At 42.2% G+C, this 266,315-nt stretch overlaps 4 protein-coding genes across 10 annotated transcripts; 2 read left to right on the top strand and 2 right to left on the bottom strand.

Annotated features, from left to right (window-relative positions):
- Positions 1-52,248: 52,248 nt before the first annotated feature.
- PRKCD (protein kinase C delta) lies at positions 52,249-113,211 on the top strand. Of its 4 annotated transcripts, none has more exons than XM_035106175.2 (18): positions 52,249-52,365; positions 79,763-79,899; positions 86,967-87,166; positions 87,965-88,025; positions 95,998-96,154; positions 97,649-97,680; positions 98,529-98,614; positions 100,099-100,228; positions 100,844-100,944; positions 102,350-102,446; positions 103,449-103,570; positions 104,223-104,396; positions 105,515-105,606; positions 106,033-106,095; positions 108,356-108,494; positions 109,432-109,620; positions 110,098-110,226; positions 112,025-113,211. In XM_035106175.2, exons 2-18 carry the CDS (start codon positions 79,785-79,787, stop codon positions 112,181-112,183), a joined length of 2,046 nt encoding a protein of 681 aa, XP_034962066.1. In that variant the 5' UTR covers positions 52,249-52,365; positions 79,763-79,784; the 3' UTR covers positions 112,184-113,211. The 4 variants fall into 4 exon arrangements, with proteins under 4 accessions (XP_034962066.1, XP_034962064.1, XP_034962065.1 ...); XM_035106173.2 differs by having other exon boundaries at positions 87,965-88,037; XM_035106174.2 differs by lacking the exon at positions 52,249-52,365 and adding an exon at positions 52,442-52,684 and having other exon boundaries at positions 87,965-88,037.
- A 6,197-nt stretch (positions 113,212-119,408) lies between these two features.
- On the bottom strand, positions 119,409-201,141 carry PFKFB4 (6-phosphofructo-2-kinase/fructose-2,6-biphosphatase 4). Of its 4 annotated transcripts, XM_060271498.1 has the most exons (16): positions 159,340-159,671; positions 148,637-148,753; positions 147,221-147,317; positions 146,750-146,816; positions 145,114-145,188; positions 142,760-142,816; positions 140,463-140,584; positions 139,034-139,241; positions 138,256-138,402; positions 136,957-137,061; positions 135,003-135,132; positions 133,739-133,801; positions 131,937-132,001; positions 127,903-127,952; positions 124,808-124,894; positions 119,618-119,679 (listed from the first exon to the last, which is right to left on the bottom strand). In XM_060271498.1, exons 1-15 carry the CDS (start codon positions 159,440-159,442, stop codon positions 124,888-124,890), a joined length of 1,413 nt encoding a protein of 470 aa, XP_060127481.1. In that variant the 5' UTR covers positions 159,443-159,671; the 3' UTR covers positions 119,618-119,679; positions 124,808-124,887. The 4 variants fall into 4 exon arrangements, with proteins under 4 accessions (XP_034962071.2, XP_034962068.1, XP_034962069.1 ...); XM_035106180.2 differs by lacking the exons at positions 127,903-127,952; positions 159,340-159,671 and adding an exon at positions 200,764-201,141 and having other exon boundaries at positions 119,409-119,679; XM_035106177.2 differs by lacking the exon at positions 127,903-127,952 and having other exon boundaries at positions 119,409-119,679; positions 159,340-159,668.
- Positions 201,142-205,405: 4,264 nt separating this feature from the next.
- LOC118076579 (actin nucleation-promoting factor WASL-like) lies at positions 205,406-216,868 on the bottom strand. Its single transcript, XM_060270964.1, has 7 exons — positions 216,838-216,868; positions 216,093-216,279; positions 213,982-214,024; positions 213,567-213,717; positions 211,720-212,093; positions 207,792-207,885; positions 205,406-205,452 (listed from the first exon to the last, which is right to left on the bottom strand). The coding sequence occupies exons 1-7, from the start codon at positions 216,866-216,868 to the stop codon at positions 205,406-205,408; spliced, it is 927 nt and encodes a 308-aa protein (XP_060126947.1).
- A 13,792-nt stretch (positions 216,869-230,660) lies between these two features.
- SHISA5 (shisa family member 5) lies at positions 230,661-265,583 on the top strand. The gene is made up of 6 exons (XM_035106181.2): positions 230,661-230,832; positions 242,852-243,014; positions 246,553-246,624; positions 260,071-260,186; positions 262,829-263,050; positions 264,798-265,583. The coding sequence occupies exons 1-6, from the start codon at positions 230,763-230,765 to the stop codon at positions 264,857-264,859; spliced, it is 705 nt and encodes a 234-aa protein (XP_034962072.1). The 5' UTR covers positions 230,661-230,762; the 3' UTR covers positions 264,860-265,583.
- Positions 265,584-266,315: the final 732 nt, after the last annotated feature.

Below are 266,315 nucleotides of genomic sequence, written 5' to 3'. Positions count from 1 at the left end.
AGCATTAACACCCCAAAAGTCTCTTGTTTTTTCCATATGCAACCCTTAAATGTATGTTTAGTCAATTGTTCAGTCAGACTTGGTCCCATGTTAACTGATATCTTCAGCCCTCGCTGTCTCTACAGTGTAACCGTTTTTATGTTTTTTTAATGATCAGTATTTTTCTCCAGCTATAGTACAGTATTGATTCACATGGGAATGAAATTATTACTACCACATTTTTAATGTAGAAACCACCATCACCCTGCAGCAATGAGTTTGCTTGATTGCATTTATGGAATAGCTCCACCTCATGTGAAGCTCTACCCTGAATGCTGGTTCTTGTGGTTAAAAGAATGGATCTAAATACATGTGATGCTAGCACCCAATACCAAGATGAAGGTCTACCAGGCTTGTGTGTTGAGCACACTGCTTTATGGAAGCAAGTTGTGGGCAACTTACACCTGCCAGGAAAGATGCATCAATGCCTTCCATAGGTGCTGTGTCAGGAAGATTTTGGGCACCCCCAAAGGTGCTCTCCCAAGCCCACATTCCCAGTATGTTCACTCTTCTTTCTCAGCGACATCTATAGCTATACACAGAATGGAAGAATCTAATGGTAAGCAAGAATTAGCTTAGCAGTTACGACTTTTTGTGTGTTTGAATGTCACGCTATGCTAAACTGGGGACTTTGTGTTCTGTTTTCCTACTTGCTAAAGGAGGGAGCAAGGCAGAAGTGCTCAGGCTGTATTAACTAGCACTTAGTCCATGCATAGTATGACTTAATAAACCTTACTTTCTGGCTTAGCGTAACAGGTAGAAATGGTCACAACAGATAGTTTAATGGAAAAAAACCTGTGACATCTAAAGCCATTGGTGCTAAGAGCAAATGTACTTTTATGATCACTGATTTATAGTCCGGCTGTATCACATCATACACTTCCTAAAAGTACAGAAAAAATCTAAAATAAGAGAAATGAATAACTGGAACAGTTAAGAACTTAAATTCACTTATTTCAGTTGGCATGGGACTTTTCCTCAACATGTTTTTATCTGTTGAATCCACTAGATGGCAAGCCTTCCTCAAGGCAATGAGTAGGAAAAATTGCTGCCTCAGCCACACACAACCTTATTTCAACCTTGTATCTTAGCATCATCTTTTCTTTTGTGACCCTTTATCATATCATGGTAATTGTGTTTTATTTTGAAATTGTGTTTTAACTAAATGCAACAACCTGTAAAAGAGAAAGTTGTAGTATGGGGCATGGGTGTAGCCCAGATTTATTTTAGGGGGGCAGGACTTTAACAGGGAAGGCAAAAACAAAATAGTACCACTGTATTCTGCTCTGGTCAGACCTCACCTGGAGTACTGTTTTTGATATAATAATATAATATAATAATATAATATAATTAGGTGTGTGTGTGTGTGTGTGTGTGTGTGTGTGTTGTTTTTAATGATGGTTTCACACACCCCATGTTTTAGCTGTTTCTGTTTTGTCTGTAAGCCGCGTTGAGTTCCTGTAAGCGAAAAAGGCAGGCTATAAATAAATATTTTTCATAATTAACAATATAACCCAGAGAAAACCAACTGCCTGGTAGTACGGCCACCACCCCTGTAGTCCCCCAATCCTGAGCCAGGATTGTTCCTCATATTGTTTCTGGATGCCCCTGGAATTTGCACAGACAAGAGCCAAAGTGTCCACTCACTATATTTTGAGCCTCAACCTCACAAATTACTCAGTAGTATATGACCAAGCAGCCATGTGCCAGATTCAGGGCCCAGCTTACTTCTGTTGGCGCAAATGAAAATATAGAAAGGAGAATTACTAGATGCCAATATCCTAGTTTTGCAAGTACTCTTTTGGTGAGAGAACCCCAGCAGACATTTAAAATCATGTAATATGTAGCAAAGTAAAGCATGGAAGTACTGTGTAGGCTTTTAGACTTTTAAAACACGTTCTTCCAAAGTTCCTTGTTCCCCCACCATAGAAAAAGACAATAAGTTTGGTAAGCTAAAAAATGGTTTACTTACAAACTTTCCAAAGGTCAGAATCGTACTTCAGTAAATTGCACACAGGCAGTAAAACGTGGCTTAGTTACAAAGTGGTGAAAGTTCCTAAATTATTGGTACAGGAATGCAAGCATGGTTTGTGACAGCCATGTAGCTAAGCTGGAGCAACCAGCTGAAACTTCTTCACATGCTGAGTTTATCTACAGTGGTGGGCTTTGGTGTCTCAAATTTCTCATCTTCCATTATAGTAATAACGGTGGCACACAGAAGCTCCACACTGCACTTTTCTAGAGCCACCTCTGTTGTGTAGACCAGTTCTCTACAATATTTCCAGTTTAAAAAAACCATAGAAAACCATTGCTTGTGTTACAGTCTGGGGAGGTCATCCTACCCTGACAACAAACTTTTTGGGCCTGTGGGCGCATTTGCAAAGAGCAGAAAAGTGACTTCACTTCACCAATACAGGATTATTAACAAGGTTTCGTATAGTTCCCTCTAGGCCTGGGGTATCTCTACTGAGAACTTTCAAGAAGGCCCTGTGGCAGTCAGCACTCAGAGACACTTGTTCAGAATGCCTTGTTTTATTTTTAAAGCAGAGCTAAGTGGAAGCTGCCTTTTTGAGAATAAAAGATGAAGATAACCTAAAATACATCCACCCATCAGGAAAACCTCAGCTGTGCAATTCCGCCTTCCACAACCTCCTCAGTCAGGATGATGATTATGGAGGACTGTACTCATGACCAGGATCTCATTGCTAAGGCAAAGGAAGGCACCATGTTCTCCAAACAATCACATGCCGGAAGTCTAATTACTGGGCTAGTCAGGATTGGCTTTATTTGCTGAGCTATATTAATCCTAGTATAGAAATAGTCAACTTTGCAACCAAATCATTTTCGCAGTTCCTTTTTATAGTTTTAAGAGTTTTGCAGTACCTTAAAAGGCTAAGAGATTCATTGTGGTATAAGACTTTGTGGACTAGAACCCACTACATCCGATTGTATGGGCACATACATAGATGAAGTATTGTCTTCAACTGGCCTGTAGATACAAAAATGGATACACGCATATAACGTGGTACGGAAAGGGCAGACATATACAACAGGAAGGAAGAGTATGCCATGTATAATGTCTGCCCTTTCCATACCACGTTATACGTGTGTATTTTTGTATCTACAGGCCAGTTGAAGATTGTATGTGCCCATACAATCGGATGTAGTGGGTTAATTTCACACTGGTATTGGGAAAGGAGTACAACAAGGTTGTATATTGTCTCCCTGCTTATTTAACTTATATGCAGAGTTCATCATGTGAAAGGCTGGACTAGAAGAATCCCAAGCCGGAATTAAGATTGCCGGAAGAAATATCAACGACCTCAGATATGCAGGTGACACAACCTTGATGGCAGAAAGTGAGGAGGAATTAAAGAACCCTTTAACGAGGGTGAAAGAGGAGAGCGCAAAATATGGTCTGAAGCTCAACATCAAAAAAACCAAGATCATGGCCACTGGTCCCATCACCTCCTGGCAAATAGAAGGGGAAGAAATGGAGGCAGTGAGAGATTTTACTTTCTTGGGTTCCTTGATCACTGCAGATGGTGACAGCAGTCACGAAATTAAAAGACGCCTGCTTCTTGGGAGAAAAGCAATGACAAACCTAGACAGCATCTTAAAAAGCAGAGACATCACCTTGCCTACAAAGGTCCGTATAGTTAAAGCTATGGTTTTCCCAGTAGTGATGTATGGAAGTGAGAGCTGGACCATAAAGAAGGCTGATCGCCGAAGAATTGATGCTTTTGAATTATGGTGCTGGAGGAGACTCTTGAGAGTCCCATGGACTGCTAGAAGATCAAACCTATCAATTCTTAAGGAAATCAGCCCTGAGTGCTCCCTGGAAGGACAGATCGTGAAGCTGAGGCTCCAATACTTTGGCCACCTCATGAGAAGAGAAGAATCCTTGGAAAAGACTCTGATGTTGGGAAAGATTGAGGGCACTAGGAGAAGGGGACGACAGAGGACGAGATGGTTGGACAGTGTTCTCGAAGCTACGAACATGAGTTTGACCAAACTACGGGAGGCGGTGCAGGACAGGAGTGCCTGGCGTGCTGTGGTCCATGGGGTCACGAGGAGTCGGACACGACTAAACGACTAAACAACAACAACAACAATGCTGAGTAGCCACCTCCAGTTACAGAGTTCTCAAGGATGATAGTATTGTATGAACTGATGCTCCATGGATGCAATTCTGCTGCAGTTGTCGTGATGTAGTATCTCCAAAAGTGGTAACTGTAGAAATCATGGTAGGAGTTCATATGTCAAGCTCAAGCTCATACAATGCCATTTCAACATAATCCTTGCACCTGGAATATGTCTCAGGGTACCATGTCAAGATTGTTCACCTGTGGAACCAGCAATAGATAGTATTACATGCATGTTGTACACAGTTTACTGGTCATAATGATGTTTTAGGAGTATTAATTCCTTCAATACTTCACAGTAATTTTATATCTATTTAACTTTCAGGAATTTGTTAACTGGGAAGAGGCTAAATTGACTTGGAGTTTCTTTAAGCAATCATTCTTGAAGCAGGTTTTAACAGAGGGTGAGTATGATAGCCTCTTCAGCATCAATTTAGCCCCTCTCTGCAAACACCTACCCCTAATATTTTGCGGTTTCCAGAATTGTTTTGTTTGTATAGCTTGGGCTTAGACAGCTAGGAGAAACGTGTTTGTTGTTGAAAGATACCAATTTGGTTTTGCATATTCATTGGAATGTGAAAGTTGTAGATAAAATATTTAGGAAGGCATATACTTTGGGTTTTCTCCTTAGTCCTTCATGCTGTGGTTTCATTGTTAAATATTCCAATATGCACTGAATGCTTAGTGGAATCATGTCACTATGGTGAAATGATGACACTATAATGTCATCATTTCTCTTTATTCATATGGACCAAAAATTGTACAATTGGCACTTGTAACCTTTGGTAAAAGTATATTAGAGGCTCATAATCATTATTGGACTTGGCTCCGAGCTGATGTTGAAACAATAATTGATCAGATGTCTCTAACAAAAGCTGACTCCCCACCTTTTTCCATTCTCAAGTACAGTATCTATCACCTGAGATACCTATCAGATCATTGCTAGGGTTCTAGTTCCACAGCTTCAGAAGTTCTGTCATAGTAAAGTCGTTACATTATTCACTTTGCTTAGATCTTATTTTTCAACTTCTTTTGCTGTTAGCAATACGTTTACAAATACCTTTTGCTCCAAAATGCAGGGCTGTAACAAATGCAGGTGGGAATGGAACTGCTGAGAAGCAGATTTTGGCAGAGCATTAGAAAAATTCTTCTAATGGTAGGAGCTCTTTGACAGTGGAACCCACTGCCTTAGGAGGTGGTGAACTCTCCTACACTGGAGGTAATTAAGCAGAAACTAGATAGTTATCTTTCAAGGATGCTGCAGTTGCATCCTCCTGAAAAAAATCTCCTTTTAAAAACAATTCTCCACCAATTAATAAGAGAAGGAACCACATTTGAAAATTGAAGTCCATTTTGACTTGTGCAACAGGGCTGATCTCCAAGGCTCAGACAGGCATTGATGCATGGAAATGCATTTATAAATATACCCACAATGTTAACTGGCTGTGTTTAACTATATAAATTCTTTATACATCATATAAACGTAACTCTTTTCACATTATCTAATTGAGTGGAAGCAATTAAGGACCAACATTTAGAACAGTTTTTATAAACGTAATGTCCAAATGGTCCCATCACCTCCTGGCAAATAGAAGGGGAAGAAATGGAGGCAGTGAGAGATTTCACCTTCTTGGGCTCCTTGATCACTGCAGATGGTGACAGCAGTCACGAAATTAAAAGACGCCTGCTTCTTGGGAGAAAAGCAATGACAAACCTAGACAGCATCTTAAAAAGCAGAGACATCACCTTGCCTACAAAGGTCCGTATAGTTAAAGCTATGGTTTTCCCAGTAGTGATGTATGGAAGTGAGAGCTGGACCATAAAGAAGGCTGATCGCCAAAGAATTGATGCTTTTGAATTATGGTGCTGGAGGAGACTCTTGAGAGTCTCATGGACTGCAAGATGATCAATTCTGAAGGAAGTCAGCCCTGAGTGCTCACTGGAAGGACAGATCCTGAAGCTGAGGCTCCAATACTTTGGCCACCTCATGAGAAGAGAAGACTCCTTGGAAAAGACCCTGATGTTGGGAAAGATGGAGGGCACTAGGAGAAGGGGACGACAGAGGATGAGATGGTTGGACAGTGTTCTCAAAGCTACGAACATGAGTCTGACCAAACTGTGGGAGGCAGTGCAAGACAGGAGTGCCTGGCGTGGTCTGGTCCATGGGGTCACGAAGAGTCGGACACGACTAAACAACTAAACAACAACATTGAGGAAGAAAGCTGTTGTTGCTGCTTCTGCTGCCGCTGTTGTTGTTATGACAATTTACACATAAAATAATTTAAAACAGTTAAAAAACAGAAAAACAACATGTACAACTCTAACAAATGGACCCTCATGGTGAAGATTCATTTGTCCCAGTGGGAAAGCCTTCCGGAACAAAAAAAAAATGTTTTCAACTGTTTCCATAAACTGCAGATAGTGAACCCTTGTTGTATCTCAGTGGGAATGCTGTTCCACAGAACAGAGGCAGCCACACAAATATATCTGCTCCGTATTTCTCTGGAGAGTAATTCCAAGTAAGTGTGTTTAGGATTGCAACCTTAAATACAGGGATGCCTTCTTATCACTACAAGTCCTACTTTTTAATTGTTCAAAATGCATAACGACTTACAGTTAAACAGGTCAGCAGGTCAGGTGAATAGTTCCAACACATGGTAAGTTGTAGGAGCAAGCCATATAGCCCAACTCTCTGTTTATTTGAAAAATAAATTCTACTAAGTTCAATGTGACCATCTTGTGTAAATGTATAGAGGGTTCGTGTTAGTGTTTTATGCTAGATGTGATTCCTACAACACTGGAGAAGTGTAGGAGCTGATTCCCTGTGATCCACTCCCACACTGCTCCAGGAAACATCTCTACATGAGCCAGGCAAATTACATAGTTCCTTGCCTTGCAAGTGTCGCTCTTCTGGGCAGATGGGTAATGCTTGTGTGGGAAGGAACCATATCACGCATCCTACCCATACAGTTTCTCCACACAGCCATAACTATCTTTCACTTGGGAACGAGTTGAAGGAGTGGTATACCTGCTGTGGTCATGAATGAATCAGGACTTAGTCCAACTCTACAGGAAATAGATAAAGCAGAGCACAGGGAGAAAGACCAACTTGTTCACATACAAAATAGTCTCATCAGCTCTTCACAACACAGTGCTTTCTGGCGGAATCAGTTCACATTTGATGCCAAGTTCATTGAATGTGCCTCACTGTGAAATTCTGTCTTGTGCTTAAAACCTAAAAACTGTATTTCCTTAGATACAGGGGCAAAGTTTACTTTCCCAAATTGCAGTATCTGCAAAGGATTCACTTATAAAACTATATATTTGTAAGCATTCTTACCGTAAACTACTTTTTTTCCTCTGGAAAATATAAATGGATGGCATGAATCAAGAGACAGACAATGATCTTTGACAGCTAAGCTATCAACGCTGAAGATTTCCTCCAAAGGCACTAATTAACATCCTATTTAAAAGCCACATCTTATTTCGTGGTTAACACACATCAAGGTACTCAGCAAGGACATCTGAGTGTTTTAAAACCCTGCTTGGCACAGCAAATGGATGACAATAAAATAAATTTCTTTTGTAAAGTGCCTATTAAAAGAAGGTTATCAGTGGAACAAATTGTAGCAAGTGGCACATAATTCTGCTTTGCAGTGCTTTAATCCCTTCATTTTATGCTTTTGTACACAATAAATCCAAGTGCATTACTGGATTACAAAAACAGAAAGGCCTTTTATCCATTCACAGCTCAAAGTAATGAACACAATAGCGCATTAGTCTAGTCAATTAATGGGGACATATTTAATTATAAAACATTCTAATCAGGGCATTGCCCTGAGATTGGATTTAAAACCCATGATAATTCTGAAGCATGGACTTTGCTTTTGTGCTGGTGATTTCACAAGCTTTAGCTCTTTAATGCACCTCCTAGCCTCATGTCAAGTTGTTCGCCACTCTGAAGCACCTTTCTTCCTCGTTTAGCTATGATACTTGGATTGACAATGTACAGAAGCAGTGGGGGATTTTGGCCATATGTACAAAAGAAAGTTGTTTTCCCATTTTTTGTGGGGGAAGAAGTAATTATATATTATATACAAAGAGTAATTTCATAATCTATTTCAGGCTAGTTCAGACATTTAGACATTTGTTGTTGTTGCTGCTGCTGCTGCTGATAATTACCCACCATTCACCCTAAGGTCCAAGGGCCGGTTACAACATTAAAACACACTAATAAAAACAGTTTTAAAACAAGTTACAGTCACAAAAATAAGCTGGGTCCTAAAAATATACACCTCAAGTGCCTAAAGCCTGAGTAAAAATGTGATTAACTATAACCTTCATCCATTCTTTCTTCACTTTTACATAGATTTTCTATCTGGTTACTGAAAACATGCAGTGTGCTGAACCAGAGCAGGAGCTGAAACTGAGCCAGTTTGAATGTAGTCAAACAAACATTGCCTTTGTTTGAGTTCTGTACCTCCATTTAACTACGGTGTAATCTTTTGAAGCTCTTGAGGCACTGGATATCAAAACACTGGTCTTTTTCTTTTCTTTTTAAAGTAGCCATGCTCAGTGAGTTTAATCAGCAGCAAATGTATAATTCCTCTTTGGAAAATGCTCATGGTGCCACGGCACAATAAATTTGTTTCCAATACTTTCTTAGGTATTACGTGACCAAATAAAAATGGTAAGTCAGTGATGAGTCTTTCTTTGGTTAGATCACGCGGCTCAAATAACAGGGAACTGTTTCATGTGGTAAGGTAAAGGTAAAGGGACCCCTGACCATTAGGTCCAGTCGTAACCGACTCTGGGGTTGCACGCTCATCTCGCATTATTGGCCGAGGGAGCCGGCGTATAGCTTCCAGGTCATGTGGCCAGCATGACAAAGCCGCTTCTGGCAAACCAGAGCAGCACATGGAAACGCCGTTTACCTTCCCGCTATAGCGGTTCCTATTTATCTACTTGCATTTTGATGTGCTTTCGAACTGCTAGGTTGGCAGGAGCTGGGACCAAGCAACGGGAGCTCACCCTGTCACAGGGATTCGAACCGCCGACCTTCTGATCAGCAAGCCCTAGGCTCAGTGGTTTAACCACAGCGCCACCTGGGTCCCATGTTTCATGTGGTAAGTAGTCCAAATTGCTAAATGATAAAAGGATAAAATTATCTTCGACAGATAGGTGGATTTGCCAGCTCAGGAAAAAAAGACATACCCTTTTTTTCTTGATGCAGAACATCTATTCAAACCTGTGTCTTTATTCAAACTAGAGAGATTTAAAAATAAGATCTGCTTTCAGATGATGGTTCTGCCATCCCCGAACTATATGACTAGAATGAAAAATAATCAACAAAGACACCATAAAAATGCCTTCCCCAATTTGACTTATTTACATTCCACAATGCCTAATTTTATGTTGAGTCAAACTTAAAAGAGCTTAGGTAATCATTTATAGTGAAATGACACTGAATAAACTTGGTATGTAAATTTCCTTTCTATCACAGATATTTTAGCAGAAGTGTCACATGCTGTCAGCTACCTAGCCATCGTATTCTGCACCAGGTGAAGCTTCTGAACCAGGACAAAGGGCAGCCCCATAGTAAGTGCATTGCAGTAATTTAGTCTCAAGGGATTGCCAAAGAAGAAGAAGAAGACTGTTTCTGTTTTGCTATCATTTTGTGGTAGTTTCTGTAAGTATGTATGTATCTATGTATTTGGACTTTAAATTTGTGAAGAATCTTGGAATGGGGATCACTTTTAGTTCAAAATGTGGGCTATACAATTAAATTTGCAATTAATAATACAATCAATAATAAGTGACTTTTACAGAAATTGTACTAAAATATTTAGTAAGAAACTGCTGGTACATAAAGAAGCATAAAAAGAAGCAAGCAAAACATCCAAGAAGTTTCATTTCTCCATCAAGAAGGGAAAAACTGCATGAGAGAACAGTTCTTTGTTTGAGGGGTTTTAGTTTCAAAGGGGAGCAGAAAGATTCTCCCCAAGAGAGCTGACTTTAGGCCAGCTATTCTGTTCTTGAAATACTAGATGCAAAAGCCTTCCCCTTTGTTCAATCTCCAGTCTGCAGCAGCTGGATAATTACTGAGCCAAGTTCATTTGTGCAATGGATAGCTAGTAATGTTTCCAAGCACAAAGTTTGGAAATTATTAGTCATCCCTCCCACCCCCAAGAAAATTATTAATCTGAACAAGAAAATTGGGGGTGCCTTTTGTGTTTTGACCCTAAACTATGCTGTAGTCAAGTTTTCAGGTCCTGGAGAAGATTGATACTTATTCTAAAGCTTAATATTTTTACGCCTCACACAAATGAAATCATAACTTAGGGATAATTCACTCAAGCAGCTCTTGGGCTTATTTTCAGGCCTTGTGCACATCATCGCTTACTCCAGCTCACGTCAACTGCTAGTTTTTGAAGCCATATACACACAACGCTAGCCCCAATCCACACTCATCCTGTAGTTTCTTGCTCTTTGATGTTTTTTTTCCCTCAAGGGAGTTTCAATCTGACTAGAAAACTTAAGTCACATTCACTTGTACTTAAGCTGAGCATGTACATTTGAGACAGCTGTCACACATGTGCAGAGGAGTCCACATTAACAGACTTCATGAATATGTGTTCTGGAGCATTGGTGGGGCAGGGAAACATAACAAGCCATGGGCATTGGGTGAAGACATCATTGCCCCTCTCTGATGTGCACAACATTGCAAATTCAAGTTAAAATGCAATGGGGGTGGGAGCTGTGTTTTATGCCTTTAATGTGTACAGAACCACAGTCCATTCTGGAGTACTGTGCTGCAGTAGTTGTATGATTCATTTAGGTACATGAACACAGATTAGTCATCTGTACATACCAAAATATAGAAATACATACATACTGTGTAGTCATAGATTTGGCCCAAGAAGCCAAATTGTGTGAATCAGACTTCAATCTGTGTAAAGGGGGAAATAAAATAAAATTTGTTTCTAGTATCTATATTTTTGTGAGAAGAATATTTATTTTGATTCATGGCACACTTGCAATGTCAACTCCATTGGTTCAGCATTTACACAAAATGATGGGAATGGATTGATTCATGCAAATAAGGAAACCAAAAACACTTCATTTCCCAAAAAAGGAATGTTGGGAATGGTGGTTGTTTGAAAGGAATGGAATGCTTGAATGCCTGCCAATTACCCTCCTCAGATGCTCTCCTGTTCCCTTGGTGAACTGCTCAGTTGAATTCCATTCTGGTAGTTATTTTTGTAACTTCAATTACTCGATGTCTTCCATCACTTAATGTCTATTTCATCTGTATATCCTTCATATAAAGGTTCTCATTCATAATTTTTTAAAATATCTTTTTTTCAAGTTATTGTCTTTAGAACATGTGTATTATGAAAATTTCCTCAAAATCTACTGGAAAACTCCCATTTCACTGCAGCGAGCACCTTGTTGTGTCATGGATTTCTAAGAATAGTACAGTTAGCTGAGGTGTCCTCCAGATAATCTTGGACTACAACTCCCATCAGCCTCAGCCAACATGGTCCATGGTCAAGGATGATGGGAGTTTTAGTATTGTAGTTAGAGGAACACAGTGACTGCAATATAATAAGCAGACCCACCAGTCAGTGAAATGTGCCTTTCATTTGTATCTCTAGTGCAAGTATGGGTGTGGCCTTCAGATGTTATTAAGACGCCAGCATGATCAGGAATGATGGAAGTTGTAGTCCAACAACAGTGGGAGGAGCCACATATTCTCCCATCCTTGCTCTACTGTATTGTCTTCCTACTTTGAACACAGAAGTACAATCCTGGTTGAGAGCTACCCGACGTGTAAGAACTCCAGAGTCAAATTTCTTCACATGATTCTGAAGTTACCAAAGGAATTTTCAGGACAATGTTCTCTTTATTTGTTCATTAAACAATTTTCATCCCACTTAACTAGCCCATGGGATCCCTCAAAGCAGCATATATCAGATAACTTCAGTACAATAAAAACCACAAATAAACACTAAGATTATTGTTTAAAGTCAGCTGCTGAAAGGAAAATGAGCAGTGCACTAAAACAACCCAGAGTCCTAAATGGTATTGTTAAGGGGGGGGGCATAGCAACCTTTCTAAAGATTCAGAGATGGTCAATTGGGGCTTCCTAAAAAAGGAATTTCAGGGCAAGACCCAAGTGTCAGGCAGCAACCTCAGGCATTGGGTGTTGTGAGGACTTAGCACGGAGGTGAGGACAGTACTGTATGGGTAACATAGACTGCCCTGCGCTCCTAAAACTTGCTTGCTACCCTCAGGAGCAATGGACAATGCTGGCCCATCACTACCAAGGAGATAAGATTCAGCTGCCAGTCAAATCAGCTTCTCTATGCTGCCATCTTGTCCGTCACCCCAAGAAGCAAAATATCTTGATTACAGTTACAGGTAAGTAGCCATGTTGGTCTGACGTAGTCGAAACAAAATAAAAAAATTCCTTCCAGCAGCACCTTAAAGACCAACTAAGTTTTTAATTTGGGTATAGTATTAAATTAAATTAAAAACTTAGTTGGTCTTTAAGGTGCTGCTGGAAGGAATTTTTTTTATTTTATCTTGATTACACTCACCGCTCCTCTAGTGAAGCAGAGCAAATGAGGAGGGCCATGGAGGAGCAGAAGCAGCTGTTCTAGATCTAAACCGGTAGGTAGCTGTGTTGGTCTGAGTCGAAGCAAAATAAAAAAAATCCTTCAGTAGCACCTTAAAGACCAACTAAGTTTTTATTTTGGTATGAGCTTTCGTGTGCATGCACACTTCGTCAGATACACTGGTGGATTCTGTTTCAGTGTATCTGACGAAGTGTGCATGCACACGAAAGCTCATACCAAAATAAAAACTTAGTTGGTCTTTAAGGTGCTACTGGAGGAATTTTTTTATTTAGATCTAAACCATTTGCAAGCAGATTTGAATCCTCAGTTCAGTTACTTCACTTGAAAAATAAGGCAAGCATTTTGTTAAGGATCTAGACTCGTTAGTGAACTGCAGCTAGTAGTTCAAGAAAGACAACTCAACTGTTTGTTCGAAACTAAGGCTCACCTTTTAGCATATTTGGAAAAACTGGACAGCTTGCCACAAATTGAATGCCACTCACCAAACCCATGAAGCTTGTGCATCTCATTTTTCATGCTAATACTCCACATTACTTCTCTGCTGAACTCTGCCCCAGTTAATATCTTTTTGAAGCCTGTCAGAGGAAAAGAAAATAGAGTCATCTTACTGTAGAGCTGTTCCATTGACTTGAATATGATTACACTAGTATATATTAGTGGTGAAGCTGCAGCTTAAGGCTTTTCTCTTTCATTCCAAATATAAAATCCAGAAAAGGTCCCTGCAGAAGAAAAACATATTATCTTAATGTATCTGATGACTGCAGCTATTTTCTTTCCCAATAAGGCATTTTTCTCTGTCTCAGTCTCTATGCCTGTCTTTTGTAAACTTTTAATCTACAGGGAAAACCTTTATTTTGGGAATATGCTGGCCAACGTGTATATATAGTTTCATGCATTGAAAAAATCATTCTGAAGGCTAGCATGTAAAATGTGTGTTCAAAATATGTGGCAAATAAAATAGATGGGTGTGTACATCTCCATGCCTCATGGGAGGGCCAGCCCTGAGTGCAAGTGGCTGGTGCGTTCAGACAAAATGGCACCCATTAAATGTGTGCTTTGGGTGTGGCAAGTGTGGCATCTAAACTGATCTTCAGTGTATTTTGAGGGCCACACTTTTCAAGATTTTCAGTGTCAGACATGGTGATTCACTGTACGTTTAACCCCTGAAGCACTGCTGGGTCTGAGCTCCACATCTGAAGGGCAAGTGGTAGACAGCAACTCTCAGTGTCAGAACAGGTGGCTGAAGCCCAAAGGAATACTGTTAGGTTAGGGTTACCAGATGTCCCCGTTTTCCAGGGACAGTCCCCGGATTTGTGAATAAGTCCCCAGACAAATTCCATCCCCAGAATGTCCCCGGATTTCATCTAATGTTCCCGGGAAACGCAGCAGTGGCAGTCTCAGCAGCTCAGAGCAGTTGGTTCTGGCTGGCTTCAGGAGCTGCTCGGAAGTCCCCATATGATGGTGGTGCAGGGACTCTAAGATACAGCTTCTGGGCTGCCTCCACCTTCCCTGACCCCAGCAACTAAGCTGTGAAGGGAGGCTTCACGCTGCCTATCAGAGCTTGCATGCAAGCAGGAGGGGACAGGGATCTCTCAGCTAGGCAACAGGAAGCCTCCCTTCCCAGCAGAGGGATCCCCACCCCCTCCTGCCTGCACGCAAGAAGGAATGGGATTGGGACTGCTCCAATGGGAAGGGAGGCATTGCGCTGCCTGAGAGATCCCTGCCCCCCTCCTGCTTGCACACAAGTAGGAGTTGGGATGGGGCTGTTCCGAAAGGCAATGTGAAGCCTCCCTTCCCAGCTGAGGGATCCCCACCCCTTCTTGCTTGCACACAAGTAGGAATGGGATTGGGGCTGCTCTGATGGGAAGGAAGGCATCGCGCTGCCCGAGCCTCGCTGCTACCACCTCTCTCGGCCCTCCTTCTCCGCCTTCCATGGCTGACCCACCGCGCACCGCTTCCCCACCACCACCACCAAAGAACCAACAACTCAGGGGCTGCCCAGGCTCATGGAGAAAGGCGATAGAAGCCTCGGAGGAAGGGGAAATGTGGCGGTTGAGGTCAAGGCAGCGGCCACCGCCAACGCAGCGGCCACCGCCATCACTGCAGCATCAACATCCCGAACGTGTAGTATTTGTTTGTTTGTTTGTTTGTTTGTTTGTTTGTTTTGTCCCCAGATTCATTGAAAAAACTATGGTAACCTTAGGTGCAGATCAAACCGATTCTGCTTGATATCTCATAGTATCTCATAGTAACTTGTTTCCTAATTCAGATTTAGCACAAAATTAGCAAGGAAAGCTACCATCTGATAAGCTTTTGGTGAACTTGTTTGATGGCACATGGTGAACATTCATATGATCCAGTATCTATTATCACTGGTAGGTGGGCAGGCAGTTGATGACAGCTTAATGTAGGGGACTTTTTTGTATCACTCCGAGGAGTCGGGCAATGTTAGACTAAGAATACAGTCAGAAATCGTATCTTATCCAACCTTACACAGTCAACAATGAAAAGGCAATCAAGCACTTTATGAATAATAGATAGCCAGCAACAGCCTAATTGAATGGGATGATTGGATTTATTCAACAAGAGGCTTTTGCCCCCAACAAAAGGGTGAAAACCAAGAACCCTTTTCAAAGGCTTTGCAACATTTCTAACAGCAGTGAGGCTTGACGCCTGGACAGCGCTTTCTGGGAAAAGGCCTCTACTCTTTAAATCAGGCATCCCCAAACTTGGCCCTCCAGTTGTTTTGGGACTACAACTCCCATCATCCCTAGATAACAGAACCAGTGGTCAGCGGTGATGGGAATTGAAGTCCCAAAACAACTGGAGGGCCAAGTTTGCGGATGCCTGCTTTAAATGAAAAACATTATCATGACACACAGGATGTGAAAAGGGGAAAAAATCAACTTCATGCTTCAGGTTGCTCTTAGTATCGTGAGAGGAATCTAAAGCCCTTATGCAATAGGAATCCTGTATATAGGAACATGATTAAATATGTTTGTGCGCAGAGCTGACCCAATACTTTGGCATGTTCTTCTCCCTGTCCTGTGCCTGAAGACGAAGTGTATCTCCATTCCAGAGAGCAATGGGGGTCTGCTTAACATCTACACACCAAGAAAAAGGTGTGGCAGGTCCTAATCCGGGAGATGTTGTTTGCAGATGATGCAGCCTTGACAGCGCACTCTGAGCAAGCTCTACAGAGACTCATCAAAATGGGCTATTGCACAAAGGTAAAATGTACACTTGTTGCCTGCTAGCTTTTGTCTCTGGCCCTATACACTGCTAGGGCATGGCATCTGGAATGTTGCCAGGAAGGGACAGCAGCCCCCAGCCTCAAAGAAATCCCCACTCCTTCTGGCAAGTCATTCATACAACCTCTTTAGTCATGCTTAAAAGAATTCCAAATGGATAAAAGAGATTCTTTGTCTCAGAAATCTTTAAAATCTTTAAAAAGCCTTTAAAATGTTACAGGACTGCTGTTTTTGCTGCCACAGACCAACATGGCTACCCGTCTGGGAGTTATACTTTGTTGTTTCTTGCTCTATATGAGTTCTGGCATGGCAGAAATTGCTTAGCATGAGGCCAAATCAAACAAACTGTCTCGTCTATTCAGTCCCATGTCTGAATTATTGGAAGGTGAGAGTGTGTAACACCAGAACTGTACCTGTGCTTCGGTTTTTCACAGGCTCCCAATGTATACTGTTACTGTCGTGCTTGGCCAAACATGTGTCATTTCACTGTACAACCCATACATTTATGGATTACACAAAAAAGCACAAAAATGTGTGTTCTTCGGCTGCCAACCAGATAACATATACAATTTAGAATGAGGCGAACTTTGTGGGAAATGCTGATCAAAGCACAAATTAAAAACAAGGAAGATAAATACTTCAAGCAGGTAGGCACAGGGTTTGAAGTCTGTGAGCTCTACAGATGCTCTTCAGAATTACTAAATTTGCTTTCCTCAACTGGGTGTCTTCCAAAAATTTTGGAATCCAATGGTGGTGCTGTCTAGGGCTGATGGGAGTTGTAGTTGGTGGAGGGTATGAAAGCTCCTAGTACTGACTACGTGTTAAGCATACTTAACTTGAAACCAGTAAAAGATACTAGCACATAAATAGATTGAGGATTGGAAGTTAAACAGCTGCCCCACAAACCCAAATCCTCCCCTGAAACTCTAAGTTACCTTGGCAAGCATGGGCTCGGGAACAGACTTTGTGATGTTTTGTCATTTTATTTTAATACATAGGATTAGAAATCAGTTCTTTCTTTCTTTTCTCTCTTTGACGTTGCATTTGTGTTCTCTAGTCATTAGAGTAATAATATTCATTGAACTGTGTCAAGCAAATTTTGAAGACCTGGATTTTAATGGACATGTATATGGTATATGGAACATGGGTGGAGCTGTGGTCTAAACCACAGAGCCTAGGGCTTGCTGATCAGAAGGTTGATGGTTCGAATCCCTGCAACAGGGTGAGCTCCTGTTGCTCGGTCCCTGCTCCTGCCAACCTAGCAGTTCGAAAGCATGTCAAAGTGGAAGTAGATAAATAGGTATCACTCCGGCGAGAAGGTAAATGGTGTTTCCGTGCGCTGCTCTGGTTTGCCAGAAGCAGCTTTGTCATGCTGGCCACATGACCAGAAAGCCGTACGCCGGCTCCCTTGGCCAATAAAGCGAAATGAGCGCCGCAACCTCAGAGTTGTCTGCGACTGGACCTAATGGTCAGGGGTCCCTTTACCTTTTTACCTATATGGTATATGTCATTATTCAAGAGGAGAAAGGTGGAGCAGCATACACATCATACGTAACCAGGGAGGGTATCTTGGCTGGATCTTCTTCCTCTGAAGGTATCCAGGCAAAGGGGAAAGGAGGGCATGTGTGTTAATCTCCCAGTGATGAATCCCGGCCGTAAGTTAGAATCATGGAAAACCCTTCTCCCGTCACATAATCCTATTGCACAAATACACATCACTTTTAAATATTACTGTACAGCTAAAAACAGCAACCCCACCCCACAGTATTCCTAAAGAATTCAAATCTAAACAATTATAAAGAACATTTATACTGTTCCTTGTGAATTAGGCTCACACTGACCCAGCTAAAAATGAAACCAGCTGCTCCCTGGAAGCCATTCAGATCCAGAAGAAACAGCCGGGCCACAGCAGCACACCAGAAATAAATGTGCCAGCCATTTATTAAACTATATACTTCTAAAACAATGCTGTTGAAGCTCGGTTAAACTGTTTCACAAAAACAAATTTATGAGACTGAATGGAAAAATAAAAGTCCAATTTGTTCTACGAATTGAAAGGAGGGAGGAGGAGTTCAGAAATAAGTGTCCTGGGAAAGCAATAGCAGACTTTACACATGGGTAGTTTTACAATGCTCCAGTGTCGTGCTGTGCAGACTTTTCTTCCATGTTTAAAGCTTTCAGGGCAATGTCTCATCACGTCCAGCATTGCTAAACAAACAACATCTGCCTCTCTTCAGTTACAGGAGTTAACACCACAGTAATATAATGCCAGTAGTAAGTAAATCCTGCTGGATGTCTATGCTATGCAGTGTTCTGTTCTGATTTCCCAGTTAATGGATACAGAAATGCTCTGATGTACAGAATGAGGTTTGTTCCAAGATCTGGGGGTTGGGGTTGGGTTGGGGTTTTCTCAAGCATGTCACTTGAAGTGGGTTCGATTAAATAAGAAAACCCATAATCCAAGCTGGACTAGTTTTTCTCCGGAAAAGTTGACACCCTGGAAGCCTTCCTTTATTTCTGCCTTGCTAAAACAAATACAGTAGATTATCTGTTTGATAAAGCCTGTATGCTAAATCACACAAAGCAGCATGCGTATGGGAAGGGAAGGAGCTATTAAGCCAGCAACACAAGTATGTGGATATGAATGGTAAGGTGGCTGGGAGTAATTGGTCCCAGTGGGTTGTCATTCTTGGAATTTGAGATTTGCAGAGCTCTGCGTTGGCTCAGGAAATGAGTCTCACAAAATGTGATTGCCTGAAAGTCCTCACTGCATTCTAAACTATTGCCACAATCCTCAAGCCTCTTACTTCAGAGTAGTCCTTATGGTTTTAGTAGGATTGCTCTTAATAGGCTTTAAGATTACAGGTGGCAACTGAATTTATGTTGAAACAGAAGACGCAGAATGAAATAGCGGAGAAAAGGGCATTTCCATACCAACTTGATGCCCTCCAGATATGTTGGACTACAACTCCCATCAGCCCCAGCCAGCATGATTTGATGGCGCAAATTTCATAGTTTAACTCGGTACCTCCTCTCATATGTCTTGACTCTTCCATCATTCAGCTTCAGTGGAAGGCCCTGAGCAGGGGCGAAACTGGACTTTATTTCACCTGGGACAAAGACCCAGTTTGGCACCCCTACACACATTTATGAACACACACACAGGCTAGCAGCCTCAATTGTGGCCCTATGGAGGCTTCACCTGGGGCAAACACCCTAGCTAGCCACCCCCCTCCCCCAGTACCTACAGCTGAGTTGGAGGATTATGAGGGAAGGAGAAAAATAGATTTCTATATATATTCTCCACCCTAGGCTTAACTTCTGTTTCAACTCTCCACTAGCGTTTAGAGGAAACACTGCAGTTATGGCAATGCAAGTGTGATTAATCAAACAGAGGGTATTGTTACACGCCACCCCAATCTCCAAGTGACAAGTGATTGCAGGGGTTCCAGCCACTTACCCAGGGTTCAGTTTGCAGAGCCTGTGTTGTCTTTTCAATGTAGGGTTTATTTACACACATATACAATCTGAGCCTAAGATGGAGGGGTTCACGGCATCAACAGCCTGAAGCATCTTGCTTCTCCCATAGTCACAGCCTTGGAATCAAGCAGAAATCAAGGCTGGCCTTTGTCTCCCAGCTCAGCTCTCACACCCTGTGCTTTTGTCTTCTAACTACCAGCCAGGCAAGGGAAGGGAAGGGGACCACCCATTTGCCCTCTGGCACAGAGCAACTTATTTTTTTATATTAACAATACTAACTTAGGTGGCACTTCTTAGGTGACAAGTGCAGCCTTTAGCTCACAAGAAAACCATGCCTGACTAGTACAACAATGGAATCCCCCCATTAGATTTTAACCCTTGCTGGATCCAGGACGTTGGGAAGTAGAAGGAACTCATAGTATCATGCAGACTGACCCCCTCAACTCACAACAGTATGTTCACATTTTCCATTTAAAGCACACAGAAGTCTGTTTTCCCCACTGTGCTTTGAAAACAGGATCCCCATTGCTGATTAGTTTCTGATCCATTTCAATATGTGTTCACACCCGATGGCATTGATGGGGTAGTGGTGTTTTTACCCTCGGTGCATGTTTGTACTCTCTGTTCCATCTGTGCATGCTCAAAGGTTTGAAAGCGAGAGTGATAATCTGGATGTGATGTAGCAGGCATCTGCACACCACTCTCTGCACACCTGTACTCAATTTGAATTTGGTCCTGTTTACTCTCACCATCACATCACCAGTGTAGGACCACCTAAAGCAGAAGAAGTGGCTTTGGTAAAGAGGTTCACACATGATGTTGCATCGGCTTGCGGATTCCAATTGCTGTGAAGCAAGTTTGAGAATAAACACTTCAAAAAATTTCTCTTCAAAAATAAATATGATGCACATGCTTTGCTAAGAATGAATGTGGATTGAAAATATGGTAGGGGAAACACGGTGAGTGCACATTAAACATTAGTGCAAACATACCCATAGTTTCGCTGCTTCTGTTCCTTTGACTTAACAAACCTAACAGCAAAGAAAATGTTTTCTCTTAACATGACCACCATCCAAAATAATATCTCAGCATGTAAGCTGTGTGGGTTTGCCTCCCATGAGAATGATTGTCCCAACTGTCGAGAATAAACATGCATGATTAGTGTGGGTGGCAATGCCCACACTGAGCAGTCATCAGTAGATTCAGAACTGACATGTGGAGTGACGTTTTCTATTTTGAGAACATCATAGGATCTTTTTGAATTTACATTTTGTTTGTTTTGCAAATAAACGGACTCCTATATTATGTCTTGACTAACGGGAGCATGACTCGCTTTTGTCATCAGTGGGATCAGATATATCTTAACAGTCCAGTGAGACAGTACAGCCCTGCTCACAATGACAACAATGACCAACTGAGCACACTGAATGTGTGTGGGGCAAGGCGGGATTGCAGGAGGAGGCACTGCCCTTCAGCTCTTCACTAGTTATTCTGCACAGTCTCCATGCACAAGTTTACCTGCAAGTGGGGTATGCGGGTGTGATCCCATTCACGTACCATTTCCTTGTCTATGTACAAAACCATCAGCATGATCAGAGCTGGTCTTTGGTCCTTAACCTTTCTGACTCATCTGCTGAATAGGGATAATAACACTGGTCTTTTATTGGCTGGTTGTAAAGTCACCAACTTGGATGGCTTTAAAAAAGAGCTAAGACATATTAATGGAGGTTAAAGCTATTAATGACTACTAGCCATGATAGCTTTATATTTATTCCCTCTAGGTCCGGGAATAAACAAACCATAATCCTTGCCTTACTGTTTCCCCTGAACCTGGGATTCAAATTTGTTTCACTCCAAACAAGCCACAATCTGTAGCCAAGGTTTGTTTTTAGCTTACTGAACAAAGTTCGCTGGATATGCCACATTTTGTTTATATGCTGGGTTTTGTGCTGTTGTGTGTAATAATATTCATTAAAGTTCAAGTTACAAACCTTATACCTGCCCTTCTTGAATCTCAGCTCATCTGTAAGCTCCTTATGCAGCCACACTAGTTTCTTTAGATGCCTCCCACTTTTCTTTCTTGTTGGAATTGTCTGCCTTTGTGCCTTCAATATTTCACCTTTAATAAATTCCCACCCATCTCTTTGAGCATTTATGACCATGGGGTCTCACCCTGCAGTTCCTTAAGCTTTTTAAAATGAGCCTTCTTAAAGTTCAGAGTGCATGTCTGACTACACTCAGCTTTCTCTTGCCTCTGTATCATGAAGCCAAGAGGGCAGGATCACTTCCTCCCAAGTTACAGGTAGGTAGCCGTGTTGGTCTGAGTCAAAGCAAAATAAAAAAATTCCTTCAGTAGCACCTTAAAGTTGGTCTTTAAGGTGCTACTGAAGGAATTTTTTTATTTTACTTCCTCCCAAGGTTCACATTACTTCCACTTTGTTGACCAGCTCCTCCTCGTTGGTGAGGACCAGGTCCAAGGTAGATGATCCCCTTGTGGCTTCTTCCACCTTCCGGGAAATGAAATTGTCAGCGATTATTGCAACGAGCTTTCCTTTGGGCTTCCCTTGAATACAATCCAGAATCTACAGCTAGTGCAAAATGTGACTGTCCGTTATTACCTGTGGCAGCAAGGTGAGATCATCATGCTAACACCAAATCTAAAAACACTGTATTGGCCCTGTGTGCTACTGGGCCCAGTTCAAGGTATTGGTAATGTTGCACAATAGTTGCTCAAATATTTGCAGGAACACCTCCATTATCAGCCAACGCGTCTTTAAGACCAGGGTTGGGGGTGTAGGATGTATGCTCACTGTCTGTTCCATGATCTAGTGAGCATTCAAGGGTCTTTTCCCTGGCTGGGCCCCCACTTTGGATGGTCTCTCCCCTGAACGCTGCAAAGTAGGTTTAAAGGAAACTCATTCAAGATGTGAATCTAGCCAGTATTGCACTCGTTTATTAATTTTCTGTATAGGTTCCAGACTGGGGTGGTTGGTGACAGCTAGCGTTGTGATCAATGTGGGTGTCGGGACTAATTGTCCCAAGTAAATACCAGGAGTTGTTCACCTCCTGTTTGTCATTTTCTAGGGAACAAGAGTATTTGTCTTTCGAAGAGCGCTGCAGTTCATTTCAAGAAGCTGCGTAATGAAATGATTAAGTGACATGAGAAATGCTCCCACGAAAACAGGAGAGGGGGACACAGTGAATTCTACATGCATCCAGGGAAAAAATTAACTGGAAACTATTTATGCTAATAGGACATAGATTGAAATTGTATGATAACAAAAGTTGCCATTTTTATCACTTGTCCTAAGAGTGGGTTATGTCCAATGCTGGTGTTGTGCAGGTGGAAACCACTTCCATGAAATCTGATATTTGCTTCCTGCTACATACTGCAGTTCATTGTGCTCCCCGAAAAGCTCCTCCTCCAGTTGGGGACCCTCTGTAACATATTGAAGATGGCACAGAGTTGAAACAAGGGGCATGGAAAACTGGGTGTCTTGCCTTGTGCATAATTACTTACCAAAAATATCCCTCAGGTATGTCTCCTTTTGTTTTCTTATATGCGGTTGAAAGAAGTCACTTGTCTGAAGACCAAGTATACTACAGTATAACACTTTGATGCTGTGGGTACAAACTGATACTTACCCAGTTAGAATTTCTTCCCCAATTAGACTTTCCAGAAAGGAAGGCATATTTGTCTGTTGCAGCAAAGAAAAGTAGTGTTGAAGTCTAAGAAATTTCTTATGACGTAAGCTTTTGTGGACCAAGAGGCCCCCAAAGGTTATATCATGATAAATTTCTTAGACTTTAAAGTGCCAGAAGACTCTGCCCCCCTTAATAAAATGACACCATATCAAAGTTTCTGTACAGTGAGTACAGTTACATAATTCAGATTCCATATGATATAAAGATTCTAACAGTTTAAAGGAATTGCGGGGTAATAATGCTGAACATAAGGGAAATCAAACTTTTTAATATATTAATAAGAAGAAACTCTATGTTAAATGGGGAGAGAACTAGTTGTCATTTTAAAGCACTGCCAGCACAATCCTATTAAAGTAAATGAAAATGCTTTGGATCGTGGCTAGAGGCATTATTCTCTTAAACCTCTGAAACCATAGGAAACATACTTTCTCATTTTCCTCAAAACTGCGATCATTTGTAATTACACCAATATATAATGGTAACAATGTTCTCTTGCTGATACATTTAAATGCAACACATTCAGTGAAAAGTGGCTCTAGATATTAAAGTTGATACTGTTTCACTCTCATCCTTCTTTATGTTTCAAACACAGGGATGGGGAACCAGCCAGACACCATTGAAGCAGAACTCCCATAATTCCTGGCCATAGACCAGTATACTGGCTGGGAGCTGATGGGAGTTGGGAGTCCAAAACAGCTGGAGGTCACCACCTCTGCTTTGGTATATCTGTGCTTGAATTACAAGAGGTCAGAGGGAGGCCACTCCCCCCTTACCTTCTGCGACTTCCCCCTTGCTTCTGTTTTGCACACCTACAGCAAAGTGACATGATTTGGAAGGAGGCAGGGGCAGAGTTTGTGGATTTCACTAATGTCTGCCCAACCTTTCTACTTTAATTTGAATATTGATAGCTGTCATCTCTGTTGTTAATTGCCATATATCTCCTTGATCCAAGCAGATCTCTTGAGCTTATGAGGGGGTATGATGTGATTCTGAAATGCCTGCCTGTTAACATTAGGCAGGCAACCTTGTTGCGCTGTTTCAGAGACCTGTTGAGATATAGATATAGATATGAGAGAGTGAGAGAGTGGATATATTACATTACTATTGTTACTTTTTATGAGTGGAATGGTTATCTGTTCCATATAACATCCATTTTATTTTATTTTACTTTTAGGCAAAATCACTGCAACTTTCCCCAGTCACTCTGGGCAGCTCCCAACAGAATATTAAAAACTCGATAAAACATCAAACATTAAAAACTTCCCTAAAAAGGGTTGTTTCTCTTATTGTGACAATTCATGAGTAATTTAAATGTACCACTGAAGAAGACCTTTCTAGAGTCAAAGTGAATTCAATTTCTGTCACATATTGTTGGTAGCAGAATAGCAGCATGTCCATTGCTTTCTTTCCGTGTAATAAGTCATTTTAAAGAAATTTTAAGACACCAGTCAATACATGTTCATAATATTTGAGAAGCTGGCTTTTAAAATACATTTAGAAATTTTGCAAGTGCCCCCCTCCAAGCTGTTTTCTGGGCATCCTGTGGCATTAGACCAGTTGGGTGTGCAAATGCATCTCTGGGCAACATTTGAAAAGGTTAATGTGGTAGTTCAAAAGGTTATGTGGTAGTTCAAAACCTATCAAAAACTAGTTTGTTGGTAGGCATAATAGTATCAAAAAAAATATTCTGCTGAGTGAAATACAGCAGGAATGCTTTAAGATGTATATTTTCTCTGAATGGAAAAGTACAAATAAGAAGAGATATTTAATATACAGTCATACCTCAGGTTACAGGCGCTTCAGGTTGCGTCTTTTCAGGTTGCATCCCGTGCCAAACCCGGAAGTACCCAAACGGGTTATTTCTGGGTTTCGGCGCTTGCGCATGCACAGAAGCACTAAATCGTGCTTTGCGCATGCGCAGAAGCCCCGAATCGCAACCCACGCATGCGCAGACGTGGGGCTGCGGGTTGCGAACATGCCTCCAGCACGGATCACGTTCACAACCCAAGCGTCCACTGTATATAAAAATTACTCTTAGAACTGAATTAATCCTAGAAATCAATGTTAACACATTGCTTAGAAAATAATATCGGAGAGGAGGACAGCAGAGAAAAAAGTACTGTTTCCATGTTTTCTTCTTCAACCTGACATCATATCCACATTCAAGACTGGTGGCAGAATTGCAGTGGACTTCTTAAATATCTAAGGAGCAATAGTTATATGTTTGTGCAGCTGCATGGTCTCCTGCTGATTCCTAGCCAACTTGTTCTTGAATACTCAGTAGTTTACATTTTTACCAAATGACTGAACTCGTAAGGTCAGTCACAGAAGTTCAGCTGAATGCAATAATCAATGCAATTCCTAGCCATCATTTTTCCCAGAAGCCCTTAGATGGATACTAGGTGATTTTCTTCCACAGCAGTGATGGCCAAACTTGGCCCTCCAGCTGTTTTGGGACTACAATTCCCGTCATCCCTGACCACTGGTTCTATTAGCTAGGGATGATGGGAGTTGTAGTCCCGAAACAGCTGGTTTCAGCCAAGTTTGGCCATCACTGTTCTACAGGAGTGGCTCTATTATGCAGCAGAGAGAAGCCATCTCCTTCAGGCAAGAGCTCCATAAATGGCAGAAGGTACACGAAGGTAGGAGTGGTAACAAAAGACTTTGTTAAAGTGTTGACTTTGGCATGGTAGGGCTGGGGAAGGATGCCCCATTTGGGATCCGCTTCAGGCAGCGAAATTTCCTGAGCAGGTTCTGCTCTCTCCCACCTAACTAGAAATGATATCCATTTGTACAAGGACCTGATCTTATTCTGGGGAGGAGTTTCAAATGCAGGGGTTTTCCATCTTTGCTGCTTCAGACTTTCCAAGGATCATAAAAACCCAATTTAAAAGTGTGAAAGGTCTGTGACAACACTGGGATGGGGAGGGTGTTGTGTAGATACCCCTACATTAGTGAGGAAACAGATTAGTGCAAATCCTCTATTCGCTCTGGTGTGGCTACACCCTAAGTGAAAGAGCAGGCAAAATGTTCCTTTTGGAGGAGACAAATGGATGGAGAAGGTTTGCAGAGGTGGCAGGGAAAACTTAAACTTGTTTTGAAATAATAAATATGTGTTTTCAATTTGACCAATGTGATTCCTATAATAAAATGATTAAGCAGGAAGGAAAGCCAGAGTTATACCTGATGTTAGTCCAGCTGTTTGTCTTCATCAGGATGGTGATAATGTGGCAAGAAAACTTAGGAACACGTAGAGAAGAACGTGCAGAAATGTATGCCAATGATTTCCGACGTGTTTTCTCTGAAGTTTGCAAAATCTCCAGACATACTTGGTGAATTTCCCCTTTTCTAATGACCTACTTTCTGCACTGGGCATGCTGTAGAGAAGAGAGAGCATGTGACTTGGGCATGCAATGGCAGCCAACAAAGTGAGATTTTCTGTTCCTTAAACTGCTGGTGAATAAAGTCACACTCTTAGATTTTAGGCAACAGCCTGAGCGAGCTGCTGAAAGCCAAACTACAAAGCCCGCACAACTGGCTTAGCCAAGACACTAAAACATAACCATCCCTTCACAGAGATTTCTACAGTAGTAGAAATTCTGAATCTTATGTAAAATAATTTAATTTCCAAATGTTGTCTGCATTAGAAAAAGTTTTCATAACTTGCATGAGAAATCAAAAACAGATGCATTTGAACAGATGCAAGCATGGATAATTTAACCCCTTTTAATAGAAGATGTACCATACAGGATTTTGCAACTAAGATGAAACAGAGGCTTGTATTTCCATACAACAAAAGACCAAGCAGTGACAGAAACTGTCAACCCTTTTCTTTGATATATTCTCATGAGAGGAATAAGGCCCCCTGCGTAACATTTCCAGCGGTGTGCACATGGGAAAACGGCAATAGGCTGTTCCTGTTCAAATATAATGATGGCTTAGGCATATCTGATACTGGTTTGGTTTGTGCTTTGAATGTCAAAAGAGTAGAAATTGTTTGGTACAAGTTGAGGTAATTTTAATCTGCTTTAGCATTTTTACTTTTGTACGTTTTGAAGTAAGGTTGTAAATCTTGCTTGATTTTACTGTTTTATCTTTTTTAAAACCTCTTTGTGGGTTTTGGGTGTTTTTTTTTACAATCAAGCAGTGTATAAATTCAATGAAATAAATAGTTTATTATTTTATATGCTGACTAGCAGAGAATCTCCTAGGATTCAGAAGGGAGATTCCTTGCCCTCCCTGCCTGGATTGTCCCTGCAACATTCTGCATATAAAGCAGATGCTTGAGCTCACTGAGATACAGAATACATGCTTTTGTTCTGACAAGGGCAGAAGGTAGATACCTAGTAAAGGTAAAGGTAAAGGGACCCCTGCCCATTAGGTCCAGTCATGACTGACTCTGGGGTTGCGGCGCTCATCTCGCATTATTGGCTGAGGGAGCCAGCGTACAGCTCCCAAGTCATGTGGCCAGCATGACAAAGCCGCTTCTGGCAAACCAAAGCAGCACACGGAAACACCGTTTACCTTCCCAACTTACACTTTGACATGCTTTTGAACTGCTACGGTAGGTTGGCAGGAGCTGGGAGGGACCAAGCAACTGGAGCTCACCCCGTCGCAGGGATTCGAACCGTCAACCTTCTGATCAGCAAGACCTAGGCTCTGTGGTTTAACCCACAGTGTCACCCGCTGTACTTACACCTAATCTTCCCAGTTCAGAGATCTGATGTTATCTGGCACACCCTTATTCCATATTTATAACTTTCCATCCCATGGCCTTTGATACTTGAGGTTTTTTTTTTTAAGGACCCACCCTATTCTTCTGATTCTAAATTGTTTTCACTGATTTTAATTTTGAATTATTACACTGTTGTAACCCATTATGAGACCTTATGGTGAAGAGCAGGTAATAAATTTTATAAGCTGGGGTGGGGGGCAAAAAAAAGTCTATAGGAACTTTTCAAATTTAGTGAGCCTGTTAGCCTGCCATTTTATTTGTTCATTATTTCCTCCATTAGTTAAGCCACTGCAACTTCCCTATGTGATTCTGGACAGTTCAGATAATCTCAGCAGGCAAACCAGCCTTCAGTCAAGAGGGAGAAAAGGGAGAGTTTTCTGAACTATTCTAGTTGCTGTTGTCATGTCTGCTTGTTTGTGCAAGATCCTCAGATAAAAGTGCCCAAACTAAGAAACCTTAGACCACAAGGTGTGTCTGCTCCAAGACCGTGGTTGGACAGATGTGCCATAAATGCTACTGACCACAGACAAGAGAAATGGTCATCATTCAGACCTGAAAGAACAAAATACGTTGCAGCCTTTATCACGTGTTTGTGTTGTTATTTCCACAGAGATTTGACAAAACACAAAAAGCTGTCATTTAACTGCAAGCCGGCCAGTGCGATGAAAAGGCCACGTCTCTCTTTTAAAAGAGTCACATTCTATTTGCGGCATGCGTACAAATCTTCCTGATGTTGCTCAGCCTAGGCACACTTGGGCAGATCCCAGTTTTAGCACTTAAATTATAAGTTGTAAGTGGTTTCTTTGACACAGTTCCAGCAAACAAGTGGCAGGCTGAATTTGTCTATGTAGAAGACTCCAAGGACAGAGCCGGCCTGTGGCCGTGGTGCTGTAAGTGTGTCAGACAGTATGAGGAACCACATATGCTTGCATGCACACATACATGCTTTACATTACAGGTTTAAGGTCAGCCCAACCCAGCTCAGTGTTTCACTGTTCCTGTTTCTTTAATTGACTTCTGGAAGTATTCCAGGAAACAGCTTGTAATGTGTACTAGGAGAATTCCTGATATGTAGGTTTCTAGTTTTGTTCCACCTGGGCTCCTGCAGAGGCCCAGTAATAAAGCAGTAGTCTGGATATGTTTGGAAATCTTAAAAATGTCTCACAGACATCACAAAATTGGTGCAACTCAGAACTGGTGCAACTCAGAATCCCTACCTACACACACACACACACACACACACACACACACAGGACAAGACCCCAAACAGCACAAAAAGAAAAAGAAAGCTGGCAACACTTCCTACTAAATAAATAAATAGATTTCAAGTTTTTAAAATTAAGAATTAGGAGGGCCAGGAGGCCTTAAGTGAGCCCAAAGTGGGTTTTTTGAGGACCCCATGTATAGACATAGCTTGTTGAGACTGTTCTAAATGAAGCCAGTTTCTGTTACTAAAAAAGACTTTCGGTATTCCTGTGTTTAAGATATTACACAGCTCCAAATATGTCCTGAGCAGAGAGCACTTCACAGTATGATACTAGAAGTATGATCATTGATCACAGTATGATACTTCTAGTCTTCCCTCCTCTTCCCCTTTGACTGAGAGACCTGGGATGAATTACCGTACCACACAGTGGCAGCACTAAGCTTTGTGGGAGAGTCTCAGAAGGCCAGATATGACTCATGGGCTTTACATTGCCAACTCTATACTGATAAACTTCCCCAATGCCAAATGTCAGCAGTCTCGACTGCAAATGCACAAGCTGCTTAGTTGCCAGTGACTCGTGCATTTATCTCATTAAAGGCCTCCCGAGAAAGAATACATGGAATGAACTCAGGAAAGGGAGAAGGCACTTGCTATGACTACAGTATTCTGTTTTGCTTTGTTGTTGTTTTTTACTTTCATATTTTCATCAGTGTAGAGCTCCAGGGGTTCCTCTAAGGCTTTAAAAAAGTAATGCCTACTAGACTACTTGCTAGTGTGAAGCAGTTCTAAGTCCTGAGCTCCTCAGCCTTAGCAGAGCAAATTGCTCTTGGAGAGTTACTCATTGCTTCAGGAAGCAAGTTTGTTTTTCCTGTTATCCTGGGCTGCTGATAACCATACTGCTGACATCTACATGCTCTAATCAGCAAAGCTGATCAAACCCACACAGAAAGTAAGAAAGCAAAACCATTATGCAAGAAGAAAATAAAAAGTGAGCAAACCATGTAAAGTTAAAAAGCTGACTACTGCAGAGCTACCTTCCTAAGTCATTGCCTTAGCAAACAAGGAAGTCCTAGCCGAAACAGCCCAGCACCAGCACCCGAAAGCAAAACAAAAAATCAGCTGGGAATTTCCTCATGTTTATGCTCATGGATCAGGTTAACTGCAGAGGAATAGCTGTGCTAATTTGCTGCAGTATTAACCTCCCCCTTCCCTCACAATCTACAAAAGAATAAATGCTGTGTTACTTTAAAACAAATTCATTGTGGCATATAATTGTGGACTAGAGCAGGCTTTGGCTGTGTACACATTATACCTCTAATGTGCATTTGAAGCACGTTCCTTCACTCAAAGAATTCTCCGCACTGTAGTTTAATTCTCCCAGGATTACAATTCCAAGAAATCCTTAACAAACTACAGTACCCAACATTTTTTGGAGGGGGGAAATGTGCTTTAAATGTGCTTTAAAGGTTGTCAGATGTATGTAGCAAATGGTCAGCTAATTCATGACACTGGGTACCTCTCCAACATATTTTCTGTCCTTTTTCTTTTCCTTCTCCTTGTCCATGTCTATCTGTCTTTCTCTCTTTTTGGGTAAAAGGGGGCTATTTGGACCGACGCAGTGGCATGCTTGCTGTCTGACCTCGGGCCATTTGCTGTCTCTTTGCCCATCCTACCTCACAGGGCTGTTGTGTCGATAAGATGGAGATGGAGAGAATACATCACCCTGAGCTCCTTGAAGGAAAGGTGGCGTATAAATGAAATAATAAATAAATAAGGGTGAAGGGGATGTTAACTTTCCCACATACCAGTTCCTCAATGTCAGTCACAGAGATGCACAAGTTGGTCTTGATGACGGAAAGCAAAATACTGTATACAACTGTAAATTGTTTGCCTGTATGTTTTCCAGACCACAGCTAATAACAGGAGGTTGGTTACAGATTGTGTCAGAGAATTGGTATGGGGTGTGTAAAAGGATTAGACCTTCTGTCATACTCTGTTATTTTCTTCTCGGCTTCTGTTGCACTCAGGAACTCCTTGTCAAACTCTGGATGGTTTTATTCTGTTCTGATAATGTCTGGTGTAAATTCTTCAGGCTTGAATCTCTTTCAAAGGAACTGGGTCAAATGAAGTTGTACTGTCGGTTCCACTGTAGACAAAGAACTGGGGAGTGTGTTTTGTGTGGTAGCAGTACATTCCCCATAAACTGCATCTATAGAAGAATGAATAAGAGGCTGAACATACTATGTTAGTTTCATGGTGGGATTTAGATTAACAAAGCATCCTTTGTTAAACATTTGCTATCCTCCCTTCCCTCTACAGTATTTACTCTTGCCTAAGAACGTTTTTCCAAGACTTAAAGTAGTTATATAACACCAGTTAATCAGGAGTAGATCCATAAGAAGGGTTGTCATGAGGGCATGTACCTTACGGTAGTCATGAAAGTTAATCAGTATGTAGTAAACAGCACATTTCCTGGAGAGAAATTTATCCTGCGGGAGAATTTATCCAAAGCACAAACAAAACACGGCTTCATTTCAACTATGCCTCAGCTGGAAAATAAGCTTTTTCTCCCACCCAATCCTCAAAATGGTAACATCATTTTTTTTAAGGCAATAAAGCAAATTAGAATTGCAAATAACAATCTCACAGGGGAGTGTGCTGCTAATGCTGGAACCAAATCCTCTCCATAAATAAAAAGCCATAGAACAGGAGAACAAAGAAAATATACAAATTAATATTACTAAGTTATTTATTAACCAAAAAAATATCCTTGCATATTGAACTATGGCAGTTCTTCAGCATGATGTTTAAACAATGAGTAACTCCACTGGTTACAGCATTATTAATTATCTGACTGAACTACTGTATAGGCAAATGCAGTTACTCCTGCCAGAAGCAGGTCCTGCCAAAGGAGGGGGAAACCTTATGGTCCAACTCTAGAGTAAGCCACTGCATTAGAACAATGGAATTAAAAGTAAAAGGAACCACTAGACTAGACCAACGTCATGACTCAAAGTGTCATGTTCTGTTGGCAGAGAACGGCCTGAAGATTAAACAGCTGGAGAGAAGGGAGTTTGACTCTGAACGGTGCCTAGGTTGCAGACCAGTAGGAACATGTATTTGTTTGTTTGTTTGTTTGTTTGTTTGTTTGTTTGTTTGTTAAGGTATATACAGCCCTCTCATAAAATAACCTAGTGGTATACATAACAACACATGTAAGCCATCCTGAACTGATGTCAGGGACTGGACAGAGGAGGAGTGGTGGAGACCGCCTCCCTAGTCTGAACCTTCCAGAGAAGAGGAACACAGTATAGATTTACAACATTGGTTTGCAGGAGGTCATAGCTCAGAAGCAGATGAAGAGCAAAGTTGGGAAATAATAGGAGAGGAGGAGGAAGAGCTGGAGCAGCTGGCTGACACGTTATCACTAGAAAGCATTCTAGACCCTCCTTCTCCCAGACCCCGGCGGGCATTGAAAGTAGGAGAGCAAAGGGCTCGGAGACAAATGACCCTAAGTGACCACCGTAAGGTGGGTGATTCTGTTGACAAATGAATGAAGTGGAAAGAAGGGAGGGTGGAGATTTACTCAGAACAACACGATTAATCCAAGAGGCTGCATTTCTAAGCCTCTCTCTGTGAGTATTGAATAAAATATATTGGTAAGAACTTTCCCTGTCTTATCTATTCCCGGCAGCCTACCATGTGGGGATCAGATTCCCTGACACCTGACAGCTCTTGAGAAGAAGAATAGGGTATGGGGGGGGGAGGCAGCATAGCACTACAGTGTTTATTCTGTCAGTGCAAGCTCTCCTCTCCTCTTTGCACACAATGTTTTGAGGGTCTTCCTGACCCAGGCCTGAGCCATTTGGATGTGTGTGTGGGTGTGTGGGTGTGCAGGTCAAGATAGGGAGATGTAAATTCCTGTTGCACTAGCAGGAGCCCTTGTGCTGGTTTCAACTGGCGGAAGGCAATAAGTTGAATCCCACCCTGTACTTTTAACAAATAGATAAAATTGTGAACTGACTAAAGAACATCAGGCTGGCCACTGCTGCCATCACTATATTGTACAGAACACTGTTCTGCAATATGAGTAAAATGGGATACCTAATGAGGATTGGCACAATATGACCCAACACATAGCAAATTTGGCTACCTGATAACCCGGCAGGTGTTTCTCCTTACAAATTGTGCATTCTAAATGGCTTAAGGCAAATATTTATCTCCTGTTCTTTATACGAAGCAAGATAGGTCCATTAGACAGGTTAAAAAACAACCTGTGGCATGACCAGGAAGGGTGCCACCCTACCTTCTTTTAGATTATTCAGTTGTCATTGAGTAACTTTCCTAAAGTGTTCGTTCCCCAACATTTGGCCACTCTTAACTATGGCTTTTGTTGCCAATGCCTTGCCATCTACTAACAAAAACAAGTTGCATATGTGTTTGGTCTGACTACCACAGAAACTACAGCAAGCTCAACTAATTCTTCATGTCTTGACCAATGAATGCAGAAACCTTGAAAGATACATTTCAATGGAATTGTAAGAACTGATATTATACACCTTGGTCTTTTCAGTACTGGGCAGTTCAAATGATTTGTAAGAACTGGTGTGCAATTCAGCCTTTTCAATCCTGGGCAGCTCTTTTTGAATATAACAAAAGACACTGAAAGATAAACCTGGTCCAGAATCTTATCATATGTTCCACCTCAGTACTTTTACATTGTGTCTTCAAGCTCTTCACAATGAAACATTTATACACTAATGAAACCTTAAAATCTATTACAGTACTGTACTTTGGAAGTGTGGTTTTTAGACAATACCCTATTGCTTTCAAGCTCAAGAGTCTGGAAGCATTTTCATACATGAATCCCAGCTTTCTGTCCTACCCATACGGTTGTTTTGGGGAAAAAAACAGTAGTCCACAGCAGTTTTAAATTACCAGGGTTATGAACAGAACCAGATTCAAATGCTGGAAGCAAATGCAGGGGATATCCTTTATACAAAATGAGATAGATACAGGACAATGAATGCAGAACCTACCTTACTCTCACTTCCTAATTTACATTAAAGGTAAAGGTAAAGGACCCCTGACAGTTAAGTCCAGTCGCGAACGACTCTGGGGTTGCGGCGCTCATCTCACTTTACTGGCCGAGGGAGCCGATGTTTGTCCGCAGACAGTTTTTCCAGGTCATGTGGCCAGCATGACTAAGCCACTTCCGGCGAAACCAGAGCAGCGCACGGAAATGCTGTTTACCTTCCCGCCGGAGCAATACCTATTTACTGTATCTACTTACACTTTGACATGCTTTTGAGCTGCTACGGTAGGTTGGCAGGAGCTGGGACCGAGCAACGGGAGCTCACCCCATCGCAGGGATTTGAACCGCCGACCTTCCGATCAGCAAGCCCAAGAGGCTTGATGGTTTAGACCACAGCGTCACCCGCATCCCTTTTACATTGCATTGCATTGCATTGCATTGCATTGCATTGCATTACATTACATTAAACGTGCCTAAATTTATTGGAATAGATGTCATTGCCTTAACTAATAAATGAACTGCTTCTTTTCAAATTATGTTTTTATCACTTAACACCCAATTTGCAGGTGTCAGTATCGTTTACCATAATGCCCTCAGACACACACACAAACACCCAGGCCCTCTGTCCCTCCCAATTTTTATTTTTGTTTTTATATTGATTTGATTTTGCTTTTCACTCATTCTTTGGACTGGGTGGGGAGTGAAGTGCAAGCATTCAACCATGCCACCCCACCTCTCTTTCCTTTCCCCATAATGCCTCTGGACCACATTTCTCACAGGAGGAATGTTTGGAGATCCCACAAGGGCCTCCAGCGCCAGTCCTTGCCTCTTCTTCTGTAAACTGATACTGCTGAAGAGGCCAGAGACCATCTTGGCTGTAAGTCCCAGAGGACCTGCTCTCTGCCTTGCAGGCCTTTTCCCACCTGGCCTGGGAAGTTGGAGCCCTGACTGACTCCAGCTACTAAAACTGAGGCTGCTGAACAGATTACTAGGCTGGGGTGTTCTTTGAGGCTTTTTGTTGGTGGGTGGTTGTTGCTGGTGCTGCTGTTGGTTTTTGTAGTGTTGTGAATTCAAGGGTGATAGACTTCTCTAAATTCCTGGATCAAGTTAAGTGTTAGAATTAAGTTTGAAGTGTTAAGCTGGGTGCCACACTTGCTTTTCACCAAAAATTCCAAACTCCGCAAAAGCTCATCACGTTTATTGGTGTTTATACCGAATAATCAGTTTTTACCTAGATTTTATTGATCTTTGTGGTTTACAGTCATATCTCAGCTCCCAAATGATCCCTTGGGAGTCGAATGCTCCTGCTCCCAAACGATCGAAAACCGGAAGTGAGTGTTCCGGTTTTCAAACGTTCTTTGGAAGCCGAATGTCCAATGGGGATTCCGCAGTTTCCAATTGGCTGCAGGAGCTTCCTGCAGCCAATCAGAAGCAGCGCTTTGAAAGTTGAACGTTTCAGAAGTCGAATGGATTCCGGAACGGATTCTGTTCGACTTCCGAGGTATGACTGTACATTGATTACATAATTTACTTTGCTGCTGCTACTCCAGCTGCAGCAGTGGCAGTGGTTGTGATCCACCCAGGCAGCCTCTTGATCCACCCAAGGCAAGGCAAGGGGATTTGGCTGAGCAGCCTGAAAACTGGGTAGAGCACGCTGGCCTGAATGAAAAACTCCATGACTTAGCCCCAGCTATGAAGGTCCTCTAGCTACTGGTGTCTCAGGTCACCTGGGCTGGATCTAGACACATCAAAGAAGTGTTTCAGGAAAATGCATTGTAAACTTTGTATGAGAAATCACGTTGGCAAAAACGGAACTCCACAGCGCCATCTGGTGTCACACTATTATAATGCATATACAATGCGTATAAAACACTTTTTCTTTGCCAATCCAGCTGAGTCCCTGCCTGGAGCTAAGATGAATTCCAGCAGCCTATGTAGAGGGCATGGGAATAATTATATTGGCTTTACAGATAGATAACAGGTTCAGAGTCAGTGTTGTTTCCACAAATGAGAGGGTTCCTTCCATCTATTGCTACAATGTAGGGTTTTCAGGAGAGCACAGGAAGTTACAGTGGAGTCGGGGAGGAAATGATTAAAAAAAAATCCTCTCCCCTTTTTTGTCCAGCGGAAGTTTCCCATGAGCCAAATTCTGCTTACAAAGACTGAGGATCCAAGCTAATATCTTGCATCTTATTTGTTTATTTATAGCGTAATTGTTTCCTTGCACTCAGGTGGGAAGCCAGACATTTGCTGGGCTTGGATTTATGTATTACTTTATAATTAATAAAAGGCCAGGAAACGTCTGGATGCTCGCTGAGTACAGGCAACATACTCTCTCCTTGAGCGCGATGGGGCCAACTCCAGAGCCTCCAGGCAGGCAGCATTATTAATGTCTTCAAGGTGACTTCCTAGGCTTTCATCAACATCACCTGCCTGAAGTTCAAGGCGGCCATCCAAGCTGCCTCTCCTTCCCAGCTCTAGGCAGATCCTGCAGAGACTGGTTGGACTGTCTCCCTTGAAGTCGTTTGAGGTAAAGCAAGCTCAGAGAATCAGCAGCATTTTCATGATCTGCTTGTGTTGCATGTTTCTACATGCATATCAGATATTTAACATGAGCAAATGAAAGAAGGGTTCTTTTATATACCTGCATCTTTTCCATCTCTCTATGAGACAAAACCTTAGGTATCTTTGGATTCTCCTGCTTGGGGTTTTAATAGTGTTGTAATCTATTCTAGCTATTTGCATTCCATTCACAGAATTAATGTTCTAGACTTGGATCACTGTCGGATTTCAGTGGATATGGCAGGGTATTATTGCCTCGTTCTTCTCCAAAGCATCCTCTGAGATGAATAATTGAGCTATTCGCATCGCATTCTCAGATGGTGAAACTCTGCAATTATTTAGTGAGCTTCCTGGTTCCAATTGAACATTATTGATCTAGTCAAATAAAGAGTACCCTTTTTTTATCTTATCTGGAACATAACTGAAATAGTAAGTTTTGTAAAAGCAAAAAAAACAAACAAATATTAACATCAATTGTCCTGCAGGTAAAAAAACAGAGGCTTTTCTGCATCATCCAGTGCTTTACCATGGGAAATTTATGGCATAAATTGTACTACAATGTAACATGACATCCTGATTTCGTGCAGTAGCAATAGGTTGTGTCCAATGGTGTCTTTACTGCAATGGAAGGCTCTTTACTGCAATGGAAGCTGTGTGCCACATTGTGAAAGTATATGAATGCTTTTATGTGGTCTTAAATATTTTAGATGGATTTAATTGTTAAAAAAATGATTTATTTTAAGTTATATTTGTTTAACATTTTGATCTTTGCTGTACTGGGCTCCTTTAAGAGGAAGGGCATAAAGGTAAAGGGACTCCTGACTGTTAAGTCCAGTCGTGGATGACTCTGGGGTTGCGGCGCTCATCTCACTTTACTGGCCGAGGGAGCCAGCATTTGTCCGCAGACAGCTTCCGGGTCATGTGGCCAGCATGACTAAGCTGCTTCTGGCGAACCAGAGCAGCGCACAGAAACAGTCGGCAAGCCCTAGGCTCTGTGGTTTAGACCACAGCGCCACCCACGTCCCTAAAGACCATGTGCTCACAGAAAAAGGTAGCAGAGATTTGCCAAGGTCAGAGAGCTTGTGCTATTGGAAAGACCCAAAATGGCCTAAGATGATTCTGCTGATTCATTGTTTTGCCTTCTGCCTTTTAAATATTTTTGGCTTTAAATTGCAAGCCACTCTGAGTGCCATAGCACTCAAGGCAGTATATAAATGGAGCAAGCAAGTAAGTAAGTAAGTAGATAATGCATATTTTCTAGGCTCCAGAGTTATTCTTGGATCTGTACATTATGCCTGTGGCAAAACAGAAGTTCTGTGTAATTTACCCATAATCATTTTTGCTAATCAGACACATTAGCAAAATTAGTTCACGTCAGTTATGATGAACAGATGTCCTTACTTGATATTCCTTGCTTTCACAGAAACATATTTGCAAAGACTGATATTACTTACTGATACTACAGAATGAAAGCCACAGAAAAGGGACTAAAGCATATGTGCATATTTCACTGGACTAATTAATGTACTGTATTGTACATTGACCAATTAGAGACCTGGAATGATCCCTCAACAATGGCCTTTAAACAGTCAGAATCAGTAGAATATTTCCCCTCTTTTTTGCATGATCAACCTGACAGGATTCTCCAAGTGTCATAAGGAAATTAATGTTGGTTCCTATGTAAATAACTGAGGAAAATACAGGGTCACCCAACCCAACTTGGTGCGCTCCATATACTTTGGATCACAACTCCCATCATCCTTGATCATTGGCCATGCTAGAGCTGATGGGAACTGCAATGTAAAACATAGGGGGGGGTGGCAGATTGAGGAAGGGTTATGTTGTAAGGTCAACAGTAATTTTGCCACATTTGTACCATTGTTCAAACTGGCTCCTTAGCAGTGGGACTGTACTCACAGCAAAATGCTGCACTTTTGCACCATCACGACTACTAATGGTATGCAGGCTGAGAACCTATCTGCCCGTGGACTGTCTCACCAAGTGGTGCATGCTTTAGTTATCTCTCACTTGGACTACTGCAATGCACTCTATGCGGGGCTACCTTTGAAGGTGACCCAGAAACTACAACTAATCCAGAATACGGCAGCTAGACTGGTGACAGGGAGTGGCCGCCGAGACCACATAACACCTATATTGGAAAGACCTATATCTTGAAAGACCTATATTTGCTCCCAGTACCTTTCCGAGCACAATTCAAAGTGTTGGTGCTGACCTTTAAAGCCCTAAATGGCCTCGGTCCAGTATACATGAAGGAGCGTCTCCACCCCTATCATTCCGCCCAGACACTGAGGTCCAGTGCCAAGGGCCTTCTGGTGGTTCCCTCGCTGGGAGAAGCCAAGTTACAGGGAACCAGGCAGAGTGCCTTCTCGGTAGTGGCACCCGCCCTGTGGAACGCCCTCCCACCAGATGCCAAAGAGAAAAACAACTACCAGAATTTTAGAAGCTTTTAATGTTTGATGCACTATTGTGTTTTAATATTTTATTGGAAGCCGCCCAGAGTGGCTGGGGAAACCCAGCTGGGTGGGTGGGGCATAAATAAATTATTTATTATTATTATTATTATTATTATTATTATTATTCTATAAAGGGAATTACGGTAGAAACAGGGACTGTTTCTTACAATGGTGTCTCTACATTAGCACATTCTTGGTGGTTGCTAACTACTGCAAACTTCCTCTCGTCACTCAAAATTCAAGGGAAGAAATGTTTCATTATGTCAACTAATAGCAGGATGACATATTCATTTTGTTGTTGTTGCTGCTGCTGCTGCTGCTGGATGAGTAAAATATTTCATCCAGGTTTTATGCTCCCTTTTTTTAAAGGCAAACAGCCGGTGCCCTAAAACATATGATGACAAAATTAGATACAGCTGCCTGTGGTGTTGCTCATAATCGTTGTGTGTATTTTAAAATAAAGTGTAGGTAGTCATTAGCTTATTCAATATTTCCTGAACTGCTGTGAATCTTTTGAGCTGTTTTTTCCTTCTCCTTCTCACAAGTGGGTTGAATATACAGGTACTCCTTAATAAAAGCCAGTCACCTCACCTTGAAAATGATATTGAAGGTTCAGAAAAGGGGATGGCGATACCTCCATGTGAGGAGGCAGTGCAAGACAGGAGTGCCTGGCGTGCTGTGGTCCATGGGGTCACGAAGAGTCGGACACGACTAAACGACTAAACAACAACAACAACAGTTTAGAGAAAATGTGAGTAAGAGGTAACATGACAGAAATGTATAAAACTTGGGATAGCATGAAGAAAGTGGACAGAGGAAAGTTTTTCTCTATCACTCATATCACTAGAACATGTGGACATCCAATGAAGCTGAGGGCTAGAAGACTGAGGACAGACAAAAGAAAATACTTCTTCACAGAGACCATTGTTAAACTATGGAACTCTCTCCCACAGGAGGTAGTGATGGATTTAAAAGAGTGTTAGACAAATTCATGGAGGATAAAGCTATCGGTTGCTACACACAGTCAAAGGCAGTATGTTTCTGAATACCACTTGCTGGACACTGCAGGAGGGGAGATTACTCTTATGCTCAAATCTTGTTAATGGGCTTCCCATAGGGCACCTGGTTAGCTACTGTGAGAACAGAAAAAGATAAAAGGTTAAAGACCCCTGGATGGTTAAGTACAGTCAAAGGCGACTATGGGGAGCGACACTCATCTCGCTTTCAGGCCGAGGGAGCCAGTGTTTGTCCATAGACAGCTTTCCGGGTCATGTGGCCAGCATGACTAAACCACTTCTGGTGCAACAAAACACTGTGACAGAAACCAGAGCGTGCAGTTTACCTTTCCGTCGCAGTGGTACCTATTTATCTACTTGCACTGGTGTGCTTTCAAACTGCTAGGTTGGCAGGAGCTGGAACAGAGCAATGGGAGCTCACTTTGTCATGGGGATTTGAACCGCCGACCTTCTGATCGGCAAGCCCAAGAGGCTCAGTGGTTTAGACCACAGTGCCACCTGAATGTGAGAACAGAATGTTGCACTAGATAGGTTTTTCGTCTGACCCAGCAGGGCCCCTCTTATGTTCTTAAGTCTGGTTAAAATGAATAATATGGAGTTGATCAAATTAAATAATAAAATGCCGATACATGAAAGGAAACAACAACAAAAAACCCCATCATTTAGGTCCAGGAAAAAAAATATGTATTTTATTAGCTTTTGGAATAGCAAGCCTTACATTTGGAAAGACTAAATATATGCTCCTCTAATAGTTACAGCACAGCAACAAATGGTTGGTAGGCCTACAATAATTATTTCAGATATACAGTATGCAGTTCTGTAGTGGCGGTGGAAAGAAGAGTGAAGACGTATGAAAAATAGGCTGTTCAGTTGGCTGTGCTTACTTTCCTAGACCTTTCAAGCAATTTTGCATGGGAGCACACTGAGCACTGTATCCTATATGTGCTCAGCCTAGGAGGGGAAAGTGAAAGATACCACTTGGGAAAGAATTAAATGCCACAAAAATGACAGCCATGCCCTCAGAATCCTTAGTAATGCCACCAATTAGGAGTTGCGTGGCTATGACTTCCACATGCCATCCACACACAGAGGGAGACAATGAGCCCCCAATGACAGGGACACCCACCCACCCATGATAACGCTGTTGCACCACCCTTTCCATGATCTCCTGTGCACAAGCACCAGCAACCCCACTGCTGTGAGTCTTCAGGCAAGGGTTGAGTCCTTAGAACAGGCACCCCCAAACTCAGCCCTCCAGATGTTTTGGGAGTACAATTCCCATCATTCCTGACCACTGGTCCTGTTAGCTAGGGGTGATGGGAGTTGTAGTCTCAAAACAGCTGGAGGGCCAAGTTTGGGCACGCCTGCCTTAGAGGTACACAACTCAGATGATGGGACACGCTTCATAGGGCTACATCTCTCCAGCACCATGTTGTGTGTGTTACAACATCACTAGCTACCAGCTTATTTTCAGGCGCAATTGTGATTACTAGAAGATGTACAACCAATGAAGTGGACTGGTGGAACAGACATCCCCTTTGCTGAACCTCTAGTGCATGACTGAGGTAATGTTTGGCTTTATGACAATTTTAAAAATCATTTTATTGTCCCATTTTCTGTGGGAGATTTTTTTAAAAAATGTTTGCTTAGAAATGTGAATACTTAAGTGTTATATAAATGTATTAAATACATAAGAAAATGCTGCTTAGGACTTACAAAGCCCAAAAGTCTGGGATTATGTTACCTGATCGACTGCCTTCTTCCATACAAGCGTTTTCCAAGTTCTGAAACTTCCCAGTTGCTTCTCTCAGTCCCACCAATAGCAGAGGCAGCTTTGACAGAAACACAAGAAAGGGCCTTGTCAAAAGCTGCACCCACTGAATTTCAGAACTCAGACTCTATTTATTTATTTTTAAACCTCAGGCAGGCCTAGCCTAAGGGCTCAACAGTGGATAAAAACTATTTAAAAACAACAGAAGAAATGGGGGGGGGGCACTCTAGATTGGCATGCAGCCACTTTGCATACGGGCAAAGCTATGGTGAATTTAATCTACCTTTGTGTAAAAATAGCAAGAAAATAAAGTTCTACTACAATATTTAAAAATAAAATCACCTAAACTAAATTAGAAAAGGGGAATAGAGAGCAGGACAAGGTAAAACACAAGAAATTATGTTTCCTATATGAAAAAGAGGTTGCATAAGGACAGTTGTAATAAGAAATTCATCAGTCCTTGAGGAAAGAACACAATGATACCTAATAAAAATATATACTTCTCTCTCTCTCTCTTTTACTATCTGTTGCCTGCTAACATCACGTAGCATTTATGTGGGGGGGGGGGGTTATATAAAACAAAACAAAACAAGGAGATCCATCATCAACAGCATCTTTATTACGGTCACAGACCAGCATAAGTTAAAATAGAAACACAAAGTAATTTTGGAAATAAAACAGATAAAAGGAGTGATTCAGAGAAGTGGGGATGCATGAGGGAAGCTGAACATCAGCTAGAGAGTTAAAAGCAAGCAATTGCAAAAGTAACTACAGAAGGGAGGGTGCAAGAGAGGGCACAGGTCTTGCGTATGAGCCTTCAGTTTAGGTCAGGTGTGTGACCCAAAGCATTCTTCGGTGAATGTCCATCATAGCAGCACAAAATCTGGCTGCCACGTATGTTATGTCTAGGTTTCCATCTTCAAGTAGCAAGGAGGTATAGAGTTGCTCTGTCCATCCAGGGAATTTGTGTAGCTGACTGTAACTAAAACTAAAACTATTGTAAAATGGTTTGATAATAATTAATAATAAATATTATTATTAAGAAGTTGATTGTACAGGAGCAACCTTTATCGAGCGATACACTAGTTTGCAACACTTTGTGTAAGAAAGTATATATAAGATTCACTGGGTACATTTACAGTAGAAACCATGTACCGGTATATTTTACTAAGAAGTTCCGATTAAATTTTTCAATAGTCATTTTAGCTGAGGAATGAAAGCCTGGCAAAGTGCTTCGATTGATTTTTAAATATATATATATATATTCCTAAAACTTTTTGTAACCTGATGTATACAGGAAATAAGCAGAAATCTAGATACTTGTCCCTCTTCCACTTTATTGTGTGACATACCACTACGTAATCCTATTTTACGCATGAACACATGTGTACACACAGGTAAACATGAAGGATGCATATCCATTCTGTCAAGTGTGGAGATGTATGTGCAGAATTGAGGGGGAGAGAGAGGATATGCAACAGATTTTCCCCCAGCAATAGTGTGATTTGGAAGTAAATGTTTATGCACACACTTATGTTCGAGGAAGAGCAGATGGAATTCTAGAGATGCAGCTCTAGTTGAGAAAAAGAGCACAGTGGGCAATGAAGCTTTTAAAAATCCAAAATTTATGTCTTCATTTTTCAGTACAGTATAAATATTCAAGAGTTTAGCTGCTTTAAAATATAACTGAAATTTGAATCATTTTATGTTTGAAGCAGTTTAATGAGAATAATTTAAATACTTATTCCTGATTTGGTAATTCTGAATAAAAGATTTTTATAAAATCTTACAATTGCTTATAGAAGTTCACATAATGTAGCTTCTTTGGTAGCTTCTGCCTGAACAGGATGTAAGTTGTTAATTTTCCACTCTTTTATCAAAATAATGTTATCTGATTTTCATGGAAGAAATGACAAAAGTTTTGCCGTTACGAGTGGATTTGCAGCTAGTTACTTCAGTTTTTTTCTTTTCTATTTTCAAGAAATACTTCAGGAGTCTCACAGAATAATGTAGCCAAATGCATTACATTACGTCTACTACATATTTTAGTAAAATAAAAAAATTCCTTCAGTAGCACCTTTTAAAAAATAATTTTTTTAATTTTTTATTTTACTTCGACCCAGACCAACACGGCTACCTACCTGTACATATTTTAGGAAATGGTTTGTTCATTTGTTCTCTATAGGATTTGGCCTCCTCTGTAGATATCATTACCAAACTTAGCACATTGGTTCCTGAGGTGGGGCAGCATACTTAATTGACATTTGCATGCTGACCACCATTTTGAATCAAGATGGCAGACCAAAATGTCACTTTGGCATGACTTCACCTGTTTTTTGACAGAGATTTGGCCGCCTCTTGAGATATCGCTGCCAAACTCAGCATCCGCGTTCCCAAGGTGGGGACTATGGTCTTTGTTGATGCTTGGATGCTGAGTGCCATTTTGAATCAAAACAGTGGACCAAAACATGACATTATTTTTGGTGTGAAGGATCAAAACTAACAAATTACACTATCCTTTTTTTTTAAAGTTGTTGTTGTTGTTGTTGTTGTTTCTAAGAATTCAAAGTAATGCCAGGCACACCCTGCTAGTATTCAGCACTTTTAACTATAATATGCCTAGCAGAAGTGCATTTTTAAACAATTCTATCAATATGCATAAAACTAGCCTTGTTCATTCTACTCCTTAACTTTGAAATTGACTGTAACTGTAACCTTACAACCATTACCAGACAGTAAGTTCTATTGAGTTCAATAGGACTTACTTCTGAGTAGACATGCATAGGCTTGCACTGTAAGATACATGAGAGATATCTCATACTAGAAAGGAGAAGGAAGCTCCATAAATTGAGAAACCAAAATACAGGTAGGTATGTTCTTTTAATATTTATTAGCATGCTATGAGAAAGTGGCAATGGCGTAAGTCTTTAAACCCACCTCCCAGATAGAAGAAGCAGGCTTTAGAAAGCATTTTCAGGAATGGTAGTAGGAATGGAATTTCACATGGGTGTGTTTTGGCAAGCAGTTTTTTTTATTTTATTAGGATAAATAAACCATTTATACAGTAGATGAGAATTTGTCTGCAAATTGAATGACCCAGCTTAATCAAGTCAGCATAGACAACAGCCCAGATCTGTACCTTTTCCTCTGATGCTCTAGGACCGAGCTGCCCTGTCTCCTTATAGCCCTTAATTTGCATCTGGAACACTTCCCAGTTCCTCCTCGTTATGAAAAGAATATTGCCATACTTCTCCCTAACTCACTACAGCTGCAGTCACATTCTGAAGCTGTACTTTACAGACTGTAAAAGGAGAGTAAGCATACTGCACCTACTAAACAAAGGCAATATAGCTTCCTTCTTCTTCCCAATGCTTAGGAAACTATTAGAGGGCTGGATACAATTGCTGGATAGATCAATTTAGCCATAGACAGAAGTAGAATCTACACACATATTTAAAAATGCTGTGAAAATGCTTTTTTTTAAAAAAAAAAGTTTTGAAAAATACATTGAATTTTGCATAGCTCAGTATCACCATGTAGTGTCGCATTTGTCTATTTCACTTTACAACACATTTAAAATGTTTTATTTGCTGCTGAATAGCTGAGTCCTGGACTTCTCTGTCAACAGGCCAGTTCAGTATGCTTATTCTGTAGTTTGCTGAAGTGGTTTGAAGTGTTTTACAGGGAAAAAAAACTATCCAGCCACCTAAATTAGTTTTTACTCCTTCCAGAAACCTACATCCTCTAAAGTTTAAACTTCTCCCACAGGCACTACAGGGATCACAATCCCAAGTTTTGGGATCCCCGCAGGTATCACAATCACAATCACAATGGCCCACTGTTGTCCTCAGGAGTGAAGACAAATCTGCTAGATTCAGCTGGTGGGATTGACCTTGTGGGCTGCAGAAAAAAATGGTTCAACTTTGGAATAATAAGATGTACACTTTTCATTGGTGTCAAATTTCACTTGCTACTAAAAGTTTAAAAGTTCCTGGTCAACTAACCTGAGGACCCGGCTGAGGTAGAGGTACAAAAATTCCTGCATAAATAACTACGGTATTCACAGTTGTATGTGTATGCAGAACAACTTCAGTTGCCAGGCATAGGTATTTTGATTCTGATGGTCTTAAATAATTGATATTTATATCCATGCTAATAAATGAGGTTCAGTAATATATTGTGGACACACATTTATTAGTCAGTACTTGGGCTTAACCTTTGTTTAACTGTAGGAAAAATATAATTCTTCAGTATAGATTAATATACCTAAGACATTATTCTCCTAATTATTTACCCAGGTGCTGGATTTTCAGTTATCTGAACTGACGTGATACTGTAACCATAAACTTGCCTTCTGAATTTTTACAAAGAAAATATAGATTGTATCAGGATAAGAAATGGTTTTTGGATAGCCTACCATGTTGCAATTAACCTCTGTACTATGCTTGTTTGTTCATTCAGAAGATTTTTTATATACTTTGCTGCCTTGCAGTGCTTGAGGTTCCTTACGCAGTCATAGCCAGGATTTATGTTTGGGGGAGGGGGCAGAACCAAGCTATCTGCCACGCGATTGGTTAGTTATTTAAGTATTTTTATTTATTTATTTACTTGATGGGGGGCAGCTGCCCGCTCTTCCCCCCTTGGCTATGCCCGTGGTTCCTTACAAAAATTGCCTGCATGTTGCAGGAGAAGATGGTATAGAGGCAAATCAATATTTTATTTCATCACTTTAATAAAAAGGTCTGTTTAAAAAATATTTTTTATTTTGTTTGTTTGTTTGTCACAAACATTACTTAGGCAAAAGGGCACCTTCCCTCTCTGTTTCCTAGTTCTTAGTGGGGATTTTTGGTTTAGAAATCAAATATGATGTAACAGAGAACTGTGGTTTAAAGGAAACCATACTAAAATCAGGATGGAAGGAAAGGGCAAGGGGGAGTACATGGATAGTTTACAGTTTAATAATACAAAATTAGGCTGTGTACTCACCATATATTTAAAGCACATCCCCTCTGAAGAATCCTAGGAAATGTAGCTTGATAAGCATGCTGGGCATTATAGCTCCGTGAGGGATAATTTCGGGGTGGGTGTGTACTTGCAATGTGCTTTAAATATATGATGTGTGTGCAACCTTATTTTGTATTCCAATATCTCAGTCTTCAAGATACTTATCTACAGTATTTTCATTCTCCTTTGAAAACGAGTATAACCATTAGGCTGCCATGTGAACTTTAATCATTTTGTTTGAATCCCCAATTATCATTTGTAACATAAGATCCTTTATTTATAATTTACTACATTTTTAACCCACCCTCCCTCCAAATTCAGGGTGGCATACATTGTTTTCTGCCCCACCACATATGTTGTTGTTTAGTCATTTAGTCGTGTCCGACTCTTTGTGACCCCATGGACCAGAGCACGCCAGGCACTCCTGTCTTCCACTGCCTCCCGCAGTTTGGTCAAACTCATGTTCGTAGCTTCGAGAACACTGTCCAACCATCTTGTCCTCTGTCGTCCCCTTCTCTTAGTGCCCTCCATCTTTCCCAACATCAAGGTCTTTTCCAAGGATTCTTCTCTTCTCATGAGGTGGCCAAAGTATTGGAGCCTCAGCTTCACGATCTGTCCTTCCAGTGAGCACTCCGGGCTGATTTCCTGAAGAATGGATAGGTTTGATCATCTTGCAGTCCATGGGACTCTCAAGAGTCTCCTCCAGCACCATAATTCAAAAGCATCAATTCTTCGGCGATCAGCCTTCTTTATGGTCCAGCTCTCACTTCCATACATCACTACTGGGAAAACCATAGCTTTAACTATACGGACCTTTGTTGGCAAGGTGATGTCTCTGCTTTTTAAGATGCTGTCTAGGTTTGTCATTGCTTTTCTCCCAAGAAGCAGGCGTCTTTTAATTTCGTGACTGCTGTCACCATCTGCAGTGATCAAGGAGCCCAGAAAAGTAAAATCTCTCACTGCCTCCATTTCTTCCCCTTCTATTTGCCAGGAGGTGATGGGACCAGTGGAGGTGATGGGACCACATATGTATACAGTACATTTTATCTTCCAAGCTAGCCCATGGAGCTAGTTAAGCTGAGAGATAGTGATTCGCCCAAGGTCACAGTGAGCTTCATGGCTGAGCGGGGATCTGAACCTGGGTCATCCTAAACCAGCATTAACCACTGCACCACTCCATCTCTCCAGTTTATGACATAATCTTCTGTCTGAAGTTCAAACAGCAGCTTGAACCTGGCTGTTTTGTAAAGGTAAAGGCGAAAATAAGCAGAATACATCGCAATGTGATTTCTGAAGCAAGGGCTCTTGGACACCATGTGTCTGACATTTCAATAGGCTCCACAAAGCATATTATCAATGTTATTTTTACTATAGAAATGATTAAACAGGCACACTTCCTGTTTCACTCAACACTACTATTGAAAAAAAAGTTTTGAAAAAAATGAAAGCTAATGGACACAGACACATCAGTTCTGTATAGCATGAAAGGACTTAATCTAGACTAAGTATTGCAATTTGCGGTATTTTTAAGAAATGTAAAATGGATGAAATATAAAAGATAGGTTAGGCCAAAAGAACAATGTTCTCCAATTTTGTTGCTTACTCGGTTCTGAAAATATCCACCACCAGACAAACACCCACATCTCTCTCCCTCCCTCTGTCAGGAAAGAGGAAGTGAGACTTTGAATGACATAACTGCCAGTATTTTAAGGCCTAACAGCAGAATCCTATGCATGTTAACTTTGAAGTAAGTCCAGTTATTTCAATGAGGCTCACTTTGCACTGATACATGCTGGTAGACTGGCATGGAACCTACTTGTGCTGTACAGTTGAATGTTTGACTCTTCCTGTTGAGTACCAGGATGTCCCAGAGGCAAAACATGCTTATTGTGTTCCTGGTTGAGCAGCATCAACGCACTCCACTTGTCTCTTTTTTCCAGAATGATGAGGAACCATTAGTGAGCACTGTTTGCGTTTGGTCAGTCAACCTGCTACAAATACATCTAACAGTTACCTCATTCAGCCCACATTTTCCAGGTTCTGCACAAGAGTACCATGGGGGATCCTATTGTTCTAGGATTCAGCTCAGTACATAACACTTACTGAAATCAAGATGTACTACATCCACAGCATTCCCTGGATCAATCAAGCTTGTAACAATATCAAAAAAAGAAATGAGATTTGTCTGCAAGGACTTGTTTTTGAGATCCCCATGGTGGGGTTTAGTAATCACATCATCCTTTTATAAGTGCTCACAGACCAACTGTTTATCTGTTATAGGACCTTTCCTCGCATTGATGTCAAGCTGAACAGTTGGTAATTACCATGGTATTTTTGAAGATGGGGACAAGATTTACCCATCTCCAGTCTGCAGGGATCTCACCTATTCCCCAGGAATTCTCAAAGCTTATAGGCAGAGGCTCTGAGATTACATCTTCAAACTCCTTTAGTACCCTTGGGTACAGCTCATCATGCCCTGGAGATTCGAATTCACTATTCTATATTAGTTGGTAGATAAACTGTGCAGCCCAATCCAATTTTTGACTCAACACAGACTCAGTCCAGGATATTTCAAAGAGTGCCTTCTTCCAAATGAATCACCCAATATACTAGGAGCCAGTTACAGATACTGCTAAAATGAAGAAAGGAAACTGGAATCTAACTGCAATCTCTGTAGTATTATGATTTAAATAATTATGCTGTATTATGGAATTATATTCAACAACAAAAATATTTTCTGTATCTTTTGGGTTCTGTATAGATTCTGTTAGCTTGGGCTAATTCAGCCAAACACCACCACTGGAGATGAACAGAGCATGAGGGAACTATAGCTCACATGGTATGGCTATTGTGCCATTTTGGCTGGAAGTCACACAACAGGTTTATTCTGCCCTTGAGACAGCCCTAAGTATTGCTGCTTCCAATATGACTCTTGGGTGTAAAACATTCAGGTGGAATATTGCAACATTTGTGTTTTCCTAAGAGCTACAAGTGTCCAAAAAGCAGAGAATCCTTTACAAACTGGCAGTAGGATAGTTTGCTAGATCTGGCAGTAAAGGAACAAACAATAATTAGCAGATGGAATGCCAGTAATGAATTCAACAACGTATGCCTTGCATTCTTGGAATTATTTGAAATGTGGTCTGTTTTTATATAGACTCACAGCTAACTTTCCTTGTTTCTTTCCTCCTCTTCCTCCACCCCCTTTCCTTTTTTTGCTTTCTGTGTAAGATTTTGTAAGTGTATGTGACTATCAATTTTGAAATAGGGCTAAGCGAGTTAGGCAACAGGAAGTGTCACTTGTTAAGGAAGAAAGTCTATCATTTATCGTTATTCATTTTTTAAAATGTATATCCCACCCTTCCTCTCAAAGGAGACTAGTTTAATGTGGGACTGCTCTGCATTTTATGCAAAAATAGAAAACATACATTTCTCCAATGTTAATGTAAAACAGAAGAATGTGTGCCCTTTCCCCTACTAAGCTAGCCTTAGGCCCTCAGGATTAGCAGAGGACACTATCCCATCGCTAGTGTTGAAGTAATATTCAGCTTTTCTACATGGAACAGGAAAGGCACCGCCTTGCCCTTTGCCTCAGGCAGCAGTTAGCCTTGGGCCAGCCTTGATCCTAGATTCCACTAGAAGAGAAATGATAAACAGCAGAGAGCAGTGTAGAAAGGCCTTTATACGTACCAGATGAGTCATGCAAGCCAGCCAAGCCACATGTTGCAGAGCAAAAAATAAAAGTAAAAATGCAAACTTCTATCAGACTTATTCATTTTTCAATTCAGCTCTACACTCTCACAATCAACTGGAGATTCCTGTAAAGCTGCAGACTCCACCCATTGTTGGCTCTACCCTGACTGCCCCTCACAGAAAATCAAGCACCTTTTCAGGGCAAGTGCACCACATAGGTCAGCTTACATTACAACATTAACAATACAATATGTTAGGGGTTGAGGGCACAAGGAGAAGGGGATGACAGAGGACAAGATGGTTGGACAGTGTTCAGACATGAGTCCGACCAAACTGCGGGAGGCAGTGGAAGACAGGAGTGTCTTGTGTGCTCTGGTCCAATGGTCCATGGGGCCAACTAAACAACAACAACGTTAGGGGGGTGGTGACACAGGAGAGGGGATTCTATGTGGCAGCCACCACCTTGTTGAACTCCCTCCCCACCAAGGGGAATCTGGCACTTCCATTATGCAGCTTTTCGTGAATGCTGAAGACGCACCTCTTCACCCTGGCTTTTGACACCAGAGGTGCATATTTTTAGAACCCACTGCCCTTATGGAGAGAGACAAGTACCGTAATTAATAAACAACAGCAACCATTTAATAAACAATTTTACTAAATACTGCATTGTCAATAAATACATTTTACTCTTTATTTAATTATAGTTATGGACGACTTCCCAGGAGGCATATCAAAGCGATTTACAATATAGTATACCACTTGGAAATTTTACGCAAGGGTGGCATATACTTTTTATAAATAAAATCATGGGCATAGAAACAGTTCAAACAATTGCACCAATAGCAACTAACCCACCCCCCCCCAACACACACACACACGACAACACATACATAAAATAGTATCAATTCCAATGCCATACATACGGTCTAAAATATCGGTAAGTAACCAGGAAACCAGATATTAAAACAGCATTGTTGCACCAAAGGCAGCGGCATACTGATGTTAAAAAAAAACACCCTGAGAAATACTGATGCAGAGGGTATAGTAAAGGAAGCGGAGACCACCTCCTTCCAGGGCCAGTCTCTGCCACCCAGTTTTAATCAAACGCATAGCTGCCAAGTTTTCCCTTTTCTCGCGAGGAAGCCTATTCAGCATAATGGAAAAATCCCTTAAAAAAAGGGATAACTTGGCAGCTATGATCAAACGAGACAACCGCGAGAGGCCCGAAGCCGCGAACGAGTTCCATTCGGCCCGGGAGAGTTCCTCGACGGCGACGGGAGAGACCGGGCGAGCGGCAAAACCAGGAGGAGGGACGGGAAAGTGAACGGAGACGCTGAAGCCTCCAAGCGCCTGTTCCGTTTGGTCTGGCCCGCGCGAAGCAGGGGGTTCCCGCCCCGCTTTCTTCTCCTGCAAGAGCAGCAGGTGAGCGCGTCCGGCAAACGTTGAGGCGGAGCTCGCGGGGGGGCGGGGCGAGCGAAACGAGGGCGGTCCCGAGGCGGAGGCAGCGCCGCTTGACTGCCTCTCTCTTTTTTCGGGGCAGCGCTTTCGGCCTCGGAGCGCCGAGCGAGTCCTGCGCTTCCTCGCGAGGGTCCTTCGCGCGAAACGGGTGAGTGACTCTTTGGCGCGCGCGGGCCGCCTCTTACCTGCTGCGGCGGGGCCGCCACTTTCGCAGGGGCCGGTGGGGAGGGGGTAAGGAGGAGAGCGAGGTAGTTCCTGCTCCGCCTGCCTCCTCGGTGAATGAGGAAGCGGCGCGGGCAGCGCCTTCTTCCCATCCCTTTTCGAAGTGAGCGAGTGTTTGTGTGTGAGAGAGATTTTCTCTTTCGCCCACCCCACTTTCCGGCGCTGAGGGGTTGTGCGAATGGGCTGAGCCCTTCTTCTCGTCAGAGGAGCGGGACCCTCCGGCGCTCGAGTCGAGCCTGGGCTGGGTGAGTTGGGCGCTTGCCTGCCTCTCGTCTGGGGCTGGGTGGCACACTTTCGCGACAGGCGCTCGGCGTTGCCCTTTCTCGCTCTCCCTCTTTCCTGCTTCTCGCTTCGCAATCAAGGGCAGCCCGGCACAGGGCAAGGCGCGCGCGCCCTCGAGCGGGTCCTGCCCAGGGCGGAGGGGGCGCGTTGCACAACCGTGGCGAGAACACAGGGCCACTGAGTTTTAACATCCCGCGCGCGGAGGTTTGTCTGCACCGGGACTTCCTCGTTTTAAGAGCCTCCATGTTTCCTTTTAAGTGCTCCGCCAAATTCTTGCAAATAGAATGGTTGACTTAGTAAGGGGAGGGGGTGGGGCTGATGGGCTCGGACTTTTCTCTCTTTCTCTGCAGCTCACTGCATATACTTGTATGGTGTGCAAGTTACCAGCCCCTCCTCAAATTTCTTTTCTGAATGGTCTCTAACACCTTTAGGTTGTTGTTGTTTTTTAAACCCTACAAACTTAAAGACAAACTTTGTTTAACTAGAAACACACACACGCGGCGCGCGGAAACTCCGAACTCCTCAAAATCACTTGTAAAAACTGCTTGTCTTGGTGTGCCAGAATGGCACTATCTGAAATCTAACCTCTGCAGCTTGGCGTTTGTAGGAATTTGGTTACCTTGCCATAAGGGACACAGGAGTCAGGACAGGGGAAACACAGCGACAGTGTTCTTCAGCTGGCAGTTGTTGACAGATGTTAAAACTGAAAGGCAGCCTCACATGACACCATTATCTGATAGAAGCATTCAGCATTTATCTGTTTGCCTGATCTTTAGTCTTACTACACCAGTGGGTGCCTGGGTGGAACACAATGGCTGCCACCTGTATTAACAATATTCATTGCATTTATGAAGTGCGTACTATGATTGCTATTTCGATTGCCTCAGTTGTGCTTCACTGGAGTCCTGATGGTTTCCACCCCATTTTCTCTACTCCACAGCTAGAAACAGCATGGTGAGTAGTTTGGGGTTGAGGATTAGAAAGGGTTCCCCCCCCCCAGCTTGGTTAGTATCTATAGGCGTTTGCTTAGTTTGGAATGTGTTTGCCTTCCCATGCAGCGTACGGCTAGGTTTGCTTGCATTTAGTCATCTCAAGTTGTTTGCCATCTGAGTTTGTTTCTGTTGTGCACCTGTTCTCTTGAGCAGTGGGTGGGATGATAGAAATGGACTGGATGTTCATTTGGTATCTTCCAACAACTTTGTGGTCCTGTGAATGCAAACATGTTAAGTGTTCCTATGGCTGAGAAATTTATCAGATGTTTCAAACAGGTACAGGAGTAATGGCCAAACGTTTTGATATATGTGCAGCAAATGAACTTTCGATTTGTGCAACATGGACACTTAAGGGCATATTGAAGTGCGTATTGTGATTGCTATTTCGATTGCCTCAGTTGTGCTTCACTGGAGTCCTGATGGTTTCCACCCCATTTTCTCTACTCCACAGCTAAAAACAGCATGGTGAGTAGTTTGGGGTTGAGGATTAGAAAGGGTTTTTCCCACCAGCTTGGTTAGTATCTATAGGCGTTTGCTTAGTTTGGAATGTGTTTGCCTTCCCATGCAGCGTACGGCTAGGTTTGCATATTAATAGGTAATAATACAGAGGGACGCTGGTGGTGCTGTGGTCTAAACCACTGAGCCTCTTGGGCTTGCCAATCTGAAGGTCAGCGGTTTGAATCCATGCAACGAGGTGAGCTCCCATTGCTCTGTCCCAGCTTCTGCCAACCTAGCAGTTCGAAAGCAAACCAGTGCAAGTAGATAAATACTAGTAGGTACTGCTGTGGTGGGAAAGTAAACGGCATTTCTTTGTGCTCTGGCACTCATCACAGTCCTCCGTGCGCCAGTAGTGGTTTAGTCATGCTGGCTACATGACCCGGAAAGCTGTCTGTGGACACATGCCGGCTCCCTCGGCCTGAAGTGAGATGAGCACTGCAACCCATAGTCCCCTTTGACTGGACTTAACCGTCCAGGGGTCCTTTACCTTTACCTTTATATGTAGCTAGACACAAAGGCATGCTGTAACAAATTTCCATTTGTGACACCCATGCCGCAGGTTGACTGCCTGCAAAATATGCCAACAGCATTTGTTTGTTTGTTTGCCTGATCTTTAGACTTTCTATACCCAAATGTGACATTTTTGCACTTGAGAAAAATCAGCAAATTGAGCAATATGTTGCTTCTTCCTGTCATGCTAACCATTAAATTTATAAATGAAATGGCTGAATGATCTGAACAGATGGGTTAGTCTAGGCTTAAGCCATAAAATAATTAGTTCCAGGAAGCGTAACTAGCTGTGTCTGGGGAGCATACATGGATGAGTTAATAACTTTAGTCGTGAAGATGCGGGAATACTATGGATTGCTGCAATTTGCTTATCTTTAAGTTTGATTTAATGCAGATTGTGAAAATGCTGTGTCATTAGGTTAATGGGAGGGTGAAGCAGCATGTTAAACAATGTAATTCATTTACTCTTTGGCTACAGTGCTATGCACACTTTGCTGGGAGTTTCATCCATTGAATCCAGTGAGACCTACAGCTGACTGAACATGCATATGATTTTTCTGTATTCGCAACACAAATTGAGCATGATAATCACATCTTTAGTGTTACTTAAATTATCAAAGCACATGCCGGAGAACATATGGTTCTGACTGATGAGAACGCATGAGAATCTATGTGGTATAATGGATGGAATGTCAATAGTAGGCTTGAGGAGGCCCAGGTTCAAATCCCTGCTCAGCCATGAAGCTGAATGGGTTACCTGGGCCTGTTGCTGCCTCTGAGGGTAAAAATGCTGGGGTGGGGTGGGGGTACATTATGATCATATCTTAAAATGTAGGAAATAAAGGTCTACATTCTTGGTATTTGTGTGTGTTGGGGGGGTGTTGTACTTTAAGCTTACATTTATTAGAATATATTAGCCACACACACACACCCTCAAAGCAGTTCTTTTTTTTAAAAAAAAGTGAAACAATAAAATTATCAGTAAAACAGTTTTAAAAACTCAAATGTTTATTGTAATCAGGTCAAAATTATATATTTAAGAATGCAGCATATAATAGGAAAACAGATAGTGTACACTTGATATGTAGAATACTAAACTTTCCTTGTTCCTGAGTAGTCCAGTGGCTTTCAGATTTTGAGATGTGAATCAGTGGAGGGTTGCAGCCTGCTATTATTCATGAAATACGAAAATGTCCTTAATTTTGTCTGTTCCCCTGATATGGCAACTTGAGCCTATGAAGTACTGTAGCTTTCAGTAAGGCAGGTGAAATGGCATGTTGTACCTGTCAAGTAGTCTCTTTATATAATTACATATTACGAAGGCAAAGTAGTGCATTCCTGAGTCTTGGGCTTGTGGATGATTGGATGCTCTACAAGGAGTCAGTCAGTGCACAAAGCAGGAAATGAATCCACCTTGACGAGTTCAAAACCAGCCTTTGCCAACCTGGTGCCCTCCAGATGTTTTGGACCACAACTCTCATCAACCCTAGCCAGCGAGTGCACCAGCTGGATCTGATGGCAGTTGTATTTCAGACTGTCTAGAGGGCACCAGGTTGGTGAATAATGGTTTAAATAAATAAAAGAAGTACTGTAAAAGAATGTGACCCCAAGAGATTTTTAGTAGCAGCAACTGCATTTGTGGATGGGAACAAGACTATTTCCCTGGAGAGCTGGGAATATTCAGAGGCATGAGGAAGCAGAGCGGGATGTGCTGCGAACATGAGACCAGATGAGTAAAAAAAAGGGAACAAAAATGTCCAGAGTTATTCACACTGAAGCAATCAAAGGTGCCTTCGGTTAATCAAATGTATTCTTTGTTATTAAAAATAATTACCAAAGAAACTTTTTTTAAAATTCTGTTGGTTTGCATACAAGAATTGACACTTGGTGGTAAGATTATAGTTGCAGCAACCTTTTCTAAGACCTTTTCTGTGGTGGCACCCTCTCAATGGAACTCTTGCCCGCCCTTCATAGCTTCCAGATGTTTTCAGATCCAATTAGTTGCACTTGTTGTTTTATACCCCGCTACCACCACCCCGGCAGGTGCTACGATATTGTCTTAAGAAAGTAGTTCACCTGTTGGACCTTTTGAGGCCAGAATAACAGCTCATAAATAAATTTATAAAGAAATAAATATAAATGCTGTGGGCTCTAAAATGTCCCTTATCAGTTTAGGAATATACATATACATATACAGCATATACATATGTGTGTGTAGCATTTCCTGTTCATTTCCTGGAGATGTCTGTAATCTGAATGCCAGAAAAGATTCTCAAAAGTATGATTGGTGTAGTGGCCGTCAGCCAAAATGACAATGATAAACGTGGGTGGAGAGGAAAGTAAATAAGATTACAAAGCAGTTTTGAAAACCATAGCACATTTAGCTTTTGTGAAACAAGGTGCTTATTAAATCCATATAAAAAGCTCAGAAAAATAGATTCTTATTTTTATAATTATTTTGTTACTTATCTCTCAGAGTTAAATGTCTGCATTTGAAGACAGCAAAGTGATATTAAAAAGTAATATTCTATAAATTTATTCTATAAATTTTGACACCACAAATGTTTTATAGTTCACCAAAATGTGTGTTGTTGACAGTTACTTACAATTACTCCTGTCACTGTAGAGACCAGTATGGGAGAGACAAGTTTGGTTGCAGCTGGGGCAGAGGAAGGTATATGGTTATGCTGATGTAGATGTACCATGACGTTGCTTCTCTGTGAATTCCTCCTCTGGTCACTTCTATGGATTCATGACCTGACTGTGCATCTCAAGGAACTGTGATCGTCTTCATTGGATTTGCACATGACGGGTTTGATGTCGTCAGCCTTCATGTCTCGTCGTATGCGTGTGAATACTTGTTTAAATCCACCTACAAGTTTCCTAAATTGTGTTTGTGTTTGTGCCTGCTTGCTGAACTTCATGCATTGAATATTCCTTTGGAAAATGAGGAGATACCACTCCAAGCACTTGCAGGTATTAATGTGTCATCTTCAAAATCTCTGAATGGGAAAATGAGGTTTTGAAAGATTTGAACCGTATTATGAGGAATAGCATGCATATACAACTGAAGCTTCAATTATTCATTATAAATGAACACTATCAATGCTGTATGCATCAGTATACTAGCAGAACATGTTTGATAGGCCAAATTCTTCTTCACTATCTCATTCTGTAAATCATCACAGTGGTACCTTGGTTTACAAACAGTCCTGTTTACGAACTATTCAGTTTACGAACTCCGCAAAACTGAAAGTACTGTCCCGGTTTGCGAACTTTACCCCGGTCTACGAACGGAAGCCGAACAGTGGAAGGGCACTAGCGGTGGGAGGCCTCATTAGGGAAAGCGCGCCTTGGTTTAAGAATGGATTTGGTTTAAGAACAGACTTCAGGAACGGGTTAAGTTTGTAATCCGAGGTACCACTGTATATTGCTGAGATCTAATGTGAAAATTCATGATCCATTTCCTTAAAATCACAATTTTGCTTAATATATGGCTTTCAAATCATTTAGGAGGCTACTGCATTTCTCCTTTTTTCTTGCATGCACTGCTGGTGTTTCATTTTCAGCCATGTACCCTACTTCTCTTACCATGGCAGAGAGCAGACTGGCTTGTCCTACCTCAGGCTGTTGTACCTTTCATGCTGAGATGGAGAATTCAATTCTTTTTTTAAAAAAAAAACCTTCAGATTTTTACATGCAGCTATATCAGGAAAGGGGAGCCTCTGTCTCTCAACTGTTGTTGGATCCCAACCATCAGCCTCTGCCACCAAGATGACTGGTCAGAGATGATAGGAGATGGAGTCCAGAAATGCACAGGTTCCCCCATCCCTGAGCTGCATCCATTGAGAGAAAAACACAATTCTAATGTGGAGCAATAAAGCCCTGAATCAGTACAGCAGCTGAACTTGTCAACATACAGTCCTTTTCATGCAGTTGTTGCTGGCAGGCTGCTATAAAAGTAACACCAGTTTTTGCAAGCGGAATTTGAGGGCAGTTTAGCATAAATAGAAACTTGGCTTTTAGGTATTTTAGTTCTCTGAATTACTATGCAATTTGTTTACCACACTGCCCAGTCATGTATTTTGGTGTTGTTTATGTAAGGTACCTTCTTGGACATATTTAGTGGTGATTATATTGTGATTGATAGTGTTATAAATTAATTGTGATGGTCATGTAAAGCTGTAAGAATCTTGCATTGCTGCATTTACTATTCCGATTCTAAGTGTATCTAAAACATTGAATTCACTCTGGAACATAGCTGCCAAGTTATCCCTTTTTTAAAGGGATTTTCCCTTATGCTGAATAGGCTTCCTCGCGAGAAAAGGGAAAACTTGGCAGCTATGCTCTGGAAGTGTGCTGCTCTGCATAATCTGGTTTATAATTATGCCTTTTAAACAGATAAGAAGCAACAGGGAATCAATCCTGTGCGAACTGCCCATGAACAGTAAAATAATAGATAGTAACAAAATGCATGTCTCTTCTAATTTGATTGCCACATTTTTCTGCTAGATCCAAGTTCTTGCTTCATCCTCCATGTGAGTGACAGCCCTTCAGATATTTGAAGATGGCTCTCATATCTCCTCTGCCTCCTCTTTTCCAGGCTAAACATACCCATTTCCCTCAACCTTTCTTGGTTTCCAGACCCCTGGTAATCTTGGTCACCCTGCTCTGTGCACGTCCCAGCTTGTCAATATCCTTCTTAGAACCACTGACATGTGCTTCTCTGTCTCCATGTCTTGCAAGAGGATTGTCACATTTCGTTTTTGTACATAACCATGTTTAGCATTATTTCTACACTAGCATTTTTGCTAACCACGGACATGGCTGATCCAGTTTTTCAACCATGACTCAGACAAGGTTTTTGATTTATATATAAAAATAATTATAGTGGCTAATTCATAAAATTACTTTTAAATGGGTAAATCATAGAAATGATTATCATGGGTAAAAATGACCATGGGCAATTCAAAAAAAAAATGAAAGGGGGTCAGTTTTGTGCAAGAAGGGTACAATAGGGTACTGATGACGCAGCTCACAATTTCCACAAATGGTATTAAATGAGTGGATGTTCCCTAGCATGAATAAAGGAGGACACTCAGAAATAACCATGCTGTTGCAGAAATTCCAAACTAGGCAAATTACATTCTTTCCTCTAATAGTTCTTCTCCAGCTTGAAATCCAAGCCCTGCTTTGCTCATTTATCTCTCTGTGGATGGTGCAGGGAGGAAAGTCTCCCTCCCTCTTTCTCCCTCTTTAGCAATGTTACAAGGGTGAGATTGTAAACCCAGTTCAGCCCTGGACTTAATCCTAAATAAGCACAAATATGATCTGGTTGGGTCATTGACTCTAGCACTTGCTCCACAGTTGAGGGAAACCACAAAACTCAAAACAATAATACCTGTCATTTGGACGCTTAATATACTGTCATAACATAAAAAGAACTGTGCTAAATCAGACCAAAGGCGTATCTAGTGCAGTCTATTCTTCCAGTGGCCACTGGCCAACCAGCAGCTGGACATGAGTGGACTAGCGCACTCCCACTTGTAAATCCCAGAGGCAAGCTACTTCTGATACTGACTAATATTCATTTAGGGCCATATCCTCATGAATTGTGTATTTATACATTAATAAATAATAACAACGCATTTGTTGTCTGTGACACAATATGCAGTGCCATCTTAAAAGAAGCACTGCATCTCTCTACCTCTGTGTGCTGCTGTTGCCATGTGTAGCATTGCATTGGGAGCCTCTTGGTGTGGAGCTGAAGCAAGCTCAAAACCTCCCATCTCTAAATGACTGCCTTGGACTGTTTCCTACATCTTGCTTGACTTACGATAAGGCTGCCTCTGTGTCCTATCTGAAATGTGATTAGTTTGGCTGTACTAATATGGTGACTGGCTTTGCAGTGATCCCACTATTGACAAAGTTGAAGGTTAGGTGCAATGATGCATGTGACAATTGTTGTGTCTTCATGAGCAGGAGAGTTAAAACTCCTGTGAGGTGGTGGTTGTCTAGAATGGTGCATTTTGCTAATTAACAAGAGTTTTCTTTCTTCTGTGCTATTCCCTTTAATTCTGAAAGTTTGGAAGAGGGACATGATTAATAGCTTTTATAGATACATGAGTAGCTGTCTAAATGCAGTGATTGGAAATTGCTTGGTTTGGGCAATATGCTTTGTGGGTACATTTTTGTACATGGGAGAAGAGCACTCAGGTTTTTAATTAAACAAAGAGGGGGCAATTATGCTTGGACACTTGACCAGCTTAAAAACTGAGGGTGGTAATTCATCAAGTATTTTTTAAATATTAATGTTGTATGAACAATAAAAGAAGATCATTATCAACAAGTTTCATACTTAGGTTACCGTAATAACAAAACCTGAATCAAATAACTATTATTGTGAAACAATATGATTTCTTTTAAAGTTAATGTTCATGAACTATTGATTTTATTACTTTTTTATTATGCGCTCTTCTCCAACCCTGTCACTGAAGGTTGTGTGCAAGGTCTTTTTCTCCTCACAAAAAAACAACACTGGAGGCAGGGCTAACAATGTGGCTAGTCCAACATCACCACCGAATGCCATGGCTGGCATTCCCTTGTTCTAATCCAGGCATCCCCAAACTGCGGCCCTCCAGATGTTTTGGCCTACAACTCCCATGACCCCTAGCTAACAGGACCATTGGTTGGGGAAGATGGGAATTGTAGTCCAAAACATCTGGAGGGCCGAAGTTTGGGGTGCCTGTTCTAATCAAACAATTTACCCATGAAGCAGTGACCTTTGTCATTGATGGTTGCTTGTGTTCCTCCTGTTCATATAGCTAGTAGTTATTGCCCTATTGCTGCAAGGCTAGAGGGCAAGCTGTACTTGCTCCTATCCTTTCTAGCAAATAATACCATTATTGATATAAAAAATAAATGTGTGCCATCTACACAGTGGTGTTCCTGTAATAACAAACAGGCCAAATGGAAAGAGGGCTCATTGTGGTAGAAGGCTGTAGCTAGCCTTGTTGTCATTTTCTAGTACTTCCAAAAATAAACAAATAACCTATTTTCTGTATCATAGCATTTTATCTGTAAACAAAGCATTACTAATGGCAAACAGTAGTTTTAAGGAAAAAAACAACCACCTTAGTTGCTGCTAGTACATGAAAGCACAAGTCCTGTGCATGTTTACCCAGAAGTTAGCCCCACTATATTCAGTTGGCCTTATTGAAGTGGGAGTTATTGCTTGAAATGGAACTTATTCCTTAATAATTTATTGCTGCAAATATGCAAAACCACAGTTTCCTTAAAACACAGGTTTCAGAGACATGCAAGGCTATTCTATGTTTGTTTGGAATACAACATTCCAGTTTCATTTCTCATGCTTTCTAGAGCAGGCATCCCCAAACTTCGGCCCTCCAGATGTTTTGGACTAAAATTCCCATCATCCCTGACCACTGGTCCTCTTAGCTAGGGATCATGGGAGTTGTAGGCCAAAACATCTGGAGGGCCGCAGTTTGGGGGTGCCTGTTCTAGAGTCTTGTTTAATAATCTGGAAATTCATTTACCATTGGAAACATTTTTTAAAAATCAAATTTACAAGCCTTTAAAAAAATACTCAGAATGTCCTTTAAATGTTTTGTAAAACAATTTTGTTGAGTTTACGTCTGCTGCTAATTGGTGATGTAATTAGAATACTGTGGATTGAACTAGTGCAATTTCACCCCCACCCCCTGTGTTTGACTACTGATATAAAAATTACTTCTGAGACAGTAGCACTTTCAAATGAAGAGAGAAGTAATCTAGTGCTGCTTGCTGGAAGGACATGGTGTGGGGAGGGTCTGTAAATGTAAGGATCTACGTAGGGCATAATACAATTCTCACATCCACGTAGCATCAGACTATGCACATTAGAGCAGTGTGCATGTTTCCTGTAATGACCTTGTGTGATATTATGTATGTGCAGCCAAGGCAGGCAAAAAGGGAGTTTTATATCATCCTGAGGGAATCCTGCCTGTATGAGGCAGGATCAAGCACTAAGTGTAGGCAAATTTAGGAGTCAGGCCTAAAAAACCCCCATGAAAATTGAGAATGAGATTTTTCTCTAACAAAATATATTAAAGGCTCCTATCTTTGGTTGCTATAGTGTGGCAGTATCAACTACGTATGTTTACCAGAAGTAAGTTCCACTATATTCAGTGGGGCTTACTTAGCCTGAGACATCTTTATTTTAGATGGAGCAGGGGGGAGAGAAGCAATTTTGTTTTCTGTATGAATGTGTGTATTCAAATGGCTCATGAATGAATGCTAACAGGGATATTCTTGTGCCCAAATAGTTAATATATAATGCAGATATGTAGTTCATTAATTTTGAGTTATTAACACTGGTCAAATAAATGAGATTCTAACATTCAAGTATTCTCTCATGTCTATAGCGCGGACAGCGATACACAGTAGTCTTGGCTACTGTTATTTGGGATGAAACAACTTGACTGCTTTCTATTATAACTAGCAGCTCTCTATATTAAGCATGCATATATAGAGCATTTTGTTGTTGTTGTTTAGTCGTTTAGTCGTGTCCGACTCTTCGTGAGCATTTAAAGAATAGATTTTTTTAAAATCCAAAGACACAGATCATATTTCTAATATTTTTTTGCTTCTTTGAAACTGCCATTTCAGGCAATGGGAATTAAGAATGGGAATGAGATAACTGATGCAGACGCTCTTCCTCTTTTCTCTCCACACTGCTTGTGAGAGGGTGGGAGTGCCGATGAATGTGTAAGAAAGGACGGGTATGTTTTCATGTTTTCTCCCTCTTATCATTTATGCAACAGCTGCTTTCCAAAATGCTCCTTCCTGGAATGTGAAGAAAGATGAGATGGAATTCTGGGCAAGCAGAGCTATTGTTAAGCAATGGCTTATTGCTGCTAATAAGAAACAGTAGGAAACTGTGCCACTCAGGGCTGCAGTTCTCTTCCAGAAGAAATGCAAGGGGGAAAGAAATGAGAGCTGGGAGTGGGGGTGCGTCTTGAGAAATGGGCAGTGGAGAGATGGGGAAGGCATTGCTTGCAAGATGCCTATTTTGGAATTAAATTGGTTTGTTCCACCACCTCCCAGCGTTTTCTCAATGGAGTCTGCCAGAGTTGTTGGAAAGTAAATTCTAATTTAAGTGCAGGGCTGGGTCCAAGATAGTTTGGTGCCTAGGGCAAAGGACAAAATTACACCTCTCTCCCATTCCATATACTAAAGGCAAACCAGACCTGAGAGCAACAGACCAGCTGCACAGGGTGGATAGCATTATGCACGCAGTTCTGTCCTCTACCATGAGACGTTATTTGGGCAGTACTCCAGCATCTGATTTTTTTAAAAAAAATTGGTCAGTTTAGTTGTCAACAATCAAGCTTAAATACATATAAAATGTGACCCTCTTTCTGGGGTCTCCAGGTGGCCATTGTGATGGAATGTGATAATTGTATGTAGGCTGAATCCCTGTTGCTGAATTAATAAAGCTGGCGACTCAAAAAGATAGGCCTGAACATTTTGCATGACAGGACTCATCACAGCTGGAAGCTGCAAATATGCTTCCTGGTTGTTCCAAACACCACTGATGTGTGGGCAAATTAATAAGCAGAGGTCTGGGTGGCACATGCTAGGCACATAGATTTGGGTTTTTTCTTACTGCAGGTCCTAGTTTGAGTTCCCTGTCTTCCATTTATTTCTTCCTATGAAGATGAAAATGTATTTGTGATTCTACTGTTTTCTGCACATCAACATTGCCTCAAAATGGCACAAATCCATTTCCCTTGGACACACCAGTTCTGACGTTGATTATTTTCACTGCTTTAACAGTCCCATAGCATGCAGAGCAGCTGTGACTGAAACATATATGAGAGTATGTGGGTTGTGTTCCGTGTTCTCTATGAAATGTCTTCTCAGTTTCAAGAGTGCCTTGGAAGCCCATGTGTTCTTTCTTACCTTTAACAATATTATATTGATCCTGATGCTGTAGAGGAGCTTGAATCCTAAAACAAAATGCCACTACATAATGTCTAGGACAAGGCATGCTGTACCGAGATCACAATTTCAAACTAAGGCTTCTTTTAAAAAATTTGGAAGTACTTTTCACTTTGGTGCCCTTTGTTGTTTTTTTAATCCTTGACACCAGTAGAGTACTATTGGAAGGAATATTTGTGGTTCTTTTATGTTAAATTTCACCACAAATAATTGGTACGTATTTGTGAGGTTAAGCACAATAATAGTTGTTAACATTCTGGTCATAAATTAAATACTTAGACATGAAACCCTACTAGTTATTTCTAGTAGAGCTTGTTGAGGACCAGAGCCTAAACCACATGATCAACAAGTTGCCAAGAAATAATGCTTGCTTTATTCATGTCTGGAAGATAAGAGCATTTTCCTTTTGGCCTGGGAGATGCATGCTCAAATCCCAGCCCAGTCAGTGTTGTTCAGAGTCATTGTGAAGCTGAAGGCAGTCATTTCATTGAAAGCCACTGAAATAATAACTGACTGCCGCTTCTTTTCATGGTTACATGTTTAGAGGAGAATGAAGCCTAATGCACTTGATAATTATAGGAAAAGCTTCATTTTAAGGCTCAGCTGGATATTTTACAGAGCTGTAATGCAACTGCCAAAATAAAAGTGACTATCTGAATATCACTCTGATGATCAGTAGAATGATTCTTTTCTACAAATATAAACTGAATTTAATAGGCTTTTTCTATGGGTATTAAAGTTTATTCCATATTGTTCCTGGCAACCTCTGGATTTGGTGTTGGAGAAGTATATACAAGCTTATTAGTTCTAGGTAAAAGGTAAAGGGACCCCTGACCATTAGGTCCAGTCGTGACCGACTCTGGGGTTGCGCGCTCATCTCGCATTATTGGCCGAGGGAGCTGGCATACAGCTTCCAGGTCGTGTGGCCAGCATGACAAAGCCGCTTCTGGCAAACCAGAGCAGCACATGGAAACGCCGTTTACCTTCCCGCTGTAGCGGTTCCTATTTATCTACTTGCATTTTGACGTGCTTTCGAACTGCTAGGTTGGCAGGAGCTGGGACCAAGCAACGGGAGCTCACCCCGTCACAGGGATTCGAACCGCCGACCTTCTGATCAGCAAGCCCTAGGCTCAGTGGTTTAACCACAGCACCACCTGGGTCCCATTAGTTCTAGGACAGAGTGCAATAAACAGAGAAAAAGAAAAGTTGAAACGTGTTACCAGCCATTGATTGACATGCTAGGGAGTCATACTCAATTACTTCTACGCTGTCCTCTGACAGCAGAAATTGTGTATCCATCTGTTCCTCAAATTTGAAACACAGTTTACAGTCAAATGCACCAGCAGGCTGTTCTTAGTTCAGGGCCCTGAACTAAAAATGATATCCATGACTAGACAGGTAGCCACTCAATGGTACTAGCCAAATGATGGCCTGATTTTTTTTATTTGAACTAGGAATCAATATAGGTTTTTAAGAAACAAACACTTAATGTGGGCAGAATTTTTGTCCCATCAACAATTTCCTTGTAAAACTGCCAAAATATTTCTTGGCTTTCTCACAGTGTTGTTATCAGTCCCTGGATTAGATGTGGAGCAGTGAGAGACATACATCTTTAGGAAGCCTCTGGAACTATGAAAGAATGTAATCCTGAGAAGAGTGTGTATGTTAAATGGCATCATACTTCCCCCTGCCCCAGAATGTATGGGGAAAATGGATTTTAACTTCTATCTATTTTATCCATTGAGGATAAAGGAGGTTTGAGATGAGAGGTTGGATTGTGGGATAATTGGACTGGCTGGGGGTTGATTCATAGCAAGCCACTGATTCAAATGCAAATGCTGCTCACAATCAGCAGTGCGGGGGGGGGGGGGGAAATGGCCTGAATACTATTCCTCTCTAGTAAAGGAATTATGATGAGTTGCCAGCTAATGCATAGATTGAAAAAAAAGTAATGATGGAAAGAAACTAAACTCTAGAAATGCTGCAGATAAGGAAGATCCATTCTAGACTTGGACACCTATGAGATTCTGGTGATTCTAACCAAGTAGAGCATAAGGGTTGCCCCCATGAGAGAAAACTCAGTTTTGGGATTTTTTATTGGCAACAAATTTATTAGAAAAACTCTGAAGGATCTGCAAATAGGGATTGCTGCGGTGTGAAGTGGTTCAAAACAGTGTGGGCTCCTATAAGTCAGAGGATCATAATACATACCCATCCTTGGTTTTCTGGACAAGCTTTAAAATGATTTACTTGGTTTATAGGTCTCAGACATGCATTTTCACTATGCAGCAGCAATAAAATAATGCAGGCTAAAATCATCTTAGTTGAAATTCAGCAAGATGGCGCTCCATTGTTTGCAGTGTGATGTGTGGGGTGGATGACAGGAAACAGGCCTTATTTACTTACTTTCAGGAGAAGAGAGAGTGTGAACTAAATTAGCCTACTGTAGCAATTAGAACTCTGTGGTCCTTAGCTCCTTCATATCCTAACTAGCAAATATGGATTGTTAGGTTTGACTGCAAATCTCCCACACCTGGGACCTTCTGCATGCAAATCAGATGTGTTACTTTCATCTCCTAGAAGGTGCCTCAAGGTGTTCACCATTCCCCCCCCTTTACCCCAATTCACCTAACGCAGCACTGTATCTGCCAAATGGGGAAAAGGTGGGAGCCTGGAGAATTGCCAAACTTCCCAAGCCCAGTGTGACTTAAGCAGAAAACCTGTAGAATCAGGAACTCCAGGGGAGGAAAAATTCCTCTGTGGTTGCAACCAAAATTGGAAACCAGGAAAAAAAATCCCTCACTGGGTCAAGGGTAGGTGGGTGGGTACTGGTCAAGACCCCACTGCAGAGGCAGCACTGGATAAAACCAGTCACAACCCGCGTCCTTCCCATCAAAATAAAACCAGTCATTTTGCAGTTAGTTCCAAGGTCATCTCTGGATGGAAGGCTGGGTGCAAACCATGTTCCCCTCCCCCCTGCAATTCTGAGGGAGGAGAAAGAGTGTGATTTGATCTTCATGGAATGCATGTCACAGCAAACATGGTTATGGCAGCTAGCAAACAAAGTGAGAGTATGCAATAAAGGGACAATGTGAATTTCTGATCCGGGTGTGTGTGTGATATGAATGAGTGTTTACATCCATCTGAACTCTCATTTCAATGGTGCAGTCTTGCTGGGAAGCAGCTAAAGTCTTCAAACCAACCAGCTATGTGAGTGGGAGGAGATCGCTGATTACCATCAATTAGAAACTCAGCATAGAGAATAGAAACTAGAAAGCTAGCATTAAAACTACATCCTCGGGCATGCTGCTAAATACGATGCCGTTCTTTTAGTAGCAGGCACTTATAGATATATTTATCTTTTCGCTTTTTTTGGAGGGCATGTAGGGAAGGAGCTAGAAAATATCTGAAGGTATGTGCTGGGGGGGGGTATCTTATTACTGAGGGTCAAACTACATGTGCTTGTCTTTTTTGTTATGTAAATATGACCCAAGGGAAAGCCTGAGCAGCCTTGCCACTGTGGAGGATGGGGAAGAGAAATGTAACTCTTCCACTCCCTGACACAACTCTGACCATCTCAACATGTATGGTAGTGCTGAGGAGCAGGAGTCCATTGTCATGTCACCACCAATTACAAGGGGGAAATGTAACCATGCAGTTCCTGAAGCAAAGGTTTAGATAGGAGATTAATATTTGAGGTAGTTTTCTCAGAAGCGGTGTGCAGATGCTGCGAAGAAGGTAAATTCCATGTTAGGTATTGTTCAGGAAGAGATCAGAAATGAAGCTGCTAATATTATAATGCCTACGACTTCACCACACTTGGTTGTCTAAAGCTTTTGTCATTTTTGTCAAAACGGATACCGTAGAGCTGAAAAAGGCACAGAAAAAGGAAACTTAAAATGATCAGAAGCAACTCCCTATAATGAAAGGTTACAATGTTTGTGGTTTTTCAGATTAGAAACACACACACTTAAGTGGGAAGATGATAGAGGTGCATAAAATTATACACAACATGGACAGAATGGGTTGTTGTTGTTGTTGTTTAGTCGTTTAGTCGTGTCCGACTCTTCGTGACCCCATGGATCATAGCACGCCAGGCACTCCTGTCTTGCACTGCCTCCCGCAGTTTGGTCAAACTCATGTTCGTAGCTTCAAGAACACTGTCCAACCATCTCGTCCTCTGACGTCCCCTTCTCCTAGTGCCCTCAATCTTTCCCAACATCAGGGTCTTTTCCAAGGATTCTTCTCTTCTCATGAGGTGGCCAAAGTATTGGAGCCTCAGCTTCACGATCTGTCCTTCCAGGGAGCACTCAGGGCTGATTTCCTTAAGAATGGATAGGTTTGATCTTCTTGCAGTCCATGGGACTCTCAAGAGTCTCCTCCAGCACCATAATTCAAAAGCATCAATTCTTCGGCGATCAGCCTTCTTTATGGTCCAACTCTCACTTCCATACATCACTACTGGGAAAACCATAGCTTTAACTATACGGACCTTTGTCGGCAAGGTGATGTCTCTGCTTTTTAAGATGCTGTCTAGGTTTGTCATTGCTTTTCTCCCAAGAAGCAGGCGTCTTTTAATTTCGTGACTGCTGTCACCATCTGCAGTGATCAAGGAGCCCAAGAAGGTAAAATCTCTCACTGCCTCCATTTCTTCCCCTTCTATTTGCCAGGAGGTGATGGGACCAGTGGCCATGATCTTGGTTTTTTTGATGTTGAGCTTCAGACCATATTTTGCGCTCTCCTCTTTCACCCTCATTAAAAGGTTCTTTAATTCCTCCTCGCTTTCTGCCATCAAGGTTGTGTCATCTGCATATCTGAGGTTGTTGATATTTCTTCCGGCAATCTTAATTCCAGTTTGGGATTCATCTAGTCCAGCCTTTCGCATGATGAATTCTGCATATAAGTTAAATAAGCAGGGAGACAATATACAACCTTGTCGTACTCCTTTCCCAATTTTGAACCACTCAGTTGTTCCATATCCAGTTCTAACTGTAGCTTCTTGTCCCACATAGAGATTTCTCAGGAGACAGATGAGGTGATCAGGCACTCCCATTTCTTTAAGAACTTGCCATAGTTTGCTGTGGTCGACACAGTCAAAGGCTTTTGCATAGTCAATGAAGCAGAAGTAGACGTTTTTCTGGAACTCTCTAGCTTTCTCCATAATCCAGCGCATGTTTGCTATTTGGTCTCTGGTTCCTCTGCCCTTTCGAAATCCAGCTTGCACTTCTGGGAGTTCTCGGTCCACATACTGCCTAAGCCTGCCTTGTAGAATTTTAAGCATAACCTTGCTAGCGTGTGAAATGAGCGCAATTGTGCGGTAGTTGGAGCATTCTTTGGCACTGCCCTTCTTTGGAATTGGGATGTAGACTGATTTTCTCCAATCCTCTGGCCATTGCTGAGTTTTCCAAACTTGCTGGCATATTGGGTGTAGCACCTTAACAGCATCATCTTTTAAAATTTTAAATAGTTCAGCTGGAATATCATCACTTCCACTGGCCTTGTTATTAGCAGTGCTTTCTAAGGCCCAATTGACTTCACTCTCCAAGATGTCTGGCTCAAGGTCAGCAACCACACTACCTGGGGTGTACGAAACCTCCATGTCTTTCTGGTATAATTCCTCTGTGTATTCTTGCCACCTCTTCTTGATGTCTTCTGCTTCTGTTAGGTCCTTACCACTTTTGTCCTTGATTATGGTAATCTTTGTACGAAATGTTCCTTTCATATCTCCAATTTTCTTGAACAGATCTCTGGTTTTCCCCATTCTATTGTTTTCCTCTATTTCTTTGCATTGCTCATTTAAGAAGACCCTCTTGTCTCTCCTTGCTGTTTTTTGGAAATCTGCATTCAGTTTCCTGTATCTTTCCCAGGACAGAATGGGTAGGGTTACTAGAACCCAGAGTAATCCAGTGAGGATGGGAGATTCACAACAGACATGGGGGGAAAGGTACTCCTTCATGGTCTATGTAGTTGCACTGGTGAAGCCAGGGCCACAAGGTGGGATGATGGCCACCAATTTAGCTTTAAAGTAAAATTAGACGAATTCATGGAAGATAAGGCTATCACTGACTACTAATCATGAGAATTATATGCGGCCTCCATGATTAGTGGTGACATTCCTCCGAATACTAGTCTCTGAAGGGGAAAAAAGTAGTAGATTGTTGTTGCATTCATGCCCTGCTATTGGCCTTCCCTGTGACATCTAGTTGAGAATTTTGATGCTGGACTTGGATGGGCCTTTAGTCTAATACAAGAGGGATCATTTGTGCTTTTATCTTCCTACGCGACTTCTAAGAGAAACTCCCATTGGACACTTTCATTGAAATCAAAATGGTAACTTCAAAGGTTAGATTCCCCCCCCCCCGAACATGCAAGAGTGGGGGAGACATAAACTCCCCCCTCTATAGACCCCACTGTTCCAGGGCTGCTGAGACTTCCCTTGGCCTTCTGTTTATGTAACACACATCCTGATTGCATTCAGACAAATAATATACTGTATCTAATTTAGCCCTGACCTGAAAGCTTATCTCATTCTGGTTTCTCATACATGCTCCAGAATTGTTTTGTCAAATAATTAATTCTTGAATTTCAGCTTTTAAAAAATAAATAAATAAAATCAGTTTATAGCAATGGATTACTCTGCAGTCATTATGACAGGTTCACAAATCTTAAATAGTTTGCTTACATCCAAGTATCTTACCTTATTTTTCTTTTTTCTGATTGATTATAAATCCTCTGAACAGGAACTGTAATCATTTCTTTGTTCTGGGCAGCATCCACTGGTTGTACAGTCAGTGCTTGTTCAAAAGAAACCTTGCCTATGAGAGGAAGCTAAAATAGAGATTCAGGTTGAGAGTAATAGATTTAATCCTTGAATTAAGGCATTTTATACTCTTTGGTTTGCTTTCACAGTTTTTTTGTGTACAACTGGGATAAAGAATTGGTTTATTTCTACATTCACCCCCTCCCCCACCCATGCACTAAATTACGTGTATATGGTCCAGACTCCAGAGGCTCATTATTTACACTTACATTTTCTTTCCGTTGAGCATAATCCCATGGAAACTAGTAACTTTTCCACTGTAGATTTTGTATTTTATTAAAAAGTCATGTTATAATGGAAATGGACTGTTTATGGATTGTTCAAAACAATTTATCTGAAAAGAGCTACATCCAACTCTTTGGTCTGTAAAATTTCCATTTGGTCTTTGAGAGTCAGGAGGAGGATGTTGGAAAGCAAAATATAAATGGAAATTGCTCCATTAGCTGTTTGGGACTCCTTAACATTTGTGAACTATTGGTGCAGCAGAATCCCTGTAGTTAATCCATTATTTCAATTATGTTAAGCATTGAAGTTAGACTTGTGAAGGAAGTTGGCATTCAGTAGTGCAGAGCATAACCGTAAATGGTAGAAGGCTGAAAGCTGCCTATGCAAAATCAAAAAACAAAACCATTAACACTTTCTACAAGCATTCATTATTCTTAACATAAAGAAGCTTTTAAGTTGTTTTACACATCTTGGGAGTTGAAGTACTTTAATGCGAGGAAAGAGGGATTCATAAATAGATGAAGGACATTCTTTTAAATGACCACTTGAGACATGTAGGAATGGAGAATAATTTTTCTCATCAAATAAGCTGTTCTGTTCTTGTTATTTATTGTGTTTTTATATTTTGCTGGAAGCCGCCCAGAGTGTCTGGGGCAAACCAGTCAGATGGGTGGCATATAAATAATAAAATTGTTGTTGTTAAATTGGTCACAGGACATATGCCAGAAAACCTTTTTTCCCATATGTCCAGTCAAACTTACTGTAAGTTTGACACTTGCCCATGAAACATTAGCTCATTGTGTATATTGCTGCAAGTGGAATTTTGGTTTTGATTCATGTTTTAGTGAGAACAGTTTTCATGAAGTAACAGATCAATTCTTGATGTTGTAAAACTGTTACATGAATCACATTGATTATATTTGTAGGGAAGATCAAGCTGGTTAACAAATAAATAGTTTAATGTTGCAAATAATGTTCAAATAATATGAGCTAAAACACAAATATTATGTAAAGAAGCTTACAAATGTTACATTTGTCAGTATGGATTTACACACTGCAAAGAGAAAAATGCCAAAAGAAACCATACAATTCAACTGGATTAACTGCAGAAGTCCCTAGATGTGTTGTATTGCCTTAGCAGCCCCGTGTGCTAAGGAGAAACATAGTGGGGGAACCTACCCACATGCTATCTCTGCATGTTTTGAAACTACTATTATTCACCAAGGGTAGGAATCTGTAAAAACAACATGAGGAACTGGTCCTTCTACTTAATTCTGTTAATTTGAAGGCATTGAATTTACAGTACAGTAGTTTCAATGTTGGGTGTGCCCTGATTTCCTAGCACGCACCCAGCTACATTTCATCTTTTTTGAACTAGCCAATAAATTTTACATTGTGTGGCTATCCAGTTTTCAAGTGTGTAGAATACCAAGAGGGGAAACCTGTCAGGCAGTGCTGGAAAAAATGGATATACCCTTGGTATTAAGAACAGGAATAAAATTGTATTTCTACTCACACTATTAGGGATGCGGGTGGCACTGTGGTCTAAACCAGTGGTCCTCAACCTTGGGCCTCCAGATGTTTTTGGCCTACAACTCCCATGATCCCTAGCTAGCAGGACCAGTGGTCAGGGATGATGGGAACTGTAGTCTCAAAACATCTGGAGGCCCAAGGTTGAGGACCACTGGTCTAAACCACAGATCCTAGGGCTTGCCAATCAGAAGGTTGGCGGTTCGAATCCCCGCAACGGGGCGAGCTCCCGTTGCTCAGTCCCAGCTCCTGCCAACCTAGCAGTTTAAAGCACGTCAAAGTGCAAGTAGATAAATAGGTACCGCTCCAGCGGGAAGGTAAATAGTGTTTCCATGCGCTGCTCTGGTTTGCCAGAAGCAGCTTAGTCATGCTGACCATGTGACCCAGAAGCTGTCTGCGGACAAACGCCGGCTCCTTCGGCCAGTAAAGCAAGATGAGCACCGCAACCCCAGAGTCATCCGCGACTGAACTTAATGGTCAGGGGTCCTTTTACCTTTACCTTTACTCACACTATTAGAGGAAGGTTGTTGTTTTTAATGTAAGGTTGCTGTTTTAATATGACAAAAGCTGGGTGATGAATTTGCCAAGGAAAAAACAATTTCACTTGTCCTCAGAATAGAGAACAAAGTGTCGCTGTTGTTGCCCTCTTGGTAGAACAAATTGTGAGATTATTAACATTCCAGTTTGCAACAATGTCCCTAGTTAGGATTTTTTTACACAACAAATTACTCAATTCAGAATACTCCTCTAAAAAGGAGCTAAATATGCTTGTTTAGGTACATTTTAGTCCACCTTTTAAAACAAATGCTGGGGGGGGGGGGGACAAGATTTGTACATCACAGCCAGTGTTAGAAATTGAGATATGAAATCTAGGAGCTAAATGGCACCTTAAACCTAGGTTATGGGCACAACGGAATGTCTAGGCGCACTTTTTTATAAGAAGAACACAAAGTTGAAAATGAATGAACTGCTGCTAAAATATTATGTTAATTTTTCACATGGTCCAGCCCTTCCCTTGCACCCCCTTAATATTCTTAAGAGGGTCTTTACTCCAGTCTTCAGAGAGTACAGTATCTGGAAGTGAGGAGGCAGAAAAAGGTCCTCCTTTCCTTCCACTCCGCAGTTTTAATTTGAAATCTTAGGCACAGTACTGCACCCAGAGCTCAGACACTGCTCACAGTAATGAAATTCCGTTTCGCAAAATGAACCTAGAAGTTTCAAACACTGATTACAGCACAATTTGCTAATCAAAGCCTACTACTGATCTTTTAATCTCAACCTTTTCCAAACACCAAAGCTTTGCATAATAAGTTGCGGTTCTAATGTGTTTATTATCTCATTTACACAAAAGCATCTATAGCAAATAGCAACCTTTTAACTACTTGTATATTGGTAAAAACATAGCTTACACTGATACAGGAGAAAAACAAATAAACAGGAAGCAAAGATATATAAATATTGATCCAGAGATATAAGGGGCTAACTTGTGAAATGGAAATACATATTTTATTTAAATACATATTTTATGTAACCAGCAAGTATATAAATTGCTGTTTATATATATAAAACAAAACATCTAGTCTCATTAAGAGCTTTTTTTTTTTTGTAGACAGGGTTAGGGATGGGCAACTGGGAGCAGGGAGGTTAAACTTGGGCCTTGGAACTCAGTAGCACTTTCAAATCCATTTTTGCCTTGAGTAGGCATCCCCAAACTACGGCCCTCCAGATGTTTTGGCCTACAACTCCCATGATCCCTAGCTAGCAGGATCAGTAGTTGGGGAAGATGGAAGCTGTAGTCCAAAACATCTGGAGGGCCGAAGTTTGGGGATGCCTGGCCTTGAGAGTTGCAAGAGATTCTCACTTTGAAAACTGATGTCTGTACCTTCCAAGCTTTATGCATGTGCATGGAGTGGCTACTGGGGGGTCTTTTGCCCAGATAAGAAAGTTCCAGTATAGTTCCTTAAGTTTTTTTATAGCATGAAAGGTAAAGGGACCTTGACCGTTAGGTCCAGTCACAGACGACTCTGGGGTTGCGGCGCTCATCTCGCTTTACTGGCTGAGGGAGCCAGCGTACAGCTTCCAGTTTATGTGACCAGCATGACAAATCTGCTTCTGGCGAACCAGAGCAGCTCAACATCAGCAGGACTGGGGAAATAATGCAGCAGGCGTGATCTTCACTTTTGACGCCCATTTCTGCACCCTGAATCATGCTTATTTGTGAACCAGGCCAACGAGTTACCAAGTAATTGGAAACTATCATACCTGAATTCTTCTTTTCCTGTTCTTAACAGTCAATGATATCTTGAATAAAATTTGTGGAAAGCATGTTGGCTGTTAAATGTATTTTAGGATCCTTGCTAAGCACCACTTGCTTGCAATGGGTGTATCTGTATACGGTACACAAACACTTATGCAAATATCAGCTCAAGGAGTAGATGGGAAATGCTGACTTGTCCCCCTAAATGGTAGTCGAATAATCATGTTGGCAGTGATGAACATGAGTTTACTAGGAAAATGCTCACCACAGCAAAAATAATAAGCATTTGATCCACATTACAATCTCTTCCTCTTTAAAATAATATTTCATTTATCTTTGGTTTTATAGCCTGCTGTTAGGGCTTTCATTTTCAAAGAAGGATGCGTACCTTGGAATGAAAAGGTTTATAATAGTTCGTTCCCTAATCGAAGGAAGCAAAGCATATTATCTGAGCATGTCAGTTCAGGAATATCTACTACATTAATTCAAGATTTGTAACTGTTGAGAATATTGAATCAGAAAAAAAAACCTTTGGTTTGAACTGCTTAAAAGGATCGGATTCATACTCTAGAAACTGTGTCTTTCATATCTATGTTTGGGATAAATAGAAATAATTGGGGGGGGGAGCTACGCTCACATAGTCAAATACACAGCTAGGAGATGTACTGGCAACACCAAGAAGTGACTCTGAAAGGTGAGCTGCCAATGAGAAAGGCCTTATCCTGGCTCTGTTTCTGGCCATCCCCATCGCCAGTGTTATTCTTCTAGAAAGAAAAGGTGCCAGGACTCACCACAAAGTTGTTGTTACAGTAAGTGCCACACTTTTACCCTTGAGTACCCCCAGAAAAAGCACTGCCCATCACTGATACTGTCTTAATTCATGGCAGCAAGGGATAATAAGCCTCTGGCAAAGGTTAGAATCACAGAATCATAGAGCTGGAAGGGACCCTGATGATCATCTAGTCCAAACCTCCTGCAATGCAGGAATATGCAGCTGCCCCATATAGGGATCGAACCTGCAACCTTGGCATTATCAGCACCACGTTCTATCCAACTGAGCTATTCAGGGTTATGTTATTACTGTAAAATGTGTGTTCTTCTCACTTCCATTTTGCTTTGAAATCTACTCCATTCATAACGTAGGCTGGAGTGAAACAAAAAGAAAGGGGAACTTTCTGCAAAGTGGAACTGGAAAAATCTGGAAGGTGGCATATCTGTACCAATGACTGGAATGACCAATGGATGGGATGGTGGTGATCTGAATAACAAAGACTGGAAGAATAACCCAAGAAAATCTTTAATAAAACATTTTTAAAAAAAACTGGAAGAATTGAAGGCTGGACCTTCTTCATTTATTCACACCAGCCATTGTGTGAGGTGGCAAATAGGGGCAAGGAATTTGTGGCATCATTCAGAATCAGTTTATTTCAGCTTTAAGCTCATAAAAATACAGAAGCAACCAAGGCACTCATAATTGAGTTACAATTAATAAAGTAAAATATGGATAGAAATAAAATATTAGGGAAATATACAAAATCAGGGATAGGATATAATAAAGAGTTTCAATTTTCATATAGGAGACCATTACGTCTCTTATATTATAAGACGGGACAGAATTTAAAATTTTTGCTACTTGCAAGGTTACAAACAGGTCTGTATCTTGCAATAAGAAGGCAAGATGTGCCTCTGCCGGATACCAGACCAGCACTATATAGAGGACAAGTAAACACTATATGGTGGAGGGATTCAATTGAACGATTATCGCACAAACACAGAACCGAGGCTCAACCCTTGGAAAATCTATGCAAAAGAACGTTGGAAGGAAAAAACATTAAAACGTGCTTTAATAAAAGCAAAACGATGGCTGGCAATCTGGAGAGAAGATAAATAGGTTGGTACATGAGATGCAGGAATAACGCCCAAATGATGAGGGATTGTGGCATCATTGTGTATCTTATGGTTGGCTTTGCTTATGTAGTAATGTAGTAATTATGTAGTAATCAGGGTGTATTACTCAGTTTAAGTTATAACATAGTAAGTGGTGCTGATTTGAAATTATACACGTTATTCTTGGTTATGTTAAAATACAACATTAAAATAGGACATTTTTAATAATAGCAAATGATACCCTTCTTTGGACTGACAAAATAGTATGCAAGAGTGTGCTGTGCATTAAGAAAATTGTTTTAAGCTAATTTAAGACAGAAGGGACACTGCAACAATTCATGTTGTAGTATGGTTTCTGGAGATCAATTACTGATACAGTGGAAAGAGCGCCACCTACCGATTTGCCAGTATGAGCCACTGACAAGCGAGTTTGTTGCAGATCTCATGTGGAAATCTACCTGTGGAACAGAATTGCTCTGTGATTAAGATTGACTTCAGTGTAAGGAAGTAGGAAAGGTTATATTTGTGTGGTTGCTAATGCAGGACAGGTGAAGAGTGTTACCAAAAGCAATGGGGAAATTAAATATAGATATAGATATAATGGGGATTACAATTGTGAATTCGTTTTTGTCTTTTAATGAGGAAACCAAGATGTGTGTTTGCCCTACAGTCTCATGCCAAAATAGACATCAGAACTGAAAATATTTTTTATAATAACACGCATGTAATTGAGAGAACAAGCGGACAGTAGGGAATGAGGTACAAATAATTTCCGAATTAGTTAAGCAAGCAAATGGGGGAAAGAAGAAAGACAGGATAGAACCTGATCTGATTTGTGGGTTGGAGTAGCTTTTGTTTCTTTAAAGACTGAAACTACTAGGTGGCAGGGGAAAGTACTAAAACCAGATGCTTTTGTACTTCATGCATATTTCACAAGTGAAATACTGGATTTCTTAATTATGCAGGCAAATAGATCACAGAAGTTTATCTGTGTGAAAGATTTCCCATGCACAGGAATGATGATTCAATCAAGCATCACATATTTTAAGGTTTAGATCATAGTTTTTGGCTGTAATGCTTGTAGCTTATACTGAGAGTGTGCAGACTGAATGTCTTGTGATATGTTAGAAAATGTAAGGATGACCTTGTGTCTAATTGTAACCCTCTAACAGACTTCTTTTTAGTTTATCTTTCATTACAGATTTTGTTTTTCTTTTATAGTAATATTGGACCACAGGCTTTCTAAAGCAGAGTTTTCTCTTAGGTCTGAAATATTTGTCATCTAGTGTTGCTTTAAAAGATGCATAGCTAATATATCAAATTGGAAGTATTTTAACTTTAATGTTTATATGTATGTAAGAATGCATGATTTACTTATAATTTTATACTGTATTTTTTATTTATTCTATGATATGCTTTTATGTAAGCCACCTTGATTTCAATTTGGGGATTGGGTGATACCAAGCTGTCTAGACAAAGTAGGGATAGTGATTTATTTAAAATAAGATGAAGCAAACAAATGAACAACATTTGTGCTCTCATTTAGTCCAGAGAAGAATGAAACATTCTACTGATGATGTGTTTTTGGTGCTTGTGTCAGCCTTAAACACAATGACAGAACTGCAGGGAGCCAAACACGGGTTTGCTTTCTGTTAATAAATTTGTCATTAGCTAAATGCTGGTGGGGCTTACGTGTCTTATCAAGATGGACAGTGATCTAGAGCAATAAATTTCCAACAGCAGGATAAGAAAAATGAAGAGGTTTGTGTATGATGTGTTAACTAGAAAGGTTAATTACCTGTATGGCCACTAGCCAAAGATATGTGGTTTGATTCCAAAAAGTGTGAACTGAAGGGGCTCCTGCAGTTTTCAAGTCTTCCGCCCATCTGCAGCCTCTCTTATGCCATATCTCACACCATCTTCCAGGGTCCTCAGACCTTATAGATCTGGTTTTGGGGGTACAAAAAGTGTGAAAACCTCTATTCCATGAGCAGAGCAAGACACTTAGTTCTTAGGATCTGAGCCAATCACACAATAACATGATGCATTTTTGTTTTTTTTGTTTTAAAAAGCTGTATGTGAACTAGAATGTCTGTATTCAGATTTACTCTGAATTGGATTTATTATAATTAGACCGGAAAGAAAGAAGCATCTAATCTTTTTCCTATAAATATAGTCAACTAATCAGATGGGTCTCAGAACACACCAGGAGTTGATTTCAAGCAAGGTTTACTGAGTCCTTTCTTCATCTTATTTTCTCCACACAGCCCAATTTTTAACTTTAGCCTTAACTTTTTTGTTTGTTTTTTCCCCTCTGTAGGTTTACAATTGTGCTATGAGAAATGGCTCCCTTCTTACGAATATCATTCAACTCCTTTGAGCTAGGACCTTTGCCGAATCAAGGGGAGCAACTACAGCCATTCTGTGCAATAAAAATGAAAGAGGCCTTGACTACAGGTAAGAAGATTGATCAATTGACGTGATTTCATTTGTGGTCTAGAATTCCTCACATATGCTCTGGCAGGACTAATTGTCCAGTATACCTGAAGGAGCGTCTCCACCTCCATCATTCTGCCCGGACACTGAGGTCCAGCACCGAGGGCCTTCCGGCGGTTCCCTCGTTGCGAGAAGCCAAGTTGCAGGGAACTAGGCAGAGGGCCTTCTCTGTGGTGGCGCCTGCCCTGTGGAACGCCCTCCCAACAGATGTCAAAGAGGAAAACAACTACCAGACTTTTAGAAGACATCTGAAGGCAGCCCTGTTCAGGGAGGCTTTTAATGTTTAATAGATTATTGTGTTTTATTTTTCTGTTGGAAGCCGCCCAGAGTGGCTGGGGAAACCCAGCCAGATGGGCGGGGTATAAATAAATTATTATTATTATTTCTGATATAGGCAAAAATCTGCCCTTATTCCCTTATTGGGTTCTCCATCGGTTGGAGAATATAACAGAGGCCAACCAGAGAAGTTTGAGAAGCAAAGCCTTTATTTTCGCTGTTGCAACAGGGTCCTTCCTCTCACGCAGGAGAACAAGGAAGGAACCCCAAACAAAGGTGTCCTGCCCTTAAAAAGAAATTTGAAATTGGTTTCAGCCCACCCCCCAGAAGCATCATCCATATGTCACAGAAGGGGTGTAGCCCAAGACCCCTCTCCCTAGATTCATCATAGGTACATCATGAAAGGGGAGGTCTGGTGGCAGTAATCTGAGCATCCTGGACCCTGCCCCCTGCCCCCAAAACCTAATCAACAAAAGAGAGAGATATTTACATTTCCCTGTTTCCCAGCCAAGTTAATCACACCCTTTTGTCTGGCACCCAGGTATCAGGATGCCAGGGATTATCACTTTAATTCCTAAGACAATGAGAAGGTTCCCCCCACCCCCCTTCTTCCTTGCAGAGGAACACCTGGTCAGAGAGAGAGAGTCAAAATGGTGTCAGTCAGGCCTGTCTTCCTGTGCTGCTTCAGACATGTTTCTGTACATTCATGTACATGTTTTATGAACAATTATATATATATATATATATATGACCTTAAAATTCTTATAACAATTATTATTATTATTATTATTATTATTATTATTATTATTATTATTATTGTGTGCTTGTTATGAGAAAGGAAATCTCACTGAGTTGGTAGAGATGTACTTCAAAGTAAATGTTTATACGATTACAACCTTAAGGTGTCAAAGGATGCAGTTTCTAGTCTAATGTAGGTGACATAGGCCAGTTTAATCCCAATGACAGGTAAAGAGTGAAGAATGTGGCTATTTGTGAACAGCATCATTTGGATTTAAGTCATCTGATCATAGGCAGTGTATCAGGAAGAGAGATCAAGGTAGCTTCAAATAAAAAATTCAAATGGATGTACCACCATGCTGGTATGTACTACGGATTTTTAACACCTTATTTCTTAATGTGAAAGCTGAAGTGAATTATTATTTCAATTTTTATTATTTTAGTCTTGTTGCATTATATTAAATCAGAAGCATAATGTGAGAATGGATTCGGTGTGAAATGTCATCCCCATCATGTCTTGAAAGGAGACTTCTTTACTACAATCCATTACTAAGGCTGGAAGGCTTTGTTGTCCAAGTAGCAGAAGATTGTTTTGTTGCCTGCTTTTCTTCTCTCTCCAGAGACCATTATTCAAAAGTCATTTTTTGGGTGGAACTCAGCTCATTAGCAGGAAATGTCTTGTGGTCCAACCTACATATTCTATCATTCTTATTAGAAGAAGACCACTGTACCCAGGCATGCAAAGGATTATTATTATTATTATTATTATCATCATCATCATCATAAAATCATAGTTCAGAGAGGGGTGTGCAAGAAGAAGAAGAAGAATTTCTCCTTTCATTACTGAAAGCCTAGTTCAGGTTGTTGTCTGTGCTTTCTGTTCAGTTTCCGTGAAGGTTTTACATACATGTTGATACAGTACTTCCATGTGTGTGTGTGTGTGTGTTGGTTGCACTGAAAACTCTCGGCATCAGGAAGGAAGGCTTTCCAACTAAAGAAAAAAGAAAAAAATCACACCTTTGGCTAAAGAGATCAGGGAAACTTAAGATATGTCTGCATCTTAGGAAACAGGAACCAGAAGACAGAAAAACCAGTAGGAGAACACTTCAATCTCCCAGGACATTCTATACAAGATCTCAAAGTAGCTGTCTTACTACAAAAGAATTTCAGAAATAGACTGGAAAGAGAAGTTGCTGAATTGCAACTTATCACCAAGCTCAAAACCATGGAGGGACCTGGTTTGAACAGAGATATCGGGTTCTTATCTCATTATACATGATAAGCGATCTTCAGCCATCTCAACCCTTGCTTTTTCATGCAAAACCATTTGCAGTCGTTTGCGGTCATCAACAGCTATCAGTCAGTCAATCACCCATTTCCACCACCCTTCTGAGTGATCCCCCCTCCCCATCCCCACCCCTCCCCACCCCTTCTCTACATAAGTGCCTGGAAACTTCCATTTCACTGTATCTGAAGAAGTGTGCATGCACACGAAAGCTCATACCAAAATAAAAACTTAGTTGGTCTTTAAGGTGCTACTGAAGGAATTTTTTTATTTTACTTCGATCCAGACCAACACGGCTACCTACCTGTAACCAGATCTTAGGAAACAGTATCTTTGATGGCCTTTTATCAGGATAAGGTTCCCTAGAGCTGGGATAGATAAACCCTGGCCCTGTGTGGTTCCTTTCTTAGAAGACTCAGGAGTATTGCTGGCCTTCCTTGCTGATCTTTAGACCCTTAAAATATTCTGGAGGCCTTTTCTTTTGCACTGCATGAAAACCAATTGTCACCCAGGACTTGGACTAAAAATAGTTACATAATAAGTGCTTTCTTGCCCTCTAACTTTAAGCAGACTTGGCTGTTGCTATTAGAAATAGAAAAGCTTGTTCGTTTCCATTCTATTTGTTCCATGGACCCTTTTTGGAAAGAAATGAATGGACCCTTTTTTGTTTGTTTCATTTATTATGGAACAAATGCATATCCATACTATGAATGAAGATTTAAAAGTATTGCTCAGGTTTATTTTGAATACTTTTAGGTACACAAATTGTTCAGCAAAATGGATAAACTGAAAATCTTTACTATTTTATCTGTTCATAAGTAATATATATATACTTTTATGTTAGTGTAATCAGGGGCGGGGACATGTTGAACTTGAACCAATAATAATAATAATAATAATAATAAATCCTTTGCCCTCTGTCTCATAATTAACATGTTCTAATTCTGGTCTTTCTACCAGTAAAATTGTTGCACCCGAACGTCACTCAAGTGAACATTTTCTGGCCAAATGTAAAATGAGGGAAATATTTTCTTAGGCCCAGGCTGATTGCTGCATAGTTGGAATTGCTACTTTTAGACCAACACAAGCATGCGGACTATCTAGCCAGAGTGGTGCATGCTCTGGTTATCTCCTGCTTGGACTACTGCAATGGGGCTTGGACTATGTGGGGCTACCTTTGAAGGTGAACTACAACTAATCCAGAATGCGGCAGCTAGACTGGTGACTGGGAGTGACCGCCGAGACCACATAACACTGGTCTTGAAAGACCTACATTGGCTCCAAGTACGTTTCCGAGCAAAATTCAAAGTGTTGATATTGACCTTTAAAGCCCTAAACGGCCTCGGCCCAGTATACCTGGAGGAGCATCTCCACCCCCATCGTTCTGCATCTCCACTGAAGTCCAGCACCGAGGGCCTTCTGGCGGTTCCCTTGCTGCGAGAAGCCAAGTTACAGGGAACCAGGCAGTGGGCCTTCTCAGTAGTGGCACCTGCCCTGTGGAACGCCCTCCCACCAGATGTCAAAGAAAAAACACTACCAGACTTTTAGAAGACATCTGAAGGCAGCCCTGTTTAGGGAAGCTTTTAATGTTTGCCAGACTATTGTATTTTAATATTTTGTTGGAAGCCGCCCAGAGTGGCTGGGGAAACCCAACCAGATGGGCAGGGTATAAATAATATTATTATTATTATTATTATTATTATTATTATTATTATTATTATTATTACAGTGGTAACTCTACTTACGAATTTAATGCGTTCCAAACACACATTCATAAGTCGAAAAAATTTGTAAGTCGAACCCCATAGGAATGCATTGGGAGAAAAAAATCGTAAGTAGAAAAAATCCTATCTAAACCGCATCCAAGATGGTGGACAGAGCTCTGTTCGTAAGTAGAAACATTTGCAAGTAGAGTTATTCGTAAGTAGAGGTACCACTGTATTATTATTATTATTATTATTATTATTATTATTATTACCACCACAACAAATGGGTAGGGTTTAAAAATCTTCAAGAAAAAATGTAACAGATGCTGGAGGGGATACTAGAGCAGCATTTTTCTTTATCAGGAAGTTCATGGGCTGCCAATCTGTCTTTGAGGACATTGTGATAGAAGTTGCTACAACAAAATTGCAGAAGGAGGGGGGGGGAGCTCTGGAATTCACTTTTCATTAATTGAAAACATCTGCTCTGAATAGCTGTTACTAGAAAGGATCTCTGAGACCAGGTAAAAGCTTTTTGACAGAACCAGAGGAGATAAAGCAGAAGTCTGCAGAATGCAGAATATCCTCAGGTGGCTATTTGTGAACATTTGGCAAGCTAACATCAGCCTGCTTGTCAAATACCTAATTTATAATGTTAGTTTTGACAGTCCTTACCTAATAAAGCCAAACTGAGGTGCTATTCTTTACTACTGTTTGGACAGTCCATCATACTGAGAGACGTGCATCAAACAAAACAGCTGTTGGATAAACATAAACTTAACTCTGAACTTAAATCCTATGTCAGAATATTAAGGAACCAATCACTCTCCGTACAGTTTACAGAGATTCAGCTATTTATCATGGCTCAACTAATACAGTTGCCAAAACTGGGCCTGGATTTTAGGCCACATTTGGAAATCTGAGAAACCCTTGTGGGCACCACTATAAAATGGCTGCCATTGGGCATCTATCTAGTCACAGAAAAGCTGCCCAAGGGATCTTTGTTGTCCTGGAGGACAAATAAATTTGCAAAAGAGAGAGGGAGAGCATGCCTATAAGAGAGAAGTTGGCTCTGGTTCCCAAATTTCAAAACAGACATTTCCCATGCCCCAAAGCACAACCAAATAACCCGTTTCACAGAAGTAACACACATCCACCCCCCAAAAGCAGCTAAACAATTTTGGCAATTCCCCAAATCTGGAAAAACTGTGGGGGCATTGGGAAAGCCAGGCAAAATTCACTCACCACCATACGGCACAAAAACAGGCAAACTCTACTGAAGAAGTCAAACAGGCAAGACCCACCCATGTACCCCAAAAAGCAACACACATGTTGAAGGCAAAATCCATCAACACATACAAGAGAAATATCCCACATGGGTCCCAGTGGCATTCTGGGGAAGGAAAGGGAAGAGGGGCGATGTGGTTGGAGGCCTGTACTTGGTTTTCCTAGGAGCTCAGTGCCACCCAAAGCACAATAAAGGAAAATAAACTTCCCCCCCTTTCCCCCCAAATTTTATATATATTTTTAAACACATGTAAAATAAACAAAACAGTACAAACAATAATAACAATTCAAAAGAAAACAAACATTAACAAAACAAAGCACAACAAAAAAAATTCATAATCCTAACCTCAACTCTAATCATTGTATTAAGACTTCCTCGGTTCCTCCTTACTGCGATTCATTATATACTACATTATTAGCAATTTCTACTTCATATCCCTTTTTAACCTTGCTTCCAAATATATTTATACCTTACTCCATCCAGAACCTTAGTAAATATTTCAAATTTCCTTCAACACAAAACTATTTTCCTAAGCTACAGCAATATAAAGGGTCAAAGACCCTTTCTTGTTACTCAATTTCAATACTGTTCTTTTTCAAATAGTCTTTAAAACTCTTCCAATCTTCTTCCACCAATTTTTCTCCCTGGTCTCCCGGTCAGGTCAGCTAATTCCATATATTCCATCATCTTCATCTGCCATTCTTCCACCGTCGGTATTTCTTGAGTCTTCCAATGTTTTGCTATCAAGATTCTAGCTGCTGTTGTGGCATATAAAAAAAAAAGTGATATCCTTTTTGGGTATTTCTCTCCCGACTAGTCCCAATAAAAAGGCCTCTGGTTTTTCAACACTTTTTTCAATTCAATATAAATTCTTTCCCAGAAGTCTTTTATTTTGGGGCAAGTCCACCACATGTGATAAAAGGTTCCTTCCACTGCATTACATTTCCAACACTTATTATCATGTGTATGATAGATCTTGGCTAATTTTACTGGAGTTAAATACCATCTATACATCATTTTCATAACATTTTCTTTCAAAACATTACATGCAGTGAATTTAATAGATTTTTTCCACAACCTTTCCCAATCCTCCATCATTATATTATGCCCAACATCTTTAGCCCATTCAATCATTGCTGATTTCGTTAACTCATCCTTGGTCTGCCACTCCAGCAGCAAGTTATACATCTTAGAAAGATTTTTTGATCTCAAATTCAAAAGCAGCGTTTCCAATTTGGATTCTTCCAATTGAAAACCTATTTTTTAAATCATTTTTGAAAACCTCATTAATCTGGTGATATTGGAGCCAATCACTCAATATATCCTTCATTTGTTCATATGTTTTCATTTTACATTGGTTTCCTTCTTGTATCAAAATATCTTTGTATTTTGGCCATTTGGCTTCCATGTTTCGCCTTTTATGTACCTTAGCCTCTAATGGTGAAATCCACCTTTTCAACAACAATGAGAAGGACCAGGGTTCTCCATTGGGGCAATGGGCTGGGGACCCTAGGGATAAGGCAGTCTAAACAATGGCTAGAATAAGACTTATTAAATGTTCATTGACTGTTATTGCAGTTGATGTGTTTGGAAAAATCCTTCCTTGTTATCTTAATATTGTTGAGATTATTTCCTGGCTATAGTTTTAATAAAATTAAAATCGTCTGTTGGTCATGCTTGTGAAATTTAGTGTTTTCCTGGCAACTCTACATTTATGCCTTTTCTGTGGCATTTCCAGAGAGAGGCAAAACCTTGATTCAAAAGAAACCCACTATGTACCCAGAATGGAAATCGTCATTTGATGCCCACATTTATGAGGGCCGCGTCATTCAGATTGTTCTCATGAAAGCAGCAGAAGAGCCATTATCTGAGGTGACTGTAGGTGTGTCTGTTTTGGCTGAAAGATGTAAGAAAGGCAATGGGAAAGCAGAATTCTGGGTGAGTATGACACCATAAGATTAATTATTTTGTATTGTGTTACCCTAGGTTTATACAGCATAGAACAGGCATGTCAAACCTGCGGCCCTCCAGATGTTTTGGACTACAATTCCCATCTTCCCCAACCACTGGTCCTGCTAGCTAGGGATCATGGGAGTTGTAGGCCAAAACATCTGGAGGGCCGCAGGTTTGACATGCCTGGCTTAGAACCAGATCTCTAAAGGACCACATGCTCATAGCATATGAATTTTGCATTTGTTAAGATTATTCTCAGCAGAACTTCATGTTCTCAAAAAATGGGAATGCTCCTTGTCTAGCTCCTTACAAAAGGAACATAATGTGTGCTTCAACGTGCTTCATGTCCTCGATGTTATTACTGTGTGTATTTCCACAACCTTGCTCTGTATCCCTGAGTGGGGTAGAGAAAAGATTAGGGTAATATGTGATAAACTGATGGGCCTTGCAATTGGTAGTACATAAATCTGGGCAAAACTCAAATGATGTTCTGCTTATTTAGAGAAGCTGTTAGTGGGAAACTGTGGGTTAATTCAAATTATGTGGAACTTCCATACAGCCGGGCAATGTTTCCATTCAGCTGACGATAAATGAAATGTGGGGTGACTCCATAATAATTAAGAAACTAACAGTATCAACACTGTTGTCATTGCGAAATAGATGTGTGAGAGAAGGAAACTGTGAGTTGCTCCTCTGCATGTGATATTTTCAGAATGTAGCACAAGAAGGTTGCAGGAATTTTAGTGTAACTGGAATGTAATTCGTTGATTTTGTTCTTCTTAGCTTGACTTGCAACCTCAAGGGAAAGTATTGATGGCTGTACAATATTTTCTAGAAGATGGAGGTAAGGAAATGGGTGAATATTATTATTATTATTATTATTATTATTATTATTATTATTATTATTATTCAATATTATTATTGTCCAATATATAGTAAACATTAAGTTTAAATTTGATGACATGTTAGCTTGGATCCAGAGATGTGAGAATGGAAGGCAACTTCCCTGTTCCTCCGTCCCTCCAGCAGCCTCCTAAGTCCCCTGAAGAGCCTCTTGGGGGAGCCTATGGAATGGAGTGAGTTGTGGCATGGGAGCTGAGGAAGGGGGGATCTCCCCAGATCGAATGGGAGGTTCCCCAACCCTCAAAAAAAGTTAGGGGGCATCTCAGAGGGCTGCCAGGGGAAGAGTGTGCACTGCCTTGCCTCACCCAAGTCAGACATGTGTGAGAAGAGGCCCTGCGCACATACTCACATGAGCATTCCTCCATGCAAGGGGGAATAGGCAAAGGACCATAGCTCAGTGGTAGAGCATTTGCTTTTCATGCAGAGGGTCCCAAATTCAGTCTTCAACATCTCCAAATCGGGCTGACAATGTGTGAAAACCTGGAGAGCTGCTGACAGACATTGTAGAAAAAGCTGAGCTAGGTGGAACGATGATGTAAGTCAATATAAGGTACTTTACAAGGTTGCACATAAATGAGCATAGATGCCCTTCTGATGTGTGCATAGACATTGATGGGTGGGTGACTGGCCATGGGATGTGGTGAAAGGCCAGCTGATATAGACTCTTAACCACCTTATGCACCCCTTTTATGTGTAGAGGTCACCTGGCACACAAACTCAGAAGCTTCTGCTTCATAAGCGTAGCTGAAAATTCATTTTCTATACCAGTTGTTCCTCAGCCTGTTATCAAAGTGTTCTTATTACCTGAGCACTGGCAGACACTTTGCTTCAGCAAAAGAAGCCACTTTGATCCTCTGCCACCCTCACGAGGTTGCACAGGGTATGAACATTTCTGCCACTGCTCTTCATTTTAGCCCATCATAGTTGCTCAAGGTGTTACAAAATCCAGTGATTCCTTGGGCCTGGCAGGACTGGAGCAACACTGGTTGATGCATTTGCATACTATGCCCAGTTTAAATAAACCAGTGTTTTGCTTCCAGGGAAAAGGTGTTGCATCAGCACTGAAAGCTCACTGATTTGGTGAATTTTCAGTGGATAAACTACCAAAAGCACATCTTTTACTTGTCAGTCACCTGAGGTCACCATGATCTCCTGTGAAGTGTATTCTTTTGCCCACTTGGTTTGATTGCAAATGACATGGGCAAAGAAATTCCCAAGGGGTTGCAGGCACCATGAATCATTGCCTGTAAAGCCTGCTCCCATTGCCTGCATGGGTTGATTTCTGACTATGCAGGCAAAACCTTGGGGGATTGCAGGTGATGATGGTCATATGGTTGGCATATGGACTGCAAGAGGCCACATCTTTACTTGCCCCTATATGTGGGGCAGGTGGGCATGTCTTGTGGAAAACTGCCTTGTGTGCCTAATTAGGACCTTTGCTGGATCCATAAGCCAGAGGTTCCTCGCTGATGAATTAATCAGTTAAATGTTGTAACGTTAGTTTTCAAATGTGGGGGTAAATTAAGAAAGGGAATGTGTAAGCAGAAAAATAGGAAAATATTCTCTTATATAGTATTTGTAATTTATTGTGCAAGTTTATGGCAAGAAATTTCACGATACATCTGGTCTAGGAGCTCCCTGCACATATCTCCAATGCACACATGGAGCTCTCTATTCAGTGGTGTAGGCAGCTTGCTGCACACACTTCATTTAAAAAATTAAGACATTTATTCAAAAGTTATAATACAATTACTATACAATATATTTTCAATCAATATATCCCCTCCACAGACAGCTCTGTGATGATGGCGGCATCAAAACATTCTGTTCCTCTTCAATAAAAGAGAAAAAGTGAGACCAGATTGTCTCAAAGGTATCTTTTTTGGAGATGCCTTTGATTAGTTGCTGATGATATGTGAGGCATTCTGATACAGCAAGGCTCCAGATGTTATTAGCCCAAGCCTCTATTGGTATATCAGACATTTTCTTCCATCGTTTCATGATGTACAGAGCAATTCACTTGTCATTGAACTAAAATGGCATGCTTCCAAATTGATGTGCCCTAAATTAAATTCTCTTCATATATATATATATATATATATATATATATATATATATATATATATATATATATATATATATATATATATGAATGAAAACAGAAAGACAATATTCCATCATTCCTGGAAATTGAGGGGTAGAAGGTGGTTGAGCGCTAGACTTGGGGTCCCACAAATGAGTCTCCCCCCCCCATATATATATATATGATGCTTATAAGAAGCAGAACTGGTTGCCAATTTCTTTGTTTATTTTAATGAAGTTACTGACCTTATCCAGTCACAGAACTTAGCACCTCAGTGGTTCGTTTACTTTAGTGCTGAGAGTCTCGCTCTCTGCGTTAAGCAGCTTTGGAGGCAGCAAGAATAGTTTTCTCTTTCTGGAATTATGCCGCTGACTTCAGCAACAAGACGGAAGGGTTTGTCAATTGCTTTCTTTGAAAAATAGGTAGTTTCAGTAGGGAACAAAGTATTTTAGCACTTTCAGTGGGTGGGGAAGATTATATGGATAATCGAATGCTCATTAACTGCAGGTTAATGCAGAAAAGAGTTATCTGAAAAGTGTTGCCTGTTTCTGAGTGATTTATAGATTGTATTAATACATAGACATGTTTTCCATAGCTCAATTTCTTTTTAATGGACCTACAGTCAATGGCAATAACTGGCAATATTTCCATCTGATAAAACTCTTAATGGGAATTGTAGCTTTCTTGCACTGTTCATTCACTACCCCCATTCATTTCAATGGAAACTGTGCAAGAGGTCTGAGCAAAGGTTTTTCCTTTGTTTGGTAAGATGTGAAAGCTTGGTGGCATGTTCTAATATTTATAGGCTTTGCCAGCTTTCCACACTTTTTTCAAGATAGTTGCTATCACTTGAACTGCTGTACACAGCAGAATTTCCTAAATAGTGTGTAAGTTTAGATTTCCATTTTTTAAAAAATGCAAGATTTTGCTAAAAAGTTGTCCACATCTTCGTGGCTTCATAAAAATAGAATGTAGGGAGGATGAGGGGTAGGGCAAAAAGGATAATTTTTCCTTCCACTTTGTTCCAGATGCTTCTTATCCTTGATTCAGTTAAACAGATTGTATATAGAGGACAACTTCTTGTAGGCATGTCACTTAGTGGATCAGGAATTATGTTTGTAAATTGCATCCAAGATCTGAATGTGCATCCCATTGAAAACAATGTAGTGTTTACAGGCTACCTGTACACTTTTTGGTGCATTTGTATGAACATCTGTCACAGTGAGTGACTATGCATGGAGATGCATAATTCTGAGCACAGATCTCCTTTCCTGGATTGGCCCATAGTTCTGGCCACCGATTCTGTAGCCAACCTGGACTTCAGAATGCCTATGAGTGTGAGTGTGGGGGATTCTGTGCATGTCCTCCAATACTAGTTCTTCCCTTGCAATCCTTTAAATAGCAATGGGGAATTTTTGAGGCCAAGCTCCCAGACTGAAGCCACTTTATTCACTTCAGCCAATCTCCCATTTCTGACTGGATGAAAGCTGATCCCTCAATTATAGGGGAAAGAGATGTATAGTCCCTGCTCTTGCTAGCCTTTGGGCAGCTCAGTATTCTCTTTTTTCCTGCATGCCTCATGAATCCATCTCCCCAAGTATGCAGGAATCTACTCCTACTCTCTTCCTAGAACCCTGTTATGCAAACCTTTTTGGTGCCTTGCATTCATACATAACATCTTGTTCAATGCTAGATGAGCTGCTACTTTCCCTTTCCCTCTCCTCCTCTCTCATGACCAGCAGGAGGATTTCTGCAGTCATTAGCATCCCTTTCACATTAGTGTCATGTTTTGTCAACCAGAAATCCTGCCTTAAACTCTGGGAAGTTTCAACACAAGACACCTTCAAACCTGTGGGCTTGTTTTGAAGCTTCCTCAAATTCATTGTAAGTCTGGGTTCCTCTTTCATATAACATGACAAGCCGTCAAAGGGAAGAGCATGTGAGCCCAATGCATTGCGTTCTACATCTCAATTACATAGTGCTAAAATATGGCTTAGCATTATGTGTAGAGTGCAGTCAGTGTATTACATACAAAGCACTCACTTTACTAAAGGGAAAGCGAAACTCTATGATGTTAGCAAATACCTGCAACTTCCAGCAGCATCTAGTATTACACCAGTTTCCTGATGTGTATATGTGGATGTGGATGTATTGTAAAAAATGTTTCTTTAAAAACGTGGAAAATAAAACATCTCAGTGTTGGAAGAGGGGAAATTATTGCCACTCTTTTGACTTTAACTCCCTTTATTGAAAGGCCAGTGGTGTAGCAGTAAAACTGCTAGTACAGTTTGCAAAGCTAAGCAGGCTCCAGTATGGTTTCAAATGGGATGGGAAACGGTGTGTTGAGATTCCTGCATTGCAGGGGGTTGCACTAGATGACCCTTGGGGCTCTTTCCAACTCTACAATTCTGATTCACCTGGTTATCATCCAGATGAATTGACTGGTTGCTTCAAAAACTGTTCTCTTTCTAATTCTAGTGATTTATTTTTAAATAGAGCATCATTTTTGCATATATATATATATATATATATATATATATATATATGTTGTTGTTGTTGTTGTTGTTTAGTCGTGTCCAACTCTTCGTGACCCCATGGACCAGAACACGCCAGGCACTCCTGTCTTCCACTGCCTCCCGCAGTTTGGTCAAACTCATGTTCATAGCTTCGATATATATAGTTAAAAATCATTGGTATTTCAGAAGCATTTTATAAGTTTCAAATGTTATGAGCCACATGCAAAATCTAATTTTGACTAGTAGCTGCAGTTCCTCCTGTTACTTCCTTCCTTTGCAACAGAGCTCTCTGCCACTTCTTCTTTCCCTGACACCCTTACTTTTCCTACTTCTGCTCTGCTGATGTTCTTTTTCAGATGTACCTTTTATACACTTGATGCATACATTCGTAAATAAAAAGAAAAACTTAGGGAAGCAGTATCCTTCCTTTCAGGGACATGGGTGGCGCTGTGGGTTAAACCACTGAGCCTAGGGCTTGCTGATCAGAAGGTCAGCGATTCGAATTCCTGCGACGGGGTAAGCTCCCGTTGCTCGGTCTCAGCTCCTGCCAACCTAGCAGTTTGAAAGCATGTCAAAGTGCAAGTAGATAAATAGGTACCGCTCCAGCGGGAAGGTAAACGGTGTTTCCGTGTGTTGCTCTGGTTTGCCAGAAGTGGCTTTCTCATGCTGGCCACATGACCTGGAAGCTGAATGCCGGCTCCCTGGGCCAATAACGCGAGATGAGCACCGCAACCCCAGAGTTGGTCACGACTGGACCTAATGGTCAGGGGTCCCTTTACCTTTACCTATTCTTCCTTTCACCATGCAGAAGGGATCCCTACTGGCATTCAGCTCTCATCCCCTAAATACTGCAAAGCATTCAGCCATTCCACCTAATCCAGGGTCCTTCTGCTCCTCCGTAATCAACTGCTGGTCTTCTCTTCTACAAGACTCCAGCCCACATCACTCTGTATGCTCTGAATTGTAAAAAGCTTGTGGGAGAGCCTGAAGAAAGCACTGGATGACTATAAGGGAGGCAGAGCGGGACTTGGGGCTTCACAGGAATTGCTAGGAATGTTGCAGTGAATTTGTTACAGTGGAAGCACACCTTTGAGGACCAGGATTGTTCCAAAAAAATGTGTCACTGGAGTAGATAATTTTGTAATTCCTGGGCTGCAATGGAGAAATTAAACAGCTTGGGCTTTTTATCTTGGTCCTAAATGCATTTGCTAGATTTAAGTGGAGCATATATTTATTGAGATCAGTTTGAGATTACAAAAACTAAGGAAACATTGGAATAATTTTCCAGACTTGCAAATGTACTGGTTAGTATCTTGCTCCTGTCTTCTAGGCCTCAAAGTTCACAGAAACTAGCTGTTGTTCCATTCACTTTGAGAAAGGCAGAGTGCTAAAGTTGAGTAAGCCAAAGAGAAAATGGTGTCTATGTACTGATACTCTTTTAACGTGAAACTCATCAAACTCAGGTTGTTTCTAGCTTTCCATTGCACAAGAGGAAACAGCACTTGTGTTGGAAGAATGAAAAGGTCAGAAAGGGGATTTCCCCTTGTCTTTGAGACACATCCACAATTTAACTGTTTCCTCCCTATTGCTAAAGGAACACATTACACACAGCAAAACCAGATTAGTTTAGCACTGTGCTGCACATGTTCTGTGCATGTGGGGATAATAAGGAGTAGGGAGATGTGGTAGAGAAAGGATAGCAGACCAAGCAGAGGGAAGCCAGGGCAAATTTTGCATGTTGAGTCAGTGCATTTGCCAAGTTCTGCAATATTTGCTTAAAATAAAACTGCAGGGGAACAAAACACTTAAAAAAAAACCTACTACTCTTGTGTATTTAGAGAGAAACGATTTCCTAATTGCATTGGTTTGAACTAATACTACCTGAAGCAGCGCCATCTTGCTTATTAAAACACTTCCCCTTCTTTTCATATACAGTGGTACCTCGACATCCGAACGACTCGACTTCCGAAGGTTTCGACTTCCGAAGTCGACAAACCCGGAAGTCTTTTCGCCACACGCGCGCTCTGCGCCTGCGCAGAAGTGGCGCGCGCAGTCGGCACATGCGCAGAAGCACAAAAACGTGCTTTGCGCATGCGCCTAACGGGCGCTTCGACAACTGAATACTTTGACTTACGAAGAGCTCCGCGGAACAGATCGTCTTCGTAAGTCGAGGTACCACTGTACTAGTGCCAGGCACTGTGATGTCATTACTTCCCCTACACTGAGAGTAAGTTGTTTTGGATCCAAGCATCATTCTTCATATTCTTGCCTAACTACAAACACCTTGCACATGGAAACAGAAGTTGTGCCCAATCTCTTGGTTGTATTTTCAAGTGATTTTAGCTCACATTTCCATCACCTTTATTTTCTCCTCCTCTGTCTTCCACAGACTTTCAATCTCTCTGCATCGGGGGTGGAGAACTTTGTTCAGCCCAAGGGCCATAGAAACTTGTGGGGAATCTTCTGCATGCCTGTGTTGGGTGGGACCAGAAGCAGAAGTGGGCAGCAGAGCAATGGATGTGATTCTTATCTGTATACAGTAAACAACATTCCAGCCATGTGCAGAAATCAAGACTTTCTGCACACATGAATATATCTGTACACATTTTTCTATCATTAACACAGGCAAGCAAGAAGCATAAGTCAATGCCACTAGGCAAAAGCAGTCAAAGTGTGTGTCGGCTGGAGAGAGTCTCGAGCTGAATAGGCCAGGGTGCAGGTTCCCTAAGCCTGCCATAAATAAAATCATTTGATTTCCCTTCGTGTACTGAAAGGGCATTTCTATAGCAGAATAAAAGAAAAATGATGTATTCATTAATCTAATTTCAGCCTTTTAAAGGTATAGTTTCACAGTAATTTGGTTCCTGAAGTTGGCCAGCAAATATTGTGTACCTTTTTGCTCATGGTAATATTTTGAATTGTAAACTGTCTTGGGTGCCTTGGCAGAAGGGGGGGGGATGCAAAAAGGGATGTATGTGTTCTGATCATTAAGTTTTAGTGGTCAGTATGGAAATAGGGGAAAGGTTGGGGTTTTGTGCCTTTTCCCCCAGCACGGTAGTTGTGGCTAAAGTGCCTGCTATCTGATATAAAATTTGCATATTGCTGAGTTTTTCTAACACGCTCCATATCTTCAGTTCATTTTAATTTTTATATTACTGCAGCAGCACTTGATAGAAGACAGTCCAATGAGAGAAGGAGAGGAGAGGAGAAGCACATGCTCTTCATTTTTTAGTGATTGTGTTAAACTAAACAATGAAACAATTATTCCTTTTATAAATACAGCAAGTTCCACTGTTTCATTTCTTTGCTTCCAGACAACAAGCAGTCAATGAGAGAAGATGAAGGAACTGTGACTATGAACAGGAGAGGAGCAATCAAACAGGCCAAGATCCACTACATCAAAAACCATGAGTTCATTGCCACCTTCTTTGGGCAACCTACATTTTGCTCTGTCTGTAAAGATTTTGTGTGGTAAGAGCTATTGTCTGTGTTTTATTTATCTATATCAGACATCCCCAAACTGCGGCCCTCCAGATGTTTTGGCCTACAACTCCCATGATCCCTAGCTAAGAGGACCAGTGGTCAGGGATTATGGGAATTGTAGTCCAAAACATCTGGAGGGCCGAAGTTTGGGGATGCCTGATCTATATTGTGAGGGACAGAACGTACCGGCAGGTCCCTCCCATCTTAAGCAGCAGCTCATCACCCAATGGGAGCGCGAGTGGGGAGGAAGAGATCTCCAGCGGAGATTCAGGAAATGGTGTCCGAGGCTCAGGCAAGGTAGCGGAGCCCATACCCAGTGTGGGAAGGGAAGTGGGAAACAATGGAAGGAGACCAGTCCCCCCGACCCCGGAACTGAGGAGGAGGAGAAGGGGGCGGAGATTCAGTATGCCGAGATTACTTTGCTGGAAGAAAACGCGCGAATCTCCATTCGGAGGTTCTGACCTGTAACGGACAACATGTACATAGTACTGCTCGGCACTGTAAATAATCAGCACTAAATAAAAGCATGAAAAGACAACGCCTGGAGGAGTCGTTACTCTAGAGTAGCCACCAAAGCCCCTGTGACATATATGTTGCACACAGCTCTGGCCTACAGCAAGAAGTGAAGGATTCAGTTTTACCATTTTCTTCTGTTAGCTTGAATACTACTCATAGGTACCATTGTGGCAGGAAGGTAAACGGTGTTTCCATGTGCTCTGGCTTCTAGCATTAGTTTTCCATAGAGTTTCCATAGAGTTACTCTGCCTCTAGGAAACCCTGAAGATGAATTTTTCCTGAGCTTTTTAAAAAGTTTACAAGGATGGCTTAAGTGGGCTTCTTTAACCAAGAACCTTCAGAACCACGTCAAAACAGCAACAACGCCTGCATCAACCACTGATGGATTAATCAACAACCTTCCCCAACCTTGTACCTTCCAAATGCTTTGGACTGCAACTTCCACCCAAAACACCCAGAGGGCACCAGTTTGGGGAACACCCGATCAGAACCACAGTTTATGTATTTGACAAATTCATACACTGCTTCTCATCATGAAGCCATCAAAATGGTATACAAGATGCACAAACGCTTAAAAACAAGAAAAGCATCTCTACAAAATCTAGAAATCAAATCAAATCACTTCTGCTGATGTGCAGTTAATATTCCATACAGTGTTCTGAAAGTTTGTGACAGCTGACTTCTTCAGCTTGGCTGTTGTTCTCTCTCATCCACTCGGGTACAGCCTCCATTTTCTAAGACACCTTCTCCCATCTGGAGCCACTTTGAAATGCATAGCTAGGTATTAACAGCAGGTTGATGTTTCCCTACTTCAAAAGTGTATTGTGACTTCTGTAAGGAAAGGAAGATTCAAATATTTCAATGGGATATTCTTAATAAGACCCTGGCCTGATAAAACAACTTGTATGTCTGAAGATTTTGTTTTATAAGTTTTGCTAACCCCCCCCCCCCCAATTTCCTTTACAGGGGCCTAAACAAGCAGGGATATAAATGTAGACGTAAGTTGATTGCATTGTCTTTTATTCTTGGGTGGTAATAGCCGGTGAGAAACTTTACTAGGTGTAGTATAAATTGTTGATAATCGCTATAGGTAACCTATTCTTTTAGATGCCAGGTAAACCGCTACTTTTTCTGTCAGGCTTTTAGAGGCTGATCATTTAAGTCATTTTTATGATGCTGTTATGTGGTTTATGAGAGTTATTTTAACGTTTCTGTTTATCTTGTTACCTTATGTTTGTAAACCATCCTGTGACCATTTTGGGTGAAGGGTGCCATAGAAGTAGCTGAATAAATAAGATTAAATAGCAACAGTCCCTAATTATTCATTTTTGTTTTAACATTTAAACACCTGCTGAAAACATTTCTGTGCTAACAGGCTTATGCAGGCAATTAAGAAAACATGTTCCTGTAGTACTTAGTTGGTGCTGGTTTTAAATTTTATGTAGTTTTTTTATTATATCAAGATATCATTGTTGCAAATTACTTTGATTTTTTATGATATAGTGGTATGTTTTTTTATATAAAAAAAATACCAGTAAATATTACGCTTGTCTAGGGCTGCCATTTTCCAGATAACAAAAGGGTCTTTTATATTTTTTGTTACAGAAAAACAAGAAGGCATCTTGTGATACCTTAAAATGCTAACAGGTTTATTTAAAATTCAACACTAATAGTAAAAGCTTTCCAATGTATCATTTCTACTGATGTACATAAAGTTGTAACTATAATACAACTGATAAATGAAAATCAGAGAAAATAACATTTTTGTGTAGAATACTTTATATATATCTCCCCCTCCATGAAACTTAACTGCCCGTATCTTTCTATTCCTGTTGCTCTTCTGAAGAATGTAATGCTGCTATTCACAAAAAATGCATTGATAAAATCATTGGGAGATGTACTGGTACTGCAGCAAACAGCAGAGATACAATGGTAAGTAATAAAATGTTTTATATGTTCATTAACCGCAGTATGTATTGTGTGTACAAAAAAAAAGACATGCAGCGGTAAAGAAAACCAGATATGTGCTTTTTACATATTATATAAATTTTGCATGCTTATTTACTTTTGCCTAATATTTTGTTTCTTAAGAATGAAGCTATCAGATATCTTGGATGTGATTTATTTTTTGCAAGTGGGAAGGCAAGAAAAGACAACATGTGGGTCTAAGCAGCTAAGCAAATTGCAGTTCAGTTTAAAGTTTTGTCTTTTTGTCCAGGTCCTGCAGTTCAGCAGAGGTTATCCAAAAGACCCCAGATAATTTTTTTAAGTCTTTAAGGAACTATGCACTCTTGTTCCCTTACCATGGGAGAAAGGGATTTGTGCAATCAATACCCTAAGCCTGTCTGACCAAGCACAAAGAAGTTCCTGAGTTTAAAGAGACAAAAAACAACATTTCTCTGGTTAGTCTATAGCCACAAGGCTATAATGGAGGAACCTTATAAAAAGGGACTATTTCTAAATTTTAACTCAGGAATAAGGAACCTGTTCCTCTTTCAAGTGTTGTGGGACTCCATCCCTGAACCTGATGGAAGTTGAAAGCCCAACAGCAATGAGTGTAACATGTAGTTTGTACTTGGTAAACACAGCTATGTGTCACAAGATGTTGGACTCAGATTCTCCAACAATTGGTGGTTAGGCAAAAAGATAGATATTTCTGAAACTTGCTGATAAAAAATAACGGTCCCTGACTGATGGGACTGAGGCTCTCCTGCAGTGGTGATCCAACATCAGACGTAACTCTCTGAGGTTGGAGATCACTTTCTTCAGTGATCTCAGTGTGACTAGTTCAACACTATGCAAAATATTTGTTGAAATGGTATGCAAAATGATTTCCTGCTGTGCTGTGCTGAGTGCCCCAGCACAGAATCGTGTAGATTAAACATGCACATGCTTCCTTGTTGTGCATGATTTGTCAGAATAAAGGCATTCTTCTTGACTTGCTCAAAAACTATTCTATTCATTGGCTCACCTGTCATTTCCAGCATGTATTGATGTTTTCCTAGATTTTGTGGCTGCAGATATATCTGCTTTAAAGAAACGCAATGTGTGTGAATGAGTGGGCAGGATACTATGCTTCAAATTTGCCCTTTCAGGCGCAAAGAAGCACAGTATACACACAACACTGTCCATGGAGACTATTTCTTGGACATTTTAGGATACGTTTTAAATTAGGATTCTTGTGGGCAGAGTTACATTAGTGTGGTCAGTGAAAAGGGCAGTGTCTCTAATATGTTAAATTCTATGAATTAAAATTATTTTTTTATTTCATTGAACTTATTGCTTGTGTCAACCTTCTGGCTACATGATTGGATAAATAATGGATTTCTTGTTCCCTCTCCTTGAAAATCTTGTGTGAGAGAAATCTCCAAATACTTCTTTTACTCTCCCCCCCCCCAACATAAACATGTCTTCAGTTTCAGAAGGAGCGCTTCCACATTGATATGCCTCACAGGTTCAAAGTTTACAACTACATGAGTCCTACCTTCTGTGATCATTGTGGTAGTCTTCTCTGGGGACTAGTTAAGCAAGGATTAAAATGTGAAGGTACAGTCTGTTTCTTTTGGCCATTACAAGCCTTGGGCAAAATAGCAGTGCTAGAGGGAATTTTGAGGAAGCAAGGGATCAATTCCGTGATTACAGTAGCACCTTGGCTTACGTTACCCTTGGCTAAATCTTGGGTTGTGAAAGCGGCAACCCCGGAAGTGTTTCACCAATCACGCATGCGCAGAAGCGGTCTACCACTTCTCCTCTGGTTGTGAAAACCTCGGGATCCAGCCGGACCTCCGGAATGGATCCCGTTTGCAACCGGAGGTACCACTGTATATGCTTGATGTAAGAGTTAAACAGAAAACTATGTGTATGGTTTGTGTTTTTAAAGTTTTTTTAAAAAAAACCAACAACTTGACAACCTTCAACTGTGTTCACAAGTGAAAAGAAATAGATGTTCTCCAAACCAAATGCTGTTCTTGTTTTTTCCATGCATGTAGTAATGTTTGCTCCTTTTTAATACTGAGAGTAAAAATGAGGGAAAGGTAAACACAGATCTCAGTTCGGTTAAAGGACTCGGTGACCAAACTGATCACAGTAAAAATGGTAGATTCATCGATTGTGCTTGTAAATTGCATTATGCTGATGCTGTTCATAACTGTATTTCTTCAGAATGTGGAATGAATGTGCACCACAAATGTCAGAAGAAAGTGGCAAATCTCTGTGGAATCAATCAGAAATTATTGGCAGAAGCTTTAAATCAAGTTAGTCAGGTATGCTGCTTAGTCCTTTTCCTCATGTCATATTTTATGATCTAATAGTCAATACAAATGATAATTTCCAAGTGATAAATTCCATATCATATGTATAACCACTTAGTAACATTGACATCCAGTTTACCCTGTTAAGTGATGGGGATATTACCACTCCTTTGCTTACCTGGATTTCAGATGAAGTGCAGAATTGTGGTAAGATTTTCCTCAATATTTAGCAAGAGGTTCAGATGAACAGCTAAAGTGCTTACAAATGCCCCATTGCAAATTGGCACTTGTGTAAATGTGCATCTGTGGTCACTCTGCGGCTGCATTCGGACACCTGGTGGATCAGGGACAAACCCTGTGTTACACATTCAGTGGTGGAGCTTCATGCTCTGGCACCAGGGGGCAGAGAGCAGGTGGAGGCGTGGCTGGTGCGCGTCCTGGGGGCAGGGCATGCCACCCACAGAGGTGTAGAACGTGTCCTGGGGCGTGGCATGGCACCCAGCGCGGGCGGGGGGCCAGTCGCGATGGCACCCCACCAGGATCGCGCTGCCGGGGGCGGTGCGCTCCCCCCACCCCCCCTCTTCCTCCGCTAGTGTACACATTATCTCCTGCTCCTCTTCTCTCACGAGCAGAACTTAGTAGAACATTCTCTGGATTAATCAAGTCACAGTCTGCCATTTAATCCAAACCAACCAAGTGGTGTAAGCAAGTCTTCCAAACTAGGGTTGTAAAATAGGAAAAGCACGCAGGCACAGAGCTGATTCACAATCCTCCAAACTGATTTGGAAAACTGGAAACGTGACAACTGAACGCAGCCTCTGTCTCTAGAAATGCAGATTTCTTGACATTCAAGTCAAATGTTCGAATGTTTAAAATAAGAATCTGCAGTCCATTTCCAGTTTTCATAGTTGAAGATGGGGATGTGGGAGAAGCTTTTGGTGACAAGAGATACTGTTTCACAAACTGTCAGATTTAGCAGCTTGGTAACCATGAATTCCTAATGTGACAACTTGTGACTACAAGCATCATGTGCAGAGTACATAGGTTTGCTACTTTGCATGTAATATGCATACACAAAAAGACTCTCGGTGTAAGAATTCATGTACACACTTGTGGCACATGCATGTTTCACATCATCAGGTGCCCATTCTCTGTATTTGTGTCCCCACAGTTTGCAGAAATGGTTTGCAGAAAATGGTTGTGTGCAATCTGTTCTGGTAAAATAAGACAACAAACCCAGTGGAAAATTAAAATCCTCCATTCTTCTTCTTCTACACATACTACTCATATTACATGAGAAAATGGCTTACATCATGCCAAACAATGTGCTAATATTTAGCCTGGCTGTTTTAGTGAAAAGCAATCATTTCTTAATTTAAGTATAAAGTAATTCTGAATATTCATTGTTGCTTTTCAGAAATCTTCCAGAAAATCTGAATCTGGGTCAGTAGAAAGTGTCGGAATTTACCAAGATTTTGATAAAAAACCTAAATCCTGGAGTGGAGATGCAACAGGTGAAAAACATTTTTTTCTTTATTGTGAATGCATAATTCTAACAGTTAACGCGTCAATTTAAAACTTGTCAATACCCATATAGTACAAACAATATTCTGTCACTTGGTTTGATGGTTTATTCTTAAAGTAATTATGCAAAGACATAGACAACAAGTAATGACTTATGCACAACACTTCTTCACATGTAACTACAGCATCCTACCTTGTAACTGAGAGCCTTAATTCATGGACAAAGATTGTGGAGAGCTCTCAACTTAATTCAACTATAATTCAATCTGACTATAACTTTTTGTTGGTGAGGGAGAGTTTTTCAGAATCTCCTTGCCTGTGAAATCACCTTTGGCTGGGTACCAAAAGCACCACCAGCTTGCCACCTGAGACAACTGCCTCACCGAGCCTCATGAGCTGGCTAGCCTTGGCTGCTAGTCTTTGTTTATGGGCTGTTTTCCAGGGAAAGGTGAACTGGCACAAGCTGATGTCATTTTTGGCAAAAGTATTAGTTTTATTTGTAGATGCATTTCAGCATGTACCAGTAGTGCAACCTGGTTTGTTATTATTAATGGCTTTCGCTTTTCTGCCACATCTTTATATTTTTATTGTTTGTATATTTTTATTTTATGCCTGAAGGGTGGCATAACAATTATCTAAATAAAATCTACCCCTTTCCATGCCCCTGTAAGCAGTGTAGGCAGAAATATAACACCTTCCCTAAACTTCAGTTATTAAGCCTCTAGTTAAGAACCCAGTCAAGAACTGTGTGTGTATAAGGCAGTTCTGATGTTTTGAATTCATGCCTGCATGGAATTTGAACTTATAATTCCATGCATACATACACATGCATGACAGCATCCATTCCCTCCGTCCTTCACTCTAGTGACAGGAGCAGATTTATAGAATGGCCAGTGATATATCCACAGTCATAGAATAGCATGCCATTTAGGGAGAAGAGAAAGCAGTTTCCTGGTCCTAATAGAAAAAATCGCATTTTGCTTTTTTTACAGATAATAGTGAGTATGATAAGCTTTGGGAGGGTCGTTCACTGTCACGACCATCTGGTAGGAGGAAATTCAACATAGACAGTTTTGTATTCCACAAAGTTCTTGGAAAAGGAAGCTTTGGAAAGGTAGGTAACTGGTAGGGCATGATTTTCTTTACATGTATAAACGACTGCCAAACTGCTGGTTGTATGTTGCTAGAATGCCTTGTATGGTATGTCAGGGAGAGAGAGAAAGTGATCCATATGATTCTTCAGGCCACCAGTGAAGTGGGACCGGGGGGCTAAGACGCAAGGCAAGAGGTGCCTGGGACCTTCGGTGGCTGTGAGGAAAGGTGTTGCTCCAATCCCCCCACATCCCCACCTCCAGTTGTGGCTTTATTGTGGCTTTTAATTGATATTTGCTGTGAAATGAAACATTTCCTGGCGTTGTGCCTTTTTGCTGCTTGGCTTGACTCAGGGAAGGAGATCCCAGGTACAAGGGGAAACATTTATGGCCTGTTGGCCAACTCTAGGCAGCACCTGTTGTACCTGATGTCTATTCTAACCCGTGAAGGCTTCAGTCACAGGATGCCATGAGACTGTTTTCTGCTTTTTATGAACACATATGACTGTAGGTTGCAAAATGACACCTTTATTTGCCTGAGCACATGGTATTGTGTTGTTAGCACTCTGATCAGGTCTAATTCCACTTTTGCACAGAGGGGCAAATCCAAGACATGATCATCTGGTGAGCTTCTAAAGCATAATTCGCATCCCAAAGTAATCTTTTGTTTTACAGGTACTACTTGCTGAACTGAAAGGGAAGAATGAATTTTTTGCAGTAAAGGCTTTGAAAAAGGATGTGGTGCTAATTGATGATGATGTGGAATGCACCATGGTAGAAAAGCGGGTCTTAGCACTGGCATGGGAAAATCCATTTCTTACTCATTTATACTGCACTTTTCAGACAAAGGTACGCTGCAATCCTTAATTTGCTGTTGCTGTGACTGTGAAATATGTGGGTGACTTATTTGAAGAGAGTATGCTTGCTTAAAGAGCATATTATTACATCTGTGTGTCTTCTTGCATACTCCTTAAGTATCCATTTGCAGGCTCTGCATTATTTGTCCATTAAACAAATAATGGACACCATTAGACTTCAGCTCATATGTTGGGGCCCATTCCTGGGTTACAGCGTAACCTAAGGTGGGTCGCAACAGTAGTACAAGCACCACACAAATATATGGTTAAAAATTATAAAGAAGGTTCCCAAATGGATGTTTGAGTTGGGAGGGACCCTGAAATAAAAACTTTTCCTGCAAAAATGAGCCTGGTGCAACTTTTCCACTAAATACAGAAATGAAATAAAGATTCACGAAAGGCTCTGGAATCTGGTAGAGAAGCGGTCTTCTCTTCCTGTCTAAATGGTTTGGGTCTGGGATACCCAAGGGCCATGTCTTCCCATACCAATCTGCCAAACCCCCAAATCTATTGGAGAGACTGTTCTCTCTATCTTCTTTTGTGACTGAGGCACAAGTAGTCCACATGAGAGAAAGGACCTTCTCAATGCCTGCATCCAGACTGTGGAATAACCTACCCTGTGAGATCCTCGCTTCCAGGCTTCCCATAGGCATCTGGTTGGCCACTGTGAGGGGAGGATGCTTGGATAGGTGGGTCATTGGTGAAATCCACCAATGCTCTCATGTTATTGTTTTCTGGGGCCCCCTCTTAACTGTTTTCCACTGACTGATTAAAACTTCCTTGTTCCAATTAGTATTTGTCATGCCAGGCAGATGATCTTTACACAGCATAACCTCATTTTTAAAGTGTTGTCATCTGCTGCTGTTTTTACGGCTTTTGTGGAATGGTCTTGTGCTTAATTGTTGTCAGCCTTCATGAGCAATGCACATGCACTGGAAGGGTGTCGTACAAGTTTTCTACATCAATAAACGTCTGACACTGCTTGTTAAGATTTCCAGCCAGAGGCTGCCACCAGTATATGACTCGACTCACTTGAAGAACAGCATGTTCATACTGTGTATATAGTGACATCAGTAAGCTAATGTTGTGTTCTTTCCTGTTTGTAAACAGGACCATCTGTTTTTCGTTATGGAATTCCTTAATGGCGGAGACCTAATGTTCCATATACAGGACAAAGGCCGCTTTGATCTATTCAGAGCTACGTAAGTGTTGATAAGATAATGTTGTGGCAAGCTTTGTGTGCCCAATTCTAAAACTGCCCTTCTGTTTAAGACGGGATGTGCTTTTAGCTTCTGCTCCTATGCAACATAATAGCAGGTGTTCTACTCATATCACAGATTGCTGCACCTCCACAAATGCTTAACTTGGCTCAGTTTTGGCAAGGTATTAAAGGGAACAATTACATTTCCAAGAAGTATACTTGTGGAAGGAGTTGACTTAGGAATAGCCTTTTCCAACTTAAACTGTATCCTAGGGTGTTAGACAAACTCTCCGGCATTTAGTGGCTAGGGGGAAAGTGAGAGGTTTCTGAAAAAGTGACCGAAAGAAAATGAAGTACTACATCATCAGTAGGCCCCTACCTTATTTAAATTAATCCCTCCATTTAAAGTCTTTTTACTGTGTTTCAGGTTTTATGGAGCTGAAATACTGTGTGGCCTACAATTTCTTCATAGCAAAGGCATCATTTATAGGTGAGTGCTGATTGACCTCGGTAAGCCTTGTAAAACATTGCAACAGTTAGGTCCTGAATTGGTGGATTCTGTCATTAACCGACAAGCAGAGTGTTTTACAAGGAACTGTTCCCTATTAAAAATCTGATTTTATTCCAAATGTGTTGAAAAGAAGCAATTCAGCAAGCACTTGAGGCCAATATATAATTGTTTTCTTGTGTTTTTCTCCTTGGCAACAAGAATAAAGAAATGTTATTTACATTAGACAAAAGACCCTTTGTTACACATTCTTGATTGCCAGGCACTTAGAGACAAGACTGAGATACTTTGTCTAGTGCCAAAGGAGATTGATAGGAATTAATCCAGGATACAATCCTGGAAAGGGGAGACAGCATCCTCAGTGGGTGGCTGTTCATGAGAGGCAGAGAGAATTCACATCTGTCTATGTTACCGGTGTCTTTTCCCTATCAATAAAATGCAGAAATGTTCTTTGACAACATAGTTCATATGATAACATTACTTGTAGATAGACTGATGCCAACAAGACTCAGGCTTGGCTGATATCTTCAAGTGATGCCTCGTTTTGAAATCTGTGCCATGTTCACCAGAGTGAACAGGCTACAGTTTCATAAGCCGCACTCAGTCTCCTATTAGCTTTCATCTAAGAGTCAGTTTGAAAGCTACTCTGGAGCATTTTATATTTAGCAACATTTTCTGAAACTGCAAGTTAGCTATTTGTTAATGTCCTGTTTTACAGAATGAAGTAGTTATGCAAATAATATGAAGGAGGTTTCTTTTTAAAATCTACCAGTCCTGTGAGTGGGAGGGCTGCTAACTTGAACTTAAATAGGGCTGCATTGTGTGCTTCTACAGAAGCTTTGTCTAAGTTTTTCATGATGAGAAATGGCAGTTGACTCTGCCTTGGCAATGGTTGCTGTTCTTGGGAATTCAGCTACCAACAAGGAAAGAATTCCTTGATGTCATATGAAACACGGGCTTTCATGATATCATTACTGGCCAGTAACAGCTTTTGGCAGCTTTTCGCTTTAGTACAATGCTAGATTCAAACTGCTAGAGATTGGGGCTGTTGCAGAGTTAATTGCTGGATATAAACTTGCACATGAATAAAACAACAGTGGGGGGAGCACACATTGTTTTTAGATGTGTTATGCATATGTACATGCCTGTGTGTGTGTGTGTGTGTGTGTGTGTGTTGCACCAGGCAACATTTTAGAAAAGCTGCTCTATCCTATTTGAGAATGTATTTTCAAGGATAATGCCTGGCACTTCTATTAAAAATAAGGTGTTGCTCAATTAATGAGAGCACCTTTTTAACTAATCAGAAAGCTTTTAATTAATCTCAGCAATGAATTGACTGGATGTTGCAGCCATTCTAAAAAGGGAAAGTTGTCAAAAGTGGGTAGGGAAATACCATTTCTTCCACTCTCCTGTACATATTTCAGAGTTATCAAGCTTCATTAAGACACAATATTTGAAACTTTTTGAAAGTTTTTGTTGATTGCATGCATCCTTAATTCTCTGCTACTGGCTTCTTGGCAGTACATTTTTTGGAAGTGTGCTTTAAGTTTACTGGCAACTGGTTCTTATGGCTGCTGTCTAAGACCAGAGTGCAAATGATGAACACATGTCTGTAGGATAGAACCCAGACTATAGCTGGAGCTTTGCTTGTTGACTCTTTCGCAGCATTTACCCCTCCGGTTAAAGCTATAATTAATTGCACAATGCAATGAACTATTGTTAATGTAGCTTGATAATGGAGCTGTGTAAATGAAAACAAATGCACCAGAGGCAAAAAGAAAATATGTGACTAAAACTCAATATTTCTGTGTTGGATGCAAGCGTGATAAATAACACAACTTGTTGAATCATTTAGAGGTGAAGGCCTTTGTTGCCAATGCAAAATTTCCTTGTGCCCCAGAGTAGACACGTTAAGGATTCTACATGGCGCCTTTACCTCAAAAGCCTTAATTTTCAATTCCCTTTTTATTTTAATTCATGCTTTTGACATGGAGTTAGCATTGGAGCCCTTCTTCTGCCTTAGTTTTCATTCAAAAAATATTGTGCAAATTATTTGTTTACTTATCTGCCAACTTCAGTGTCTTCTCCACTCTGGTAGACATGCCATTAACCATTTATTAATGCTGAAAGTATCCTATGAGGTTGAAAGCAAATACCTTTAAGTGGATGCAATTGCTAAGTCATTGGGGTGCTTTTGTCCAATTTGAATGGTTGTGCTGATTAGTTTTATTTTTTCACACAGAGACCTCAAACTAGATAATGTGATGCTTGATAAAGAAGGTCACATCAAAATTGCTGATTTTGGGATGTGCAAAGAGAATGTGTTTGGTGAGAACAAGGCGACAACTTTCTGTGGTACTCCAGACTACATAGCGCCTGAAGTAAGGAACATACATGTATAATATACCAGCTCTTGAAATAGTCATTGAGAATTCATTGAAGTCCACACATTAAGTCCACAATTAACTTGTGTGCATTCAACTTTACACACTTGGCAAATATTATTATTAATAATAATAGTAATATTTTTTTTAAAGGGGGCAGGCATCTGGGGAAAAAGACCGGCTATCTCATCCGCCGTTGCACCCAGAATGTTTTGACTAAACATGATTTTGGCTTTAGGGGCATGGAACACAATCCACATGTAAGTTGTGGGCTTACTGAAAATATAATTAATAGAGTTTCGTGTTATCTCCTAAGGAAGGGGTTGCTAATCTTTGATCCTCCTGGTATTACTGAATTCCTATTATGCCTGACCATTGGCCATACTGGCTGGGGCTGATGGGAGATGGAATCCGACATCTGGAAGCTCACAGATTTCCCACCCCTGCTCTAAATAAAGCCTAGTTAGACATTGCTTAGGGAACCCAGTATGAGAGGGAATGACCATACCCTGAGTAGAAAATTACACCTGAGCCATCTATATGCTGAGTTCTTCAAGCTCACAGTTTATACCACAGTTGAAATAGTGGTACATATTATGGGTTCAGGCCAGAATGTTCAGTACAGGTAAACTTGTTCAACCCAATTGGATGTTACTATCTGACACAACATGGTGGGCAAAAACATGACAGCCCACATCTCATTCCCTGTCAGAGGTAAACTCAAAAGTAAATAGTTTACTGTTGAATCCCAATGCAGCCAATGAATCAAAGGTGATTCATGCTGATAAAAGGACTGAGGATGTGATAAAAGGACTCAGAGAAAAAATTGCTTTAAATGGTGAAAAGCAAAAAAATCCTGATTTGTACAACTCTTGAGCAGTTAGGAAAGCTTCCCATTGCATTTTACATTGTTGTTTTCTTGTATCGACAACAGATCCTGCAAGGCCTAAAATACACATTTTCTGTGGACTGGTGGTCGTTTGGAGTCTTGCTGTATGAGATGCTTATTGGACAATCTCCTTTCCATGGTGATGATGAGGACGAGTTATTTGAGTCAATCCGTGTGGACACACCTCACTACCCTCGCTGGATTACCAAGGAATCTAAGGATATACTAGAGAAGGTATACACTTGCTAAGGCTAAATAGTTTTTCTGTTTGGGAAGATGGAAAGGGGACTGGAGAATATCTTAAGCTAGTAATAGATCTTAAGTGCATTTGCCCTGCATTCCAGGCAGAGATTTTTGTGAAATAATCAATAATCATATAACCAGCTACAGGACTGGAGGGTCTTGTTGCATTGTTACATGCATCCTAGTGATAATATGCCCCCTTGTTGCAGATTATGTTGTATATACAACAACTGGGTGGTCATATGGCATACATACCATCCCTTCTCCCCATCAGCAGCTCCCCATCAGCATTCTCCCTTTTGCAGCTGCCAGCAATAGCAACTAGAACTGGCCACAATGGCTGCCCTAGATCGATTCCATTGAGTCCAGCGTCTTATTTTTCTGAACAGCAGCTAAAGTCATAGTTTCTATTAGAAATGTGATCTGCAGGTCTAGTAACTGAAGCCAGATGCGCATTATATTTTGTAGTTGTTTGAAAGGGATCCAACAAGACGACTGGGAATAACTGGAAACATCAGAGATCATTCTTTCTTCAAAGCGATTAATTGGACATCTCTTGAGAAGAGGGAAGTGGAACCGCCCTTCAAACCCAAAGTGGTAGGTATCCTTTTGAATCTAGCCAAGTGTAAAACTGTGGTGCTTTTTGCATTGACATTCCACCTGCCTGTCCAGGAAACTCAAGACAGTCTATAATGGGATCACCCCAGACATGGACAAATCAGTCTATTTCCATTCCGTGTCCTAAGTTTGTTCACTCTCATGTTGTGTCAAAACCTGTCCTCCAGTTTCTCAAAAGTTCTTACGAAGCCTCTAACTTTCTGCCTGCTTTGCAGGGATCTTCAGAAATTTAATGTACCAGATCATTTTGAGGTGGCCCTGGCTGGAGTGTGAGTGTGTTTTTTCCCATTTAATTTTTTTCATGCACTCCACAGCCTCTCCAGCCCCTGTGCTGACTAATCTAAAGAAGCCACATGGAAGGAATCACCTCATGATATCTTCCCTTCAGTTTTAGTTGAATTCTGGGAATCTGAAGGAGGGTGCCTACTGATTGTCCAAGATCTGTGTTTACCGTTTTTTTGAGAAAAATCCTTCCCTTTACCTTAAAAAAAACCTGCACTTATTTACTTAAAACTGAAAAGACCTCACTTTAAAAAATATCACATATGCTCAGGCAGGAGGAGAGCTAGTGCCTGTCAGCATAGACCAGGCATCCCCAAACTGCGGCCCTCCAGATGTTTTGGCCTACAATTCCCATGATCCCTAGCTAACAGGACCAGTGGTTGGGGAAGATGGGAATTGTAGTCCAAAACAAAAATTGTAGTCCAAATTCTGAATTTAATGGACTTCTGGTCTGCCTCAGCTTCCTGTGTTCCTAGCAGCCACATGGTAGACAGAATGCCTTCTACGCTCACAAGAAAAACCAGCTAAGCACATCGTGGGGATTTTTGGCAGCATTAGACATGGGAAGACTCCAGAGATGATTTGTAGAATCAAAGAACACTCAGAAGTACAACCCAGCGATCTAAGCAGAACAAGAACATTGCCTCCAACCCATGAGAATTTCTCTTGCTTTTCTTTTCTCCTCTTAGAAAGTTCCATTAATCCAGGAGATGTGGGTCAGGCTAGTTCATATCTGAAGCTCCAGATATCAGATTCCTCGAGACTCTGTAGCTCACCTTGTTTTTATCTTTTATTACTCAGCCTAATGCTCTTACTATCAGAACAGAACAGCTGTGATTTGAAGAAAGAAGCAGATTACTGGTGTAGATTTATTGTGTTTGAGGTTATCTGCTAATTCTTCCTTGGGATCAATCACTAAATGAATGGGCCCATTTAGTCTAAGACTGTAACTGCTCCCAAATATTAAGAGTATATATTCTTTATTTTGTCGCTGTGCTTTTGCTGCAGATGACGATTTTCCTTGAAAGGGGATTTTAACCCATCTTCCTCTGCTGTACTGGCTCTCCAATTGATAAAACTGCCCATTTCTGATGTATAATGTATTCCCCTCTCCATCCCAACCATAGTGTGTTTCTGACTGGGTCTGGAAGGTATCTGGAATTGAAGCTGGAACCTTTGTGCCCCCAGTATGTGGTTGATCCTATTTCTTACTGGTAGCAAATTATGGATAGATGGTAGATATGCATGACTTTCTGGATTCAAGTATTACTAGACATTACAGGTAATAGTTTGATAAAACAATCTCTACCTGATGTGTAATAAATTCCTACTTACTACTTGCTGGAGCAGTGCAGCCAACCGAACTCATGCTGCAGTTGTTTGTCTGAGCTTATTATAATGAAATGGGACTCCTACTGAGCAAGGGCAAGATGGATCGAAGCCACTTTGACTAATTTTTTTCTTTCTTTCGGTCCTTTGCTTCTCTTCTGTACAGAAATCAGCAAGTGACTACAGCAATTTTGACAGAGAGTTTTTGAGTGAGAAGCCACGGCTATCATACAGTGACAAAAACCTAATAGACTCTATGGATCAATCTGCATTTGCTGGGTTCTCTTTTACCAATCCTAAATTTGAACGCATTTTAGAGAAATAGTTTATCAGCACAGAGGAACTTTCAGGTACTGCTGCAAAACGGAAGTTTTCGAGCACTCCATCCGAAATGTGATCAAAGGATACCGTCTTCTCTTTCCCTTCATTCCGAACAACACTCAATAGTGACTAATTGTGCTCATTCTTTGGCAACTGGCGGTAGCTTCATTGTGCATGGTTGAGTTTAAGTATCCTTGTGAATCATATGTAAATGACTTTCTCTGCAGTAGGGAAAATGTAAATTGTGTACGTGGTTACTTGAATGTAGTTATCCATTTGGGGGGGAAATTATGTATATGATGTATATTTTGCTCAAGAGGTGAAAGAGATTATCGAAGGGTACTACCCTTCAAATAAAGTGAAATGGCTAGGCAGTTTTTAACGTCCATCAAATTAAATAATTTGAGTTTTCTTTCGGTTGATTCTGAGCTACAAATATTGCTATTTTTAATTAATAAAAATGGGCATCGATTGATTACGGTGCTTTTCAGGCCCTCAATCCAGCAAGTTTACAGCCTTTTAAGTTGTTCTTGCTTTGCTGTTCATGAATGAAGCCCCATCTAAAAGACAAAGTAGTCGTTTTGTTTGTTTTTTAATTTAAAAACATGTGGGCCTTTCCTTATTAGACTACAGCTACCACAGACCCCCTATCTGCAACCCAGTGAGTGAGGAAGTGAAGTGCTAGAGAACAAAGTTGTGTGTATGTGTGCCATGTACCTGCTCCCTTTGAGGATGCTGTCCTGTCCTCAGTGTTGGAAGACAAATAGAACTCCAAACTTAGTTTGTTTATGGATGTGTAAGTGGGGGAGAAGGTGACATCTTGTCATTTATTTTTCCAGGTATCCATCTGTATTGGGCACACGGTGAGGTAGAACTTGACTTAAATGCAGTTGGGCACACATCTAAATAAGCATGCATGAGACCGGGCAACACACCTTTCATGAAGGATGTTGGGCAGGTCTCATTTCAAAGAACCTGCTGTTAAAGACCTGTGTGGTTTGGGTCTAACTTTGGTCTCGTTGCCAGCCAATATAGTCAACGCCTCAGCACGCTTGAGAAGATGAAGGCTAGTCCCGTAGGAGTATTTAAATACACAGTATGTGATAACTAATCATCGCTACCTTGTATCTTGATCTGGATAACAGATTTTTATGCTAGGCAGAAACACCCTACAACATGTACAGCATGTTGAAACTGTGGGGTGGGTGGGGTGGGGAGGATGTGGGGTAACAGGGAAGGAATGCTGCCAAACTGATGTATTGATTATGGATTGTTACTTGATTGGAAATATGAAATGATAAAACTTAGAAGGCTAAATAAAAATACATCTATTATCTGAAATGCTACCCTTCCTATTTTACCCTCCTTGATGTCTGAAAGCGAAGGACTTGGACACTAACCCAGTGGTCTTCAACCCCCGGGCCACGGACCGGTAGCGGTCCGTGGATCAATTGGTACCGGGCTGCCTAAGGATCATTAAATACAATTAAATTAAAATTATTAAATCAAAACAATCTAAATAAAATATAAACAATCAACGCCCCCCCCCCTCTCAGCGGGCCACAGTAAAATTATCAAACGTTGACTGGTCCGCGGTGATAAAAAGGTTGGGGAGCACTGCACTAACCCACAAAGCAGGCTCTTAAGCACAAGCCACCACTGACTTTGAGAATATTCTTGCTAGCCTGCAGGGGCCCTAGCAACCAAGTATTCCTAATTCCCCCCCTCCACTACCATAAATATTGCCTTCCCTGCAATGGCTTCCCTTGGGGCCTAAAATGGATGTCCTTTGGAATTAATCCTCAGGGTGTCGATGTCACAGCAACACTCCCTTTTCAGCTCTAATGCCAACAGTGTTCTGCCATTGGCTCAGCCCTAGGCTTTGGAGGCACCAACATTAAAGCTCTGGTATCCATTAGGAAGGCTATGGTCCCCTGGGATGCTCTCTCAGGGACACATGACTACATTTTTAAACATTTATGATTCTTTTTAAGATACACAGAATCTTTAGCTTTAATATTTTTACTTCTTGAAAGTTGCGTTATGCTTCAAGGCAGAAGCGCACCACTCGCAACTTGAAATATCCCTACTGTGGAAACTCTTTGTTTTGATAGCTGCAAATCTAGCCTCACTCTTGTTGAAAGTCACATGATTTGTTAAGTCCAGCTTGCTGCAAGACGTATCTTTCCCATGTGCCAGGTTTCATAGGTTACTAAAAATATTTATTCTCTAGGCATCAGCAGCAGACACTTTGGCTAAAGAGTCAGGCAGTACAATACTTCCTAGGAGTTTGTTTTTATAGGCAAAAGCACAAGTTTCCACAGCTACAAATACCACTATGCATTTGTAAATTACTTTTTTAACACTGAGGTAATACTAAATTAAATATAGGTCTGTCATGGTAGTCTACATGAGATTTGTCAGCTAGGACTCTGGGTGATTATCCAGATATTTCAGGAAATTAGGAAGTTGAAAAATGACTCTGGGCTCAACACTGGCCTGATATAAACTGAATTCTCAGGCAACTTCCTTGGTAACAGCAATCTGTAAATCTTCCATGAATTCAGAATGTACCTCTGGCCATATTAGGCCACTTCCTAGAGCTACAAGTAAAAGTAACACTGTATTAACTAAGGTATTTCCTATTGGAATGTAGGTTTCATTATTTATTCCATAATTTATTTCCCTCCATCTGGTTAGCACTGACTAACATTACAGAAGCATTACAGAAAATTGCCAACTGCCTTCTGTAACATTTAAACAATTTCTGTAACGTTTAAACTATTTCTTTATTTACACTGCCATCAGGAATCCTTTTCAGCTCAAGGGCCACACATCCTTCTTGGCAGTGCATGCGAGTGTTGGAAGAGGCAGAGAGGCAACTCAATTTAACTTTTGTAAATCAGGCTAGTTTCTACACACACAGACACACACACTCTCTATTCTTCATGCAGGCAAGCAAGAGGCATTAGGCTACAAGAACACAGTCTAATCAGACAAAAAATACAGCATGTGCAAAGCCAGTAGGAGGTATGGACTAGGAAGTCCAGAGATAGTTTTGCCTCCCGCCCAGGCCTAAGTTTCCGCATTCCTGCACTACTTTGTCAGCTTATTTCCAAACATCATAGGATGGTAAAGGAAAGTGAAAATTCCTTGACCAGCTGAGAAAAGAAATAAAACAATACTATAATTTACAAGACAGCAGCTTGTGATGTCTACAAAACTCCCTGGTTAAACAAGACAACTTCATAGCCCATGGTTTGTAATTGATTGGTTTGACACGTCAACATTCTTTGAAACTGAAAGCTGGCCACACAGGAGAATGGGAAGTGGGAACATGACAGCCAACCCTTTGCTGGGTCTTGGGCACACAGGTTTACTTCTAGCTACTGACATACCATAATTACCTTAAATTATATTAGTTAAAATTCTTAAAATGAATGATTTGTGCCACGTTACCAAAGCATGACTTGTACTTGCCAACTCAGTGCCCTCACCCATTACACAGAATTTCATTTCTCAACATCGGGTACACAAACATTCATTCAAGAATTTGTAGTGTTAGATGCCTGGTAACTTTGAAGGAAAATAGAACACTTCTACACAGATCCTTCCTAGCCACCAGTCTGTGGTTAATGCAGACTACACAAGATAGAGTGAGCAGGGCAGAATTGATCCCAGGATCATCCCATTGGTCCTAGGAGGAAAAGTATTGACCAGGAGGAAGGGTCATTTTCTATCTGTTATTTTGTTAAGAACAAAACAACCCTTCAAAAATAAGTTTGGAATAGGGTGAAAAAAGGATCCATCCCACCATTTTCAATGTTTTTAGATTTTGTCAATAACAGAAGACTCGAGACTAAGATAAAATAGGAGAGCTTTAAATACTGAGCAGGGTGGAGTTCAGTCTGCTTTAAGCATTTAAAGCCTCCAACTTATGAGGCACAATTAACAGATTACTCCCTAACCGCAATTATCTCCATCCTAAACAAAAATGAAAGGAATCCATCATCTCAGTATCTTATAAACCCTGACTTTGTGGAACCAGCGAGTTAAAATCTGTTAAGAGGTGGTTATTCTCTGTGGAGTGAACAATTCGGTTTAAAAGGAATGATGCAAGCACAGAGGAAGATGGAAAAGATGGAAAGAAGGGGTGGCTGAGGAAAGAGTGATGAGTGATGGCAGCTAGGAAAGTGATGAGAGTTATAGAAGATTTGTTACATAACAGGGGGACTGTACTGCTGTTGTCGGCTCTATTAGTGGGCTTTACCCTAGTCACAGGCATTTTTAAAAGGCATACATTAAGACAATGTATTCTGGTCAAAAACTGCTACAATGAATTAAGAAAAGAGAGGGGTGTGCGCTCATAGAATTATCATACAGCAGTCATGAAGACAACAGAGTTTGTCATTATCCTAATGCTTTCCTTTTGTCTCAGCAGCTACGAACCATGTGGGTTCTATGCCCTATAAAATGGACATGTCAGGATACAATGCTACACTTGCATCACTACATTAAATAAATAGCACTCTTTGATGTAAAAAATTGCAGAAAGATAGCTAGAAATAAGGTTCTGATTCTCTTTGATCCAAATTAATCCAGCTTTTCCAGGAAACAACCTGAAACAATGACAGTGCTATTTAAACACCAGCAATGGCAGCCTAAAAGAAGAGTCGTTTAAGAGTAATGGCAGGGGGTAAATAAATTATGGTTGAAGAAGGAGTAGGTGTTTAAAAGAAGCAGTCACCTGTTTCTGCTAGTCTCAAAGTGCCAGCGACACTTTTAAAAAACATATGTAAATACAGCAGGGCTGCTTAAAACCAAACATTGCTTCCAAGTATTTTCAAGTATCAACATACATTTATAATTTATTCTTGCACACAACGATTTTTTCAGTTATACAATCTTGTAAATAGAAGAAACTACTGTTATCACAGTATATTTAGATGTAGCCTATAAAAATATCTACTATACATAAAATTTTTAACCACAGTTTTACAGCACATTGAGAAATATGAAGTTTGGGGCGGTCGGGAGAAAGCAAATACTTCTGGTTAAGAAAAGGTTAGAAGAAAATACTACACCCACCTATGAAGGCTAGCTTGCAGGCGTAGCTAACTCAGAGGAGAGTATTTTCTTACAGGAACCACGTTTACCACTTAAAATCCAAAGTTATACCTGCACAATTTTCTGCTGGTGAATCCTCAACTTTTCAGGGATGAACTCAAGCCCACTAAGTAGCCAATAATAATAATATTAATAATAATAATTTGTGGCTCACATCTAGAGAAGTTAGGGCTAGGCTGTTGACACGATTCATCTGTGATTCAAGCCATTACCCAAAAACCCCTTCTCCAGCTGACACTGTACTGTGGGCCAATAGCAGAGCTCTCCCTTTTCATCTACTCCAGTAAGTAGTGATCTACCTGAATAAATACATTGTGATGTCAAGGCATATTATCTTAAAGGATGGAGTACAGCTAAAGCGCTTTTGAAGTGTCGGATAGTTTAACATAGTCCTTTTTATGTTTCTGAAATAAGGTTGGTTTATGGCTTATCTCCAGAACGCTGAATATATTGCTAAGCTACCTTATTAAAGAAATGAACAACACGGCAGTATGTTACATTATAGCACCCAGCCACATAAACAAGTCCCCACTTGGCAAAGCTTACATAGTCCATTGCAGAGAACTCTTAACATTAACAGCATGGGCAAGGTTCGATGAGGTACCAGCACAGACAGCAAGGCAAAAAAAGCATTCAAATCACACGGGACAAAGCTTTCTTCAGTTCAAGAAAAACAGGCACCTAATCTGCTGCTTGCTGATTTGTATCACATGGACGGATTATTTACACTATACGTTGGCTTAGTACAACAAACACAACTGGCCTAACATGCATGAAGTTTTATCACTAACAGGATTTTCTTTCATACGCCTCCCATTCATTTCAACAGGATATATCTGGAGCATGTCCCTGTTGGGTTGTGACCCTAAAGCAGGACTGATCCAATTTCACAAGTTCACTTACAGCATAGTATCCCTCTTTGCATATAAATACTTGAAAATCCTAGAGGGCCCGTTCTTCACTATGCTCTTGAGCTCCACTCAAGGAATGCACCGAGGCCAAGATGTGGCTGCTTAAGGTTCACGGAAAGAAAAAATCCTGAGTCCTCTTTTTTGCGGGGGGATGGAAGGTTGTTTCCATTTATGAATGTGAAATCCTGTTCTCATCAATGAAGTAGAAGATATGCAATAAAGGATCACTTTCATCTTACCCATCCAATGCCTTTTAACTTAAATATCACCAATACATAATAAAAATAAAAACTCAAAACAGGTAATACTTCATCTGTGACTGGTTCAAGAAGATGGGTGGGAACAAGCTTGCATTAATGCCAATAACTCAGGAGTGCTTTATAATAATTTGGTCTCTCTAGTAATTTGTCTTGCACCTTCCCTGCACTGTTATTGCCATTCACCTCTGGTAACCACCATGTGAATTGTTTTATTGCATCACTATCTGCTCCCTTTTCATAGGCTTCTCTGCTTGGGGTTTGGAGTTTGAGGAAGTGTAAAAGAAAAAGAAAAACCCAGGTAAAAATAGTTAAGTAAAATATGCGGTTCTCAATAAGCAGACAAAATAGGTTTGCCATATGCATGATGTGGAAAGGAAATTATTCACAAACTATTCAAAAAATAATAATAACCCAGGAGTTATGGAACATTTCAACAAGATAGATGGAGTGCACTTGGGAAAATATTACCTATTCTGGCTTTCCATTAAATGATGTTAAGCATCAAGTGAAGCCTTTAGTAAAATTACCTAGAAATTAGTGCAGCTACCCAAAAAAAATATCAAATGTTTCACTGCAAAGCAACGACTTGAAGTGGACAAACACTGCTTGTTGCTAAAATTGATATATTAACTGGATTAATATATCTCACAAAGAGACTGGTGGTACCTTTTGTTGTATACTAAAATAAATAGTCGGAAAAATTCTCAGTTGAAGAAACACCTGTTCTATGTTCAGTAAAGATTTTATATATAATATAGGAATAAAACAGGAAATCACAGCAAGAAAGGCTTAGGAAAGTATTGCAGAAGAAAGCTGAAGTTAAGATACAGCATTAAGAGCGACACCAGCATTTCATACTTTTAACATCCACAGTCGAAGAACAACAGGATAAAGACAACATATATTAATTTAAAAGCAATTTCATTCTCTGTTTTACAAATATTGGTGGTCCATTTAATGCCAACTTTGCCTTGTGCCAGACCCAGGCAGTTGAAACATCGTCTTCGAGAAGAGGAGGAGTGCTTGCATGTCTGTGTTGCTTGGCTTCCTTGAAGGCTGCCTTCATTCTCAGGTCCCTGAGTGGTTTCCTTAGCACTGCTTCTGTAGTTTGGGACGGTGCTGGCAAGGGGAGGTCAAGGCTGCTACAAATGATTAGGTACAGTCCTCAAAGCTTCTTCTCGAGAGCGGCTGATGCATACATTCTGAAAAGAGAACAAGACAGCAAGTTTTATATACTTCACTCGAAAACAATGCTTGCCCTTTGGCCAATTCCTGAACACTTCTCACTACCTACGGGCTTTCCTTTGCTAGTTCATGGAAATATGGTAAAATTAAGGCTGTAATCCTATGCACATTTACTTTAGCATAAGACCCACCGATATCAGTGATGCCTCGCTTCCCAGGAAATATACATAGAGTTGGGTTGTATAAAATCACAATATTTTCTCTTATCTGGTTCCTCTATATATTCATGTATTGTAACAGGTTCCATCATTCCAGAATACATTTCTGAATATGCATCAGTCTTCAGTTCCATTGTTCTGAACACCAGCTTATCAACTCAAGAGATCCCAATATGGGTGCATTTGCACTTTGAATGCTTGGTTTTAGGCCTCTGGGCCCCTTATGTACCCCTAGGTAAAAGTCTGTTTTTTTTCCAGTGTTCACTGGGAACTACCAACATAAGCACATGCTGCTAGCTGATTGAACAAACAAAATGAAGTGTTTTTGTTATCACAGTCAATGCAATGCACAAGAGGGAGAGATCCTTGAGAGTCACAAGTTTGTACCCAACTACAATGCCTGAACACAATACTTTTCCTTCCCTTTAAACCAATAATTGTATTAGGCAACGAGCTACTACCATCTCTCATGACAGATAAGATATGTCACGACACATTGAATACTCAACATACTAGTCTTCAGGCATTCCAGTGGCATGTGAAAGCAACAAGCAAGCAGAGACAAATTGCTAAGCTCCGGCTCCATCACCCTCCATAAGTTGGGATGTTAAACATCAGAAGCAGACAAACTCCTACAGTCATGGAGGCTTCCAGTGTGATTAGGGACCCAGGAAGATAAAGGTTCGAAATTGCTTAAGGAAGCCTCCACGGATACAAGAGGTTGTACATGTTAGATCAGTCTTTCTCAACTTTAGGTTTCCATATGTTGGACTACAACCCCCATCATCCTTACCTAGCAGGACCAGCGGTTAGGGATGATGGGAGTTGTAGCCCAGCAACACCTTGGTGACTCAAGTGTTGAGGAAAACAGTGGGTGAAGCTTAGTGCACTTCTCCCCACTTGCAATTTGTTTTTACACACAAGCAGAATGTCTGAACAACCAAAAATCACCCCTCAGGGACTCAAAGGCTGCCAATTGCAAATCTCTATCCTAGAAGCTCAGTCTATCCTAGACCACAGTCATTCTAGCAGCAGCCATTGGATGCAAGTTGCTACCTGATCCTTGAGGTCAAGTTAAACTGCCCTACATAGTTTTTGCTCAGGCCAAAAAAAGCCATTTATACATAGGCTTTGTGTTACCACTACAGAGTGTAATGAAATGCACAAATCGTTTTCTAGTTGTGTTCAGATCAGGGCTATTGGACAAGGTAGACACCATGCATTGTATGCAGAAGATCCCAAGTTCAATCCCTGAGATCTCAGCTAGCGGGCAATACAAAATACCTCTGCCTGTGACCCTAGAGAGCTACTGCAGGGCTGGATCTAGGGGTAGTCTGGGTGGTGCGGGGTGCCAGGGCGTCGGCCCAGCAGGGGGGCGCCGCGCGGCTACAGCGCAGCAAGAAATGAGATGGCCCTGAGCTACTGCAATACTGGGCTTACATGGACCAAGAGCAGCTTCCAACATTCCTCACACATTTAAACTCCTATTGGAGTTTTCAGAGTTTGTCCAGTCCAACTGCATCCGATACTCAACTCCTCCGCACAATATGAACATTCTGTCATGTCAATGAGCCAGACAGATGTGTACCCAAGGAGCTCTAATGAGTGCCCCAATGATCTTTACCTATCATCAAGCACACCATCACTTTATTCTAAAAGCCTGAACCAACTTTTCTCCACCATCAGAAGTGGTAAAGGTAAAGGGACCCCTGACCATTAGGTCCAGTCGTGACTGACTCTAGGGTTGCAGCACTCATCTCGCATTATTGGCTGAGGGAGCCGGTGTACAGCTTCCCGGTCATGTGGCCAGCATGACAAAGCCGCTTCTGGCGAACCAGAGCAGCACACGGAAACGCCGTTTAGCTTCCCACTGTAGTGGTACCTATTTATCTACTTGCACTTTTGACGTGCTTTCAAACTGCTAGGTTGGCAGGGACACGGATCAAGCAACGGGAGCTCACCCCGTCAAGGGGATTCGAACCGCCGACCTTCTGATCGGCAAGCCCTAGACTTTGTGGTTTAACCCACAGTGCCACCCGCGTCCCACATCAGAAGTGGTACATCTCCCCAAAAGTGAGATTTCCAGGTAACAGATTCGGGAGCAGTGAATTCATCTCTTTGTAGGAGAAAGGAGTCATTCTACTCTTCAATGGAAGTACAAAACACAAATGTGTAAGGCACATACCCATGGCATCCTATGATTGTACCTGCTCCAGTGTAGGTTTGCATGGTTCATGGCAACTTTAAAGAAAAATGCTGCTAATACATTTTCCATTCCACACATCAACTTCTACAAACTGACTACCTGGTGCAGAACAGAGATCAAAGAAGTAAGAAGATGACATTCATATGTCACCTGTACATGTATCAGTTTTCAGCAAGGCCTGCTAGCCACTAGCAGTATAACAGTTTTAAAAATTCCTTCCAGTAGCACCTTAGAGACCAACTAAGTTTGTCATTGGCATGAGCTTTCATAGGCATGCACTTATTCAGATACACTGCATAACAGCTGTTATTCTCCTTCTCGGAGACTACAAAAAAAATGAACTGTTATTCTACCCTTAAGTGAAATAGATAGGTTTCAGTTAACAAGAATGAACTAAATCTCTTAGAATGAAGATATTGGTAGTATCTGTACTCTTCAAACACAAAATGTGAGATGAGAACACACACTCTTACCAAAATGGCTCTTGATTTAAGCTGCTAGGGCAGGCATCCTCAAACTGCGGCCCTCCAGATGTTTTGGCCTACAACTCCCATGATTCCTAGCTAACAGGACCAGTGGTCGGGGAAGATGGGAATTGTAGTTCAAACCATCTGGAGGGGCAAAGTTTGGGGATGGTTGTGCTAGGGTTTCATACTATGTAGCCTGATCTTCCAAATCTTCTCCTCCCTGTATTACCTTGACCAGGCATAGGCACTCGGCCCTCCAGATGTTTTGGGACTACAACTCCCATGATCCCTAGCTAACAGAACCAGTGGACAGGGATGATGGGAACTGTACTCCCAAAACATCTGGAGGGCTGAGTTTGCATATGCCTGATCTTGACTATTATCCAGGAAAGACATGAGATCCCTAATCAAAGCACTGTAGGGTGTTACAGGTCTTGCATCTGGCCTTTGAGACTGCCATCAGTTAAACCTCTTAATGGAATCCAAGATATACATAGATACAGAAATCTTAACCAGTCCTGAAGAACAAAAAATCCAGTATCTAGGATCTCTGCAGAACAGTTTTCTTTCAGTTCTCAAATGTAAGACCTCCTAGAGATTCACAAGGATATGTGCTCCTTTCCCTTCCTTTGCCACTAGATATCACCATGATTGTGATATCAATCTTACAAAACTAAAATTCCTGGGTTTAAGCCAGGGATGGCTAACCTTTTCCAGCCAAGGGGTGCATTGACCCATGCCCAACGCTGCAAGAATCATGGTAAAGTGGGCTAAGGCCAAAGAAGGAAATTAATCCCTTTTATTATCTTTCCATCTAAAGTCAACCCATTTCTTTCCTTCCCCAATTCATTCTATTTGTATTTTCTTTTATGTACTTTTAGCTGATTGTTTTCCCTCAAAGTCCCACTTCCCCCACTCAAAATTCCCACAAATTCATTTTATTTATTCACTGTGGTGCTGATGCCATTGGTTTTCTTTGTTCTGTTGAAGTGGGATGGGGAGATAAATTGCCAAAAACGTTTCAAATAAGAAGCCATCAAACCTCTTGGCTGATGGGTTAGCCACTCCTGATCTAAGCAATGTAAGTATCAGCACCACCGAAACTGATTCTCCAGCCCCAACCCCCAACATGACTCCTCTTCATATAAATTATAAATTATAAATTAAGGCTGCCACCCAATTAAAAACACATTAGTTGACTGATTTAATCTATTGATTAGCGGACTAAAATTCATGAAATTTTCAGAAATTGCATCTGAATAAAATAAAAGCATATTTCTTTTGTTCTTGTATAATGTTATGTTATAGCAGACAACATCTTAGAAGAGGCTTTCCCTCTCATGTGAATGAAAATAGAAAGGCCTCTTTTAAATTGCTGTTTAACTACAAATTAAACTTTAAATCAATCCCATAATAGATTAAATTTTGCAGACCTTTTTTGAAATCACAGAAATACATCTTCCACAAAGTCAGGGGCAAGTACACTATTTTCCACAAGAGAGCTACTATTAAACAGTCATATAATTCTATGATTCTATGAATTAGCAGGCTATCTACATTGCTGACACTATTCACTAGCTGAGGAACTAACTGTAGAAAAACTATTAATTATGCTCCTCTATGTAAAACAATCCAATCACTCCAGAGTAAAGAAAAATACAGTGGTGCCTCGCTAGACGAATTTAATTCGTTCCACGGGTCTATTCTTAAAACGAAAAATTCGTCTAGTGAATCCCATAATGCATTGCATTTTTTTGAATTTTTTTTTGCCCATGGGAACGCATTAATTGAATTTCAATGCATTCCTATGGGAAACCGCGATTCACTAGACGAATTTTTCGTAAAACGAATTCGTCTAGCGAGGCAACCTCCGCTAGAAAAATCCTTTCTTTAAGCGAAAATGTCGTCTTACAGGGAGTTCGTTAAGCGAGGCACCACTGTACTCATTAATAGAAAACTGCCCCATATTATCTCCCAACAGGGTTTGAGAGTTCGATCAAGCCTTAATGGACATAAAAAAATCAGGTTTAAAATTAGCAATCACCAATTGATCAAGTGTTATATCAAAGAAGCCAGTAATCAGATGGCTCAGCCAATTAGTTCCAATCCAGGGAGTAGGGGAAAATAAGATTTGATTGTCTGATTTCTAAAAGCCACGAGCTACACAAAAACTGATATTATCTGTGGATGATTCCAAAGTGATTGGAACGATTGAAATAATTTTAGTATAATATGATGAAAAGAAGCACCACACGTTTCATAGCTGATCAGGACACGGGCTTCACTGGTGAGCAGGGACAGTTACAAGGGCTTCCTCGGGAGGTCTTGAAATGTCTACATTCTGTGTAATAATAAAAATACAGAGGAAAATGTTTATCATGCAACATGGCCGGTCAGCTTTCTTCACAAGTAAACAGCCGAGCTTGTTAAATTAACAAATATAGTCACTTATCTGCAGCAATAAAGCTTTTTTAAAAAAACAGAGAGAGCGGAATTGCCTTCTTTATAGACTGCATTTAATAATTCTGTGGACCACAGGCTAAGTGCTGGCAGCTCTCCTCAAAACACACACACAGAAACTGCTTATGTTTTAGAGTATCTCAACTACATAACTATATTGAAAAGCTTGTGATTCATTACATTATGCAAAGCACATTCATACTGCAAAAAGCAAGTCTTATCAGCCAGATACCATTAAATAAAAGTGAACAATTGGGAGGGGGTTGGGTACCAGGAGAAAGTATCAGTGGTAGAGTATCCCTGACATCTGCAAGCAGAGTTGGAGAAAAGTCTCCTATCTGAAAACATGGAGTGTCACTCACTGAATATAGACAATACTGAACTAGATGGACCAATGGCTGAGTCAGTATAACACAGCTTCCTACATTCCTATGCGCCCTGGTGCATAGGCTCTACTGGCCTCATTTTAGTCCTATTGACATTAGCCCCTGTACATATATTACTGTATTTTTCCATGTATAAGACTAGGTTTTTTCCCTAAAAAATAATGTTGAAAATTAGGGGGCGTCTTATACACAGATACATCTTCCCCTATTTTCTTAAATCGGAATCCCCAAAAATAGGGGGCGACTTATACATGGGGGCATCTTATAGACGGGAAAATACGGTGGTTCCTACTGTCTAGGATAGTGTACATTTCCATGTCTTTCAGCCCTCAAATTATATGGAGAACTTACCAATAACTGAGTATCTGGCACAAAATTAGATCAAATCCTGCAACCATTAGGAGGCTGATCTTTTCTTTAAGTTACTCAGAATAAGTACATGAGCTTCTTCTTCTTTTTTAATGCTTCTGCTCATTGTGAGGAAGGACAAGTTGGAGAACTTCACAGAGGAGAGGACTATTGATGGTGGCTAGCCATGATGGCTATTCTCTGCCTCCACAACTGGAAGCAGCAAAGCTTCTGAATGACAGTTGTTGAAAAGCACAGGAGGGGAGAGTGTGATCGAATCCTGCTTGCTGGTCTACTGCAGGCATCTGGTCAGCCACTGTGAGAACAGGATACTAGACAAGATGAGCCATTGTCCTGATCCAGAAACCTCTTCTTATGTTCTTATAAGAAGCTCTAACGGGCCTTAGAGCCTTGCCTCCTCTTCCTCCATCTCAGCCCATTTCCTTTCATTGGCCCCTTTCAGACTTCTGAAATGTCACAAGTTGTGCCTTCACGTTCTGAAGTTTATCAGCACAGCAGGAACAGATGAAGACAGAACTCTGACTAAGGTCACTGGTGAAGCATCATCTATGTTAGCACTGCATCATGGTTGTGCCAGTGCAACTCCAGCAGCAGTATTCATAGGTCAGCGCCACAAAATGCTGTGAACTTAGGTACTAGAAACCTCTGAAAAATGGTTTCAGAACAAAGGAAGGAAGAACAGAACACTATCCTTTGTCTTCTCAGAACCTTTAAGGTAGGGGTTGTCAATGCACCGCCCTCCAGAGGCTGTTGGACTCCAAATCCCATCAGCCCCAGCCAGGAAAGCCAATGGTTAGGGATGATGCAACTTGTAGTCCAACAACATGTCAACCTCCCTTGCTTAGGCTTATGCTAGCAGTGCTTGAACGCACCCTGGGTACTTTGGAACTCTTCAATTGTGGTTAAAGAATAAGAAGGAAAAGTTTCCCTTTGGGATAACACTACCTGTGCTCGTCATAACAGTCCTGATTAATGCAAAACAGAAAAACAACAAACATGGTTGAGAAGCAGGAAGTGGAGCGGAGACATGAGGACTAGGCCACCACCTGGCTGAGGGCACACTCTCTCTCTTATTCACTCACTAGCCCTCATAAGTATCCAATCACATGAACTGTCTGCTGCGGCTGATGAATATCATCACTACTTTCTATCTCTCTCTCCTTTCTCTCCACTGGTAACCAGGAAGGCTAAGAGGGGGAGAAATAAGCAGCACATTTTATTTATTCATTTCCTTTAGAGCACTTCCTTACCATTGAATATATAAAAAGACATTTAAGCAGTCTACAGAAAGGGGGAACCCTCATATGAAACAGTTAACAGAAATTACTAATAAATATTTACAGACAGCATATTCACCTTCTATAACTCCTCCTCCATGGCCCAAACAAACTTTCAAACTAACCCCAAAATCTCACAATAAAGAGAGTTCCTGGAAGGTGCTGACATTGCCATAGTTCTTTACTCTCCGGCTTCAATCCTATGCCTGTTTAGTAAGAAGCAGGTGAAACTGTGTTCTATGGGATTTACTCCCAACTATGTGAGTAAGCAACTGCACCCCTATGTGTGTACACAGTTTGGCTAGAAATCTTGGGAGACATGTATATGGCCAGCTTGTATTCTTATTGTGACAAAACATCATTAAACCTGCTACTCAAAACTGTGCAGCTTACAATACCTATTTACTTTCAGTATCCAAACATCTCTTACAACAGGAATTTGGAAGCCAAGGCTGGCTAAAATTGTGAGCAGCCTTGGAAAAATGTCTTAGTGGCCATTTTGATTCATTTAATATCCAGTATCATGGCTGCCATAATCAAGAATATGATGGCAAGAACATGGTAAAAATCTCCCAGGAAACATCACTAAACATCACTAAGAGTTACTGCTCAATCTTCCGGTCTGCCGCGCTGGCATGGAGGCGCAGAGACCTCGAGCTCCGAGGTCTCTGGCATCGGGGGGGGGGAATCCGTGGGGGCACGCGGATCCCCGTAAAAACCCCGGGTAGAGCGTCCCGGGGGCTTAGCAGCCCAGCAAAGCTCCTAACGTGATTCCTCCGCTGCCTGGGAAGCTCAGTAGAGCCACTGAGAGCCGGCGGAGTGGAAGTTGCGGGAGCCATTTTGGGCACCATCGTCACCTCCAAGAAGCGAAGCCCCGAGCCTTCTGCCTGCAAGCGGTGGATTCTTCCTGACAAAATAAAGAATTGGATTACATAAGTCAAATTTATTGATTTGGACTTGGATTACAATTGGTAATTGGGAGAGAGATAGAAAATACGGAAGTCATCTCCTCCCACTGGTGGATCTGAGAAGCAGATATTTAAAGAACCCGAAATTGGTACAAGAACTTTGTTTTATTAAGGATAATTTCAAAGATCATAAAAAAAAGAAAGATTTCCCCCTCGAAGCAGGGTAAGAGGGGAGATGGACAGCATTGATTGAAATTCCCTGCAATAATAAAGTGAGATTTAATTTGGGAAAGGTCTGCTCTTTCCTCGGAGCCAGCAGCCCTGACAGACCAGCTAACAGACAATATTTGCCTGACTCCCAAGACAAGCGACCTTGAAAGACTCTGAAAATGACAACAAAAGTTTATGCACCTGGGTTCCAACAAAATGTTATGAGAAAACTCTGGGAACTGAGAATCGGATTATATCATGAGCAAGTACAATTGCAAGAATGGAGACAACTTCTACAGCCGGAGGACATTAACAGTGTAACAGCAGAGGGAGACAATATAAACAATGTTTCAAACAACAGTGACATTGAAAAGCAGGAAGAAATCCAACAAGAAGAGAAAGAGGAAATAAAGGAGGAATCTGCTCAACAAGATGATTTGGGACTTATTCCCCCTATGTTGGGAGAAAGACAAGAAGTTTTAGGGCTGATTGAAATGATGGATCTTTTTGGAGTTCAGAATACCCACAATGAAATCGATGTGCAAGGAACTGGGAAAATCCAGGGTGCCTTTAATGAACATTGGAGTATAAAACATTGGGAAAAGGGGGTGGGATGAAGGAAGAGTAGATCATTTTTTTATTGGGACGGATTCAAAGGACTGGAATTCGGACTGATGATTATGGAATTTGCTGGACTGAAGGGGGGGCTGGGGCCGGGGGAAGAATAGATATATTGGCAAATAGATATATAGTAAATTTAAATGTGTAAGAATTGATGGATGGAAAAAGAAGGGAGGTCTTTGGAAGATAAAAATTAAGTAGGGGAAGAAAAGTAAGATCGATTAGATGAAATTAGGATAGGATTTGGAAATATTAAATTTAGAATGCGATAAGAGGATTCAAAAAGGGATTGTTGATATAAATACAAGGTTAAAAAAAATTGGCAATTAGAATGGGAATGATAAGAAATCTGTGGAAAGAGAATTGCAAATGGAAATCGGGATGGGGGGGGTTGGGGAAGTCCCCACAATGTTTATGGAAATGGAATGATTATAATATTTTTTTCTTTTAATCTTTCTTTTTTCTTTTGAATTCTTTTTTTGGGGGTACTTTTTGGGGTCTTTTTCTTTTTTTTCTCTTCTTGTTTTTGGATAAATGGCTGGGTGGACACTCCCCTTCTTTCTCCCTTGTTTTTCTAGAGCTCCCTGGTGGCGGGGGGGCAAACCCAATCATAAAATGGACCACCTTCGACTGCCTACTTTCATGGGACTCTCTCGTGGCAGGAGGGGGTCTGTGGAGGGGGGATTGGAAGAAGGTGGATATTTGTTATGTATGTTCTATCTTGTTTTTTTTCCTAATGCAAAAAATTCAATAAAAATTATTATAAAAAAAGAGTTACTGCTCAATCCTAAAGCACAATCTTATCTCTACACTGTCAAGAGGATACCTACAGTAACCAAAATATGTTCATTTACGATGAGCCAGAGACCCTGCTACCCAAACCTATGAGACACTGAGCAGCTGACAGAAACCAATCCTAAATCTCAAAAATATATTCTAATGTTTTCATCTGTTCTTCCTGCAGTTTCACAAAATTATGCACCATGAAGGCAGATCAGAACTATTGTGCCGCTGCATCAACTAACCCAAACAAACAAATGGTTGCCTTTCAAGGACTTGCACACTTTACAGAATGAGTGTTTCTTAAACACTTCAGCATGACCATAAAAGCTTCTCTCTCAACTTTTTATTCACACACAGTTTAAATAGAAACTGTTAACAGCTGCCTACAAACCAAGTGGCCATGGATGAATCATTTGTGAAACACTCCTTGATCAAAAGAGTAAGGCAACACCGTTAAAGCTGCTAAAACACACGCAGCATTCAGATCCAACAGAGCGACTTAACGCAATGAAAATACTGTATTGAGTTAAGCAAACAATTGAGTGGCAGCACAACTGCAGCACAATTCTTAATCGTGGCAGTTTTTAGGGCTTTCATTGAGCAGCTTGCTGTCTGCTCTGCATCACTGCTCACCATAACATCACCTGAATACAAGGCTACAGATTGTCACAATTGAGGCACTGTTATTTCCCCGAAGTGGAGTCGTATAATTAGCTGCCAAAGTCACTCAGATGACATACGCTGTATTATGAAAGCATTGTGCAGTTAAAGAGTGTCATAATGTTGTCATGAAGGAGAGAAGATTCCATGAAACGCAAGTAAAGCAGGCATGAAGGTGATGAGTTGTCAGAGAATAAAACAATTTTCTTTGTTTTGCAGAGCACTTATCTGAAGTTCCAAAATCCACTACAAGCTTCATTTTTTAAAATGCTCAAATTAAATGACTGTTGTATGCGCCACTGCACATGACCTCTTGTTCTATTTCATTTATCCTCAAGTGATGCCAATCAGTCAGAGACCGTGAGCAGAATGTGATGACATCACAAAAAATAGTTTTTTAATGAATATCTGGTCATTTTCTAGCATCAGAAAGGAGCAAACATAGCACATTTTCCTCTATTTTTCATGGTATATAATTAGGCATTTGTGTGCTAATTCTCTAGTAGAAATAATGACATGTTTGGGAGCTTCCAATCCTATCATCACCCCAGGCCATACAAACTTATGGCACTACACTATTTGGTTACCGTTTCTCAAGGGACTTATTAAAATACTCGCAGAATAATTACCACTGGTTCAGTCTATATAAATATATCTTGCAATGCATTATACATAGCCCTTGATTTTTATTCTAATGTTCACCAAACCCACACATGTAAGAGCAACAAGGTATAAGAGGCCCGACTTCGTATTTGAGGAGGCAATTTATCCTGTGCAGGTTATACTTTTGTTTGACCCCCTAACTTGGGCTAAAAATATGCACCATTTTGTCATACTTGAATCCAATAACATCAACAGGCATGACCAGTACATTATTGTTATCCTGACTCAGGAGCGTCAACGGTTTCACCAGCGATATACCGCCAAAGTGAAGGCACCATCGCGCTCTGGCCCTCAAAACGGTCCTGGCCAATGTATTGATTCATCACCCAGGCCTAGTGCATACATGAGAGACAGCGGTGGGGGATACATGGCTCTCCTCATTGGCAAATCATGTAAACACCTCCCCATCCAGCTATTAGCCTCTTATTAAGTACAGCCATCCCAACTTGCAGCATGCCAGAGAATTCAGTGGGGGGCTTCCTTCTAAAATGAAGAGCAAAGAGTAAAGTCAAAATCAAACAAAACAAAAGTACATAGAAAATTGGTCTGAGCCCTGCTTCACACCCACAGATGCAGCTAGCCACGGAGAAGCACCCACACAATTTGGGTATCTGGCATCAACGAGGCTAATGTGTGAAAATAGTCAGGGTGGCCTAAATAAGGCATAATGCAAGAAAAAGGGTCGGAAAAAGAAGAAGCGGATGCAATAAAGGCTGCAGTAAGATGCCTGCAGGGCATTAAATATGAGAGAATAGCAGCATACTTTGTCACTTATAATTATAATACAATACAATACACACACTTACACACTTGGTTGTGTACAAACCTCTACTCCAAAGGTGAAGCTAGATATCAAAGTACAGGTACCTACAATATTCCCACAATATCCTTTAGGAATGGAAAACTGGGGCAGGGGAGAGTGCTTAACTCTTTCCCTGCTTTTCTTTTTTCTTTTTCCCAGTTATTCAACTTTAAACCAGATTACATCACCACCATTCCTTCTGCAGAGTTCCAAATTCACATATGTGACAGCAGAGGACTCCTACCTGTGGTTTGTCTCTGTGTGTATTTACAGCTTCAACATTCAGAAAGATAGATTCCACCTTGCAACCTGTAAACAGAAGTAAACTTTTAGATGTTTGTCTTCCTCGTTTTGGCAACCACCACCAATGTAAAATCAGTTCTTGTTTCCATCTCCGCATTGGGAATGATAATACTTTAAAAGTCAGTGATGACTAACTTAAGCCCATTGAAACCAATGGATCTACTCAAGAGTATGACTTAAGATACAAAAGCAGTTCACTAAAAAAATGAATTTGCAATTCACAATTTATTTTGGACACTAGATGTCACTACAGACTTGTTTGCTTAAAACAGCAACTACAGTGGTACCTCGACTTATGAAGGCGATCCGTTCCGCGGCGCTCTTCATAAGTCGAAACCTTCGGTTGTCGAAGCGTCCATTTTGCACATGCGCGAAGCGCGATTTTGTGCTTCTGCACATGCGCAGACCGCGCACACTGCTTCTGCGCAGGCGCAGAATGCGCACGCAGCAAAAAGACTTCCGGGTTTGCAGACTTCGTAAGTCGAAACCTTTGGAAGTTGAGGCATTCGGATGTCAAGGTACCACTGTACATATTAAAAGAGTGCTCCACTCTAGCTACAGAGAACAAGAGCACAGTGAATGGTAACCAATGTTACCATTCTCAGTAGTGGCACCCCCCTGTGGAACGCCATCCCACCAGATGGCAAAGAGAAAAACATCTACCAGACTTTTAGAAGACATCTGAAGGCAGCCCTGTTTAGGGAAGCTTTTAATGTTTAACAGACTATTGTATTTTAATATTGTGTTGGAAGCCTCCCAGAGTGGCTGGGGCAGGGTATAAATTATTATTATTATTATTATTATTATTATTATTATTATTATTATCTTTAGTTGAACCAGCTAGAATTTCAAAATTCAGGATTCAAACTCTCTCAGGCTTGATATCAGAAAGGGAAAAGGAAGCCAAAGCTTATACCGCTTCAGAAATTTTATAATGGACCAAAGGAAATGGAAGTTAATACTTAAGATTAAATCAGTTCACAGGGCAAGCATTTCACACACAACAGTGACGTCAATTTACAAATACAACATCAGCATGAGTTCTAATTTTTATCCTTCACACACCAATAATAAACTCAGTGTCCTAGTGTATACCCTTTAGTCAAAATGGCATCATCTACACACAAGGAGGTGGTAGCAGCAGGGTTCCTACAGGTACAGAGAAAAACCACACAAAACAAGGGGGAAATCTCCCCCAAACAGTCCAATGAGGACAGGACATGGAATGCTGACTTGTCTGCTGGGCAGGGGAAGACTAAAATTTGGGAGGGAGGGACATGGAATAGTGTCTCCCCAAAGAGAGCATGGCTTGCTGGCATCCTTAACACCACCACACTACATTTTATTGCAGATCGGTTTCGTGTACATTCCTAGCCTGCCCCAATCTGAAGGCTCAGAAAGAACAGAGCCAAAAAGAATTAATTTTAATTTTAACTAAGCAATCAAGTCCAAATGATGACCTGCACATCTAAATTTTGCAATCTGCAATCCTATGCACACTAACGTGAGAGCAAATCTCTCTGAATTCAATGGGGCTTACATCTGAGTAGGCATGCGTAGGATTGTGCTATGAAACACTGTCATGGACTTTCTGGTAACTTTATTTAAAAAGTGAACAATTCCTTTTGATATACAAATAACTTTAAACTAATTGGATACCTGCCACCCACAAATGAGATGTTTTCCATAATAATTATAGCTGAAATGCAAATAGATTGATAGAATACATTTTGAACAGCTTACCATAAGCCACTGGGGTTAGCTTTAAGACAGTATGCAGTGGGCACTTGAGATAAGGCAGTTGTTCTAAAACAGATGGAGAGAAAATAAACTTAATAAAGAGTAATAGAAATGCCCCTCTTCCAAACTTCTAATCATGTTAGTGCAGCAATGGAATTGGTCCCCAATATAGCACCTGCATTTGCCATAGTAGCCCTAGACATTTTACTTCGTGTCTTCCAGGGCTCCATGCCACTCACATTTGGGGTGGGGGGTGGGGAGGGGAATACAACTTTTCTTGAAAGTTTCTATCCCCCTCCCCCCCCTCTCTCTCCAAAACAAACACAAACACATTTAGCAGTGGTTGTGCTGCAAAGGAAGAGATATGTAGGTCTCCAGCATATGTAGGTCCCACATATGCATTCTTCATGGGAAGAGAAAGAAAAGAGTGGGGGGGCTCTCAAGAGGATGGCGCCTGACCTTCCAGTGCCCTGTCCCCAAAACACAACAGAAAAGAAATAAAGGGCTCCTGCCTCTGCTTGCTTGTTGCTTTTTTGGGGGGGGGCGTTGCTTGTTTTTCAAAATATATTTCCTGCTTGTTTTGCCCATGGGGATGTGTGCATTTGTGTTATTTGCCCTTTTGATCATCAGTATTTTCTTCTTCTGTGAAACATATTTTGTGGTGCCTGTGATAGCTTCTTAGATTTCCATATGTGCCCCTGAGCCCCTATATTTATTCAATATAGTTTTATCCTATCTCAAAGAAAACTGCAGAGCCTTCCATCATAAAAAACAAACAGGCATGATACAGCCATGCCGTCTCTTTGCAACAAACCCTTGGATAACTCAGATATCCAAAATTCTAGAAGTTGCAATATTAAAAAGTACCCAGAATTTAAACTCCTGAATAAAAGCTCCTAACTACAGGCTTCAGGAGCACAGATTTAAAGAGGGCATTCCACAGGTGCCGCACCATTATGGGACAGGGATGGGATGGAACAGTTCTCCCCTGCCCTGACTACAGAAGGCTGAAAAACCCAGAGAGTGCCTTCTCTAGATGATCTTAGAGCATAGGAGGTTCACAAAAGCAACCCTGATACACCAAGAAAAGCAAGTGTTGATTAAAGAAGCATTTGACCCATGCACAGGCGAAAATGTAAGTCTGGCATGAGTTATGAAGAGCAGCACTTTTCCTGCTCATTTAGGATGCACATGAAATAATTGTTGGATGAAATTGTTCCTGATTGACTAAGGTGAAAATTCTCCGTGTTAAGGCAAATATAATTACCTGCAGGCTTGTCCAGAAAGTAAGCAAGCAGACAGCGCATAACAGCTTGGTGACAGATTACAAGCACATTTTCCTGCCTTTCCAACTCCATAATCACTGGCTCCAACCTTTGAACAAGATCTTCGTATGACTGGGGGAGAAGTCAACAATATAATCAACCTCTTGACTGTATACACAGAGCAAACAAAGAGCTGGCCATTACAGACAAAACATAATAAGAAATCTGAATAACGTTGTGCAGGTAAGTGTGCACACACACATACAAGACAAAACACTAAATTTAAAGCAATTTATCTTGAAAGAATGAACCATCACTGAAATTAGTACCAAAATGGAGTATGGCTAAGCTGTATGATATACTTAATCTGTCAGAGGTTGTAATCATTCCAATTTTATTTCATTTCATTTAAAAAGCTCCACTTTAAAATAAATGTGTAGCTTTGCTCTCTCCCTTCTCTGATTTTCATCATGTTTGTAAGCTTAATTGAGTAAGCCATATTGATTATTGAATGCTCTCAAGCACCAGAGTCTTCTATATAAGGGAAGGTTTATCTTTATCCATTTTGTGACCTACGGAGTCCTGCTGCTGTTAAAGATCTCCATAATTGTTTGCCTTTTATAAACCTAATAAGATAACCAGTAGGTCCATTGCAAATCAAAAACTGTAATTTTGTTATTTCCCTTATGATGAAAACCCAATTATCACTTGATCTGGGGGTATGACCAAAAATATGATACATATTCACCGCATTAGAGTAAAACCTTCAATATTTATCTCTGTTTGCACATATATTTGTAGTATCAAATAGTACCTGAACATCAGTCTATAGAAATTCTCTTTTATTGTTGTGTACAAGGCAAACAGCTACCCCATGCTGAAAGGATTATATTTATTAAACCTTTTTTCCATTTTGATTAATACAAATAACCTGATTTATACTAATTACCCAAGAAATCTAAATTTGCTGCCAGTTTGTAAATTGGACTCGGAACATGTTTAGTTAAGTTGTTAGATATCAAGATTTGATCTAACAATTCATTTCGCAATGATAGGTTTACTTTGCAAATATTAATGAAAACTACCACTTCTTGGGGACCAACCACCCTAAAACTCTTAGTCAGTAATACATCTTTGCTACTTCTATGAATGCGTGAACAAATTACAGCTAAGAACACCAAAGATTAGCCATTAAGCATGGATGCACAGCCACTAACGCAAACAAAAAAACCATTTCTTTTTTCTGAAAGGTTAGCAAACAACTGTAGAAAGCTTTCTCTATTATGACATGGCTGTTTAATGTGCTACAAATAATGGCCACCTGGGATACAACACTGTTCTGGTGATCACACAGCCAACTCATGGGAGGTGGAACACTCAGCTAACAATAAGGCATGTTGCACGTATTACAAATATTAGAACACCTGTTCCAAGCACAGCTTAACGCTTGACCTCTAATGCAAGTATGTAGAAGACTGGACCACCTGATGCAGAATTAACTCTGCTTCAACCATATGAGTTTATTTTAGCCCCCCTCAGAAATTATTTCTCCCTACATTCAAGGAATACATGAAAAGTGGTGGGCCCTGCTCAATATTTTCATCCCCACTGCCTACAACTTTGAATGGTTAAAAGGTATTTCAGTTTTACCTAAAACACCTTTGAAACAAAAAGATATACCGCGCAATGAACATAAAACGAACTGCTATGACTTAACACACATGTATACAAGTGAGAATTTGAGATATAGATAGATATATCAGTAATATTATTGTGGGGGGAAATCTGCCAAAATACTTTTGTTGAGCTAGTATGGAAAAATCGTTTTCACCCTTTACCTCAAAAGCTCTCCCTCCCACACACACACCTTAAACATTGCGCTCAGCATCCCATTGGCTGCTAGGTATTCTTACACCCTTCGCATCCAAGAAGAGAAAATATAACAAAATAGCATACCTCCCCCTTAGGATATCGATATCTGTATTTGTCCTGGTCTCTCAAAGCAAATTCTAATGGATAATGTTCCTGAATTTCTTCATATGTCATTTCTTCACAGACTCCCTAGGGAAACAACGAAAACGTGAGAATTAGTGTAGGGAATAACAGTATTGACTTATGTTACAAAGGTTGTAGAAAGTGCTACAAAAACACTGTATGTAAGTGGTCTGGATTTTCAAAAAGAACTACGCAAGTATTTTTATTACTATTACAACTACTACCAATTCCATAAGGGCACTGGAGTTTACAATGTAATATGCATTTCAACAGTGCTTGTGACATTCCTCTCCCCCCAAAAAAATCCTGAAGATGCACATTGTATGACACACTTTTGTGGTGTTGCAAAAATCCTGGGTTTTACTGTGACTTCACTGCCATGCCGTCTTAAGAGTATTGCTACCTGAAGCAAGTGCTTGGGTTACTTGTACAATCTATACAGTCCTGCCAGCTATCCTCGTGGCAAAAGCTGCGAGAAGAGAAGAGACACTATTTTCATCTCCCTTTCCTTCTTTTTTTGCTGGAGATAATACAGATAATCACACACTCTGCACACTTTCCTCACCGCACACTCCCAGGATGGGGAGCATGGTGTTCTTCTTTTAGAACTTTGAGGATGTGAGCTGATCAATGATTTCACTTAAAAATACCCTGAAGTAAGTTGAGAGTGATGCTTAAATGAGAAATACAATGCAGATCTAATTGAACGAATAAAGCTCAGTACTGTGCCAAAGTAAGATACAGTGGTACCTCTGGTTACAAACTGAATCCGTTCCGGAGGTCCGTTCATCACCGGAAACGGTTCTTATCCTGAGGTGCGCTTTCGGCAATGGCGCCTCCAACTGCGCACGCACCTCCTGCATGCGATTTCCGCTTGCATCCTGGGGCAAAGGTTGCAACCAGAGCAGCTACTTCCGGGTTAGCAGAGCTCGTAACCTGGAGCGTGCGCAACCAGAAGCGTCCGCAACCAGAGGTACCACTGTAAAGGCTTGAAGGACTTCTCAAGGATGGTGGACTAACATGAATCTAATCATTATTACCTCCTAATCCTAATAATGATGACAAATACAATACTGTTTTTATAATGTATATGTATAGCTAGGTGCCACACAACCTATAAATTATGAAAACAAGTCCCTGCAGACTTGCAATCTAACCAGAACACACACTGGAGAACTCCTACTGATGCATCATAAAGTAAGTCTTCTTCCATCATACAAATTCAAAACTGTTTCAGATGTGACCACGAGACGATCTTACCGCATCTATTTCATTCAGAACTTTCCACTGTTCGTAAGGCACTCCCAAGGCCTCTGCAGTCTGAATGGTCCTTTTCATCTGGCTCGTCCATACTTTCAGATCTTTGCTGTTTTGCTCGTTAATGAACTGTGCCAAACTCTTGGCAAACTGTAAAAGCACGTCAAATAATAATGTCATGAGGAAATTGCAGCTGAAGCACTCCAGTCGAGTTAGATGCCATTAGGACCTAATTCTCTAACCGTGAGGTAATGATGTTTCAAAAACGCTCCGTGCAAGCCTTCAACAAAACAAAGTCTGTTGGCCTGTGAAATGAGGGCCACAGCAGATATTCAACTATTCTTTAGCCTGGATCCAATTGAGTACTTCTTCAACTACAATACATTTCCCAGTTGTGCAAAGGGGGTGGGACATTCCCTAATCTATAGTCTTCCCTTCTCACTGCACCCCCCTCCCCTGCAATTCTATGTCACATTATTATTGAGGATCTTCTGACTTTGAGTAGTGGTTTTTCCACAGGATACAGGGGGCTACAGAAGGAAGGAGGCAGCCACAATCCAGCTCACAAAACAAGTTTAACCAGTTAAAATTAAATTTTAAAATACAGTCTGGGGTCAGCCCTCCTAAACCTGGTGTCTTCCTCCAGGAGCTTTGGGTTACAATTCCCATCAGCCGCAGCCATCATGGTTGTCCTGGCTGGAGCTGATGGAAATAATAGTCCAGAAGAGGCACCTGTGGGGAAAAGCTGGTCTAAATATAAACTAGACATTTGAATCCCTACCTTTTTCCCTCTATGAGACAGCCCAGTGTCTCCTCCTATTCTTCCCTTTAGATTGAGTTCACTTTCACCATGCCGACAGAGGTAGATGGAGCGAGGAGTTACGTGGATATTCATGAGGTAGTAAACAATCCGACTCTGAATGTGGTCCATTACTCGGTTCACGAGGTAACTCCGTCCAACATCCATTATTTTAATATAAGAAAGATCCCTATTCAAGGTAAGAGACAAAACTCTAAACTACAATATTCAGACCAGTGCTTCATTTATCTCCTCTAAAGGCACCAGAAATAAGGGGTTGTTTTTACCATGTGCTAGAATATGATGGAAACAACTTCCCCAGAACAAGTAGCAAGGGGAAGTTGGGTAGTATGCAATTACTGTACAGTATACCCTAACATAATTTCTCTTGGGACTAAGCCCAAGTAGACTGGCTTTTACACATGGGAAGAACTATCCAGCCCCAATAACTCGCATTAGTTAAGGCAAGCAGGACCAGCAACAACATGTGGTGTTCCTGGTGATAGTGGTGGAGGTAGTCAGGCAGCCATGCCCTTTTGCAGGAGATACCTGCGGGTATAGGGCGGTATATAAATTTAATAATAATAAATAATAATTCCCCACCCTCCAACAGTCAGTCAGCATTCTGTGCCCATTTAGCATCCCCAGTCCTCACTGGAAGTTTGTGCTGTGTGTGTGTGTATAAATTTTACTTCTATTAGGGCATAGGTTGCCCACCAAGCAGCCACAGGCACCATGGCAAATGAGAAGGCATTCACTGGTACCCAAAACTCTTGAGTTTTCTTTTTAAAAAAAATAAGTTTCTAGCCCTCCTAGAAAGGTTATTGGGCAAATGTGCAAACAACTTCTAAACAATTTCGGTGAAATGATAGAGAGTGTGGAATGGACACTTTGTATATTTTTCCTGGTACTAAGGGATGCTCCCTGCTGCCGCTAGACAGCAATAACAGAGTGTGTGATCATTATTGTGTGATCACCACAATCTGGACCAACAGGACATAGCTGACTTTCCACGGTAAGCATAAGGTTGTTGGGGGGGGGGTGGCTGTCTCTCTAATTTTGTGTTCCAGTGAGGGGATAAACCTGTGTCTTGGTAGCACTTTAAGGCTGCAGAAGCGGGCTCCTATAACTGAGTGCCTCCCCATGGAAAAATATATCCCTATATGTAGAAAACTAAAATGTCAAGAAGAAAGCTGGACTAGATTTTTTCCCCTCCTAGTTTTCCATATATAACTAAAGATTTTTTCATGCATGGATAAGAATTCAAATCGAGTGAGCTGCACCTGCAATCTGAAGTTGAAAACCTCAAACAGGCATAGATTTAATCACACCAGCGAAAATTAAGCCACACATAGGCAGAATTAAGATTCTGAAGGTAAACAAAGCAACACAGAGACTTGTGGCGACTTACTTATCTAGATTTTCATCTAGTGTCTCGTATGAATTCTTGTAACACTCAATTCTTTTCATGAAGTCTTCCGCAGCTTCATCGCTACCACAGTCAACATAATCAGGACTGCCCAGCTTCACTTGCTGATTAAAAAAAAATTACTCTTCCTTATTTAATGTATCTTGTATACCGCTTATCTATTTTTTTAAAAAAAATTGCTCTAAGCAGTTTACATAAAATTAAAGTATCAATAAAAGTTAGTGTTAAGTTAACCAATTCTTTTTATAAAACATAAATAAAATCAACAGTTAACAATATACAATAAATTATGAAATGAAATTACATGGTAAGATACCTGTCAACTTTAAACATACCTATGCAGATGTGTAAACCAAAAATCTTCCACTGTAAGCTATGACATAAGTCAGTTAAGTATAGGGCTGTATCCCACTAACTTTTATTCAGATGTCAGTCATGACCAATAATTTCAAAGACTCTACTCTGAGTATGGCTAATACAGTGGTACCTCGGTTTTCGAGCATCTCAGAAGCTGAACGTTTCAGTTTTCGAATGCCGAAAACACAGAAGCAATTGCTTCCATTTTCGAACGTGCCTGAGAAGTTGAACAGCTTCCGCTGCGTTTTTCCATTTTTCCAATTGAACTTGCAGGCCGCCCTTTGTGCATTGGTTTTTGAATGTTTCGGAAGTCAAATGGTCTTCCAGAATTGATTACGTTCAAGAACCAAGGTACCACTATATAGGATACAACCCAGTATGAGAATTTTAAGATACTCTTGAATGGAAAAATGTATCACACTGACACTTTCAAAGGAACAAATGCTGAAAATGTTCCCTATTTACGGATTTTAACAAAGAAAAAACACTAAACCTATATTCAGATTTTTTTTTAAAAAAATCTGAATATAGGTTTAGTGTTTAAGTATCACTAGGGGAAATGGTGTTGCTTGTTATCCTGAGATAACACTGCTTGCTTTTTTTTGTTCAAGCTTGGCAGGATGTGCTTGCCTCTTGATGGCAAAATTCTTGTCACGTCACTTACTTTTACTTCTGTTCCCCTTCTGAACCCCAAAGTAATATTTACACATCTCCCTTACATTTATCTTGAAGCTATAGGGTCAGTTTATGGTCTCCTTTTCTTGGGGAAAAGCACATGCTTTGGCAACCAAAATGATCAAGGGGCTGGAGCAAGTCCCCTATGAGGAAAAGTTTGCAACATTTAAGGCTTTTTAGTTTAGAAAAAGGGAAATCAGGAGCGACATGAGAGAAGGGTACGAAGTGTATGCATATAGTGTGGAGGAAGTGAATGAACCAAAGTTCGTCTCCCTCTCTCATAACACTAGCAGGCTGCAACAGCCAATGATACTGAATGTCAGAAGACCTAGGAGAGACAAAAGGAAGTATTTCTTCACACAGAAGATAGTTAAACTATGGAATTTGTTTCTACAAGAGGCAGTGCTGGCCATCATACTTAAGAGAGGATTAGACAAATTCATAGAGGCGATCATGGCTACAAACACTGACCGTCATGTTTGATTTCCACTGTCAGAGGCAGTATGCTTCTGAATACCAGTTTCTGGACACTGCAGGCATGGAGAGTGCTAATGAGCTTAGGTCCTGCTTGCAGGCTTCCTGCAGGCATTTGCTTAACCACAGTGATAACTGAATGCTAGACTAGATAGCCCACTGGCCTGATCAAGCAGGCTGCTCTTATGCAGAGTTCAATCCTTGGCATCACCAGGTAGGACAGGGAAAGACTTTTGTTGGAAACCTGGGAGACAAGCTGCTGTTCAGTGTGGATAATACTTAGGTAGATGGACTGGTGCTCTGATACGGTCTAAAAGCAGCTAAGATAACAAATTTGCACAACAGCAAACATCACGTGTAACCTGTATTGCATGGGGGAAATGGTTGCCTGCTTGTAAGTTAGGTTTTTTTCAACAACAAAAAATAGCTTGAAACTTCCTTTAAAAAATAATAATGATTGTGAAGCAACTGGAGTGGACATTGCAAGAGCTTCTGTTCAAAGCAATTCTGACAATGCCTTACATCTAACAATGTGCAAGATTTGCCAGGAAGCGGAATGAAGGATGCATTGTGGGCCAAATGCCTTCATCTGCAATCTTCAGCAGAAAATTGCAGAAACAGATTGTGTGCAATCCATAAATCCAAAGGACTGTATAAAAGTAGGTAAAATGGAGAAGGGTAAAAGGAAGCAGCTGTACCATGTGACTGGTTTTGGAAATTATATTGAGACACAAAACCTTTTCCTTCTTTTAAAAGCAGAAGTTGATACTCACCACAATATTTGCAGCAATGACTTCTGGATCAACACATACTGACTCCACGAAGAAAGTCTTCAAGCCAAACAGGAACAAACAATTATGGAAGCCACAAAAAAGGAAAGGGATTAGAACAGATCCAGTGGCTAATACTGCAAATGCAGGCTTGTGTAGTCAGCAGTATATTTAGTCTTACAAACTATGTTTTGCCTTTAAATACGCCTTCTGCAAGCTGCTGAACATCCCACCAGAGATCAAACTTTATGCATTTCCCCTGCTACTTTTCGGCACCTCCAAACAGCATAGTGTTAATGAAGCAGTTGCAAATTAAGAGGGCAAGTCTTTGAAAGGGAGTCAGATGGCACACTGGCTTGGCGCCTACAGCCTTACTGTAGCCTGACATAACCTATGATCAAAAAGTACAGCTTCTTTCCAAGACTGCAGCACAAAGTAGAAGCCTAGGGTGTTGACACACCATACTACTTCTCTGTCAGTGAAGTCTGTTGCGGTGAAGCAGCAGCACTGTTGATTTGCCAGCGGCAAAGACAAAACAGACACAGAAGGTAGAATAAGAGGTGTATAAACAGGCCGTTCCTACCAGCAAATACAAGTATTAATGCAGAATACTTATCTGCAGTATTACAAACTGTTAACAAACATAGATGCTTTTGAGTTGAACTCTATGCAAGGTGTCTTTGGGAGGATGAACGAAGAATACACACCCCAGTAGTGGTGTGTGGGGTGAGGCAGAGTCACAGAGATGCCCTTTGGAATACTGGCATCATTGTTGCTTCACTGGACAAAGCAGAAGCACCAGTGGAAGCACTATGGGTGGGGTGTTGCACAGCCCCAACCCCATTACTACCCCTACCCAGCTCTGTCAAGGTAAGGAGAAGAGGCAGCTGTGTTGGGAAGGCAGCCCTGCAGTTTCATCCTGCCACCTGCACTGCAACCGCGTGCTCCCCCATAAAGCAATTCACCCACAGAGAAGCTGCATTGACAAGGGAGTTAAAGGGCTGGGTGTTCATCAGTATGCGGATGATACCCAGCTCTACCTCTCTTTCAAATCAGAACCAGTGAAGGCGGTGAAGGTCCTGGAGGTGGTTGGAGGATGGATGGCGGCTAACAGATTGAGGTTGAATCCTGACAAGACAGAAGTACTGTTTGTGGGGGACAGGCGGCAGGCAGGTGTGGAGGACTCCCTGGTCCTGAATGGGGTAACTGTGCCCCTGAAGGACCAGATGCGCAGCCTGGGAGTCATTTTGGACTCACAGCTGTCCATGGAGGCGCAGGTCAATTCTGTGTCCAGGGCAGCTGTCTACCAGCTCCATCTGGTACGCAGGCTGAGACCCTACCTGCCTGCAGACTGTCTCGCCAGAGTGGTGCATGCTCTAGTTATCTCTCGCTTAGACTACTGCAATGCGCTCTACGTGGGGCTACCTTTGAAGGTGACCCGGAAACTACAACTAATCCAGAATGCGGCAGCTAGACTGGTGACTGGGAGCGAGCACCGAGACCACATAACACCGGTCTTGAAAGATCTCCATTGGCTCCCAGTTAGTTTCCGAGGACAATTCAAAGTGTTGGTGCTGACCTTTAAAGCCCTAAATGACCTCGGTCCAGTATACCTGAAGGAGCGTCTCCACCCCCATCGCTCTGCCCGGACACTGAGGTCCAGCACCGAGGGCCTTCTGGCGGTTCCCTCATTGCGAGAAGCCAAGTTGCAGGGAACTAGGCAGAGGGCCTTCTCGGTAGTGGCGCCCACCCTGTGGAACGCCCTCCCATCTGATGTCAAAGAGAACAACAACTACCAGACTTTTAGAAGACATCTGAAGGCCGCTCTGTTTAGGGAGGCTTTTAATGTTCAATAGATTACTGTACTGTGTTTTATTTTTCTGTTGGAAGCCGCCCAGAGTGGCTGGGGAAACCCAGCCAGATGGGCGGGATATAAATAAATTATTATTATTATTAATTATTATTATTATTATTATTATTATTATTATTATTATTATTATAAAATGCTAACAAGACATCTATTATATGCTAAGGAAAAAGGCAGTTTATTCCAGCCCACTGTCTGAAATCCTAGAACAGGATCTCAGAATCTTGTCTCCCAATCAGTGGCAGTAACCATTAGCACAGTAGTTGCTAGGACCCATTATCAGCAAACAGGGCTACTGATTAGCTACACATTAGAAGCTGCAATTAGTATGGTTTAATGGAGGCAATACTTATTCCACAGGACTGCTACTGGGCAAATATCACATGGAGTTCCAGTCAATGCCATCTCTTAACTATCGTGTATTGAGAACAAAGCATCAGTCTGCACTCCCCAATATGAGCCATTTCAAACATCTTGGCTCTTAACTCACCTTATACCCATTTTCCTCCCCAAACTTATAGATGGTTTCTCTGCGTTCCCTTGTTGTGTTTGTGGCATCAAAAACCTAAAGGGGGGGAAATGTTGTATTAAAAAATAGATAGCTACAACCCTGAAGGAGTAGATCTCATGTAACAGCAACCAAAGAGAACAGATTTGTCACAAACGACTTTTTTCTTTTTTACAAACTTTTTACGTGTACGGTACCTGTAAAAATGAAATACAGGCACTTAGCAAATTCATGTTACTAGCTCTGTGAAGCATACATGTTTAAACACAGAGGTACAAAGTTTATTCTTGGTTCACTTCATGGAACAAGGATAGGAGGCAGTCCAAACAGCCCAATGCAAACCCCAAAATTGGGTATCCCTTCCCCAAAAAAATTCATGCTCGCTTTTTGTTGTTTTGTGCAATAAACTCAACAGTTTTGTACCACTATCCACAAATATATACTAAGACATCAAATCAGGTTTATTATTTAATCCCCACAGTTCAGGTCATTTGCCAGGATATCACAAATGTTGGACTAGACAATTAAGAACTTCCAGAAGGTTTGACTAAGGTTTGATTCATAGCATTTGAGATCTGGATTTAAAGCTTTTGAAAACTGCTATTATGTAAGTGGACTGGAACTGATCATTTCTGAACAATGAACAATGGTAAGTATGAAATATGTGGGGAATTCTTCTTTCCTGGTATGCTATGCTATGCCTTCCCACACATTTCATCGTTGTCCTTTTGTAACACCATAACATGCTTTCTAGAAGCTTTTTCGACAAAACCATGCAAATAAACATTACACACTAGAAAACTGAGGGGCAATATTAAAGATTAAAATATGGAAACCAGTAAGTAGCAAAAGGCACAAGTTCATCAACAGGAGGGGGGGAATCAGCTGCATGAATGAGGGTCAAGGATGGCTACTGGGTTATCGTTTCTTTCTGTTCTTAGATAAATCAGACAAGGTCTATGTTGTCATCATCACAAACTCTACACAGCACAAACTGTAAACTACACGTCTTACTGGAATTCAAAAAGCAAGAAGAGGGAAAAAATGGAAACATTGCAAATTCTGTTGAACATTTACTGCACCAGAAACTTAACATCACATTTCAAACAGGAGAGATACTTCCAAAAGCAGAATTTATGAGAAGAGGTTTATGGTCCTAACTTGGTCTCCCCCCCCCACTTTTCCATTATAATTCAAAAACATGTCATCCTAATCTCCATCTAGTATGGCATCAATAATTAAACCCCCACTGGTCTGAACAATACTGCAATATTAATTCTGCATTCAGGACAGTGATGTCAGTAACTAACCTGTTTCTCATATTTTAAGACATACCCATAAAATAAGCCATAGCAGGATTTTTAAGCATTCAAGGAATATAGGCCATACCCCGAAAATAAGACATAGTGATAGGCGCAGCAGCAATGCCAGCCGCGGCAGGAGGAGGAGGAAAAAAATAAGACATCCCTTGAAAATAAGCCATAGTGTGTTTTTTTGAGGAAAAAATAAATATAAGACATGTCTTATAATATGAGAAACACGGTAATGTCAGAAAATGCAGCTACTTAATGGTTTGGGGTGGTGTTGTTTTTTGCAAAGGGGTGAGAGAAACACTTACTGCCACATGCCCATTTTCTTCACAAAGGTATCGCCGAACATCGTTCAGTGCTGCTAAGGCACACTGTCTTAAAAAGAAGAGATAATATAACAATTATATTCCCGAAAAACATTGAATCATTAAATATACATAGTACTTGCTTTGTCTATAGCATGCTTAAAAGTGAAATAAAAAAATTCGGAATCAATTAACCTATTTTACACAGGCATCCAAGACACACACTTAAAAAATGTAGAAACAAGTTAAACATTTTCTTTCATACCATATAGCTAGTATAGCAGTACTAAGATTATAATCTGTATAAGGAATGCAACCCTTAGGGCTGGTCAATAATTTGAGCCATTGCAGGGTCCTTTTCCTTCAATTGATAAGAGCTGGTAGCAGCTGCCTCAAATGCTGAAAACACGAAACATTCCTGCAGATCAAAGCAACACTGTGAAGCAAAAGGAAAAAGACACATTACAAACTTACTTTCGGATTTTCAGGCCTTCTTCATTGTCTGGCAGGAAGAACTCAAAAGACGTGTATGTTTTTACCAAGTCTCGCCGATACTGACCAACATTAAATTCTGCATGGAAAAAAATCAAGAAACATGGCTTTAACAACATCTGCTTTCTCGTATGATGTATAGATGAGCCAGCATAGCATAGCATCAATCCTGATCCTTCGAATCAGGAACCCTACCCCCATGTACTCAACACGTGCCATGTACTCAACACGTGGCTACAAACTCTCTGCTTCAATTCATGTGCAATATAGGAAGGCAATAATATTGATTGACCTTACAGGGTTGTGTAAGGAGTGCAACCAACTAGATAATGCATGTTGGTTCTTGCTTCCCATTGTATTAGATTGCAGCCCTGTGTGCACACCTAGAAGCAAGCCCTGTGAGAACACCCTCATGTTTCGAGTCTCATAGGCTAACACCCATAGGCTGCCTGATTCACAACCTTCAGGATTCCAACTATGAAAGGCTTCGCATGTAGACTAGTGGCTGCCTTTACTCAGAATGAGTTTGCAGAAGAAAACAGTAAATAACGTTCTGTTTTTCTAAACGAAGTTGTATCCTGGTTTGGATAAATATTGTGACTTGGGAGTGTATGAATCAGCCTTCAGGTAAGGCAACCTTTGGATCCACAAAGTAATAAAATACATAACACATTCTAGATTCTTGTCAATATAATGTTCATCTAAGAGCAAATCAGCAACAGCTCAACTTTAGACGGTAATACATTAAACGCCATTTTAAGAAACACAGCCATATGACAAGCTGTACTAATGAGAGGGAAGTTCCTCCTTCCCTCAATGGTCATAAGACCAGGCTGCATGACAAGTTCAAAATTTAAGGAAAATAAAAACAGAACAGATGAAACTGTTTGTTGATTAAGCTTATTTGGGTTTTATGCTTTTGCATGGGTGCCCTTGAGTTATATGAAAATAACACATTCCCTTCCCTTCTCAAACTAACATGTTGATTATCACGCTGTGCCCTCTGCCAGTGGTCCAATCAGGAGACTCCTCAGATCTTCCCATCACCAATCAACTGGACAATTGGGATGGGGGAAGAAAGCACTTGGTGGTATTTCAGGGATTCATCACATCCCTCCCACTGCCCAGCTTTTTAGTGCTGGAAACTTCTGAAGACCACACCGATTGCTGCACTCCTCAGCTGCTCCCAATGTCAACCAGCTCAATTGGGGGGGGGGGTCTGCTGGGGGCCACAGGGGAATTAGTCAAGAGATGAACATGGTTTGCCCAGGTGTGTCCCAAAGTGCCAGGCACCCAGATAGCACTATAAAAAATAATCATAATATTAAAGCTAACAAAATAATTTTAAGCAACCTACTCCCAACAAAATCTGTACCATACTAAGAAAAAAGCAATCACCTTTTGTGGGCACTCCAATCCAGTTTAAGTAGCGTGTCAATTTCTTTGAAATGTAGGTCTTCCCTCTTGCTGGGAGGCCAACCATAACAATCAGCGTAGGGCAGTTGGTCATACATACTGAAAATAAAAAATATATAAATATATACTTGGGAATCATGCGAAGTAGACCTTCAGGTTACAATTAAGTTCATTTAGGAAACAGCTGTTTGTTTGTTTTGGACAGGACATGAACATACTGTTGTTCCCACTGTGGGGTTTTTTTTCTTGTTGTTGACACAACTCTTGATGTTTTCCCGGCAAAAAGAAGCCTGCCTAACTGGATGAACTGTACAAAGATACATTTTACTTTTATCAGAAGAGAAGAGATGCTTAGAAATCTAACACATTCCTAATCCTTGCTATCAGTTCTACATGTTTATTCTTAAATTTCTGTAAAGGCAAAGGTTTCCCCCCTTGAGACATCTTTTCAGTTTTTCTCAATCCTATAAAGGCAGGGTAGAAAACAGGTAGAAAACTGATAAATGGATTTAATCCACTTAAAAACTTTTGTTTGCAATCAATACAGTTATTATTCTTTCAGGAGTCCCTAGCCTGTGCTAACTGCCTAAGTGAACATATCTCTCTCTTCCTGACATAAACAGTATTTTTCAGTATTCAATATAATCACACAGTGTCCCAAATTCAGCAAAAAGGTCAAGCATACTGTTATGGCTAACTTGAAAAGAGGGTTACTGAGAAACAACCATCAGCTGAAATTCTAAAGCAAACTTCAGCATCTCTGATTACATTAACACCTTTGCTAAGGGCAAATTCAGTACAAGCAATCTAACTTTAGAACTTAACAGAATTCAAAACTACAAAACAAACAATGTGCAATGCTATATCCATGTGTCAACCACTCACTTAGGAAAGCGCCTGAAATGTTGTGCAACAGTCTTTTCAAATAATTTTGGTATGTGACAACAGAAGCATGTGTCGAAAAACAAAAACAAGAAGGAACAAAGTGCAAACCTGTGAAAGGCACATCATGTCCATAAACAGGTTAAGAAGCACTGGATTATCAGTCCCATTTTAGTCTCCCTCACTAAGTACAGTACTTTTGTTGACTGAGTGCAGAAAAAGCACACTACTTTATACTGCAAGACAGGGGTCTGTCCCCAAACTAAGGCCCGGGGGCCGGATCCGGCCCAATCGCCTTTTAAATCCAGCCCGCAGATGGTCCGGGAATCAAGCATGTTTTTACATGAGTAGAATGTGTCCTTTTATTTAAAATGCATCTCTGGGTTATTTTTGGGGGCCTGCCTGGTGTTTTTACATGAGTAGAATGTGTGCTTTTATTTAATATGCATCTCTGGGTTATTTGTGGGGCATAGGAATTCGTTCTATTTTTTTCTTCAAAATATAGTCCGGCCCCCCACAAGGTCTGAGGGACAGTGGACCGGCCCCCTGCTGAAAAAGTTTGCTGACCCCTGCTAAGAGGTCCTGGAAGGAGCTGTTCAACTGTAGTCAGAAATAGCTGGGCAGCCTCCCTCGGGCTCCACAAAGGTGAGCTAGTAGACACAATATGTTAAGGAATTTAACAATAAAGAGTAGGGTGCTTTGAAAATTAAGTATGGTACCAATATTTTTATTGTAAACAGCAAATCAAACATGTATTAAAAAGTTCTGCTAAAAATGTGATATTAACAATGTGTCACTTATGTAAATTGCATATTAATCCATGCTTATCAAAATAATAAATAAAAAAGTGTTGCCGACTCCCCCCCCCCCCCCCCCCGGAACATGACAACTAGAAATTCTGTTTTGGCGCTCACAACCCAGGTCCCAGAAGCCATTTGGCTCCTAGCTTTTCTATCCCAGTTTCTAACACTGCTTAAGAGACCAAAACAGAGAAACTGATCTTAAACTAAAGTATGAAACCTGTCAAATATGCACACATACCCGGTATTTTATTTCAAGCTTTTAAATAATTACTCATCTAATAATATGTAGTAAGTAAAAATTGCTTCCAGGTAAGGAAGGCCACCACGACTAGCACAGATATTATTTGCGCATAGGAACTCTATAGTACTTATGGACTAGTGCTTTTTTGTAAACTTAATTGTAGGGAACTAGGGGTCTTAGTAGACCACAAGCTTAACAAAAGTCAAAAGTGTGATGTAGCAGCAAAAACCAGCTAACGCTAATCTAAGCTGCATCAATGGAAGTATAGTGTCCAGATCAAAGGAAGTAATATTACCACTCTATTCTGCCTTGGTCAGACCACAGCTGAGTACTGTGTCCAGTTCTGGTCATCACAATTTAAGAAGGATGTTGACAAGCTAGAATGTGTGAAAAGGAGAGCAACCGAGATGATCAAGGATTGGGAAACCAACCCTTATGAGGAACGGTTGACGGAGACTGAGAGGAGATATGATAGCCACCTTCAAATAGCTAAAGAGTTATCACATGGAGGATGGAACAAGTTTGTTTTCTCCTGCTCCAGAATGTAGGACCCAATACAATGGATTCAAGTTACAATAAATGAGATTCTGACTAAACATCAGGAAGAAGGTTCTGACAGTAAGAGCTGTTCAACCGTGGAACGGTCTCCCTTGGGAGGTGGCCGGCTCTTCTTCCTTGGAGGCTTTTAAACAGTGGTTGAATGGTCATCTGTCATGTTGAGATTCCTCCATTGGACTAGATGGCCCTTGGGGTCCCTTCCAACTCCACAATTCTATGATTCCATAACCCCCTGTAAGGCAGGCATCTTTACTGGTCTTTAAAGCAGCTTTCCCCAACTGGGTGCCCTTCTCGTGTTTTGAGTACATCTCCTGTCAGTCCAAGCTATCATGGCTATGGGGCTGGGGGTTGATGGGAGTTGTAGTTCAAAACACCTTCAGGGCCCCGGTTGGGGAAGGGTGGTTTAAGGTGTCATGAGACTTCTTGTTTTTATTCTCCATGCATTGCAGGGGTTTGGGCTAGAAGATGATCCCGGCAGTCCCTTCCAACTCTACAATACTATGATTCTAAGGCCCAAAAGAATATTTTTCATAAGACAAATCTTATAGCCTGCACTCTAAGAAGTCCATTGGCTTAGGTCTGGACATTTTTAAACATGGAACCACATGCAGAACGGTAGAGAAACCACAAAGAGTAACTATAAGCCATAACAGGTGACTGAGAAACGCAAGGCACAATTATGAAGGTTTTTAGTCTTCAAAGGTATCATCAATAAACCAAATACTGAATATTTCTGGTAAGTGACTTTTGTAATGGAAATGGTAAGTCAGCATGCAGGATGTTGGGGGATGGAAGTGATATCTGATCCTCAGGCCCATACTTTGTGGGTATTTTTGCCCAGTAGAGGGCAAAAACCAACCGGGGGGGGGGCTCCAAATGATTTGGATTACAATTTCCATCAGCTCCAGCTGTGCTGCAAAGCACAAGGTTGGTGATGTAGCTGATGTAGCTACTTCTGTTTCCTGCCTGCTATCCTATCTCGTCTTCCTGTTTTTCTACTTAATCCTAGGCAAACAGTCACTTCTGAAATATGTATCTATTAACCCAGTGGTGAATGTTAAGCTGATAGTGGTTCTAGATGTCAGGTAATAATTCTAATCGTTACATTGCAAGGTTAAACAGCTCCGTTGCACATTTCATGGTTTTATTCAACAGATCTTCTGAAAAAAAGTAACATTTAACGAACCGGGATAATCAGCTAGGTGTTGCCCCTATTCAACTAAGTAATAGCTTCAGTGTGCTTCCTTCAACATTCAGCACAGTGTCAATGACTCTAGTAAAGGGCTGGTATTAGATTACATCTGCACCAGCTATCTCTCACTCCCCTGCTCCAACACCCGCAGTAAATAAAGCAAAGTCAGGCAAAGCAATATTTAACTGCTGCATTGACACTGCTATTCCTTTCATAGGAGTTGTTTTCCCAATGATGCTTGTCATTTCTTGCACTATTTCTTCACAAAACAAAATTCTTGCACTATTTCATCAGGGGCGTCTTACCCATAGAGGCTGGTGGCACAGGGCACAAAGTTCTGGAGGGTGCCAGGGAAAAGGCGGAGGCTGGATGCAGCGCCTCCCGGCATCAGCTCACCACCTTCGCCTGCCTCTGCCATGCCATGCCGAAGCAGTTCCGCACCCGGATCCTCCGCCCGCCGTGGCCACCATGGCACGAAGCGTCCAGCTGAACCGGGAGCTGCCGCATCCAGCCTCCGCCTCTTCCCCGCTGGAGGGACTGCCCTCCAGCCGCTGCCCAGCTCCTCCGGCCCCACTAAGCTGGGCATGTCGCCGGCAGCGAAGTCTCCCTAAAAAAGGTCGGCAACTCTGGGAAAGGGGGGGGGAGCTGGAGGGATCTTCGCACCATAGCAGCGGATATGCTTAAGACTGCCCTGTATTTCATCATAAAACTAAATTGCCATTGCTCCTATAACAGATAAGGATGTGTTAGATTTCCTTGTCAGAATGGCTGTCCCCAGTTTGCATGCAGCACTAAATCAAACCACGGCTTAGCACAAATGAACAGATAGGCCTCCGAGAGTAAACACTGAAGCCAGCATCTAAGCCATGGCTTGTCTTAGGTGTTGTGTATGTACCCAAACTCTTAGTTTGTCACTCCCAGGCCAGCTATGATGTAATACTAAGTGCAGCAGCAGTACCAGGACAGGAGTGAAGCAGCTGCAATATTCAGTCCAGAAACCTGCACCTTTGCTTGTTGGCACTAAGCCATAGTTTGGTTTAACCTTATGTGTCTCCCTGTATTTCTACAGCCTGCATTAGAACTATGATACAATGACCATTACTTGAGTGGAGTAATAAACTGAATTTTAATATGTTGTTGTAAAAGTAATGAGAACCTGTGTTCTAGAAAAACATTCCAAAGTTTAATAGTCCACGGACTTTATCAATGACAACAACAAACACTTTCATACTTTCAAAAGGTAAAGCGCTTAATCAGCTTCTTATTAACTGCCACTGTAAGCTTGCATTTATCTGCCTTTGAACCCATCCTGTTCAATTAGCCAGTCACTAAATGACAAGGTCCTTTTTCACATCAGATTAAACAACTTGCCAAAGAGCTAGACAAATAAACCTGTTATCCCAGTGCACACAACAACACCCCCCCCCCGAGTGTTTCCGTGTCAGCCAGCAATTACTGAAATCCAGCACAACAGCCACAAAACTTTCCCTTTAGCAGTTTTACTCTTGGTTACTTGGTGGTCAGCTTGGGGCAGTGTTGCGTTCAGACAACAACCTCAAGGACAGAATGCTAAATAATACTTTGTCTTTTTCTACTACACAAAGTGTTTCTCTATGTGTTGGAAACACTTAATGTACAGTATATTACCTGGAAGGCAATAGGTTCCTCATCTCAGTAGTAAAGCCAGCCTCTGTAAACAGTTGCCATTGAGCCCATACTTCCCTTCAGTCCTCCTCTCTTTTTTTGGCCAGGCTTCAAAAGTCCCTACCTTTGCACTGAGTGTCAAACGGTGGAAAAACATTTATGGGTCAGTCATCTATTTTTAATTGAACTCTTTTACTCAGCTACTGTAGACATAGTAACCCCATTCATTCCTCTTTACTTTCACCAGCATGCTCCAAGACAAGGACAAAGATAACCATCACAACCCAAACTCTCTCTCTCTCTCTCCCCACGTCCATTTTCACATGAGGGGAAGGCCTGGACAATTGTTTTCCTGAAGTTTAGAGACATCCACTATGATAAATGTTTGACAGCCCTGCACTACTGCTATAGAGAGGGGCCAAAGTTTGGTGGCAGAGCACATGCCTGCAGAAGGGTCCAGTTTCTATACCCAACACCTCCAGCTGAAAGTATCAGGAAGCAATTGATGTCCCTGCTTGAGAACCATTACTCATCAGAATAGACCATAAAAGGGCTAGATGGACCAAAGGTCTGAAGTGGCATGTCTGCTATTTGTTCATGTGCCAGTCTCCTTAGGATAGGAAGGAAGAACCTGTGCTCTTCTCAGATGTTGTAGGCCTACATCATCCTTGATGACACACCGTGGTGACTGGAGCTGGTGGGAGTTGCAGTCCAACAGCTGGAGAGTCACAGGCTCCCCATCCCAGCCTTAGAAACTGCACCATCTGGGCATTTATTTTATACTTGGTACTACCTTTAAGATCTTACACGTATGTCTGCTGGTTCAGAACAGGCCTAACCCCCCCCCTCCCGTAGTCTTAACAGAAATATTCCATTATTTTGACCATATCTTATTTCAAATGCACACTTAAAGCACTACCGGGGTTAAAGTGTTAAACTGTGCCAAGAAGCACTAATTCAAATAATTCCAACAAGAAGCTATTTGAAACCATTAACCAGCCAAATCCTTCTGGAATACTGCCAAAATGGGGCCAAACTGCTGTATAAATTTATTCAACTCCACATTCATGCACAGGTTCCAGGGCTGTGCAGATCTTAAAACAACCTGAAAGATTAACTCAAAAATAACTTTGGTTCATGCCAATTATAGAAAGGCCAGGTTGCACTCAGTTTTGGCTTAGTACAAAACATCTTCAGGATTAGATTACCGAAAACGATAGCAGATGGATATCACACTCTTTCATCATTAATGCTTCAACTTAAGCTCAGAGTAGTTTCTCTCCCCACCCCACCCCCTGTTAGTCAGTTCAATGACACTCTTTAAAAGCTCGTTCAATTTTTATCTTTATTTTCCTAGCCTTCAGCCTCTGTGGTAATAAATCACTCTGTTCAAAACATATATATATATAAATGTAATAAATAACATAAGTAACTCCCAAACGTATGGAAGAGTAACTCCCAAACTTATGGAGGAGCATGCAAGCCAAAGATAAGCGTTGAGGGGAAAAAAAAAAGACCCAAGAGTGGTGCTTTTTACTTTCATATCAGGAATTAGATTTAAAAAATTGTATATTCCTTTGTAAACTGTTTGGGGACCACTGCCATTCAGATCATAACAACATGCCATGTGTATCAGAGATGCAAATAACCATTTGATCACTTAGCTACGGTAGGACAAGTAGCAATCCACACCACCATTTTAGACATGGGCACAGAAGTGACTTGCACTGCTCATGGCTTAACACTGCAACCTGCCAAGTGTCATGCTGGGCATATGCTGTTGTTATTTTTTTCAATGGCTGCAGCCAACATGGGGGCTTATATACCTGATAAGGTCAAAGGTAGTACAACAAAGGAGCAGAAGGCATCTGTAAGCTTCCAGAAATAGATTTTTGGAGAAAAGAAATTGCCAAAGGGGATAGGAATCTATGTAATCTTGAGACAAGAGTATCCTCTTAAGTGAAAGCCAATTTGATTATATATGACTCCAATAGACAGGCAGGCAGGCACACTCATTCTTTCAATCTATGATGGCTCGAGTGGCGGAATGGTGCCTGATGATGATTCCGGTTCATCATGGGTTAATCTATCACTCCCATTATAGGCAGGTGTTCCTTGGGAGGCGGAGCTAGATGGCATTCTAAATGGCAGTTGGGAGTTGGCAGTTGGCGGTTGGCAGTTGGCAGGTGGGGAGTAGTGTCAGAGAGGGATGCAGGAGCTGTGTTAACAAGCCTCTGTGTTATATGAAAAGAAGATGATGAACTAAGAGTTTAAACAAATGAAACCATAAAGAAATATACATGTTCTCCAGTTAAATAAAGCTTTCACCTATGTTGTGTCAAATTGGATGTTCCTCCTTATTCCAGCAACGTACCTAAACTCAAAAGGGTGGTGACTGAAGAGGGGAGATAAAACTAAGCCTGAGGAGCAGGTGGATAGTTTGCATCTCAAAGTCACGCACAGAGGAGGCAAGTGGAGGGAAAGAGTGCCTTGCAGTGGCTAAAGTGCTGAGGTGAACCTGAGTTGAGAGGGAAACCTTACTGAGGGCACAAGATTGTTCCTGTAATATTTGCCTGGAGTTTTTTAAGGATATAGAGCCACGTTATTTGGAAAGCTGGAACTGTACTCTATGTACTAGCAAACCCATATAAAAACAGGGAGTTTATTTGGGAGAAAGAAGGAATAGTGGGTTGTTTGAACAATAACTAAATTCCTTCAGCACACTGTTAGTAATAGAGAAGGGAGTTTCGTCACAGCTCGCACCTGCCAATACATCTGATTTTTTGGGTGGGTGACTATGGGACAAAGTAGGCATTCTGCTATAGGTGAACAGATATCCAGCTTACAGGGAGCCCTTTTCTCCCCAGGATTTGCCTCATTTTCCAGTTGTTTGGTATTTATTACTGGAACGTAACCAAACCAAGAATATTGACACCCATTGCCTGCACATGTTCCTTGGTGCAGAAGCAAGAAATCCACAGGCCTGAGAAACCCAGAGTCCCAGAAGGCCACACGTAGGATCACTGAATAACAGCCTGTTAGATTAGGCCAATGGCCCATCTAGTCTAGCATCCTGTTCTCACAGTGGCCAACCAGATGCCTGTGGGAAACACATAGCAAGGATCTGAGCACTTTCCCATCCTGTGGTTTCCAGCAACTGGTGTTTAGAATCATTACTGCTTACAATTGTGGAGGCAGGGCATAGCCATCATGTCTAGTAGCTTTCGATAGCCATCTCCATTAATGTATCTAAATCCTCTTTTAAAGTCATCTAGGTTGGTAGCCATCACGGCCTCCTATGGGAGCGGATACCATAGTTTAATTATGCACTCCCTGCATGAAGAAATACTTTCTTTTATCTGTCCTGATTCTTCCATCATTCAGTTTCACTGGATGGCCATACGTTTTAGTGTTATGAGAGAGGGAGAAAAAGTTTTCTCTCTACATGCCATGCCTGTCCATGTACTGTACATTTCTATCATATCAAATCTTACCTTTTCTCTAAACAGTCACAGATGCTGCAACCTTCCCTCCATCCCCTTAATCATTTTAGTTGCCTCTTTTTGAACCTTTTCCCAATCTACAATATCATTTTTGAGGTGAGGCAACCAGAACTATACAGTATTCCAAATACGGTTATACCAGAGATTTTTGACGGATTTTTGATACTGGCAGTTTTGTTTTCCTTCCCTAATGATCCCTAGCAAGGAATTTTCCTTTTTCATCACCACTGCAGCATACTGGGTCAACATATTCATTGAACCACCTACTAAGACCCCAAGGTCTTGTTCTTAGTCCATCAACTCCAGTTCAGACCCCAAGAGCATGTATTTAAAACAGGCATCCCCAAACTTCGGCCCTCCAGATGTTTTGGACTACAATCCCCATCATCCCTGACCACTGGTCCTGTTAGCTAGGGATCATGGGAGTTGTAGGCCAAAACATCTGGAGGGCCACAGTTTGGGGATGCCTGATGTAAAACTAAGATCTTCAGCCCCACCATGTGTAAATTTACACTTGTTTACATTCAATTGCATTTGCCATTTTACCTTTGGCACTCTTTGCAGTCTCTATTTGTTTTAAGGACTCTGAAAAAATTAGTATCATCAACAAACTTAGCCACCTCACTGCTCACCATGAGCGTAGCCACAGGGGGGCAGGGAGGAACAGTTGCCCCCAATAATCAATAAAAATACATAAAAATACATAGCTAACTGAGGTTCTGGACCCCTAACACCTGTTCAGTCCTAACTCTAGATCTTTTATGAGTAAGTTAAAAATCACAGGTCCCAATATCGATCCTTGGGGGACTCCGCTTTCTACTTCACTGCATTCAGAGAACTGTTCATTTATTTCTACTCTTTGCTTCCAGCAGCAGTAACCCATTTATGATCCTTGAGAGGTCCTTTTCCTCCTATTCACTGACTGCTAAGCTTACTTAACAAGCTTTGGTCTGAGGTGAGGTGGTCTTTGGTGAGGTATTTTGTCAAAAGCTGAATTCCGCCTAATAACACTGGTGCTGAAAGGCAAGGCACCTCTGCGTATTATCTCCCCCTTGCCTTTTTTGTTGTTGTTCATGTTGCTCCTGCTATAGCTTTTCTTTTCTTTCTTTTACTGTACTAGAAAGCAAAGAGTGTGCAAGAGAGCTGAGGTACACGGAGGCTGAGGGACAGGGGGGCAGTACACTTGGCAAGGGGGGTCGATGTCAAGAGTAGGGAGAAACCACCTGATTTCCTCCCAAAAGGTGGAAGTTATCGTATTTATTGGCAGGATCTTTAAGGCGAAACACATTCTATGTACTACTTTTTACTGCAGCCCACCAGAAGGTGGACATAGCTGCCAAGTTTTCCCTTTTCTCGTGAGGAAGCCTATTCAGCATAAGGGAAAATCCCTTTAAAAAAGGGATAACTTGGCAGCTATGAAGGTGGGTCGCAGCTAGCAAATATTTCGAGAGCCTGTATGAGTCGCGACGCCCTTGCGCCAAGAATAACGGGCACTCAGAGGGCATCGCTTCGATCCCTCTGAGCTGTGCCTCTCCAGGACCCTAATGGACATGCGTTGGGCACGGCGCTCCGGCAGCGAGGAGCACAGCAACTCCCGGCACCAGCGGAGGGAGGGTCAACCAGCTACCCCGCCTCTCTTCGGAAGACGCCGGCTTTCCTATTCTTTCTGCTGAGGTGTTAAGATTTTTGCATTGCCTCTCGTTCCCCTCTTCCCTCAAGAGGCCTCCGCTACCACGTCCTGCTTCCTCAATCCTCGGCAACCACCCCCGCAGGCTCCGAGCTGATGCAACTCCGGTGTCCCCGCAATCCAAGGCGCCCCGAGATCTGCCCGCCACTACTTGCTTGCTCGCTCGCTCACTCACCGCCTCGCTGCGCACTGTGCTTTGCAGGCAGCCCGTTATTGTAAGGCACCCAGATCTTCTGCAGGGGGTTCTGCGTGAGTTCTCGAGTCGGCGGAGACGCCATTCTCGCATTGGGGGCTCTCTCTCCTGCGGTTCCGCCTGCTGCGACAAGCTCCAAGGAAGATCCGGGAAGGTGCGGCGGCGCCGACAGCCAGCCAGCCGACGCGTGTCCTGGATCCTCGGCGACAGGGGGGTGGTGGTGCTGGCAAGGCCACCGGAGGGCGGGGCCTGCAGGACGCTCCGCCCCCTCAGGCCAGCGCGGGGAACAAGTTGCGGAGCAGGAAGACTCGCCCTCAACTCGGGAACGAAGCAATGCGCGCGAGGGCCGAGGCTGGGCTCCGCCCCCTACGCGCTTCGCGGAGACAAAGGGCTGCCTTGGCCGCGCAGGCTTTAGAAACGGGCTGGGGTAACACAAGGCGAGGCGCAGCGCGCTCCGCAGGACTAAAAGCCGCATTGGGGCCCATTGTGTTTACTCGCAGGTAGGCGCATATGGGTAAAGGCAAGCACCAACCCGCTTTTTAAATGCCAATTAACGTCTCCAGTAATGTGTTCAAGCTAATCCGCAACTATCCGGGGGGGCGGGGGCGGAATACAGCCATTCACTGGTTTGTTACGCCTTATTTTGGGAGCTGTAGTTTTAGGAGAGGGCCGAGAGCTCAGTGTGGAAGATCGGTAAGAGTCCTTAATGACTTTTTTTAAAAAAAATCCAACATTGCTAACCGTGCAATCCTGTGCATGTCAACTCAGAAGTGATCCCCGTTGAGTTAAAATTGGACGGTAAGTGTATATCGGATTGCAGCCTAAACCACTTTAAATCTCCAGAGGGGTAGTCAAATTGGACTGCAACCCTAATCACTGGCAGCGCTGGGGTTTATACAACTCCACCGCTCAGGTTGTAAGGGGGTGGGGCAGGAAAAAATGTCCCTTTGCTGAGGTGGTCATGGGATGGCAGCAGATTCTATCAGCCAGGCCCTGCAAATGTCCAATTTCTGGGATTGCCAGCAGAAACTTCCAACCACCTGATTTAAAAATTGAGGGGAAATAACGTATTGCCATTAGCTGTGCTCAGTGTGCTTTGGGTGAGTGGGAGTTAAAACTGAAGACAAAAGCCCCTGCTCTAACATGAATCATACTAAATAAAAACTAAAAAAAACCTTCCAGTAGCACCTTAGAGACCAACTAAGTTTGTCATAGGTATGAGCTTTCGTGTGCATGCACACTTCTTCAGATACACAGTATGAATCATACTGTATGTGCAAGCATTTTATTTAAGTAGGTAATGAACATTTCAAAGTGCAACCAGTTTGCCTGCAACTCAAGAGAACATTAAGAACATTAATACATGCAACAGAGCCATGGATTTGTTCTGGCATGAGGTCTAAGGTGACTGTTGCAATCTGATAATTAGAAGAGTTTTTAAAAAAAAAACAACTAGGAATCCAAACAAGCTTCATCCTCACCTATGACCGGCAGTATTAACAATGAACTGCATTGCTGCCAGCCACTCTCTCACACAGAACAGTCCCCTAAATTCAACCTCACCACTCTTTTCATTATATCTCAGCACTTTTGACTCAAAAAAATTCAGCACTGTCTGGGAAGGCGAACTAAGCTTATGCTTAGGGAGCCAGAACGAAATCAGTCATTAACATCTACAGCAGAAGTGACTGAGAACTCCAGAATAGGAAAACATCTTCATTTCTTGCCTAGGCACCTTTTAATTGGTTTCTGAGCCCTGGCCTAGAGGAAGCTCCATGCCTAAGGCACTGCAAGTACTAGTAAACAGGTAATACCCATTATCACCCATCTTGGTTAATGTTCTCCCTTCAAATGATGCACACAGAACCCCTTAATGCACCTTACACAGTTCTGCACTTGTCATCCATGGTAGGCCTCTACTGTTTTAGATGCTCTCCTCGTTTATCTCCTGCATTATTGGTTTTGTTTTAGAATGCTTTTATACTGTAGTTTTATTAGCTTTAGGCTGATTTTTTTGTTTTAATGATATTGGATGTTTTTAATATTGCACACTGCTTAGAGATTTTTAAATATTAAGCAAATTACAGGTGCTTTAAAATAAATATCTAGGAAAATTGCTCCCTCTCATAACCAAAATAACCAAAATCTAAAAGGATTAAAAACTAAAAGCAGTGCTCAGGCCATGCTCAGTCAAGTTAGCTAGCTCTGCTCACCCTTCCTACCTTCTTCACTGGTTCTTCCCCAACTCTCTTTATTATTTTGTACTCTTCATCAGGGTTCCAAGGGAAACAGCAGCCTTGAGTTCCTCTTCTATACCTTCACCCAAAAAGGCTTGCCCACCAGTTACCCTATTGCAGACTGGTCAAGGATCTACAGCATCCTCCCTCAAGTGCTGATAAGTCAGCAATATGGTGCTCTCCAAATGTTACTGCACTCCATCTCCCATCAGCTCCAGTCTGCATGACCAATGGTCAGGGCTGATGGGAGATGGAGTCAAACTATATCAGGATGACAACATATTGACTACCCTGGGAATTGATAACAACCATGTTCTGGGTTCTTTTCCCCTCTTTAATTTTCTAGTTTTTTCATCCTTTCTGCTCTCCAAGCAAACCAGTAACCTATATTACTTTAGGCACCTGAACTTAATCTCTAATCCCAGTTTGATTCTGCACATACAGCTGGTGCCTATTGGCCCTCCAATCTCATTATTTGGTGCCCATCTTTCTCCAGTCTTCTCAAAGCACATTACTCCTTCTCACTCTGTACGTCTGTTATTATTGTAATTATTTTGCTATTAGGCTATCTGTCAGTATACTTTTTACTACTGTATTTTTTCCATTGATGTTTTGTAATATGTTTCTAGTGTTGAACGCTGCCCTAAGATATTTTGTAAAGGGCTGTAGATAAATTGAATAAATAATATTAATAATGTCCTGGTCCCCTCTGTCCTTCGTACCACTTACTCACATAGTTGGTGCTAGACCAATCTGAATATCTGGGGTTGCCAACATGGTCCTTGTGGGTACAATGACACTTTTGAGGTGCCCATGAAGCCTCAAAGCCCACCTTCCTTGAAATACTGAGGAGGGTTACCTATTTTCCGCACTGACAAGTATATGGAGCTTAAGGAGTTAAGCTGGAAGAGTGACCCTCTTTCCCATCTCCTCTACATATTTTTCAAGGCTCAGATCAATAGCTGAACAGAAAGTGGAGCAACTGAGAGGGTAGGAGGGAAAGGGGGGAAGACAGGATAAAAGGGAGTGAACTGCAATACCTCAGTGGTACCTCAGTTTACAAACACAATTGGTTCCGGAAGTCTGTACTTAACCTGAAGCGTACTTAACCTGAAGCGAACTTTCCCATTGAAAGTAATGGAAAGTGGATTAATCCGTTCCAGAAGGGTCTGTGGAGTACTCAACCTGAAGCGTACTTAACCTGAAGCGAACTTTCCCATTGAAGTAACTTTCCCATTGAACTTTCCCATTGAAAGTAATGGAAAGTGGATTAATCTGTTCCAGAAGGGTCTGTGGAGTACTCAACCTGAAGCGTACTTAACCTGAAGCGAACTTTCCCATTGAAAGTAATGGAAAGTGGATTAATCTGTTCCAGAAGGGTCTGTGGAGTACTCAACCTGAAGCGTACTTAACCCGAGGTATGAGTGTAATTGCAGGGCCCTGGTGCCGTGGTGTGGCGATCGCTCCAGCGCCCCCGCCCAGGTGGGCAGGTGCAACATGCAGCATAGCTTCTGCGCGGCTTTGCCACGCAGCGCCTCCCTGCCAGCCCAGCGCCCCACGCCACCCAGCCTACCCCTAGAGGTGTGTAATTGGTTCTGGAAGTCCGTACTTAACCTGAAGCGAACTTTCCCATTGAAAGTAATGGAAAGTGGATTAATCTGTTCCAGACAGGTCCGCGGAGTACTTAAACTGAAAATACTCAAACCGAGGCGTACTTAAACCGAGGTATGACTGTATGAGGGAGGGAGGGAGGGAGGGAAATGGAGTAGCCCGGGCAGGAATCAGGAGAAATACAGAGTGCCAAATGTGCATGAGCTCAAACACGGTAGACAGCTCCTCTTGGAATGGCATATCATTCTTGCTCCTACTGAACACTACCAATTCATAGATCACAGATGTCTCCATTGACTTGAGTCATAGACACCACAGGTCAGCTTCTTTTCCAAAACACGAATTCAAGGGCTTGTGTCATTTTTAAAAGGGACTCCTTCAAAGCCACTATCAAATCATAGGTCACCTCTGTGTCCACAGAATTGTCAGTGTTTGTTGTTGGCTTTGTTGTGTAAAATCCATGAGGATCCATGCTTTGGCTTGGGTCAAAGTTTCTGTGGTGCTGGCAAGTACCAAATCTTTTACTCGGCAGTCTACTTACTGTTAAGCTTTAATTTTGATGGTGTGGGGGAGGGGGGATACTGTCTAAAATAATGAACATTTAATTCTACTGGATCCAACTCTTTCCCAGATGCCATGGAAACGCACAGTGTTGGGGGGGGGAAGAGGGGAACCACCAGAGGGGTAGTGTCAGAGGCACTCTCAAAATTCTAGATGTGCACACAAGCCCAAAAAGGTTAGCAACCCTGCAATTAACTGACCTTTCTGTTTCTGTAATAATAAAGTATATTTGATTATTCTGTCTCATGGCTTATTCTGCCTCTTTGGTGAATTATCATTCAAGTGCACCTGTACTAACATGGCATCCAACCACCCCTAACTTTATTTGTATGTTGCCTTTCCACAGTGCAAGCCATGCTCAAGGCAGCTTACAACATTAAAAAAAAAATAACTACAATATAATGAAAGTAGTCATAAACAGTAAGTTTAACATTTAAAAATACAAAAGCAAACTAAACAATTTCCACATAAATCACAACAAAATCTGAAACAAAGATACCAAACCGCAACAACTTCACCTCAATAAACAAGGACATGCAGTAAAAACATGCTCTAAGGTTTTAATCTCTGAACAATACTGCAGATCCTGCAGTATTTGGACAGCCAATCAGATCTGCAGTATTGGCTGAAGAATCCCATGCCCATTTACTGGAAACCAGCCAGAAGATCAGTTGGTAGCTCTTGATTCCCATCTACGCAAGGCTTATGAGTTCCTGGAAACAAGCGGAAGGGGGGAAAGTATTTAACATAATTGTGCAATTATCAAGTAGGAGTTATACTTTCCCACTAGAAAACTTTTGTGTTTCCTTTTATCCAGCTTCTTAAAAGCTAGATGTGGTACTTGAAAAGGCATGAGAAACCTGTTCATAGTTTCACTGAAGATCCATTTGCAGAATGTTCATAAAATAAACAGCTGAGAGCTAAGCTTTATATTAGTCTTTCCCACACAATTACCTTACATAGTTTTAAGAAGGAAAACAGAAAATTTAAACTAAATGTTCTGTTCTGGTCCTGAATCATGGGGCAAGACAGTAGTTACTACGGTGTGTTCTCTGCTCATTCTGTTCCTCTGATGCAAATCAGGGATTAAGCACCTGTTTTCTTGGAGTGCAGGTGGGGAATTTCCACTTAGCCCAGCGTATTTTCACACGTGTTGAAAATTGTGGTATAGAAGAATAAAAACAACTAAGTGTCCCATGACACTTTAAAGCAGCCTTCCTGAACCTGGTGCCCTGAAGGTGTTTGGAACTACAACTCCCATCAACCTTCACCCAGCATAGCCAGGTTAGCTTGGACGGATAGGAGACACTCTCCAAATGTGGAAGGCGCCCAGTTGGGGGAGACTGGGAGTTAAGGGCTCTCCTTGATATCACACTGTGCCTTGGAAGCCTCTCATAAAGCAATGGGAACTTCTTGTTTTCTGATTAAAGTATTTTTCCGCGTAAAAGACTAGGTTTTTTTTCCCCTAAAAAATAATGTCAAAAATTAGGGGGTGTCTTATGCACGTATAGTGCCGAGGGTGGATTTTCTTAAAACTGAGTCCCCCCAAAAGGGGGCGTCTTATACATGGGAGCGTTTTATAGATGGAAAAATACGGTATTTCCCAGGTGGTAAAAGATTCAGTGGTACCTTGGTTCTCGAAATTAATCCGTTCCGGGAGTCCATTCAACTCCCAAAACCATTTGAAAACCAAGGCGTGGCTTCCGATTGGCTGCAGGAGTGGAAGCCGCGTCAGGCATTCGGCTTCCGAAAAATGTTCCCAGTTTGCGGCGTTCAGGAGTCGATTTGTTCCAACAACTATGTCGTTCGAGAACCGCTGTTTTTAACTTTAAAACAAGTGCATCTTCCTGCAGTCTTTGTGACCAAATATGAAAGCTGATTGGGTAGACAGCTTTTGGTGTAATGCCATTTCATTTCTATCATCTGGAAGATGGCCTTGACCATAACCTAACAGTAAGAGGGTCAGGAATCTGTCTATAATTACTGTAGTAAGGATTTACTAATTGTTCTACTGCTGTCTAGCTAAACTGCTTAGCTTCAAAGGTGCTGTACTACTGTGTTTTAAGATTATAGGTGCAAGACAACACTTGTGCAAATAAATAAGATGCTTTAAATATTTTTATGTAAAATTAGGTTAAAATCCTGTCTACTGAAAATAGCCAATCTACACAAAACATATTCTTCTCCCAAGTAATATGCCTGTGATATAATGTGAGGTTGTAATGGCATTCTTTAAGGATTATTTTGCTCTTTGTTTTTTTTTAACATTCAGGGCTATTAAAAGGGTTTATGATCCTGGTGATATTATGAGATTCTAAGGCTTGACTCAGATGTAATGATGATATTGGTCGACTCTAAGCATTGTGATCTTGTGCTCCCCCTACCTCTCACATACCATACTGCAAGGCCAGGTCTAAACATTACATGCACTTCCTGATGTTTGGGAGCTCTCACGTGAGATCTTTATTCATTTGCAATGCTGGCATGTTGCTTGACCTGCTTTTCATTCTCAGAATTCTCCGGTAGTGCAACATGGTGTGTGGCAAATACAAGATTTACATTCAGTTACTTGAGATGAGAAAGTGATTTGCTTGCTGGGACAGTTTCTGTAGTGGCCAGAGTGATGGATCTTGCAAATCACTTTACTGTATAGTATCGTGGTTTATTAAAATTATTGGTCAGGATGTCTGTCAAAGTCCTGGCACAAAGGAAATAGTCATTACTGTGCCTGAATACAGCATCTGTATTAGATCAGGAGAATCAGGTAGGTAAAACTGCATTTCAATACTACTTGCGCCCAGTAATGTATGTTTGCACAATGCAGTGCAAGGGCAAATTGTGAATAAGACAAAAAAAAGGGTAACACATGGTGAGGATGAGGAACCACAACCATATATCTATCCACAAAGCTAACAAACATTCTTTTTATATATTTTTAAAAAATCAACAAAAATATTACAGTGGTACCTCGGTTTATGAACACAATTGGTTCCGGAAGTCTGTTCATAAACTGAAGCGTTCATAAACTGAAGCGAACTTCCCCATTGAAAGTAATGGAAAGTGGATTAATCCGTTCCAGACGGTCTGCGGAGTAACCGTTCATAAACTGAAGCGAACTTTCCCATTGAAAGTAATGGAAAGTGGATTAATCCGTTCCAGACGGGTCCGCGGAGTACTTAAACTGAAGCGTTCATAAACTGAAACATGGGTGTAATTGGTTCCGGAGGTCTGTTCATAAACTGAAGCGTTCATAAACTGAAGCGAACTTTCCCATTAAAAGTAATGGAAAGTGAATTAACCCGTTCCAGATGGGTCCGCAGTGTTCATAAACCGAAAATTCATAAACAGAGGTGTTCATAAACCGAGGTTCCACTGTATCTACATTATTACACTATTCAAACTTTTTATTTAAAAAAATCAACCAATCAATCTTAGTATTAAATATCACTCCCTTGCTCTCTTTATGTGTGTGTTTATATGAACTTAAGATGTGGCCTGCTGGATCAGGCCAAAAGCCCATCAAGTCCAGCATTCTGTTTTCACAGCCAGATGACCATGGGGAGCCCATTAGCAAGAACTGCGCACAACAACACTCTTCCCATCTGTGGTTCCCAAAATGATATACAGAGACTTACTGCCTCTGGCAGTGGAGAGAGATATTTTAAATAATAATAATAATCAGTTAATTACTTAATAATCAGTTAATAATGGTCAGTTAATCAGTAATTAACTGTTCGGATAGCAATTATAATCATCATCTGCATTATATCTGTTTATATTCAGTCAACAGGGGTAATTTACTTCTAAAATTTACCCATCACAGTCGAACCAGCTAATTAATTAAATTGATCCTGTAAAGCAAATATGTATGTGTATGTGTGCATTAAAGGTAAAGGGACCCCTGACCATTAGGTCCAGTTGTGACCGACTGGGGTTGCGGCACTCATCTCACGTTATTGGCCGAGGGAGCCGGCGTACAGCTTCCAGGTCATGTGGCCAGTATGACAAAGCCACTTCTGGCAAACCAGAGCAGCACACGGAAACGCCGTTAACCTTCCCGCTGTAGCGGTACCTATTTATCTACTTGCACTTTGATGTGCTTTCGAACTGCTAGGTTGGCAGGAGTATGTGTGCATTACTTGATTTAATATACGGTAATTAAAAATTAAAGACATGAAATCTCACACATTTTTTTAAAGGCAAATATCACCAGTAGATGGCACTTCATAGTCACATACCCAAGCACTATGTATATGAAGATTTAAGGAACAACAGGCCAGTTGTAATCAAACCAAAAAGGTAACCAGCCTAGCAGTTTGAAAGCATACCAATAGTCCCCATAGTCACCTTTGACTGGACTTAACCATCCAGGGGTCCTTTACCTTTTTACCTTCACCTGTTATGAAACTCTATGCAGAAAGTTTTGGGGAAACAACTTTATTGCTCTAGAACAGAACTGGAGCTCATTTCCAGATCACCAAGCAGGAAACAAAGATTTAGAGATCTATTACATTTTCTAGAAGATTTTGTGCTCTGGCTCTCATTCATTTATCCAAAGCAATAAGAATAGAAAATGGACAAAGGTGAGCTAATATGTGGAAGAGGGAGCGATGTTAGAACCCATAACTCTCATATTATAATCCTGGGTTAAATATTTCAGGTGGTGTAATGGGTCAGTGCATCTGGCTGTTAACTAGAAGGTGGATGGTTCGAGCCCACCCAGAGGCAGCTGTGGATAGGATTTCTGCATTGTGGAAGTTGGACTAGATGACCCTCAGGGTCCCTTCCAACTCTGCAATTCTATTATTCTGCCATATAAAAATTTTCGTCTGATGGTACTTTGCACACTGTAAATGAGGAAGAAATTAAGCTATCAAACCATGGAATAACAAATCCCAACTATCCGGAAATGCTTTTCGGGTACACTAGCAGCTATATGGGGGGGGGGGCAGACAGAGCAGGGAAGTCCCATAGTATAAATGACCTCCCATTCACGCAATTGTAGCTCCCTTCAAAGCCTTAAAATTAATATCCTTCATACTCCCAGTATCAGACACTTAAAATATGACCAACCAAGTAAACTACGCTTGTAGATTCTCTCTCAAACAATCTGGCTCATGCAATGAAAATTTCAATACTGAAGTTCAATATTGAGAAAGACAATCTCAATAGCTTTCAATCAGAAAATGCTGGAGAAAATGGGTAAGTTTCTCTATCCTAAACACCACTGCACTGGTACAATCCTTTGTTTCAATTTGGCTCCACCAGAGCAAGATAATAGCTAGTGTCATTTAATTAGATAGGCTTAATAGTCCTTAATCAGAAATATAATTTCCACATGTTGATAAGCGATGCAACTGTTTCCACATCTGTGCGCAACATGCCTCTTCTAATACACATGATTCTGTAACAAAACCTCAGCTGGCTATCCAAATAAAGATTTTGTTTTATATTGCTACACCAACCAAGATTTCACAAAACAGCGTGCAAGGTTTTGAGTTCTCCAGAGTTTGTCATACATAGGCTATGTGAAAAACAGATTCAGCAGGGCTTTAAACTTCTTTTTATTTCTTTATTGCCTGTTCTACCAAGCAACAATCCAGGATGGTAATATAATTTAAACATTTAATTTAAACATCATTACAAATATTCCGCAAAAGCAATAAATAGTAAATAAAAACACCAACAGGCTCAAAATTACAGTATCATACTTACAACTGTTGGGCCCCTTAATTCCCAGAAGTAAATAAAGTCTTTTAACAGCTGCCTTCAAGGCCAATTGAGGGCACAATTGTAGCTCACACACAGCCAGTGCATTGCTTTAAGGGTAGCTGAACTATGACCCCATATGTGCTCATTCTTCAGCCTCTCCTCCCTCTTGCAAACTCTTCAAAATCAGTGACCCTGGACTGTCCACTGTCTAAAACGGGTGGATACAGGGGTGAGGCAGGGGGGGCAGGGAGGCAGCTGCCCCCTATAATCAATACAAATCTGATGTTCTCCCCCCTAACAAAAGCCTGCCCCCACCAACAAAAATCCTGGCTATGCCCATGGGTGGATTTAACTCATGGACCACAGCCCACCAAGATCTGCTAAAAGTTATATGCCTCCTATTTAAGAGATAACCCCAAAAGAACCAAAGGATTTTCTCTATATTCTTTGTCCCAAGAACCACAGTGCTGAGACAGGGGTCAAACCTTGACTGCTCTTAAAGAGTAAAAAAGAAAAGGCAGAATTTCCATCCACCCCAGTGCTGGAATGGGGGTGGGCAGGAAAACTGCCTTTCTGTGTAATGTTAAAGACGGTATTTCCAATCAACTGCACCCCAGTGGGGAGGGCTGGAAATGCTGATTGTGTTTGTGTTGGGTGAACATTGTGTACCTATTTGCCTAGTGAGTGTGCACTGTCTCTGTGTGTGGCATGCGTACGTGCACATATGTACATATGATGGCTACATCCACCACTGGCATGCAACCCTCAGAAGCATGGCTAATAATCAAGGCAGCTGTCAGGCCAAAAAATGTTAGGCACCCTTGATCTAACCACTAGAAGTTACAACACTATTACAAAAAGAAAAGGAAAAAAAAGGTGGTGCCAGTAAATTTTGCAAGAAGGAAAGGAGAAGCAACTACAGAGAACGGGAATGAAAACTTTAAGGGACCATAACTACGGTGATATAATCGGAACCGTGGCCTAGAGTGCTTTGCTGTTGTACTGTTCAAAAAGCCAGGGAGTTTGGGATCAGTGCAGGAAACCCAGGTTCAACTTCCTGAACCCTTAAAGTTTGCTTAGTGATCTTGGAGAAGTCACTACTATATTCAGACTTACATAACTAATAGTACTCTTGCCAGGCTAAAATCAAATGAGTCCCAAGTATATAAATGCTCTGTCTCGCTCTCTCTAGGGCATGAACTCAGCCTAATTGCCAAGACTATGCAAGTAATGTTTTGAAGTTGAGCAGACAGGAGCGCAGGACAAAACCATTTCTGAATTTTACCTATCTCCTAATCCCATTAGATTCCCTTAACGCTGCCCAAATCCCAGTCAATGTAGGAGGTTTGCCACATACTGCATATGTTTACTCAAAGTGATCTTTTAACTATGGATCACAACACAGAATGAACAGTACCTTATCTCCAGCAATTAAAAACTAATATTGTGATGTCTAGTCACCATGCTAAGCCATTATGTTGCTCTGTCCTGTTCACTGCAAGCTTTGTTTGAAGGTCAGTCAAGGGGTAAATCCCTGCAGTGTCAACTAGACTCTGCCCAAGCTTAGAATGAGGTCAGGATGCCTTCTGTCTTCAATCCTCAATCCTTGTTTACATGATGGTGCAGAGTAATGAGACTAGAAACTAAAACACTTCCGTCTCATTTCCCAAACAACTGGTAAGCAAGTTACTCTCTTTAAATCCAAATCACCACAAAGTTATTTAATCATTTTAACATAGGCATGCCTCCCCAGATAAAAGACTCCCCCCACACTTGTTAGAACCACAAGTTAATAAAATACATGTTTCTATTGTAAAGAGAGTCAGTGATAAAGCTTAAGTGTATATGTAAGTGTGTGCACAGTTTTCAACAAGATTGCCTATCGGCGTGGGAATGCAACGAAAGGGAAAGCAGATGACACTGAAGACAATGAGCACAAAATAATCTGTCCAGATTAAAAGCTTGTCAAGAAAGATGTGCATAGCTTAAATGGCTACATTTAACCAAATTTGTGTAATCTCATTCATATCCTCCCAACACTTATATCTTCCTTAAAATCCTACTTCTAGGATGCTGAAAGTGCTGCTGCTCTCCCCCCCTTTTTTTAAAATACTAACTACCTTAATGTCATGATGACAATTGGTAATTAACAAGTCCATTTCAAAAAGTATTTTGCAATGAATTATATTATAATGATGTTTGAAAAATAAGGGTGTTAACCGCTTCCCCCCCCAAAAAAAACCACTAGTTGAGAGACCAAAGGTAAATCCCAGATCTGCAAAAGAATGAAGATGTTCTAGTGACTCAAAAGGTCACATATCTTGTTTTATAGCCATGAATCATATTATGCAGAAAATCAGGAACCATTTCACATATTAATGATGTAAGGACAGATTTCTCCACTTTATAACTTCTCTTAGGAACAAAATAATTTGTTATTTGACAGTGTTAAGAATAGTGAGGCACAATGTCCATTTTTTAATTAACCCTTTATAATTTGAAATGTTTGGTTTTTCAAGAAAAGCAAAAATCTTCTAGGTGAATAAAATACAGAGAGTAAATCAGAGGTAACTCGTACTTCTACATTGCAAGGCAATTCCCCTAAGAGGACAGGTTTACAAAAGGTAAAGGTAAATGGACCCCTGACCATTAGGTCCAGTCGTGACCGACTCTGGGGTTGCGCACTCATCTTGCATTATTGGCCGAGGGAGCCGGCGTACAGCTTCCAGGTCATGTGGCCAGCATGACAAAGCCGCTTCTGGCGAACCAGAGCAGCACACGGAAACACCGTTTACCTTCCCGCTGTAGCGGTACCTATTTATCTACTTGCACTTTGACATGCTTTCGAACTGCTAGGTTGGCAGGAGCTGGGACCGAGCAATGGGAGCTCACCCCGTCACAGGGATTCGAACCGCCGACCTTCTGATCAGCAAGCCCTAGGCTCTGTGGTTTAACCCACAGCGCCACCCGCGTCCCTTTTACAACATCTGAGTTTGCTCTAATGAAGACAATATGAAGATTCATTGGGCAATACACATGAGTAAAGTGCCCCTTCTTGTCTCAGGTATGACATTTGATCAGGGTAACCAATGTGGTGTCCTCTAGATATCTTGGACTGCAATTCCCAGTGTCCTATCCCATTGGCCATGCTGCTAGGGCTGTTCAGAGTTGTGATCCAAAACATCTGTTAGGGCACCTTGTTGGCTACTCCTACCTTAGATGGTCGATACTGTATATAAAAAAGAGGTTTTGTTGTGTTTTAATATTTCAATTACAAGGTGCCACGGTGTCAGCCCCTCACAAATCATGACACAGTTTGGCTGAAATGAGACTAGCTCCATCTGTGTCCTGACCTAAGCCCAATGAACCTACATTCATTGTATAGGTTACACACTCTTCCAGATACAGTGGTGCCTCGCTAGACGAACTTAATTCGTTCCACGGGTCTTTTCTTATAACGAAAAATTTGTCTAGCGAATCCCATAGGAATACATTGAAATTTTTTTGATTTCTTTTTTTTTTTTGCCCATAGGAACACATTAATTGAATTTCAATGCATTCCTATGGGAAACCGCAATTCGCTAGACAAATTTTTCATAAAACGAATTCGTCTAGCGAGGCAACCTCCGCTCGAAAAACCCTTTCGTTAAGCAGAAATTTCGTTAAGCAGGGCATTCATTAAGCGAGGCACCACTGTAATGGCTGATGGTCACAAAGCCAGGAAGGCCAAGAGTGGTTGTTTGCTCTGCTGTGTGTTTATGAGAAAACTCACTCCCTGCCGCAACTTTGAAACCAAGGCTATGCACAGGAAACTGAAGCAATCTCATACTCTACTCTGTTTATCCCTGCCTTTACTTCTCCCTTCCTCCACTTCCCCTGTGTGAACTTTTAAACTTCAAGCTATTTGGGACAGGGATCTGTCATTTTGATTTGCGTGAAGCACAATACACACCAACTGTGAGCGGAACAGTGTTTGTATAAGGTACGTTTACATTGCAATGTAGTCGAAGCAAAATTCCAAGTATGTTTGGTACTTGGCCAATAAAACTATTCCTATTCCTAACTGTGCTAAATAAATAATTGGTCACAACATATATTTATTTATTTCCAATATTTATATACCACCTAATGACAAAAGTCCTCTGGGCGGTTTACAAATAAAATTTGAAAACATGAAATACAATATGAAAATAAAATCTAACATGGAATAGAACCAGAAAAAGAGAATATAAACAGGGCCGTCTCTAGGCCCGGGTCTGGTGGTGCGGGGCGCCAGGGCACCAGGGGTGCCACTGCGCCCGCTGAGAGGCACGGCGGAGGCCACCCCAGGCGTGCCTCTCAGCTTTTCAGCGGCTTCAGGCCACTCTCCGGAGGCGCGCGGGCCTGGGGCCGCCTCCGCTGCGCGCAGGGGCGTCACAACAGGGGGCGGACAGCGCCCCCTGGCCCAGGGCCGGCCCTATGGCCAGGCTGGTTTGCACAGGGCTCTGACCCTCCAGGCAGCAGCCGCACTGTACCCGCCGCGCTGGGAAACGGGGCGGGGCAGGGGCACCGGAGGGATCCGTTGCACCAGGGCGTCAGGTATGCTTAAGACGGACCTGAATATTAAAAGGAGTAAAAAATATTTAAGATGGAAAGTATTTTCACCTGGCACCGAAAATGGTCAAGTAGGCACCAGGCAGGCTTCTCTGATGGTGCCAACACCAAAAAGGCCCTCCCTCTAGTAGCCAGCCTCCTTTTGTTTTGTTCACAATCTGTCCTGCATTCATACATGAGACAACTAGCTAAAGGGAGGTTCACAGGCACAAAACAACTATGCTTAATGTACTGGGTATGGACTTATCTCAGACTAAGTAACAAAATATTAATATGCAAATCTGCATGTAGGGCAGGATCCAATGAGGCTTCCTTAGCCCACCCTCTGTGCAGCAAACCCCCTCCAACAACAACAAAAAAAGCCACCGCCACCAGAGAGGGTCAAGGAATCTTCTGGAACAGTAATGATAGAGGGGCACAGAGGCTGAAGCTTAGCTACCAGAATTCAGAGAACCTGCTTTGCACAAGAAGTGCCTTTACATTGGTGCAAGACACTGCTGAGTCCAAGCCACAATTAACTGGGGGTTGGGCTGAACATTCATTTTTCCTTCATCCTCTTCAAAATACTTGGAATTTCTGTAAGCATTGGATGTTCTGGAACGGAACAATAAATCTCAAGTCAGGGAAGTAGCTGACAAATGAAAACACACTCAGTGTGCTGTATCATAATTTCAAGGCGGGCATAGAATGTTTTAAAACGCTTCCCAACACACCCACAGTCTAAGCAAGGAATTGCGTAATGCAGTACGTGCTGTTTCTGTAGCAACATCAATGATTACTCCCAGGGCAAGGCATGAAAGGAGAACAGATTTCTCAAAATACTTCCTGTCCTGTGCAAGGAGCATGCATGTCTCAAGTGATCCTAATGAAACCTTTGAAACAAATGACGCATTTATTTATTTTTACAAGCATTAATTCATCTGTCCTGGTGGTTGGAGGTACCCCTTTTGTGAATGCATCATCTTAGACCCCTCCCCAAAAGGGGGAAAAAACCCACACACAATTGCACACAATAGAAAAGTTTCGATTCTCATCTCTTGTTCTGAACCCATTTGTGCAACAGGAAGGTTTTCTTCATGAAACTTAAATTAGTATAAATAGGTTTTTAACCTCCACCCAACAGGAACTGGTGGGCTAAAAATCTAGCCAATGTCATATTTTTTGGCTTGCAATTCAGATTTTTATATTTTTAAACCAGACAGTGGGATCAGCCTAAACTGAATCTATACCAATACTAAAAGTATCTAGAGGCTTGAGGGATTTAATACATATATCCACCAAGCTTCTCAGCTTTGTAATACATATTATGGATGGTATCCAGTTGGTGCCCCTCCATTAATGGAAAGCTTTTAAATCCACCAGAGCCTTCTTTCAACAGAACAGGGACTGAATCAATCTTTGGCAACTCCCCCTCCCCCTTGCAGTTACCTGTATCATCTCCTATTCTGTTCCACCCCAAAACTCCAGATTTGGGAGGAGCGTGGTGGGCTGCGAGTGGGGTGGGGAGGGAGGAATTGTCACATTTTCCCCCAATCCCTGTTTCACTGATGCAATGTTCCCCTGATCAAAGAGCATCCCATCATCAGTGGGACAAATAGCTGATTTTATTTTGAAAAATGTTAGGCTACTAAAGGTAAAAGGTAAAGGTAAACAACCCCTGACAGTTAAGTCCAGTCGCAGACGACTCTGGGGTTGCGGCGCTCATCTTGCTTTACAGACCAAGGGAGCTGGCGTTTCGTCTGCAGACAGTTTTTCTGGTACCTTGGTTTGCAACCGTTTGCAACCAAACACCAAAACCAGAGCAGCACATGGAAACACTGTTTACCTTCCCACGGGAGCAGTACCTATTTATCTACTTTCACTTTTTGGCGTGCTTTCAAACTGCTAGGTTGGCAGGAGCTGGAACGGGGGAACGGGAGCTCACCCCGTCGTGGGGATTCAAACCCCGACCTTCTGATCGGCAAGCCCAAGAGGCCCAGTGGTTTAGACCACAGTGCCACCCTTAAGTAGTTAGGCTACTACTCATCTGATTTTATTGGTCATTTTAATGTAAACCACATAGAAGTTGTGAGGATTAAGTGGTACAGTGGTGCCTCACTTAACGAATGCCCTGCTTAATGAAATTTCCGCTTAACGAAAGGATTTTTCGAGTGGAGGTTGCCTCGCTAGGCGAATTCGTTTTATGAAAAATTCGTCTAGCGAATCGCGGTTTCCCTGTTCCCTGTTCTAGAAATGTCTGCTTTGAGCTGTCAAGTCTAAAGTCACACCATATTTGTGAATGAATAGCTCAGTCACTCCTTCATAAACAAATAAATTTGTTGCAGCTCACTCACCCATACAGATAACTGCAGGCTGTCCTGCTTAAGTTTTTATCTCCTATTTTTCTACAACTTGGCAACATGGAGTGCCTAATTACTGAGCTGTTTCAACCTTGGCAACTTCCTATAAATATTAGTTACTGTGCTGTAAATTCTAAACAGTTTTAAGCTTTTAGTGATATTTGCTTCTACTTACTCTGTTACTTGTAACAACGTCCAAACATAATTTTGCTATACCAAAAAATATGAGAGCCTCAGCCCAAATATGTATATGGAAGTGTATTATGCAATGGCAATTTGCAATCTCTAATTTTTTTAATTCCTTGGAGAAAATTTCACAATAGTTAATATTCTCAACATGATATATACACAAAAGCCATGCAACACCTATCTACACACATTTTTTCAGGTTCACACTTGCAGGAAACTTCTAGGATTCACAGGAGGTCTTTTTAAAAGAGGAAACCGCATGCAGTGTTGAGGTGGTTTTTTCATGCGAAGAGAACTGATTATCAGCACTGTATCAAGTTTTCTCATTCATCCATTCCTGAACAAGCATGCATGCTAAGTAGTACCTGGGGGAGGGTCAATAAAAATGTATCAGATGCTGTTCTTACATCAATGGAAGACTCTTGGATGTAGTTTTTGCACCACCTCTCACACTGTTCTAGATGTTCCCACAACTCTGTGATGTTGTGTGTGTGTGTGTGCATACGCATGCACACAGGGGACTGTAGCAAGAAAACTGCATTTGTAAAAAAAATCACCTACCTCTCTCTTCAATTTACAATACCCTCTGTGACTGGACTCATAGCATTAGATATACAGTGGTACCTTGGTTTGCAACCATAATCTGTTCCGGAGGTCCAGTTGTAAACCAAAACGGGTTGTAACCCAAGGCGCGCTTTCACCAATGAGGCCTTCGAGAAACATTGGTTGTAATCCAAAAAAGGGACACGCACTTCCAGGTTTTACGTGGTTGTAATCCAAAACGGTTGTAATCCAAAACGGTTGCAAACCAAGGTACCAGTGTATTCCTTAAATTAGCAACCAATTCCACTATGGATAGATGGGAAGCAGAGCCACTCAATCAGGTCTACTAAGGTGACATCCACACCATACATTAAAGTAACCTTATCCCACTTTAATAGACATGGAGACTTTTGGTTTGGAAACAAACAAACAAAGGTTAGCAGCAACTATAGTTTGCCCAACTTGGGTATCAATCACAGATTACTATGGTTATCATAAAGCCAGAAGTGAATAAGTGCCTACTGAAGAGAAGGACACACGGCATGTTCACATTGCATGTTCACATTGGCCTAACCATAGTTTAGCCATCATGTCTTAACTGGTTCTAAAGAGTTCTACAGTATTTGAGTCTTGTGATAAAGCAATATCATTTACTAGAAGGAAAAGTGCCAAATATTCGCTAGATGCAAAGGCTGGAAGGCCCTCAGCGTAACATTGTTTCCTCATGACATGGAAGCTAAATATCTGAGCCATTTGGTTGATAGGGGTGAGGAATGCAATGCATCCTTCTAAACCTCTCTGACTGTCCCTCAGGACACCCGCTAGGCCACGCTCCCTCACCAGGCTACACCAGTCTTGCTCTGCGCCTTTCTCTGGGCTTTTTGTCTAACTGGAATGCATCCTTGACCTGCAATAATGCCTCTCGCTTGAAGGGATGGAGAGAGGTGTGACTTTTGTGTGGCTTGAATGTAGACTACCGGACAAAGTTAAGAGCTACATCCATTGCTCTGCCTGCATTTGCCCCTGGAGCTCCCCCACCACTCGCATATGGCCCCCAGAAGAGGGGCCATGGGAGAATGCAATCTTCAGACTGAATAAAGTTGCCCACCCTTGGTTTAAATGTTCATAGTTTGCTTACTATACGCCGGCTCCCTCGGCCAATAATGCGAGATGAGCGCGCAACCCCAGAGTCGGTCACGACTGGACCTAATGGTCAGGGGTCCCTTTACCTTTACCTAGTTTGCTTACTAATAAATACCTAACTCATTGTGCCATTATTTATCAATAAGAGTAGTCTATTTTTGCTCTGGGCCCGTTACAGTATTTTACATAAAAAGCACGGTTTAACCCACTATTGTCCAATAAATGGTCATTGATTCAGGAGCAAACCCACCTGCCAACTCTTGTGCAAGGAGGGAGGAGGTGGCAGCAGTTATTTCCTTGTGGCTGTTCCTTCACATCTCATGCATTTAAGGGGCTGTTGGTGGAAAGAAAAACACAAAGCCCCCCTAGACAGAGCACCATATGCAGCACTTTGAGCGGCTCAGAATGGTAGCCTTCATCTGTTTATTACATTCAGATATCTCTTTCAATCCAGGCTATTTTAAGTGGCAGTTAACATAACTGGTGTTTTTTTTAAAATCAAAATTGGTTCTTTTAAACAATGACTACTTTTTAATGATTTTTTTTCCACTCTGCTGGTCAGCAATAACCAAAAGGCAATTTCATGACACCCCTCTCCTTAAAAGTACATATTCATTTCAAATCTGATTTAAGGTACACTACAAAAATGTTCCATTTCCTGCCATTTACATTGTTATTATACAGTGGATGCTTGGGTTGCGAACGTGATCCGTGTAGGAGGCATGTTCACAACCCACAGCTTTCACAACCCTCAGCGCTGCATCTGCGCATGCGCGGGTTGCAATTCAGCGCTTCTGCGCATGCACAAAGCACGATTTAGTGCTTCTGTGCATGCATGAGCACCAAAACCCAGAAGTAACCAGTTCCAGAACTTCCAAGTTCGGCGCGGTGCACAACCCAGAAACGCCCAACCTGAAGCGGCCCTAACCCTAGGTATGACTGTACTTCTACATTGTGCCTTCTTTTTACAGCAGTATTAGCTGATGGAATGTAAAATAAGATAGGAACAAAATGACAAATAACACATTCACAAATCCATCCTTTTCATGTTTACTTAGCTAAGTGTGCATTAGGTAAAGGTAAAGGGACCCCTGACCATTAGGTCCAGTCGTGACCGACTCTGGGGTTGCGCGCTCATCTCGCATTATTGGCCGAGGGAGCCGGTGTATAGCTTCCAGGTCATGTGGCCAGCATGACAAAGCCGCTTCTGGCAAACTGGAGCAGCACATGGAAACGCCGTTTACCTTCCCGCTGTAGCGGTCCCTATTTATCTACTTGCATTTTGACGTGCTTTCGAACTGCTAGGTTGGCAGGAGCTGGGACCAAGCAACGGAAGCTCACCCCCATCACATGGATTCGAACCGCCGACCTTCTGATCAGCAAGCCCTAGGCTCAGTGATTTAACCACAGCGCCACCTGGGTCCCTGCATTAGACTATAGCCCAAATCTTGTATCTGTTTCAAAGGCAATTCCAGAATCATATGCTAAAACCTGGGGCTTCTATATTCAAGTTAATGCAGAGTGTGGAGATGCTCCTCTTGCTTTGGGACAAGGGACAGCTATTTGGATTGAAAAGACAAACATTTAAAAGAAGTCTTCTGTACAAGGAACCACATGTCCTCTCACACTTTGGCAGACCTTTGACTAGTTTGTGAACATGCACGTCAAGAGTTCAGCTGAAGCCACAGTTTCTTTTTCACCTTTAAAATCACATTAACCCAAAACAGCAGCATTCCTCAGATTTCCTTTGTTTTATCCAATAAAAGTTTGTTTGGGAAGGAGATAGTATATTCTCCCATTTCAATTATCTGTAATACCAGAGAACATTTTTATTACAGCTTAAAAGAAAAGCTACGAACATGAGTTTGACCAAACTGCGGGAGGCAGTGCAAGACAGGAGTGCCTGGCGTGCTATGGTCCATGGGGTCACGAAGAGTCGGACACGACTAAACAACAACAACAAAAGAAAAGGGCAAACTCTGCATTCTTATTACTAGTATCACAGCTGAAGGGTACAGTAATGTATTTTAGAAAAAGGTTATACTGACTTATGAGAAGTTTAAGTACCGGGTAGGTGAAAAGATGTGCCATATTCTTCTTCAAATGTATACCATCTGTTCTTTGACCAAGTTAAGACACTTTTGTATTCTGGAATTTCCTCACCTAACTGGTTTGTAGCTGAGAGATCAAAAAGACACATAAGTGTTTGTTATTTTCCACAAACAAAAAATGTTGTTTCTTTGGGAAAGAATGTTTCAAGTGTTATTTCTCTACAGTTATGTGTTTCAGGAAACAAAGCATTATTGGAGCTCCTGTAGCATTCTCACTCATCTTGCAAAATCTGATGATTTTTAATTAGGTATTAGAGAATGGAAGCAGAATATGAGCAATTGAACCTCATTGCTGATGATCCACAATGCTGGACCTTCCCCAAGTTACGCTCAGTGCAAATGTAACAGGACCACGTTTCAGGTGGTACACAAGAGGTGCATTTAGTCTGTACTAGAAACCAGGCTTTTAGTGTTGCAGCTCTAGCTCTCTGGAATCAATTACCAGCTGAGATCAGACAGACACCTAGCACAATGTTGTCTGTGCCTCTACTGAATACAGTTTTGTTTATGAAGGCTTTCTCTGCGGTGCTAACCCCGTCATTTATGGAAAATCAGATTTATATTTCATGAAATGTTTCAACCTTGGCAACTTCCTATAAATATTAGTTACTGTGCTGTAAATTCTAAACAGTTTTAAGGTTTTAGTGATGTTTAGTGATGTTTCCACATAGAAGGATTAAGGATTGTGAGGATTAAGTGGTATAGAAATCCTATTGGTTAATTAAATCATTTCACCTCCATTAAATACACAGCAGACATGTACCTTCTCTACACGTCTGGATCTGACCATATGATCTTTTGCGTTTCTATGGACTGTTCTAGAAATGTCTGCTTTGAGCTGTCAAGTCTAAAGTCACACCATATTTGTGAATGAATAGCTCAGTCACTCCTTCATAAACAAATAAAATTTGTTGCAGCTCACTCACCCATACAGATAACTGCAGGCTGTCCTGCTTAAGTTTTTATCTCCTATTTTTCTACAACTTGGCAACATGGAGTGCCTAATTACTGAGCTGTTTCAACCTTGGCAACTTCCTATAAATATTAGTTACTGTGCTGTAAATTCTAAACAGTTTTAAGCTTTTAGTGATATTTGCTTCTACTTACTCTGTTACTTGTAACAACGTCTGTGATGTTTCAGCCTTTCAGTACCCTCAACCTCTTCCCGTATTGCACCGCCAGCTCTCCCTCCGGAGGCTGCTGGGGCTGCTTGCGTTACCCGGGGAAGGGTCTGGCTATACCTCTATGGCTGGAACAGGGGTTTTAAACACTTCCTTAACCGGTATCGCTGCCACCACCCGGGGAGGGTCCGCTTACAGACCTCCCGGGACAAAGAGTACACGTCCTGCCTGGTAGGGGCAAAGCAGCCTAGGACTGGGTTTAGCAGTGCGACCAGGAAGGACCAAAATCCACACAAAAAAAGAATCTCTTTTAACTATTTATTATAAAATAGCATAAACAAAGTAACATGCAACAGTTCTCAAAACAAAGGGAATACAAAGATAAAACAATAAAGCATAGCTAACTTACAAGTACAAACTTAGAATAGGTTGATCCAAGACTGCATCTCTCCATCCGGCAAATTGCAGTCAAGAGCCACGCAGACCTCAGTCTTTCTCAGGCTCTTTGAAGGTGAGCAGGACAGCAGTACCTTGCTGGGTCATTTTGCAAGACAAAAGAGGACAACGACCCTCATCTCTAACAGACTTAAATCCCCAAAAACCTTGAGGTGTTCCACGTGGGCTTATGGCTCATTATCCAATCTACGTTAGAGTTGAGGTTTGAATAATCCAATCAAAGAACTCACAACCGTTAGTCTTGTCAATCAAATAGAGGTTACACAGATGTCTTGTGTTTACCCATTAATCAACCTACAGGGCAATTAACGCCTTCAGTTCTCAGAACGCACCGGACAGAGTTTCCTCCCTAATTTCTTATCGCACAGGAATGGGAGATTTCACAGCTGCAGGGTTACACGGGATCAAAAGAACCAGAAATCTTTCTCTTAAAGTTCAGAAGTTTACTTTCCCAGGCCGTTCTCTTTCTCAAGAACCAAAGTCCCATGACTCTTTGCAGTTCCCATAATGCTCTGAGCCCAAATCCATGACACCCCCTTCCCTAACGGAAATTTGGGGTCAAGGCGTCCCACATTTCCGCACAGCCCTGCAAGGTAGGACACCCAGCCTGTGAGAATCATAATAATCATAACAGACTGATACAAGCGACTGAGGGCATCCGCCACAACATTCTGCTTTCCAGGGATATGAACCACAGTAAAATTGTAGTCCTGCAAAGCCAGACTCCACCGTAACAGTTTCTGATTGGAGTTTTTCATGCGTGATAGCCAACATAAAGGCGAGTGATCAGTCTGCACTTGAAACTCTGCCCCCCAAAGATAAACCTTCAGCCGGGAGAGAGACCATAAAAGCGCATAACACTCTTTCTCAATGGTGGAGTAATTTTGTTCACGGGGTAGTAACTTCTTACTTAGGTAAACCACCGGTCTCAACTCCCCCTCGGGGTCTTTCTGCAGCAGGACTGCTCCCAGTCCTGTATGACTAGCATCCGTTTGGACCACAAAGGGTTTCTGCTGGTCCGGGGCTAGCATCACCTTATTACTGGTCAGGGCTTGCTTCAACAACACAAAAGCCCGCTGACACTCTGGCGTCCAAGTTACTTTGGTAGGCAACGCCTTTTTACACAGATTAGTCAGGGGAGCGGCAATGGTGGCAAAATGTACAATAAATCTACGATAATAATTGGCCACTCCCAGAAAAGATAACACATCCCGCTTGGTCTTGGGTCGGGGCCAGTCCTGGATCCCCTGAACTTTTGCTTCTAGGGCTTTAATATAGCCTGAGCCAACCTGAAAACCCAAATAAACCACTTCACCTTGAGCAAATTGACACTTTGCCATTTTTACAGTCAGATTGGCTTCTTTGAATCTAGTAAACACACTCTGCACATGCTCCAAGTGCTCCTTCCAGGTATTTGAAAAAATTGATACGTCATCCAGGTACGCACAACAGTAGGCGCTCATATCTGCGATTAAAGAATTAATCAAGCGCTGAAACGTGGCAGGGGCATTCTTAAGTCCAAAAGGAAGGACTTTGAACTGATATAAACCCATATGGGTAACAAAGGCTGATTTCTCAGAAGCCTCAGGTGATAAGGGAATCTGCCAGTACCCCTTAGTCAGGTCAAAGACTGAGATGAACTTAGCCTGACCCAGTTTTTCAATTAGAGTATCCACTCTAGGCAGGGGAAAGACGTCTGGCACCATTACCATATTAATTTTTCTATAATCCACGCAGAACCTAACCTGCCCCTCCCCTTTTGGAACCAACACCACAGGGGAACACCAGGCGCTAGTGCTATGAACTATAACTCCCAATTCAAGCATTTCCTTGATCTCTGCCTCGATGCACTGAGCATGGGCTTCACTCACACGATATGGTCGTGAGGCAATGGGAGCAGCAGTGCCAGTTTCAAAATGATGCTGGGCCAAATGAGTCCGACCTGGTTTTGTACTGAAAACGGACTCAAAGGGCAACAAAACCTCATATAGCTCCTTAGCCTGTTGGGCGTTCAGTGTTGGAGATCTTAAAATATCCTCAAGGGAGCCAGCCTGCTTAAACTCCTGCAGCAGGTCCAAAGGCAAATGAGACTCCCCCCCATGCCCTCCAGCAATAGCCAAGACCCTTTTGGGGTCGGGTTCACAATACAATTTCATGGAGTTGGCATGATATTGTCGAGGAGATGGGTGTAGCTCTGGACATTCTACCACATACCTTACAGAGCTAAGTCTCTCTTTAACCACACCTGGTCCACTCCACTTAGGCGACAACTTATGTGGACGTGTGGGTCTCAGTACCAGAACCTTGTCTCCCACCTCAAAACATCTCTCCACAGCTTTCACATCATGGGTGCGGGTATACTCTTTACGTGCTTCTTCCAGGTTGGCTTTAGCCTGATCCCAAATCTCAGCCAACGTCTGGGTCAAAGCCTGAAAATGTTCAGCCACAGAGGGTAATTGGAGGCTATCCTCACTCTGGTCCCACTGCTTTCTAAGCATGGACAGAGGGCTGTTCAACAATCTCCCATAAACCAATTGATTAGGAGCATACCCCAGACTTGCTTGGTAGGAATCATTATACGTAGCTACCACCAGGGGCAAGTCCTGATCCCAGCTAGACGCATGGATCAATGCACATTTCTTTAACATAGAAGTCAGGGTGGACTGCACCCGCTCCACTAATCCATTCATACGATGTTCATATGCCACAGAAGTGTGGTGATGTATTTCCATTAATTTCAGAACCTGTTGAACCACATCAGACAAAAGATTGGGTCCCAAATCACTCATCAAAACCTGGGGAATCCCCATGGAACAAAAGGCAGTGAACAGAAATTGTACTAGACCTGGGGCTCTGGTATTAGTAAGACTGGCAGCAAAACAATATCTAGTCGCATAATCAATAATCGTGGCTATATATTTTTTCCCCCTGGGGGTCCGAGGCAAAGGACCTACAAAATCTATAGCCCATTTAGCAAAGACTCCCGCTGTTAAGGGAATACTTTGAAGGGTGTGAGGGGGGCTGTCCCGATTGTGCCCCACCCTTTGGCATACATCACAACAGCGTACATACTGTTGGACACTCTGGTACACTTGGGGCCAATAAAAATATCGGGTAAGGCGTTCCAAAGACTTTTGCACCCCTAAATGCCCAGAAAGCCCTCCTGAGTGTGCCATACTCAAAACCTTTTCCCTCCTGATTTCAGGAACCACAAGCTGCAAAATAGAGTCCCGGTCTGTAACCCTTTTAGGCCAATACTGCCTAAACAAAAGTCCTTCTTTGTAGAGGAAGCGGGCCCTCCTCTCCCCCCTCGGAGTAACGCCGGCCGCTTCCCGACACGACTGCAGTGTAGGATCTTCTTGCTGCTCCTTCGCCAGGCATGCTGTGTCTCCTAATTCAGCAGTCTCAAGTTCCTCCTCAGCCGAGGAGCAAGGGAGGGGGGAACTCCCCCTCTCCACGCTGGATGGTGCTGAAACGGCTGTTGCAGAAGAAAGAGGCACAATATCCCGCCCCCCTTCTTCCCCCTCAAGGCTTGGTTTTTCCAAGCTTCCCATAGCAAAACAATCCCCGCCCTCCATTGGCACGTAAATCCCCACTGGAGAAGGTGTCTCCTCCTCCTCCTTCCAGGTGGCTCCAATGGGCGGATCAGCTGCAGGGTGGACGACTGTCGATGCTTGTGAGCCAGGAATGCAAGATCATTGCCCACCAGGGCTGCAACATGGCAATCCTGAGGCTCATGTAGAATAACTAGCTGGTTTCCTGAGTAGCCTTGGTACTCCACTTCAACAATAGCCGTTGGGCGGTAAATAGACTCAGTCCCAAACGGAGTGATTTTCAAAGGTTGGGGCTGCACCTGCCCTGGACGTACTAAGCCTTTAGATACGCTGGTAACATCCGCACCTGTGTCCCGATAGGAACTAACTCTGATATTATTTATCCGAATGGGAGCCATGAAATGCATCTTAGCCCATTCAGCTGAAGTCTCAGGTTGACTTGGCGCTGGGGATCCGCTGGATCTCGCTGCTTGAGGGGCCGCTGCAACCGGCGGGGGTGTTGGGGTTGCTCCCTGGGGCCGTTCCAACCCTCTCCCCCTTCCCAGCTCAGGGCCACACTCCTCCGCTCTTCCCTGGATTCCTGCACGCCGGATCTCCTCATCCCAATCCTCTCCCGGCTGCGCGATTTGGCGCACCGCTGGGGTTGACGTAGCCATTGGGGACCGTCTAGCTGACTGCATCGGACACTGGGCTTTGATGTGCCCTCTTTCGTGACAGAGGAAGCACAGACCCGAAGAGGGGGTCACCTTTTCCTTTCCTCGGCCTGGAGATGCTGCCCTTTTTCCAAATGCAGGTTTAGAATCGGCAGGCTTTAGTTGCGCCGTAGCTTTAAGAGCCGTGCCTGAGCTAGCTGGCCCGGGTGGGCCCATCCGGGTCCCGCCCCCTCCCATCGGCGGCTTCTGAGCCATGTGCGCCCGATGAGAACGGAATTCCTCCGCCAATCTAGCCGATTCCTGCAGGTTTTGAGGGTGCCTATCCGCAACCAAACTTGCAATTTCAGATGGCAAACTTCTCTGGAATTGTTCCAAGAGCATCAGTTGTCTCAGTTGTTCAAAAGTCTGCACTTTCTCAGCCGCTAACCACAGCCCAAAGTTTTGTTCTAACTTCGCAGCGAATAACTGGAACTTCTCATGAGGCGGCACTTTAACAGCCCTCCTAAATGCCTGCTGGTAATGCTGAGAATCCAACGAAAATCTTTGTTCCACCAATTGCTTATATGTTTCATAACTGAACATCTGCTCTCGTGAGAGCGTCCCCATCAGCTCTTGAAGAGGTCCTTTCACAAGGGACCTGAGGATCGGCATATAGTACCGGTATGGAACTGCCATTTCCTCACACGTGGTCTCAAACAGGGTTAAATAGGATAGAACATCCATATTTGGGTCGTGAGTCGGGAAATATTTGAGATTAATGTCCTGGAGACTCAGTTCCCTCTGTCTAGGCACTGCAGCTCTTTGCCAATCACTGTAATACTCTAGAGCAGGAAGAGAGCTGGGGCCTCTCGCTTGTCTGCGCTGAAGTTCTGCTTGGGCAAATCGTAAAGCTTCAGCCCGGGGCATCCTCTCTCTTTCATATGCAGGGGGGGGTCGCCTCCGCAGTTCCCAAGAATCTTCCAAAGGTTTAACCCCTTGGGGACTGGCTGCTCTAGTTTCCCCACCCGCATAGTGTCTTTCCCTTAGTCTCACACCTTCCATAAATCTCTTAGGCAAAGTTTGATACTCACTTTCCGCCACATATGCCCTCCGGCTCTCAGAAATGCCTTGCGCCTCAAACTCTGGATCTTCTCTTTCGGCGTATGGATAGTCTTCCCGGAGCTGAGTCCTCAGTTCCTGATATCCACATCTCTCAGGGCTGGCCGCCGGCATCCCGCTCGTGCGCTGACCCATCTGCTCTGGTCTCTGTTGTGCGTATGGATCCCCCTGGACGTCCTCACGGGCCCATTCTACTCTGCGTGGGGGTGGGGAAGTCATCTCCCGGGGTCTCACCACAACCTCTCCGGCAACTGGTCTTGGGTACGGTGCAACTGGTACTTGTTCCACCTCCCGCTGCCGCTGCAAAGGTGTTTCTCTCTCCGCTGTCGGTGAGGCGCGCACACTTAGCCTATCCTGGCTTCCCAGCCCCGCCTCCTCCAGCTGCTGTGTCCACCTTTGATGTGCAGACCGAGGGCTCCTGAACGCTTCCGCGTGCTCCCTCTCGGCTTCTCTGGCTAACTCCTCAGCCCCTCTTAAAGGAGAATACACTCCTGGAACCGGTTGCCTTGGCATAGACCGATCATCTGGTTCCGCAAAACGATACGAAGGGTGGGTGCTGCGTTCCTGCTGCCACTCCTCCGAAGCTTGTAAAATCTCGCTAGGCAAGCCTGCTGCCATTGTCCTAACTCACTAGCAAAATAAAAACGCTTGTACCCCTTTTTTGAGAACTGGATTATAACCAAAGGATTTTGTCCACTTTCTGGCCACAAAGTCGCATCCCACACCGCTGCCAACATGTGATGTTTCAGCCTTTCAGTACCCTCAACCTCTTCCCGTATTGCACCGCCAGCTCTCCCTCCGGAGGCTGCTGGGGCTGCTTGCGTTACCCGGGGAAGGGTCTGGCTATACCTCTATGGCTGGAACAGGGGTTTTAAACACTTCCTTAACCGGTATCGCTGCCACCACCCGGGGAGGGTCCGCTTACAGACCTCCCGGGACAAAGAGTACACGTCCTGCCTGGTAGGGGCAAAGCAGCCTAGGACTGGGTTTAGCAGTGCGACCAGGAAGGACCAAAATCCACACAAAAAAAGAATCTCTTTTAACTATTTATTATAAAATAGCATAAACAAAGTAACATGCAACAGTTCTCAAAACAAAGGGAATACAAAGATAAAACAATAAAGCATAGCTAACTTACAAGTACAAACTTAGAATAGGTTGATCCAAGACTGCATCTCTCCATCCGGCAAATTGCAGTCAAGAGCCACGCAGACCTCAGTCTTTCTCAGGCTCTTTGAAGGTGAGCAGGACATCAGTACCTTGCTGGGTCATTTTGCAAGACAAAAGAGGACAACGACCCTCATCTCTAACAGACTTAAATCCCCAAAAACCTTGAGGTGTTCCACGTGGGCTTATGGCTCATTATCCAATCTACGTTAGAGTTGAGGTTTGAATAATCCAATCAAAGAACTCACAACCGTTAGTCTTGTCAATCAAATAGAGGTTACACAGATGTCTTGTGTTTACCCATTAATCAACCTACAGGGCAATTAACGCCTTCAGTTCTCAGAACGCACCGGACAGAGTTTCCTCCCTAATTTCTTATCGCACAGGAATGGGAGATTTCACAGCTGCAGGGTTACACGGGATCAAAAGAACCAGAAATCTTTCTCTTAAAGTTCAGAAGTTTACTTTCCCAGGCCGTTCTCTTTCTCAAGAACCAAAGTCCCATGACTCTTTGCAGTTCCCATAATGCTCTGAGCCCAAATCCATGACAACGTCCAAACATAATTTTGCTATACCAAAAAATATGAGAGCCTCAGCCCAAATATGTATATGGGATTGTATTATGCAATGGCAATTTTTTACTAAATGTATTCTTGAACTGGATGGTTGAATCTTTGTAAAAAAAAATAATACTTTAAAAAATCAATAAAATTATTTGGGGGGGGAACAATCATTGTTGTTGTTTAGTCATTTACTCATGTCCGACTCTTCGTGACCCCATGGAACAATCATAGAATCATAGAGTTGGAAGAGATCACAAGGGCCATCTAGTCCAAACCCCTGCCGAGCAGGAAACACCATCAAAGCATTCTTGACATATGCCTGTCAAGCCTCTGCTTAAAGACCTGCAAAGAAGGAGACTCCAGCACACTCCTTGGCAGCAAATTCCACTGACGAACAGCTCTTACTGTCAGGAAGTTCTTCCTAATGTTTAGGTGGAATCTTCTTTCTTGTAGTTTGAATCCATTGCTCCGTGTCCGCTTCTCTGGAGCAGCAGAAAACAACCTTTCACCCTCTTCTATATGACATCCTTTTATATATTTGAACATGGCTATCATATCACCCCTTAACCTTCTCTTCTCCAGGCTAAACATACCCAGCTCCCTAAGCCATTCCTCATAAGGCATTGTTTTCAGGCCTTTGACCATTTTGGTTGCCCTCTTCTGGACATTCCAGCTTGTCAGTATCCTTCTTGAACTGTGGTGCCCAGAACTGGACACAGTACTCCAGGTGAGGTCTGACCAGAGCAGAATACAGTGGTACTATTACTTCCCTTGATCTAGAGACGCTATACTCCTATTGATGCAGCCCAGAATTGCATTGGCTTTTTTAGCTACTGCATCACACTGCTGACTCATGTCAAGTTTGTGGTCTACCAAGACTCCTAGATCCTTTTCACATGTACTGCTCTCAAGCCAGGTGTCACCCATCCTGTATTTGTGCCTTTCATATTTTTTTTGCCCAAGTGTAGTACTTTACATTTCTCCTTGTTAAAATTAATCTTGTTTGCTTTGGCCCAGTTGTTTAATCTATTATGGTCATTCTGAAGTGTGATCCTGTCCTCTGGGGTATTAGCCAACCCTCCAAATTTGGTGTCATCTGCAAACTTGCTCAGGATGCCCTCAAGCCCATCATCCAAGTCATTGATAAAGATGTTGAATAAGACTGGGCCCAAGACAGAACCCTGTGGCACCCCACTAGTCACTACTCTCCAGGATGAGAAGGAGCCATTGATGAGCACCCTTTGGGTTCGGTCAGTCAGCCAGTTACAAATCCACTGAATGGTAGCATTGTCTAGCCCGCATTTTACCAGCTTCTTTACAAGAATATCATGGGGCACCTTGTCAAAGGCCTTGCTGAAATCAATATAGGCTACATCCACAGCATTCCCTTCATCTACCAGGCTTGTAATTCTATCAAAAAATGAGATCAGATTAGTCTGACATGACTTATTTTTCAGAAACCCATGCTGACTTTTAGTGATCACAGTGTTTCTTTCTAGGTGCTCACAGACCGTTTCCTTAATGATCCACTCTAGAATCTTTCCTGGTATTGATGTCAGGCTGACTGGGCGGTAATTGTTTGGGTCCTCTCTTTTCCCCTTTTTGAAAATAGGGACAACATTTGCCCTCCTCTAGCCTGCTGGAACTTCGCCTGTTCTCCAGGAATTTTCAAAGATTATTGCCAGTGGTTCTGAAATCACCTCTGCCAGTTCTTTTAATACTCTTGGATGTAGTTCATCTGGCCCTGGAGACTTGAATACATCTAAACTAGCCAAGTATTCTTGTACTACCTCCTTACTTATTCTGGGCTGTGTTTCCCCTGCTGAATGATCGGCTCCATATTCTTCAGGTCGGGCATTGTTTTCTTTTTTGGAGAAGACTGAGGCAAAGAAGGTGTTGAGGAGTTCTGCCCTTTCTCTATCCCCTGTTCGCATTTCACAATCTTCTCCTCTAAGTGACCCCACTGTTTCCTTGTTCTTCCTTTTGCTACGGACATACCCATAAAAGCCCTTTTTGTTGCTTTTAACCTCTCTAGCAAGCCTGAGTTCATTCTGTGCTTTAGCTTTTCTGACTTTGTCTCTACACGTGCTGGCTATATGTTTGAATTCCTCTCTGGTGATTTCCCCCTTTTTCCATTTTTTTTGTACATACCCCTTTTAAATCTTAACTCAGTTTAAAGTTCTTTAGATAGCCACCCTGGCTTCTTTAGGCACCTTCCATGTTTCCGTCTCATTGGTATTGCCTGAAGTTGTGCTTTTAATATCTCCCTTTTAACAAACTCCCAACCATCATGAACTCCCTTCCCTTTTAGTATTTCTGTCCATGGGATCTCACCCAGCATTTCCCTAAATTTTCTGAAGTCGGCTTTCTTAAAGTCTAGGATTTGAGTCTTAGTATGCTTGGTTGCTCCTTTCCACTGAATAATAAATTCCAGAAGAGCATGATCACTCCCACCTAATGATCCTGCCACTTCTACCCCACTAACCAGGTCATCACTATTGGTTAGGACCAGATCTAAAATGGCTGATCCTCTTGTTGCTTCTCCCACTTTTTGGACAATGAAATTGTCTGCAAGGCCAGTGAGGAATCTGTTCGACCTTATGCTCTTGGCTGAGTTTGACATCCAACAAATATCAGGATAGTTGAAATCCCCCATTACTACTATCTCACTTCCTTTAGAATGCTTGGTCATCTGTTCCAGGAAGGCATCATCTGTGTCCTCAGTTTGGCTTGGGGATCTATAGTAAACTCCCACAATTAGATCACTGTTATTTTTCTCTCCCTTAATTTTGACCCAGATACTCTCAATTTGGCTTTGAAGTTTTAAATCCTGGATCTCTTCACAGGTATACACATCCCTGACATATAACGCTAATCCTCCTCCTTTCCTGTTTGGTCTATTTCTCTGAAATAGATTGTATCCCTCTATTACTACATTCCAGTCATGAGACTCATCCCACCAGGTTTCAGTGATGTCGTATTTAGTTTGCTGTACCAAGAGCTCAAGTTCATCTTGTTTATTTCCCATGCTCTGTGCATTAGTATACAGACATTGAAAACCATTGATCATTCCCCCATGTCTCTTATTTAAGGATATTTTCCTCCCACCACTAGGTCTGTGTGCTGTTTGCTCCATTTGGTCCTTGACATTTGGGTGATCATCTTCAGCACTTGATAAACTCCTACCTTCAGGACCACTGTCTCCCTCCCCAGCATAAGTCAGTTTAAAGCCCTCCTGATGAGGTTTTTGAGTTTCATGGCAAAAACATTCCTCCCAACCTTTGTGAGGTGCAGCCCATCACTTGCCAGAGGTCCGTCTTCAAGAAACTGCAGACCGTGATCTAAGAATCCAACCGTTCCTGTTTGCACCATTTGCGAAGCCAGTTGTTCACTTCCCCTATTTTCCCCTCTCTCCCTGGCCCATGTCGTTCAACTGGGAGGACAGATGAGATGACAATTTGTGCATTTAATTGCTTCAACTTCCTGCCCAGAGCCTCATAATCACTTTTGATCTTCTGGAGGCTATGGCTTGCAGTCTCAAGAGAAAAGAAATATTTAATTCAGAAGACAAGACTGACTTTTTTGTTATAACACATTGCCACGCTAATGTGAAATTCCTTTCCAAGGAACTCCAGCCATGGAACTGAAAAAGGTCATGACCACTTTTTTCCCCTAGATCATAGGTTTTCACATTAACAGTGAAGCAACTGCCAATGTATTTTTAACTTAATACCAGAGAAAATGATTTTTAGAATTCTTTTCACTCTTGTTGAAGTCATGTTAGCCATATTAAAATAACTACAGATATATATTTTTTAATGGTTCTATACACTAATGCAGGGTTCGCCAAACATTCTGGACTACTGGACACATTTCAAAATTTGAGAGAGTGCTGTGGGCACCAAACACAAAGGCCACTGAGAGATCCAGCAGAACTAGGAAACAGCTCTCACCTTTGTCTCTAGCCCGCCAGAGATCATCGACCAGTGCGACCAAGGCAGTTTCAGTCCCATGATGAGGCCTGAATCCCAATTGGAAGGGATCCAAATGGTCCGCATCCTCCAGGTGTGCTTGGAGTTGTTCAGCAACCACCTGCTCAATCACCTTGCCCAAGAATGGTAGATTTGAGACTGGGCGATAGTTGGCCATATTGGCCAGGTCTAAAGATGTTTTTTTAAGAAGCAGTTTAATGACCACCTCTTGCAGAGGGAAGCATTCACGACCCCACATTGCCCAGCCCTTCCTGGCTCGCTTTTATTAGCCAGGGTCAAGGAGACAGGTGGTCGGTTTCACTCGTCCAAGCAGCCTGTCCACATCCTCGGAGGCAACAGATTGGAATTGATCCCATGTAACATGACTAGACAGGGCTCTAGCACTCTCCCGCACCGGCCCTGCTCCCACAGTGGAGTCTACCTCCTTCCGAATCTGAGCAACTTTATCTGCAAAAAAACTGCAAAAGCATGATGGTGGAGATACAGCTGTTAAAGGCACAACGAACCTGTTTTCCACAATGCCAACCCTAAACCAAAGCTTAGGCTGACAACCTGTACCTGCTTATGTGGGAGTAAGTGCCATTAATACCAAGAGGGATACTACTGAGTAGACATGCATTCCATCGTACTGTAGGTTAACTACCGGTATACAGTGAATTCTTAACACTTACATCCTCTGCACAGCAGGAGACATACCTAAGCCTCTTTGCAAAGTTTTCACATTTTTCATTTACCATTTGGGAAGGGGATTCTTTAACATCTACCACACTTTTTGTGTAACAGCATTTGCAGAAAATATATTCTAGAGCAGTTATTCCCAATTGGTGGTCGACAGACCTGAGGGAGTCTATGTAATCCACCCACTACTACAGAGATATCAACATTTTCAAAACTAGGGGGTCCATGGCTTAGCTTTTGAAAAAAAAGGGGTCTGCAGTACTTAGCTAATTGAGAAACACTGTTCTAGAGAGTACCTGATTTCAGAAGAACACCCCCCCCCCCCCGCCGCCACAGGAAAGATGCATCCTGGTTGCTAGGGGAAAAGGAAGGACAAACTACAGAGATTCTAGTAGTTTGTGCATTTGACTTTGACTTTGTAAAACATGCTGGAAGCTTCATTGAAGGATGACAGTACATAAATCCTTTAAATAAATAAATAGAATTATGTCCCATTATTGCAAACACCACATAATCTATGAATCTCACGGTTCTCATTTAACACAGGGAGATAACAATCAATTCACTATTATAGCAGTTGATGGTATTTCACTTGAAACAGAAAAGTAACTGTAGTTAAAGCAAAGGTTGTTAAACAAGCTCCATAAACATTTGTTACATTGTGTGCATCAAAACTTTAAGTTTAATGACAAAACATCATTATATTGGTGCTGTCAATAAACAGAAGTAGACAAGCCAAGGTTTATAGGGTATAAACTCACTCTGTATCCCCAACTCAAATTTTTGTACAGTACTTTACTTTCTCACAAGAGTACAGCAAAGTGCTAGTTCAAATCAGAGGGAGAAATTGCTGGGATTAGACTCTAAAAAAGATAATTAGAATTCTAAAAAAGGAAGGAAGGAAGGAAGGAAGGAAGGAAGGAAGGAAGGAAGTTTAGTGCACTGTTAACATATGTTCACTTTGAAATACTTTTCTTCTCAGTTTATGAAACTGCGTAGCATGATGAATAAGTACTTCGTTCTCCATTCTTCTGGCAATTTTAAATGGAGAAGGAGGCACCTGATGCAGTTATAAAGTTGAAGGGGGAAAAGGATGGTTAACTAGATGGAATGAGAATTATTTTACAGAACATGTGCATGAATGCTGTTTACAGTATTTCCAGATGACACATACAGTACCGGTAATAGGCATAACACTAGCTTAGCAGCTTCAGGATTCGCACCTCTGCCAACTCCACCTCTGACTTTTACTCACTTAGCAATCAGGATTCCTCCTTGTTGCAGATAGGCTCCTAAGTGCATTCAGCTGGAGAAGGGATGTCGGGGTGTGTGGATATGATGCTAGGAGTGCGGTTAACACACATGTCTCAGTTGGTGACTTGCCGATCTTGTCTCGTGCTATTTACCCTTCCATTGTTTCATCAGCAGGCAGGCATTACAACACGGGGGTCCATGTCCTCTTGGTGCCAAACTGGTTGAAATCATCCATTCAGTAAAGCTGTAGTCTGTGTTCACTCAGGGTGCTGCCCCTCTGTTGCCCCTACTCTTCTCCCGCCCTCAGGCATGATTTAAAAATTAGTTTGTACCTTAGACCAGGGTGGTCCAACACAAGTCCCCAGGGCCACATGCAGCCCTCAAGGTGTTTTTGTGGCTGTCAGCAACATTTGACATCCCCCAATCCTCACCCTGCCTTCCCAAAGCTGAGTAAGCAAGGTGCTGGGCTTTGGGAAGGAGGCATGAGGGCTCTGACGTGGTCCTCAACAAGTACTATTGCAGCCCACTTGGAATGAAAAATTGGACCGCCCTGCCTTAGACCATTTTTAACAGGTGCACTAGCAGCCAGCGCAGTTGTAAAAGGGGGGGGGGCTTAAATGTGGTTATGAGATCAGGAACAGGCCATGAAATTATGGGATCACACACAGAGCCCAATCTTTCTCTGCAATGGATCCCCCATTTAACCAAACCTAAAGGGTGCATTAGCACCAATGTTTAAGACTAAATATGATTAAGTCTAAATATTCTTATCCAGCTACAAGCCTTGGTTAGGAATTCTGGTTAGCGTTAACCAGGGGTCCAATGCTTTTTGACACCTGGAAATGTAAGAAACTTCTGTGGGAAGCACCACATACCCATCCCACAGGGGGGGAAGCTAGTGGTTGCCAGGAACACACACACACTTACCTGCAACAAGCAAAACACAGAAAGAGAAAATGCCCTTTAAAAAGTACACACGGGCATCTCCACCAACCAACCAAAAGCCAGAAAACCCATATGGAAAGGCCTTTGTAGGCATCAAAAGTTGGTGTCCAAGGGTAGCATCCAAGGGCATTGGGTGCCACCTTGGGGACTTCAGGCCTTAACTATGCTTAATGTCAACACTGATATATCCCCAAACCACAATTAAAGACCAGATGAGGCAATTCTTCCCTGAGAGGGGAAAATACTGTGTTGGTACAAGCCGCCCCACTATCTTAACAACACATAAAATACATTATTTGTGTCTGCACTGGCTGTTGAAAAATTCCAAAAGCAAAGAAAACAAGGTGTGGAGATAAGCCTTAAGAATGTGCATTGCTCTGGGGACCTCCAGGGGGAAGCGTCACCATTACTGAAGGCACTACATAATTCAAAACTGAATAGATCCATAAATAATTCCTGCTTCTGAAGTGACTGAAAAACTATACAGCCAAAACAGAGTTGTCCACAGGAAACAAGCCTCATCATTAGGCAGGTGTAGACTGCCTTCCAAAATAGCAAGAAGCAGTGGGCTGGGGCGATAAATCTCTCATAACTGTGGCTATCACTATGGCCCCTTCAGTTTCCTTACGCAGGTTAGCAGAAGAGCTTTTTTATTGCATTTATATCCCACCTTTTTCTCCAAGGTGTATATGGTTCACCCCCTCCTCAGTTAATCCCTACAATGACCCTGTGAGGTAGGTAAAGAGGCTATGACTGGCCCAAGTTCACCCAGTGAGCTTCATGACTGAGTGGGGATCTTTGAACCCTGATCTCCCAGGTCCTAGTCGAACACTCTAACCCAGGGGTCGGCAACCTGCAGCCCACGGGGGTCATTTAAATGGCCCACAAGCCACCCCCAAACTGAGCCATCGGTTGGCAAGTCCCCGCACACTCCGCTAAACCAGCGCAGCCCAGAGTGCGGACTCACTTCCGTGGCACCATAAATTGTGTCTTCGCAGACGCAATCCAACCCACAGAGCGATCTCCATGGGAGTAAACCAGCCCAGGCAAGGTAAACCTTGCCAACCCCTGCTCTAACCACTATACCACACCAGCTTCCTAGAGTACTTCTACTATGGGGCAGCTACATAAACAAAGCAGGTAAATAAATATGGGGAAAGCAAACTGCCACTTAGAGAAGGAGCTGAAATATTTTCCTTGACACTTGAATCTGTTTCATTCTGGATTGTTTTATTTGATGTTTTAATGTGTTGTAAACCGCTTTGAGTGTTTTTCTTTAAAATATAAAGCAGCATAGAAATGAAATGAATAATAATAACAACAAACTTCATCTCCAGGGGGAGGGGGGAAATGGTGCCTAGACATTCTGTTGTGGCAACCATAGCATAGCCTAGGTTTAAGGTGCCGCTTGGCGATCCATTTATATATCTGAGTTTCTAACACTGCTCCAGCCACAGCCCACTCCTTCTTCTAGCTTAAGCCTTGAACTACAGAGGATGACCTTCTGGTGCACTCTATCTTCCAACTCAATCAAAGGCCACACTCTGTTTCTCAATAATTACATAGGAACTGAAAGACCTAAAAACATATTTAAAACCAGGGGTCAGCAACCTTTTTCAGCCGTGGGCCGGTCCACTGTCCCCAAACCATGTGGTGGGCCAGACTATTTTTTTTTGGGGGGGGGGGGAATGAACGAATTCCTATGCCCCACAAATAACCCAGAGATGCATTTTAAATAAAAACACACATTCTGCTCATGTAGAAACACCAGGCAGCCCCCACAAATAACCCAGGGATGCATTTTAAATAAAAGGACACATTCTACTGATGCTGATTCCTGAATTGTCCATAGGCCGGATTGAGAGGGCAATTGGGCCGCGTCCGGCCCATGGGCCTTAGGTTGCCTACCCCTGTTTTAAACTAATTACCATCTCTCACTGCAATCTACGGCCCTAACTTAATCTTGATTTGCGATTTCAAGCAATAATAATATTGTTCTGTACTCTACAGGACAGAACCCTATATTCTGACCAAGAAAGAACCTAGTAAATAACATCATATGTGATGTCTACTGTACTTTGTTTTAACTCTGAATTATACACTGGGAGAATTCTCTGTATGCTGCCAGGTATAGGAGAAGGGAAGGAGATTGATAGCACAATTCTATGCACTTCTATTCAAAGTGGGACTTACACCCAAGCAAGTGTGTATACACCTCAGTCCTATACATAGTAACCCGAGAGGAAGACCCATTGACCAAAATTAGACTTTGAAACTTCTGAGTAGGGATTCACTGAATTGTGCTGTTAATCTCTTTTTCTGAGCACACAGCATAGGATAGGATTGTGCTATTAACCAACCTATGGAATGCAGGGATCCACTGTGTAAGCTGTCCATTGCAAATACTAAACAAATTACTGACAATGAACCAGAAGCTAAGAGGCAATTGCCATACATCACTCTTCTCTATACAATTGAACAAAATTATTTCACACTGATGTGTCAACTATAAAGGCCATTTGTCCCAAATCCTAGCTCTATTATTAATGAGAATGCTCCTGAAATTCACAGATGTATCAAAAAATATAACAGTGGAATAGATCAGAATGAATCTATTTTCATGGAAGGACCATTTCACATTATTGTTGATTTCATACATGGAAGCCACGTGTGCAGATAACGGTGTGCAACTCATGCATAACTTAAATAATATACTAATTCTGTGCACATGTTGGATAAATCATTGTGTGCATACACGCTGAGCTACAACCAATCATTGCTTTTTAGCACAATGCAAAGCAATTCACATGCATATAGCATTGGCAAACATTACAACTTAAGTGCTGTAATTACATCCCTTTCCACACAGGAGTGACCAGGTAAAAGGTAAAGGGACCCCTGACCATTAGGTCCAGTCATGACTGACTCTGAGGTTGCGGCACTCATCTCGCGTTATAGGCTGAGGGAGCCGGCGTACAGCTTCCAGGTCATGTGGCCGGCATGACAAAGCCGCTTCTGGCAAACCAGAGCAGCACACAGAAACGCCGTTTACCTTCCTGCTGTAGCAATACCTATTTATCTACTTGCACTTTGATGTGCTTTCAAACTGGTAGGTTGGCAGGAGCTGGGACTGAGTAACGGGAGCTCACCCCATCATGGTGATTGAACCGCCGACCTTGCAAGCCCTAGACTTTGTGGTTTAATCCACAGTGCCACCGTTCAGCGTATTAGGAAACATTTACATGGAAGCATCTCCCAACTTCTTTTCTTAGTCTTTTATTTCTACACCGGAAATGCACTGACTCTATTCTTGGTCCATCAATGAGCCATGCTGCTACAGGGCAGAGAACTAACTCAGGCTGAGGGACCTGCATTTAGCCCAGACTTGGTACTAGAGGCACATTCAACCCATGACACAGAAATGCATGCAAACTCATCTCCACCAAAAGTGATCATGACAACTAGTAACAAATCTTGCTTATAACTGTATTTCCTTAGTTTGCACAACAAACTAAGGAAGCACAACATCATTGTTTCACAGACCTCGGGGCTGTTTACTCCCTTGAAGCACCTGCAGGAACTAGTCACTGTTGTATACAATATTTGTATGGTAAGTGGACTATCCATCACACCCAATACTAGCACTGCTAGCAGAGAGCTGAACAGAAAATGGTAAGGTGAGAGAGAGAGGTGTCTACCTCACCAAACTGACAGCCCAAAACAATGCAGTCAAAAAAGATACTGTAACTAATGGTTGGGAGACACTTAGTTAGCTTTTTCAGACAGCCACCATAAGCTCAAAAGGATGCAAAGCCCAGCATCCCTAAAGCACCAGAGGCCTGACATCCTTCCAATTTTTGCAGCCATCTCTCTGATGCCCTGAAACCTGGTTTAAAATAGGAAATATGCCCATATGGTGCTCATTAGCTGCTTTGCGACTTTAAAAGTGTTCAAAGCACAACAAAGAGGGGTGCCTCTGAGCGCGTGTGGAGTGCCACTCCCTTGCCACTAAGCCTCCATAACGATACCATGATCTAGTTGTGAAGATCTAGCTTACAGTCCTCTCTGCACATCCAATGTTTTCAATAAATTAACCACTTCCTGAATGGTAGTGTATTTGCAGGGAAGGAGAAAACGACAGTGGATTTGGAGGTCAGGAGCAGTTCCTGTCGGCAACAGAAACAGCAGCAGCAGCAGCCTAGCCCAGCCCAGCCCGCCCCGGGCAGCGCATGGTAAACACAAGGAGGGGCGAGGGGCCAACAGAAATAAGAGCAGCAGGGGGAGGAGGGGCGGAGGACGCCACGCTCCACACGCTTCATAACATGGGACTGGCGCCCCGGGATGGAGCACTAGGAAGCCTCCGGGTTGTCATTGCCACGGGAGGAAGACCTGAGGCGAGAAGGAAAGACGAGGGAGTCCGCTCTGGAAAGCGGGGCGCATCGCCACCTCCCCAAAGGAGAGCTCTTGTGGGGTGGGGAGGGAGGCCAAGTTCCCCCAAGCACAAGGCAGCCGTCCTTCGCAGCTTCAAGCAGCCAGTTCGCAGAGTCGCAGCTCGCCCCGGCGGGAAGACGAACGACATGTTGCCCCCCCCAGTCCTTCCAGCTTCCTTTAGGCGAGGCCAAGAAAGGCAGGCTGCAAACAAGCCTCTCCTCGCTTGCAGCAGCAAGTCATAAAAATAGCCCCGGGCCAGGAGGACAATCCACGCGCTCCCAGGCAGGCTGGAAGAGGCGGGATTCCAGCAGCTCCTGTCCCCTCAGCTCCTGCGGCCGCGTACGTGAACGCCGCCTGGCCCCGCTCCCCAGGGCGCTTGTACTTTCCACGCGCGCTGTGTCCCCCCCGCACTCGCAGGCAGACACGCGCCACACGAGCGCGCGCTGCGCTCTTACCTCTCCAGTCCCGGCCTTGCACAGAGCGCGCGGGACGAGCGCCACTGCTGCCGCCTCCGCCGTCGCACCTGGGCACCGACATCCGTGCACCTCAGGCGAGCCGCCACCCAGCCGGGTTTCGGCGCTGCACCGGCTGCTGGGTTAGCGGAGCCCAGCCTCAGTCAGTCGCCGCCCGGAACCGGGTGGAAGGAGGCAGGGAGGGAAACAAGCCCGGCAGCACCCCCCTCCTCCCGGTTGCTTGGGCACGGCCGACGCCACTCGCTATCCGGAGCTGAAAGGGTCCTTCTGAGGCGGCTCCTGAGCGCCGAGCAGGAGCATCTTGCTAAGGGCGCAAAGCCCCTGGAGAGGCTTCCCCCGCCTCGGCGTGGAGGGAAGGAGGGAGGGGGCGTGTGCGCGGCGGCGGCAGTCCAGGGCTCCAGCCGCTCCCGCTGCTCGAGCAAGCCGATTGGAGGGCAGGGGGGAAAAGGGAGGGGAAAGGGGCGGGGAGAGATAGCTACCATCATAACTGGCTCCTTCCGTACAGAAAGGTCCCAAAGCGCCTCATGTATCACTAAGAGAAGAGCGGGAGGGGGAACGGTTGGCAAAGGTGTTGGTCCATAAGGCTCAGTCAAGCAACACCACTAATAGCACTTCAGAAACGTTCAGTCAAACAACAGAGTTATCAAGACTGACCGAAATGACATATAATGTGAGCAACCTTCACCAGGCTGGAAATTGCGCCAGAGGGCTGGGGACCCTTAGAATACAACGTGGACTCTTAAGGGTCCAATGTCTGGCTCACAGAATTTTCTGCAGGCTCCAGCCATCCCGAGGCCACATCTGGGGCGAAACGAGGTTTATTTCACCCAGGTCAAACCCGGTTTTGTACACACACCCCACACGCATGTGCATACGCACACGGGCCAAGAGCCTCACTGACACCCCTCTGGAGGCTTCACCTGGGGCAGAAAACCCAGCTACTCCCACCCCATAGCTACAGCACTGCCACATCCCATCCCAACCTTGCTTGTGCCGCTTTGAGTGTGTTTGCCTAGCTGGGATGTGGGACCCTGAGCTCTGGTAATGGCTCTGGCTTGCCCAGATTGAGCATAGAGATGGGCTTGTGAGCAGCATGTGCAGACACTCGTCTAGTGTACAAAGGGAAAAGTCACCTTAATCACTCTGCCCACTATCGGCATGTGGACCCTGTAAGGTTACCTAGAAGGTAGTGAGGCCGTTGGGTTGAAAAAGCTTCTCCACCCATGTGTGTGTCTTACACAAAGCAGGGTGGGGAGAAAAAATCTACAGTACCATGACTTGCCTTGGAAGCTGTTTTCATAAGGCTGTGACTTATGAAAGGGGCATAGACATAACAGTACTTGGTTTGCATTCAAAAGATCCCCAAACTAACCCCTGACATCTCCAAATGGAGTTGCGAAAGACTGCTGGGGTCTGAACCCCTCAAGAGTTGCTGACAGCTGCTGTAGGCTAGGTTTCAGGCCCGCTAAGCCATTTTGAGTGAAAACCGGCCCACATGCTCCTCTCCACTACAATGTTAGGCAACAGAGGCAGATTTAGGGGAGCACAACCGGTTTGGTCACACTGGGAGCAGAGACTCTGTGGCACCACAACTATTATTTAGAACAGAACACAGAAGGTAGGGGATGCCAAATTTTGGCGATGCAGAGCGCGCCCCTGAAATTTGAGACCCCAAAGTCTACAACTGTAAGCAACCTTATGGGACAAAGTGAATGCATGGCTTGAAAAATAGGAAATGTGAAAATAACCAAATCCCTATTTATTTATTCATAAAGGTAAAGGGACCCCTGATCATTTGGTCCAGTCGTGACCGACTCTGGGGTTGCGGTGCTCATCTCACTTTACTGGCCGAGGCAGCCGGCGTACAGCTTCTGGGTCATGTGGCCAGCATGACAAATCCGCTTCTGGTGAACCAGAGCAGCGCACAGAAAAGCCGTTTACTTTCCCGCTGTAGTGGTACCTATTTATCTACTTGCACTTTGATGTGCTTTCGAACTTCTAGGTTGGCAGGAGCTGGGATCGGCAAGCCCTAGGCTCTGTGGTTTAACCCACAGTGCCACTTGCGTCTATTTATTCTTACACTATCCCTATTTGTACATATGATATTGATTGATACATCAATCCCTACTTTTAAAGACTCTCTACATTATTCTGTTTAGTATAGGTTGTGAACCAAATGCTTCTGCTGGAGTGCCAAACAGTACTCCAGCAGTGGGCACGGTGCCGCCACTGAAAGTGGACCTTAATGTAGCCTTCTAGAAACAGCACTTGGAAGAATTCTTGGCTTGCTGGAGCTTTTGATAAACTTGTCTCAGTGCCATACATGCTTCTATCTAAGAATAGGAGGGAGCTGTGTTCCAAGAGTGGAAACTGGGATAAAGGTGATGACATGTTCGGGTAGTGAAAATATAATTAACCGTGCATCACTTTATCAACACACAGCATTCCACTCGATTGCTTTGCTGGGATTATACAGTTTGAGTTGAGGCCTGGGTACTTGTTGGACTGCCTTATGTTAATAAAAGAAGGGCACAATAAATGAGGGGCAGGCCAAGCCGCCCTCCACAGCCCACCCCCTCTCTGCAATAATGTGCTCATTGCCCCCCACAACCCCAAAGGTGTCACCTGAATAACTTAAGTTCACTGCCACTCTTATTACATTCACTTGGGGGGGGGGAGTTTTTAATGTTCTATTTAAAACTGTGCTGTGCAGTTGGAGTCTCAGCCATCATGTATTTTCCTAGCTTGTTGCTATCTGCCCACTGCCACTGCCTGTCGAGTGGCATTTATGCAGCAGCCCCCCATACCTTTGCCTGGTAAGTTCTGTGGCAACAGCACCACTGCTATTTGATGAGATGAAAGTCATAGAAACCTTAGGGAGAGGTGAGCACATCATCTTGGGCTTCCCAGTACCAAGGAAAGAGAAAGCTAGCAACTTCTGAAAAGTAAATTCCCAAAGTTTATTTTTTTTATAAAATTTTATAAAAAAAATTTAAAATTTGGGAGAGGTTTCCTATAGAGACACTGGGTGGTGCTGTACTCCCCCTGAAAGGAGCTGGTACATAGTTTAGGGGTGCTTCTAGATCTACCTTTGTCCTTGGAGACAAAGGTAATCTCTGTGGCAAGGCACCCTACTACCAATGCCAACTCCATGCTCCCTTGAATAGGGACAGCTTGTCTAGAGTGACTCATGCATTGGTAACCTCACAAGCGGATTACTGCAACATGTTCTGCAGTTGTATAAAGCTTTCCTTGACAATGATCTAGGATGGTGCAGTCTCATGTGCACATAGTACACCTGTACTGCTGACAAAATGGCAATGACTGCTAGTTCATCAAGGTGCTGGTGACTTATAAAGCCCTGAAGACCATTGGGTCAAGTAACCTGAAATACTGCCTGGCCACATATCGATCTTCTGCATGAACCCTGGGAAAACCTTATTGGTTATAGTCTGACTATAATTTCACAACAACTCGGAAACTGGCCATTTCCTGTCATCAGCTCCGTGTTTGGAATGCTCTTCCTTGTGCCATATGGAATGCTTCCTCTATTATCTGCTTTAGATATCTTTTCAAGACCTATTTACACAAGCTTTCCCAGACCACTGAATTTGGTTACTGAAGTTGGACTCTGTTTGACAACTTTGGATTTGTGTCTGTTGTTGTAATCATATGGGGATTAATGGTTTTATATGGTTTGTATATAGTGACTTGTGTTATGTAGCTTAGAGATTTGTCTTGGATATTATTAAGCAGGTCATGAATGCTCTTAAATAAAGAAGAAATGACTTAAGGATGGATAGGGGTTTCTTAAAAGTGAGTTGTTAAAGGCACAATCCCAAACCATTCCAGAAATCAAGACAAAGGAGAACCACATAAAGAAACCAAGGTGGCAATGTAAGGGAGCTTTGTGGGTAACTTTGGTTTTTAAAAGGGGGCATACATATGATGAAATGGAAGGATGGGTGAAGCGACAAATGCACATTAGTAGCCAAAGCTTGCAGGGAGAGTGGCAGGAGGACTTAACCCAAGAATAGGGTTATAACTTTCAGAGGGTGGAGGAAATACAGCTAAGCCTGTGGTGAACAGTGAGGCAAAGCATATTCCATGCTACTGACACAACTTCCTTTTGTTGGGCAGGCGAGCAGGCAGGAGCGTGAAAGGAATGCATGTTTCTATAACCTTCAGATAAGAACACTCTCTCTATGACCACACCAAAAAGAGAAGCCATTTTTCACTAGAGCCTGGAAACACAGTTTATTACTGATTTTTAGACATGTATTGTCTGTATTCTAGCAGCAGATACTAAATGGAGTATCAGCAGGAATAAAAGTTAAAAGCAAAAAATGTTTATATTTGTAATATATTCACCAACAACACAGCACTGGGAGGAAATAAGGAAGAAAGAAAAATCAAGCAACAGCTTATAGCCTGCACTTGATTGTTAAAAAACAATACTAAGACAAGTCATGTCAGTGCCATATTAGACATCTTCAGTATTTAGATAGCCTAAAGTATATCATATTCTCCAAGTATCCTGGAAAATATTTTATTAAACAATCAAATATTAAAAGGTCAAGTAGTAGTTAACATGTTTAATTTCTTCTCCTTAAGGATGGTAATTTTAATCATTCCATTCATCGCAATTCTCCAAGTCAGATTCTTCAGTATCTGCAAGAAAAGGTTGAGGATAGTAGTGTATTCTATTGAAGCCAGTATGTACTGGTTACAATTATGGTTAATTAAAAATATTGGAGATCATTGCAATTTAATAGCATTGTTATTTAAAAGTCATTGTAATGTGATTAATAGCATAACCCTCTTTGGGGTTCAATGGGGCTAACTCTCAGGAAAGTAGGCAAGCCCCATTGAGCCAAGATTGTGGTGCAAGTTAGACAACAAGTTTTGCATGAATGGATAGGCTGCAACTAAAAGGAGACTAATATGAGCATGACATTGTACATTAGTAATGCAGAAATTACAGCACTGAACAAATTATTGTATTGGTTTTGTACCTCTGCAAACCTCAGGTTCCCCCAGGGAACCCAGTACTGTATTTCTCTTGTTTCTCAGTGATTTGACTCAATTTCCCACAGCATTCACCATCTTTCCTATTAAAGGGAGTGATCTTACCATACAGAAGGGAGTGAAATACAGTTGTACCTTGGTTCTTGAACACCTTGTGACTCGAACGTTTTGGCTCCCGAATGCCGCAAACCGGGAAGTAAGTGTCCCGGTGTGCGAACGTTCTTTGGAATCCAAATGTCCGATGCAATTTCTGCAACTTCTGATTGAGTGCAGGACGCTCCTGCAGCCAATCGGAAGCCACGTCTTGGTTTTCGGAAGTCAAACGAATTCCGTTCGAGAACCAAGGTACAACTGTATTGGAACTGGAGCATTAGTCAGCATTCCATCTCATAAAAATGAGTAAACAAGTATTACTAACATTGGATGTCACCCATATTTTTGAAACCATCTTTAGGAAACTCCCTTTTTTGGGTTGGGGACAGGGTATAACATTTTTTAGATAAATAAAAACAAGATAGAAGTGTGTTCAATGTACCCACATACAATGCCAGTTACCTGCCTAATGAGTCTGTAACCAAGATCAGTGTCCCGAGAGTGTGCAAAGAATTATACAGGGTGAGTCTTTTAAAAGAGGCCCCATGGAACATGTGTACTCTGTATCCATGGGGTCTCTTTTAAAGGACTTACCCTGTATAATGTGACCTTTCATTCACAGTTTCTAGTATCAAACAGAAAAGGTTCTTTTGTTTCTTTTTAGTACAGATACTAACTTTTATTATCCAAGATTTAAAAAAAACACAAGTCAGGTAGTTGTGTAGGACTCTGATTTTGTAATATAATATTGCTTATTTGTTTGAGTAAACATATTAACCTTTTATATCTAGAAGCAATAGTTAAAGGCAGGAAGAGATGGATAACTTTCCCTAGCCCAATGAATGTTCTCTAAAGTTACATAAAAGTAAAGGTAAAGGACCCCTGACAGTTAAGTCCAGTCGTGAACGACTTTGGGGTTGCAGTGCTCATCTCGCTTCACTGGCATAGCGAGCCGGCGTTTGTCCGTAGACAGTTTTTCCGGGTCATGTGGCCAGCATGACTAAGCCGCTTCTGGCGAAACCAGGGCAGCACATGGAAACACTATTTACCTTCCCGCCAGAGTGGTACCAATTTATCTACTTCCACTTTGACATGCTTTTGAACTGCTAGGTTGGCAGGAGCTGGGACCAAGCAACAGGAGCTCACCCTGTCACAGGGATTTGAACCACCGACCTTCCGATCGGCAAGCCCAAGAGGCTCAGTGGTTTAGACCACAGCGCCACCCGTGCCCCTCATGGTCTCATAAAAACATCTGGAAGAGGCCTGGTAAAAGTAAAATGATTCCTTTAAAAAATTTTACAAACACCAGGGAGAGATGAGTTTGTGGTTCTTGTTCGGATCCAGCTTTCTAAATATGACACTGCTTGCTAATTGCTGTTGCATCATAAATGTCAGCTTCAGCGTCTGTGATTCCTCACATATGGCTTTAAATCTGTCATAACCATGGTACTCTTCCCCCCCACTACCATTAGACTTAGAAAATTAAATAGAACGTGAATATGGTGCCATGTTTATCCCAGACTTTACCCAATATTTCAGCTGTTTCTAGCAATAGCTTTTTAGGATCAGACCGAGTTCAAGATCCTTCCTATCTTCACCATAGCTGCCAAGTTTTCCCTTTTCTCGCGAGGAAGCCTATTGAGCATAATGGAAAATCCCTTTAAAAAAGGGATAACTTGGCAGCTATGATCTTCACACATTTCTAATTGACATAATGAATGAATATTAAACATTTAAAAGGGAAAGGAAGCAATGGCTTTTCAGAAGCATATTCACCCAGTTCTTGGGGGATGACTTACCGTACTTTGTTCCAGTGAAAATTATTGAACAATAAAGCAATATAGTTTTAAGTTACATGTTGAAGGGGAGGGGGTTTCCAAGTGATCTACCTGAAAGGTTTATTGCCTTGTGTCTCTTCTGAACAACATCCTTAAGAGCAGCAACTATGTCGTCATCAATGGGAGGCATTGGATTCTGAGCCACCTGTTTTCAAAGTTTAAAAAAATGAAACAGTGATGTAGATTTTAGAAGTCAAATCTACTTTAGAACTATCAGCATAACTAATCAGCCATCTGGTTCTTTTTATGAGTTTTTATTCGGTCAGGATCAAGTAGCATGCTGTCTGCTCCAAGAAGCAAAACAAACATCTAGGCAAATTCATGGATAAGGCTATCAGTGGCTAGTTTGTTTATTTATTACATCTCTATCCCATCCATTTTCTCCTAAGGTGGTGGACATGGTTCTTTCCCCCATTTAATCCCCAAAACAACCTGGTGAGGGAGGTTAGGCTGAAAGTCACCCACCAAACTTCCTGGCCAAGTGGGGATTTGGACTGCTCTATTTCAGTTTACATTTTATAGTTAAATCTTCAATCTTCTTCACTTTGCCGTTATATTTTTATGCTGCTGTGATTTATATTGTTCATTGCCTCCTTTAAAAAGGTGGACTGTAAATGCCCACATATTTACTTTTATTCTTAAAAGCATGTTATGAACAATCTTTCTGCCCGCAAGGCAATCATCAACAAACACAACAATAGACATAAAAACACAATTAAAATGTAACCAGAATGTGGAATTAAAGCCTCATCAGCAGCCAGGCAAAACATAAAAAGAAAAGCCTCTTAAGAGACGAGCTTAGCACCCTAGCCTACATTAGGTAACATAAGTGAAGATCAGACTAAAGGCCTGTGCAGTCTAATATTATGTTCTCTCTATGGCCAGTAGGGTGGCCAAGTGTCCTACTTTACAGAAGGACCACCAGAAGATAATTCTCTGTTTCAAGGGATGTCAAACCCTAGTAGTCAGTTTAAAGATAAAGAAGCATGAGAAGGGGTATTGAAAGTCCTCATCAACAGTACCTACAAGTAGGCACCCAGACCAGTCTTCCCCACTGTGGTAAGATGCATTTCCACTTAGATTACAGTCATTATCTCTAAAAATTGCATCAACACATAGGAAATATCAATATGCAAATCATTTTCTTTTTTTCCTGGTGATTTATTTCCTTCTTTTTGGTAATCCAGGTGCCTATGGGAATCCTTCAAACAGTTCATGAACTCATTGTATCAGGTAATTTGCATGTATTCTGAATGATAGTCTGGGGCAGATTGTAAAGAGACCTCCCTCTCCCTCACACACACCCCTCTGGAAATTGTAGTCTATCTATGAATTAAATTGCCAAACAACAATTTTTAGCAGGGCATATGATATAAAACCACCAGGCCCACATAAAGCATTCTCTGAATCAGAAAGCAAGGACCAATCCATAAAATTATTTTCTACTTTCCACAAGATGAAGTTGATCACATCATACAAAAGGAAAGGAAAAGGAAAAATCCACACAATTTAAGTCAGTCCCACTAAATCCAATTTTTAAAAGATGGCCAGCCACACAGCAAGGACTGTCAATGTTTGGAGACTTTTAGACACCTTATATTTAAAAAAGTTACATCGTAAAATTTAGAGAAATGCAGGGTTTGGATATTTATTGCTACATAATGTTATTGCCATATTTTCTCTCTCTAAACAAGTTTCAGTCATAATAAAAATAATTTGTTAGACAAATCATCCAAAGGGGCTTTTATTTATTGAATTTGCAAAGTGTTCTAATGTTCCAAGACTTCTAAGAAACAACAAACCATTTTTAGTCAGGTACCAACATCTGAAGACTAGCTAATTGGAAACAAAGCTTTGTCTCTTAGATGAGAGCTGCCATCCCCCCAGGCGTTTTATGCAGCAAGATGAATGAACTCCATCTGCTTTCTTCTTGGCTTCAAGAAAGCAGCTGAGGTAATTAGCCTGTCACTGGGACTTAGGACTGATTTTTATTTTATTTTTAACATAAGAGATTAGAATAAGCCTCCAGTTATTAAGGTCCTTTTGCTTGTGTAACCAGAGCTTGTGCAAGTGCAGAATTCACATTATATAGCTGGCTTGCACTTGCCTCACTTCCTGAAGACAAATGAAGACAGCTTACTATATGCACCCTGAGGATTTCTTGTTTCAGCTTGCATGCATTTACAAGAGCTAGTTAGCAATGTCAGCTACAAACATAGGAAATTCAGGCCATCTATGGCAGAGTTGGGCAACCCATACCCCCTACTGTCCGAATTTGACCAGGACATCCTGGAATTACAGAAGCCATCTTGGCTTCTGATTGGATCCTGAAATGCCCTGTGCTCTCACCTTGCACCTGTGAACCTCCTCGTCACTTGGCCCAAGTGGTGCCAGCTTCCAGAACAGGCATCTGCAAATTGCGGCCCTCCAGATGTTTTGGCCTACAACTCCCATGATCCCTAGCTAACAGGACCAGGGGTCGGGGAAGATGGGAATTGTAGTCCAAAACATCTGGAGGGCCAAAGTTTGGGAATGCCTGTTCCAGAAGTATGTGGTGAGCCTGGCTCCTCCTGCTTCACAGACTTTGCTGAAGCCATTAACTAGTCTCTTTCTTAAGTTTATAGCTTTAGCCAAGTCTATTCTACAGAATCTGTTCTATGGTCTTTTTCTACAGAACTAGCTCATTGTCATAGCTGCCAAGTTTTCCCTTTTCTCGCGAGGAAGCCTATTCAGCATAAGGGGAAATCCCTGTAAAAAAAGGATAACTTGGCAGCTATGCTCATTGTTCTGCTAATCAGGTCCAGTATACCTGAAGGAGCGTCTCCACCTCCATCGTTCTGCCCGGACACTGAGGTCCAGTGCCAAGGGCCTTCTGGCGGTTTCCTCGCTGCAAGAAGCCAAGTTACAGGGAACCAGGCAGAGGGCCTTCTCGGTAGTGGCACCCGCGCTGTGGAATGCCCTCCCACCAGATGTCAAAGAGAAAAACAACTACCAGACTTTTAGAGGACATCTGAAGGCAGCCCTGTTTAGGGAAGCTTTTAATGTTTAATAAATTATTGTATTTTAATACTTCTGTTGGAAGCTGCCCAGAGTGGCTAGGGAAACCCAGCCAGATGAGTGGGGTATAAATAATAAATTATTATTATTATTATTATTATTATTATTATTATTATTCTGCACGCTGATTCACAGCCATCTTTCATAATCCGCTGTGGAGATGGGTGAAGCTATGGCAGTGTGGCCTACATCACATCGGTGTGGTACCACTGCTAGTTTATCTTGTACCATTCTATTTCATGGTATCACAGTCCTAGTCCTGGTCCAAAAGTCTTAATAAGTATACAGTATTCACTTATCGTGGCAACAGCTATACTTATCCAATGGGAAACACTGAATTCTCCAGTGGCACCCGAATCTCACATTTAAGAACAACAGCTCCAACACTGTGGTATTGTTGGCCTAATGCAGCCCCTACATTGAACAGTACGCATGTACATTTGGAACAAGGCCCTGTGTACAGTGGAACAAGCTGTGCATTTTCCCTCCTTCTCTCAAAATGAGACAAGGTTTGTTCCCAATCAGATCTCACTACTCATAATATCTTTCTACCCACCTGCTGGTGCCATTAAGTTAAACAAAACAAAATGGGGAGAGTGATACCACCCACTTAGGCAGGCCAAAGTTCAGTGTCTCCCATCTTCTAATCCCCAGCTTCCAAACAGAGCACAGAAATAAGAAGCATTACCTCTGAGATATGGCAAACTGGTTTATTAAGCGAATGCTTATTATGTGCTCACCATTTTGGCTTGGTTTTTAGACTTAAAAGTTCACTAGAAAATTAGCTGAAGACATAGGCACAAAGTTTGCATTTTGAGCAGTTTTAAAAGCCAATTTGGGGGACAGGGAGGAGATTAACAGGAACGCTTAAGCTATCATCAGCTAACCAAACCGGTGCAGTATTGAAATAAAAGATACTTGCTGGTTTCAGTTGGGCCCCTTTTCTGATCCGACTCATTAGAATGTCACGGGAGAAAGGAGTTAGTTGGTTGTCACTCTTTGACCTTTTCAGCTGCACGTCCTTCAAATTTTGGATCAAATTGTGTTGAGATGCCCTTTCGGAAGGAGACGTGCAAGGTGCCGGAGAAATGACAACTGCAGGGAGATCAGCATTATGAGACGATTCATCTGATTTTGATATGGAGGAAGGTGCTGCTAGTACCGGTAGATCCTTAAAGCCATCCTTCACTCCTAGACTATGGGAGTCTTGTTTATTGTTTGGGCTGCAAGTTGAACCCAGCTCCGTGGGCATTGCAGGATAAAGCAGAGGATGGTCAAGGGTTTTTTCCAATAAGCCTGCAGAAAGACAGGTGTGAAACAGGTAACTGTGCAGCTATTCAGTTCCTCAGCCCATTTAATTAAAGTTTTCGACACAACTGTTTTCTTCCAAAGCCCCACCAAGTTAAGCAAGAAAGCAAAGTCCCAAGTAAAGCAAGCTTTAAAAAAATAAAAATCAACAAGAGCAATATTGTATCTGATTGTTGATGTGCATGTACGAAGCCACTGTTACTTACCGTACATCCCAAACACAGATTTCTTTATTTTTACAGTTTCCAAATCCACATATGGATTCAGGGCTATGCACGTAAAAATGCAAACATCCACACACAAAAATTAAAGCCAACTTTATGCATTCTAAAAGGGTGCTTGCGTATGAATTCGTCAGGGTAGTTAGAACAGCTTGAAAGGCTGGTTCTATTGCACCAGTTCTGTGCGATCTGCAGGAATTGCCCGTTAGTTGCTGGTTTCTTCTAAAGCCCCGAATGGTTTGGGACCTGCTTTCTCATCTGATTCCTCAGCACCCCAAAGCATGCATGGTGGTATCATGGACCCCATGTCACCAGGGCTGGATCTAGACACCTCAAAGAAGTGTTTCAGTTAAATGTGTTGTAAATTTAAACAGGGAAAACAGGTAGAGGAAAATGGGACCCCACAGCGCCATCTGGTGGCACAATGTTCTATCGCATATACAACATATATAAATCGCTTTTTCTTTACCAATGTAGCTGAGTCCCAGGTGGGATGGGGTGGGAATGGCAGGATCTGTCAGAGGGTGAGGAAGAGGACCCAGAGATGGGGGGACAGAGGCAGTTTGATCAGTGATATGGATGAGGGTTCTATCCTGGGGTCCCAGGACATCCCAGTAGGGAAGGGGAAGCCGGACCCCACCATGCCTCTGAGGAACAAGGCTCCCACAGTAGCCAGGGAGCCACCCTGCCAATCCATGGAACTAGCCAGATTGGAGATGGAGGGAGAAACAGAGGGTTGGAGTAGAGTGCTCTTCACTCAGGGTGTGCCATCATCAGTGCAAGCATGAACAGATCCAGCCCTCAGTTGCAAGCATAGTCTTCTTACCTGGGATGGGTATGGCACAAACAACAAGCCCCACCAAGCACCAATAAAAGCAGAGGATGAAAGACAAGACAGGTGGTGGCTAGGGCCTTTTCTGTAGAACAACCCCACCCTGGTGTTCACTTTCTGAATATAAGGCAGGGACTATTAAGCCTTTAAACAAACAACTTTAGGAACTGTTAATGGTACAAGGGAGCAGGGAAAGCTGTCTGCCCTGAGTTTCTCACAGCACAGCACGGCACAGTCACTAGCCAACTGGTGGCTGCCATACTTGTGCAACCACATTCCATACTGTGCTTGTATGCGGCAAGGCAGCCAGTGACTGTACCAATACATCTGACAGCTTGGATAAATGTTTTCATAACATTAATACAGAAAAATGTTTTCACTACCTACACAGGTGCTCACGTGCAATACCTTTCGCCTTTGCCTCTTTCAATACTGCTTCTATACCCCCACATTTCTCAATTACTTCCAAAATCTTCTTTGATGTTCTCCTGTCCTTAAGGTGGTCCTGCGTTATGCCAGCCTTAGCAAAGATCATCTTTAGTTCAGGATCTAAGCTGGTCTGCAAGACAAGGTACAATTGTAAAACTGAGCAGCGTGTTTCTTAATCATGAACCCCCAATACTTCCCATATAGAAACGCTTAGGACTGAGTTGTAAAGCATGTCAAAAGCCTGCATAAAGGTAAGGCTCAAACAAGTTAGAATGTCACTCTCAGATCATGAGAGAAAGCTACCGGTAGTTTTTTGTAGCAACCATTTTAAAAAGGAGAGAAAAAGAGGAAGCATTGATAGTTGAGCAAGCAATAATCCACAGCAATTACTTACAGCAAAACCAGTTCGGGGACTCCATCCAATGTGACAGAGATGTCTAAAAGACAGATTAGCATTTTTAGCAGATATCACTGAAGACTTGGATTGTCAAAGCAAGCATATCAAAGCAAGCATGTTCATTACAATACTGTAGTACAGGGGTGGCCAACTCCCAAGAGACTGCGATCTACTCACAGTTAAAAACTGGCAGTGATCTACCCCCTTTTGGAGGGTTTGGATCAAAGTTGTTGAGCTTTTTAGGAAGGAGGAAGACCCATTTGGGGGGGGTTGTTGAGTTTTTTCAGGGAGGAGTTAAAGAGCTTTTTTTAGGGGAGCCACAGTTGTTCAGCTTCTTAGGGGGGAGCCAATGATCTACCAGTGATCTACCGCAGACGTCCAGTCAGGGACGTAGAAAGGGGGTGTAATGGGGGCAGGCTGCCCCAGGTGCCACCCTGGGTGACACTCGGCGCACCCCTCCCTGGCCCGCCCCCTCGCCTCCGCCCACACATGCGCAGTCCGTATGGGCTGCCGCTGCCGCGTGGTGGCCTTGCAGGCTGCCGCATGAGCAGCACCTTGTTACAGGCCACCTTGCATGAGCGGCAGCCCGTTATGGGCCGTTGTGCGTGAGCGGTGCCCCGTGCAGACTCCGTACAGGGTGCCGCACAGGCGCCGCACCCGGTACCAGCTGGGCTAGGAACGCCACTGCATCCAGTGATCTACCAGTAGATCACGATCTACCTGTTGGACATGCCTGCTTTAGTACAAACTCAGGGCTGAAACTAGGCTTTCTGTTACCCAGGTCAAAGACCCAGTTTGGCACACACACCCAAGGGCATAAAAAATAGGCAATATATTATTTGAATACAAAGGAATCCTAAGAAGCATTATGACTATGATCAAAGGGAAAATGAGCATCTCTGCCAGTAAAAGCAAATTGTTTGTCAAAAGCATAACTTCCATCGGCAGCAATTGTTTATCTGAAGTCAGGTTTTGAATTGGATTTATTTGGTCACAGGATCATTATAGGCTGTTAATGATTCAGGTAAGCAACACTGTTCCACAGATAAGCAACTAAGTTCCCCATCTTAGTGGAGAACCAGCTGATGCAGTTAGTTACCTTTACCTCTACATGAGAAGCAACCCAAGTTAAGATGTGATATGGCACTAAGGCAGGGTTGATCACGGAACAAGAACTAGTCAGACCTGCCTCCTGTGCCTTTAACACCAACTTCATTGGGGTGGGGGGGGGGAGGACTTCAATTTTACAGTATCTGCTCATGTCCGCAGATCAAGCAACTGTTAAAGGCATAGCAGAAAGTTGCAGCCTCAAAGCTGCTCCTTTAGCACAATGTGGACTCTGCCAACAGTTGCCTGGAATCCACATTAGGTGACCTGAAGCACCAACCATGCAATGAAACCCTTCTGTTAGAAAAGAAATCAGACTTTTCTGAATAGTCTGAATAGTCAACAACATGATGCTGAATTTTAGTAGTAGTAGTAGTTTGTTGTTGCACTTCTATCCCACCTATTTCTGCAAGGAGCTCAAGGTGGTGTAGTTGGTTCTCCCCTTCCTCATCTAATCCCCCACAACAACCCTGTGAGGTAAGATGTGCAGTGACTGGCCTGAGGTCACCCAATGAGCTTTATGGCTGTGTGGGAATTAAAACTCCGGTCTCCCAAGTCCTAGTCCAACAGATTTAATTTCTTTCTCTTTTATACAAGGACATCTCCTTCAACTTTCCAGCCAGTAACTTTGGGATAGCATCTTCCAAATATTGTGCAGATAAGTTTCTTACTCATAGGCTGCAATGCAAGAACCGCCCTGCTGTATTAATCCAAAGGCTTGTTTAGTCCAGCATTCTGTTCTCAGTGTCCAGTGCCTGATCCTTATGGGAAGCCCAAAAGCTCAATCCTCACTTCTGATTCCCAACAGTTGTATTCGAAGCCATACTGCCTAGATTCACAACTAGTACATGTGAAAGAATCCGCCACCAAAGCAATTTTTCTTTCATTCATTACAACCTGAAAAACCTGAATGCAGTGCTTTCCAGTTCACCCAGTTCAGTTAAGTGATGTGCATGCATGCAGGAATCCAACTTATGATAAGCTACTTGATTTTAACTTACTTGAAGTTACTGGGGACGCCAATATAGTCTTTGCTTAGCTTATGTTTTCTGGGTTTTCCTTTCCAGTTTGTTATCTCACGCAGTGTTTGAGAAACACAACATGAAGGAGATGAGACCCTGCAGTTTGGTGATCTTGTAGTTGGATGATGAGGCTCAGATAATGGACAAGTTGCCTCAGCTACAGGAGCTGCAAGACAAACAGAAATTTCTATTAAACTAACAATAGTTCTCTATCTCAGTTTGGGCTAGTTTCAACATAGGGTTAGTAGTTACAAGAACTTCTTGAATCTCGTCCCTAAATATTCTTCCTCTTCAGATTATTATAAGGTTCAGTCAAGTCATTCTAGGGCACTAGAGCTTTCTGTATCTCTAATAATAGCAAGAGCTACATTATATTAGTATTTTTAAAAGTCACTTAGCAATGAGCCAGAGATTAGTCCTTCCAACGTTTGAAAAGCAGTTTTCTTTCTTCTTCTCTCTCCTTTAAATTGAACTGGAGGCTCTGTTTGCTAAGAATAGCTTTGAATATTTTAATTAAATCATTTGAACAAGGCACTCAAACATTGTTATAGACAAATAAGTTTTAATAAAAGCTAGAGGTTATTATTCATTCAATATAATAAAAATAAGAACAGAATTAAACCAAGTGTGGGTAGCATGCATATAAAGAGAAAATATATAGCCTAAAGTCTCACAGTCCCCAATTGCCGCAGCCAATATTTTTAAAAAAATATATAGAACTTACCAATAACAACAATGCTTTTAAACAATGTCATTTTCCCACAACTCAAAGTATACTCTGCCCCACTACTTTTGGGAGAACAGCTCATGAAAGAGTTTATATAAGAAGGTGAGCAATGAATATATATGTAATTGTACTGCTTTCACATCATCTGTGCCTATCAATTGATAAAGGAACAGTACTGCTGAAGAGTCTGCGGTTGCTGGTTAACACTGCTGATTACAGCTGAGTAGTTTCAGAACTGAGAACTTGCATCCTCAGCATGGCTCTAATCCTGCATATACAACCAGATACTCTTCTGGGGACTCCAACTGAAAAAAATATTACACTGATGCCTAGTATTTAGTGTAACATGATTTCTTGAGTTTCTAAATTGATGCTGCCTCCCAGAATAACCCTAAAGTGTCTGGCAGTGCAATCTGATACATGCCTGCTCATAACTAAGCTCCACTGAATCCAATGTATCTCACGCTCAGAAAAGGGTTATGGAATGGCAGCTGGATGGTTTCTCTGTATCCTGGGCAGTCATGGAGCAACTCTTAACACAGCCATAGGAACTGCCCCTCAATATGAATTCATGACCCTCTTTCACAACACATTCTGAAATTGGTGAGGTTTGCATTGGACAACAGAAAACCATTCTTCAGCTGGATCCGAGGTTGATACAAACTGTGTACAACAAACATGTACTTCAGATGTCTGCCATGCAGATCTTACAGCTGCAACTTTTTGAGGGAGTGCCTTTTGTAAACTCTCCAGGCAAGACAATATTACCTGCAATTGTGCAGGCATCTATCCATCCTTCAAAAGTAAGAATTTTGTTCAGATCAGGTTTATACGGTGAACTCATGGCAAACATGTCTGCTGCTCAAAGGATGGCAATACTGCTTAAAATATTTGTTCCGCTATCAAACTGCAGGGCAGGATAATTTTTAATTCCGAGTTTGGGGCGTGTCGTCCAGAAAAACATGCTAAACTTATTTCCCTGGCTGCGACACACTTAAGGCAATTCAGGATCGACTCTGAGGGTCAGCCAGGCAAATAATTGTCCATGCAAGTTGTATACTCACATGAGCAGTGAAATGTATATCCAGTTTTATACACATTTCCCCATAATGTGTGCATTTTTGTATACTCCTTTGGTTGTAGAATTGCAGTGGAAAATTCAGAGAAGTGCACATTTTGACAAGAAGCTCCATTATTAGGGAAGTGTGAATTAAGGAGGTTTGCATTAAAAAGAAAACTGAATTCCTATCCACCCCAGTCCTGTTCTATGGAAGAGAGAATTTCAGCAGGTGTGGTTGTTGTTGTTGTTTAGTCGTTTAGTCGTGTCCGACTCTTCGTGACCCCATGGACCATAGCACGCCAGGCACTCCTGTCTTCCACTGCCTCCCACAGTTTGGTCAAACTCATGTTCATAGCTTCAAGAACACTGTCCAACCATCTCGTCCTCTGTCATCCCCTTCTCCTAATGCCCTCAATCTTTCCCAACATCAGGGTCTTTTCCAGGGAGTCTTCTCTTCTCATGAGGTGGCCAAAGTATTGGTTACCTTTACTGAAATTCTCTCTTCTACACAACCTTGAAAGATGCAGGATTCCAGTCTTCCTTTTTTGCCCAAGGCCACCCTACTCCTGAGCAACGTATCTGAAAACAAATCAGGTAACATGAGCTTATATTTTCCTCTGTCAACTGAACAGTGTTGTTTTCAGTGTTGCCATTCTTGTCTGTAGAGGAAATGTTTTCCTTTCCCGATAGACTGTTTTTGTTGTTGGTGTGGTTGTGCTAGTTTTCTGTTTAACTTCAATCTACTAGATGCTGGTTTTATACTTTGCAGCCTTTGCTTCTTCTTTCCTTCAGTTTTGTCTCTACTCAGATATACGCAGTAGAAATCTCACATCACAATGGGCAGAGAACAAGCATAAGGCCAAGCTGCTAAATGTATGGTATTGGGCAATTCTAACCATCTGAATCAGAAGACCTTTCAACATGAGTGTGTTGATTGGATTTAGCATTTATGAATGATTCAGAGCCACTTTTGGTTATGATTTAGATATATGGTGGCCTCTAGTGGTTGATACGCATGTGTACACCCTATGGGGAAACCAGTATGGTATCAGTCCATAGGGCCTTTGCACACAATCTTCAACAGCAGCACTTGACTTCTGCTTTTTCCCAAAGTCCCTGTTCTGCTGCATTTATATGATACACGGTCTGCGTGTAAGAGATGGAAGCCTCTTTTCGCTGGGGCAGAGAATAGCACTAATGAACATGCATCTAGCAGGGTTTTCTTTCCTGGGTGTCTTATGTTGTTTAGATTAAATACCATCAGTCTATTTAATTACTTTGCATTAATATGCTGTTCACAACTCTGCGGACCTGTGGGTACCTGTATATAAATAAAACATAACATAGCGTTGATGTTTTCGAAAAATCTGACTAGCTGGACACTCCCACAGAAGTGACAGGGAGAAGCCAGCCTCCAAAATTTAAAATTAGAATACATTGATGATTTACAAAACTATGAGGCCGTGCTGCAGTAGCCTTACAACTGCTCACCATTTTTTTAATAAAATGGATGTCCACCTGTATCTGCTGAGCAAATATACATAGGAATGTGCTGCAATCTACCGATGCCTTTAGCGAGACATACTGAGCTTATACCTTCAGTAATTTAGGCTGCAATCCTATCTCTACTTTTCTGGCCACAAGACCTATTGAATTCAATAAGACCTACTTCTGAGCACACATGTTTAGGCTCACACAGTTAGCTATTGATGTACACACTGTACCTTTAAAGCACAATGGAAACACACTCCTTCCCCACCACCACTGCCAAAATAATAATAATAATAATGACAGCATTTTGCTAAGAGTTGCTAGTAACTCTGTGAGGGATAAACTACAGTGCCCTAAAGGAGAAGAATGTGCTTTGAATGTGCTCAGGTTTAAGGCAGGTGAGGGTGGCTTGTCCAAAATTGTCTCGTGCGCCCAATGGAGAATCTGGTGGGCCAAGATTGGCAAGTGGGCAACAGGTTCCCCACTCTTAGTATTGTGTGTATGTAGCTACCTGCATTGTGTTGAACCAAAGGTGAACTGTTCCAGAAGCTCTGCAGATGCCGTCTTGGTAGTCAAGATAACCCCACAATTTATTGGTAGTTGTAGCAATGAGCCCATATATGCTTACGGTATAAAAGGTAAAGGGACCCCTGACCATTAGGTCCAGTCGTGACCGACTCTGGGGTTGCGCGCTCATCTCGCATTATTGGCCGAGGGAGCCGGCGTATAGCTTCCAGGTCATGTGGCCAGCATGACAAAGCCGCTTCTGGCAAACCAGAGCAGCACATGGAACGCCGTTTACCTTCCCGCTGTAGCGGTTCCTATTTATCTACTTGCATTTTGACGTGCTTTCGAACTGCTAGGTTGGCAGGAGCTGGGACCAAGCAACGGGAGCTCACCCCGTCACAGGGATTCGAACCGCCGACCTTCTGATCAGCAAGCCCTAGGCTCTGTGATTTAACCACAGCGCCACCTGGGTCCCATGCTTACGGTATATTCACTTGCTTTGATATAGGCTAACTGGCTTGCTTTGATGTTATCCTTATCTAGGGGCTTGGAGTGCTGTGCTTTGAACCCAGAAAGGGGAACCACTATCTGTAAGATTTGGGTATTTGCCACCTATGCCTGCATCTGGTCAGGTGGTGTGATGGGAAGTCCTGGCCAAAGTGACATAGGCTGCTTTTTGGATAAATAATATATGAATGTTTGCTGCAGGGAGCACAAGCCACCTCCTTGCTGCAATGTCCATCCCCCATCTGTTAAGTCTGGCTACTCTGCTGTAAGTCTACACTTTTCTTTAATAAAGCACTAGACATCAGTCTGATGTTTTTGACATTCCTCTTTGATATCTTTGATATCCCTGCACCCAACCACTCCCACGAGCCCTTCTTTCAGCCTGCGGTACAGAAAATGCATCTACATGCTGTAATTAATTGCTGCTTATCACCCTGCTGTTACAGGTACAGGAATACCATCTCCCCGCCTGTCCCCCCAGCAATCCTATACCTGTATGCTTGAACGGTGCCTAGTATGAAAATGTGGCCATAAACATACCCATTTATTTTTAATTGCCCTGCTCTCTTTTGAGTCTGGAAACCTTAAAGAGAAACCAGCAGACCCTTTGCTTGGAAATTAAACAAAGGGTTTGCTGGTTTCTCTTTAAGGTTTCCAGACTCAAAAGAGAGCAGGGCAATTAAAGGCACAGAAGTCCTGTCCACTATTGAGCCTGGCAACCCTACTGGTGCAGCTTGTTCTGCAAAGAAAGCAAAGCTGCACCTGCCAAAAGTCCATCTTGTACACCAAGCATATCCAACATGGTGCCCTCCAGATGTTGTTAAGCTCCAGCTCCCATCGTCCCTGACAATCAGCCTTTATGGTTGAGGTTGATGAGAGTTGTAACCCAGTCACATCTGGAGGTTTGTGATGGCTATTGCTCTGCACCAGGTGTTTTAAAGATATATAACCCTTCTTCTTCCTTGCATCTTCTATCTATTCTGCTCACCCTACAAAGTGGGAATAAGCCACTATATTCTAGGTTAGATCTTGGGGTTGCTAAGTCTCTCCCCCCCCCAGCTCCTTCAGCTTTAAGAGCATTAAATATCAACAACAGGTGATGATGCTCCAGTTTTGCTTGATGATCTCTGCAAATGTTGCTGCTGTTAATTGCACAACAGCAGTTCCATCCAGGGTCCCCACCTCCCTGTTAGTTGGCAGTCTTGAATCCCTTACACTGTTTGGTGAATAAAGGCAGTGCCACTAAACAGTGAGGAGGCAGCCAGAAGGAAGGAGGCTTGTGAAGCAATTCCGCAAGCACCAAAAGCAGCCAAGAGGAAATTGGCAGGGTTTGCTAGGCTGCAGGTGGGGCTTATTTAATCAGGTAAGATGGGTCATGCTCAGTAAGCTTATAAAAGCAGCAGCTGAGGAGTGTATACAAGATATTTAACACAGGATGCTACAAAGTAAGCTATGCATTTCTGTGTAAGTTGCCAATATAAATTTAAGGGTGAACAAAACATCTACAATCAGAGCAATGGCAACAAAACAGTGACCTATCTGGGCAGGGGAGAGATAATAACATGACTTTTTTAAGCTCGCAAGGGGAAAGTCACTTTGCTGGAGCAGTTAAAAAGAAGAACAGCTGTCAGAAGAGGAAGGGCTATACATCCTGCTGCTGCTGCTGCTCCATTTAAATTCCCTTTCATTTAAAAAATGCATCAGTAGCAGACATTTACATGTACCATTTGTTGTTATTATTACTAATTAGGTTATTCCAAAGGAGCCTAGGGTTGCAAGCATCAACATGTTGAAACAGTACAATTTAAAGTAGAATCCCCTCTTCTGTAGCGGGTGCGGTCATGCGATTAGAGGCTGGCTGCCAAGCTTTTCGGTACATGGCCCTGAAAGCGAAGCTTTGGCTATGGCTTAAGCTATGCTTTAAACCCGTGGGTTTGGCCCCCTTGATATTGAAGGATGATTTTCAATCCTCCTGAGTTGCCCTTTCTATGTAGATTTAAGACAATGTCTCATAGCCCCATGCCTATCTCAGCTTAGCTGTCTATCCAGAGAAAGTCAGGTTGTACATTTGTTGAATAATCCCACTGGGAAAACAGCTTTCTTGGTGTCCAATTTTCTCTTCCTAGCCCTCAAGCGTCGTAAGAGTAAAATCAACTGCATTGATGCGGGTTTATCTGTATAGCCTTTGTTAGTGCTGCCCGTGTTTTATTTTAGTTTTTAGGTGTCTTAGATGTTTTAACTTTGTACTGAGAAATGTATCTTTTCTGACTTACAGTTGAAGAAAGAATGATGATGATGATGAAATAGAATAAAAACTTAATTAAAAGAATTGAAAAGTATTAAAAATATTTAACGTATGTGGTTACACTCCTAGCATAGAGAAGTTAGCTAAGCAGGTGGAATCTTAACTACAACACTGTCATCAAGTGCAGAGTTTTGCTTCTCTGCAATAAGAGTGATGTTTCACCATTCATGAATCCTGGCCTGGATTCAACTAACTCAGGCATCCCCAAACTGCGTCCCTCCAGATGTTTTGGCCTACAACTCCCATGATACCTAGCTAACAGGACCAGTGGTCCGGGATGATGGGAATTGTAGTCCAAAACATTTGGAGGGCCGAAGTTTGGGGGTGCCTGAACTAACTGGTCCTGCTAGTAAAGGTAAAGGACCTCTGGATGGTTAAGTCCAGTCAAAGGTGACTATGGGGTGCAGCACTCATCTCGCTTTTCAGGCCAAGGCAGCCAGCGTTTGTCCACAGACAGCTTTCTGGGTCATGTGGCCAGCAGAACTAAACCACTTCTGGCGCACGGAGGACAGTGACAAATGCCAGAGCTCCCAGAAACTCCATTTACCTTCCCACCACAGTGGCACCTATTTATCTACTTGCACTGGTATGCTTTTGAACTGCTAGGTTGGCAGAAGCTGGGACAGAGCAATGGATACTCAACCTGTTGCGTGGTCGTCAAACTGCCAACCTTCTGATCAGCAAGCCCAAGAGGCTCAGTGGTTTAGACCACAGCGCCACCCGTGTCCACAGGTCCCACTAATAGAAGGACTTCCACTATGGGAATAGGGCTTTCCTCCTCTCATACACCCTGCTAAATTGTGTCAGGGTGATAGTGGCTCGGAGAACCCCACAGAACAGCACAAGGGGGAAGACTGTTCTGTCTGGAGAGCAGAAGCACTTGTGCTAGCAGAATGTTTGTAACAGTGTGGTGTTGAATTCCTCCCTCCCTATAGGATTTATTCATTGGTGTGGGATCTTTCCTGCTGATTCTATGATGTAGGAAAGGCTTATATATCACTGATGGGGGATATTTTGGAGCCTGAAGGCTGCATTCCATCATGGGCAACCTTCTGGGGACCTCATGCCAGTGGTGGGTGGAGCAACCAGTGTAACATTTACCTTTGTACATTAATACTTGAGGTTTCTAGAAGCCATGGGTAGGCAAACTAAGGCCTGGGGGCCAGATCCGGCCCAATCGCCTTCTAAATACAGCCTGTGGACAGTCCAGGAATCAGCGTGTTTTTACAGGAGTAGAATGTGTGCTTTTATTTAAAATGCATCTCTGGGTTATTTGTGGGGCATAGGAATTCGTTCATTCCCCCCATATATATATATATATATATATATATATATATATATATAGTCAGGCCCCCCCACAAGGTCTGAGGGACAGTGGACCGGCCCCCTGCTGAAAAAGTTTGCTGACCCCTGTAAGCAGCCACATACCCCACACAAGAGGTATTATCACAGCTCAGGCCAATTCCAGACAGGCAAAAGCACAAAAGGAGGGTGTGCAGCAGGACCACTGCAGGATGTAGGCTAATGGTGGTGGATATGAACTGGGAAGAGGTGTTGCCTGGGAAGCCCCCCCCCCCCAAGGGCCAGGTGGAGAGGCCTGGAAGGCTGAATCTGGCCCTCAGGCCTGATGTTTCCTACCTTTGTTTTATAGCAGTGCTTCTGCTACGGCTTTAGGCCAGGCATCCCCAAACTGCGGCCCTCCAGATGTTTTGGCCTACAACTCCCATGATCCCTAGCTAACAGGACCAGTGGTCAGGGATGATGGGAATTGTAGTCCAAAACATCTGGAGGGCCGAAGTTTGGGGATGCCTGACTTTAGGCCTTTTTCTGAGAAACAGCAGATGAGACGGTAAACCTATTTTCTGGTTGTACTACTTCAGACTCCAGACTCCCATGATTTGATTTACAGTGGTACCTCGGTTTATGAACACAATTGGTTCCGGAAGTCTGTTCATAAACTGAAGCGTTCATAAACTGAAGCGAACTTTCCCATTGAAAGTAATGGAAAGTGGATTAATCCGTTCCAGATGGGTCCGCGGAGTACTTAAACTGAAGCGTTCATAAACTGAAGCATGGGTGTAATTGGTTCCGGAAGTCTGTTCATAAACTGAAGCGTTCATAAACTGGAGCGAACTTTCCCATTGAAAGTAATGGAAAATGAATTAATCCGTTCCAGATGGGTCCGCAGTGTTCATAAACCGAAAATTCATAAACCGAGGTGTTCATAAACCGAGGTTCCACTGTATTTAAGACATAAGAATTTCATGCACACAGAAAATCAAAATGTCAAGGAGGAAGGGATAGTATTCTCTGACTCGATACTGTTTCTCTGTTCTAGGATTTTGTTTTCTACTATGTGAATCTGAAACGGAACAAGGCAGATCTGAGAACTAAGGAAGCCTTGATATGCTGATATGCGAGGGTCAAGCTAGATGTGACTACTTTTGAATCATGTCTTTGCGACTGGACAAATTTCTTTGCTTACAAAGAGCAGCTGGGGGGAGCCCTGGTCCCTACTGGGACTGTGCTGTGTGGTGGTGGGTTCTTTTCTGACCCAATTCTTTTTAAAATTGCAGCAAATAACCAATTTTAAGTGGGTGATTTTCAATGGAAAAATAACATAGGGGAGTTTTGGACACCTCCCAATATAAACTTGGGGAGGGAGCCTCATCACTAAAAAGAAAAAATGAATCAACCAAAGAGATATAGGCAGTAAGCAAAAAGATGTTTACAACACATTTAGAGCAGCATAATGTTACATTATGGTTCTTCATTTGCTTCTTCATAGTTTTACCAATTGCGAAATGAATCACTGCTGGCATGTACCGTACGTTGTTTCTCAACTTGGGGAAACAGGCTAGAAAAATAACCACAGGGGGAAGGCAGTAGGTTGTGGTAGAAAGGAGGGGCTTGGTAGAACTACAAATGAAGCTTTGACTTCTGGGCTTGGAAAAAGGAAAGCCGTTTAGTTTACAGTGAGTCATTCCTTGTTTTTTAATTTCCAGGCCAGCAGGCATCTGTTAATTATCTCCAACACGTTCTTTGACTGCTGCTTGAAAAATAGTTATCATGTTAATCAAATAGAATGAATTATATTTGAAGCTTTAACATTATTTTTACAGGGCAGCAGAGTTACTCGCCTTTATTTCTTTGGTCAAGTTCACAATTAAATAGAGGAGCTATCAGATTTGTTGTTGTTTAGTCGTTTAGTCGTGTCCGACTCTTCGTGACCCCATGGACCATAGCACGCCAGGCACTCCTGTCTTCCACTGCCTCCCGCAGTTTGGTCAAACTCATGTTCGCAGCTTCGAGAACACTGTATCAGAGAACATTATATCAGATATAATACCCTTAATGATTCTATCTTCTTAATTAATTTTATATAACAAAATAACAACTTTCAAGACTGGCCACTGGATAATTTCCCCTCTTCCAATCATCTCCTCCTGCATATGGGTTATCATTCCTGATGAAGAAGAGAAGCTTGCATTTTAGAGCAACAAATTGCCTCCCTTGCTACACATACATAGCCATATTTGAAGGTTGTGCTCACACCATGCATTTAAAGGACATGACTGCCCTGAAATAAACCTCAGAACTGTAGTTTACCCCTCACATAGCTAAGATTCCCAGCACCCTTAACAAACTAGTTCCCAGATTCTTTTAAGGATGTCAGGTGTGTGCATAGTGTGAGGGAGCAATAGTTGCCTTGAATAATCAACACCCTTTCTCAACCCAGTGGCAGGAAAAAAGTAGTGTTCAGGCACTACACTTTGCAACCCAGGGTGGGGAAGATCCCGCCCTGCTGCATGTGTGCATGTTGGTTCCCCATCCCAATCTACAAAAAGCAGCAATGCAATTCCTTTTAAAAACCAAACAAACTGGGAACCTGCATATTATGGCTCATTTGGGTATCTAGCATTTGTAAGGAATTTTTCTACTATTTGTAGAAAGGAGGAGCAAAGGGAACAGACACGAATCTCCTCATTCCTTTCGTGAAAAACTAGCCTGATCGCACTTCTCAGTGTTTCCAGACAATAAATGAGTCATAGCAATTATTGACATTTAGGAAAGCAGATCACATGTTAATGAAGCTGAAGCCCAGAGTTGAAACGCCCATTGTCTCTACCGAAGAGACTTTTCAGTTTGGTTTATAATCTTTTATGCTAATCTTCCCTCCTGAAGAAGTGATTGCTGCCCCATAGAAAACCATTCAAGTGCCCAGGAGTTTAGCTAGCTGTGACTGGGCAGAAGTGTTTCAGTTCATAAACAAAAAGGCAGCGCCAAAACCAAGAGTTTTAATCTTTCCTACTTATTTCACATATTAAATAAAATTGTAGCATTAAAAAGTTACCGTATTTTTCGCTCCATAAGACACACTTTTTTCCTCCTATGAAGTAAGGGGAAATGTCTGTGCGTCTTATGGAGCGAATGCATGGTCCCTGGAGCCGAATTGCCCAGGGGCGAAAAGCAGATCCTGCTTTTTTTTTTTTTAGAAAGAGCTAAAGGCTAACAAGAGGGAAAGAGGAAGCCACTCAGCAGCTGATTGCAAGAGATCAGGGAGGGAGATAAGGGACACTAGCTCCCTTCCGGCCTGGCCCCTTGCCCAGGCCTCCATTGTTGAATGTTCTGCAGAGGGAGGCTGTTTGTTTCCCCAGCAACATGTGACTGGCTGATTGGATTATCTGGCTGATTAGATTATCAGAAGCTGCAGAACTGTGAGTTGAACAGGGTTTTTTCCTTTGCAAAGTAAACTCAACAACTTTGAGCTGATCCTTTAAAAAAATGGGGTTTTTCCTCTTTGCAAAAGAAGCTGCACAACTGTGAGCTGACCCCCCCCCCCAAAAAAAACCAGGGCTTTCCCCATTTCCTCCTCTGAAAACTAAGTGTGTCTTATGGTCACATGCGTCTTATGGAGCGAAAAAATATGGTGCTCTGCTATTACCAAAATCATATACAAAGCCCATCATTGTTATATCATATTGTAGGTGGTGGATCTGTGGTTGAGGGATCATGGATCCTGAACAGTAACATATTTTGCTATGTGAAGGGCGGCGGGGCGGGGTGGGGGGTGGGACTTGAATAGTGCTTGGCAACCATGAAGTGTATTCCATTGTTGTTATCCTGCTGGGTTGGGTTGTTTCATGGAAATGCAGTGTGTTGGGGGGTTGCTGTGAAGTTACTTGCAGCAGAAGCTCAGTTGAATGCTGGGTGGGATGAAAGAACTGAGGACTCCAGCAGAGTTGTCTGGATGCCAGGTCTACCTGTAAAAAAAAGACAGCAGGTCTATCCATCGAGAAGTAATGGAAAGGTGGACCTGCAATAAAAATTTCTCAGAGTCCACACCTACATAGGCATCACCACTGCTAGACTAGATGTACAAAGAGAGAGTGTGAAAGTGGTCACATGAAGGAAATGTCACCATCCGTTTCCTCACTGCAAAGTTTTTATTTATTGTAAACTTCTCCCACTGGCATTGCAATTCCGTTTCTGCTTCTCTTTGGTAATGAGGAGGAGTGGCCTGCAGCAGTGTGCAATTTATTGTGAGGGAACAAAGGAGGAAATGCAGCAATATATTCTTAAGTTTAGCATGTAGTAACAAGGCTAGGAAATGTGGCATCCTGCCACAAATGTCATTTTGCTAGCATAGAAGCTCATGCTGAAAAAGGAAACAATTCCAACGAACAATAAATAGCTACGGTAATTAGTTTTCCACATGGAAAAAGGGGGGGGGGAGGTGCTGCATTTCCAAACAAAATGGCCATCATCTGGCAGAACCTCCAAGAGACCATGGCATCTTTCATTCTGATAATTGTTGTGGAATCCTACCAACTTCTACACATTTACAGAAATAAGAAAGACATAGTTAAATGGGTTAGGCTGTAGTCCCTGGGAAGGATCACAGGGACCAGAAGATCCTTTGGGCCTCCCTTTCTGTGGACAGTGAGGCCCATCCTGAAAGAGAGAGACTCAATGTCTTATGCTTCATCTATCAGGACAGTGTTTCCTAACCTTGTGCCTCCAGATGTTTTGTGACTACAATTCCCATCATTCCTGACCACTGGTCTTGCTAGCTAGGGATGATGGGAGTTGTAGTCCAAAAACAGCTGGAGGCACAAGGTTGGGAAACACTGCATCAGGAGGCTGCCCCTCTGACTCACCGAAAAGGATGTGCTGCAGGAGCATGCCACTTCCCCAACACACAGCTTGGAATGAAGGACACACCTCAACACCAGCCCTGAAGCCGGCCTAGTTTATATCTTTCCTGCTGGCAATAAAACTTTGTTTAAGGAAAGAAACATCAGAAAGGGGGAGGTTAGGAGCCACACTCCTTTTTAATTGCTCTGCCCATGTGTAACGTAGGATTATATCCAGCGCTGCAAGCCATTAAATAAACTGTAATCAGTTAATCATACAACTGATGAATAGATTACTCTCTCCATTAAAGTTGCTTTCTGTCTATTCTTGGTTTGCCTTTCTCCAAACTGCCATTTCTTTGCAAACACTTCTTGATGACCAAGAAGGGGAAGGAAAGCATAAGCCCAGAGAACCGGGACAGGCCATTTCCTCATCCTCCAAAGGCCATCCATTGAGAGCCAACATCCTGTTCTCCATACCAACAGGAACGTATTGCACCGCTTTATTTTGAGAGAACCTGCAAGCAACCTGCATAAATTAAGCACACATTGAATTCTAAGGAATTCATATTTCAGTAGAATAAAATACATTCTAAGAAATAAGAGCTCCAAAAATACAATTAATAATCATCCACCATCATCCACCATCTTGCACAGCATATTACAATTGCTACAACAGGCAGTAGTTCACCAAGATCCTCAACAATTTAAAAGCAGCCAATAGGGGAGAAAGTTTGGGAACCAATGTGTCCTAGTTACCTCCTTTGCCTGCTAGCACTTGCCAATATCATTTTTAGCCCCAGGTCCCTATTTGCTTGTCCAAGATGCTGATGTGATACCTGATCACCTGTGGTTTCTGTGTGTGCCCAAGAAAAGGGGTTATGTGATAGGATCCAGAATCATCGTACAGCTTTGAATCAAATGTGGGCTTCAGAAGGGCTAAACATGATGCCTTCTTGTCAGTGTTACTTCTTCTACAGTATTCCTGTTCCAACGTCCACACTAAAGGTTGGTTGTAAACTGACTGGTTGAAACTTGGGGGCCCCAACACAAGTGGGATAGCAATAAAGTAGTACATAACAAGAACAACAAGAACAACAAAAATTATTTCCACCCCACCACATGAAGAATGATTTCTTGCCATTGGTCAGTTACAGACATCCTGCACAAACTGGGATTAAGGAGCAGAACATTCTGGCCCTAGGACATTCCTTCCAAGGCAGGTCTCAGCCCTGGGAGCTCCAGTAATTGATTTCCTTTATTTAAAACAAACAAACAAACAAAAACCCACAACGGGTTGTAAGGAAGAAGTTCGTTGTCAGACCTGGATATTGGGACTTTTAGGTTGCAGTCCTACACAGCAGGTATGGAGAACCTGTGTTCTTGAACTTCGGCTTCCATCACAGCCCCAGACAGCAGTGGTCAGGGATGATGGGCAAGGATGAAGGGCAACATCTGGAGGCCGACAGGTTACCTGCCCCCCCTCCCGCTATACACGGGAGTAAATCTCACCGAACACAGTGGGGCTTCCTTCCCGGGAAGCAGGCACAGAATAGTACTGTTAATCTCAGAGGGGTGGGAACACAGCTGTAAATTGGGCGCCGCTGGGAGGGACGGAGAGGCTCTTCACATGCTCTGGGGCTTCTTCTTTCTTGGCCCCCGGGGAAACTACCGCCTCGTAGGGCAGAGCCAGCCCTGAAGCAGAAGCAAGGGGGGGAGGTGCCAGCAGAACTCCCATTTCGCTCAGGCGTTCGCAGGGACAACTGGAGCAAAAGCAGCAGGAGGGGGGCGGGAGGAGGCGTGGCCGCGGCTCTTCGCTTTCGGGCAACGCGAGCCACTCATTTGTGAGGCGCGGAGTCGTCCCGGTGGGTCGGTGGCTGCTGCTCGCTGGCTGACTGAGGGGAGGAGGAGGAGGATGGCCTGCGCCCGGAGCCCTTTCCTGACCTCCTATGCCTTACTGGCGCTCTTTCTCCTGCTGCCTGGCGGTGAGTGACGCGTTGCGAAGTTGAGGGGGACTTCGCTGAGACCCTGGAGGAGGGGGGGGGGAGGGCTGCCTGCCTGCCTGCCTGCCTGCCTGCCTCCCGTCAACAATGGTGGGAAGGGAAGAAGGGACGAGGAGCGGCGGGCTGCCCCGGGAGAAGTTCCTCCGAAGGAGAGCTAAGGCGTCAGCAGCGGGGAGGTGCAGAAGTGGCCGGCTCTGCATTTCAGGGATCAAGAAGCAGCTGGTGGCGATTCGGCGGTGCTCTGCGCATCCGCTGTGGATGGCGAGGGGAGGGGGAGCTAAGTAAGGCTTCTCAGGCTTCTCAGAAAGGGGGTGCATGGAGCAGACACCCAGGGCTGTCGAGGGGAGGAAGAAACTGACGCTCCCTCTGCCACACAGAGACATGTTTTCTTTCTCATGTTTGATTAAGGGGCGTTTTCAGTTGGTTCGGGCTTCGCCGAGGCCCCACTCGTGGCTCATCATGCGTGTATGTGTCTGAATCTCCCGGTTTTTGTTTTCTTAAAACCTCCGAGGCCTCTTTTGTGAGCTTGTTCTCAACTGTCACTGCCATCGGCCTCACCAAAACCCGCTTTTTTCGTTCCCAGACTGGCGCGTGCGGGGGGGGGGAGAGGTTAACACCCGATTGTCTACGACTAGGTCTGCTGCGTTTTAGAATTGCCTGTCTGCACCTCAAGATCTTTATAATTTAAATAAGACTTCTTGTCATAAATAAAAGACAACTAAGGTCTGAACATTAGCAGTAGTTTTAGACAAATGGTGTTTGTTTGTTTGTTTGTTTGTTTTGTTTGTTTGAAAACCGCCCATTCCACTCTGGCTTAGAGCTATCTGGGGGATAATATAAACTACCGGTAAGCGTTGGAAGTAAAAGAATCTCTGCTCCCTGCTCTGTCCCAAGCCTATAAAATGGGGAGGGCAAGACACAAATGTTGGAGCATAGCTGTCAAGTTCTCCCTTTTTTAAAGGGAAACTCCCTTATGCTGAATAGGCTTCCTCCTGAGAAAAGGGAAAACTTGACAGCTATGTGTTGGAGGTAGGAGGCTTTTGTGTTCCAGTACTGAGACCAAAGTAATCTGCTGTATGTCACTGTATTGCCCTTGCTAGGAGAGGTGCAATAGAATTAGATTTTGAAGCAGGCAACTGAAATCCTAGGAATGGCGTAGAGGGGACTTGGGCAACAATGGTGAGGCAGGCAAGGTTAGACTAGAATGGTTCACAAAAGGCTATTATAGAAGAGGAAGAGGAAACATTTCTTCTTCTTCTTCTTCAGTTGCTTAAAGTTACACTCTAAACTTGTTGGTCTCTAAGGTGCTGCTGGAAGGAATTTTTTATTTTGTTTCGACTCTAAATTTAGGCAGTGTAAAGAAGATGAACAACAGGTACCAATGTACATGGTGACTTCCAGTAAAAGGGAGATGAATGTATTTGGCTAGAGGCACTTAAAAGCTAAAGCAGAAATGCGTAACTTATGGTCCTAAGCTAAACACAGCCTATCAGGGGCTCAGTAAACTTCCTGCTTTTTTTGTATAACTACTACTACACAAAGAAAGCACACATAGTACAACCCAAAGTATAATTGGTATAAGTCAAAGCATGCTGTGCCTTGTTAGCCCCCAAAGGCCTTCCTGAGGGGCCAGGCTTTGCATTTCTGGTGTCACCATCTGTCTGCCTTTGCCATAAAACAGGGCTGGGGAACCTTTGGCCTTCCAGATGCTTTTGGACTCCAATCCCCATCAGCCCTAGCCATCATGCTTAATGGTCAGGAATGATGGGACTTGCAGTTCAGCTACACCTCAAAGGCCAAATGTTTTCCAGCTCTACCATACACACCCTCCCACTAAAACCAACGGACTTTGGTTGTCAGGAACAGCAAAAGCAAGGGAGTTGGTGAGCACCTGGCGAGTCTCAGGGGCATGGTTGGGGGCCTGCATTCAGCTCACCAGAGCCCCAAATAATGGAGGCCTGTGCTAAACATTTTGCTGTGCAGAGAACAGAGGGAAGGAAGAGAAAAGGGTGGCAGATGTGGCCATACAGTAGTTAAACATCCATGGGCTTTGTTGCAGTTTTGAGATGAAGAATGGCATGGACACATGTTACATATGCTACTTCATATGTATAGATGTACATATGCCAATCTAGGCAGTAAAGCTGCTCTGTGAGCAAAGGGTTTGTTTGTTTGTTTGTTTGTTTGTGTTTTAGAAGGTGGGGTGTGAAGGCACAGGAGATTAGATGCCCATGAAGATTAACTGAGGTTTTCATGGAAAAGATTGAAAGAAGCTGCAAAGTGGGATTTTCTGCTTTGTGCCTTTGTGGTGCCCATGAGAGTGGGAAGCCACCCTTTCTCGCTTTCCCAGCACATTTGATGGAGCACCTCCCACTTTTCTCATATGCTTCCCCATCCATGATTTACATTGTTCCCAACACAGCTTTTTATAACACAGGAAATTTCCATTATAGAAGAATTGAGGCTATGAAAGGAGCAGTTGATGAGCTTGTGCAGAAGTGGGGTTGAGGGAACACAGCATAAAAGGAAGAACTTTGTTTTTGTTTAAAAGGTTGCCATGGACTTTTGCTGCAGGGGCAAATACACACTTTAAACCTGAGACTGATGCCTAAGGGCTTAAGGAGTAGTTGCTGGTGTTTGAACAAATCAAAACCAGGGTCTAAGATATGAAAACAGAGATGGTGTGTGTACTTTTGTAACCCAAGAAAATACGGTATTTAATAAAAAATATTTAATAAAAACAATTTTAAAAAGTGTTGATAGTGAAGGGCATGAAAACAGTTACAGCAACAAAGGTATTTGTATTTAAAAGATTTATAGTCTGTGTTTCTCTCTCTGTGTGTGTGGTTTTTTTTAAAGTGCTTAAGGCAGCTTAGGATAAAAGTTAAGCAATAACTCACCACAGAAAAATAAACATTAGAAAGCTATCAAATGGAGAGAAAATAACAGCTATATATAAGGAAGCGTGTTTGATTTGTGGGAACATTAGAACATGGAGTAACTTTCCTGTGGAAGTAGAGAGAGAGGCTGAAAACTTTTACAATTCTCAGATAATATTATGCTACTAAATAGAAAAAGCAAAAATATTTGTCAGTAGATATAGCAGGATGGACTAAGGCCATAATTCTGTATTCATTTACCTGGAGGCAAGTCGCATTGCACAGTGTATTCAAGTGCACTGTAAATAATGCAAAAGTCAAGATAAAGAACATTCTCTTCCCTTAAAGATTCCCTTAAAGGAATCCAAGTATTAACGCAAAACAATATTTTCTAGAAGGGACATACATTTGTCATAGCTGCCAAGTTTTCCCTTTTCTCGCGAGGAAGCCTATTCAGCATAAGGGAAAATCCCTTTTAAAAAGGGATAACTTGGCAGCTATGACATTTGTTTTGCTTTTTTGCACACTGCTGCTACTAAATAAATATAAGGGACCCAGGTGGCGCTGTGGTTAAACCACTGAGCCTAGGACTTGCTGATCAGAAGGTCGGCGGTTCGAATCCCTGTGACGGGGTGAGCTCCTGTTGCTTGGTCCCAGCTCCTGCCAACCTAGCAGTTCGAAAGCACGTCAAAATGCAAGTAGATAAATAGGAACCGCTACAGCGGGAAGGTAAACGGCGTTTCCATGTGCTGCTCTGGTTTGCCAGAAGCGGCTTTGTCATGCTGGCCACATGACCTGGAAGCTATACACCGGCTCCCTCGGCCAATAATGCGAGATGAGCGCGCAACCCCAGAGTCGGTCACAACTGGACCTAATGGTCAGGGGTCCCTTTACCTTTACCTTTACCTGCTACTAAATAAATATACATTTAATGCTGCTGTCTTCTGCTCTATACTTCTTGAACTAGTGCATTGTTTGTAGCTGAGCAGAACATTTTGCAAATGATATCTGAAAGAAACAAGTGCTCTTTTTAACAAATTAAGTTGTTACCGCTAAAAAGGGGAGGGACAACCGAAGTACTCAAGTATGTTTCTCTAGTCTCATTGGCCATTAGAGAAAAAACTGGTGGTTTGTCATTCAAAATTAAATATTTATTCATATTAAATTTGTAATATCATAACTTACCATGGTGTGTGCATACAGTGAAAATCCTCTGTTTAGCAGTCATGTATAACCCAGTGTGTATATTAGTCCAGTTACTCATCGACCTAGATTCTGTCTGCAAATGGTAAATACTGGGTTGTAGTCAACCTAGTCCTCACAGAGGCCCAATGAAGTGAATGAACCTAGGTTAGTTGTGTAGCAGCTTCATTGCACCAGGACTTCCATTAGCTCAATGGGGCTTCCCCCCTTCCTCTTCCTGTGCCCCATAAATTGACTTGGTGGAGGGTCTAGAGAACCACTGGAACAGGGTGGGGTGTGGGGTGTGGGATAGGACAGGGCAGTTTGTTTGTGCTAATGAAGCAATATGCTTAGTGTTACATTTAATTTCCTGTTTATTTGTGCTACCTTTGCTTGCACACACCCCTAATAAAAAGGGCTTGCAGTTTTTTTATCTGTTTCAGGAATGAGAACTTGTATCATGTCAACTCCAAGGTTGCAAGACTGTCTTTATATGACTGTGCTTTGTAGTGCATAACCTTGACTGTAAAACTTGCAAAGTTTGTAGCCTTTCAGACGTCACTAATCTTTGACCTTGGCTGCATACTGGAATCATTTTTACATTTTTTCTGAGTCTATTCTTGAAGCCATTTAATGCCACAGGCCTCCGAGCCTGTATCTGCGGCAACACTGTCTAATTCTTAATATATAATTTTCCTTTGTGTGGGATGACTTCTACGTTTTAAGCCTTACATTTGTGAGGCTGTGAAAAGTGGTTCCAGAGGGAACGGCTGTAGCTCAGGGGCATAGAGCATAGGTTCAATGTAGGGTACAATCCCCGGCATATCCATTCAGAGTTCTGAACAGCCTGTAACCTAGAGAGTGGCCACCGTTCAGTATAGAAGGGAGTGAAAGGCCTCCCTTCCAATACACTTATGCACCTAGAGATTAAAACTGTGTAAGTGATACGAGATCATTTCACTGTGAAAAGATACCTTCAGTTGAAAAAGGAGTGTTCATCAACACCCATGTAACTATCCTGAGCAGCCTATTTGATCTTTTATATGACGCAGGTGGCGCTGTGTGTTAAACACAGCGCCACCTGCGTCAAATGGGCTTGCCGATCAGAAGGTCGGCGGTTCGAATCCCCGCAACGGGGTGAGTTCCCGTTGCTCGGTCCCAGCTCCTGCCAACCTAGCAGTTCGAAAGCACGTCAAAGTGCAAGTAGATAAATAGGTACCGCTCTGGTGGGAAGGTAAACAGGGTTTCCGTACATAATGCAGCAGTGCTGGTCTCTTTACCATGATTAACATCAGTACAGAAATAACATTCACTACCCCAATATTAATAATGATCAAGGAAAGGGAATAACCACAGGAGAGGGTATCATGTAAGCCTGCAACTCACTTCTGATCTCCTAACTATATGGCTAGAGGACCAATAGTGTAAGGCCTTCTATTGCAGTGCTGGTGGAGAAGTATTTTCCGTGCTCCTGCATTGAATGGTTGGTTGGAGAATTGTGTATTTATTTATTTATTTATTATATTTCTGTACCGCTTAATACAATAACACCTCCAAGTGGCTTACATAAAACTGACAAAAATGCTACTTCCTGAAAACCAAACTAATACAAGCTAAAAATAGTGCACAACCATATGTCACAGATAAAACTGTACAAAAAAATAATAATTAAGAGTAAGAGCCTATGAAAGAGCGGGGGTAAACATGTGCATCTTAAAGAGGCATTTAAAAGCCATTACTATCTCTGCTTCACAGATTGCCCAAGGTGGGTGTTACCATGGAGACAGTGACAATCTGCTGCAGAATGGCCAGTAGGGTCTCCTTGGAAGACCTTAAAAGTTCAGCTGGATCTGTACTGCAGGAGGCAGTCAAGAGCTTTAAATGGCAGTGGCAAAACCTTGAAGTTGGCTTGCAATCAGGCAATGCAGATTTTGAACGCCCTGTGTAATATGTGTAAAAACTGTTTGTTCCACTAAGCACCGTAGCAGATGCATTTTGCACCAGCTGCAGCTTCTGAACCACTGTATTCCCACATGAAGTGCACTACAGTAGCCTAATCACGAGGATAGCAATGTGTGTGGGCCAATGTAGCAAGATCATCCCTGTCCAAGAATGGCTGTACAGTAGTTGGTAATGCCAACATTTGCAAAATTGGTAATAGGTGCTCAAAGCCGCTGAGGTCACCTGGACCTCTTGTGACAGTGGTGGATCTAACAAGACCCCTGAACCATGCATATGTTGCTTCAGGGTGAGTGCAACCCCTACAGGCTACACAACACTGCTTCCAGACTTGGCACCCACCCATCCACAGGGTCTGTCGTATCACCCCTAAGATGGCCATCGCCATGCGGCCACCCCCAAGATGGCCGCCAGACAACTTCCGGTGCCGCTGCTGCTGCTGATCCCGTATTTTTCTGCGGGAGACTTGGCAGGTATGCTGATTGCCACAACAACACATATACTTTAAGGCCCTTTTTGTGGCTCTATATCAGGCATAGGCAACCTTGGCTCTCCAGATGTTTTGGAACTACAACTCCCATGATCCTTAGCTAACAGTGTATAAATAATATAAATAATAATTTATTATTTATACCCCGCCCATCTGGCCGGGTTCCCCCAGCCACTCTGGGCGGCTTCCAAAAAAACAGAAATTCTAAAATACAGAAATCCATCAAACATTAAAAGCTTCCCTAAACAGGGCTGCCTGGAGAGCCAAGGTTGCCTATGCCTGCTCTATATTTTCTTCCAGTGCTTTGCGGCCTAGTGAAGAGGAACAGAACCAATGCATACCACACGTATGCAAAAACAAAACTGAAACCTTTTTCTTTTCTGGTGACAACAGCACCTCCTAAAGGAATAAATGTGTCTTGTTCTTGCATTGGAGAGTTCAGTTTGTAACCTACCAGTAGGACTTGCTTGTCCTCACAGAAATCAGAATAATCTGATACCATACATATTTATAAAAAATGATTTATAAAATATTTAAACCCCTTATCTTAAAATATGTTATTCATCATGTTAAAATAAAACATTACACAATCTATTTTTTATTTTTCCAATTTTTCAGGGGGGGGGGCCAAAAAAGGCTTCAGGGAAAAAATGGTTTTTTTCTGAATTTTTCCAGGTTTTTTCCGGGCCTTCACATCTCTACTGCTGGCACTGACTAGCAGTGGATCTCCAGAGTTCCAGGCAGGGGATCTCTTCCAGCCCTACCTGGAGATTCTTGGGACTGAACCTGGAAACTCTTGCATGGCATGTGTTCAGCCAGTGAGTTATGGCCCTATTCCCCATGGCTGCAATCTTTAGAAAGATCTTTAGAGCCTCAGGTTCTTCATGAAATGGACAGAGTCAAGATGTTATAGTACTTTCTAATCAGCTTGTATCTAATGTGAAATTCCATGTCTAGCATAATTGTACCTATGTTGTTTTCAACTATAGGCTCACCCAGACTTCCTTTTGCACCATGTTTTAAAGCTCTGTGTCGAAGTAGCACTTTAAAATTTTGCCCTGGCACTTTCCACAGGAAGACACTCGTTTTAATGCTGAATCAGAGCAAATGGCATTCCATGGAAAACCCAATTGCCGTTTTCTCTAATTCAGTGGTGAAATATTGGACCCCCAAACCCCACATTCGAACATGGAGCTTGTGGCACAAAAGGCATTCTGGGTGAGCCCTCCTTCACAGCTCTAATAGTCAAGCAAGGAAGAACTTTGATTAAAAAGCACCTCATCTTCAAATGCACAGGAAATAAAGCAGCGGTGTGGTCTGGTTCCTTCCTCCTCGTGTACAGGAAGTATGTTAAAAGGCAGCAGCTTGAGAAAAGGGGAATGGGGGGAAAGTAGCACGTTTTATTTCCTCCATGCAGGCAGCATCTCCTAAGTGTTCAGTGTTGTCTTCCTGGTCTACAAGAAAAACAGCCTGGATTAGACTAAGAATTTATTAAGAGACCTTTGAATGTCAGGAGGAATTAGGAGAAAATTGAGGATGCCGCCATTGTGTTTTGAGTGCGTTTTTCTGTATGGATTATCAGATCTATAGCAGCTCATTGGCCCATGCAGTATTTCAGTCTGTTCCTTTAAATTGACAGCATTTCCTTAGGACTCATAGTTGGAATCCAGTGATCTGTACCCCCACCCCCACCTGCTCTGTATAAAGCAACTTTTGTGCAGAGAAACAACAAGATGTTGTAAAAGCAAAGTACAAAAATCTGGCCCATTTGGGACTTAATGTCATTTAACAGACCAGGATAACAGGCCAGATTTTGATTATCTGAACCATATCAAAGCCTTCAATTCAGAGGCTAAATAGACATTTTGTTAAGCATGTGCTTGCATTCAACATATAATTTTCAGAAATGCTAATAGCATCCCCTGGTGGGTTGATAATTGGGATCGCAGCGGGATAAGTGTCCTCAGTGTCATGTCTACTTTAGCCCTTATAAAGGATTTAGAGTCCTCTCCAAAGTATGCAAACACTATGGGCGCAATCTCTAGAAATGCAGGGTTGTTGAAGGTTGTTATAACAGGCAGAAGTTATAAAAGCACATGTACCCACTATGGGAAACAACTACCAGTAAATAAATAAATGTTTATGTCTGGCCTTGGCATAATTAGCTGTTTGGGGCAGCTAACACAATCAGTACAAAAATCATTAAGCAATAAGACTTACTGCCAGGCAACTGTGTGAAAAGTTAGAGCTGTAGTAGAGTAGACAATCTTCAGAAGTGGGGAGGCCAGCACATTGGGGGGGGGGGCAGCCAAACCAAATGTGCACATGTTTGTTAAACATGCACTTATCAGTATGGGTGGGAAGCTTTGTTTACTTTTCGGAGTGCAATCACTACCCCCCCCCCCGCAAGATCACTTCCAGTATTGGAGCTGGACTGGGGAGGGAATCAAAGCAGTAGGGTGTTGAGGGGATAGTTTTGCCCCGGTCCTCCATGCACCCCTGTGAATATTCAAACTGACAGATACATGTTAAACAAACACATAGATGTCTGACTTGGTCCTTGAATATGCAGTTCCCAGGCCATGAATACTTTTAAATATTATAATCAGTGCGTTCAACTAAGCCTGGAAAATAACTGGCAGCTGATGTAGGTTTGAATTAAACACTGCTAATTATAGTTGTCTTGCTAGTTTGCTTTACAGCGTTTAATCATATGTGTCAACTTGTGGAAAGCAAATCTATTTTTGAGTTTCATTTCAATTAAGTTTGAAATAAGCAGGAAGAAACCAATGCGCAGTAGTGGACCCTTCAGAAGGCTTAGAGCTCCTGCTTATCACAACAATAATGGAGTGAGGGAACATTTATTTTCAGTTTGAGGTTAATGTTGCAATCCTGAACAGACTTAGTAGAAAGTAAGGCTGATTCTTTACTGTTTGGCATGTTTCCAAGTAAATATATTGAGTATCTTGCTGTGAGGTTCAATCTCTTGAATTTCCCAGTTTATGTCCGGCTGTGATATTAGACTGGATGAAGGCCGATAAACTGAAGACAGAGGTATCATGGGTGAGTGTATTATCTGCCCAGAGAATTGGTGCTCACATCCTGTGCTTGATGAGATAACAGTCCCAGTTCCTACAAGAAAAAGGTTTTCACATTGTGGGATGGCCCTTGATCTATCTATGTTATTAGAAGCATAGGTTGCTTCTGTAGTATAGAGTTTCTTGTACCAGCTAAGGCTTGTGGACCAGTGGACATCTTAAAGGTAAAGGGACCCCTGACCATTAGGTCCAGTCGTGACCGACTCTGGGGTTGCGGTGCTCATCTCACGATATTGGCCAAGGGAACCGGCGTACAGCTTCCAGGTCATGTGGCCAGCATGACAAAGCTGCTTCTGGCGAACCAGAGCAGCACATGGAAATGCCGTTTACCTTCCCACCAGAGCGGTACCTATTTATCTACTTGCACTTTGACATGCTTTCGAACTGCTAGGTTGGCAGGAGCTGGGACCGAGTAATGGGAGCTCACCCCGTCGCGGGGATTCGAACCACTGACCTTCTGATCGGCAAGCCCTAGGCTCTGTGGTTTAACCCACAGCGCCACCCGCATCCCCTGTAGACATCTTACCTGGCCTCAATTAACCATGCTCTAGTAATCTCAAGGTTAGATTAATGCAATGCACTCTGTTTGAGGTTGTCTTTGCATATGGTTTGCAAAGTCCAGTTAGTGGGTTACTCACTGGGGTTGCCTTCCCTGTCCATTTCCAGGCCCAATTCAAAATTCTGGCTTTGACCTTGGTGGCAGGTGGCACTGTACATCAAGATGCAGATAGCCTTCTGTTGGTGCCCCTACCATCTGAGGCGAGTTTGGTAAGCCACCAGAAACTAGTTGACCTTTTCAGTCCTTGCATCCTAATTATGAAGTGCTCACTTCAAGTTCAGAGCATTCTGCCTGGCACTTAACTTGTTATACTGTATTGGACATAGGACAGAACCTTTGAGATGTAATTTTAGACCTGCTTGTTCCTTTTATCTGTCCTTTGAGATCTTGCCGCCTTTTAGGTTTTGTGCATTTTTAATAATTGTTTGGATCTGTTTTATCTGTACAGTACTTTAATTCTGCCCTAGGAATTTATATTGAAGTGTGATATAAAAATATATAAAATAAGATAGCCGTATTTTGTTGAGCTCTTCAGGCCAATATATTTTGGGACTATCCAGAAGTACCACTTCAGCCTGAGACCTTGGAAGGGATTTTATTTCTCACAATGTTTAAAAACTGATGATATGGCTTTTTTTAAAAAAAAAAATTTCAACTGATGATTCAGATTAACAAAAATGCTTGGATCTAGTGAGCAGACTCCCATTCTTGGGGTGCTGTCACTGTCAGAAGAAGGTGAAGTGATATTATTATTATTATTATTATTATTATTATTATTATTATTATTATTTTGCATAATCCTTCTTCCTGTTGGCCCTCCTGAAAAACTGCAGCCCTCCAGAACAGTGTGAGAGATGATGTGGGGGGGGGGGGTGCAGAGGAAATGAGAAATCAATGACAGCTACATTCTTTCCCCGCTCCAACTTATACCAGCGGGAGTTTCCACTGGATTGAAAACTGTTCAGTGAATGGAAGGAGCCCTTCCTTTTGTGGTTCAAGAGCAAGTCTGGATTCAAGCCAAAGACTTGTGATATCATGATTGCTCCTCCAGAAAAACAAACAGCTGCTTTAGAAAAATTATGGGGAGGAAAAAGGCAAGGTTGGATTAGCCATCTCCATTGACACCATTGTTCTCCAGTTCTGGAACCCCATACAGCAGTTTTTTAAAACAACAACCATGAGACCCAATCACAGATCTCCCACATCATTTTTGTTTGTGCCCTTGACTCAAATTACAGCAGTAGCCTGGGAGATGCATCACACACAGAGAGAGACTGCGAGACAGAGACAGAAAGAATACTCAAGGGCTGTCTCAAACACCACCCTTTAATGTTTAAGTAATAAATAGTGGTTTTCTGCTCTAGCCGATAATCAAAGCAGGAGAAGGCTGAACTGGTAATGCAGGCAAGAACTACATTCAGAAGTTTTGCCCAAACCAAGGAGGTGGTAGCAGCCACTTTGGGGCATCTAGCTGTTTATGGAGATAGCAGTTCTTTTGTAACAGATGGTTTCTTTCCAGATGGATTGTAGAAAAATGTAAGCCATGTAAAACACACAATGCTTGGCAGCTTTCTTCCCCCATATATATTTCCTTCACGGGTTTTACTAGATGCTCAAACACTACTTTCAATAACCTTTTCCTTCTGGATGAGATCATTCTCTTTTTTCCAATGATGTACTATTTAGGGTTGCAATTATGCAGGAGTCAGAAGCTTGTGCGTATTGGTATATAATTTCCAGGAGATCCAAATAAAAAGAGGCTATGCTGATTTGTAGTGAATTTGCTGTGGAACATGTGTAGTGCAATGACTTGTTTGTTTTACTTTATTTTCAGGTTTCTGTGAAGACTGCATAGCATACACCACTTTTTATGGAATTCTGAAACCAGCAGTATCTTGTCCAGCATTCTGCTGTGGAAGTTGCAACAACCGATATTGCTGCTCAGACATCGTACAAAGATTGAATAAATATGAGCAACTTGAATGTGATCCAGCAAGGTATGACTGGAGACTCAGCTCACTGTGAAAGTTTTGCTTGACACTGCAGATTAAATATTGACTTGGATGCCACAGTTAAAATTTAGTTCAGTTATGTGCCCGTCATACCTGCGTTTTCTTTCGTTAGAGATAATTTTCAATTTTGTCGACAAAAATCTTTGAAAGTGTAGAATAGTCTTCATGTCCTTACTTATCTTGTTTATAAAAGAGACCAGGTCTTGTGTGCCTGCAAGGGTCTTGAGGATTGAATTGCCTTCATACAGGGAAATGTAGTTCCACCCAAGTTCAAGATCGCTGTGCTAAAGCCATTTTATTTTAAAAAATCTTCCCTTGACCCAACAATGTTAGATCATGACAGGCCAGTTTAAAAAGCTCAGTCTTTGGAAAGCTGCTTGAGCACATTTGTGCCATTTCAGTATCTGAGGTTCTTGGATAAAATGGATTATCCAGTCGTATTTCATTCCAACTTCAGAATGGGGCCAAGAGGACTTGGGTTGCCTTATTTGACAATCTGTGCCAAAAGAATAGATTTTTACCGGGGAGGGGGGAGGAATGCATCCCTACCAGTTCTACTGCTCCTCATAGCAGTTTTTTAAATTAAAAAAAAACTCTTACAGTGATGCCTCGCAAGACGAAATTAATTTGTTCCACGAGTTGTTTTGTATTGCAAAAATTTCGTCTTTGGGTTTTCCAATTTAAACAAATCAAAGCACAAAAAATGCAAAAAATTGTCTTGCAAAGCACAACCATAGAAAAATTCATCTTGTGAGTCAACAAAAAAATCGCAAAACGCTTTCATCTTGTGAGTTTTTCGTCGCACGAGGCATTCGTCTTGCAAGGTACCAATGTATTGATGATGGTATATTTCTAGATCACCTGTCAGAGATAGGACACATTGAAAATGATGCCCCAAAGACCTTTCTGGGAGGTGGTCTGGGGGAACTGCTGCTCAACATTTTGGCCATTGCCCTGTGGCAGCCTTCTCAGCCCAGACAGCAATATATGTTGGTGGGTGGTGTGTTGAGAGACACATTCACCAGCCTCCTCCTTCTCAGGCAGACAGATACAGAGTCTTCCGCCAACTCCGTTATCAGCCATGCACACTGCCACCCATGCACTTGCCCCCTGCCTTCTCAGCACACGGAAATGGAGAGGTTTAAACCTCCCTTCCCAGACCATGGGAGATCCCATCATGTGCCTCCTACTCTCCAGTTAATTGGTGCTGGGAACAAATAAAGGAGCCATGAGCTCCTCAGCTTTTCCCAGAACCACTGAGCTACAGAAGGAAAAGCTGCACTGTGGGATTCCAGTGACCCACTGCATGTCTCCCCGCTGCCTAGAAGTCTGATTCTGGCAGTCTTGCTACCCTCAGGGTTTATAAATTGCAGCATAATCCAGACAATAGGTTCTCTTGGTGGCAGGGTTAGCCTTTCCTGATGCATGGTTTCTGCTTGTTCCTGAAAGAGTAGCGCTCACTTTGAATTTTAAGGTTTGGAGTTTGAGGGGAGTACTGGACCTGACCTTGCTGCTGTGGCCAAGGGGGGTTTGACCCAGTGGCAACTGCTTCCATTTCTGGTGAGGCCAGACCAAATCATAGTGACACGTACTTGGTTACAGCAAGACTGTAGACCATTGTACATGGCCTTTGAAAGTTCCATTTGGTTCAGAATGCAGCAAGTCTGGTACACACAGGAACAGAGCTTCATGTGTATATTGCACCCATTAATAATAATAATAATAATAATAATAATAATAATAATAATAATAATAAATAATAATAATAATTTATTATTATTTATACCCCGCCCATCTGGCTGGGTTTCCCCAGCCACTCTGGGCGGCTTCCAACAGAAAAATAAAATAAAATAATAGATTAAACATTAAAAGCCTCCCTAAACAGGGCTGCCTTCAGATGTCCACTAAAAGTCTGGTAGTTATTTTTCTTTTTGACATCTGATCCACAGGGCAGGTGCCATTACCGAGAAGGCCCTCTGCCTGGTTCCCTGTAACTTGTCTTCTGGCAGCGAGGGAACCGCCAGAAGGCCCTCGGCACTGGATCTCAGTGTCCGGGCAGAACGATGGAGGTATACAGGTATACAGGACAGAGGCCGTTTAGAGCTTTAAAGGTCAGCACCAACACTTTGAATTGTGCTCGGAAACGTACTGGGAGCCAATACAGGTCTTTCAAGACCGGTGTTATGTGGTCTCGGTGGCTGCTCCCAGTCACCAGTCTAGCTGCCGCATTCTGGATTAATTGTAGTTTCCGGGTGACCTTCAATGGTAGCCCCACATAGAGCGCATTGCAGTAGTCCAAGTGGGAGATAACTAGAGCATGCACCACTCTGGCGAGACAGTCTGCAGGCAGGTAGGGTCTCAGCCTGCGTACCAGATGGAGCTGATAAACAGCTGCCCTGGATACAGAATTAACCTGTGCCTCCATGGACAGCTGTGAGTCCAAAATGACTCCCAGGCTGTGCACCTGGTCCTTCAGGGGCACAGTTACCCCATTCAGGACCAGGGATTCCCCCACACCTTCCCGCCTCCTGTCCCCCACAAACAGTACTTCTGTCTTGTCAGGATTCAACCTCAATCTGTTAGCCACCATCCAACCTCCAACCGCCTCCAGACACTCACACAGGACACACAGGACCATTTTAGAACATTTGCATTGGTTATTACAAACACAGCTCCAGACACAATTCAAAATGTTAGTTATTACTTGTAAAGCCCTAAATGGCTTGGGTCCAGGGTACCTGCAGCACTATCTCCTACCATGTAATTTTCCCACACACTTAAGATCTGAGGAGAAGGATGCCCTTCCCTCTGTCGGGTTGTGGGTGGCTGCTAGGTTGTTTAGAATGTGTGAAAGCCTTTTTTGTTGCTACATACCAGCTGCAGATTTCTCTCCTGTGGAAGGTTTGCTTGGCTTCCTCTCTTCTAATTTTCTACCACCAGATGAAGAATATTCTATTCAGGCAAACCTTTTATGAGCCTTTTAAGTGTCTTACTGTGATGTTTTAGTTACCTGGCTTGCTGCTTGACTTAACATGGTGTTGGGGGTGAGAGGTAAATGTAAACAATTTTGTTTTGTTTTGCATTTAGGGATAAAATTTAGTATACATGGGGTGCTTCAGCATTTAAAGGTGCATCTTAAACACAGTGGCTTGAATGCTAAGTGAATGGAAGGAGGTTCACAGGAAAAAGGTTATTTGCTCAATTTGGGGTCATGCCCATTCTCCCAGCAGTTCCCTGGGCCCGATTCCACTTTGCTCAGGAGGTCCCCTAACCCTTCACAGATGTTTGAGAGGCACTGGAGGGAGGAAAGGATTGGGAAACTTTCACTCATCTTAGGCTCCCAGCTAATTATCTCTATATTCAATGGGAAAAGCTCCCCTTTATGGATGAGAAGCACAGTTCTCCATGTATGACTTCCCTGCACTAGATATTAACGCAGCCTGAATAACATTGTAAAGGATAGCTGCATGGGATGAAATAATTGCTAAACATTAAAGGTCTTACATTTGTTTTTATACTACAGGTCAGATCCAGCTCTCATGCTCAACTCTGCAATGTACAAATCGGACGACTTTCACTTCGACTCTCAACCCAGGTAAATAAATGGTTTTATGTACACACATTTAACTAATGTGATATCTGTGGTGCATGCAATTGCATGTGAAAGTCCTTATATTCTTATCATATGTTACACTAGAAAGCCCTGCTTTATGGCATATGCAAAAAGCTGTGTTCACAGGGTGCAAGTTTATGGAGTTTCAGTAGCCACAATTAGAAATCTTAAGACTACTTGTTGTGGAATACTCTCTTTAAATTCATGTAGTATGATGGTGGTATAAGTTGGTCATGAACTCTCAGATTCATGTAAATGAAAGTCTTGTGATTTAATGAACCAGTTTTTTGTCAGCATTTGTCTACCAAGCCCTTAGACCTCTTCTGATATATTGCAAAGTGTCATAACTGCTCTTCACTGTTGTCTTTTTCTGTTGAAGGTGAAAACTAAGTCCTGGAGTGGGGTAAAACCCTTATAATAAGTGATATTTCATGCTGAGAAGCGAACTTTTTACAAGCCGTAACTATTTCTTGTTGGGTGTTAGTTTCATGCTTTCAAGAACAACAAAGTGGCAATTCCCCCCCCCCCAATATTAAAATGAACCTATGAAATAGGTTCTTTGGATGAATGTATATCTATGTTTTGAGTAGATCTCAGGAAGTGATGGATGACTGAACTATTGGTTAGCAAACAGGGAAGCTCACAAACACCTATGGCAGAAGGCAATCCTTGTTTTGCATGGGGGTTAAGTTCTGCACCCACACATGCATCAGCAGGGCCCATGTAAAGTGTTCCGCCCCACCCCCATTCCACCCCTTGTGTGACATTTTATTGTCACTTTGGCACCATTATTGGGTTTGGCGCCATCCATGTGCATGTGATGTGTATGCGATCACACATCAGTTGGACGTGTGTCAATTGGTCATTGCCTGTAGTAATATTTGATAAAGCACATTCCTCGTTGTAAACTCCTCATGTAGGCATTTGGGGGCAAGTGATCCTCCATAGCTGTTCTGAGGAGGCACTGCTTATTAATACCCGTTGAAGGGGGAGGCCCCACCACTGTGTGTGCCTTGTGGTATCTCACCCCCCACATTGCCAAACGCATGTTGCTCAAGGGTCTTGAGCTTTCATTCAGTCCCATTGGGAGGAGAAGGAACCTGCAGTGATTGTGAGAGGAGGTACCCCTTTATCCTTGGGGGCTGCATTTGGTGACAGCTTGTCATTACTCCCTGCAAAGCAAAAATGACCATGAGTTGTGGCATTGGTTGGAGTGGAGTGCCTGGCCTTTGGCAGCAGAGAGCTTACCTGCATTTTGGGAGAAGTATTTCTCCTTTGTGGAGAACTCTACATCTTGCTGTGGAGGGTGCAAGGAAGAAGAGGGCCAGAGCAGGATAGTTCAGCTAGGACACAGTAGGCATAAGGAGATACAGAGGCAGGTGTGGCACTTGAGCATGAACAGCATGTGTTTTCCTTTCCCTTGCTTACCTGTGTGGTGTGCTCTGTCCTGGTACCCTCAGATGTTGGACTGGAGTGTGATGTTGGCTGCTTGTGCCTGGGCTCCCAACATGAAGTAGCTGTTCCAGCTTTGAGACAAGAAATGACAGCAATGTGCTCATGCTCCCTTGTGTGCCATATGGCCTGCCAATTTGCGTAAGGTGCTTCCTTTGTGAGGATACTGTTATTTCCTCTTCTTCTCCCTCGCCAGAGCAACCTTGTGAGCTCTTAAGTGTACACAACATGGATGAGTCCAGAGAGAGATACGATCCCACACTGAACACCTTGTTATCTGAATAGTGGCCTCCCTGTGTGAGTTTTACTGTATATACTGGGGGTGTGCTATGATGAGGTGCTGATCCTGTATTCAGTCATAGCAACATGCCCAGGGTAGGCATCAGTGTGGGGGTGACTCTCTTGAATTTTGTTCAAGTTCCTCTGGAGGGAAATTTCCTGGGGGAAACTGGAGGCATTAATGCTTCTGAATACTAGTTGCTGGAAACCACAGGAAAGAAGAGTGCTTTAGTGCTTGAATCCTGCTTGCTGGTTTTCTACAGGCAACTAACTGTTCAGCCACTGTAAGCTCAAGCTGCTGGAATAGAAGGGCCATTGGCCTGATCTAGCAGTTTCTTCCTGTGTTATTAATTAAAATGTACAGGTATATTTCATTATGAACCTTTTCATTCCAAAACAGGATTTTAAAAAATTACCTTTCTAAATCTGTTTGTAAGTTTCAATGGTGCTATTATAGACTCTGCTATCTTTTTATACTAATCTAGGCTTAGGGGTGCTTTTCTTCTTCTTCTTCCAGGATTTTGCAATATATAATTTATAATATATAATTTAGCCATGACCAGTGAAGTATTTCTAAATCAACCTCCAGGATGCTGCCTTCCAAATACCGGTAGTTCAGTGTTAGTACTTTGGGATCTATTTAACAATAGATAACCAGTCATTTCTGAGATAAGATTTCAAATGGTATTCCAATAAATTTGAATTATTGGACAACTCCAAAATACATGCAAACATTCTGCATGGTTACAATCACACTTCCAGCATTTATCCTGGGGGTGTTGGATATATTCTTGCAAGCCTATGTGGAGTAAAATACTACTGGTACTGGACCTTAGAGAAAATTTCCTGTAAATTTACATATATAATCCATGGTGGTATTTTGGCCCATAACCATTTCCATTTTAGTCATGTCGGCTCTTGTTGGAGCTTGTTTACCCAACACAAAGATCCATTATTATTAAGGACATTTTGCCAATTAAGCCTTTGTCTTGATCTGATATTAGTAAGATTTCAAATGCTGTATTTCCTTAATAAGCATGATAACATCTCTGTTACTTGAAAATATTGTTATAGTTGTGGTTGAAAGTCGGTCATCGATTAATAACTCCCATATATGATTTAATCCCTTGCCTGGTTATTTATTTATTTTTATTGAAGCCAGTTCTGCTTGGGACCATGGTGACACTTCCAGTTTAAGTTTTTATTTTTAGTTAGCCAGCCACCTTAATGATATATATATATATAATGGCATTTTTTTGTTTTAACATTGTATACCACCCTGATGATAGATGCTATGGTGGTATAGAAATACTTTTATAAATTAAATCAATAAATATAACATTTATTTATATATCATAGGATTTCTTTCCACCCTTCACCATTAGGTCCAAGGGCAGATTACAACAGTACAGTATAATCATATAATTTTAAAATTAGATAAAATAATGTTAATAATGCAATAATGCGATTTAAACAAGAAGCCAAACAATTTTCTAGTTTAAATTTTGTGTGTAATCTCAGCTCTCAAAGACTAGGGTAAAGAGGGGTGTCTTCAGCATCTAATAGCATCTGTAGAGTAAATATGGGACCCAGGTGGCGCTGTGGGTTAAACCACAGAGCCTAGGGCTTGCTGATCAGAAGGTCAGTGGTTCGAATCCCTGTGACGGGGTGAGCTCCCGTTGCTCGGTCCCAGCTCCTGCCAACCTAGCAGTTTGAAAGCACGTCAAAATGCAAGTAGATAAATAGGAACTGCTACAGCGGGAAGGTAAACGGCGTTTCCGTGTGCTGCTCTGGTTCACCAGAAGTGGCTTTGTCATGCTGGCCACATGACCTGGAAGCTATACGCCAGCTCCCTCGGCCAATAATGTGAGATGAGCGCGCAACCCCAGAGTCGGTCACGACTGGACCTAATGGTCAGGGGTCCCTTTACCTTTACCTAGAGTAAATATGCTAGATGTAGCTTTTGGGGAGGACAATCTGAGGGCAGGCACAGAGAATATGGCTACATTTTATAACTGCTGGATTTCCACTTATACAAAAAGCTTGAGCAGAATGCATTGAAGCTATTGGGCATTTTAGGATGACTTAGTCGTGCCTTATATTTTTCTGTGGTTCAGAATGAAAAACAATGCTCTGCACCTTTAAGAAGGCTTTTTTGAGCAAAAGTAGGTGTGACCAAGGAAGCCTGCTCTGTTTTCCTGCTGATGTCACTGACATTGAAACAGCACATATCCACCAGGCTTCAGTACATATGCAAGAAAGCAGTCAGTTTCGTTTCTGAGTGAAAAGACGAGAGAGAGAGAGAGAGAGAGAGAGAGAGAGAGAGAGAGAGAGAGAGAGAGAGAGAGAGAGAGAGAGAGAGAGAGAGAGAGAGAGAGAGAATTTGGGTTAAAAGCCTTTGCTGAGAACAAAAATGGGGTAAGCGTTGCTTGTTCTGTCTGCAAGGATATTGTCTCGTGTTAAAAATGGGCAAACATTGGGGATATCCTACATTGCTTTAGATTATGTAATTGCAGAATGTACAGGGATGGTGCCTATCAATTAATCCTTCTTACTTAAGGTTTTTTTAGCCAGTCATATGTAAAAGCAAGTAACTTCATGGGAGCAGTGAGGTATGCAACTTCCAAAAGAGATAAATTCAACCTCTGTAATTCTTATTCTTATCCATTGAGCATGTAAGGCAGATGTATAAACTGAACGGAAACAATGAATCACTCCTTAGCAGCTTGTTACTTCCCCTTTTCTCAAAAAAATCCGTTTGGAATTGATTTTACTGAAGCTTCCATAGAACTTTTCATTGAAGCTGATGCCGTTCACTGAAATTAAACAATGTTTTAAGCAAAAATGAAAATGTGTGTTTAATCCTTCATGCAGGAAGTAATTTCTGCTTTACTGTTCAAGTATTGCAGCTTTTGAACTATTTTACTTAGATTAAACTGAAATGTTTTGAATAGCAAAACCATTTAACTTTGTGGTAGTAATGAATCTAAACAGAGAAGCATTTATATATGTTTAGATACGCAATAAAGCAGGTTAATAAACACGGATTCCATTGTCTTAGAAGGAATAGTAGCAATAATAAATTTATTGTTGTTAATAGTAAATAAATTGGGGGCTACACTGAGTTATCTGAAAGGTTTTGAATGGCAAAGTGTGGGGGCCTGCAGTAGAAACCTTTTAGTGGTAGCTCCAAAACTGTGGATTGATTTCCCTGCTAAGGGGCATACAGTATTGCCAAAACATTATAGTCTTTCAGGGGGCAAGTAAAGCTGTACTTCTTCCACCAGGCTTTTGGAGGTGAGAAGGTGTAGTTAATTGAGGTCAGCCTATGGTACCTGTTGTTACCTTAACATTGTTTTGGGTTTTACTTTATTGTTATTATTTATTATTTTCGTAACTTACAAGAAGAGCCTCGAAAGTGACATGCAGCAAATTAAAAGTGCAATAAAAACAGCAAAGCCGTGCATGGTGCTAAAAGTGGCCATCCACAAATAACCAGGGAAACTAGGAAAATATCCCACGCAACCAAAAGATGAACACCGAGAACAGGCCATAAAATGAAACGATGCCAAGGTCCAAATTCCCCAAGAGAATAGGATGGTCTTGGCCTGGCACCTACAAGCTGACAGTGCTGGTGCCTGATGAGCCTCCCTGGACTCCCAAAGCCATCTGGGGCTCAAGTTTCTCGCAGCAAGTAAAAACTTATTCTCTCCCCCACCCCCTCCTGTATTATACCAAAAGTGGGGAAAGGCAATTTTTGTTCCACTGTGTGTTGACACTGCATTTAATTTAGTGTTTAAATTGGCTTTAGAAATAAATATTGGCGTGTGTTCAGCATTTTGTACACTGCCCTATGATTGTACGGTGAAGAAGGTGGCGCAAGAATAGTTTAAATAAGTAAATGATTTTGATGGGATAAATAGTGCCAATGCAGTCATTTCTTGCTTATGGGCAGTTATTTCCCAATGGGCATCTGATTGGGAATAGAAGGGTGGACTAGATACCAGTAGGCCTTTGTTCTAAGCCAGCAGTGCTCTTATTAGGTTCTGGAGTCCTTTCCAGCCTCAATTCCTTAAACCTTGTTCTTTTCTTAAAGAAAAAATGTGCATCACATTTCTATTGCAGTGGTTTGTAGTAAGGCATCCTAAGGGTAGAATTATATGTACCATGTTAATGAATTTAATAACATAAATAAAATAGCAGCTGGAGGAGCAGAGGACAAATGGTGAAGAAGGCACTATTAAGTGGCGGGGGCCCTCTTCCCATCCTTTGGACCCACTGGGAAACTCAACAAACCACCTGCACCTGGAACTGGGTGTGGAGAGTGCAGTTGATTGCAAATAAAAAAACAAGTCTAGAATGAGAGGCTAGGGTGATGTCCGCTCTTTTCAGGACCTCTTCTCATTTTGAGACTTTTGTGGGTGAGCTGAGAGTTTGTTTGGACCCTAGGTGAGAACCCAGAGGCTGAAAGGAGGGAGGGAGGGAGGGAGGGAGGGAGGAAGGAAGGAAGGAAGGAAGGAAGGAAGGAAGGAAGGAAGGAAGGAAGGGGAGAAATGAATTGAGATAGCTAGATGATTGATAGTTATTGCTATTAATGTAACATTTTTATATGTAGCTGTGTATTTGTGTAACATTTTGTTGAAGTTGTCTGTGGTTTCTTTAGTTTTCTGTACACTGCTTAAAGATATTTTAAATATATGAAGCGGTATAGAAATAATCAAATCAAAAATATGCAGATATGGAGAGACTGCTGCCAAGCTAATATTACATGTGGCTGCTTTGCAACATGTAGCATGGCTCACAGGACACTTCCAAATGGACACTTCACCATCCACTGCAATGTCAGTCTGGAAAAGGACAGAAAGAAACATTTTTTTAAAGAAATGTTTCCTAATACAGTATGGTGGTTTGATACTTGGGTGCCTGTTCCCCAGCGTACTGATCCTTATCCTTCATCTGGTTGAACAGGGTATTTCCCATGTATATTATTGCCAATTAAAACTTGGATTGAGAGTGCTGTGATCATCTGCAGAAAACCACTGTGGGCATTGGACACAACCCAGCCTCTGGGTTCTGCATGCAAAAGGCAGTGTATGAACACCTGTGTGCATCAGTGGAACTAGCATTTTGGTCTCCAAAAATTCGTACACTCATGGAGCCCCTCCACTGCAATATACAGTATACCAAACCAGGTACATAGCACCAGAGCAGGCCAAGGCATTGCTATATCACACAGGACCTCCATGCTATGTCCCCTAGTAAGGAATCTTGCACCTAAGCTATCCTTTGCACACAAATTATGTCAGCTTTAAGTGCATAGTGGTGGAAAAGGGAGCAGGTGGGAGCCCATAAACTCTTATCAGAGTTTTTGCAGGACCAGATGTCTTTGGGTCTGTGAGCTCTAAGCACGTTGTAATCTTGCGCGGGTGTGAGAAATGCATTTGCTGAAGGATTTCCTGCCCATATTGCTGCAGAGCTGCACTATGCCCTGTAACTGAAAAATGCCCCAGTAGCTGCCCCGCAACTATTCTGGAAGTCACCCAGAGTGGCTGGGGAAACCCAGTCAGGTGTGTGGGGTACATTAAAAAAAAAGTTGTTCTGCTGTAATATATACACTATTACAGCACATATGATTTTGTAATAAACGTAAGTCTTACGCAAGTCTGTACTGTTGTAAATGAAAGTAGGCCACTATAGTGCAGTGTGGGAGTAGGGCTGAGCATAGGCTACCTAGAGAGTTAATAGCTTGACTTGTGAGGGCTCATGTATTGTCGAAAGATAGCCAAACTCTCTCCAGTTGTTGCAGCAAACCCCTACCCCTCTCTATTCAGAAGTAAGTCCCAATGATTTAAATAAAGCTTTCAAATTAGTGTGCTCAGGAGTGCTGTCCAAGGAATACGTGGCTGTTTTCTGATCCCCAGGATCCAAAGTTCAAATTGCATAGCTTGAGGCTCCTAGCATTACAGGTGCTTTTTAAAAGATTATCCAGTTGTTCTGCAATTGATATAAAAAGTGTACAGAATAACAATTCTGGCTTACTCCCAGGTAAGTGGGGTTAGGATTGCAGCCATAGTCATTTGCATTTTAGAGTCAGGCTTTAGAAAGCTGCCTTTAAACCCAGTCATACTCTATCCATGTAGCTTACCATTGTTTGAACTGACTTTCAGGGGCTCTCCATTTCCCCCCAGACAGAAATCTCTCTCACCTCTGCCTGGAGGAGGTGGTGGGTCTTACATTATGGAGTAGAGCACAGACTGTGGGATGCTAAGGTAACATGTTGCCAGAGCCATACCTAGCAGTTGATGAAACTACCCGCCCCCCCCCCAAACCGGTGGTACAAAAATCACGTATCAGACTAAGGAGTATATGATGCATGTGTGTGTGGCAATGCACTGCCACAATTGTGGCGAGATCGAACGTGGTAGAAACTCCCTGTCCTTCTCGCCCAGCAGCACAAAGGTGATTGTTACCTTGGGGGGGGGGGTGCACCGATACAGCTTTTTGCCAGGGGGGGGCAATACAGCTCCTTGCCAATGGCACAAGGGACTCCAAGTCTGCTTCTGCACATTGCAGCTGCTCTATTCAGGTAAAACAATCTATGAAACATAAATAATTCACTGTCATTGTCAAATGCATCTCATTGAAACACCTAACTTAATGGGTCTGATTCTCAGTTCAAAACTAGAAAAGTTATTTCCCCACGTACATGTTATGTAATAGCAATCTGTTCCTTTGTATTGGGGGGGGCAGATATTAAGATATGTCATAAACACCTTTCTGCACAATCCTAATTAAACCTATTCTTGGTAACTGCTACGTCCAGTGATGTTCCAGGAAATACTGCAGAATATCAACAAGCAATTTGCCATGTCAGGAATAGATTCAGCCTTTAATACTGAATAGAATGCAACTGTATGGCCAGAGGATATCAGTCCGGATCACTTTCTACTGGTGCTATAAAGAATAAAATGATCACATGCAACTATTTAGTATCCACAACTGGTAACAGTGGCTTCATGGACATTACCCATCTTTACTTTATTCAGTTTAGTTACCTGCCCACAGGGCTGGCCCAGCAGTGCAAGTACCTCATGCAAAAGCTTAGGGTAGCAAATTTGGACGGCTCAGAAAGGCATTGCTAGACTATATTAGGAGAGAACAACACCAAAGGCCAAGAGCAAGGCGGTATGGGAGAAACTGAGCGCACAGGCAGCCACTGGGGAAATTTTTTTTTGTTTGTGTCCAAAGTGCAGGGGAGAGGGGCAAGGAATGCATTCTACCAAAGGCAGAAGCAGAAAGCAAGGGAAAGTGGGGAAGAGTTTTTATTGTGTACTGTACAAAGGAAAAGGAGTGTGCATGTGCAAAGTGTTTTGCTTCAGCTGTGTGATCCCATTAATTATCAGCACTGCCTTCCCACCCACACCAGCTGAAGCAAAATTCTTTTTTTAAAAAGCCTGCATATTTGAGGCAAAGACACCTTTGGGTGCTCATGATTATTTGATATGTTTTGTACAAATATGAACCTTGTATTCTACTATGGAATATATTTTATGCTTTAAAAAAAGCTTATTATGACTATTATTGTATTGTCTTGTAATTATTACCCCTCCTCCTCCTCCTCCTCCTCCTCTTCTTCTTTTTCTTCTTCTTTGTTTATCTACCTACCTACCTACTTACTTACCTACTTACCTGGATGTTTTGTTAATTTATTATGGTTTTAAAGAAAAATGGATATTAAATAAAGGCTGGACATGGTCTTAACAACAACAACAAAAGTGTTTTAATGTTGGCATAGTTTGGCCTGAAGCTTCACTCTCTTGGGCCTCAGATGGAGGCTTACCCAATCCTATTAACTAGAGATACTTGGTATTAAGACTTGGCAAAATATGTACTTCACCATTCCGCTGTAGCTTCTCTGCTTATATAAAGTGTGGTTATGAGATGCTGAGACTGACCTGATTCACTGACCAGTGTCATGCTGTCCTCCAACATGTTCAACAAATGGGGGGGGATTGGGATCTGTGCAGCCTCTTCTCTTCCTTTGCAATGGGTTATAACAGCAGCAGAGGACAGTTGCTTTTTCCTGTTCACCATACCCTAAGAATAAATCACCAGGTCCTAGATTTTTTCCTCCGGCTCTTTAAGGAGCTTGTGCAGCAAAGAGAGAATCAAACTAGAATGCCTCCTTTCCAATGAGGCTGAGTATAGGACCTGATTAGCTTCCAGAAAGAAAACAACAGAGTGGGTTCACTAATATCAGAGACAAGGGAGAAACAGGTTCTTGAAAAATTGTCTATTAAAAAATGGTGGCGTTTTTCTGAGAATCAATTTCTTCTATGTATGAGCTTTCAGAACTCACCACCAATGAGCAATTACATGATGGCTAACCCCATACTGTAATGCATGAGCAATTACATGATGGCTAACCCCATAATCTCAACTTTTTCAAACCCATGATCCCTTTTGGCTAACATAAAAAACATACCCCCTTCAAACCTGGCTCCCCTATTTATATTATTTGAATTTTCAAAAGTATTGAAATATTGTGACATATACATATGAGTACATGTGGGTTTTTTAAAAAAAACATGAACATACCCTGAAATCTTCATATGCCATTCTGGGGAGGGGGTATCCCACTGGTTGAGATGTTGTAATGTATGCATTGTCAACTAGACATCTAGTGTATGGCCCCTGTAAGAGAAGCAGCTATGATCCAGGAGGTCAGGTCCTAAGCTACTGACTCAGCACTCTTGCCTGGCTGGAGAGGTCAGTTGCTCCCAAGCTTTATCAGTTGCTCCCAGGCTTTATCAGAAATAATGTTTGTTTGACCGCTAACTCTGCTTGTAGCTGAAGACAATAGCCACCCAACCTCATTTCCTGCCACTGTCTTTTCCACCTGGGGACAGCTTTCATCAGCTCCTCCCCTACAGCTTGCACAAAACAACCACAACCCACATCCCTTCTTTCCCCTCACAGTTTTAATAGCCGTGCTGCTGCCTGGAGATAGAGTGGGTGGGTGGCAGTCTGCTGTTGGTGATGTTGCTAATGACCGTCTGGTACAGTAGTCTCGTTGAACCTGAGATCTGAGTATCATATGCATGTGTAAGAAATACACCTATATATTCTCTGGCTCCTCATTAGATCGTATAATTTTTTCACCTTTTAGAAATAACATCCATATATTTTGACCAAGTTGCCTCATCTAGAGTTTGATGATGATGATGATGATGGCGGCAGCTTGGGGCAGGGGCCATTTGGCATACTTGATGGGCGGTAGTAGATTAAAGAACCACCATGCTAGCCTCTAAAATCAGCACCCAAAAGTGAAGAAAGACCTGATTCCGCTTGCATTACAATCACTGTTACAAGGACTGTGTTTAAGATGGCCTCCAATAAGTGTGATTCTCCCTCCCTGCCCTTGGTTGCACAGGAAATTTCATTTTGTGGTGGTGTTGCCAGTTCAGGAAGGCTCCATAACGTGCTGCAGCACTTGGCTGCTCCTATACTGGTGTCTAATTTTGCATAACACCAATAAGCTATTGCTTTTCGCATTTGAGGAAAGGAACACTCCATGAATCCAAGCTGTGGGTGTTTCTCTCCATCCCTGTTTTGGTATGCGCTTCAGGAATTAGTCAGTACAGTACTGAAGTGGTCAGATGGCTTGCTGCTGCAGTCTCAAAGATATACTAGCTTGCACTTCATAAAATATTTTGGCTGTGCCTTCAGTTTTCTCATCATGCAGTGGAAAGATTATCACTGTAGCTGACAATAATGTAGCTTACCCACCAGTGTATTAAACGTAAGTGCATTGGCTGAATGTTGTTGAACACAAACTTTTTTTTAGCCTGACTGGCCTGATGTTTGGCAGAAGCATGGAGCAGAATATAAACATGCAACTGAAGATGTAGTATCACTGTGAAATCCTTAAATGCTTCATTTTGTTTCATTGTGGCCATTTTGTTTCCACCTCACTGGAGCTTTTTATTGTTGTTGAATTTGTTTAAAGAATAGAAGGCAAGTTAAAAATCGAGGTTCGATATGTAAAACCCTATCACAGATTCTGCTTAATGTGGGGGAAATGTAATTTTTTTGCCCTTATGAGTAAGAAAATAATTTGAATGTGCCTGGGCAATTCCTGCTAAAAATAATAGAAGCCAGAGATAACTGAACTAGATTCCTAGGGCTGGGCTGAATTAATTGGTCCCACAAGTGGAAGTTGGCACAACTGGACTTTACCCCTCCTCTCCTTCCCCCATGTGTCCCCTAGATTGGCTTGGGTGGGTCAGGATAATGCCCAGAACAGTACTTGGGAGGAGAGGGGAGATTATTCCATCAAGCAAGCAGAAATGCTTTTGCTGATGAAGTTATCATGATATCACTATGTTGAAACCCTTCCCTAATGGTTACAATTAGGCTTTGGTGTGCTCCTTCCCCTAACCAATGACTAGAAAACACAGAATAATTTGTGCAAAGCAGTCAACACTAAAAAATAAATATTAAAAAATTAAATTATGAAAAGTTTCTCAATGCACATGATTTATGAATGCTGCTTGGTTGCTGAAGGTTGCCCAATTTGGATTTTGCCTGGTGCAGATTCTCTTTTCATCTAAATCTCTCCTCAATATCAACTTCTTTTCCATTCTCTATCCTAACCTTTTGGGGATACAGGTGGTGCTGTGTAGTCTTTCCCCATCCCTGAATTGCCCGTCTACTGTGGATTATAAGACGTCTGAACAGGAACCATGTTACCTTAGTGTGCTCAGCGCACTATCAGTACTAAACAAATGCCAAACAGTAGTGGTCTTGTGGCCTGGTCTAATGAACACTCTATGCATAGTAGGTCCAGCACAGAAAAGGGGCAGAGCTAAAGATTTGTCCTTGGCAAGTGTAGGTTAATGCATACTGCTAAAGATTGATGACGTTTGGAAGCCAAGTGAGTTGCGCACATGGGGACGGTCACCTTGATGACATAAATGTAGCCATGTGCATGCCAGTGCAACCAAGCACCCCAACACAGTGTGTACCTACTCACCCACTCAACAACAACAACATGCTATTTATACCCTGCCCATCTGGGCGGCTTCCAACAAAAGATTAAAAATACGTTAAAACTTCAGTCATTAAAAACTTCCCTAAACAGGGCTGCCTTCAGATGTCTTCTAAATGTCAAATAGTTGTTTATTTCTTTGACATCTGATGGGAGGGCGTTCCACAGGGTGGGTACCTCTACCAAGAAGGCCCTCTGCCTAGTTCCCTGTAACCTCACTTCTCACAGTGAGGGAACCACCAGAAGACCCTCGACGCTGGACCTCAGTGTCCGGGTTGAACGATGGGGGTGGAGATGCTCCTTCAGGTATACTGATACACATGATGCATCTATATATGCCTCTCTGCTGCTTTTTCTTTCTGCAGTATGACTATGCCTCTTTGTGATGCTTCTAGATCATAGTACTGAATTTTTAGTCCTCACTTTTTTATTTAACGTAATCCATATGATAAACCTCTAAGGGAAATTGCATCTTTGCACACTGAACGTTATTTTTATGCATTTTTTCTAAATATAACAAATTAGATCAAGTATTTGATGAACAAAGGATAACTGTGATTTATCAGTGTTTTCAGTTATAACTGAAGAAGATTGCCTCCAGTTTTGATAGACACCTTAGTTTTCAAATGTGTCGTTTCCTCTTGCAGCGGGACTATCATAGCTGTTGGAGTTTCCATATTCGTACTGTTTGTGGTGACCATCATTCTCTGCTTTACCTGTTCATGTTGCTGCCTGTATAAAGCATGCCGAAGGCAACCGCGGCGTAAGTATCACCTATGGTTTACTTTTTACCTTCTCTTAGTAAAGAAAGAAAGAATGTTGTTCTAACAAGAAATTATTCATGACTCATAAACTTTTTTTTAAAAAAAATAGTGCTGTCTAGTATCATGCGTAATTTTGGGGTGTAGCTGCAGAAAGCAATTCATGTTATTTAGACACATCTGAGATCAAGAGCCTGTTTACCTCAGCAGCCTTTTGGACTTGCCAACAAACAGTTACGGTAGGAATTGTCTAAATGTCTAGTCATGTTTCATGGGATCAATTTCAATCTGTTACCTCCGAGGATGTGGACAGGCTGCTTCAACGAGTGAAACCAACCACCTGTCTCCTTGACCCTTGCCCATCCTGGCTAATAAAAGCGAGCCGGGAAGGGCTGGGCGATGGGCTCTGTGGGGTGGTAAATGCTTCCCTCTATGAGGGAGTATTCCCAGACCCGCTGAAAGAGGCGGTCATTAAACCGCTTCTTAAAAAACCATCTTTAGATGCGGCTAATATGGCCAACTATCGCCCAGTCTCAAATCTTCCATTCTTGGGCAAGGTGATTGAGCAAGTGGTTGCTGAACAACTCCAGGCACGCCTGGAAGAAGCGGACCATTTGGATCCCTTCCAGTCGGGATTCAGGCCTCATCATGGTACTGAAACTGCCTTGGTCGCACTGGTTGATAATCTCCGGCGGGCTAGGGACAAAGGTGAGAGCTGTTTCCTAGTCCTGCTGGATCTCTCAGCGGCTTTTGACACCATCAACGATAAAATCCTTCTGGACCGTCTAGAGGGGTTGGGAGCTGGGGGCACTGTTATACAGTGGTTCCGCTCCTTCCTCCTGGGCTGTGTTCAGAGAGTGGTGGTGAGGGATGAGTGTTCGGACCCCTGGGCTCTCACTTGTGGGGTGCCTCAGGGTTCTGTCCTCTCCCCCATGCTTTTTAACATCTACATGCAGCCGCTGGGAGAGATCATCAGGGGGTTTGGGCTGGGTGTTCATCAGTATGCAGATGATACCCAGCTCTCCCTCTCTTTCAAATCAGAACCAGTGAAGGCAGTGAAGGTCCTGTGTGAGTGCCTGGAGGCGTTTGGAGGATGGATGGTGGCTAACAGATTGAGGTTGAATCCTGACAAGACAGAAGTACTGCTTTTTAACATCTACATGCAGCCGCTGGGAGAGATCATCAGGGGGTTTGGGCTGGGTGTTCATCAGTATGCAGATGATACCCAGCTCTCCCTCTCTTTCAAATCAGAACCAGTGAAGGCAGTGAAGGTCCTGTGTGAGTGCCTGGAGGCGTTTGGAGGATGGATGGTGGCTAACAGATTGAGGTTGAATCCTGACAAGACAGAAGTACTGTTCGTGGAGGACAGGAGGCGGGCAGGTGTGGAGGATTCCCTGGTTCTGAATGGGGTAACTGTGCCCCTGAAGAACCAGGTGCGCAGCCTGGGAGTCATTTTGGACTCACAGCTGTCCATGGAGGCGCAGGTCAATTCTGTGTCCAGGGCAGCTGTCTATCAGCTCCATCTGGTATGCAGGCTGAGACCCTACCTGTCTGCAAACTGTCTAGCCAGAGTGGTGCATGCTCTAGTTATCTCCTGCTTGGACTACTGCAATGCGCTCTCGTGGGGCTACCTTTGAAGGTGACCCGGAAACTACAACTAATCCAGAATGTGGCAGCTAGACTGGTGACTGGGAGCGGCCGCCGAGACCACATAACACCGGTCTTGAAAGATCTACATTGGCTCCCAGTACGTTTCCAAGCACAATTCAAAGTGTTGGTGCTGACCTTTAAAGCCCTAAATGTCCTCGGTCCAGTATACCTGAAGGAGCGTCTCCACCTCCATCATTCTGCCCGGACACTGAGGTCCAGCACCGAGGGCCTTCTGGCTGTTCCCTCATTGTGAGAAGCCAAGTTGCAGGGAACTAGGCAGAGGGCCTTCTCGGTGGTAGCGCCTGCCCTGTGGAACGCCCTCCCAACAGATGTCAAAGAGGAAAACAACTACCAGACTTTTAGAAGACATCTGAAGGCAGCCCCATTCAGGGAGGCTTTTAATGTTTAATAGATTACTGTGTTCTATTTTTCTGTTGGAAGCCACCCAGAGTGGCTGGGGAGACCCAGCCAGATGGGCGGGGTATAAATAAATAAATTATTATTATTATTATTATTATTATTATTATTATTATTATTAATTATCTGAACAACCAAATAGCCATGATTTTGTAAAGTGAATCAAATATGTAGGTTGAGTTCAGCTAAACTGTAGTATGTTCGGAACATTTTCTGCAAGCACTACTGATCTTCCTCTCCCCTCCCTTCCCCTCAAATCTGCACTGGGGTTTCCTCAACCCCTGGAGCAGATTTGGAGTGGTGGGGGGCAGGGGGTGCAAAAGGAGGATAAGTTCTGATGTGCTTGCAGAAGTCATTCCACATGCCCAGTGACTTAGCGGGATTCAACCCTGTGTAGTGTCTGTTTGTGTCTCTTAGGAGGACTAAGATATTCGTGTGTGAGGGGAGGGTAATGTAGGAATGTAGTCGGAATAGCTTTAGAATGCAGTTGGTGGCAGTTGGGTTTACAAAAAATGGGGGGGGGGACAGGGAGCAAAGCGATTGTTTAGAAATATAATCATCTTCCCATGTCTTTCAGCTGTCGTGACCACAACTACAGCCACAACTGTGGTGCAGGTGCCATATCCTCAGCAGCCTGGGATGCCACCACAAGGTTACCCTGTAGGGATGTATCAAGGATATAATCCTCTGCCAGTGCAACCTCACCAGGGGATGCCAGCAGCACCCTACCCAACACAGTACCCTCCACCTTACCCCACACAGCCTGCAGGACCACCACCCTACCATGAAACCATGGCAGGTAAGGAGAGAACCTGTTGAGAAGAACGGGGTGCTTTTTCTTGCACTCCCAGGTGCAGGAGTGGAGTTGGGGTGTCTGTGGGTGTTTTTATCTGGAGTCTTGAAGTGGAGCAAATACAAGGTTTCTGAGAGGACACGAACCATTAATGTGCTCATTCTACTTCTTAGCTTAGGACGCGGGTGGCGCTGTGGGTTAAACCACAGAGCCTAGGGCTTGCCGATCAGAAGGTCGGCGGTTCAAATCCCTGCGATGGGGTGAGCTCCCATTGTTCGGTCCCAGCTGCTGCCAACCTAGCAGTTCGAAAGCATGTCAAAGTGCAAGTAGATAAACAGCGGGAAGGTAAGCGGCATTTCCGTGTACTGCTCTGGTTCGCCAGAAGTGGCTTTGTCATGCTTGCCACAAGACCTAGAAGCTGTACGCCGGCTCCCTCGGCCAATAACGCGAAATGAGCGCCGCAACCCCAGAGTCGGTCATGACTGGACCTAATGGTCAGGGGTCCCTTTAACTTTACTTCTTAGCTTATTTTTTCTAGTTCTTTGCTAGTTCATCAAGGTTTCCACCAACCAAATTCTCATTCCATGCTCCCAAGATTTCTTGACATGAGGACAACAATGTGCCCCTTGATGTGCTATTTAATATCTGAGATTGGTGATCCTTGGTTGGGGCTTGTATTATGCTATGGTTGGCTGCAGAGTTAATTGGAATCTGTTTCTTTTATGTGGCTGGGACAGTGAGGATGCGGGGGTCAATTAGATTCTCTGCTGACTTCTATAAAAAGTGATCTTTATTACTGCATAACCTTTCCTGGCATTATATTACACCAAACTTCCTGGTGATGGTGACCTCTGAGCAAACTTAGGATCCTAACTAAAGCACGTTTCTGTACCATTAAACTACCAAGTTTGTCAGTTTTTGCCTGTTGTACTGGTGGTATCAAATATGCTGGCATAATGCCATACTGGAGCAACTGTGGCCAGTGGCGGAGGAAGGGGAGCATGGGGGATGCGGCCTGCCCCAGGTGTCATCACCGAGGGTGTGTGTGTGTGTGACAAAATGAGTTTTTTTAAATAAAAATAAAAAGGGGCTCACAAAACTTTTTAGGAGTGACATGTTGGCTTAGGCACCTGCTGGTTCCAAGCTGCCTAAAATGGCAGTGTGGAACTTTCGTCTGCTTCCTGCCTCTCCCTCAGCCACCCTACAGCTGGAGGGGGGGTGGCGGAGAGGCTCCAAGCGTTGGAGAGGCTCGCCCCACCCCCACTGGTGGATCGCCCCGCCCCCGGCTGCAGGACACGCCCCTCCACCAGGCACCAAAGCAGCTAGCTATGCCGCTGACTGTGGCATCCCTCAGACTGCTATGCTGGCATCTTGGTCGTCTTTCAGCAGCAGGGCCCAAATGTATAATCCTGTCCTCACTTTATAGATTGGTCAGGGGTCTAATCACACTGAGCAGCATACCTGTATAGACACTCAGCTTTGGGTTACCCTTAAAAATATGTAAGGACAGAGTCTGTTATGTCATAAGAGACCCCTGCTTGAACTTCCATTCTTTTTAAGAAATTTGTTCTCCTTTAAAGGAAAATAACTTTTTAAAGCCTTGATACAATCTGCTTTGAAGATTTTGCTGTTGAGGCTGAAAGTCCTTCTTGAGCTGACAAATCAGTAGATTCTCTGAGAGCGCTCATAATCAGCCGAGGAAAAAGCATAGTATTTATAAAATATATGTTTAAAATGTTGTCTTGTTTTACAGCTGGAGCTGCTGCAGTTCAGCCACCTTATAACCCAGCATACATGGATCCTCCGAAGCATTAACTTCAAATGGATTTACTGCTCTGTATCTGCACAGAAGCCTTTTCAAACTGAATCTGTATTGTGGCATACTTTCTTAAAATACTACTCTGATGCAGGCGGGGTAGAAACCCTGACAGTGTTTTTGTTTGTTTGTTTTTTAATGCCTTGAGCACAACAAGGAAAAAAAAATCACCTGGATTTGTTTTCCTATATCTAAATTTAAATTGTTGACAGTTTCTTTTAAAAAAAGAAAAAGACAACTTCTGAGTAGGAGTTATGGATATGCCATACAATAATCTGAATCTAGTGAAAGGGAGTGGTTGATAAGACAAGCAGCAACAAGCGCCTGCTACCATGATTTTGCCAGTAATTGTTAATGCTTATAAAATGAGAGGTGTACCTCAACAAAATCAGTGTAAAACTAGATATACTTTTTCCATTTAACTATTACAAAGTAAGATCTAATGGAAAAAAGTAAGAGAAATAGTATTGAGTAGAATGTTTTGGGGTTTTGGCAAGAAATAGTGTAAGTTGTTAAAGAAAACTTTTCTGTATTTGTGCAGCAATTGCCTAGTCATTTGCTTCATTATGCTTTCCCAGTTTTAATTTCAAGCATGTCAGTTTCATAGGTAACTTTCCTTTGTCTAATATTCCAGTTTCCCCTTTCCTCTAAAAAAAAAAATACCAAAAGAATAATATGTACTGTACCACTGCATGAACATGGTTGAATGAATCATCTTAACATGTCAGACCTGCAGTAAAATGTTAGGCTTAGTAGAAGAGCTGGATATAAATACATAAATATTGTATTCTCCTGTTCTGGTCCTAATGCTCCTATTGAGAGTGCCAGCCAACCATGCCTTCCTTCAGGTGTAAGGAAGCTTAGGCATTCCACCCTGCCTCTCCTTTTCATTATTTTTCCTGTCTGGCAGTTCAACATTCCGTGGGTACCAAGCATGCTCATCAGGAAAACCCTACAGCATCAGACCAAAGCCTTGTCTAGCACAGCATTTTGTTTTCTGTAGCCAACCAGGTGCCTATGGGAAGCCCAAAAGCCACAGTAGTATTCTCCCACTCATGATAGTGCAGGAATGGTATTCTAATGTATGCTGTCTCTGATGCTGGAGGTAATATAGCCAACATGACTAGTTGCCTGTTATTTTCTCTATAAATCTTTCTAATGCCCCTTCAGAACCATTTATTTTCTTTATTTGAAGCTGCTTAGCAGTGCAGTCCTCTCCATGCATACTTGGAAGTAAGTCCCCGGGAGAGCAACGGGCTTTTTACTCCCAGGTAGTATAGGATTGCACCTTAAATAGACTAACAGAAATTTGCTTCCAGCTCTTGACATTTAATGGATGCCTGTACCTGCCTGCATCTATCCCTGTACCAAAATCATCACAAACCACTGTCAGAATTGCTTTTGCTGTGAAGGAGAAATGTGAAGAGGAAGCAACCTGTTTTTCATTGCGGATGG

Source organism: Zootoca vivipara, chromosome 2 (assembly GCF_963506605.1).
Source record: "Zootoca vivipara chromosome 2, rZooViv1.1, whole genome shotgun sequence".
Lineage (NCBI taxonomy): Eukaryota > Metazoa > Chordata > Lepidosauria > Squamata > Lacertidae > Zootoca > Zootoca vivipara.
The sequence above is the reverse complement of the archived record's forward strand: the minus strand, read 5'-3'. Positions and strand labels throughout refer to the sequence as shown.

What these genes read in the sequence shown, in the direction of transcription:
- PRKCD (XM_035106173.2), top strand. Translation starts at nt 79,785, where the DNA reads ATGGCTCCCTTCTTACGAATATCATTCAACTCCTTTGAGCTAGGACCT. An exon ending in AGATGGAGGTAAGGAAATGG is followed by an intron (nt 88,038 to 95,997) that starts GTGAATATTATT and finishes CTTTGCTTCCAG; the next exon opens with ACAACAAGCAGTCAATGAGA. An exon ending in CAGACTACATAGCGCCTGAA is followed by an intron (nt 108,495 to 109,431) that starts GTAAGGAACATA and finishes TATCGACAACAG; the next exon opens with ATCCTGCAAGGCCTAAAATA.
- PFKFB4 (XM_035106178.2), bottom strand. Translation starts at nt 159,442, where the DNA reads ATGGCGTCTCCGCCGACTCGAGAACTCACGCAGAACCCCCTGCAGAAG. An exon ending in GAAGGCCTGAAAATCCGAAA is followed by an intron (nt 146,817 to 147,220) that starts GTAAGTTTGTAA and finishes CTTCTTTTTAAG; the next exon opens with ACAGTGTGCCTTAGCAGCAC. An exon ending in GGGAGGAAAATGGGTATAAG is followed by an intron (nt 142,817 to 145,113) that starts GTGAGTTAAGAG and finishes TTTGGCTTGAAG; the next exon opens with ACTTTCTTCGTGGAGTCAGT.
- LOC118076579 (XM_060270964.1), bottom strand. Translation starts at nt 216,868, where the DNA reads ATGACATTGTTTAAAAGCATTGTTGTTATTG. An exon ending in GGCGTCCCCAGTAACTTCAA is followed by an intron (nt 214,025 to 216,092) that starts GTAAGTTAAAAT and finishes TCTGTCTTTTAG; the next exon opens with ACATCTCTGTCACATTGGAT. An exon ending in GAAAGAGGCAAAGGCGAAAG is followed by an intron (nt 212,094 to 213,566) that starts GTATTGCACGTG and finishes GTCTTTCTGCAG; the next exon opens with GCTTATTGGAAAAAACCCTT.
- SHISA5 (XM_035106181.2), top strand. Translation starts at nt 230,763, where the DNA reads ATGGCCTGCGCCCGGAGCCCTTTCCTGACCTCCTATGCCTTACTGGCG. An exon ending in ATGCCGAAGGCAACCGCGGC is followed by an intron (nt 260,187 to 262,828) that starts GTAAGTATCACC and finishes CATGTCTTTCAG; the next exon opens with CTGTCGTGACCACAACTACA. An exon ending in CTACCATGAAACCATGGCAG is followed by an intron (nt 263,051 to 264,797) that starts GTAAGGAGAGAA and finishes CTTGTTTTACAG; the next exon opens with CTGGAGCTGCTGCAGTTCAG.